Source organism: Lagopus muta, chromosome 14 (genome assembly GCF_023343835.1).
Source record: "Lagopus muta isolate bLagMut1 chromosome 14, bLagMut1 primary, whole genome shotgun sequence".
NCBI classification, from domain to species: Eukaryota; Metazoa; Chordata; class Aves; order Galliformes; family Phasianidae; genus Lagopus; species Lagopus muta.
Window position 1 is genome coordinate 15,266,682 of NC_064446.1, and position 263,408 is coordinate 15,530,089.

Here is a 263,408-nt window from a genome sequence, read left to right on the forward strand (position 1 = left end):
CCTTGACACTGCACTGAAACAATGAGGGAGCTCTTCCACGCAGTGCCACAGTACATGTGGGCAGGTTGTTGCAATTGGAGAAGTACGAGCTTGTCAGGTCACAAATGGTCCTTATTGAAAGAACAGGTATGAGGAAGAGCAGCAGAAAGTATTCTGCTGTGCAAACATGCAGCTGAGCAAAACCTCTGGAAAATCAGGATGCGTGCGACATCAAACTATTTTCTGCGCAAAGCTTGTTAGCAGTAGAAATCCCCACAAAGAATTGGACCTTTTCCTGCTATGTGAAAAAATGTGAATTAAGACCCAAATATCTGCAGATCCAGGTGCATAAAGTGGAGAGAGGATGAACTGCATGGTGCAGAGCAAGGAAAGCTCCTGAAGTTGGGCAAACCCAATGGTGGCTTCTGCAGCAGCTGTGCATGCAGCATACAAAAATCTGTGCCTAGATAATGTATATCCAAATTGGTTGCTTGATTTATTTTCTGCAGACTGTAGACCTGAAGCATGCAAACAAAAAGGTCACTGACTTTTGTTAAGATACTCGTGGTTACAGCAAATTTAGGCAGCCATATACTGAGCTACACTGCGTATGAGCGAGCTTCTCTTGGGACCGCAGCAAGAAATACTGCCCATTTAACCTGCGTGCATTTCTAATAGTATTAATTTACTAAAAGGAAAGGGAGGTGTGAGAGGAGCTCTTCACACTCAGTGTGTTGCATTGCCTGTGTGCACAACATGGGCGACTCATTTCACAAAGCATACAGCAGCATGATTCACTTTGCCCACACAACTCCCAAACTTTGGAATTTCAAGGATGTTCCGATTGTGTTCTATGCAAAGAATATTTTGAATGGCAACATGCTTTCTGGACCTGCCAGCTGAGCTGCATGCAGCAATGGGTGCTCTGTACAGGACTGCCAACTGTCACTGCCAGCCCACGAAGCCAGTGCAGCTGCGTCCTGCTCTTGCCCTGCTCCATGGTGACACCCAGTGATGCTGCCCTTGGTGGGGTGGAGAGGTTTGGGCTGGATATTTGGAAATGTTTCTCCTCTGAAAGAGCAGTCAGGCACTGGCACAGGCTGCCCAGGGAAGTGAGGGACTCACTTCCCCTAGAGGTGCTCAAGAAATATGGAGATGTGGCACTTGGGTACATGGCTAATGGACATGGTGAGGAGGGATGGCCACTGGGCTTGGTGATCTTAGAGGTCTTTTCCAACCTTAATGATTTTATGATTCCCATGACACTGAAAATATGTGGCTGCCTTTCCTAAGAGGGGGCAGGGATGGCTGGAGGTGTCAGCATTGAGGGCTCCTCACCGACACACTGACATCAGCTGTCCCTTTGGTGGAGGATTGCCTTGATTCCTTGCTCCCACCACACAGGGCTCCCAGTTGCCTGCTCGCTTCGGTCGTGTCAATGCCGCAGGCCCTGTGGGTCAGGGGAAGATGATAGCTGCAACCCAATGCAGCAATAATTATCTGCAGTGCACCCAAGGGGAAATACCATGATGACTGCAATGAGCATCAAGAGCCTGCAGCCTGAGGCAGGCAGCTTGTCAGGGAGGGAGCAGCATCGGCACAATGCCGGGCGGCCGCTGCCCTCCGCCTGCTGTCAGAAAGCAGCTCCGGGTGTGAATTTACACCACAGCGGTGGGCTGGGGGGTGAGTTCAGGTTTCAGCTTCTGGGAGGTGTGTGCTGCATCCCTCTGCCCCTCGCAGCATCAACCTGCAGCTGCAGGCAGCGGGCGCAGGTGCTTGTCTGAATGCAGACAACCTCAGGCTCTTCTCCAACCACCAGCTTTGATAATCCTACAAACAAGCCCTGCAGTTTAACATCTTCTCGTGGCAAGAAAACAAAGGCATGGTGAGATGGGATGTGCACACAGCTCAGTGTGTCCCACTGCTCTGGGAAGGGGAAGCTGTGTCTTCTTACTGCCCATCCCCTGGGATGGAGGGTAGGAGATGAGAAGGGATCTGGGAGAGGAGAAGTAAGATAGGTTAGAAACACAATTGCCCAAACGCATCTGTGGCAGTGCTGGGAAGGGGCTGGGAGGAGCGCAGAGCTCCGTGATAAGGCAGCAGGATGCAGGCTGTGGGCTGAGTTCTAAGGAGAGATTAAAAGCACCAAATATGTGCAGAGATGGTGAAGGGGACATGATAACAGCCTGCAAGTATTTGGAAGCTGTAAACATCAAGGAAGGAGAGGAATTATTTACAGTTATACATTGGGCATAACTAAGAGTAATGGGATGAGATTAAGAAAGGAAGGGTTTAGGCTGAACATCAGGAAATATTTCCCAACAACGAGATGCATTAGGCTGCAGAATAATCCTTCCAAGGCGGCCACGGGAGCACAGCAGTTCAGATGGTTACAACTGCCCATGACTAAACCTTGGGCTATGTGCTGCCAGGCGTAATGGAGAATGTAATTCCTACCTCTGGCCTCCAAGGTTATTTCCTTTCTGTGTCTACAGAAAGAATATCTTATCGAGCACTGCGTGCTTCTAGCATGATGCTGCTTTTGTCACAGACCAAAGAGGCTGCCAGTTCCCTGCCCTGCCAGGAGGGTCACTGCTGTCAGACTGGGGATGTACTCAGCTCTGTGGGTCGCATCTCTTGCTTTCGGGGCACTGCCAACTCTGCCATACTCCAACTGAAACAAATGCAACCTGCACTTCAAAAAAATAAAAATAAGAGGAGTGGACCTGGGTCATTTTGCACGGCTTATGAATTTGCTGTTAAATAGAATGAAATGAAGAAATGGAAAAGAAACTGATCCAAATGAAATGCTGGGGGAAATTTTAAAAAGAAGACTGAGAAGAATGTGAATCTTCCCAGCAAACTCTCAGTATCCTTCTTCTTTTGTTGCCTGTTTTGTCACGAGAGCAACAGGGATTGGTCTCAGCTCAGCATCAAAGGTCTGAGCTGGGACACCCTTGTGCTGTACAAACCAGTGACCCTTCCCAGGAAACAGGAGACAGGAGAGTTTCCATCCAGCCTCAACAGGGAAGAATCAGTCACCAAAAAGAAGAAGGTATCTGGAAGAGCCAGTGAGTCACTGCCTTTGCATTGTAATTATGGGATTGGGGATGCTCAGCAGCATCAGGTGGTAACAGGACTGGAACAATATCACCTTTCAGAGCTATTGCGAAAAGCATTGGATGCTGAGAGGGCAGCAGGGCTGGGACACACAGGCACAGAGGACAGAGCACTCACATGTGCCTTTCCTGAGTGCAGGAGAGCCCAACCCACATCACTGTACTGCACTTCTCCTGCAGGTCTTCTTGCTTCCAGCCTTACACTGAGATCCCCGTGCCATGAACATCAGCAGAGGGGTGGGCAGGGAGAAGAGTCACTGCTGAGAGCTTTGGAGCCACAGGGCTGGGACATCATGGGAGGAGGAGGAGGAGGGCAGTCTAATAAATAAAAGCTCTTTAACACTGGATCCCAGGGATAATAATCCATCAAATCCTAAAGGTTGCCCAGAGCAGCTCCCTGGGTTATGCACAGTGGGTTCCTTCCTTTGTACAAAATCTTTCATGCATCCTTATTGCTCATATACTATTTCACCCTATACTATACCTTGTAATCTTGGCTTATAATGCAGTTTAGAGTTATAATATGTCATGCAAAGGTTGAAGCTGAACAAAAGACCAAACCACAGCTCGGCTCAGACACACCACAGCAGGAGTGTGAGTGGTTGCAGGCACTGGGGATTCCCCACCCACACTCTGTAACTGCCAGCAATTGTGCTGCATGTGTCCCATGAGCAAGGGCTGCAGGAACACGTGGTGACAGAAGCAGAGGTTTCTCATGGTGGATTGCCAGTACGGCCAAGATGTGGTGAAGTCCACACAGCAGCAGGTGTGTGGATGCTGTCTTTGAAGAGCTGAGGCTTTTTGGAAGAAACATTTTCGACATTTAGCGGGGCCTTTAAAGCCAAGCAAGAGGAAGGGATGTGGAAGCAGAGTGGTGGGAGCTCCATGCCCTGCTGATCCTACAGCACATCTCCCATCAGACATGAGTCAGGACCAGGCAGGACACCAGCCCTGGCCAACCAGAGGTCCCATCCGGTTTGGAGGAGCCAAACTTTCAGTGTTTACATAAGCACGAAGCAGAATAAACTCTCATCCTTAAAACTAAACATCGAAATGCACTCGCTAATCCCGAGGCATACAGTAAGCAACTATACAAACACACCTTAAATGTTTTCTGGCAATTTTTGCTGTTCACCCAGCAGGACGTGTCATCTTTCAAAACATGACAATCAGCCTCCGTCAGGTTGGTGAGGATTGCTCTGCTCTCCTTTGGTGAACAAGAGAAGCCTCAGACAGGTGGACTTCACACAAAGCCCCCATGACTGCAAGCAACATAGAGGCAAAGCCAGCACTGCGTGCAGGGCAAGCAGGTGGATTATGACTTCAGTGATGGGGAGGGAGAAAAGAATTAGGATATCTGACACTCTCACCTTGTTGTATGATGGTTTTCCCTCATGGGCACGTGTGATCCTTTTCTTACAGAGCCTCCACTCTTGCCACACCACTGAATCACTGTTGCAATACATTCTGAAAGACTTTTTTCTTTCTTTCTTTCCCTCCCTCCCCCCCCCCCCCAAAAAAAAACCAAACCATGGGAATAGTTCAATTAACTTAATGTCTTGTGGAGTAAAACCACAAGGTTTCACTCAGTCCTCATCTCTAATTATGGTAGACACTAAAAAAATCCCTCAAGAGCCCTGACGCACACAGAGCCAGACCAGATCCTCCAAGTTTCCTCCACACGCAAATCCTCTGAATAACTAATATTAATATATAGTAAATAATAATTGCATTACTTAGTGCTTTTCCCCATAGATCTCACGATGTTTCGCTAAGCTGGATGAGTGCCTTTATTCCCTTGCTCACAGGCAAATGAGGACTTCTTTTCTGCGAACGCGTTCCTCATGGGTGTGGAATTTTGACCTGGTACCCAGTTCTGGTGATTATCTTGTGATCAGCCCCATGGCTGGGAGGGACCCAGGTTAGTCTTCTGCTGTAGATGCTCCCTTTGGGAAAGCAAAAATGCAAAAGCTATTTTGAAGATACGCACGAGGACGATTCATTGGTTTTCTAAACATGTCTGCACCCAAGCTCGTTCACTTGAGATCTACAGATGATTTCTCATTGCTACAAGAATTTTTGGTTCAGTTCCACCACGTATTTCTCTCTGCAGCTCCCTGAAAAGAGGTGCTTTGTGCACACTGGAGTAGAGGCAGAAAGGGGAGGATGCAGGAGGCAGAGCAGGGGGGAGAAGCATGGCAACTCAAGGCCAACACAGGGCAGCCTCTCCCTGAGCATCCCCTCTTTGGTTTAATCCATCCCCACAGTGAAGAGGTAATGACTCTGGTGGGAAAATGTAACAAAATATTATGCCATCAGTTCTCATTCGTATGAGGCCTCACCTCAGGAAGCCGTGTAACTGCTGCCAAATAAACCCTTGTCTCGTTGCCCCTCTGAAGCCAGTCTGCTCGCCTCTGAAAATTAACACTTGGGACCCGTGTGCAGGGCGGAGGTGAGTTTCAGATGGCCACAAGGCACTTAAATGGTTTTAGAATAACTGTAGAAGTCGTTAATGGTAACACATACAGCAGTGATGGTGCATGGAGACGGTCTCACTGGCAGGAGTTGGGGCAGCTCTGCTCCTGTCTGCTCTCCTGTCCCCTGTCCCAGCTCAAAGCCTCTCCAATGGGAGGAACAAAGGAAATATTCAGTGATAGGTCCCCAAAGATGGCACTTCTGTGATCTCGGTTGTCACCCCAGAAGTGAGAATGTAGTTACCCTTAAATGTGTGTTTAGTCACTCCCTGTTAAAGCCAAAGGCATGGTGATGATGGGTTGGTGGTTGGACAGATGATCTTAGTGGTCTTTTCTGACCTTAATGACTCTATGGATCTAAACACTTCTCAGCTAGAGGTGGAATTGAGTATGCATATCTATGCAGGGCCCCTTTTCCCACCAAGGCCTACAAAGTTGAAGCAGTTGCCAAGGACTCAAAGGTGGCACGTGAAGTCTCAGCACTGCACCCTGAAAGCGTGTGAGCCACAACATTGCTGTGCTGGCAAAGCACAGCCAAGCAATACGCAGCACATCTGGAAGCAAATGCAATGATACATTTTGAGAACATGGAGTACATGTTATCCTTAGGGCATATATGTCATTTATCAGCTTCTCCCAAAATCTATAGTGCATGAAATATAACTGCAGCAGAGATACTTGGATCGACGTGTAGACCTTAAGTAACTTTTCACTAATGCTAAAATCCCCCAGATCCTGTTCTTTGGCAGCAGCAAGTCCTCAGACAGCTCTCTAGTAAGTCATTAAACGTGTTGCAACTTAACTGGCAAGTAAACAGCTGACCACAAGCTGCAGAGTCAAAACTACTGCTCGTGCAAAGAGGAGAGATGCAATTAGAGATGCACATTGATTGAGATCAACCCCCGTTGACATCCCCACTGTGTAAGGAAACATCTCCAAATGTAACTCCTAAAGCATAACAAGCAGTTTTATTGGAGTCAATGCGGCCATCCCAGTTGTCGCAAACAGGGCTATAATTATTTTTAAAGACCTAAGAGAATTAAACTAAGTCTTACCACCCTCCACAAAACTTTGTTTGTTTGTGTTTGTTTGTTGTGGGTGATCCCTGCTTTGCAGCTTGTTAGCGGCGTGTCACCAGGGGATAAACACAACCACACACAAAATCTCTTTCCCCAAAGTCTTCTTCAAAGTCTTGCATGCTCTGCCCACTGCTGTTAACTGGTGATGTACACAACTGCTGCAGCTTTTGTTGTTCTTCAATAAATGCCACCGTTAATAATTGGGAACGCATAAAATATTGAGCTTATTTATTACTTAAAGATGACAATAATGTTAAGTTTGATGACTGAAAGGAGTGGAGGAGTTTCCTCAGCACAGAAAGTCCTTTCTGTGCTCCATCTCACCACCAAGATCAGAACATACTGCTATATTTGTCCAGGGAGAAACCAGGTCTATCATCAGTGCTTCAGCTTCAGCAGCACTGCCTTTTCCTTCACTGGCAGGGATGGGGATGGCCTTGGGTCCCATCCTGCTGCTCTCATCATAAATTTGGGGAGGGGGGAATCCTTTCCATCTTGCTTCAGCAGGGAATAGGAGAGGAGTGAAGTGCTGGAAATACGACCAGCTTTGAATGGATGATCTTGCAGGTCTGACTCACAGCAATCCCCTAGCAGAGTGAATGAGAGGGCTGCTGGACTAGGATTGAAAGGGAAAAATTCGGTATTGAGTGCCTTCCCCCCATATGGTTAGGTCTGCCTTGGGAAGGACAACATTTTCCAAACAATTTGTCATTTTTTTTTTACTTCTGAGCTCTCCTTTCCATTTGGCTCCAAAGCAAATGTGCGTGCACAGAAAGAATCTTATTCCTTTACAATCTGCCTCTTCTGGGAAGTTTAGAAATGTTAGAATCCACTCATGTTCCAAACATCCCCATTTCTCCCAAAGAAGCTGTGCAGCCTCCTGGACACTTTTCCAAAGATGCACTAACGGAGCATGAATAAAGGAACAGGCAATCTTGGAGAGCCATTTCTTTGCTATATTTGGAAATAAAGAGGGACTTTAATGAATGTTTGTGATGATGAAAGTAAGCACTTACAAGGGGTTCCTTTGTTTGCATAGGAGCAATGTGTAGCACCACACTTGGCTTTGGAAACAAGCCTTTGGGAAGCAGCTTGGGTTGGTCTAGAGACGATCTGATGCTCTTTTGGCCTGCAGCAGGAGTTCACCTGGCAATAAGGTGCCCAGCAGCAGATGAAACTTTCCATCAGCCCCCAGCAACCTTGCCAGCATCTACCCCCATGTACTTTTGGCATCTGAATCCACCTGATGTCTTCTCTAAGAGGGAAGCCTTATGATGTCCATCTTTTAAACCCACAGGCATGGTGTCTCATTCATGCATCTTCAGATCAAGCACAAAAGAAATGACAAGCCTTGGGCACCTACAGATGGATGCTTGCTTATTTCAGGTACCACATTCCAGAGCTCACTCCCACGTCTTGCCTCAGAGGTACGTGTATTTTTCTAGTACCTGGAGCCTGTTGTTAGTGCATGGCCAGAGGCATCTCAGCCTTGCTGAGCTATCTGAGCCTCATTCTACCTCCATGGGGGCTCAGTCATGCTTCCAGCCCACTCAGACCCAGCAAGTAGCATCCCCTAGGCAAGGAGAAATGTAATCTCTTTACAACACGTGCATCTGCACATCTGTTTGTTGCAGGAAAAGGGTCCCAGCAGCCCTGAACTATGCTGAACGTGGGTAGGGAGTCTTTGCCTTTTGCCATGTTCATCTGTCCATAGCCACCACACAAAACCTCGTGGTCGTTCAGTATCCTGGAGTAGTTTCCTCAGCTCCCACTGGAAGACCTGGGCAAAGCCTTTCCCAGTGCCAGCCCTCCATCAAGCCTCCTTGACCCTGCACAGGGAACACTGGGGCCATCTGTAGAGGGACAGGGGGCATCTCACCCACACTGCTCAGGCACTCAGACAGCCAGGGAAGCTCCCTCCATCCTCAGCATGTAAACATCTGCTGGAGGAAGACTTATTCTCCTAATAACACATCATTAAACATTGATTTAAAGACAATCGTCTTCCCTCTCTTTAATTTCACAGCACCTTTAAAACAGCTGTTAGGCTGCAGTGGGGACGATCAGCCCAACAGGAAACGCATTGTTAGCTCCTCACATTAAAACAGTAGAATGCATTAATTTATGAGCTCCTACTCGCTCTCCAAACGTTTTATTATGTTAATATCACCTTGACGTGCTGGTAGGCCCCAGTGCCAAAGCCTCTTTCACACAGTATGTGCCATCCTAAATTACAGGCTGGGCGCCTCCTGGAACTGCCTTTGGAAAACTGGAGTAAACCAGCAAGCACTAAAGTTAATATTATCTTACAGACTAACAACCAGCTAATGCTCGACATGTGAATCCCATTTACTTCTTCTCTCTATAACAAATGGCAAGTGTGGGACCGGACTGTTCCTGATTTTATGCTATTTATCTTTCTGATCCATTCCATATTCGTTGTCCTTGGTTTTCGGCTATGACTACAGGCTGGGTGTACGTGCATGTGTATCCCTCTGTCCTTAGCAAAGCACAAGCCATGTCCCCACTGTAGTGCTTGCCTGGTCCCTGCACGATTGGATGCTGCTCCCTTCAGAATGATCCGTTAGGCTCTCCAAAACCCAAGAGGGGGGCACATACTGGGAGCAAAGCATCTGAAACTTCAAAACATTCACTTGAAAATTAAAATGGATAAAGGGGTCTGGGGAGGGATGTAGGGCTGTTGGGGAAGCGCAGCATTCCAGACCCATGCAACTCATCCCTGCAACCCTACGGCCTCCCTTCAGCCTCTGCTCCAGCTCTGTTTGCTGCCTCACCTCCATACCAAACACTGCAGCAGGAGCGTTTCCTCAGGGCTTCTCTCTGGGGGAAAAATTAAAGAAAAAAAAAAAAGTGGCCACTGCTTTCCCTGCCCCCCTCAGCCGAAGAAAACCAGCCGGGAGGAAATGAAGAGGGCAGGGGCCGTGGAACCTTGAGCACGGAGCCGCCCGGGGAGCAGCACCGAGCCGCCGGCGGTGGGGCGGGGGGGCCCGACCCGGGATGCCGCTGCCGCGGGACGGAGATGCAGGACCCGGGGCTGCGGGTTCCGCCGTTCTCCCGGTGCGGCCGGCCCTGCCCCCGGCCCTCCCCCGTGTGCGGCACCCTGGGACGGGGCTGACGTCAGGAGGAGACGGGGAAATCTCCGAAGAAAACCCTGGAGCGGCGGGCAGGGCGCGCACAGCGCCCGCCGGGCCCGGCACCCCGCAGCGCCCGGTAAGTGCTCCGGGACGGCCCCACGCGCGTCCCCGCGTTCCCGACCCCCCCACGCGCGTCTCCCCGCGTCCCGCACGGTCGGCCCCGCGCTCCCGTCCCTCCTCCCCTCGTGCGCTACGAGCCGCGTTTCCCCCCCCACCCCACGCACGTCCCTCGGGTCGCGTCCCGGCCCCGTTTTCCCCTCTCCGGAGGTGCGGAGCGTTGCGGGGCCGCGCGGTTCGGACCGGCAAACAAAGCGGGGCCGGGCTGGGTCGAGGGAAGGGGGGGGGGTTGCGCCCCTCGCTGCTCCGCGTCGCCGCCCGCCCCGCAGCTCTGCGCCCCGCGCACGGCCGCGGCCCCTGGCATCGTTCTAGCGCGTAAATTCTTTTCAGGGCCTCTGCGCTTCGTCAGCACTGACAAATACGCATGGAAACGTAATTCCAAAAGGGTTACCTCATTTTATTTCAGATTTTTGTCGCCGTCGTTGTTGTTGTGTTATTATCATTTTATCGTAAGCGCACCGTTTTCAACTCCGAGTTCTTCTCCTGAGCAGCGCGGAGCGAAGGATGGTCCCTACTATAGGATGGGGCGGCCGGATCGGGGCCCCGGGGGTGGCCGGGGATGGCAGCACGGAGGGGCTGAGCCGGGACAGGTGGAGGGATGGGGGGCACGGGGAGCTGCGTGGGGCTCAGCCGGGCAAGAGAAGCGGGCGGAGAGAGTCTGGCTGCCATTCAATTAATTCCCTGTTCGGAAAAAGAATATTCTTCCTTTGCCTTGCTTTTTTTTTTTTTTTCCACTTTGCGTGTGTTATTATTATTATTATTATTATTATTATTACTATTTACATTCTGATTGGAAAAAATAGACACACCTTTAGGAACCCCCACTGTCCAGCAATGTCCCGCAACTCCTCTCCGTCCAACGGGGGCGAAATTCTCGGAGCGGTGGAAAAAGGCTTTTTTTTCCTCGTGTTAACTCCGTTGAATGGACGCGCGGAGTTCCCCCCCGACGGTACCTTTAGAAGAATTTTCAGGTGTCGCTTAAAAGATCGTCCCTAAGAGCGTTTTCTGTTATTTCGTCCTTATTTCTTAACCTCGCTGTAAGCGAACACAAACGGCGAGACACGAATTGAACCAAAAAAAAAGAAAAAAAAAAAAAAAAGCAAATACAGTGCGGGTAGCGAGGACCGAGACGCCGTTTGCTTATTTCCTAACAGTCTTAAAATACGTGATTTCTGCCTTCCAACCCAAGGGATGCTTTCCCTGCGCCTGTGAGCTAAAACCCGGCTTCCAAATAATTGCTGAGAGCTTCTTCTCTTGGAGAACGTCCCCAAAATCCTTCTGGTGCCTGAATTACTGGCCGAGTCCTGGAGATCGCGAGCCGGAGCGGTGGCACCGTTCCCCGGACGCGGTTTAGCCGAACGAAACCCTGAGCGGGGCAGAGATTTCCCCCCGACAGCCGCCGCCGAACGGCTCCGAGCCTCTCCTTTACTATCGGTTTTATTGTTCGAGCAGATTTCATTGTGAAATCGTGTATTTCCCGGGCTCTGTCCTCCTTACCGGGTGGAAAGAAGAGCGCGTTCCTCGGAGAAAATCACTGCGGGTTGAACGGTGCGTTATTTCCCACCCCCGTCCCGAGCAGCCCGCATAGATGCTGCTTTTAAATAACAAAAGGGGAGGAGAAAACATTCTCTAGTAAAGCCGAATTCCTTCGTTAGACCGCCTCCTAAACGTGCTAATAAAACTAATTCGTTTTATTTGCCCTGAACTTTTATATCTTGCCCCGTGCGCTGATTAGCGCAGCCCTCTGGAAGGCGGTGGTGTTCTCCTATCTCTCGTTTAGATGTGCCCGTTAAGATACGGCCGTTCCCACAGTGAAACTGGGAAGAAAATTGTCCCCGTTCCTCATCGAGGGACAGCGCAGAGCCTTTGTGGGAGGAAAAATAAGAAAAGGGGGGAAAAAAGAATGGGAGGGAAAGAAAAGAAAATAGAAGAGATGGTGCTGAATGCACACAAAGGTGAATTGTTTCTCCGATTTTGCTTTTTAAGGCAGGAAACGTGTGGCTCTGCAGAGATTCACGGCTGTTCTGAGAACATTAAAGCGCGTTCAGCCCTTCAGGAAATGTTCTGTTTAGGGGAAATGCATTCCCCCCATCCAAATGCTGCAGCAATTAAGAGGTTGCTCGCCCGAAACAAGGTGAGGGAAACCCACAAGGAAACGTAGCATCGGTGGTACCAAATGCGGCCCCTTTTCCTGCAGAAGAACGATCTTAATAAAATGCCAACGGAGTGCCCGGTCCTTAGATTACCCTGCACCAGAGGCATCTTTTTTAGTCCACAAACCAAACCTATTTCGGACCTAAAGATGCACAGAGTAACATGAGCAGGCTGCCTTGCAAGCGCCGGTGCCCCTTCCTCCATCAATTAATAAGAAAAGCATGTTCCCTCTGCTCGGAGAGGGAACTGTGGGACTATAATACGGCCCTTTCCCCCTCCCTACCGAGAGAAGCAGCCTCCGCACCCCGAGCTGTCCATCCTCTGGCGGTGGCATTGCTGATCCCACTCTGCGGACAACCAGGACTAAACTCGAGCCGCTGCTGACAGCGGTTTTGCTCAGAGCGTGGCTCGGTGCTCGTGGTCTGAGGGATGCAGAAAGGGCCACGGAACAGAGCCAGAGCGGGGCTGTGCCCAACGGCACTTGGGAAAAACGGAGTTACCCCAGGGGATGGTTTAATTTTCGGGACAGGAGGGCCGAGGAGAACCCCCCCACACACACACCCCGTTTGCTTCCAGCTGAAGAAAACCGAATAGGAAAACCCTTTCTCCTCCCGTCATTCGCCGCGTTTTAAGAAAGCCTTGGGGTATCATTTGTATCTGTCAGAAAACATTAAGCCTTCAACTTTTTCATCCCGACTTTTTTGGAAGCGCTGCCGTTGGCCGCCTGCGCCTGGGGCAGCCCCGGGCCGGTGGGGGTCCAAGCGCAGAGGGGCACCGGGAGGCACCGGGATGCGCCGGCTGTCACGGGCCGAATGCCACCAAAACATTCCGTTTGCCCCTCTCTGGAAAAAAAATATATATATCAGTTTCCTCCCGAAAATTGTGCTTTCCCCACTGGGTTTGAATAGCGGTGGGGCAGGGCCGGCCGGGTCGAGATGAGCGCGGTGCCCCGCGGGCAAATCTCGGGTAGTAACGGGGGGCTTCGGGAGGCCGGAGGTGGCAGGGACGGCCGGGGGAACCCTGAGCGCCCGCGGAGCCGGAGATTGGCTGTGCCGACCGGGGCTGCAGATCCAAAAAGGACTGATCTCGTTTTGCTCAACTTCTTAGGAAAATCGCTCTCCTGGCTGCGTAGAGGACAGGCCGGCTAGGAGCCAGCGTAATTTTCCACCTTCCTACCCTGAGCGATTTAACATGCTTTCTCGGCTGGGATTCTTCCCCCTCTCCGCTTCCCTCTGCCCGCTCGTGGGCACCCGAGGGGGACCCGGTTCGGACGGGGTGGCCGCAGAGCTGTCCGTGTCGGGGCTCGTTTAGTGCTCGCCGTTTTTTGGGGACTGCTCGGTTAGTGCCATGCTGGCGGGGGTGTTCACAGTCCCAACAAGATGGTGCTGAGCTTTTCCTTACTCTGGGGCGTACACTCGGGTCTCTACTTGGCTCTGTTAAGGTGATGCTGCTTGGGCATGACCCACGGGACGTGGAACCGATGGACACCACCCCCGTTACTCTGCGACAGTGAACTCCGTCCCACCGGAGCGGTCCGAGCTCCGCGGGGCACCGCGCAATCCGCGCATACTGTGTGTATCTCCCCTGCCTACTTGCTCCCAACCCAGAACCACGCAGCAAAGGATTGACAAGGGCCGGATGCTAATAATCGCTTATCTACTCATGCGAGGGGCATTTTCACCGTCGGGGAGTTTTAAAAATGCCCCTGTCACAGCGCAGCCGGCTATGCGCACGGAGGAGCTGTGCGTTTCCAGCAGTTGTCACCTCCCTGCAGATGTCTCCTGCTTCAGTCAGTGGCGGTGGCCCTTCACCACCCCCCGCACCTTCAGCCGGGCACTTTTAGGAGGGTTTTATTATAGATGTTGTTTTCCTGCAGCCAACTCCCTTCTACGGGACTTCGGGAAGGGTCGCCAGGGTGAAGGTTGGCTGGTTTGCCTTGGCTTTGCTTGGGCTTGTTTTGACTGACTTTGCATTGGATGGGTTTGGCTGGCTTGTGTTTAGATTGGATTGGATTGGTTTGGTTTGGTTTGGTTTGGTTTGGTTTGGTTTGGTTGCATTCAACTGAGTTGGTTTGGGTTGGCTGGGCTTGGGTTGGATTGAGTTGAGTTGGACTTGGTTGAGGAATGTCTCCCTTATCCCTTGCCTCACTACTGCTGTTTTTATTGTTTTGCATTTGTTTGTTTGTTTATTTGTTTATTTTGGGAGGGTTTCCCTCTCCTCTCGGACAGAGGTGCACTTGGGAGGAGACGCTTTCATTTTCGTAACGATTCCCAATAATTTATAGACTGAATCTGAGTCCATACAATGCTAATAAATCTGAAGAGGAAAAGCTGGCGGAGACTTCTTAACTTCGCTGCCTGATATACGGCCCAGGTGGTTTTGTGTTGGCTACAAAAGCGGCCGCCAGCCGGGGATGGGAGCTCCTTTCCAAAAGTAGGAAAGCTCCTGCAGGGTCTCTGGCGCAGGACTCGTTCCGGGATGATGGGGAGGGACTGTGGGCCCCTCTGAGACCACTGGGTGATTCTCCAGTTCGGTCTTTTCTCGTCCCCTTCTCTACTGAGTTACAACTGGCGTGGCCAACTCCAGTTTATTCATAAGAGCCGCGGCTCGTTCTTGCATTATTTATGGCAGGAGGAAAGGAGAGGTGTATTTGCGACCCTGCAGCCATGGGCCGGGGGAGTCCTGGCTGCGTGGGCCCCGGGTCCGGCTCAGGCGGGCACTGCGAGGAATTTTCCCAAGCAAAATCACCACGGCCCCCGGCCCCAGTCCTCCACGGCCCTTCCCACACCCACGAGGGTCATGGCTCCCTCAGGGGGTGTCCCCACAGGGACGGGTGGGAGGCTGCCCCGTGGCTGCGGCCTCGCTTCCCTTCTTCCAGCATCAAAAGATGCAAGGCGTGACGTCAGGGAAACGGGGCGTGACGTCACGCGGAGGTGACCGTGACGTAACGCCTAAAGGAGAGGGATGCAGAGAAGGGATGTTCCCGGCACCCGAAACGGAGCGGGCCTGGGTGGGGAAAAAGGAAAAATGCAAATGTGGGGAGGACCGGTTTGTCCCGACAATGTGTCGTCCGGGTAGAACGGGAGGAGACGGCTGTGTGTGACAGGAACCCTCCCAGCTCCTAAAGAGCAGAGCAAGAAAGCGCCCTGAGTCCCACATACGACATATATAAGGTGTTTGTAAGACATGCATAAGGCGTATATAAGACATACAGAAGGCACATACAAGGCATGAAACAAACACGTATCTCCATGTGTGATACTCTGGATCCGTGTACAGGTGGGCAGTGAACGCCTGATCATGGCCCGGGCACGGACATGCATGGAGAGAAGGGCAGGATGCCGGGCAGGGCACGGAGCCCTTCTCCACCCCCCACCCCCACCCCCCCGCCGGGCCCATGCCCCAGGGGCGCCCTCAGAGGAAGAACGCTATCCCAGGAAAAGCCTCTGCGTCCTGGCTGAGCCTTTCCCTGAGCCCAGCCGAGGGATTTGATCCTAGAACGAATTTTGAAAATGCGTTTTATAGAGCAGAACAAAAAGTGAAAATTGGGCTGAGGGTAAAAAAGAAAAAAAGAAAAAAAGAAAAAAAGAAAGAAAGAAAGAAAGAAAAAATGAAGAAAAAAGGAAGAAAGAAAAAAAAAATGAAAAGAAAAGAAAAAGAAGGAAAAATCCCGCCTCCGGTTTTCAAGCTGCTGTGAGCAGTGGGTTTAAAATAGCCGGAGCAGAGCGGCCGGGCTGTTGGCAGCCGCCCTCCAGCGCAGCAATCCTGGCTCCAGCCGAGAGCTCCCGGAGAGCTGCCCGGGGCTGCCCCTCTTCCGGCCCCGCAGAAATTCAAATAATAATAATAATTTTAAAATAAATAAAAAAAGAAAGAAAAAGAAAGGAGGGGACTGTGAAATGTATCGGCTGCGGAGCTGGAAAAGAAAAGAAAGAAAATGGATAGAGACCTGAGCGTGACAGCACCTACCTGTACACACCCTGAGCTGCAAAAGGCTTTGGAGATCAGAGGTTCAGAGCCGGACGCAACAGCCCGGTGAGGGAAGAAAAAAAGCCCGCACTGCAGCATTGCTCCACTCCACTTTCCATAAAACAGTTCAAAAGTTCTCTCCCACATCTTTACTTGATTTGAAAGCAAAACAGAATGTCAGGATGGATCAGTTAAAGGGGGCCGAGAAAATAAAGAGGAGAGAAGGTCCCTTCCACGGGCAGAGCGCAGCCGAGATCCCCTCGCATCCCCTCGCCCTGTCCCCCAGATCACCGCTGCTGCCCTTCAGCGAGTGAAAAAAAAAAAAGAAGTGTTAGAAAGGGATAAAACCGAATCAGACACAAATCCCTGGGGGCCGTTCCCAGGGCAACCCCCGCAGCTCGGAGGGATCCGTTCCCCGCGGGACTCGAACTCGCCGTGGGGTCTCTGCGCGGGGTGCGCAGCTTGCGCGGACAGGAGGCCCGGGGGGGGGGGGAGGGAAGGGGAGGAAGGGGGATGCGCGCGGAGATGCGCACGGGAACAACCTGCGAGGGATGAAAGGAGGCCAAGGGGTGCTGCCACCCCCCCACCCCCACCCAGAGGTTGAGGGCAGGCAGAGGGGGAGGGGGGACGAACCGCCCTCCGCACGGCTGGGAATGATTTTCCACCTTTCCATTCGTTATGAAATATTTTTAATACCTCGGCGAAGTATTTGGGGGAGGCGTCGGGGGGAAGCGGCGGGGGAAGGCTGGGGGAGCACCTTCAAGAGCTGCATTTCTCGCACGAAGAAGTCAGGAGGGGGGAAGGGGTGCGGGGCGGCCGCGCAAGAAGCGCGCAATTTCGGCGGGGAGCGCGCAGGCAGGTCCGCCCGCGCGGCCGGGCTGGGCGAGCGCTAGATGGGAGTGATGCATGAGCGAGACGGGGAGGTTTTAACCTTCAGGGGGAGGAGCCCCGTTTAACTACAGGCATTTGTTCTAGGGCAGGTCACTTTAATCTCTTTAGCTTTAAACTGTCCAACTCGCAACTCGCGTTTCTCTATAAGGGATCTTTACCACTTTCCTGCCTATGCGGCCGGACTGCCGTGCTTCTCCCCGCGCAGAGCCCGGCGGCTTCCAGGCTCTGCCCAGATCTCTTCTTCCGACACCCTTAAAATAATACTGTTAGTAATAAGTGGATTTGCTTTTGTTGTTTTTTTTTTGTTGTTGTTGTGTTTTGTCGTGGTTTTTTTTTTCCCCTTAAAGAAAAAAAAAAACAAAAACAAAAAACGAGAGAGAGAGAAAAAGAGAGAGAGGGGAGGAAAAAAAAAGCAAAAAAAAAAAAAAAGCTCCTTGTTCCTTTCTGTGTGGAATAAACACCTGCAAACTCCCCCAGGCAGCCCGGCGCCCCCGCCATGGATTCCTTTAAAGGTGGAATGAATTTGGAGAGACTGCCCGAGAGCTTGAGACCCCAACCCTCCCATGACATGGCTTCCAGCTTCCATTTGCAAAGATCCTCGGAGCCCAGAGACCCGATCGAGAACTCGGCCAGTGAATCCTCCGACACGGAGGTGCCAGGTAACCCCCCCGCGGCCCCTGCCCGCTCCCCCCGCGCCTCCCCCTTCCCCTCCGCGTTTTCCCTCCGCGGGGCGCTCGGTGGTTCCGCGCAGCAGCGAGCGGCGGTGTGGGCCGGGGGGCGGCTGTCCCCGCTGTCCCCGCTGTCCCCGCTGTCCCCATCCCCTCAGAACCCCGAGAAGGGGCGAGAGGGACCGGCACGGAGCGGCTGTCACCCGCGAAGAGGACACGCGCGGCCTCCGAGCCCCATCCTAGAACTTTTTTCGTGATTATTTTTCTTTCTCCTTCCCCATCTTTTTTTTTTTTCTTTCTTTCTTTTTTCTTTCTTTCTTTTCTTTCTTTCTTTCTTTCTTTCTTTCTTTCTTTCTTTCTTTCTTTCTTTCTTTCTTTCTTTCTTTCTTTCTTTCTTTCTTTCTTTCTTTCTTTCTTTCTTTCTTTCTTTCTTTCTTTCTTTCTTTCTTTCTCTCTCTCTCTCTCTCTCTCTCTCTCTCTCTCTCTCTCTCTCTCTCTCTCTCTCTCTCTCTCTCTCTCTCTCTTTCTCTTTCTCTTTCTCTCTTTCTTTCTCTTAGCTCTTAGTTATTTAAACAGCGATCAATTAATCGCACCGAAGTGAACGGCGCTCTTCCTGGAGCGCGGTATTGCCAGATATTTCTGAAATCCATGTCAGTTCTGCCCGGGTTTATTTTGCAGCTCGGGCGGTGCGGACATGGAAAAAGTTTTTTTCTGTCTGAGGAAGGGGGGAGGGAGAAAGAAAAAATACGGAAAATAAAAAATTCCCCGTAGAACGGAGGGATCGTGGGGCAGCGCGGAGGGGACGTGCGCGGCCGCGGAGGACTTTGCGCAGGGGCTGCGCGATTTGCAGAGGCTCTCCGCGCCCTGACCTTCATGTGCGAGGGCTGCAGGGAAAGCTGTGGTTTCCCAGTTTGTATTTAATTGAAGTAGCAACATTTCCAAGGTGACGAGGGAAGCTAGGAGAGGGAAACAAAAGCTGCAGAAAGGAGCCCGATGACCGTTCTGCTTTTCTCGGGAGGAGTTTCCCTCTCATTTCACTTCACATTACTTTTTCAATAGATGTTGCTGCTCGTGTCGGTGTTAGCAGGTCCCGCCGCTGCAGCACGAGGCAGGGCCGGGCGGCACACGGCGATACGCAGCGCCGAGCTCTGCTCAGCAAACTGTGAGGGACCGGCGTCTGGAAGGGACTCCGAGATTAGAGGGGATTATTGGAGATTAGGGAGGGAGATTTGCTCCATTTTACCGTACCCCTCTATGTGACCCTTCGGTGCGGGGCAGGGCTGAAGACCTGCTGCTTTTTTTTTTTTTTTTAAATCTCCGAGGAGCTACGAAATACCTTTCACGTTCTCTTTCTTCCTTTATTATTGTTATTTATTTATTTTTAATGAGGGAAAGAAAAAAAAAAAAAACATAATAATAATAAGGCACAAATTCCAATTGAACCGAATGCTCTGTTTTGAAATGACACCGAGGCCCGAACTGAAGGCCGGGTTTCAGCTGAAATCACGGCAGGGCTGAACGCGGGGCCGCGGTCGCAGCTCTTCGTTCCGTGTATCCAGACGGGTCCCCCCGCACCGCCGGGCCGGGAATGGGGACGGTGGCCCCGGGAGGGCAGGGAGGAGGGGGGGGGGGGGGGGGGGGATGGGGGGGCTTTGCTTTCTGTTTGCTCGGTGGTCCAGCGACCGGGGCAGCTCTGGGGCTGCTGCAGGCCTTGTTTGCTCTGCAAACCACTTAACTCCGGGAGAGGCCATCCGAGCTGCTATCGGCCTTTTCACCGCGTTGGGGTCTACGTTGAAGCTCTCTGTCCCTCCTTTTTATTCCGGAGGGCTTCCAGAGAGAAGGGTGACTTCCCCAGGCCGAGCCCCCCCGACCCCCTTCCCCCCAGCCCATCAGCCGCACGCAGCCCACGGTTCTGTTTAACGTCGCAGGGCTGCAGAAATGTTCCCGCACCGCCGCCTGAGCCTGCGGGAAAGGCGCACAGCTCGGCCCGGGGGGAGGCGGACGGGCTGCGCGCCCGCGAAGTTTCCCTCGGGGCTGAAGTGCTCGCGTCCCGCAGCGGCACTGCGCGGAGCCCCGGCTCCCCTCCACCCTCCGTCCCCTGGCCCACATCGCTCTGCTTTTGGCCCTCGCAGTGCCGTTCCGGCACGGAGCTCGGAGAGAAGCGAGGAGAAGCGTTCCGAAAGGTTCTGTCCCCCGCAGCCGCGGGGCCGGGAGGGATTCCCGCATTCCTGCTTCTATAGCGTGCAAATCCCGATCGCCAAAAACGCGACTGAGATTTTTGTTGTCGTTGTTGTTTGTGCTTCTTTCGAAACTCTTTTTTTTTTCCTTTTTTTTTTCTTTTTCTTTTTTTCTTTTTCTTTTTTTTTTTTTTTTTTTCTGCAGAGGGCTTTGCTCGACCCGGGGTTAAAATAAACAGTCAGGTCCTAAAAGCAGCGAAAGAGGGAAAAGGGGGAAAAAAAGAGAGAAAGAAAACAACAACAAAAAAAGTGGGGGAGTAAAGAGAGAGGGCGACTTTTGCAATTAATTGCTGCGGGTTTTACACCCCTGCCCTTCCAAAGTTTCCTGTCGCGGCCGAACACAACAAAGAAAACGGAGCAAAGATCGCGCCTTAGGGTTTAAAGGAGTAAAAAAAGTTGTCGTGGGCCGCAATGAGGGCGATGCCGCTGTTGTAATCCGCTCCTCTCGATCCCTTTTGCCCTTCAATCCGAGCCATGCGGGTCCCGCGATCTCCCCGGGCCGGGCCGGGCTGCGCTCGGTGCTGCGGTGTCGGTCCCTATGGGTACCCCAAGCACGGCTGTAATGGGGCGGGCAGGACTGGGGGTGATGAGGGGGGGGGGGGAGGGGGAGCTGCCTTTGTGTGCGTGTTTTTGAGTATGAAACAAACAAACAAACAAAAGAAAAGGAAAAAAAAACGTATGAGGAAAAAAAAAAACAACCAATATATATATGTATATACCCAAACCCAAACATCCCACCGTAGAAAAAGAGAGAAGCGGAGAGCAGAAAAACGAGGACGGGGCCGCCGACGACCCGGCGAAGAAGAAGAAGCAGCGGAGGCAGCGGACCCACTTCACCAGCCAGCAGCTGCAGGAGCTGGAGGCCACTTTCCAGCGGAACCGCTACCCCGATATGAGCATGCGGGAGGAGATCGCCGTGTGGACGAACCTCACCGAACCCCGCGTCCGGGTAAGATGGGCGCTGCGGGGCCTCTGCCGGGTCGGGGGGAGCTGAGGGAAACGGCCCCTTTTGGGAGCGGGGCCGCTGTGGGATTGGTTTTGGTTGCTCAGATTGGTGGTGAGGTTGGAGAGGAGACATTCAGCTCCTGGCTGCGGAGGCGAATTAGGGCTGTGCCGGGCCTCATAAATGGGGCGGTGGGACCGGGCTGGGATGCAGCCGGTTTGTGGGGTGAGACTCTTCGGCTTGGCTCAAACCCTCGAGTCCTTTGCAATGTTCCGGTTATCCCCATAATCCCGGCAATAACGAGGACCCCCCCTCCCCCCCAAATAAACCACCGCTCGGCGGCTCCTCGGGATCGCGGCTCAGCCCCCGGGATCCGCGCGGAGCGGTGCGGAGCGGCCGCGCATCCCCCGCGGGGGCAGCGCCGGACGTGGCTCCGCTGTTTGCGGGGCTGCCGGCAAAGCGAAGGACGGGGAGACTGCCCTCCAAAGTCAATAGCACGACACGTTCCCGTAAGGCGGAGGCGCTGGGTCTTTCTACGGCTCCGAGCCGATGCCATTCGGGAATATATATATATATAGCCTCAGCGGTTATTTAGAGAGATTTACTTGCGAGATAGCGCTGCGATGAACAACCAACGCGGAGCGGCTCGGGCCGTATCGATCCGCAGCAGTTTTTCCCATCTCCACTCGCCGTTTCCTCCCGAGATTTTTCCCTGCGTGGTTTCGGCCCCTCTGAGTCCTCACCAGGCCGGGGCCGGAGCAGAAATTCGGGAGAAAAAAAAAAAAAGGGGGGGTATCGAGAGTCACCCCTCAGCCCCGCGGAGCCCTTTCTGGTAATTAAACTCCGAGTGATCCAGTCGGATAGCAAAAATTCCGTCTAAAATCTTCCGAGAGTAAACACGCTCTCATCCGAAAGCATTGCACTAATTGCGTTCAAAACAAAACAAAACAAAGCCCGAGAGGAGACTGAACGGCATTAATATTGCTGGAATATTTCAGGAAGCAAATAAAACTAATATACGAGTGGCCATTAACATCATTTCGTTCTCCCTCTGTGCGGAGATGTTTTGGTTTGATGTTCTGAGATTGCAGATTGCAAATCTAACCTTAATTTGCTGTGAGGGCCTTCCTTTAAAATGTCTAGGAGCCATAATTAAAACTATTACCCTCATTTTCAGGAAATTCCTGTCTGGAAGCACCTTCCGAGGAGTATATTACAGGTTTTGAAAACGTTGGCTTTCGTTTCCTCTTCTTATTTAATACGGGATTCTTTTTATTCTTGTTATTTTTTAAATTGGCTCCGCCATCCCTTCTTCCCTCGTAGTTTGTTGGTGTCTTTTTTTTTTTTTCCCCTCCATCCCCATGAACGTCTGTGAAGGAGCGTTGCGCCATCGCTGCGCGGGGAGGGGAGGGCCGGGGCGCTCCGAGGGGCGCAGCCTCCGCGGGGCCGCGCGCAGTGAGGAGGGGGAGGCGGAGGAAGCTGAGAACCGAGCGCGGTGCTGCCGGGTTTAACTTGGGGAGAGAATTCGGAACCCGCGCGGCCCCAATCCCGGCCCGGCTCATGGCTCCCATCGCGGGGAGCTCAAAGCCTTTCCTAAAAGAAAAAGAAAAAAAAAAAAAGAAAGAAAATAGGAGAGAGAGCCTGGATCGGGTTTTTGCATCAAACACCAGGAGCGGCCCCTGCTCCTCTGTTTCCCAGTCAGGGCTGTAAATTCTCATTAGATATAAAGGCAGAGGCTGCATCCATCCAAGGGCCATGCAGGGACTGTTTTTTTTTTTTTTTTTTTTTTTAAACCTAAACATACTAATCCAATCCCCTTTTTTATGATCTGTAACAGGGGACTTTTATTACACAGCATTAGCATTCGGAAACACGGCGGAGCCGGGGCGAGCCGGCCCTAATCAGAGCGGGCCGTGCCTTCTCCCCATGGCGAAGGGAGAGGGGCGGAGGGGGATGCGGACACCCGAGCACGGACGGCTGCGCGCAGCCCCGCTCGCAGATGCCGCTGAATATCGACTGCGCGCGGAGATGCGCGGACAGGGAACAGAGGGGCAGGGAGCGATGGGACTGGGAACGGTGGGACTGGGAGCGATGGGACTGGGAGCGATGGAGAGCGTGGGGAGGGTGGGGACGTCTGGGCGGCGAGGGGTGGCCCGGGAGCGGCTGCGCGCTACTTGCGCGCCTCTGCGCGGCCGGGAGCGCATCGTGCGCGGCGGGGCAGCTCTGACCGTGGCCTGTCCCTCCCTCAGGTGTGGTTCAAGAACCGCCGAGCCAAGTGGAGAAAGCGGGAGCGGAACCAGCAGATGGACCTGTGCAAGAACGGCTACGTGCCGCAGTTCAGCGGGCTGATGCAGCCCTACGACGACATGTACGCCGGGTACCCCTACAACAACTGGGCCACCAAAAGCCTCACCCCGGCGCCGCTCTCCACCAAGAGCTTCACCTTTTTCAACTCCATGAGCCCCCTCTCCTCGCAGTCCATGTTCTCGGCTCCCAGCAGCATCTCCTCCATGAACATGCCCTCCGGGATGGGCCACTCGGCCGTGCCGGGAATGGCCAACTCCGGCCTCAACAACATCAACAACATCAGCGGCTCCTCGCTCAACTCGGCCATGTCCTCGCCCGCTTGTCCCTATGGGCCGCCGGGCTCGCCCTACAGCGTGTACCGGGACACTTGTAACTCCAGCCTGGCCAGCCTCAGACTGAAATCAAAGCAGCACTCCAGTTTCGGCTACAGCAGTTTGCAGAGCCCCGGCTCCAGCCTAAACGCCTGTCAGTACAACAGTTGACGGACTTGACACGAACCGCCTCCGACAAACACCGCCGACAAAGGAAAAATTACTAAGAAAAAAAAAAAATAAAAAATAAAGCAGAAACAAAGCGACGTTTAACGGAAATGAATATATATATGTGTGTGTGTGTGTATGTAGAAACCCGATGATGTGTAAAAGCAAAACCCGAGCAAGTGAGAGAGGGAAAGAAACAGCACAGACAAACAAACAAAAGCAAAATAATGGTGACAATAAAGATAATAATAAAACAAAACCCGAAAGCTCTGCGGACTTCGATTGTCTAAAAACAATGATAATAATACTGAATAAAAATAAATAAATAGAAAGAGAGATCCGACGACACAACCAACAAAGCAGCGCTTTAAAAAAAATAAAATACAAACCGATAGTTAACCATTAAAAAGCAAACCATTAAAAAAATTAAAAAGAATAATAATGATTAAAAAAAAAAAAAACAAAAAAAAACCGAAAAACGGAAACGGACCAGAAAACTTTTGCAAGAGACACCGAAATCTGGTACATGGATGAGTTGCAATTTTTCTCTGGATGATGCGGGTTGTATGTGTTTACTTGAACTTGCACAGGAGGTGGTAAGGCGGCCGCTCCCTGCGGCCATTGGGGGCGGCCCGGGGGGTGAGATGGGAATGGGGGGGTGAGGGGGAGGGAGGGGGGAAGTTCGGGTGATGTTTACCACTGAGGAACGGAATCGCAGTCCAAAAGGGGGGGGGGGGGGGGGGGGGGGGCCGGATAAAAGAAAAAAAAAAAGACAAAAAAAGACTAAAAAAAAAAAAAAAAAAAGATTAAAAAAATAAATAAAAAAAAAAAAAAGAAAAAGGGAGGGGAGAAGAAAAATATAATTCGCAGAGTCGGTTCTGCGGGGGGAAATGGTTAAAATATTAGGTATGAAGCTATTAAAAATAATAATGACAAGGGTCAACCACTTATATAAGGTTATATTTATATCTGCCGTTACATTGTGCCGGATCATTGTCCTTGGCCGTTGAATAAACTGTTTTTAAAATGCATGATTCTCGATGTTTTTTTCTTTAGTTGGAAGCTATAATCCAGTCATTCCCGATCCTAAGCAGCTCCAGGTTCCTACTTCCTCGTCCTTTCCAAACGACTGCAGTATCCCCGCTCGCGAAGCGCAGACACCCTCCAGCGATGCGAAAACTCTCCAGCGCTTTCCCCGTCCAAAAGTCTTACCCTGATAATGAAATTATCGCCCGTCTTTACTTAAACGCAGGCTCCGATTCTTCTTCTTTTTTTTTGTTTTATTTTTTTGTTTTTCTCTTTAAAAAAATAAAAAAACTTTTAGAGAGTCTAAAGAGAAAGAAAAAAAGGCCAAAAAAAGGTCTGTTATGAAGCGAATCCAGATACTGCATCTCTGCTTGAGAACGGTGAGCTTCGGAGTCCGGAAGGGTTGCACGGCAAAGCCGAAAGCGTTCCTCGCTTTTCTAACCTTGAAGGAAAACCAAGGAACCGAAAACCAAAAGAGAAATCTGAAGGTGTTCCGATGTAAAATGTAGATAACTTTAACAAGCGCTTGTTGGCGAAAAAAAAGGGGAAAAAAAAGAAAAAAAAAAAGAAAAAAAGAAAAAAGGGAAAAAAAAAACAAACAACAAAAAAGGAAACGATAAATACGATCTTTATTAATACGCATATGAAGTTTAATTGCAGGCCTATTTGTTGCTTCTTTTTTTTTGTTTTGTTTTGTTTTGTTTTGTTTTTTTGGTCGGTACTCATTACCTGTAGATGACAAAGAAACGTAATATAAAATGCACACACGGTACTTCTTTCCCAGTGTATTTCACACCTGTGGTAACGTTACGCTGGATGTTTCAGTTATGCTGTTGTGGATACGGATGCGGTATATATATTGTTTTATAAGTTATGTTCTGTGATTTTATTATTATTATATTTTTTTTTTCCAAAATTAAGAGCATGGGAATAATAAGAAGAATAAAAAAAAAAAATCAAAAAAAATCAAAAAACAGTGAAACGAAATGTAAAAATGCCTTTAATGTTCTTTTCTGGGTTTGAGAGATCGGCTGCTTAAAAGAAAAGATTTCCTCCATCCCTCCCCCGCTCCGTCCCCGCCCGGCGGTGGCATTTCGGGGGGGTCCCACCGCTTCCTCCCGTAATTGCGCCGTCCCCACGACCCCCCCCCCCGTCCCCGGGGAGGGCAAACAGCCCTGCGGCCCCCGGGAGCCCCCCAGCTTTACGGCGTCCTATCGCCGCTGCTCCGGCGGGGCGGTGGATGCCGGTGGATTTCTGTTCCTCCGGGTTGATAACCCCGAACGCTTCGTTTTTTTCTCCCTCAAAAGATTCAATCCTCGTCCCCGGAGGAACCCCCCCGCCGTGTAGCACAGCCCCGGGGCCGCTCCATCCCACGGAACCGTTCCTCCCGTTTTACCAAGGTGTGTTTTTCCCTTATTTCTCGGATTTCCCCGATATTCTCCATTTAAGGTTTATTCGATGCTTTTCTTTTTTCTTCCTCCCCTCCCAAAGTTGCCCCAAGTCCCGCTCGCTGATTTCACACCCGTTATCGTTCCGATGACATTTTGCCGAAAACGCCATCATTTCACCAAAACGAACCGAGAATTCCTCTGTCACAAAGCCGCTCCTGGTGGGGGGGGGGATGTGAGCTGCAGCCTGGCCTCGCCGCGCCCCTCGGTGTCCTCTGGCAATGGGGGGACACTGGGGGGAACTAGGGGGGCACCGAGCCCCTGCCCGAGCCCCTGGGTCCTCCTGAGCCTTCAGAGCTCCAGAGCTGGGGGGGAGAGGGGGTTTGGAGGGAGGGCAGCGAGCGGGGAGCTCACATTGTGTCTTATTTGTAGCTGCAGGAGCATGCACATCAGGTCAGGAAAATTCCTGCTTTTCCCGTCCTCTTTCCTTGGGGGGGGGGGGGGGGGGGGGGGGGGGGAGAGGAGGGAGGGGAGGGTTATCTGAAAGCCCTCCGCTGTTATTTCAGCCTGGATTGGCTGCATTCGTTTTTCTCGTGTTCCTGGAGGTAGCACTGTTAGCCCTAAATCAGGGCAGCGGCTGCGGTGCTCGCATTCAGCCCTAATCCTGATGCCAGAGCCCTGAAACCCCCCAAAATTCAGCTCGTGTGTGAGAGCCATGCAGCTGCCGGGGTCTCTGCAGCCACCACCACCATCTCCCCCCGCTGCCATGTACCAGGGGAAGCTCACCCACCTCTGTGAGGGGGAAATGTGGGCTTCTCGACTCGTTTATGGCTCAGAGAAAGGAAAATTCCAAGTAGACACTGAACAGAAAGCACCTCCTACACCTTCCCCGTGCACATTTATGGATGTCCTGCTTCCAGCAGCCTTCAGGTCTCCCCCGCAATGGTTACAGCCAAATTAATGGGGAGATTTGGTGGTTTCGAAGCATGGAACCTCCTGTCCAAACACAGCTTCCTTAGGGATGTCCTCAGAGGACATCTCTGCCACAACCCAGGTGTGTGCCCAACCCCGGGGGGGGACATCATTAAATGGTCTCTGAGCCCCCAGAGGGCTGTGCCCCATACACAACTCCCTGCCTCGCTGCTCTTTGCGTGCTGGTTTTCAAGCTCCCATCACCAGGGCCGTGTTGTCGCACACCGGAGGCAATGCTTTTCTCACCCTGCACATTCCTACAAGTGGTTTCCAGTGCGGGAAGCTCGTGCTGAAGCTGCATCACTCCATCCCCAGTGGGTCTCTGTCTTTGGCCGTGCTGTACGGAGTCCCAGAGCTCTGCCCGCCTCCCGCAGCCTCGTGTGTGCTGAGGGGAGCGGATGCTTGGAGCCCGAGAAAGAGCTGAATCAAGTTTTCCATTCGTTCTGCGCGTGCTGGCTCACCTAATAGCATTCCCAAGGCCGAGCTGCCTGGGGAGCACTCTGCATACCTGCCTGGGCCGTGGCTTGGCGTGGGAGCCCTGCATGGGCTGAGTGGTCCCAAAGGCTGCTGTGCTGCAGAGGCTCCTATTGCATGCAGTCCACAAAGCCCCAGTGCCTCAGACTGTGCTGTTCGTTCGAGATTAAATGTCTTCTAATAAAAAGCTGTGGTCAGTTTAACTCTGCACCGCATACTTCTCTTTATCTGTGGCCTGGAACCAGGCAAAGTATGCAAAGTCCCATTTAAATTAATGGGATGCTTCAGTACTGATTTTAATGGGATTTTGTATAATAAAAATAACACCCTAACATTTTGCTGCAAACTCGCAACAAAAGTCACTGGGACTGGGATAATAAAGTACAGGCTTTATTTGGAACCTCTGAAGGTTTTGTCATTAACTTCAATGGCACCATTTCAGGCCTTATTATTTTAGTTTACCAGTGTGTAAGTAAAAATTACTTTACCAATTAAAAAGGATCTGTGACAAGTTTTCTGATCCTTTCTGGCGACTCGTAGGTGGACATTTGGTTTGGTATTATCCAACCAGCCAAGCAACTCAGACTCGCAAAGTACACAGGGACAGAGAATAAATAAAAATAAGAGCTGCACATTCTTTCTGCTAAACGAGTTTGCCCATCAAGCAATGTGAAGTTGTTACTTGCAAGAAATACCTCCGATTCCTTCTTTTAATCTAACCGAGCGAACAGCTTTCTGCTCACCCCCATAGAAAACAGTAAAAGCCTCCTTCAAAGTGAAATATGTTTTAATTAACAGAGCTGCAGAGTAAAATCCACGCAGCTCTCCTCCGCTGCAGCTCGCTGTTGTGCGGCTCCCATTAACAAGCTGCAGGCTTCGCGCTGCGCCAAACTGATTAACAGGAGGCTGCGGGCAGATTTTCTATCAAAAATGCCCCAGCAGCAGCCAGCCCGTGCTTCTTTGTTGCTGTTGTTGTTGTTGTTACAGGAAAGAATCATTTGTTTATCCCCCAGCTCTGATTTATCTAATGAAGAAAGCATAGGCACGGTTTTAAGAACAGAACGCGCCAACGAATGAAAATAGGAAATTAAAATTAAAAAAAAAAAGGGGGGGGGGGGGGGAGGAAACTAATGAAAGAACATCCGCACTTGGATTTTTTCCTTCTTCACCCAGGCGATTTCTTGCAAGAAAGCACCAAACACCGCCGGGACTCGGCGAGAGGCGAACCGATTTGCTCCCAGCTCTTCCCAGGAGGTCGGCGGAGCGGAGCAGACGCGCTGTGCCCACGGGCGAACCACACCGATGTAAAGGAGCCGCCCGGCAGCAGCTCCTCCCGACACCTCTGCGGGCGCAGCAGCGGCAGCGCAGCACGGAAAGCAGCGCCCGACCCGCGCTCCTCATTCGGGTCCCGCATGGCAGCATCGGGGCTTCCAAAAAATCGCTGTGTTAATATGCAAGAAACAAAAATCGGCCTTAGTGAGAGCGGGGACAAAGTAGCTGCCGTCCCACAGGAGCGCCAAGTAATTTATTTTACAGGCTTCAAAGTGATACGTGCCCGGGTATAGGAGATTAGCAGTGGGATTTTCAAAAGCCTTATGTGAGTGAGGAGCAGATTTTAAAAAATGATGCAGTGAATCAGTGCTGGTGTGAGATTTTCCTAGAAGTGAGTTAGGCACCTGGGATTTAGATACTAAGAGTGAGACTTTTAGAGGGATTTAGATGTCTGAAGATACAGCTGAGAGCACAGTGGGATCTTTATAAGCACCCAGTGCTGTGTGAATCCGAGGTGCCGTGCTGGTTGGGTAACTGTGGGAACCCCAAAACCCTCCAATGATTCCCATGAGCATCCAGCATCCCCTCAGCATCCAGCCTGGGGGCTGTGGGCAGCGTTGGCCTCACAGAGGCAGTAGGGCTGTCACATTCCCACGTCCCTGCCTGTGCCACCTGCTCGCTCCTCAGCACAGAGATGCTGCACAGACAGCATCACCGATGGATTCCTGTGCTCGGGTCGGGTGCGGCATTCCCTGGAAAGCAGGAAAATGAGAAGGGAATGCCTGTCTCAGGGAGGGTGTGCAGGTTGGAGGAAACCCTGCAGCCCTTCTGTGGCAGGGAAGCAGGCTCACACCTCTCCCCGCGCCCCACAGCACTTTGCTGGGTCGGATCCTGACCTCTGAAAGCTCAGCTTCACACCTGGCCCAGCTTACAGCCTCCACTGTGTCCCTGGTTGGCAGAGTGACTGCAGACCTGGTCCCAAAGCATGCTTTGGAGGAGAGGTGAAGGCAGCCCTTGCTGACTTAGCAAGATTCCTTCCCTGGTTCACCCTCCCAGGCCCCTCTAAGCTGCCTTTTCTCCCCAGTATCAGTCCATCCCATGCACCAACCCACACCTCCCCATGGGGTGGACACCAAATCTGTCCCCTCCATCTGAACACCTGGTCACATTTGAAAAAAACAAGCAGAAACTGCTGCTCTATGGCCCCATCTGCTCTCCTGATCCAAACCCAGGCCGTTACCTGTTCTCCCCACACAATTCAGCCCCTCCTGACAACACCCATTGCTGTTTATTTCCCAGCTATGTGCTCACCTATGGGACAGTTCCCCCCTTCCTCCTCACCTGCCCTCCCCTGGCTTCCCCGTGCCCACCTGCCCATGTGATGTGGCCACCTGGAGCCATGCTCATAGCTTTCTTTCTAACAATTCTGTATCAGCTAAAGGCATATATTGCTCCCTGCTCCTCTAAGGCACAGGGTTACGTTTAAGCTGGGGTAGGACTGAGGCATTCAGAGGGGTCAGGGTTTGTTTAGAGTTGGGGCTGAGGTTGGTTTAGGATTAGGGGTGGGGTGGTTCTGTATTGATGGTTATGTCTGGGCTCAGGATGAGCTAAGGGGAGATGTGTTAGGTTTAGGATAGGACTGTGGTCAGTATTAGGGTCAGTGGTAGCTCTTGGTTTGTGCTAGGGTTAGGGTGAGGTTTTCAGATGAGGTTGGGTTGTGGGTTACTGCTGTGTTCACAGACTGCTAAGGGTTAGGGTAAGGTTAGGTTTAGCCCTGTGATAGGACAAGATTTAAGGTTAGGGTTAGGTTTGTGTCAGCATTTAGAATTAGTTAGTTTTAGAATTGGGTGAGTGGTCAGATCTCAGCATTCATCATGTGAGTTCTCTGTTTACTTCTTGTGCAAACAGCTCTTTCTCTCCCTTAGGAGTGCAGCCCTTCTATTCCTCCCTCCCACACATCCACACATATAGGTGTTTATATTGGACTTTCAGAACTCCTAGCAATCCATTTGCCCCACGTATTCTCATTTACTGACCTCTCTGCCTATCCTGCCTGCATTCATGTCTCACACATTCAGTCTATCTCACATCTACTAGCCCTCATCCTCCCTTACAACACTGATGTATTCACCACTTCGGCTCTTGCCTGAGACATCAATGCGACTAATGCCATGATTAACCGATCCTTTTTGCAGTCTGTTCTATTACATACTCATTACACTAATGTCTGTGACTACTTACCTATCTCATCCATCTCATGCAAATTCTAATTCATCTCTCTGGATTTCCATAGCACGCAGTAAATGATATATTTTTGTCTTCCTCCTTGTTCCATCCATATTCATCTCTTTGCTCACCCATACCACTCTCCTGAGCTTCCTGGTACCTACTTATCTCTATGTGCACCCACCTACTCCACCATCCATCATCCTGTCCAGGGTTTATTCCCTTATTTAACATCCCTCTAATTCGTACTCGATCATCAGCCTAATTTCACAGCACTCCCAGCTCATGAATACTGCTCTGTCTCTTTCTGTACCCATACCTAGTCTGACCAGTTGGCTCCCTAATTCTTCTAAGCTTGTTTTTTCAGCATAATCTCTTTACTGTGAATGCATTTTATAAGTGATCTATCCACTCTGTGCCTATTTTAACTGGCTCTTCCTTAAGATCTCTCTTGCTTTTTCCCATATCCACTTTTCTCTCACGTCTGCACATTTATCTTTTCTGTATGTGTCTGCCCAATGCTTCCTTTGCTCAGCAGTCTTCTGCATCTCCTTTTTTCCCCTTCTCTGTCTACAAAGCTTCACAGGCAGCCTGACTGACCAGCTCCCCTCATACAGGAATTACTCGTCTGTTACCCTATTAACTACTCATCTATTAACTCTGTTATTGCTCTTCTACTATCCATCCACATTCCCCATAACTGATGCCCTATTCACCCTATCAGTCCACATTTTCTGCCTGTATTAGTCACACATTTATTCCATTATTCCAACGACCTTTCCATCTCTTTTCCCAAACAACATGTGTTCTGTCTGCCATAAACCTGTCCATCTCAATCTAATCTCTTTCTCTTTTGGCCTTTAATTCATTAATCTGCCCTCTACACGTTTATCTGATCAATCTTTCTAACCCGTGAAAGCTCAGTTAATAATCTCTTTACTCTTTACCCATCTTCCCATCCTTCCATCCAATTTTTACACAACTGACCTACCCTCAGACTGTTCTCAGTATTTAAAGGGGATCATCTTTTTGACTGCAATTCAGACCCCACATTACATCTATTTGGGTCGCTGCTGCTCACGTCACTTATATTTAATTTAGCTGAGAACATCTCTCCATCACTTCACCTAAACTATTTGTTGATACACCTATCAAATTGTGCCTCCACTTGTTCCACATCCCCTGCTAAGTCTTCTATTCCATCTCTGCTTATTATGGTTGTGTACACATAACACCTACCTACTTGTAAATGTCCACGTTCCCATATTTATTCTGTCCACATTGCTCTATTAGCCTAACTTCCAGCCACCCAGTAGTTACATTACCTACCCAGCCTAACTTTGTCCCTTTCACACTCATCTACTTCACGCCTGTTGAAGAAGCTGGTATGAGGTATACAGGCATCTCTCTGCTCATTTCAACGTGGCAATCAGGATTAAGTATACTGCAATCCATCCCATGCATATTTATCTGTCTAGCTAACTTCTGCCTTGTTCTAAGCCATACTAAGTTTAATCTATACTATGTAACTCATCATTCCTTCTCTCAGTTTTTCCCTCTACAGTCCTCCCATACCGAGCTGTACATTTTAACATATTTTTTATGGCAAATACAGACAATGCCTCTTCTGGCTGCTTGTTCAGCCCAGAGATGCTCAAAGCAGCCCGTCAGCCCTCTCTGACCTCACTTCACTATCTAATCACCCAGCTCCTATCCAGACTTCCCACCCATCCACATGGGACTTGCTTTAACACGATCCATCCTACATCTATTCCAGATATTCTGTTATCCATTGAGTCCACAGTCACCAGGCCAAAACAACGGCTAGGCTGTGTGCTCCATGTCAAATACATTCATTTTCCTTCCATTATTACCCTGTTTGCATTAATATGGAATTATCCACCCTCTGCATAGATCCTCTATGTGTCTATACAGCTATACCTTTTATTGCAGTTCATCCATCCCTCACATACTATTCTGTATACCTTTACCCAATTATTCCCATATAGTTATCTAACTTGTCCATCAGTTTACATCATAAAATCCAGAATCCAACCCAAGTGACCATTCAGCCCATGTGCCCAACATGCTCTCCCTCATCATACAGGGGCAATTCTGTTCAAAGTAACTGTATGGGAACTGCTGAGTCACGGCCTGAACCTCTGATTGATCACCTGAGGTGAGCCATGAGTCAGCCAGAGGAGCACAGCTGAAGGCAATTCACCTGTGCTGCCGGAAGGGGTGGAGCCAGGCTCCCCCCCCCCCTCCTAGACCTATTTAAGAGCTGGCTACCAGAGGGGAAGGATTTCTTCTGGAGATCCCCTCTTTTGGTGTCTTCTGGTGAGCTCAGCCGAAGGGTAAGCTCTTCCACTTATTCTCTTTTTGTTATCGTTGTCTGCTTTGCCTTACTCTCTTGATTATGTTGCGATTATAACATCTTGATATCTATTGATTATACACGATTATATTGTGATTATAACATCTTGGTTATACAAGTAACCTTTAGCAGCAATGCTCTTATCACTCTTGGTGACCCAGCCTTGCATCAGCCCAATAGGTGCAGGGGGATGGAGAGCAAGGACAGGTATTCTCAGAGTAAAACACCATGCAGCTCCATACACCTCCAAGCAGAAACGCACCAGCTGCAAGCAAGCAGGAATCTGCTCCTTGCACAGTGTGGGGGGTCAAGAATGCTACGCCAATAAGCTGGAGAAAAGTGGATGTTAGAAAAAGACAAAATAATCCTCTCTGTGAAACCCACATCTGTGGAATATGTGATTTCCATGACATGGGACTCACTTTGCCTGTTCTACATGCTCACACGGTGTGGGAGCTGCATGGGTGTTCTGTAGGTACATTGTCTGTCAGCGCGTCTATCAGGATCAGAAAAGGGATGTCAAAGATTCCTGTGTGAGCTTTTCATTCTCTCCTTACAAATCCAGTTTCCTAATTTCTACTCCAAATCTTCCCCTGACCACACAAACCTACACCTGCTCCAAGTGGAGTTCTGCCCTGCAAAATAGACACCACTGCCCCACCACCCCCTTCTGAGCATCCATTCCTTCTCGCTAAGCCCTGGATCCTGACCTGACCTGGGTCCAAACAAGAGCCTCCCATGGTGAGCCTTCATGTCTGAGGGGGTGAAAACCTTTGAACCTCTGCGTTTGGAAGTGTTCATACCCAGGAATTCAAGTTATCGGGATGCTGAGCCATGCGATTTGGCTTTGAGTGCTTTGCTGTTACTTCATCTATTCTTAATTACCCTCCGAAATGCAAACTGCATCGCTTTGTGCCAAAAAACTTTGGGATCAGGGAACCACCAGGTAGCAAAAAGAGACCAAAGCCAGCGGCCAAGCGCACCCAGGTGCTGCAGAGAGCCCGGCGGTGTTTGCTGCGTCCTTGCAAGGCACACACAGGGAGGGCAGGAGTCGGGAAACTCTTAGGAAAGTGTCATAAATACCTCCCGATATTCCCTGAGATAGCAGAGCCCGAACAGGCACTGCCGGCCGCAATCACAGCCCGGGTAAGAAATTGTTTGTCTTGGTCTTTGTATCGGTAAATGCCCAACCCAAAGGCACTGATAAAAGCAGACACTAGGAAAAAAAAAGAAAAAACAATCCAGAGACAAGGTCTCCTCGGGCCCCCAATCAACAACAAAAAGGCAGCAACCAGACAGCCATTTAGTGAGCATCTCAAAGCTATCTCCCGTCTGCTGGAGGGGCTTTAAAGACATCAGATTTGTGTGTTTGGCTCAAGCCAAGCGAACTGGAGTCTAAAGCTTTTCCTTGAATTCAAGGCTGTGTTTACTGCAGTCAGGGCGAGGGAAGGAGGCAACCCCAAAGCCCTCCCTCCTCCTCTTCCCCCACCCTGCAAGCCCCAGGCTTGAAACTTGATTTAAAAAAAAAAATACAAGATTGAATTTCAGTTTGCAGGATTAGGGAGACGACTTTTAGGGGCTGCTTGTTGGAAAAAAAGCAAAGCAAAGCAGCTGGGAGGGATTAGGCTGAGCTGGCGTCTGCACTTTCAACTGATTCAATTTTGCTCCACAAGACATTGTATCTGAGCCTTTCTGGAGACTATTCAAAGCAAATCATTTTCATTTTACCATTTGGTAAGTGATCAGAGTCTATTTTTAGTGTCTTGGAAGCGTCGGGATTTTTCTCCTTTCTCTCTTTCTTTCCACTTTTTTTTGTCTCTCTCCCTTTTCTCCCACAATTGAATATCTGCATTTGGGGTATCAAGAACAGGCATGTTTAGAGGGAATGCATACCCAGCATGGCAATGCAGCCAGCAGCAGCTTCCATTTACCCAGAGAAAATGGCAGCAGAGAGATCTGGGGGCTGGCAGGTCTGTCGATCCACTGTCAGCCAACCCAGGCTCTGCACCAGTTGGGGTTTTCCAGGTGATTCCTTACAATCTCAGCAAATGGAGCCTCTTGCACACAGGTCCTGCAGAGCAGAGGTGTGGGCTGAGGGCACTGAGGGTCCCTGCTGCCGTTTCTCCTGCTGATCCTCTCCCCCACAGTGGTTCATTTGCTGACTCCATAACGGTGGGTGCAGTCTGTGTTGCCTTTGCCATGTTTGTCCTTGGGAAAATAAAAAAAGCAACACAGAAAGCAGAGAATCTTAAAAGTAACGAAAGGAAAGGGGAAAAAAGGGAAGAAAAATGTCTGTTAAATGCATGGAGGAATAGGGGAGAGAAAATGCTTTTCCTTCCAGTTTAAATGTATGTTCCCACATTTTCCTTCTTACACTTCACTTCCCTGAGCACTGAATGTTTGTGCAGCATTATTTGTCTTTTATTTTTCACTTTCTTTTCCTTCTCAGACCTGATGTTCTGGTGCACTGCTCCACAAAGCAGAGGGGCACACAGTGAGGGTCCCCAGCATCACCCTCCAGTCCTCTGCTTGGACTTTGGGTGCCCTCCCCAAATTATCACCTGGGAAAGGCTCTTGCAAGCAGTGGTTGGAAGCAGTTCTCTTGCTCCTGTATGCCATGGGTTCTTTGTGCATCTTTAGGGTAAGTTATTTACTCTCTTTGCATCTCCCCTTCTATAAAAGCCCATAGCATGGAACAGAAGATGATGAAACATTGGGCATCTTCCTCCTTACATTGCAAAATTTGCTCAGAGAGAACCGAGTGCTTCTGCTGCTCCCTCACCAGACAGCAGATGAACGATGCAATATCACTGCATTTCCACATCAAAACACCAACCCCTGGATAGAGTCCTCTAGGATGAATGATTTCCCCTTTTCTCTTTTACTCCTCAGGAGGTGCTTTTCCTATTAAGCAATGTCTATAAAGCATCGGATTTGTGCAGCAGTCCCAAGCAGAGAAGGTGAGTTTATTCAGTTTAATCTGTCTGCAAAATGGGAATAAGCATCGTCCATCCTGATGAGCAACAGGGAAGAAGGCACTAAGCCACTGTCTCTGGGCTGGAGAAGGCAGTGCAGCAAGTCCTGAAGGTGCAGGATCCAAAGCTGTAGCAAGGGGAGCAGCCCTGCCGTAAGAAGGAACCTTAGGTGGGATGGCAGAATGGCAGAATGTGCTTTTCCTTAAATACAGCAAACAGCCCTGTGCTGGGCTGAGTGTGCAGCCTGGCAAAAGCAGAGCCAGGCAGCAAGAGCTGCTAGGTATTGTAATAGCAACAATTACTTATTCACAAGCTGGAGCAAAGAGGAATCTGCAAGCAGGGGGAGAGAAGGGGGAGTAAAACACAACCTGATCTTGTAAAAGAGCGCCTTAAAAAGTACCACGCAGGAAGGTCCTTGCACAAGCCTTTCATTTATCAGTCTGCAGTTGGAAGAGGAGAATGCAATAAGTGCGTGGCACACGGGGTAGGAGGGTCTCGTAATAAAAAAGAATGGGTCTGAACAAAGAAAAAGGTTCTGTTAAACTGATGGTGGCAGATGGCATCGGTCCCACCATGTTCCCCTTCAGTTGCGGGAAAATATAGTAAAGCAATTTAATGAAAACGCTTAAATAAGCAAACAGTGCAGTTAATTGAACCCATATGCATTAGGAAGGAAATCTAAAGTATACTGATTCATTAAGTTTTATATAACTGTAAACCCCCAGAACCTAGGAAAGAGTAAGAAGCCATGATGAAGTGCCAACTAGAAGGAGACCTTCCACCAAACTTTGCTCCAATCTGTTTTGTTATGACAAGAACAAGTGGTTTTAACAAGTATGCCATAAATCAGGGGCGCGCGCTCCAGCCCGGAGCCTTCCAGGTACAAACTCGCATTCCTTTTCTTCTGGTGGGGTTTTTTATTTTCCAAGACTGAAAAAACTGGAACTTGGATGCTGCCATCTGCAAATAGGTAGCGGAGGGCTGATCCTTGAGGTCAGTATTAGTAGCTTTGTTCAAGAAAACTCATAGCAGAATTCAGATGATGCTCTCTGAATCTCATGTGAGTGAAGGCCCAGGGCACATCGCATTTGGCTTTGCTCTGTAAGACAAAATCCTTCTTTTCTGCAGTGACCATACCCCTCTAGCCATGACTTCTTGGGCTGCTGCAGATGGAAAGCTTGGGCTGGGAAAGGCATGGCTGTTTTGTTCCAGAGAGCTCCTGCTGCACCCTCAGTCTAATAGCTGACCAGAAGTGCCTTGGGGAGAAAGGAACACTGGCACCACTGGAGTGGGTGAAGGTAACAAAGGCAGAATTTCACCTACAAATCAAAACTTTGGAAATGTTTGGTTCTAGGCTCTCCCCTTGTGGTTTGGGTCTGCAGGTGCCGATGCTGTTTCCCTCTCTTGCTGAGCTCTCACTGCCCCGTGGGAAGAGATTTGTTTGGTTTTCACAGCAACATCGCTTGCTGCAAACAAAAGCCTGCAAGCAACTGACAGAGATTTGCTCCCAAGGCACAGAAAGGATGAAGCTGGGAGTCAGGGCTTGCAGGGGTGCTGATTTGAAGAAGCAGTGACCAAAAAGGGAAGCTCTCAGACTCCGCTCACTGTAGCTGGAAGTGGAGTTTCCCTGCAGCAAAGAAGATTCCCTTAGAGAACCCAGGATGGCTCAGGAGGTCACCAACACCTTGAAGACAAAAAGGCCTTTTCCACTCCTACCTGACTGCCCATATACACTACTTGGTGAACGGGGGCTGTAATGAGAGAAAAACTACAAAAGCAAAAAACTGAAAATGTAGGTTTTCATCCAGTAGGGTTGGCTTAGGAGCCTAAACCATTGCACAGTGATTTTTGGTTCTTAGGATTCAAACAACCAACCAACCTAACAATAAAGCACAAAGTGAACAAGCGTCTTTAACAAATATATTTCTGAAAAATATCTTCATTTAAAAAGAAAAATTTAAGGATAAAAGCAGAGAAGAATTCTTACGAGGGTGATGACTTCTCCACACGGGCACTGAGGGACTCTAAGGGGAAAAGAAACACCAGTAGGTAAATACAGCCATCCCTGTTTGAATTTCCTGGATGTCAGGCACGGTTAATGTTAGGGAGACAGAGGGAGAGCTGAAGTATTGGCCCCATTTCAACAAAGCACTTAAGCATGAGCTTAACTCTAAGTAGGTACTTAAGTTCCTCCTTATATAGCAGAACATATGTTAACGCCCCGCGTAAGTGCATGCTTAAAGTTAAGTGTCTGCTTAAGAGCTTTGTTGAATCAAGGCTGGTGTTTACTTCTAACAATTGATGTCTCCTGGAATATCCACATTTCTGGTTGCAAACCTGACACATCTGTTTTCCCTTAGCATTATTAATAGAGTCATTCTTTTTAAAAAAAAAATACCCAACAAGGCAACCCTTAAAAAGCTGTGATCACTGCTCTCAGGAGAACAAGTGGCCAGCGAGACCCAGGCACTTCCATGGGCATTCCTATGGGCTGCATTTCCTTTCCATTCCAGGGAATTTAAGGGGAAGCAGCGAGTTGCAAAATGATGTGGAGTCGTCAAATCATCTGAATTAACTCGATAAGGAAAAAAGTGATGCTGATTTGAAGACATTTTGAATAGTCAAAGGTTGCTGGTGAGTAAACTCGTGTTGTGGTTTGGGTTAGGGTTAGCTAAGGCTTGTCTCAGCTGAAACCATGAGAAGTTGTAAATTAATATTGGATTTGTAACATAAGTGAGTGTTGGATTACTGTATACACGTAAATACTGTATATCTAAAATTCTTCTCTTAAGTAGAATAGGTACCTGAGGAAATGCTGAGTTATGATAGATCCTTGGAATTCAGCTTAACACCACCACCAGGCTGCGGAAGAGACATCATGCAGACATGGAGGTAATTCACAGCTTGGGCTCTTTTCAAAGCCACGTGCCCACTGCCAAGAGAATCAGCCCCATGAATCCCACTCGTTCAGTCCCACTGCTGTGTGCCCACCAGGACATGCTCAGGGGCTGCCGAGCCAGGTAAAGCACAGAGCAGTGTTTTGTGGCTCTACTCATCCGTTATTATTATTATTTTTTAATTTCATTCATTTTGGAGTGGTTTTGGGGCATCTCTCCTGCATCCCGCTGCTCTTGGGAAGCAAGGCTCCATCCCTCCATTGGATGCAGATCCAAACCAGCCATCCCAGCCCTGCCAGGCGGTTTCCCAGCGATGCTGGAGACTTAGACCACAATAGAAGGAAATCACTAAAGCTGAATTGCTCCAAGTAAGTCCTCAGCAGGGTTTGACTGGTAAATATTTAACAAGGAGAACTCCCTATCCTCTCCTGGTACGTATTAAACTAATGCATTTATTTTAACAAGGGAAATGGTTTCCCCAAGCTCCTGCTCAATTTGAGCCCTTGACTTCTACAAAAGCCTAAGTAAGGTAGGCTTCCTGGGGCTTGGTAATTCACTGGGACTAAACAAGAGATGGCTCCGAGCCACGAACCAGGAGCATGGAGGTGACAGGACCTCCCCAGGGCTGGGAAGAGCTTGGTGCTGGGCTCCCATCCCACCCGTCTCCAGTCAGGTCCCATCCCCACCTTGAGACATCCCTGCTGCTGCCATCTTCCCACTGCTTCAGCCATCCCATGGAGCAGGTTGGTCATAACCAATAGGCAATCTTTTTGTGCTGGAAATGGTCCCACATCTACAGGTGGGGCTGGGGGCTGGTTTGAGGGGTGAGGCTGTGGGCAGGCCCAAGCACAGCAGCAGCCATGAGGACCCAAGTCTGCAGGAGGTTCTCCTGCTCCCTTGCTTGTCTTTTTCAGGCTTGCCCGCAAGGAAACAAAAAGCTCAGAAAGCACCTCCCAGCTTTGCATCTATCTTTGCTCAAAGCCAGCTCATGGCTCCAGCACTTTCACTCTGACTCATGGGCAGGAGGGCAGGTTCCAACAGCTGTGGCTGCCTCTGGCAATTACGGCTCCTGGCATCATGGCATAAAACTCTATGGGAAATTCTCTCCAGCTCAGCATTCCCAGGATGGCAGCAGGCACTTGTAAGGTGGATTTGACGAAGGTAAGCCCTGCTACCTCAGAAAGAGCGACCTGGTATCACCAAACACCTTCTGCTTCACAACCTGTGGAATAAAGACATTGTCCCTGCATCCTCCTGAGTGCTTGTGTGCAGAAGATGCCTTGAGCATGGAAACATTCAGCTTTGGTCTGAGCATCCAATGCTTTTTCTCCTGCCATCGTGGGCCAACATCACGTCTACCTTTCATCGTCACCAAAAACTAACCCATGAGCTGTGTCTCTTCCCCAGGTATAGCAGTTTGCCTTTGGTCCTTCACAACCTTTAATAAACATCTCTCTCGGACATGGAGCATCTGCACACATTTCCTCACCCTCCCAAGCATGCAGAACCCCTATCTCTGTCCCCAGCCCATCCCAGTTTGTAGCAGGCAGATGGGTCTCTCCTACCACCACCAATATCAGCAAGAACATTCTTTCTGCTCTTTCTATTTTTCTGGGGCTGTGATTCCAGCAAGTCTCACAGAAGCTTGGCAGTACAGAAAATAAGAAACAGATTTCTAATGTTTTGTTTTACCATTTTCTTCCTTGTAGCATCCAAGCACAGATTCTGAGGACACATAAAATTCTTCCTCTGTATTGCGGAGCTGTGCCTGTAGGTACCATGAATGGACACAGTTTTCCAGGCAGGCATCAGAGGAGAGAATGCCACTTGGGCCAGCAGCGTATCATGTCAACACAACTGAGTGGTCAAGTCTTCATAAGTGCTCGATTTTTATGCAAAATGGGAAACCAGATAGGAAACAAGGCCCTACAAATTGTGAACTATTAAATGTCCAACACGAGCACATGCCAAGGGCCAGGGCTGCAGCCAGTTTTCTGTGCTGGATTGAGCTCTTACTTTGCTTCCCATCGCAGTTGTTCCCAGTCACGTTGCTCTCATGTGCTCTCGCACCTCTGAATACTGATTTTGGGTCTCAAAACTCTGGGGCTGACTGCTCTCATGCCAACATCACTCCAGAATAACTCAACCAATTGGAATTATCCCTGAAGCACTAGCAGGCAAGAGAAGTATGAACCAAATGATTCATCTTTTAGCTAGGCAGTTATCTCTATTACAACAGAAACCCAATTTTCAGGCCTTTTCTTAGACTTCATCTAACCAGACTCCCCAGTTGCTGACTTTGGGGAGGTCTCACTGAAAAACCCAACTCCCTGGGTTGTTCTGACAGTGTGGGTAGGTGGTGGCAATGGTTCTTGGTCTCATGACATTTATGTATCAGAGCAGGATGTTACCTGTGAGCTGGTATCGAACGCAGCATCCATCTGGAGATTACCTCTTGTGCAGGACTATACAGCAGAGCAGTTTTGGAACAAGTTTGGAGACTTTCAAGGAAAATCCCTCTGGGATAGGGTCATCTTGCCAACAAAAGGCTGATTCACAGATGAGATGATGAAGTACACCAAGCATTCCTAGGCTGTGTGTTACTCACAGGTCTTTCATCTGATGCCATGGCCCAGCGCAGCCAAAAGCCGTGGTGCAGCCAAGTGACAGCAGAGGGGAGAGATGGTGGGGGAGACCCCAGGGCCTTCCCTTGCCACCCCATCACCCGTAGATACTGAGGTCCCTTCCCTACCCACTGAAGCCCCTTCCCTACCTGCACCTCTCCAGCTTTGGAGAAAAACATGCTGAGACCTGGAGGCAGCCAAGAGCCGTCTCTGGTACGTATGCAAAAGCCTCCAAATGTCTTTATCCTCGTAAATGGATTTGATTCTTTTTTTCTTTTCAATGCAACATTTCACACATTGCAGATTAGTTTTTAGAATACATCAGTGTCGGTTAATGAGGCAGATTAATCTTACACTTGTTTCAGCTAGAGCCAGAAGTAGCAATAATAGCAGATCCAGCCAGTAACAGCAGCGTGCCTCCGGGCACCCCTGGAATCTCTTGTGTAAGGCTGACTTGCAAAGTAGGCAGCTAAATTGTGTGCTTATGCATTCTGTAACATTGGCACAAGGCTGTGTACTACACTGCGTGGTAATCCCTGAGGATCACAGAGGCAACACAGAGGCAGTATTTGGACAGGAGAGCTTCAAAGCAGAGTCTAGAGGCTGCAGGAACTGGTGCTGGCATGGTCTTAGTTCCCAGATATTGCTTACTCTTCTATTCCTGATGCTATTACACCCATTACTTAACATTGCATGTTAAATAGACAAAATCCTGTTGGGTTATAAGACAAAATCAACATCAGCCTGCTTAGTAACTTAGGAAGTAATTAAGAGTTGTTTTATAGGTACAAGTTCCCACTGTGCAATAGACCAGTAAAACGCTGTCTGAGTCTTCTGATGGATGCGTGCAAGGATGTGTGTAACACACGGCCAGGCTTGTGCCACAGGTGTGCCTGTGTCTGCTCATCTCTGGTCAGAAAACAATGAGAGCACTTTATATAGGACTGAAATCCCTGCTCATGTCCACACGTGGCTCAATTGAGGCTTTGCTAGGCGGCCTGGAGACTTGTGTGCAGAGAGCAGTGCTCTGAGCATGGGGAAGCAAGAGTTATGCACTGGATTTTAACAGCTCAACGCCATCATAATGGATGAGAGGTGACGGCCTTAAGTTGCACCAGGGAAAGTTCAGGTTAGATATCATCTTCACCAAAGAGAGGTGATGCAGCGGCACAAGCTGCTCAGGGAGTGGGGATTCACCATCCTGGAGGCACTGCTGAATGTGGACATGTGGCACCTGGGGACATGATCAGTGGGCACGGTGAGGCTGGGGTGAGGTTGGGCTTGAGGATCTGAGTTGTCTTTTCCAACCGTAGTGATCACATGATAACGGGCTGGAGCTTGTCCCCGAAACACCAGAACAAAGAGCAGTGATGGGACCACTGAAGCACCAAACCCATCCACCCAGAGACCTGTCCTTGGCCAAGGCAGCGCTGGGGGCTTGAGAGCCAACCTCTGCTCGCAGGTCAAGGCAACATTTTGCCACACTGGTTTAAACCGTTCACATGCATCTCTACAAACCCTCACAAGCTTCCGATGCTACGTAAACACAAGAGAACCAGAATCATTCCTTCCATTACTGTTTAAAATAGGCCGTGTTTTCTCCAAATGGCCCCATGAGCAAAAGGCAGAGGGTGATGCTGGAGCAGCCCCAGCAGTGTGTGATATTTCACCCCAGCACGGTCCGGGCAGAGCTTTAAGAGACTCTGAACACAAACAGAGCTAGGTTAGCTAAGTCCTGCTCCGAGCAGCCCTGAGCGTTGGAGACATAAACAGATCTCATTTGAGCTGGGCTTAATGTAACTGGGTTTACAGATTCACAGCTGATGGCGACATACATCAGAGGTGTTGTGTATTTAGTGAGGCAGCGTGGTCCACAGGCTTCGGATCCATGTCCCAACCCCACTGCTGACCCCCGCACCCCTCTGCAATCACTGCCCGGCCTTTATCTGCAAAATGGAAAGAGCTGACCCACGTCACAGAGCGAACCTGGAATCAATTAATGTCTAGCCTGCATTTAGGAGAGGCAAAACACTATATAAACATTATGTATCATTTGGCTTCTGAGGAAAAGCCATCGCCTGACAAAAGGGGCCTCTCTTCTATATTATGGAGCCTGGTTCACACCAGTACAGCTCTCCTGACTTCTTTGGCTTGCTCTTAATTTACACCAGGAAAAGCACAGTCATGCATACTTTAATTTCCCTCATTAATACGGAGAACCTCTTTGCTGAGAACCCCCATTTCATATTTTGCAGCTTGAAGGGCAGCACCACGCTGTGGGGTGGGCACCAGTGAGCCCACCAGAGCCCTTGGGTCTGCTTTCTGATCACCTGAGCAGAGAACTTGGGTCAGTCCTGGAGAGCAGGAGCTGCTTGCCCAGCTCGGAGGGCTCAGCCCATCACCATATGGCACAGAGGAAGGGGAAGCAGAGCTATGAGGCCTTCACACTGCATCATATCCCCAGTGCTGGGTGCCGTCCTGCAGTCTACATCTTTTACGCATCATTTCCTGGCCCATCTGAGCCCTTCCTATAAACACAAGGAGACTCAGGGTTGTTTTACACATTACACAAATGTTTTATCTTGCCATTAAAATAATGAGAACTGGGATTACTGCCAGCCTGCATCCCACGCTGGGGCTGCCCACTGGGATGATGCTGCAGGTGACCTCAACAGCGTGACCCCAACAGAGCGGACGAGGTTGCTTTGCTGATGTCTCAATCCTACCCACCTTATAGGGATTTGCTAATTGAGATAAGCAAAATTGCTTTAACCTTGGCATTATCAGCTCACAGGGCCCATCTCTAGGATGAGTGTTTTCTTCCCTGTTTTTCCCTTGTCCTTAAAGAGAGCATAGGATCAAACCTGTGCATCAGTGAAACCCTGAGCAATGCACAGGGATGTACCCAGGCACAGACCTGGGTTACCCCTAGAGAAAGGGAGGAGAGCCATTTTTAATAACATATGAGCAAAAGAATCCACCTGGATGCAGAGATGCACACATGGTATTTCAGGAGGGGTGCACGATGTGGGAAATCTGTACCTGCACTCTTCCACTTGTCCGTCCCCTGGGACAAATCCCATATAACTGTCAGAAGGAAGCAGGTTTTTATCTAGTCTCTCCCCCAAAATGGCCACATCTTGTATTACAGCACCACATATGTTTCCATCATGTTGGGGAAGTTTTAGGAAGTATCCCTCATAAAACTGAAAATTATTACAAACGAGAACATGAAAAACAAATTGAGGAGGATCTGGTGTCGGGGGTTTCTCTCCAGCCCTTTTACGAGGAGCTCCCATTGCTGTTCCAAGCTCCCAGCACCGTGCTACCAGCAGGCAGAGCCTTGGCCAAGCAGAGCCATACAATCTCAACCTCACCGCTGATCCCAGTTGCAGGGCACGGTGCCTCCCTCTCTGCCACCCTTGGAGTCGAGTCCCACCATCACAGTCATCATGACCAGCACACGATGAGGAGCTGTACCACAATCTGTACACTCTGTGCTACGCAGAGGCTTCCTCCTTCCTTCTCTGATTACTGAATGGCTGGGTGTGCACTGAAACAGCTGTGTGGGTTCCTCAAGGACAACGGTTGCCATCCGGCACAAAAGGAGCTGCTTTGCTCAGAGCCATTATGATCTGCTGTCACAGCACAGCTCAGCACCCTGTGACTCAGAGCAGCCCAGGGAAAGAGGATCTCCTCTGAACTGTTTGAACTGAAGATGTGATTTAAAGGATTGCTTGGAGGGAAGGCTCTGGGTGGAGGCACACCGAGCTTCATGTTCCCCTAGCAGAGATCTTTACTTTCCTTCTCCACTCATTAGGCAAATGTTCTTCTCTCATCTTTCTCAATGCATCACTAAATTCATAATAGAGGAGATGCAACCTGCAGTGAGAAAAGGGCATGACAGAAACATGCTGAGAGCAGCTGGATCTCTTCCAAGCATCACACAAAACGCCAGAGGGCAAGGCAGATGGAGAACAGTATCTTCCTGAAACCCATTGCAAGGAGCAGTGACAAGATACCACATATTCTGTGTGAGTCCCTTTGCTCTGCAGAATTTCTCTGGCGCCCCTCTATTTCCTCCCACAGATCAGATGCAAATGGCAGAAGTGCAGCCTGGGGTTGGGTCAGCAACACATGTATGTGCACAGCATGAGATCTTCAGCACGGCAGTTCATGGGGAGAAAATGTACTAAAGCTCCTAACAGGAACCTGAGTCAAGTGGGGAATGGGACAAAAGGGAACGTTGGCAGGGGCAGCATTGTGAGCCCAGGGAAGCAGCATGGAGGCAGCTTTGCTTTCTTCCAGACCAGTCCTCACTGTGAAAAGGCTGCAGGACTCCAGGCCAGACCGCACTGTTTTTAAACAATAGGTAGCAAGCTGTGATCATAGGCTTGCACTGCATTAAGGTTAACCTAAGGCATGTAAAATCCAGCCATCTCCAACTGGTGGATTTGTTGGAGGTTTTTCTGGTTACATGGTTAAAGCTGACTGCTCGGGGTGACTCCTTTCCCTCAACAGGATCCAGAGAAGTCCACTGCTGAGGCCAAGCCCAGTCCAGCCCCAGCTACAGCTGCTTTCCTGCCACCTCCTGGAGCTGAGCAGTGAGGAGTGGGGGCTTTGCCAGCAGCACATTGGTGATGGACCCAAGTCCTGCCCACTTATACCTCCAGCCCCTCCCTGGCACAGCTCTGCAGATGCTGGGAGGTGACCTCAGCCCTTCTGAAGGACAAACCCCATCTCCAGCACGTGCTGGACGATGGAACCTTCCCAGGCTCTCAGCACTATTCATGCAGTGGTTTCCCTGGGGACAACAGCCTCAAAATTTCTTCCAAAGAAAAGAACTCAGGGCATCAATAGGTCATCATTTTTGTAACTCTCACATTCAGCAGCTCCACCATTACTGACTTCATCATTTCGTGATCCTGTATGCTCAGGGCCATCCTGTACAGGTGAGCAAAGTGGAAGCTGAAACAAAACTCCTCTGCAATGATGATATCAGAGAGGCACATCTTCTTTTTGACATCTTCCACCAGCTCATATAAATCTTAGGACTGAGGGATTTTCTGGTGTGAAAAAGAACAAGCCCAGGAAAAGAAAAATAAAGGCTGTTAGCAAGAAGGAGGTGACACCAGGGACTGTCATCCTGCCAGCCCTCACTGTGGCTTTGCACCCAAACTGGGGCCACCCAAACCCATCCCTGCATGCTGGGAGAACAGCCCAGCAGTCCCACAGCCCTGCAGCCATCCCAATCTCTGGGGCAGCCGTCTGCCCAGGCCTGGACCCAGCAGATCTCTGGCCCAAAGAGCAGCCCAGCCATTCTGAACTGATTATTTTCAAATTATATTTGTTAAAAACAACAAAGAGCAGAAGAGTTGGGAGAAAGAGGGAGGCACGTCGCTCCAATCATTTACATTTCAGTGACAGCTTTATGCACTTATTTCAAGCTGGCTTTGCAGAATCCCTTATCAAGCGGTGCAAAGCTCTCCTGTAGGCTCTGCAGCGTGGATTTTGAGGCCATGGTAATGCCTTGGATGCTGTGCTATGCAACCTCCCTCGAGCAGAAAGTGAGTCCAAGCCACTCCTGGACAGGGATCTTGGCTGGACACGACCTGAAAGCATTTCTCCTTAACATCTCTTTGAAGTTAAACAAACTCAGACAAAACATATCAAAATCAATTGGGAGTTTTTTGAGACCTTTGCAGTGCTTTAAGCACTGTTGTAGTACACTCAGCTGCACACGCAATGAGCCAACCAAACAGGCACAGATTCTGCAGCCTGCATTGGTGTAAAAAACGGAGAGAGGGAAGAAAATAGACTTATTCCTCTACCAAAAAGCACTCCTCCATATCTCTCCCTGTTACATCACGCTGAATATTTGCAACTGGGCCCAGAAAAGAGTGCAGCCCACCTGCTGGTCTGTGTCTTTGCTCCCATCCTTTCTCTGCTCTCTCTGGATATTTTGTTTTCTGGCCCAAACTACAGCAGCCCGCACAGCTCTGCAGCAGCTTTCGTCCTCCTGAGTGAAGCCCTGCCAATGCAAACCATGAGGGTGAATGAGCTTCTCCCACCCCCACTCCTGTGTGCTTCTCTGACCTGACTGCAGCTCAGCAGAACAGATTGAAGAAGACAAAAAAGCCCAGAAAGGTGGCCATGACGTTGTACAAGAGGCTGTGCTTAAACCCGTAACCATCCATCTTCCCCTGTAACTGCATCCAACCATCAACCTGCAAATGCAGTTAAGCAGAGAATGACTTCCAAACCACAGCATAACTCACGAGTCATATGAAATAGTTCTTTCTTTTCTTTTCAAAAATCGAGGAGTTTCTCCGCTCCTTGGAGGTCTGGGTTGAAAGCAGACAGTGCAGAACTCATTGCTGTCTGCTTGAGAAATTTTCCCCTCTGAATTTACAGGACCAGGTAGGGAAGTTCATCTATCAAAGCAAATTTTCCCAGGGATCAGGAATATGGAGAGCAGCTCACACTGTCCCTGCTGCAGTCACAGGTTAGTTACAGGGCTTCTCCCAAACCCAGAATTTGTGATTTGGATGATACAGACTGGAAAATGCTGCGGCTCTTATGGTCATTAAAGTGAAGGCTGAGAAGAAGGCAGAGGAAAACTGGAACCAGTCTGTAGCATCTCCAGATTTGGGATTTCCGTACAAACCATGTCCCAAAATGGCAAACACTGATGTCAGAAAGAACAGCAGGAATAGAGCATACATCATTATGTAGCGTCAGAATGAGGGACTTGATGAAAGACTGCAAGAGAGACAACAAGGGGATGCTCTGTAGGGAAGGAAGGAGATCCATGGGTAAGACAAGCAGGGATGAGGGCAGGGGAGCTGAGCTGGGGACACAGGAGTGACATGAGGGCTCCCTGGGCCACCTCTGAACCGGATGGGTGCCAGGTCACATAAACACCCCATTTCTCTACCTTTGTTTGGCATCCTCAGCAGCTACTTTGTCCCTGTGCTTTGTCAGTCAAGAGCATGCTGCTTCCAAATTCCATCTGTTGGACCCAGGAAGGGAGCTCGGTGGCTCTCAGCATCTCCATAGGTCTCTGCATGGTTTTTAGCTCAATTTTGTGCCAGTGCCCAAGCTGCTGAGGAACAGCAGCATCAGCAACGCTCAGCCAGAGGATCCCCTGCCCACAGGTGGGGTGGTGATGCTGCACCCTGAAAGCACAACAGGGGTTACACCACCGAGAGACGATGTGTCAGCAGCCCCAAACACAGAGGAGACGATGCTGAGCACAACAGAGAGTCAACGTGGGCAGCACCCATCACAAAAAGAACACAGCCAACCACACTGCCCTGAGAAGAGCCTCCAAACCAAACTGGAAGAGCAGTATGAAACCCAGCACGATGGCACAAGCTCCGGGCGGATGGCAGAGGGCTCCCAGCCTGGTGGGAACTCACAAGGAACAAAAGCCGCTCAGCGCCGTGAGCAGGAGACATTTTTGTCACGTTATGTCACAGCGTCGGGCAGATCGGGGCTGGGGCACGTGGGCTGAAAGAAAAACAGCCACCCAGGGCCGAGGTGACGAGAGGGCCATAAAATGCTGAGCTGGAGCGTCCCGGCGTTCCCATCACCAGGGCTGAGCCAGGAGCCGCCCCGGACTCCTCTGAGCTTTTATTAATAAGGAGCTTTGTGGTTCATAGCCTGCACGGGTAGTAAAGCGCCTCGGAATTAATCCCAAATATATTTTTTGAAAAAGCAGAAAAGTCGATTTTTATTTTTATTTTCTTTCTATTTTCTTTTTTTTTTTTTTTTTTTCCTTTTCTCCAGAACAACCTGGCGTTTTTAGAGTTCCTTTTGAGATTGAAAGAAAGATGAATGGGGCCTACACTCGAAGAGGGATCGCAGCTAACAGAACGTCTCTGTATGCAATACAACAAGGAAATTATTTCCTCAAGGTGGAAATTTATTGCTCCGAGGTGGAAGGCAGAGTGTTTTAAAGAGGATTTTAATTAATAAAGGGAAACGTGCCAAGAATGTGTTGCATGTTTGAGCTCTCCGCATTAAATACTGCTAACCTGTTGAGGGCTAATTTAGACTTCAATTAATAAATTACTATACACACAGAGTATAAACAACCTCCCACACCTTCAGCAAAACGCACGGAGGCGGCCCTATCGCATTCTAAAACAAATTTTAAGCCAAGAGGTGTTGTCTCTTGGGATGCCAAATGCCCAGGGCTCTCCTCTCCAGGTCAGGACATGGAGGCAGCACCCAGAGCCCCCAGGTGGGACAGCACAGGGCATGCAAAGTGCCTCTGGAACAGGAAGGGGTTGCGAGATCCCAAAGAATTTTCACTTTTTTGTATTTTTTTCCCCCCAAACAATACATTCTAGGCATTCTCACCCAACTCAGGGGATGATTTCCCAGTGGCCCCTGTCCCTTAGGTGCTAAGTCCCATCTATTTCAATTGAAACTTGGTTTTGCATGGACCAGATTTTCAAAGGTGTTCCGGCCCTTAAACCTACAGATTTGTGCCAAGCGGGATTCTTTACAAAGCGCCTCAACATTTTAAACGTCTCAGGGGAGAACGGTGCCAAATCTCACCCTACAGATCCCACCCCTGGTCTCTGGATGCAGCATCTCAGGGCTGTGATAGCCTCAAATGAATGCGTGCCCCCAAAGCTCGGAGCAGCACACACCTCTCCACAACCAAACATCTCCCATTCCGCCACGCACCCTTGTGTTCCCATACAGTCAGCCAGCCCCAACAGGAGCATCTGATCCACCACGACAAAACCTGCCCTTATTTTGTGCACTTCCACACGCTGTCCCTTCTCCCAGCGACGCCAAATAATTAACATATAAAAGTCTGGTGATAAGTGAAGTTTACGATCCAAACCAGAGGAATGAGGGCTCAGAAGTGAACGTTATAAGAGCCCTGTGCCCATAAACATCCCACTTCTGGTGGGCTACCCAGCCAATTAATCACACACAGAAATGCTGGCTGAGCATTCATTGCCCACATAAGCTCCTTGCTGAAAAACAAACCTCTGGAGCTGTCAGGAGAATAGTAAGGAGGAGACGGCGTGCTGGAGAGAAAAATACACACAGAGCAAGACTAGGACGTGACCTGTGTTTTACAGGGCTTTTTTGTGTGTCTGCTCTGCTGTAGTAAAAAAGAGAAATCCGTCTTCTCAATGGGGGAAGGAGAAACAGGGAAAATAAATGCTGGCCGAGTTACAGGACTCTTAGAAAATCAGGAACTCGTTGTTCTTCAGTTTAATTTCTGAGCTGCTGCAAGCATCAGCTCCTCTCAGGGCAGCAGACTCCAACCCCTGGGGACACAGTGAGGTGCTGGGGAGCACCCAGTTGGTGGTACTGGACTCAGGTCTCGGTTTTGTGGGGTTCCCTTACATAAGGACACCCCAAAAGGAGGAGGAGGGCTGCAGTTTAACCAGAGAGCAGCGCTTTACCTTCATCCCCTCGCTGTACCTCAGGACCCTGAAGATGCGGATCCTCTGGAGCGCGTGGGTCACCTCCTGCAGGTTGGATATGCAGGGGTGGACATGCAGGCAGAAGGCAATAAGGAGGACGTCCAAGGTGCCATAACCGCTCTTCCTGTAGCCGATGGGGTCCACATACAGTTTCATCAAGTGCTCAGTGGTAGAAGCAGAGAGGAAGAACGCATCTGCCAGCTGCAGAGAGGAGCTCCCGCTTTCACATTCGGCGCCACCAACAACCCGCTCTGCTCCCAAGGACCTCTTCAAACCCACTGAGCTCCCTTCTCAGCAGGGTCCTGGCCACATCCCTATGGATCCCCCTCAGCCCCTGCCCCAGGGACGTGCCCTGTGCTCCTACACCAGCAGCTGCTGGAGCTCTCAGAAACCTCCGCAGCTCATGACGGGGTTTCCTGACGTTAGCCAGGCCCGGCTCATATATTATAGGGATATATAATTAAGGCACAGAGGTTTGCATACAGTAGCTGGCTCGTGTGAGACAAGGAAATCAGGGTGTGCGACCAAGTGGGATTTTCAATGTGAAAACTAAGCATTAAAAGGGTGCTTAAAACTGACTGTGCCAAAGCCGCGAGGGGGGAAGGGCTGCCATGGGGAGGACTGAACAATTGCATTTCAAGAACAATCATTATCGAATTAGCAGAGAGGTTTGAAGCTTGCCCCTGAAATGCATTCCCTGGCACAGTCCCATCACAGCAAGGCCCTGGGTTTCTACAAGCTTTGGATGTGGCACTGCTGGGTGGTCAATGGGACTGGTCCCAGCTGGTGGCACGTGACTGCTGCCATGGATTTGCCACTGTCCTGAGGAGGAATGGGGCTGCATCTGTCCCCTCGAGGTGTGCCACTATGACTCAGCTGCAGCCGGTAGAAGCAGTCTGTCTCCACAGCCAGGAGGGTGGTGGTGGTGGATACGATGGGCGACATGAGCCTTTTGGACTTGGAGTTGTCCAGCAGTGTGTGCAGGGAGGCACAGAGCTTGGGATCCCTTCTGCCAGAAGGAAGGGGAGAGATGGAGGGGCCAAGCAGCAAGGAGAGTTGAGAACAAGGAGCACCAATGGGCCCAGCTGCCCCCAGAGCTGCAGGAAGGGCTGGGGTGCATGGCCATCCATCTTGCCTATGGACGTGCTGGGTGGGTGCAACTGAATCCAGGTTGAAGACTTCTTTAGGAACTTTGCAAAAGAGAAAACCTGATCCAGGTCTTCCTCCAGCCGGGCTGGCCCAGGACCAGCAGCTCCCACAGAAACAACAGCTGGAGGAACAACCTGATCATCACACGCACACTAACTCAGCCTATAAGGAGCTTGCTCCATGCGTACCTGAGCTGGAAGATGTGAGTGTATCTTTCAGCTACATCACATAGAGAACAGGAGAACTTCATAAGAAGATTGGAGGTGGGTTGTCCTCCCTGGCAAAAGCCTGGGTGCTCCCTGCCACCCCAAGGCACAGCAAGTGCTGGGATCTGCTGATTGATGCCACCGCTTCGTGAGATCAACCTCCAGCTGAGGAAACCCCACTGCTCCAGGATAAACAAAAACTCTGCGCTACAACAACAGACGCTGATGATTCTTAATTAATTGAGTTTGCATTGCTGAGCAGTTTAGGCAAACTATGCCTGTTTTGGCTTAAGATTTATGGAAATTATTGGCAAAACTGCTTTTAATGCAGCCCTGCAGTGGGGAACAGACCCCAGAGGCACCGACAGTCCTCCCACGGGCTCTGCCTCCGCTGGCCACTGGCGAATAAGTGCTTGTGCACTTCTCCTGTGCCACCACATCTGCCTGAGCCAAAAGCAGGGCTGATACCAGCTCAACAAGGAGCTCCATCGCAGCACAGAGCTTCCCCTTGCACTGCTGCAGCGCCGTGTCCTGCAGCCCAGCCTGGCTCTCGCAGAGCACCGCTGGCAGCCGCGTCTGGACTGCCTCCAAAGTCCGTTTGCAAGCGACTTGTCAGCTCCTGACCAAAGGGTCCAACTCTGCAACAGATCTTCGGCACGAGCAGCGCTTACATAAACACAGCCTTTGATGTCAGCGGGAGAACTCGCATCCATGTTTGCTTTCTGCTTTTTTTTTTTTCTTGGGGGAAAAGAGAAAGGGAATGAACAATTGCTAATTTATTTCAATTTGTCAGCATTGCTGTGCCTGCTAGCCTGGCCGCTCCGCGAGTGCTTCTTCCAGGACACACATATGTTTGGCTCATCCTGAGCTGCAGCTTTGCTTAAGCCACAAATATTTGTTGCTTGGCACAAACAATTGTGAAAAACTGAACCTAGCTCACGCTGAGGACCTCATTAGCTTCAGTTAATTGGCAATTGGCTCATTAATCTGAGGCTGAAAAAGCCAGAGGATGCGCACATACCTACCAGCTCAGAGCTTTCAAAATTGACATTGTAGGCTCAGGGAGCCGAAAGGAGCAAGGAGGAGACCTCGTGCTGGGGTGAGAGGCCATCTCTGCTGCACCGGGTGTGCATCCTGCAGTTTGCTGGAGCTGGGCTCCCAGTTTGGGGAAAGGAAGGGATAACAAGCCGCTCCTGTTCCTGAGCAGTCCTTGGAGCTTTTGGGACCGGAGCAGCAAACCCCAGATAGGAGAGCACTGCAGGCATCCCTCGTGCTCTGCTCTCCCAGCCCCGTGTGTTCGGTTTTTAATTTCCTGTGGCTGCAGATCAGCATTGCAGGGGCTGCACTTCCCAGCGGCTGCGGGGTGGGTCGGTGAGGTGGCTCAGCTGAGATGCACACAAGTAGCTCTCAAGGAGAAGGCCATTTCATGATGGATTATCGAAATACTTCAAGCCACAATCAACTTTAAAGCAGAAAAAACCCAAACATTCCATGGGAATATTTAACCTGGTGGCTTCTAGCCATGCTCTGAGCCTCACAGGAAGCAGAAAAATGCAATTAGTTTGCAAGAGCGGAGGATGTGGTGCTGCTGCCATCGAACCTGCCCAAAGAGGAACTGATCAGCAGGGAAAGTTGGGCAACTGCTGGAGCCCACCTGCTGCAAGGCAACAAAGCAGAGCAGCTCCTGAGATGCCATCATACCTGGAGAAGCCCCAGCACTCACAGTCTGGCTACTTTTGTTCATAGCAGAGCTAACTGATGCACTTTGCAATGCAGCCTCAGGTTGTTTCCTGGCTGGGATCCCATATCTGTCATTAAATCCATGCTGTATAAATTAGCTATTACCCATCAAGTTCCAGCTTGGTCAGGGAGACCAAGGTGCCCTGATCGGTGCCCCAGCATCCTGCACTGACCACCTCCACATGGGTGGAGGAGAGCTGAGGGGATGCAGGAGAAGGGAATGGGGCTGGGTGGCTCCACCTGGCTCTCAGCATAGATTTAGGGAGCCACAGGATGGGGGTGAGAGATACTGCAGGGACGAGGAGCTCGCTGAGGGTTCCCCATGCGATTGGGCTGCAGTTCAGAAATGCCCCAGTAATTAACATCTGAACAAGCACTGACCTGGAGACCACACTGCTGTGAGCATTCCAAAACTGTGCTCCTCCTCTTGAGCTGGTTTTGCTTCTTCCCCAGGCTGGGAGCTGCGACGTACGGTGGCTGCACAGCTCTGTGCCATGCAGACAGCGGCGCTCAGGGAGAAATTAGTTGGAGGGGATTTTTTCCTCCGAGTATGTAAATAAATATCAATACTCTAAACCAAAGACCACCCAGTGACTAAATATTATTTATCTTCAAACTAAACAGCTTTGTCACATATGTATAATAATAAAGAAACAAATTACAAAGGAGGAATTTGATTTTATTGGCTTGATGCGAAGCATTGGCACTCTGTATCAATTTCTAACAGCAGAGTTTGCACCGTTCGCTGCAGATATCGTCCAAACATTGGGTGAGACTCGCTTCACTCCTCCACCAGGAACAGGAGACATCACAGCCCGACTTGAAGCTGTACCAGTGAAATCTACCACTTCAGTGGGGAAAGGCACTCTGCAGCAAAGAACATTGGAGCATGCTGCTTGAATCCGGGTCTGTTTTAGGTTTTAATATCAATATCCCAGTACAGTCAGCATCCGTAAAGCCCAACCTCTCACATCTTGCCTCCTGCCACCAATTAGCACATGACAGTGCACTTACTGAGCATTAACAAAAATACCATTCCTATTTTACCGACAGCAGTGTCTGCATGTCAGCTACTGGCATTTTGCATTCTGAATAGCTGAGAGACCACACACTCTGTGCACACACCCAAAATAGATCCTGGCAGCCACTGCCCCTCGATGTGTGTCTCAGTTCCCAGCCGTGCCCTCGGTGACCCCAGCCACGCTGCAGGCATTTCACAGGGGTCACTTTGCCAGTGCTGCACTCGAGGGGCTCGCAGGGCACACGGGGACTGGCAGCTACAAGGAGGGTGAGCATAGCTCTGGCCGAGCCCAGCTTAGCAAGAATCCTGCTAATGCTGCTTCCCTCACTGCCGGCACCTGGCCAGGCTCCCCCTCCCATCCTGCAGGTATGAGCAGAGCGAACGGCTCCGTCCTGCAGCGTGCTGGGTGCTGCCTGACCCTGCACTGCACCCAGATGTACTGCGTTTCATTAACACTGCCAGGAGCTGAGACCTGGTGCTATTTGCTGGAGCAGCACCGGGGATATGGAAGTCAGCACTGAAAAGGGTGAGCACGGGCATTCGGAGGGGTCTCTCAGATAAAAGCTGTAAAGGCAAATAAAGCTACGCCACTCTTTACAGAATACTTTGTCCTTTTGGGGGGGGTGTGTGTGTGAAATCAGAGTTACAATGAATGAGGGACACCATTCAAAATACAAGACAGCACCTTAAAATGCCACATACCTGCACTATATGGAGGCAGCAGCCTTGTCAATGAACTGAGCCAGCTTCACGTCTCTCTTGGTCAGTCCACCACAGTCATGGGAAATGAGGGTGATCTGAACCTGCCAGGAAGGAGCAGCAAGGTGTTACAAGGATGGTGCCCCGTGGAGAAACCATGTCTGCCCACCCACAGCTCCTCTGGGTGTATCTATGGGACAGCACAGATCTGCCAATACTGCAACACAGTGCAGTGAGAAGCACCAGGAAAACAAAACGATGGGGGAGCAGCGGTTTCCCCCTCACACAGCACCTTTCTTCCAAGGGTTGCAGAGCACATTCTAACCTCCATAATAGCAAGACCAGCAGCAGCCAGGCAATGTTATGAACAAGTTTTATAAGCTGCTACGCTGAGACACAGGAGCCGAGGATGTTTCACAAATCCAATCCAAATTTAGGTTGCCAGGCTGCTATCCAGGTACCCGCACACTGCACAGACAGAAACGAGAGCTGGTGGGAGCTCAGAGGCTCCAGCACAGCCACTCACCCAGGCTGCCTACACAAGAGGTTAAAGGCTTCTGCTCTGCTCTCAGATCTCAGCCAGCAAGGCACAGTGCCAGCCCTGAGCCACAGACAGCCGGATGCCCGGTGCCAGCACCCTGCTACCGATCACAGTACCTCTTTAAAGTCCCACATCTCTAGAGAAAGACACATCATCTCCCCATTCCCTCCACTCCCCCACTGCATACAAACCACAGAAAGGACGCAGAAGATGGGCCAGTGCTTTGGTCTGTGTGTGTAATCCAGGCTGGTGGACACGCTACCTTGCTGTAGACGTTGAACCATTCCGGGTGGTGATTCATCTTCTCTGCCTGTAGAGCAACTCGTGTCATAAATCCAAACGCCTAGGGGAGAAAGAACAGAGAGGAAAGCCTTCCTCCATCTGCCAGGACATAGATGGCAGATGTTCTGGCAGCTGATCTGCAACAAGATTCACTCTGAAATCTCAGAACCTGCTGGCGAAGTATTTTTGGTCCTTGAGCCACCAATGTGCTTTCTGACCTCACTGAAATCCTCCCCTTTGGGTCCTGGTGAATGACTGCTCAACATTAATTGCTCCATGATTCAAAGCTGTTGTCCAGGAGCAATGATTTTACCCTTGGCACACAGAAATGGTTTTAAACCTCCATCCCAGCAGCCCTCACCCCTCACTACTTCTTTGCCAATGTGTCATTTTCCAGCTAGGGCACATGCCACAATATTCCCATATTGGACAGACAGGACTTCCAGAAACACATCCTCTCACGTAACTATTTTGCTATTTATTTTATTGGGGGGAGAAAGGAGGCAGGTGGCTTTGCCTCTCTGCTTTATGAGAAAATATTTTACTTTAAGTGAGTTAAAATGGGTTTCCCAACCCTCTGCCCCTATATTCTGCACAGCACTTTCCCCCAGGATGCAGGTTTTATCACAGGCTCAAGAAGAAAATAATAGCATGCCTTTGCCAAAATGCTTAAGAGCAAATCACTGCATTATAAAGAAAATGAGAACATCCATGTAAATCAAGAATGCAATTATGCAGAGGGGTCCAAAGGGCCTCAGTGCGTGTGCAGAACGCCTGCAAGTCAATGGGCTCTATTCAAGCTGCGCTCCATCCATCAGGGTTGGGACCTAAATTAACATGCAAAGCCAATGTAACATCCACATTATAGTCTGGTTCATATTAGAATGCAACGATCTCCACAAAGACCTATCTGATTTAGGTAAGTTTGTAGCGCTCATTTATGGAAGAGAATGTATATGGCCTGCATTCCACCGAGCGATGGCCGCTTCAAACAAACATGTGGTCAATGAATAACGTATAATGGCTGATAATAGTTTCAGTCTTTTTTCCTCTCACAAATTACAAAAACCTTTAAGGAAGAAAAAAAAAATAGCATCGGTGCCTGGATGAAGTATGACTTTGTTAGTCGCTTTGCCAGCCCAATGAATGCAAACGTTATAATCAGAGAAAATCATTCCAATGAGGCTTGTCATTTGGAAATCACCAAACTGTCAGCAATTAAAAAGCTTTTTTCCTTGACCCAAGAGCATTCCAAAATTCGGGAAATCCAACTTCCCTTGAAGCTCTCGTTTGGTTTCATTTTCCTCGGAGTGAACAATTACTTTTAAAAGATGCCCCATGTTTCAGCAGTGCGCTTTGAAGCACAGAGCGGTACGATGTGCATCAGCAACAAAACATCTGCATTAATAGCTCTGAAACACTGCATTCCCTCGTTCTCAGACTGCCCAAGGAATCGCAGTAGGAATTGGATAAGACTCTATTAAGATTGAGATCTTGAGGAATCTATTGGCAACCTGCACATTTCCACAGCAGCCTACACAGAGAAAAATTAAGACAGCATCGCAACCGCCAACACTTGTACAACTTCTTTGTACAAAGAACAGCAGAAGGAAAGCCAGATAAAACCTTTGGAAAGCTCCACCAGGTCCACGTGTCCCCCACCAGGGTCTGTGTGTCCACCCAGGCAGGTCATGCAGACACATGTGGGTTAGTGGGACTGGGGTTTCCCAAACCCCACAAGGGATGCCCAAGTACCCACACTTGTGCCCGTGCCCCACTGCTCTCCCTCACTGCAAAGCTGAAGCCCCTCACTTTTGTGCACCAGCTCATTTCAGTTATATACAAAATAGAAGCATCTCCCGCTAAGAAAATGAGCTACAGTTCTACTGAGCAATTTCACCAATGCAATCTCCATTACGGTCCTAAATACTTCCTCTGCTAATTAAATGAATTGGAATGCTATTGTTTGGGAATCGCCTCGGTATTTGTAGAGCCGTAACCTCTCTTTGAGAAAATACAATTGGTTCTGCAAGGAAAAGATATTTAGGCTTGATTAGATATGAAAACACTATTACATAAAATCAGTTCGGACATTTCTTCACGTCTTGAAACTTGATCGGTAATTTGGTCTAATTGGTGATCAAGGAAACTATCTTGTGATCAATTAAAGTAATTACCACATTCCGGCAACACAACCAACCTTAATTTGAGCAGGAGTCTGCACTTCTTCAACTTTAATTAAAAATAATGAAAATTATTAAGCAGTCTGCAGTGCAAGATCATTGTCAAGACTGCAGCAGTGGGCAGAATCCATCAGCCCAACACACGCTGCTGGCTGAGCTGGGACAGGCACTCAACGCCGACCGCGACCTTCACTGCAGCAACAGCTCTGCAGCCCCTCTGATGTTAAGGGACACATTTTTCCATCTTTCCTTGAGAAACAAAGAGAGCAGTAAGAAAGGATGTCTGCGTTTTCTAGAAGCCACGAAGAAGTGTGAAAGGAGCCTTTGTTGTATTAACTATCATAAAGCATTCTGTTTTTTCGGAATGAGAGGAAGATATTTTCAACACAAACCTTTCAGGACATTTTGTCTGGAGTAACAGCTGGACACACAGGTTAGTCTAAGTTTGATGCATCACTTGGGACCTGGAAGATCACAGAGACCTGCAGTGAGGCAGGAGCAGCACCAGGGAAGCGATGAGCGAAGCAACCCTGAGCAGACAGGGAGATCCTTGGGTGTGCCAGTATGTCTCTTCCCTTCATGTCTTTTAAGATCATGAAAGAACTAAAAACTAAGGGTGTTTCGCATGTAATATCACTTCTAAAAATGGTTTTTAAGCCATGCCGTAGCATGCCTCCATGAGATAAAAATCAGAGCTACTCTCTGAAGAGCACATTAACCTCATAAAGTCGTAAAAGAAAAAAAGCTTTGAGAAGTGACAAAACACGCTATCAGAAAACGAGACTTAATGTGACTTTTGTTGCCAGAGAATGGGAAAAGCAGGGCTGGGCGCTGTGCTCCCAGCAGTGGGAGGAAAGCTGAAATTCCATCCACCGCTCCGCACCGCGCTTAACAGCTTCGGGAGAATCGTGGGATCCCGGGGCTAATCTGCTATTATTCTTCCTTCCACACTTCTTAAGCAAGGAATCAATTCATCTTCACGCTTTTTAAACACTCTGCTTTTGCACGGCGCTTGCCAACATTATCTCGATGAGTTACACATCAAAGCGGCGCGGGTCGAGATGTCGCGCTCATACATCACCCAGCAGCGCGTCCCCGGTGATGGATCACCGCAGTGCATCTCCCGAGAGCGGCAGCTGACAGCGCTCGACTCCAAGATGGAGGTGCTCCAGAGAAACAGCCGCGAGGCCCAACAACGTGACCGTGCGACGGGCTTCAGTTATTTGTTTTAAAGTGCAAGAGCTACAAAGGGAGCACCGAAGCTTCCTAAATCCTTCAGATGCTCGGCCAAGGAAACCATATGCTAATCACGAGTACGCTGAGGGTTCTGCCTCCCATCTGTCATTATAATGCTGGAGGTAGCATTAACCTTGGCCCTCTGCAGTGTGAGGGCTACCTGTCTTCTCTTCCACACCCACCCAAGCTGCATCGGTGTCATTTATCAGGCTGCCCAGAGAGGTTGTGGATGCCCAAACCCTGGAGGCTTTCAAGGCCAGGTTGGATGGGGCCCTGGGCAGCCTGGTCTAGTATTAAACGGGGAGATTGGTGGCCCTGCCTGTGGCAGGAGGGTTAGAGATTCATGATCCTTCAGGTCCCTTCCAACCCGGGCCATTCTGTGATTCCGTAAGAAACCAGCAAACAAAACACATTACAGCAGTGCTGTCATACACAGCAAGAGATGACCACTCTCAGCACGCTTGCTTTCCATCCACCCAAGGAAGAGCCCTCCCTGTGCACAGACACAGCGTGTGTTCTCCTTTCCAGTCTGACACTTCTAACAACAAACTCTAATCACTGCAGTCCATTTCCAAACTGGAGCAGCTTTCACACACCCAGCTCACATCAGCACCTTCCAGTGAGCAACAGGTCAGCAGAGTGAAGGAAAAGCTCTCTGATGTCGAGCTGTACGGAGTTACGTGTAGCCAGCCCTGAGGGTTTAACTCAATCTCATGACATCAAAAACCCACGGCTTGTTTCATTTTCATTCTCTTTGTTCCATTAGGAAATACTCCCATCGTATAATTATGCAAAAATCAGCTTACAACAAAGAATGCAACTGATGTTTAAGAAGGTGAAGGCAGCACATGAGGCCTGGCATCCATTCTGAAGGACACGTTTCTATGTTGGGCTCATTGGCACCACTGGGCTGCCAGAACCAACTCCAGGAAACCTGGGAAGCAGCGACTGTGCCACGGCCACGTGTCCCATCCCTCCATCCTCCCTGGTAAAGGGGAGCGTGGCAACAAACAAACAAACAAAACAACCGAAAAAACCTTCATTCAAAACTTCACTATCTACACTTTTCTGCATTTACAACCCCCATCCCAGTACTGAGCTGCACACATCCCTTCCACAGACAAGAAATGCTGCTCTGCTCTCTAAAAGAAGTCACCTATTGGCACGCATATTGTGGCTGCAAACACTGCCCTCCGAGTTCCACGCTGCCTATGTGAAAACCTTTACACTGTGCTCCACAAAGAACGCTGTTTCTGTCTCTCAACACTTGTTTACAATTATGTCGGTGAAGAAACCAGCTAGCCAGCTCTATATCAAACATTTCTGACAGCAAAAGCACAAACACTGATCTATTCTAAGTAGTTTGCCACTCTGTGTAATCTTGGAAAAGGCATTCCTGCCTTTGATTCTAAAAATGTTTATACTTCATACATTATGCAAATAGTTTTTATATATTAAGAAATAATGCAAGCAAAGCTCAAGTTAAATTAAATTCTTCAACAATAACCTTGCCAAAGCACTGATTTTCCTATAAAAAAATTATTCCAATTTGTTGATCTTACATTGGATGAAACATACTGTAACAATCTTCATAATTTATGTCCTGTTGGGACACTATGATTTAAAGTAACATAATACAGACCAGCATCACTGCTAATCTAAACCACCTGACCAGATAAACAACAGTTTCCCCTTCTCTCTTCATTGAGGGTATTTCTGTTTATTGTCATATGATTTACCAATTTGAAGAACATGAAGAATAAATGCAGGCAATCAGAGCCGGAGCTCTGAGGCATGGCCTTTATTCCAGGGGCGTTTGCTCATGCAGGTACCGCACAATGTCAAGCGCTGCAGGAGATGACAGACGGTGATTCCAGGAATTCCGTCCACAGGAATGCTGCTGGCTGCACGGGGAGGCTCATGTCCCCACGGTGTGACCCAGGTCAGGTGCTGCTCCAGTGGGACGTGATGCTGTGCCTTGCCACACTTTGCCATGCCATGTTACACTTTGCCGTGCCATGTCTTGCCGTGCCGTGCCTTATCGCGCTTTGCTTTGCCATGTCTTGCTACGCCGTGCTCCAGCAGCCTTGCACCAGGGCTGCTTCCTCCACGCATGGCAGCAACCTCTGTGAGGACCTCCCCTATGAGGACAGGCTGAGGGAGTTGGGCTTGTTCAGCCTGGAGAAGAGAAGGCTGCGGGGTGACCTCATTGCAGCCTATCAATACCTGAAGGGAACCTACACCCAGGAGGGGAGTAAACTCTTCAAAAGGGCTGACAACAGCAGGACTAGGGGAAATGGTTTTAAGTTGAAGGAGGGAAGATTTAGGTTGGATGTTAGGGGGAAGTTCTTTACTAGGAGAGTGGTTAGGCCCTGGAACGGGCTGCCCAGGGAGGTTGTGGATGCCCTGTCCTTGGACGTGTTTAAGGCCAGGTTGGACGGGGTCCTGGGCAACCTGATCTGAATGTGGATGTTTGGTGGCCCTGCCAGGCAGGGGGGTTGGAACTACATGATCCTTGAGGTCCCTTCCAACCCGGGTGATTCTGTGATTCTGTGAGGACACCAAGCAGGAGCAGGCACAACGTGAGGCACAGGGGCTGGCAGGAAGATGGAGCAGCACTGACTTGCTCCTCCTGCTCTGGATTGACTCTTGCCACCACATGCACTTCCATAACTGCTGAACTTGCCTTTCTCATATTGGTGATAATATGACACACAGTGTTACATCTATTACCCTCTTCCCCATCATGTTTTTCACTTTATCCAGCAGCAGCAAAGATCATTTTTCCTACTCTCATTTTTTATTACAGTAAGTGATTGCACCTGGGCTTCATGAACAGAAAGCAGATAATACACACAGTGATTCAGTGAACAGACTTCACGCCCAAATTAATCACCTAATCCACCAAAAAGATTTATAAACTTGATGGAGTGCAAGCAAGGCATCTTAAAGCAGCATTCCAGCTTCCCCCCGAAGTTGCTCTTTCTTGAACAAAAGGTTCAAAGCTATTTAGACTCCCGGGACTCAATACAACTGTATCACAAAGAACACTCATTTGCCTACAGGCACGTAAAATTAATTGTAGTTGTCCACAAAGTCTATTGCAAAACACACAGAAGCCCTAAATTTAAAACCCCAGACAAAGCTGTGACAAGATCCCATCTCCACCATGGTGTGGCTCTTCCATTGCCTGGTCCCACAGCCCTGGGGACTCAGAGTCACCACAGCCAAGTGACAGGAGTGAACAAAAGCAAAGATTTAGTGGTGTTTTCTTAATTCACCAGTAAATTAATTCCACCGTGGCGGCGTCAGTGACAAACCCAAGTCAGCTACAATCAGACGCCACTGCAAGGGTTTTCCAACATGTATTTGTGATCTGTCACTTTCTACAGAAGCACTCCAAATAAATGCTTTTCTTTTTGTTTCTCCAGTTCCGGTTCTTTCAGCACGCTGGGCAAACACAGCCAGCACTTACTCAGCAATGAGGAGCAGTCAGATTGCAGAGATCCCATGCAGCTCATCACTTGGCCTTTCCTTCATGCCACTCCTTCTTATTCAACAGGGGAAATGGACGGAAAGTAACCACAAGTTTCACAACGGAAAGAGAAGGTGGCAGGAATCCTCCAGCTCCAACAAGAAATGTAGAGGTTGCACTTAGGAGGTGGTTTGCACCAAATAAAAGGGCTATTTCACAAAACGTGGCTTTTTAAAATGAGCTTTTTGCACCCAACCTCAAATCATTAAACGGCACAACGAAGCCCCCGTCAACTGAGCACCTGCCAAAGCAATCAGTCACTTAAAATCATAACTCTCCTGGCAGCGCAACTGAGAGAATGAAGATAACAGAACTTGGTGAAAGAAATGGTTGGCCCAGCACGAAGATGGGAAGAGGCAGCAGAATGGCCACACAGTGCCCAGCCTCGGCACTCATCTCTGCAGAGCAAAGGGAAACTTGTCCATGCAACATCTCAACCTCACCAGTGTGCCCAGACCTTCTATGGAGCTCAGGCACTTCATCGCCTGGAAGGCTTGTCCAAATCAGTGCAGAAGAAGAGGGAAGTTTATCAACCCATTGCATCACACTTTGGACAGAACAGACCTTGGCCACAGCAGAACTAAAATCTCAATTTTTTCCCCCAGTGCTTTTAACTTGCCTATGAAGGAATGATTTCACTGTGCAGACACGAAGCTCTTGTGCCATACATACAGCTGATAACATAAGGAGCGCTCAGGCAAAGTTTTCCTTTGTCTTTCAGCCAAGATTACACATATTACCAGTTCAATATACAAAATATTCTCTGCTGAATATCCAAGGGCAAGCACTCCCTGCCTCTGCTAATCCTCTACATCTCTGCCCTTTATGATCCTAAGAAGACATCAAAGAGTGATAAGAAAGGCACTGCTTTGTGATGGATTAAGAGAAGCATCAGTTGCTCTCGTGACTATGCCATCCTTCACCATTCTGTTACCTCTGCACTGTGTGCAGGCCTTCTTAAAGAAGAGGACAACAACTGACACACGCACCTTTTCAGGTAGGACAGAGATTTCAGGTGAGCACACGGAGCTCAGCATGAAGCTAAATGGGAGCACTGGCAGGCTTCTCCTGTATAAGGCACCATAACATTCAACCAGTATTTTGCAGACAGACATTTCAAGTCCAGAAATGACAAAAGGCTTTGGAAGAACAGTGGGAGCAGGCATCTTCCCACGTTTCTCTTTTGGGGAGCTCTCCCATCTTTTGAGAGGGGATGGTTTTAAGAGGGCCCGTGGGTTCTTGCTGCCTTGCTCCTACGTGGTCCTTTCCAACCTCAGCCATCCCATCATCCTGTAAGCGTTGCCCCAGGCAACCCATCACGTTTCCTGCTTTGCTGCATCAGGCAGACACGTGCACCACAGCCAGCAAACACCACTTCCTGGTCCTCCAGTGAACATCACACTTCTTTTAGAACTTCACAAGAGCACATTGTAGGGAAGCACACTGTACAGCTCTGTTTCCATATCAGAGCTTCTATTGGCTGCAGGCACACACTGCACACCATGGAACAAAGTTTCTCCCACCTTGGGCATCCACAAACGTGCGTTGGAACGCCCATTGCTATTCTCATCCCAACACATGGAAAATCACACCTGCAATGAACGAGGGCTCTGAACCTAGGAGCAAATCCCACTTTCCTACAGTGATGAATAAGCAATAGCGGGCGGTGCTGCACCAAGCCCCTCCAGTCCGTGGTCTTCAACACTTCAGCCCAACAAAATTAAAGGAAGAAAACAGAGAGAGAAGCAGAGAGAGGGGAGGAGGAGGATGGGAAGCTCTTCCCCAACCCCGTCTGAAGCTGGTCTACAGCTATACTCGCGTCACACTGATAAACCGCGGGTCTGCCAGTGGCTTTTCGGAGCAGATGTAACATTTTAGCCAACGTGATTGTTTGTGAAAGAAATAATTCTGATCAAAAAACGAAATGGCAGCCAGCGCGAGCGCTGGGCTTCATCACTCTAATCCACCCTGACAGGAAGCAGCGAGTGGAGATTCCTACTGTGAGAGCTGCAGATGTGAAAGGTCAGCACCGGCCCGCGACTTCCAACCCGTTAACGTGTAAAGCAGGGTGCATGAAAGGACCCGGCCCGCCGCCGGGGAGCGGATGTCCGCTAAGTGGGGCTGATGGGCTTTTGGCAAGCAATGGCTAATTTTTAAATAGGCACTGCGCTGCGGTTTGCTTTCAGTTGATTCTGCCAGCCAGAGTCCATTTTTAATTGCAATTGCAGAGGGTTATATCCCAAAGCCTGGCTTTCCTTCGTGCTCCTTTTTGGAGAAAGTGAGAAAACTGCAAAAGGCGATTTGCAGCTTGGAAACGTAGCCAGGCATTATCCCAAAAGCAAAGGGATGCGAAAGGTTAAACAAGCAACACGGAGAGATGTGCTTTTTGCACTTAATCAGCATCTTTCCAGCACCCCCATAAAAATAAATCCTAATGCATGAGGAATTACAAGACACGAGGATTCGTTCACTGAAAGTAACCCAATATTCTGGCTGACATCTTTGGAAGAGGCAGCACCAGCCTGCTTTGCTTCCCCTCACAGAGGCGCACAGTCAGACCCCGGGAAGGCTGCAGGGAACAAACACAACCTGCTCACATTTGCTGTCTTTGGGTGCAGCTGAGGTTGGTGCAACGTTTGTGCCCTTAATCCACGCAGAGTGAGCAATCGTGGCACACACCACAACTGCTGAAAGAAAAGGAGAAGCATTTCTTCTGTTCCCAAGGCGCAGGACAGCTTAGGAAACCCAAACGGTGTTTTGACAAATTATTTCTTTTTGTGCTTTCAGCTTAATGCCTGAAACAATGGTGTAATGAGTCCTTTTAAAGCAGTAATGAATCCATCTTTTCAAAGGAAGTGCTTGTACTGGAGGCAGCTGGAGAGCAGCCTGAAGGTCGGCTGGGCAGATGTCAGCATTGAGACACAACAGGTCTGCTCAGCACGGCACGTGCAGTGATGGGAAATGCAACAATTCCAGACAGCAAACCAAGGGTGCGTGTTCTGGAGCCACAACTTAGCTCATCCAGAACAGGAGCATCCCTAACTGCAGTTTGCTCCTATGGGCAGGGGACGGCATCAGGTAGCAACACACAGCTGCCAGCAGGGCTAACACGCAGGAGGTTCTACAGCAACACAGGTTACCCAGGCGTGGAGAGAAAGGCTGAACTGGGAAGGATTTTCAAAGACATAAGGGGCAGATGATGCACTAAGGCAACTATATTCAACACAGAAAAAATGTCTCCAAGTGCAAAACATGAGTCTGAAAACATCCCAGAGCACCGACTGACAGCACATATGTTTTTGTACCCTGCTAGCCATATGAAAAGAAACGCAGGACTTCCCAGCTTCCAGCACTGAGGATTTCATTTCTGCCTACATGCAACCCAGTGGCATATTTCCACCTGCTCTGCAGTATTGCTCATCAAGAGAAAAAAATACTCACTGCGGGGTAGGTGGAAAGGTTACTGGAAGCAGGATGTGCTGAGCAGAGCATCATCACCTCTAACGCCAGGGATGGAGGATGTTAAGGTTGCAAACGATCCAACTGCCAAGTGAGCTGTTAAAGGAGTGGATGGATGGAGAAATGGAGGAGTGGATGGCCAGATGGGGTCCCAAACCCCCAGCTGGACCCTGACCCACCATCCCAAGGCACAGGTGCTATCCACCAAGTCAGTGAGGAGCACAAAGCCCAGGAAGCTGAGTTATTGCAATAACACATGCTTACTTCACCCTGTTCCGACACTCACACCACCTCACTCACACTGTTTTAGCCCAAAGTTAACCTCTGCCAGTCCCAAGAATGTCACTATCAGTTTCTAATAAAGGAAAACGTCAGCAGGCAGATATGCCAGAAATTCATTATTTTCAGATACAAAGGTTTTCTCAACTCCGTAAAGTCCCTTGTAAATAATCCTGATTTATTGCAAATCAGTTATTGTATTCATAAACGTAAGGAAGTTAGTGAACAACATAACTACCAAAAGAAATACTTTCATAACTCTGCAGGTGCACAAATCATGGCATATGGGAGAGGACTCAAAGGATAATGGAAAATGAAGCGGTTTAGGAAAGAGTATATGAAAAACAGCACCTACCGAGATGGATAAAAAAACCCATCAAGTCTTTTCATTCAACAGGCAGCCCAGCTCAAAGCCCTGGCAGAGGGGGCCAGCGGACAAATGCGACACTAAAAGCAGCAAATTCCACCCAAACAAATGAAAAGGGGCTCGTCCTTTGATTCCCAAAGCTGCCAAGGAGGGGCTGGGGCTGCTCCATCCTCCAGGCTAAGCACCTGAAACCAATCAGTGCCCGGGCTGAGGGAAGATTCACACGCAAGGGCTGAATTTGTGGCAAATGGGTTGGTTTCCGATCCTAATGCAGCCAACTTGCTTTATTCTGACCTCCATTTAACAAATCAACTTAATGGGCACTGGGAGTGCTATAAAACTTAACAATGGAGTGATTTTAACTTTTAAAATACAGTTATGAAGCAAAATGTCGGAGAGCTCCTTCAATACTGGAAATCAAATTAAATCTAGACGTTTTTTAACAGTCTTGACAGATATAATCCTAGTTACCATGTAAATTTATGGTAAGCTGCTGTGATATTAGCCACAGGTGCTACTTTTAATATATGGCCCGCATCTGGCTGGGAATAACATTTCTCAGAGGACTGAAAATGACCTCACTATCAGACAATGGAGAAGGAGAAAAAAAAAAGCCCCAAAAAACAAGACCACTGTGGCACATAAAAAGCTGGAGATGTGGCCCACAACCGAATATTTTACATAAAACTCATTTTAGCTCTGCAGATTGTAGGTTAAAGGCTATTATGCTTTCAATACGCAGAAGGCGTGGACGTATTTCAGACAAACAGCCAAAAGATTATGTCCATAAAGAGGCAATGAAACCCACTGCCTAAAAGCAAACGTTCTGATCTTTGATCTGCATGGAGGACAGAGCAATGTGCTGGGAGCAGCAGCAACTCTGCGACACAGGTAGCAGCAGGCATGCAAAACGAGGAGGTGCACTTACAGAGCAGCTCTAGATTTTCTGCAAGTTCTTATACAAGAAGCCTCCCCCAGTGCAGTCAAACACACGTGCTTCCATTCCCCCCACGCATCGTCCTCCATGCTGTCACCCCCGCTCGGGCTCATCCCTCACCTGTGTCCTGTATCCCCAAAACACAAAACGCATTGAGAAGTCATAGAGCGTTTGATTTCCTGTCATTTTACAAAATGACATTAGAGGTCTTATGGAGACTTCCTATGTGAGATCTGAAAAGAAAGCAAACAACCCATCACAACCAAAAGCTTGCCCTGTAAAAGAGGACAGCTGTAAATACTGAACCTGGCCATCACCAAGCATGCCCACCCCTGCCATCTCCCAGTGGCATTTTCTGCCTTGACCAAAGGAAGGCCGCCATGCTGCACACTGCCTCCCCAGCCCCGAGGCCAAACCCAGTGCTGCGACATCGCTGTGGGTCTGGGGAAGGGACATGGAACCAAGGAGCAGCAGAGAGGTTGCTGGGGGAAGTCATGGGAGACAGGAGCACGGCAGGGCTGAAGGACCAAACCCAGCCCTCAGCTCAGCCTCTCTGGATGCACCATGGCAGCAGAACCAGGTGCACCCAGCAGGACTCAGCAGTGTGCAATGGGTGCCCACAGCACTGAGCAATCACAGCTCCCAGCCGCAGCTTCAGGCTGCTTTCCAGCCCCTTTCCCAGAGCTGCATCTCCAAAGCCTATTTCCATGAAAATGTATCTTCAGACTAACAAACAGCATCAGCAGTTTCAAGTTCCATGTCACAAAGTAATTCCCTAAGCCAGAAGTGTCATTAGCTTGTCAGCTGTTAAATAGGCAGCTTGGCTCTGATGGCTTTTAACCAAGCTAATCTCAGCCTGAAAGCTTCAGGAATCCAAATAACTCTCATTTCACAGAAGTTTCATTTCATCCTCATGCTGAAAATAATATACATAAACCAAGTTCATGTCTACACATTTGCACGACTTTATAATAAAAGTTGTGTTTATATTCTTAACATCTGTTGACATATACAGACTTTGTAAACCTGGCATCCATTTTAAAGCCACAGAACTTTCCATGCATCACGAACATTATCTGTGAGAGGCAGTAAAAGAGGCAACGAATCCATTAATCATACCAATATCATCTGCAAAACGTAAATCTGGAGTACCGTTCATGTCAGCCCCACTGCCTACAAGCACACCTGACTCTGTGCCATCTGCAGAAGAGCAAAGGTGAGTTTGCTGTGGAAATGGCACTTCTCAGTGCCCTGACTTCTACACTGTCAGTACTGCAAACAGTGTTAACTGAAATAGAAGATTTTGTACCTAAAAGTTCTTTGTTTTCACTGCTGGATGACTGTCCCAAGCACAAGGCGGGTCCATAGCTTCAGTTTTGTCCTTTGTTCCCTAAATCATAACAAACACAGCATTTATGTGTAGCTATCAGAAATACAAGCACCAAGAAGCAGAGGTGCACCAGGTTGTTTTGTTGCATTACAGCAAATGCTTCCCTTGCAACAGCAGGGCACACCGTGCCTTGCTGGTAACACGGACATCCTCTGCACTCACATGGGATATTTCACCCACCTTGCAGGACCTGCAGGGGACCTCGTGGCCCCAGACGTTCATGTCAGCCCTCTCCCATGGACCCTCCCTGTGCTGCCTGCCACAGCTCTGCCTGTCCCACGTTAATTCTCAGGACGGAAGAGCAGCCAAGGAGAGCAGCAGCCAGGGCTTGGCATCCTCCATCCCCTCCACATGCTTTGCTGTTTTCTGGAAGGAAACCATCTCATCCCTACAAATTAAACATTAACACACTGTAACTTTCTGACTTTGCCCAGAAGAAAAAGCAGCTGGGATCTGCAAGGGCAGCGATGAGGATTCACTGAATCGGCAATCGGCCGCCGGCTTCCAGCTGGGAAGGTGAAACACGGCCTGCTCTCCCCACCTCATCTCCCAAAAGTTTGTGCTCTTACATTTACCCATTTCTTTCCTTCCCCCTCCCTCAGTTGAACCCCACTCTCCAACTGTTACATTTTTCTAGCACCAATTTAGGAGCATTAGTAACAAAGAAAAAAAAAAAACAAATCAGGATCCAGTATTATTTGTCTAATCCCATAATACCGACACTGATCTTGGCCCCATTATTATCATCAAGAAATTATAATATTAGAATAAATCTACTTAACAACTACAAAACGGATTTAATTTACCCCACCTAATGAGACTGGAGTCAGAGAACAATTCACTGAGGCAAATCTGACAGGGTTTGGCCCTACAAAGGTACTCCCAAAGTTCCACCTACAAATGTTTTCCCATCAGGACTGCATGGCAATAAAAGCAATTACATTTCCTCTACATTAAAAACGGGATATAGCAATAATTACCTGATTGAAATTTTTGAAGTTGAACTCTTTGTAGATGGCATCTCTTTCGCCTGACTCAGACCAGCCTGAAGCTTTGAGATCCAGCAGAACTTGGTTCCTCTCCTCTGCTGTCAGCCAGTGGGACTGGGAAGACTGCTGAGGCAAAAGCAGAGCGTGTCAACCCCAGCAAGGCCCAGCTGCTTGTGCACAACAAGAGAACCACGCCATGAAACCATGGGTACATATTCACAGAACCACAGAATGGTCTGGGTTGGAAGGGACCTCAAGGATCACGAATCTCCAACCCCCTGCTACATGCAGGGCCACCAACCTCCACATTTCACAGCAGCCCAGGCTGCCCAGGGCCCCATCCAACCTGGCCTTGAACACCTCCAGGGATGGACGGGGCATCACAGCCTCTCTGGGCAGCTGTTCCAGCACCTCACCACTCTCTCTGTAAAGTACATATTGCAGAGAGGAAAATGCTTCAGACACAAGAGGTGGAAAATTCACTGTACGGTGCATTCCTTTTTATAATTCCTATAACCAGCTTGACTCCTGTCAAGGAGTGCTGCTTCTGTTGGGGCAGTTAAGCTGGGACAGATGCCTCTGTGCAGCGATGGGCTGGTCCATGGGATGGGCACAGACAGAAGCACACCTGCACTCACACCTCCACCTGAGCTATCCAGATCTGTAACACTTGAATGAATTTCCAGCTATTCTGCTCTGCTGTGTAGGTAACAGATTATTCACAGAACACTCAAAGTCCAATTACAGGCTGAAGGGCAGAGGGGGAGAATAACTGCATAGTGAAAGGCATACACAAGGGAAGCAAATAGCATTGTACACAGCGTGCATCCTGTTACTCCTAGGAAAGATCCAGGACAGACAAAATCACCTACGGGTTGCTTGGGAAAGACATAACCAAGCAGGTGATGAATTTGACCCTGCATCTGAACAGACCGATCTGAAACTCACATTATGAACTCAATGCTTAGATGGAAAGCTCTGTCCCTTTCAGGCTGCTTCAGTCCTTACAGACTCGTCCAACTTGCTGAGAAGCGCGGGGCAGCACGGCAGCACGGCAGCCCCCGTCCGCCCGCCCGCAGCCCCCGTCCGCCCCGCCGCTGCCGCCAGGTGGCGCTGTCCGCCCGAACAGCGCAGAGCGGAGCGCGCTCCCCCCCCTTCCTTCCTTCCTTGTCTCCCCCCGCAGCGAACAACGCGACTTCCGCAGCGCTGCGAGAGCGGCGATGGAGGCGCCCATTTCTCTCCAGAAACATGCAGATATCGCCACTGTTAAAAGCAATTGCCAGAGAGCTGTTATAGAAGCACGGAACCCATCGGGCTGCACGGCTGACGCCGCATAACGACGCGAGTCAATCAATAGCAGGCAGAAGAGCTAAACGCGAGGAGCAGCGGAACAAACCAGCGCGCCGCAGCTAACGCTTATGGGGCGGGGGCGTCAACATCACGCAACGCGATTCCTCCGTTACCAATGAGATCCCGCACACGCGAGGCGGCCGCGCCCCCCGCCCCATCCCCAGCCCCATCCCCCGCCTCCTGTCCCGCAGCGCAGCCCCCGCTTCCCTTCCCGGCTCACCATGGCAGCCCGGCTCCCGCCGCCCGCTCCGCGCCGCCCCGCTCCCAGCAGCGCCCGGCGCAGCGCGGCCCCGCCGCCCGGCATGGCCCCGATCCGGCCCCGCCTCGGGAGGAGAGGGGGAGGGACCGGGGGCGGCCGTGCGGACACAGAGGGAGCCCTCGGGGGGGGGGATTGCGGGTCAGGCTTTCGGTTTGGGTAAGACCGGGTGAGAGCACGCCGTCTGGGTGCCCAGCTCGGCAATCCTCACCATAAACGAATTATTTCTGTTCCTACAGAACGCTCTGTGCTCCACTCGGTGCGCTGTGCCTGGCCGTGTCGCCGGGCCCGGCTCCCTCCTCCTGACCCCAGTCCTCAGATAGATCGGCAGCCATCAGATAAAGACATCTCTGTTGATAGGCAAGGAGGTGATGAGCAGGGAGAGCGCAGCCGTCTGCCTCTCTTAACGACGAGAAGAGCTCTCCACCTTGCTGCTCCAGACCTTATTAACTACGTACTTCCTCCCTCGACCTTCAGTAGCAGCAGTTTCATCCTTACAGCCTTAACACAGGAACACAGGACCTGCCCTTCCCCAACAGGAGAGGTATGAGCACCAAAAGGTACCCCGGAGATCACATCTCAGGGATATGTGCTCCTTGCAAAGCACTCTAAACTGATCTGCGCTGCATCTCCAGCAAGCCAAGGCTCATAGAACATGGAGCAAAACAACCCGTACCTAACCTCAGCAGCAAAGGTGGAAAACAGTCACCCTGTAGGGAGCTGCACAACAAATACCTGCATTTTTATAATTGCTGGCATGACTCTCCCCTGAAGTATAAACCAACACAGGCAGTTAATGGGAAAACCTTTTCAGATATTAGGATAACTCAAATGAAGTGAACTGGATTTTAAAACATATCTCTCTTCTTCATAGTTCATTTCACTGACAATCTGGTTTAGTGACACCACCATTCACCTGCACATCCCTGGAAGACTTCTTCATTTCCGGAATCCACGAACCAAAACCACATTCTAATTCCAATGTGTTGACCACAATCTGTGTAGAAGCACCACCTCATACATTTCTAGGTTTGTAAAAGAAGATTCCCAGATTTCAGCTGTACAGAAGCAACCCTGCACTCCAGCCAAGCGCTGCCACATATGCAGGCCAATGTGCTGCAGCAGATCTACAGAGCTCAGAGATCTCTTCATAAAAGTGAAGCAGAATGGTATCACACATTTACATTAAGGTCCACGAAAAGCAAACAGGTCAGAGCACTTTAATAAATACTTATTCAGTTCGTGTTTCTCCACAGTAGTTTACTCACCACTTTTTTTTGCCTCAGTTCGCTTTATAAAAACTCAGTAGTTAGTAAACAAAGCTGGTTTTCCATCAACACTATAAATGACAACCAACAAATTCAACGGTTCATTCTTAAGTACTTCCACTCCACACGAAACCCGCTTCACACACTGCAAACTGTGTCCCTGCTTCAGCACCTCCAATCACTCCTGGTGTTCATGCTCTTGCCCTGGGATCAGCCACCGAATGCTCTCAGTCCGAACGGTAGCATACATGATAAAGCTGGCCAGGAAGAGCACGGAAAACACGAGCAGCCAGTCCACTCCTTTTGTCAGAACGCTGGGCAGAGGCCCCTTCCAGTCTTCCTCTGTCACAGTCACATCATTTTTAGCCTCTATGCCTGGAAAAGAACATCCTTCATCAACACCAGCAGCGGCCGTTAAATACAGAGAAGTTCTCTTTGCAGCTCTGTTCCTGTCTCAAACTAAGGCACACATACAGTCAGGCCTAAGCGTTTGTTGAGCTGGTCCTTAGATTTTAATACGTCCAGTATACAGTTTGCTTATGGAAAACTGAACAGCTACCAAGGTGTATGCACAGCTTATGAACAGGAAAGGCATTGTTCTGTCATTCCACATAATTTTCTGTAAGCTTGTGGGGCTGTGTTTCAAGCATCTCTGCTGCATTTGGAAATACAGCATTTCTGGCCTCTTATGAAGGCTCTCCTATGCATGGTTTTTTTTTGTTTTATTCTCCAACTGCTCTCAGCCTTGCATGGCACTGGCAACTTTCTCAAGGTTCCCCCACTCCCAAATGGAAGATCTGGGCATGAAGGTGTGCCCAATCCTTCTACCTTACACCCCACCATTTCCTTCTACACTGCAAAAGCAGCCCAGTCAGTTTCTGGTTTCAGTACCCCTCCAAATTCAGTTCCTACAGCAAATCTCTGCTGGATTCTCTCAGGCTTTTAATCAGATTCACGTTAAATAAAAGTATAAGAGGAATAAATAACAATAATAAGAGGAAAGCTTCGTACGGAGCTAAAAGCCAACTTGTTCTTCCCATTGATACTTCAGTGCTGATTTACATACCTGTTTGATTAAAAATGAAGTCTTTCAGTGTTTCCAGCGTTCTGTCTGTATGATTAAATCTAGCCATAGGTTTAGCACCTTGGAAAAGGAGGATATTGGGGACAGCTACAGTTCCAAACCGAGTTGATAAGCTGGAGAACATAAAGCACATACAAGCCATGAAGGGAAAGAAATCCACTGAAGAAAGGAACAAAGGCAGCCACAACACAGCAAGTGTCAGCTTCCCTAAATGAGTCGCTTTATAAGAAAATAATAAGCAGCCACTTTTCGTGGCATTAGGAATGCTTACTGCTTTATCAATTACATTAATTACATGACATTCAGCAGTGTTTCTTCTCCATGCACACAAGTGCTGTATGGATCCAGGTTTTGTTATCCAAGGATATGCATAAGGTGAGTGAATATTTAGCACTCCTCAGGATTGTGATACCCAAAAGCCAGCTAACAGAACACAATTTCCAGGTAAGCTACCAACAGAGTAGCATTTCCTTCCTGTAAAGTTGTCAAGAGGAAGAAAATGCGAAAACATTATAGTTAAAAAGAAAACAGACACAACTGCTTACAGTAAACTGTTAAAAAAACACTGCTGTTTTTAAAACACAGACCTTGCTATTGTAAATAAACTGAGACCAGAGCACAGGAAGTGTGGATTACCTGCTATGCTGTGATGCATCCAGTGCCAGGAAGCGAAGAATGGGAAACGCTCGAGGTAAGGAATTGAAATGAGGTGCCAGGCTTACGGAGAAGCGGCACCATGGCGTATAGAACAGGACCAACGTACAGTCACTGCTGTTTGGGTTTAAGAACTCCATCAGATCCTTAGAGAGAGCATAACAGACACAGGCAAACATTTAATTAACTAAAAAGAAGAAAAATACAACACAACCCCCCTCCGGAAAAAACACCATCTCTATTACAAGAGCCACACTAGGTACAGTAACTGGTATTGGCTCTAAGTGCCACAAACAACCCTAGAGATACGGATCTATACAGCATTAAGGCTGACAATTCACCACAAGCGCACACACGAGACACACATACTTGTGGACTGAGCTGTTGTTCCATTTGTTTCAGCTCATAACGATGCAACCCTTGCTCAAGCTTTCCCCATTACACAAAGAAACCCACCAGGTCAAGCACTAAAAGACACAAACCAACGCTTCCCACCCCCGATACGCACAGAGCTGCACGATGCCGCGGGCCGCTCACCTGGGACACGTTCAGGATCTGCACCGTGAAATTGCTGATACCGGTAACGTTTCTCTCCTCGCAGCTCACCTTGGGGGTTTTCACGCTCTCGGCAGTGCCGTTGGGCTCCTCGCCCGCGGGCAGCACAGTCTCCAGCACGACGGCCGCTCCGGGCGGGGCGGGAGGAGCCCCGGGCCCGCTCCCAGCGCCGCACTCCCCTCCACCGGCCGCCGCCTCGCAAACCTCCGCTTCCCGCCCTTCTCTCGCTTCTCCCGGCACCGCCGAGAGCATCACGGGCAGCTGGCCCGGCGGTCCGCTGCCCAGCATCGCGTCAGCCATCTCCGCCGTCCGGTACCGCACCGCTTCGCCGCTGATCGGCCCGGAACCGCCGGCGCCCGGCTCCGTCACCACCCCTGCACCAGGAAGGAGAGATCAGTCCCGGTCCCGGCGAAAGCTCCGCACCCACCTCCCGGTTCGGCCTGGCCCCATCCCGGCCCCGGCCCCAGCCTCACCCTCATCCTCCGGCAGGGCCCGGCCGAGCCCGGCCAGCAGCAGCACCACTAGCCGCCACATTCCCACCACAGCGCTGCGTCTCCCCGGACGACGGCCACTTCCGCCGGAACTGCCCAGGCGCTTCCGCTTCCGGTGTCATGCGTGCATACGTTGGGAGCGGAGCGCGGCGTGCCGCCATCTTGGCGGGGGGGTTTTGCGTTCTCGGCCGTGGCAGAGGGCGGCTCTGGTCTGAGGCTGGATGAAGGGACGGGCAGGCTGCTGGAACTCCGATAGCGCTGCAGGGCACCGAGGAATTACTCCGTGAAAAATTACCGCCGAACCCAGTCACTGCCGAGTATAAATTGTATGAGAATAAATATTGAAGCTGCAGTGACCTGAAGATACAAAACACGAGTTAAGTTTGCGCAGAGAACAAAGCGGTCCAGTTAACAGAAGAAATCGAGCACAAAACACACGCAGGGAGTCCAAGAGGCCGTGGGGAAATGCCCTCCATCCCAGTTGTAGCTGGCATTCTTCACCTCACATCCGTTCTGTTTCCTCCACAGCTGTTCAGCGGCTCACATTTTTCTGAGGTTAGATGCCAAATATTTGCTTTTAGGAAAAATGTCTAGGAAAAAAATAAACAAAACAATACCAACAGAGACAGAGAATCTCCTGAGTCGAAACAGACCCATAAGGAATACGGAGTCCAACTCCTGGCCCCACACACTGCTGACCATCTATTCAAGAATCAGTCGTACAATAGAAAAGCTGTTTGTTGGAAAGAGGACTTGTGTGATACGAGTCTCGTGTCGCAGCCACGGATGAACACTGAAACATTAGTCAGCCATTTGTGCACCGTGTATTAAGGCAGCTGGATTTCACAGTCACAGCTTTCAGTCACAGCAAGCAAGCTCCTTCCCTGGCAATGTAAGGAGTGAGAGACAACAGAATGGAACAGAGACAACGCCAAGGTCTTCACGTTTCCATTCACTCGTAATCCTCACAGCTGATTTTCTGTGTGTTCAACAGCAGGAGAAGAAAACAAAAGAAGCATTCAAGTCAGAGCAGACTGAGGTCACACAGGCAGCTCTACCTTACACTACATTTGGGAGGTGTGACTTTGCATTCTGTTCTCTCAAGATGGGCAGAGCCGAACATTTACAAAGATGACCACAGAAAGCAGCAGAAAAACACTTTTAGTATTATGCGTATCTCTGAGGCCTACTCTAAATCAAACTCACACCAATTGCTACTGTGATATTTTTTCACTAATTAGAAACAAGGTTTTCTGGTACAAAAAGCACAGCGTGAAAGGCAGGATCTGCCTCAGATCATTTAAATACCACCTGACAATTCCACAACACACTGCAGCTTCAAAGCAGTTAAAAGTTGTTTGCTAATGACTCCTTCCAGGAACTCTGTGTGATAAGCAGATATTTTTTGCCATGCTTTCACTGATGGGAGGAAGTGAGACATTGCCATCCCTAGGCCATGTGGGGAACCTGGGTGCAAGCCAGCTGCAGAGCACTGTAGTTTTGGGCCGTCAATCCTGTATGTCAGGCTGCACCTCTCCCTTACATGATAAGCCATACACAGAGCCACAGGCAGAAGCCTGGTAAGAACAGCACACTGCAAGTCAGCAAAGCAGCCCCTTATCTTTAGGAATTACAGCTTTATAGATTAACTGTTAAGAACAATTTTCATTTCTCTTGGTCCAGAAAGACACTCTGTTGAGCCATCTTTCTGAATAGGCACAATGTTGCTAATTTACACTATATTGTTTGTCCTATTGGAAGAGATCCCACTGAGACAGGTACTTCACAAGAGCATTAGGATGCCAGTCCAGCTCCAAAGCACACCCCGGTGTCAAATCAGACACACAAACAGCATTATCAGGAAGATAAAACCACTGTAAAGCTTTTTTAAGGTCCAAGTTGCACAGCTGGCAAACACACACTGCCTGTCTGTCCATACGAAGAAGCTGTAACCTGTGATAAATGTGAGCAGTAAAGCAACCTCCAAGGCTGCTAAAAAGCCTGAACTGTGTAATTTATGAATGTCCTCCAACTCTCACAAATTGTTGATGCGTTTTTCAGTCCACACGAGCACAAACACAGTCTGTTGTAGTTGGACTCACCTGCACTTCAGGCAGACAAAGAACAAACCGATCACCTGATTTTAAGCAACATCTGTACAAGTTGCACCACAATGTTCTACACTTACCTGCAACAGAGACACTGGGAGAAGAAAACTCCTGTTTACAGCAGAGACAGGTTAAAGTTATTGGTCTGATATGTTGGCAATAGGAATCTTAAGCCAGAATTTAAAATACATATATGAAAACAAAATGCATGTAGGAAATAATTGTTAGGTTGTAAAGTATTAACTTTATTAATAAATATACATCCATATGATGATGTAAATACAGATCATGAACACTACTCCATTCCCATACACATAATTGCACACGAGTAGCTCAAGTTCATGGACATAAAAACATACACAGTATCTAATCAGGCTTTTTACAGCAGAGGACAGGGTGCTGATACTAGATATTTAACAGATTACTGTTTCCCCAAAGTAAACCTGTGGAAAAGCAAACGATGAAAGGTTAAAGTATCAGAAAGTGGTTCCAAACTTCAGAATACAGATTTATCTATCTGGAAAAAAAAAAACTTAAAGAGAAAAGTCTAGTCTCTACTAAAGTCATAAATATATTTAAGCAGTGTTAAAATATATGCATTAAAATAGAGAAGAATAAACTTCTTTTGTGGTCAGAAATTAGGTCTGCAGGTCAAAGTATTTATGATTGTTATCAATTGCTTTAACTGTCAACTCTAGGGATAGCATGAAATGTTATTATACATACAACAAAGAATAGCAGAGTCTCGGTTAACGAAGCCAGCAGACAAATGACTTCATTTCACTCTGCCTTTTAAAGCTCTTCAAAAAGGGGGAAGGGAGTTCAATTCACATCTGAATTACTCTGTGTACTGTAGTTCCAAGTAATTCTTTTCATAGACACATCACTTTTCACTGACAAGGCTTGGTTTTGTCCCGACCAAACTCTCAGCTCTTTCAGACGAAGTGAAAATATATTCCTTCAAAACAGAGATCTTAAATGGCTCTTGATACGTAGTTATTTTGATTGAACTAAATCCAAGATATAAAGAGTGCTGCTTTAACAACAAGGCCAACAGCTGATTTTAAAAGTACTGAACTCAATTTCACTGTTAGCCTCTGCTGATGGATGGTATCTGTTTTGTTTTTTTCCTGCCAAAATACGGTGCTATCATCTTGAAATGTCCAGTGCAAGACTTTATAGTAGCAAAACTATTTGGTTTTAAAGTTTAAGTAAATTTAATCAGAAGCTGAATAGTCGTTACTCTATGTGTATTAAACAGTGAACTTGTATAGCATCATCAAGGAGTAATAGCAAGTGAGTACATTTCATTCATGTATAAATAAGACGTTAGAAACTTGACAATTAAAAGAAATCATTAGAAAGCAAACTTGTAGATCTTCTGAACAGTGTTAACACACAACAGTGATCCTAGCTTATGAATAGCTGAATTATGATATAGAATATAAAATAAGCAATTTACCTTACAAGTTATGTTTTCATACTACGGGGGGGAAAGTCCAGTTTTCCCACTGGTACTGGTAAAGTTTGGGCATTAACATGCTGCTTCAGTGTTTGCGTGGAAAGAAAAGTGTTGTCTGGGGTTTTATTAAAGCACAATGTATTCTGCAGACTACATGTAGGCAAAGCAGAAGTATTTGAAAATTCCATTCCTCTTTCACTTCCAATGTCTTCCTTCCTTTCTCTTCCTCTCACAGCATGGCACCAGTAGACTGCAGTCAGATCGAAATGAAGCAGAATGAAGAAATGCCCAGCAGGACTCTGCTGGTCTCCTTGCCACATCCCAGGTGCCACGCAGCCCTGTACAGACTCTGCAAACACTTTCCTACTTTATGCTCCTCGTTTCACAATTGACAACATTAACTGTTGTTTGTTTGGTTTTTTTTTCCTTCTGGGATTACATTTCATTTGATATAATTAATAAACAGTGTAATGAACAGAAATTGCTTAGATGATTTCATTATTTCATCAGCATACTCAATTAAAAATTCATTATACTAGCAGAACAGTGATACAGCTGCATCATCTCCTGACACACAGCACAGCACCATCGAGTAGATGCACGAGTGAGAAATGGAACAGGAGCAAACCAGATAAACAGAGGAGGTAAGTGGAGTTTCTCCAAGGTACAGTGGTGACATGCAACACGTTCCTTGCCAGCGAGGTGTGACGCTCCTGCAGGTACTACATTCAGCTGAAGAGGACTGCTTTCCCAGCTGAGTTCAGGTAAGAACTTAAAGCAGTCTTTTGTTGAAAAACCATCTGATTAAAAACAGCCAATACAACACAGATCCTGAGGGTGAATTAACTCACGTTAGCATTTTGCATGTGTCAGAAGTTACATCGTTCTGAGAAACCGCTAAATTTCAGACTTGTGAGTTTGCTGAGGAACAGAAAGTATCACTGGATTTCATAGCTTCAGCATGAAGAAACTATTTTAGTAGCAGTTTAGCTGCCGTTAATTCATACATCGACTAAGGAGCCATCCAGTACAGTTGAGGTTCATTGTCTTAGTTGCCAGTGCATACACAGTTCCCCAAAAACAATTCAACACACCTATGTAAAGTACAGCATAAAGTCCAGCTCATTATGTGTTAGGCATCACTGGAACACCTGAAGGCTTGCTGCTTTTTTCCTGATAAAAAAGGTATGAAACATGACATCTGTTTCTTAAGTTGTCATCACTGAAATCAAGAGCTCTCATCAAAATGTCAGCAGGCCAGAATAGCATTTATGTTAACAAAAGTTATCAGTCCAGCATAAGCACTAATTAACCCGATTTCTTTCACTCCCCAGATCGCCAAGCTTTATATATCCACCCCCTCCCCGGATGCACGAGCCTACAAATTTATCATCAAGTCACATTTTGCTTCAAACTGCTTAAATAGAAACTTTCTTCCAGGTGGAAAAAAAAAAGCTCGGATTCCAGTAAAAGTAAATTTAGAACAAACAATATGCAACATTGAGGATTGATTTTTTTTTTCTTTTTTTGAAGACTAGATTAAAGTATGTGCACATTACACACATACATGCGCTCTCCCACACTTAAATTAAACACACCCAGCTGAAAAATGGAACATTTCTTTTGCAAAGAGGGAAGGCTTAAGTTTGAGTCAAGAAAGGTATTTATAGTCAACCAACAACATTTTTTTTCAGCTTGCATGCATAGATGAATTCCTATGAATTACTTCATCTCTGGGGTCTAGCAGTGCAGTAAACTGCATCCTGTTTGCATCAGCTATACAGTTTGCTTTTATAAATCATGAAAATGGTGTCCTTTGGTAGATATAGAACGTTCCATAACTTAAATATAGCCTAAGTGTCCAACAATGCAGTAACTGTATTTCCAGGAATATCTGGCAAAACGAAGCCCAAAAACTTGGCAGCGGTGCCTCTTTAAAAAGTTTAATTTGTAAACATTATAGATTAATACTTGAAAAGCTATTAAACTGTCGCCACCTAAGCACAGATTTTTAAAGGCAAAAACCAGTGTAAATAGCTATTTACAGATTAAGGACGTACTGTTTAGGATTAACCAAGTACGTTACTAGAACGAACAGTACTTAATTTCTTATAAAATATTTCAAAACGTAAAGAATTATCTGTGGTTTGGTAAATATATTTAGGCATTTCTAAATTACATAGCAGAATCCTGTGCCGGCGTAACAAGAAGAGCAGCTGTCACCTGAAGGCAAAGGAGCTCGGCTGAATAAGGCGCCGTGACGCTGCAGAGCGCTGCACCAACGCTCAGCTTCCTGCTGTCTTTTCAAAAACATTTTTGGAACATTAATCGAAATTGACTTAATGCTACAACTCCAGAAAACACTGGAAAAAAGAAGGTTGGGGTTTTTTTTTTTTTGTTTTCTTTTGGTTTTTTTTTTGGTCTGGTTGTTAAGTTTCTATGGATCTGCCTGAGGTCTGTAGAAGCTCCTGCAGAAGTGAAGAACGTAGCTTGCTTTCTATTCCTTTTAAAAAAGCACAGGAATTCAGACTGCTGCTGTTTATCTAAGTTAAACAGTCCCAAATAGTTTCTTTTTCTTTATCAAGTATGAACTCATCTGCACCAGTTCCCTATGGTGAGATAGGCCCCATCGTGAGCCAGCAGCCAGCTAATTCTGTCCTCCTTCTTTCAATTACTTAATGCATAACCACAAAACTAGATTTACCCAAAACTGAACGTAAAACTAGGAACATGGATATAGGTGATATAGGATAGTTGTAGACACCACGGCCTATGCCTCAGTTCAGACTTTCTTTTAAATTGTGACTTAAAAACAACAACAAAAAAGACTTTATACCAGTGCCCTCTTGACACTGCTTTAAAAGTTACTGAACTGCACCCGTAGACTATGGCATTATTTGAGTAAAAATAAAATCTAGAAACTCAAACGTATGCAAATGCTACAATAAAATGCAAGAAACATGCCAAAATCCAGAGTAAAGCAGATTAGTAAGCAGTTACTAATTCCTTCCTTTCATTCGTTAGGCTGCTTGAGTTTGCTGCTAGTTTCACCAGCAGCATGTACTCCTCTGTTATGCACCATAGGATAAGGAAAAGCTGCACTGCCACAAGTATAACTTAGATTTGCAAACCGGGATTGAGCTTTAATGCTACCTGGAGGTCTGCCTGGGCTGACTTTGTATCCTGCTGCTTTAGTTGTGCCCAAGGGTCTGCCTGGACTTGTCTTAAATCCAGCTGCTTTGGTGGTCCCCAGGGGTCGACCCGTGCTGGTTCGGTACCCTGCTGATTTTGTGGTCCCTGATGGCCTCCCACGTTTACCGGATCGGTTGAGGTTTTTCTTTTTCTTTAGTTCATCTTTTGTTTCTATATTCCTGCTGCTCGTGGTCTGCAGGTGGGACTCATTGAGCGCGTCTTGTCGCTGGCACGCGATGGGTTTGTGGCTCACTGCGTGGCTGTATTTACTTTGCTGCGTGGCATACAAGTCAAACTGGTCAGCAGCTCTCACGCTGTCTTCGTTAAGGCAAGAGCTCTTGCCCGTCCCACAGAATGCTGCATTACTGCTGGCAACAGGGTGCATCATTTTCTATCAAAAACAAGAGAGACAAATCTATATCAATAACAAACAATACTGCACTGTTCCACAAGAAGATCTTTTAAGATTTACCGCTGTTTTCTACAACAAGTGCAAGCAATTTCCATTTTTATGAAACAGCACCGATGCCAGTAAACCATTTTTTTTTAATGAAAAGTTTTGGTAAGTTTTCACTTGAAGGTTTGCATGGTAACCCTTACGTGTAGTTAAAAGCAACTATTTGAAGGACATGCTATTCAGAAGCACACAATTAGGGAAGAAGTGCATTAAAGAACTGAACAAGAGCATTTCAGCCAGAAGATACAAAATATACTCACACCTACTGCTATTTCAAAAACCCTTTTAACCAAATCTCATCCACCTCCTAGCTGTTCCAGTTGCAAGATAAGCCAGCATCTGTGAGCAAGGAAAAGCACCACGTGGTTCTCCTGTTCAACAGATACAGGCTCACGGAGATTGTGTTGCTTTATAATTAATAAAGAACTAACTAGTTTTGTTCATAGAATCACAGAATGGCCTGTGTTGCAAAGGACCACAATGCTCGTCCAGTTCCAACCCCTGCTGTGTGCAGGTCACCAACCAGCAGCCCAGGCTGCCCAGAGCCACATCCAGCCTGGCCTTGAATGCCTGTAGGGATGGGGCATCCACAGCCTCCTTGGGCAGCCTGTGCCAGTGCCTCACCACCCTCTGCCTGTTGTTGTTTCTTTCTACAATTATGTAAGAAACACTGAAGTAGGTGAGATTCTCTGCAAAGACAGCAATGCCACAGCTGGGAATGCAGAGCTACACAAGGAATCTGTTACAAAGCAGAAACCTCAGGACTCTACAAAGGTGACTCCTGTGCAGCTCTGCACGCTGCCCCAGCTCCAGACAGACATCCAGCAGGTAAGGACAGCAGCAGCCAACCAGGTGCTCAAAGAGGAACAGGATGACATTTGCACCCATTCAGTCTGTGTAACCGTTTAACCACGCTGAAGACAAGATTAACCCATCACTATCGAGCTCTTCAGAGCAATTCTGTGCCCTACAGTCACAACTAGAAGGACAAATGTTTCTTGCTGTGGTATATTCTCTAACAGCTAAGGTCTGGAACATTGATGGTATTTTGGCTCCTGTTAGATGAGGAGCATCTCCTAAAGCAAACAACTCTAAATTCTACCACTGATCACTGAATTCATCCCACAGTTGCAAAGGTTTCCTCCCTGCCAGAGAAACAATCCCAGCAGCAGCCTGTTTACCCAGGAGAAAATCCCCATGCATGCCCTTTCCTTCTGATCACAATGGTTACACTCCCTGCTCAAACTCCCATTTACCTTGGCTCCAAAATGCATGTTACAGTGTATGCATTACTCTTGTGCAAATACATGAATATGGTTTTATGTCAAATAGTGAAACTGTGATAGCAGTACAGTGCAAATAATAGATGGTTCTAGCAGAGATTAGCCACGTGCTACAGTTCTGAATGTGGAGTGGGGAAATGGTGGCGCAAACATGAAACTACTGTTACTGCAGATGTTGACTAGCCAGTAAAAATAATATTAGAATAATTAGCAAGCCTGCCTCTAGCAGAGAACAGGCAGGGTCAGCACCCAGTGTCCAGGGCAACAGCGCTCTGCAAACACTGCCTTCAAGTGGAAAATAGCCCGATGCCAGCTCTCCTTGCATCTGGTCATGGTCTTTGTTACTGCTATTATTTAAGCCATGAACATGCTCGTATTCTGTATTTTCTTTTAGCTGAGGCATATTTATGAGAAGTTCTCTCTAGAAAAGAGCTTTCTAGTCTACCTCAGTTACTCTGACATTCCCAGCCTCATTTTTCTGTACTCACATTGCAGTAGGGAATGAAAGAATGAAGCAGGCACACTGCATGAGTCATCTGAAGAGCAGAAGCAAGCTTTTTGGTGGGGGGATGTAACTGAGGAAAGAATGGTATAAAATCCAAAGCAATGCCAGCTTAAAAATCCCACTCCAGCTATATTGTATGAACAAATGCACACAACTTTGTGCCCAAGCATTCTTCAGCACAACCAGCCTGAAAAGTTCCCAGTGAAACAGAACGTACTTGTTTAGAACCTGTACTGAAGTATGTAAATAGAAATGTGCAGGTTGGTTCAAATTAGTTTTAAATCCTGCTGAATGTCTCCACATAATAGTTGACATCAGGCATTGCACTAAACTCATTCAGAGGCACTTTCAGAGGGTTTCTACTGGTAGCTGCACTGAGTTTTCTGTTTGGATCCTTCTCTATCTAGTAATCAATTTTCATTCCAATGCTGGGGAAAGGAGGAGACAACTGGATAAACTAGCTCTGGGAAGAGGCAGCACAAGAGCTCCCCATACAACCATAGCACAGAAGCTGCACTGCTGCCAGGAACGAGGACAGGAACAGAGCCATCTATCTGGGACCTGCAGGTTTTGTTGCTGGGGGTTCTGACTATGGCCATCACCCCACCTGCCAGCACACTGCTGCCTTACCACCATTCTGAGTGCCACAGAGCTGACCTGGCTCAGCACCACCGAGGTCTGGTTTGGCTCACAGCTCTACCTGTCAGTGAGGCTGCCACTTAGCATCCTGTATTTCACTGTCAAGCTTGACATTCTTTGCTCTTTTCTGCTGGGAGATGAAATAGAAATCTTATTAAAGACAGTACAGACACAGCAGAAACTTAGGAAGTTTCAGTAATTCCTGTGATATTATGACCCTTGGTTAGGCAGAAACAAGGCCTCTCTTGACCCCAAATACAGCACTTTTCTGGCTTAAAGCTGCTGAAACACACCTGGAATCAGGGCCTTTGAACAACACTGGAAGCCTATCTACAGCTTTTCAAATATACCAAGAAAGGTAAACACCTATTGCCAATATGGAGAATTCTGCTTTTAATGACAGTATATAAAACTCACTCGTTTCCCTGCAATAGCTTCCACAGTATAAACAGAGCTGTAGGTGTATCAGCACACCTTCACCACCACCCAATCCTGCTCAGAGCAAACACATACAAAGTCTATGACAGGGCACTTAGAAACATGAGCATTATTTCTGTGCTAGTACTGTGCTACTGCTCCCAGTCAGAATAGCTGGAATGAAGCACAGGACCAACTCTGTTCAAGCTCCCTACATAAAGAAGGCTCTGTGCCATATTCAGCATCACAGGGGCTGCAGGCTTTGGGGACACCCAAGGGCTCCGTTTGGTTGCAGAGAGCAGTGTGAGAAGCAGATGAGCATTCTGCCTTTAAAGACGGCAGATATGCTGTTCGGTTTGCTCTTCCTTCTTAGGACAGCAGCTAAGAGAAATACTTCCATCAATAAAAAGTATCCACTACTTGAAATTAAACATTTTTCAAGTGTCTCTTTTACTGCCAGCTCCTTTTCTAACCCTTATTTGAAGAAGATGTTAACTCTCACTGCTTTTTTTCCAAATCTTGTACCTCGAGAATTCCCATTAAGAGAAGTCAGTGGCACAACACACACTGTAACACCTGAATCTATATTCAATACACAACCGACCCCTGAAGACAGTCAACCGGTTCCTCCACACTGTGCTTATAAACGCTTACCGAGCATCCACTGTGCAACAGAGCTTTTCTCATCATCTGACAATAGATAAAATAAATTGAAATGAGCCGAAAGAAAAAACATTCTCTTTACAGCAGCAGTTTGCTGGTACGACTGCAATAACACAAGATTGCAAATAGAAATTGTTTCCTGAACTGTTCTCTCTTCTTTCTCCAGTTATTCTCTATCAAAAAAAAAAAGATGGAGAAACAAAGTTCTCCCCAAGCAATGCAACAAATTAGAAGTGCTGCCCGCAGGGAGCTGGAGGCATTTCTCCCCATCTCCCCGTCCCTCAGGACGCTCAGCTCCCAGCACAGAGGTACTGCTGTTGTTCAGTAGAGGTGCAGGAGCATTTTGCTCGTCCCAAACCCATTTCAGTCATGCTGAACACAAAAAACTACTTCCCTCGGTGGAATACTCAAGATGTTTGATGGCAGTAGGTGAAGGCTGCTTTTGCTTGCTATAAACTCAAAATTCACCATACCTAACAGAAGGAAATGAGACTCAGACACTCATAAACAGACCCCTGGAGAGCCCGAACACCGGCCGCCTTTGTATCAACAACAGCACAGCATGATGTGACTGCACAGCCCAGCAAACAGGGAACCCTCAGCTCTCCAGCCCCAAAATAAGTCTGTCCTACCCAAGGGCAGAGTTTCAGCAGATATTAACACCAGCTAGGCTTTTTCCTACTGAAATGAAGATCATACAACCGTGGAGTGATGATGAGAAAGAGGACGCTTAAACGAGTCAGGACAGCTTCATGAAATTGAGGGCCATGTCAGTAATCTAATTAACTGCACCTCTGATCACATGGACACAACTGACAGTTTGGCTTCACCACCAGCAGAAACTACCCCAACCCCTCTTTTTTTCTGAGCAAGATGATCTTGCTGTTTCTTCTTCTTATACACCCCCACTCCTTGTACCAACACTAACTGTTGTGCAAGAGCAGGACAAGCCAACATCCAGGCAAAAACTGATCCAACAAGAAAATACAGCGGTTGGCTGGCGCTGGGGTGAGAGAGGAAGTGCAAGAACATGCTTTCCTCAACACAGATGGACCCAAGTTGGTTAGCCAACACCACGTTACCTCACTGCCACCAACTGCTCTTCCTCCTCCACGACCCACCCCAGTTACTCCCAGAGCTGACCAGACCTCACAAAGATGACTTTTTGACAATTCAGCAAACCTAGAAGCCCTGAAGGGTTTGATGAATCCCGGATGCAGCACAGGGACTGGAGGGTGGGGAAAAGGCAAAGACAATTGTAGGCAGGGCAGCATGGAACAAGGCAGCCATCGGGCCAGGCTGTGCCTGAGAAAGTGCGCCCTGATTATTCTGTGGTTCTGTAATTACCAAATATCAAAGCAAGCCAGATATGCATATGAATGACAGAGCAGGTGGAGGTGCATGTTTATAAAGAAAGTATCATTAGTGCTTGTAAAGCTGTCTCCTCCTCTAAAGGAGCTATTCCCAAGAAAAACAGAGGAGATCTCAGCTTAGAGATGGTTATTCATCTCTGCGGGTGTTCTCGCCCACCTCTCCTCTCCCCAGAGAACAGCTGAGAGGCACGAGGTGCTTCATTCATCTCCGTGGGTGTTCTCACCTTCCCCAGCCGCCTCCCACAGAAGGATTCTAAAGCTTAAGAGAGGGATCAAACATCCCCTATTCCCAGTGCTGAGCTCCCCACCTGCACTTCCATGAGGTTTCTCTGCAGCAGGGTTAGCACAGGAGGCTCTGACACCTACTAACAGCCCCAGACACAGCGTGCAGAGCCAACATCCATCCACCTGCTGGAGCTGCGCCACAGCGGGCAAAGGCACAGCGCTGCTCTGGGCGCACCTAACACTGAGGGGTAATGACACAGACAAACAAAATAGAGCAAGAAAAACTCTGGCATTTCAATACTGATACAGGAATAAACCGCTAATTAAGAAACGTCCCGACCAAGTGCTCCTCCTGTTTTGGGGGAAAAAAAAAGCAACCCAAAACAACAACAAGAACATGGATCAAATAACTGCTGCTTTCTTCAGTGACACCCAGAGAGAAGTACAAACAAGCTGAAGGCGCAGCCATCTACTGATGAATTACCGTACGCAGCATTAAGGACACACCGGCCTATTTACAGGTACACAGCATACACACGTGTGAGCACACCAACAAACAGGGACGGCAGGGAAGCAACCGAGCGCTCGGCAGCCCCGAAATGCACGTGAGCAGGACGTGCACCGCTCGCACACCTCCAGGAAACGCACATCCGTACCAACCGCAATCCCACAGGCCGGCGGGTCTGTAGCGAGAAGCAGGACGCGAGCACCAGAGCCGGGAACGCCGAAGGAAACGCCGGCGGCTCGAGCACGATACGCGGCCCCTCGACTGGGACGGGGCGAGACAGGAAGGCCGCACGAGGGGCTGCCCGCGGCGCCGGGGCTCACGGCGGCCCGGCTGCCACCCGCAGCTGCCCCGCGCCGCTCCCTGCCCGCTCCGGCGGCGCCGCCTCCAGGCCCTCCCCGCCCCACGGCCCAGCCCGGGCCCCGCCGCAGCGCCGCCGCCCGCCCCGCCCGGCCGTGCCGCGGGAGTCACCGCCGAGGCCCCTCGGGGCCCCTCTTCGCGGCCCCGAGCAAATGGAGCTCGAAGGCCCCACGGCGCGGCGATCCCCTCCCCCGCCGTCTCCATCTTGCCCTCCCGCCGCGAGGAGAAGGGCCCCGGCCCGCGCCTACCTGCGGGGATCGGAGCGGCCTGCAGCGCCTGCGAGCCTGGGAGCGGCGCGGGGCGGCGGGCGGGAGCGAGCGGCCGCCTCCCCTCCCCACACCCCGCCGGGCGGCTGCAGGGAGCGGCGCTGCGGCGGCGGGCGCGGGCGGGCAGGCGGGCGGCAGGAGCGCGCTCCCGAGCGGGGCCGCGCCGCGAGCCTGCGCGGGGCCGGGTGGGGCGGGGCGGGAAGGAGGAGGAGGAGGCGGCGGCGGCCTCGGGGGCGCCCGGCGGCAGCGCCGCCATTTTCTCCCTGAGAGGAAAGGAGCGCTCTGCGGGGCGGGCTGGAGCCGGGCCGGGAGTGCTGGCCTGCGCCGCAGCTCCTGTGATCCGCAGTCCGTGCCACAGCCATCTCACAGGCTGCAAGGAATACTGACGCTCGTTAAGCATTTTGCCCTATTTTATCCATCCGTGTTCTAAAGAGTTTATATAAGAGCGCACGGGCGGTTTGTTAAAAACGAAGCTTTGTACCTTCAGACAGTATTCAGAGTCCTCACAGAACGCAGAACCGTGCCCAGCGCTTCCCAACATCCAACCTCCTGCCATCGTCAGGACCAGTGGAACGACACAGTAACGCCCACAGGAGGGCACGGCCAACTGATGATAATCAGTGCTCTTAATTACTCCGACGGCAACAGCGCCGTATATTCAGCCACAGCGGCCGGCCTGCTGCCAGCACCTGGATAGCAGTCCATAATAGCGCTGTACAAGTTCCCAAATACCACAGACACCCCTGAGTAACTGTCACCAACCCGTGATATTCCGTTCTTGTAATACTCAGAGCTTTTCAGGCTGACAATTGCTGTGAAACACCCTGCCACGACCATGGCTTGGATTTTTCTGCCGGTGCTTCCCAGTGCGTGCAGGAATCCCCACTTCCAACATAAAGCAGCGGGGAAATCAGCATTTATTCATTTAGCAAATGGTTTAGTTTATTTATGAGCTTCCATTGCTTCTAACTTGTTGGAAATGCCACTTCAAGACAAGAACAGAAATTTGAGAACCTCTTTGGTATCTAACGTTTGGTCAGTAGGTTAGTGTACAAAGTGATGGAAGTCTCCTTCCTTGTCCAGAAAAAGAAAACATCAGCTTAACAGAATGCAGAAATGCTCACAGCAACACACAGCAGCAAACTTGGAATTGGAAGCAGGGACAGGTTCCATCCACGATGCTGTGAAACCTGAACCAGGCTCTCGTTGAGACTGCTGCTGGATGTGTCTTTGTGCAGTGGCTGCTCTGCATTGTGCCCTGGGCAAACCAATTCCACATGAGTCACCTTCAGTGCCCACAGTGCTCAAATATTAATCTGGTAGCAGTGGGCTCTGGTTTCCTCATCCACATGCCGCTAATAAAAACAGCAAGCAAACAAAAAGACAAATGTGTCCGTGTCTTGTTTTGTGAAATCTCCCTGGGTCTGAAGCATAGCTATTGCACAGACTGGGAATTTCCTTCCCATTTTCTTTCTCTAAGTTATCGTTACCAGTAGCAGACACTCACATTATCTGTAAGGTAATGCAACCAAATGCTGCCTCTCCCTACATCTAGACCACAAAATCCCATTCTCCTGCACTGGGTCTCTCTGATGGATCCAAATGTTCAAGTTGAGGCACGAGTTCTCCTGTTGCCAACACAGAGAGTCACAGGAGCTCAGTGCTGTCCTCAGCTACGCGGAATGCTGAGCAAGCTGTGAGAATTTAGAGCTGCAACTCTCATGACCAATGCTCTATTTAAGAACAAGTTACTGGAGCTAAAAATTCATTTGTTTGTTAACATACATGGGCAGAGGAAATGTACGTTTTCGTTAAGGATTTTCATTAACATTTCCCTTGCTAAGCAGTAACTTTCAGAGCAGTTGCCCGGTTCTGTTTTTCTGAGAAACATTTTTGTGACGATAAACTTCGTACTTAGAATGGTTAAGGTACAAAATAATAGTCACACACTTCATAGTAGGTTATTAATAACTGTTTAGCTCACTACAACTAGTAATTTCTGAGATATTAATTACTTTGCCTCTGCTTATGCTGATTAGCTTAACAATTTTCTCTCTCTTAGTTTGGATAAAGAAAACCATTTAAATCTGTTTTGGATGAGAAGTCTCAGAGAAGCAGTGTTTGGGTGGCAATCACTCTGCAATAGTCATTTATTTAAAAACAATTGTTTCCACTGTAGCTAAAAATATCAAAACAAATCTTCCTGTCTACCATCATATAAACATTGTACAAAATGTACATTTGGGGACAAACAGGAGTCCAGCTGGGCACCTTTTATCTTTACATTTTTAGGTCGTTCTCTGCCTCCGCTCCCCCCATGCCACCACGGTTAGCTGGAAGCCAGAATTTCTGCTGCAAACGCCCAAGCTCTAAGAATACAAACTTGTTTAAGCTGAGACCATATTTGGAAGCGATCTGGGTCAAGAAAAATAATCAAAAGGAAAGTGCATTCCTTGGGCATCACGTGAGGTCAGCGTGCGCGCACACATCCTGGTCCTGGGATCGGATGTAGTGAAGGGAAGGGACCGTGCACGACGCTCATGAATAACTCACTGCCATTACGCTGGTGGCAAGGGCTGGTTTCACACCAACACCGACACGCTGAGCACCTCAGTTCATCTCCAGCCTACTTACAGGGCATTCAGGCTGCCTTAGAAAAAAGCTGCACTAAGTTGTACAGCACTGAGAGTGCGTGCCTGTGACAGAACATTAAAAATTCATTCTGGCAACCTCCACAGGCTCCATTCTTACAAATAAACATATTTGTTTCTTTAACCATGGCAGTAGTTCTGAAATAACAGCAGTTTCTCATGAACATAAGCAAAAACTTGTCCGTGACCCAGAACCAAGTATTTCTTTACTTACCCACCCAAAATACCACTCCCTGTTTATTCAAGCACTGCAAGCTCAGGGTAACTTAGAAAGCCAGGAACGTTCCACCTTGGGTAGGTAACAAAGCACATAAGCAGAGCTTGTTCTAACAAACAAATACAAGTACATCACCCCTGCACTCTTCCAACAGCTGGGGACAGGAATCTGCCCAGGTCAGATTCCTTGGAAAGCACTGAAAAGAGATGTTTATAAAACTCTGGTCTACATCCCTGTACACGTATGGGAATAACCAAGTGCACTCTTTCCAGTACTTAATTCTCTCCTCTCTCAGGTTTTATTCTCACCTCTGCTATTTATTTTTTTTACCTTGTATACTTGTTAATTTGAGAATGTCTTTCTTCTGTCTTATATGCATTTAGCTCCTGTTTCCATGTATTCAGACACCTTTACTGCAACTTCCTTCCCATCTGAGTCTGATCTGCATCTTACTGCATTTCTAGCAGAAAATGACAGGCAATAGTTACTATACATATTTTCCTACTCCAAACAGTGTAAGGCTAACTCAAAGAAAATGTGGAAGCAAGATAAGTGCATAAAACAGATAAGTTATTCAAAAAGACTGTTTCTGAAAAATATACATTGAAATTATTTTTTATTTTTGCTGTAATTTAAAAAACATAGGAATATTGACATTGCATTTAAAAACCCCAGGAAGTTTAAAGACTGGACATTGTTTCAGCTCTGAAATCCAACAGAGCAAAGCTGGAAGTCACGAGAATGTTTCCTTCATGCCCTTCTGTTTGTTTTTAGGAGATACCAATATATATATCTGAACATTCTGAAACAAGATTTTTAAAGGAATGTCCGACTGTCCAAACTTGAAAGTGCTCTTCATGAAATACATCAAAATCTGTTACTCTTCTCGGAGGACAGTGTCAGAAGGTGAAACAACCGCACAGGGTTGTGTGAAACATACCAACATCCACATTTTAACAGAGATAAACCTGATGTATTTAAAGGAAACCATAAACTTTTAGCTTGAGATTTCTGTTTTAAATTTCTGAATGCTTTACTGTGTGCTTCTCTTTGTTCTCCCCAAGGATTTACTGGATTAACATCGGCAAGTGTTACATCATGGGTGCTTTTATACTGAACGTATGCTGTTAATATCATCATCACTTCCCTTTCCTGTACTGAAAGTAAGACACAATCATGAGAATAACAGACAATTGTAAGCAAATGGAAATGGCCATTTAAATTACCTGAAGATTGGAAACCAGATGTAAATTTATACAGCTATGATGCAGACTGTACGATTTGTCTTCACCAGAGTTAAAGCAGTATATACACAGCTACTTTAAAATGACACATTTCTTCTCAGTGTCAGCTAAGAAAAGCTTTCTACAAAAGTCCTTTTGAAAGTCATCATCTCCAAAGTCGTGCAGCTGCCAGAACAAGGTGGTTCAATTGCTGCTGTTTATGCTGCAAATAAGTAGAGTCAGGAGAGCTGAACAATTAGAGTAAGGAGTCCATCACAAATACTAATGATTATGTGGATGAGACCTCAAAAAAAAACACCAAAGGTCTTGCCTGTCCCAGTGATGTGGTAGCTGACTGACTGCAATGATAGGATAGATAGATAGATAGATATCCAAATCCGTGGGTGCAATTCTTAAATCTTGTTATCAATTTTTACTTAAAGCCATGTCCTAACAGTAATAAAGACAACCTGAGGACAATCACATTAAATGTATATATAAGAACACTGTAAAAAATGTCGTATATTCGTCACAAAAGAGGCTTCTCTCTTTTTTCTTCCTCTCTCCCAGTATTTCTTTTCAAATGAAACAGGCTTTCATTCTTATGCCAGAAAATGAGAAAAAAAACCAAAATCCTAAAATTCTGACGTTTAGAAAAAAACCATGGGAACTATTTTCATGCTACAAAACATTTCACTTTACAAAAAAAAAAGAAGAAGAAAAGAAAAAAAGAACACCAAAGAGTTGTTCTGTTACCCGGATCATAGGGACAAAATGGGAGACAAAAGGATGAGAAGATTTTAAAACTAGACCTCAAGTATTTCTGGATAAAAAACTCTCTCTGACATTCGATGGACATTTGTACAGGGAATTTCTGTGTGTGGAACCAGCCAGAGAGATGCTATGGATCAACCAGGAAAAAATCCCACCTTTATTTTGGTGTTTTATCATTATTCCAGTATAAACTGATATGGTGTGAATCCTCCCCACAGTATGAAGCAGGTACATTCTAACAACTTCCAACACAAATCCCAACACTGTTTAATTTACTTAACAGTACAGCCTGTCAGGAAAATTAAAATCATTTTATTTTATATCCTTTATGGTGTAAAGTATATAAACTGCACTTTTAAATTAAGTCATGCTTCGCCAAAACTGGTCTGCTTTAAGACTGCTAACTTTAGTGGAAAGAATTAAGATGTCTCAGCAAATATCAATTTCCTGTTAAAAAATGTCTGCAAGACAAAATAAACAAAAAAAATCTTAATTTACAATAAGCAGTGTAAACAGCAAAACAACAGAAGCCACGAAGTCTCACACACCAGCCACCAGCAGACAGATTGCTCCAAGCACTCATAGAACTTTGTATCTTCCTTTGTTGGTTGGTTGGTATGAATTTTGCTGCAAATAGGAGAGAATAAATCACGGTTAAAAGCGAAAATGGAGAAATTAATTGCAATAAAAGCTCACCCACAGTAAGTCCATGTTACGTGTAAATAAGCAGTCCGTGAGCAACCTCCTTCCTTTGTGAAACATTTGTATGCAGAGGTCAATGATTTTGAGAGGAAAGTAAATCTTTAAAGACTCCTTAAAAGGAAAACAACAAAGGCAGTGATGTAACATGGTCACACTCGGGCTATTTCAGAGGAAGCCATGGTTTCCTCAGCCACAGGACTCACACCACTATTTGTCAAGACAGTATCTTACTGGGGGAAAAAAAAAGCTGATTATCAGTGAGGTATGCTGTAATGCTACAGCACACAAGATCTCTGAGGACATACGTATAAAAGATTAAAATCAGGGGAATAAATTCTCCTCCCCCCTGCTTGATGGCACTGAAATTAGGAAACCAATGAGGAGCCGAATATTTAAGGGGTGCTCTATTAAGGTGTTATCTCCATCTGGTGGCTGGATAACAGCCACATTGAACAAAGTAATGTATTTTCTGGGCTGCTCAATGATTTTTTTTTTTAAAACTTCCACAGGTTCCAGTCCCTGGTATTCATATAAATGTCTGCCACAGTACCAACTGCAGAGATCAGTTTCATAAAGCATTGGTTGAAGCACTTTCTCTCTGCACTCTGAACATTTCACTCACCAATCTAATAAGCTCCTCTTTTATAAGTCGTGTGATTTCTGCCTTTGCTTTCTGTACAGCCAGTTCATTGGCACCTGAAGACAAAGAAGTTAAACAGTGTTGGCTATTTTCACAAGCACCGTAGAGCCAAATGCCCTCAACTATTTCCTGATGAACTCATTAGTATTGTACAGGCTGCCACAGCTAGTGACAGCCTGTTCTAAGGAAAAGACTTAAAGCAGACAGTTGTAAATTACAGTATTCATAAATAAATGTATAAATATCTTTAAGAAAGATTCTACTCAATCACCACAAAGCTTGCACAATTTGTATTGCAGTAGTTGATGTAATTTCTTATTCCTTTTTCAGCCAAAACCCATAAATTCAATTTTTCTCCTTATTTCACATGGGCACAAACAACATTTTTGTGTTTCTTTCTCCCCCAAACTAATCTCATCAACGTTTGCTACTGTTCTGTAGCAGGTCAGCCTTCTCAGGAGCAGCATTTCTGTCTATAGGGTACTGAGACAAATGAGTGCTTTCTTAGTAATTACATTTATCTGCAAAGTAACCACAGCAAGCCCGTAACTGAGCCCCCAAACACTGTGACTGCAGAGATTCCATGCTTAATAATGAAACTAGAGTAGTATATTTAATTGAAATATTTAAAGAAAGAATGCTTACTCTCTATAGCCAAATAAATCTTTCGCTCTCCTTCCTTGGGTTCTTTGCCTGGAGGGAAATAAGTTCCTCTGATTGTAATAGCAGCTTCAGAATATTCACTGATCCTCTGTAGCGCTTCTTTGGAGGTGACTTTCCATCTGGCAGTCTGCAAGAGAGTGGATACAGGAGAATCAACGAGCAGAAAAGCATCAACACAACAGCATTTCAAAGCATAGTTGACCTTTTAGACAAACAACAGTACTGCAGAAGCAAGACCTCCTAAAGACCTCCTGTTTTACTACACTGGAAGTTTAAAGCCTGTAACTTTTTCTTACAGTTTTTTGAAACAGCACTGAAATATTTTAATACTTTTTGCAGGAAGACTGAACCTCCAGGGCAAATGTTCTGTGTGCTTCCATTTAACAAAAAGGAACAGTACTGGGGTCATACACAGTAGTATGGCCTTTCAAATATAACACTAGACAGTGTCAGAGGTTTGGATATAAGTCAATAGCAGAGGGTAGAAAGATTTTTGTGTAGTAAGGAATGCTTGTTTTGGGACTATTCTCTGTAATACATCCAAAGCACTCACTGCCTACATGCTGAAAAGTAACCACAGATGTAGTGATTTCAACTAGAATAAGAAACAGAAACAAAACGTGTTACTGGAGTCATCACTGCCCAAGCTGTACTTATTAAATAATGCTCATTAGCAAAATGTTTACTTGCCTGTGGGAAGTCATTGATCTCTAATTCTTCTTCATATCTCTTAAAAGATTCATTCTGTCCACCATCCTGTTTCTCTTCCTCCTGCTTCTCTATAGGTACATAATTCAGCTTAGCATTGATTTTTTCAGCCAATTGCTCTGCAATGGTCTTAGCAGATACTGTAGGAGCTTGAATTGTGCCTCCCCTAAGGATAGCATTTGTAGCCTGCTGCATCACGTCCTGTAAAAACCAACCAAAAAAAAAAGAACAGGTCCATGTTGAAAACAATGCAGCCAAAACAAGTCCCACACAAGCCAGCAAGGCTTTCATTAAGGCTTTCTACATATTACAAATGCCAACATACAAATACATCTTCAGGATGTCCCTGCATACAGAAGATCTTCATTGTCTTTCACACCTCCAGCTCAAAATTCCTTTGGACACATTAGACCACGTTACCCAAGTCCAAACTGTGCATTAAGTGCTTCAGCAGATATTCTGCAGCTCTGCTAAGCTGACAAAATCAAATTCATTTCTCATTACTGATAATATTCCACAATTTGATTTTTTTTTTTTGCCAAGGCAGACAAAGTATTTCCACTGAAATATTGAAGTAGCTCCATTACAAAACCTACAACTTTCAACTGAGATGGCAGCTACACGATGAGCTGCATAATGCAGTATAACATCAGAGAGAAGAAAAGACTGAACAAAACAGCAGTCACAAAGCAAAAAACTGAACACTGTAACGTGCTGCAAAGGCTTACCTTAAAATGGAAGGGGACAAATACTTGTGCCTCTGCTCCGAGATTCTTCTGGGCGTTGATTCTCAAAGCCAATCTTTTAGCAATCTCCAGTTTTTCTGCATTACCAGCGGATGGCGTAGGAGCGTTTGATGATCCTGGTGTTCCCATATCTTTTACTCTTTTCTTTGAATTGAACATGCTTTCAATTTGTTCATCAATCTGACCGAAACAAATATTATTAAATCACTGCATTTACCATTAAAAATCATCATAAAGACAGAAAACATTAAGGACAATTTAGTTCACATGGTTCACATGTAAATCTTGCTTAAACAATGGAAGCATGCTCAGAACTACAGAGCAAACTGAACAGATCTACTAACCAGGAGTGAGTTTGAACATGCATTTACTTGCAAGTTCACAAAAAGGAGTCTAACGTTTTGAAAGAGACCTTGTAAGGGTTCAGAAATAGAAAAAGGCCACTGTGAATTTCTTTAAAACACTACACATAAAAAAAAGATGTTTGTAATCGAGGGCAATTGTAGTTTGAGGCAACCGTTCCATTTCATCTATGGCAGATTAGTATCAGTATTAACCTCTGTGACAGTTACATCACTACGTATTTCAGGTGTAAAATACCAGTTGGTCAGGAACAGATTTTCAAGATCTTCATAGGAGAGCTATACATCTTCTCTATCAAAGAATGCATACACATCTACCCGTGGAATATAATTGATTAAATTATATTCCATAATATAAGCAGCACGGGACACGTCATAGCCAAAATCCACACATTCTGCAGCATGCTCTGTAACCTACTGGAAAAAAACACCACGAGAAGACATTGGAAATCCTCAAAAAACTTCAGGCACTTACATCAACAGCTGTATCTTCATCATCTGAATCTTGCAAGCCAAGAGCTGCTTTCTGTAGCTTCTTTCTCTCATTAGCCAAGGCCTGTTCTGTTTCATCGAACTTAAAGCCTTTGCCAGAGAATCCACTGCTCTTTTTAATCAGCTTTCCCTCCTAAAATAAAGACAGTGTGTTTCCATGTATAAACCGAAGTTTTAAAATCAATTTCCCAAAGTAATAAGATAACTACAGAAATACAAAAGTAATTAGTATTTAAAAAAGCAAACCCTGGGATGTTTAGAAAGCTCTTCAAATTTTCAATACTGTACTTTACAACAAAGTACAATAAAAACAGCTGTGTTAATTCAGCAGGCAGAAGCAATACACAACTGGGATTTTGTACAAAAAGCAACCAAAACCAAACAACAGCAACAACAGATCCCTAAATCTCGAAACCTCAGCACATGTGTGTGCTCTCAATGAACTCAGCAACGACTCACAGTTGTACAGGGTGCACAACTGCACCACAGCATACACATTAATCACAGAGCACTACGGAATGAAGGATCACTTACAGCCTTCTGTTGTTCTTTGAAGTCAGCCCAGAGCTTCTCTAAATCAGCAGGAATTGGATTCCCAGATAATTCCAAAGCCTTGATGATATCACCAGCATACCGTGCCTGATCCTCAGTAATGAACGTATATGCAAATCCCTAGTGAAAATTAATTTAAAAGATGGTAAAGAACCTCTACAGAAACTTTATCTCCAACATTACTGTCATGCCCTTGCACAGATGCTGTTTTTCTGGTCAATAAAAATAACTGTGATATTCATGCTTTTTTTTTTTTTTCTTTCAGTAGGAATGTAGAATGAATAATGTGATTTCCCAGGAAGTTGATATAGAGGGAATCAACCACAGATGGCAGAAATTGGAACTCTTTCCTTTCAATCCTTTCATGGTTGTAAGTTCAGAAAAGAAAACCTTAGAGACTTAGTAGGGCCCATTTCCAATGGTGAAAAACACCAAACTTTACACTACAAATGGAATTTAAAAGGACATCCATATGGCAGAAGGAAACATGAATTCCAACTTCTGCAGTGCTAAAATTCAGAGTGTATTTTACACATCATCTCTCAAAAACCTTAAAGGCACTTCCAAAAGAAAACCTTCTTCACATCAATAACAAAATATTCCCTCTGTAGCTATCTATCCCTGGAGAACACCTTTATCAAGCAGTAAATAAGGCCATTGTTTCAGTATTAACAATAACAGGCAAGTGATTACACTTACTTTATTACCAGCTCGTCCAGTCCGGCCTGCTCGGTGCACATAATCTTCATAATGGTTGGGACAACTATAGTTGACCACCAGCATCAACTGTTTTACATCCAAACCCCTTGCTGCTACAGATGTGGCCACCAGCAGTTTGCACGTTCCATTCTTGAAATCATTGATTATGCTGTCCCTGTCGTACTGATCGATGCCTGCAGGAAACCACACACACTGTGAAGCTGGGCCCTTATTCCTTTCTATTAACTACCTTCTGATTTTGACTCAAAAGAATTTGGGCATCAGTCAAAATACTCTCCAACTTCAAACAACTCAAACCCTATGGAAATAACATTTCCATACACTTACACTCACAGGCAATATAAATTATCCAGGATAATAAACCTCCTAGTCTATTATCCACAATAATTCAAACTTTCAGTTTTCCCATTTTCCCATTACAAAACCCTGCAGAGTTTCGAAATAATTTCTAATTGACTTCATAGCTCAGCTCAGATCTCATCTGGCAACTTTGTCTGTTTACTAAAGGCAATGGAACACTCAAAAAAAATGAGGATATTTTTTCCCTCCTCCAATGTTGCACCCCATGAACAGTGATTTTGCACTTTTTGGTTGCTGTACGTTCGAGAGCACTATATTCATATTCAGACAAACACTCTGTGATGGACAACATCCTGCAGAGGTGGCCTCTTCTCACTGCTGAACTGCTTCCATTGTATTACCTCTCCAAGGCAGAAAAGTGAGACAACAGCTGCCATTATTGTGGAATTTTAAACAAAATCTCACATAACACTCCCTCAGCTGGTGTTCACTACTCTACATTTCAGAGTTAGTAATATCCCCTAACAAGTGTTAACATTCACCTCACAACCCATTGCACTGAGACAGGATTTGGTATCTGATGACATCTCACAGGGAGCAGAAGAAAACTCACATTTGTTTCAAAATTAAGAAACAAATATATTTCCCCAATTACAAAGCAAAAGCTGCTTATGACAAAATATCCTAATCTGGTACTACCCAGGAACTAGGCAAGATGCTTTTCTTCCTAACTACTCCATATTAATATTCTAGGTTGGTGATCTTGATGTGAGCCCTTAAAACTGCAGATTACCTCCATGAAGAGACAAGCAGGGATAAGAAGCTCTCATTAAATCTTTCAACAAGCCATCAGCGTGTTCCTGTTTGTCCACAAATATGATAACTGATCCTTTCTCCTGATAATGTCCCAGTAGCTCTAGTAGCTTTAAGAACTTATTCTCCTCTTCAATCACAATCTGGAAAAAAAAGGAAAAAAAAGGAGAAAGCAAAAAGAATGTAAATTGTACCTTCAGTCATTAAACACACTCAGGATAAAAGGCATAAAAATAACATAATAAAACATCAGGAACAGGAGACTGCTTTCCCATGCTGCATCCATGGCTAGTGGCAGAACTCACTGAACATCCAGAAATAAAAGCTCTTGTTATATTGCTGGAAACCTTCTGAAAGAGGATAAGCAAGGTGGATGCATGATACTTACAACGTGCTGCTCCACATCAGAACAGACAACACTTCTGCCTCCAACCTGCACTTCTATGGGTTTACTTAGGATTCTCCGAGCTAACGCCTCCATAGCTCTGGGAAAAGTAGCAGAGAACATGACAGTCTGACGGTCAGGCCTGACGTTGTCTACAATGCGCATGACCTGGTTTGAGAGAACATTTCCTGTTAGTACTCAAGTTCTGTAACTGAAATTCATATACAGATAGAGCTGTCTTATTTAATAAGTTAGGTAATGTATGGATTACATTGATTACAAAATATTTCTTTGCAGATTTCCTCTTGGGACTTGGGTGAGAGCACTGCAAGACAGGCTGGAGTCAACAGGAAGCTGAGTGGTAACATGCCACCCCCCAGCAACACAAAAGAAAACTTAAGACTTGCTGCAGAAACTGCAGCTCAGGAGACAAAGGAATGGTTTTAGTTTTGGAGGACAATATAGCTGAAGACAACTGAAAGAGCTCTGGCTGCCCAAAGCTGCCAGCAACTACTGTCTACACAGATTATGGAGAAATTATGTTCTAATTAAGAATTTATCACAACTAACGTGTGAGGATAATGCAAAAATGAAAATGTTAGTTTGAATTGTCATCTATATACAGCACATTCTGTTATTGGTAGTCTAATAATTACGTAGCATAGGATACTGCAAAACCCTCTAAGAGAAAAGGAGCAGTTCAGAGCATTTTCAGGCATATCATCAGTTACCTGAGGCTCAAAACCCATGTCAAACATTCTGTCTGCTTCATCAAGGACAACGTAGGTGACTCTGCGGAGATTGGTCACCCGACCTGAGAAAGGAGAGGAAAAAGCACATGGGAAACAAAATCAAATGGAAATTTAGTTTCCCTCAGGAATTTATTTTTATATATGTATATATAGATTTAAATGTTACGGATATTCTCACTATCTTCCAAGAAATGCATTAATTACTTTTTACAAAAAATTCACTAAAAGTGAATTTTAATGTTCTCATTTTAATCTCAAACATTCTGGGAAACGTGTAAAGTATGCACTAGGCCCTTTATTTTGTCAAACTCTTCTCTTGCATACCATCATAGGGCCAGAAGAACCTGTAAAATTCAGAAAACTGCCCTCGCCAAAACACATCATAAAACTAAGACTGAGATGAAGCAAGGAGCCACATCAGCCATAATCTGACAGCGCCACCTAGAAAAAAACATATTAGAGATTACAGCGCATGTGTGGAAGGCAAAGTCCAGTGCTAACTGTTGCAGCCTCAGAAAAATTCCTCTTATACATATTATCTGTAATGCTTCCTCGGAGCTAGGAATAACTATTTGAGGGTCATCAGTAATTCTAGTTAACTGCTAATAATACGCATAAAACAGAGCAAGCAGTCTTTTCCAAACGAATATATAAAGATTAAAACCTACCCAGCATCACTACCAGATTTAAAAATAAGGACCACCCCAAACTCTGGGACAGCTGGAAGCAAAATGAGCAGGTTGTGTATCTGAGAACATTTGGAGGTGAGGATGAACAGCATAATTAACACCCTTCCCAAACGAATACCTAAGAGGTTCCCTTTCATCAAAAGGATTCAACTCAAGGATTTAGCAATCGTATTCTCAGAATATATACATATGTGGACAGATTCACTTCCAAACAACTGCACAGTGACACTGTTGAGTGCTCTCAAAATGAAATATTTATTTTCACATTCTCTACAACCAAGACTGAGGCTTCTGCCTATCAAACTACAGCAGAATTTGGTCTTTTCAGCTTCAGCAAATTGCAGCTGAAGCTTCCAATTACTTTGTGGGGGCAATTTAGCGCTGCGTTTTTTAAAAGGAATTCACACTTAAGTAACAAAACACTTCTTTATTAAAATCTACATTATCTATTTAACACCCTAACACTTCCATCCCCAAATAATAACTTCGTAAATTGACTTGGGAACAGCGTTAATGTACCTACCTTTGACGATTTAAGTCTTGGAAGCCCAGTTCTATATCTCTTGAAGGTACTTTTTCCACAGAAGTTAAATAATGTCAACAGTTTAGTAGAGGTTTTGATGTGGAATAATTTAATAATAAAACTTTATCTAGCAAGCATGCAATGGTTACACTAGGACAAAACCTCTTAAAGCTGCAGTGTCTCAGTTCAAACCAACTTGAATACTTGACGCAAGGTCAGTTCTTTCACAATCATGTAGGGAGGGCTTTTTTTTGTCTGGTGGTTTGGTTGTTTTTTATTCCAACAGATAAAAGCAGTCAGATACTCTTCAAGTAGAAGCAAGTAACTGCTGAGCTGCGCTAACAATCATGTCAGACCAATGGCAGACACAAGTAACTGTCAGACAACCTCTTATCAAACAACTTGAAGGTAAAAATTTGGAACACCATGTTTTACATTTAACAAATATTCTCAGAAACTCTTCAAGAATGCAACACTTCCTGTCCTCCTCCAGAAAAGTCAAGCCAATATATGATTGCACCTATGATTAGTGCTGCATATTGCCAATAGCTAGATAGTGCAGCCTGAAGAGATGTAAGAAAATTCCATAAAAGTATTTAGCAAAATACATGATCTTTTGAATTTGTTAGAATTACACAACAAATGTAAAAAAATTCTCCATAGGAAAAGGTTTTCTACTCACCATTGTTAGCTGCTAACATGTCAATCATACGTCCAGGTGTGCAAACAATAATTTCAGCACCTCTTTTGAGTTCAGCTATCTGATTTTAAAAGACAGTAAACTCAATTTCACAAACTATTAGTGTTGTTTTCTTTAAAAAAACAACAAACATGCACGACTTCACAAAAAAGCTACGTACATTTTCAATTACTTTTGTACAGCTGTTTCATTAATGTAAGCTGCTTATTTAAAAGACTTTACTTAGCAATTTCCTTAAACCTTTGAATTTCTTTAGATCTTGGACACTGCTTTCCAAAAGAGTGACCTCTGTCAAATTAAGATACTTTCACTTGAAGAAGCTGCAGAGGGGATAGGAGTTTTGATAGGACTTTCAGTTCAGTTCACAGCCTGCATGAAGTACTGTGTCATGCAAGTACAAATGGTGTATTCAGTGTTGAAAAGCCATGCTCTGATACACACAGGCAACCAAAAATCCAATTTCCATAAATGTGGAGTTGAAAAATACCCTGAAATTAAATCTCCAAATTACACCAACATGCAATATTTGATAATGCAACAAACCAAAGCCAACATTCCTGGTTCTTGTTTGAGAAAACTCCTGAGGGGAATGCTCATAGAAAGACAGCTTCTTGCTCATTTTCCAGCTACCACATCTCACAAGTAGTTCAATTACTGTCATGCTCAGTGCACATATAAAGTCTTAAAGACCACACTTCAGAATTTTCAAAAATATTGGTATGTTTAGGACTAAGTTAGGCAAGCACTTAAGCTTTTACATAAGTGCTGTTCATACAGAGAAAGTTGCAAACATAGAATCATAGAATCACCACGGTTGGAAAAGACCTAAAAGATCATCCAGTCCAACCGTTCACCTATTCCCAGTAGCTCCCACTAAACCATGTCCCTCAACACAACATCCAGCCTTTCCTTGAACACCCCAGGCTCGGTGACTCCACCACCTCCCTGGGCATCCATTGCAGTGCCTGACCACCCTTTCTGAAAAGTAATACTTCCTCATGTCCAGCCTGAATCTCCCCTGCTGTAGCTTGAAAAAACATACTGGATTTTATGGGAAAGAGAATTAACCATATCTGCTCCAAAAGTAGCACTGACTAATAAAGTCCAAGAGTAGTTTGACAAGCAATGTATGTCTTTTGCATACCTGTTCACTAATCCCTGTTCCTCCATACACACAAACAACTCGAAGTCCAAGGGTCTTTGAGAACTTCTTACACTCCTTGGTAATCTGCAAGGCCAGCTCACGAGTAGGTGTCATAATGACAGCTGAAATGCAAAGCATGCCCATCATATGTTGCAATACAAGAAATGCTGTTATTGAAGCAACAAAAAATAAGCTTTTGTAATGAAGTTCACAGCATTTGCATGAAGTATATGCAGCTCGCTTCCTGGCTTACCAACATATTTATTATTATAACATACACTTATTGTTATTGTTATTATGTATATATTACTTAATATTATTTGAAAGATGCAATTTCAAGAAAGAGAGCTGTGACAGCATGAGGATGAAGCGGAAAATGTGTCAAAGTTTTAAAAGCAACCAAGGCCTCCCTTGCAGATATATGGATATAGAAGAGCTCTTGATACAACCTTAAATAATAGTAACCACAAGCAACAACAGACAGCACAGCGCTCATGAACTCAAGCTGTTCACTAATGGATTATAGGAATAGCAAGCATTCATCCCTGTAATCGAGAAGAACCAAAGAACCTTCTAAAGCTGAGCTTTTGTTGACTTAAATGGCATTTTAAAAAATAGATGCTTTGTACCTATGGGACCTTCTCCTTCTTCTAAAGCTCTCTGATCCATAATATGTCTGAACATGGGCAACAGAAATGCAATGGTTTTTCCACTTCCTGTTTTAGCAATGCCAATCAAGTCGCGACCATTCATAATTGCTGGGATAGCTTGGCTCTGAATGGGTGTGGGTTTCTCATAGCCGTGTCTTAAAGGGAAAAAAAGCATTCAAAAAAGAGATTATAAGACCAAAATATGATTTGACAGACATATCAGTCATGCTAGAAGAAATGCACATATTATTCACATCTATGTATTGGCATCATCCTAAAAACATCTTAAAAACGAGCAGCAACAGGATACAAATGGCAGAAGTTTGTAACCATGTTTTAATACTGACTGCAAAAGGTTCTGATGACTACACACAACATCAGAAACGTGGACATGTTGCTTTATGCAATGAAGAACATTCTTCTCACAAATACATGAATGACAGAAACTGCATCAGGCGTACATCGCTTGCTTACTTTTTGAGAGCAGTAAGAATCTTCATGGAAATTCCACACTGTACCCAGGTTTTTATTGGTTTGGGGCAGCCTTTTCCCTTGACTGTTATTCCCTCCATCTCCAGTCGGTACACATTCACCTCTGAAACAGAGTTTGCATTAGAACAGAATCAAACCTGACGTTTATCTGCTTGAAGAATGAGGCTATCAGTGATAGGGATCTGATTCACTTTCATTCTGTCCATAGAAATTCTCCCATCCAAATTCTCTTCAAAATTACTCCAAAGTCTTGAACTGAACAGTACTTTTTTGCTCCTTTCTACAAAAATACGCTGAATCAGAACTTGCTGTTTCCTTGCACATCAAAACGTGTTCTGCTCGTACTGGTACTCACCTTCTTGTGTCATTTTAGCTAGTTCAGGTACTTCAACATAGAAGTTTTTCCTGAAGGGCTCATATTCTATTTTTCCGTGATCCACTGGTTCTAGCAGCTTTCTCTGCTTGGTCTGATAGCCAGTTAGGGCAGTCTGAAGATCAACTTCCTCTTCTTCTGAAGAATACTGTATAGATTATAATTGGTGTGTAAATTACTAGGAATGACATCCTGAGATGCTGTTATTTGTTTATACAGAAACTTGACTCAGAAGCAAGAGCTTTTCCTTAGCCCATTAAACCAGACACTGAAAATCTGCTCTCACTATGAAAGGAGTCCAAATCATTCTTTCATCAATTCATTTCATGTTTCTCCCAAACCTTAACTTTCATTATTCCAAACACAAAACACTTTAATTACCTCCATTGCATCTTGGTCATTCTCCATGAGTTCCCCTTTCTTCTTCTCTGTCTCTACAACTGCCTTTTTGGTTGTCACCACAGTTACTACTTTGGTAACAGTTGGTCCAGATTTCTGCGAAAGAAAAAAAGTTAACAGAAGGAATTGCATTGTCACATAGAAGAGATGCTGTACCAAATACACAGAATATTTGCACTTCTGAACGCATTACGCTGTTTTTTCATGCATGTTTTGCACCAAAATTTAATGAGGACAATGCTATCAGCTTACTGAAAACATCAGAAAATTCAAGTTAAGGCAAACAATCACTAAACAGATCTAACCTATTTCTTGCCTTCTTTTTTCCAAAACCATTTCCACATTGAAACACAAAGCTCCTTTCAAAAGACAAATATTCTAGTACACAATTTTACCTTTTCACTCCCACCTCCACCCTTCACACTTCTCATATTGAACTTCTTGACCTCTTCTTTTACTTCTTCCATATAAGCATCCAAAGGATCTAACTCTTCATCTTCAACCTCATTGCCTTCCTTTTCTCCTTCTGCAGTTTCCTCATCGTCATCTAACACGATTAAGAAATATGGGAATAAAACAGAGAGAAAAAGAGTTCATATGTTAAATCATTAGCCTGCCCAAATAATTACAGTCCGTTTTTATTACTGTATCATTTTTCTTCATAAAAAAATCTCTCCAGTTTGTTAATCTCAACAGTACCTCAAAATGTTGGAAGCCAAGACAAGATTTAGGCTTTGCTCTTTTATAGGTGACATTCTGAAAAGCCATTAAATGCTTTAGAGATAATAAAAATATCATTAGGAACAAACGTGTTGTAAATGTTACATATAAAACTGAAATACCGTCATCATCTTCCAAGCTCCATTTTTTTCCCTGTTTCATCTCCTCGATTTCTTTTTTCAGTTCCCCAATGTTCTCCATCGCCTTCTTGCGCTGCTCTTCCCTCCACTTCTCCACTCTTTCTTTTCGTTTTCTCATTTCTTCTTCTAGTTTGTTCTGATCAAAGTTCTGTGACAAGAAACAATCAAGTAGTGAAAATCAATGCCACTGGCACTTGTCTAAACTTCAGTCAAAGAACCTTTCCAAACAAACATTACTAGCATGAAGCTGACCAATGAGCACACACAGACCTACCACAAGAGTAAACAAAAAACACTAAAAGCAGCCATAATGCTTTAAAGATACAAAATTCTGCTGTTCTCTTTTTCACAATAGTAGCACGTATGCAATTATTAAAATAACGAATTTAAAAATTCCTTTATGAACAAAACTTTCCTCCTTTCTGACTAGAGCAGCACATTGTGTATCACTGAGTTTCAACTCATTTTAGCCATGGATCTATAAAAGACTAAAGATCCATCTTGTCGCTCTCTACTTCCAAAAATCCTTTAAGAACAACAACAGAAATGTGACCCATCTATGCATGGGAAGCCCTTGCTGACAGCACAACAGGAACAGAACATTTCTAATGGCAAGAACTGGAAGCACACCCTGTAACAGGAGTTACAGGAGAGAATGGGACTCTTTCACTCAGCAGGGATTCTGGCCAATCCTGTTTCTTTTGTTAATAGAGTAATTAATGGCTATCTTAACTCCTGGTTTATACATTTAAAAGTTAAAAGATTATCCTAAGAGCTCCCACCTCAGTGGCCACAGTAGATGCATTGGTATCTTTATCTTTTTCTTCTTCCTTGTCATCCTTCTCTTTTTTCTTTTCTTTGGAAACTTCCACACCTTCTGTCCTTTCTTTAGATCTTGATCTGAAAGGTAACAGCAAAGATTTCTTAAAACATTTGTTTAAGGGGGGAATAAATGTGTTGGATAGAGCCAAAACCGTGAACACCACAAACAGGGCTGTGTTTTCAAATATCTTATGAAGTGCACAATATCTCCTAGAAAATCTTTCTCTGATTCATGGAAATATGCCCTATGACTGCCAGAAATGCACAGCCTATTGCAATTCACTGGTTCACATGCTCTGGTTCTGTTTTTCTCATTTCTTCATAGGGCCAAGCTGCAGCATTCAGTTCCAGAACACTTACTACAGACACTCCAGTGGTTCTGTTGTTTTTTCTACACCTCTTTGAAGACAGCAGTTTGAAAAGAGATACAAAAAAAAGTCCTGTTTGTTCTATTTCTAGGGGAATGGAAAGCGATCTTGCTCCTTGCTATGGAAGTTTGAATGTCCCTCTGCAAATACACTGCTGTATGAAGGACACTGAAACACCTCTCCCTGGAAAAGCTGCTTATAGAACTCATATGCAACACCCAGACTTCCATGTAAAACAAAGCCCACTTATCACAGATTTTATTATCCTAATGTGCTTCCTATTAAAAAGAAATGTATCTGAACCAAATGTTTGTGAGCTCGTAATAATAAAATTCATGTTAGCCAATTAAATCTCATTAAGATTACTTCACAGCCCACTGAATAATTCTAATGCCAGCCATATGATTATCCTAAAGGACTCATTCCAGCTGCTACAACAAAGGACAAAGGCAACAAAGGGTAACAAAGTTGGTGAGGGGTCTGAAGCACAGGCCTTATAAGGAGTGACTGGCAGACCTGGGACTGTTTGGTCTGGAGAAGAGGAGGCTCAGGGGAGACCTCAGTGCTCTTTATAACTACCTGAAGGAGGTTGCAGTGAGCTGGGGGTTGGCCTCTTCTCTCGCATAAGCAGTGATAGAACTAGAAGGAATGGCTTCAAGCTGGGCCAGGGGAGATTCAGGCTGGACATTAGGAAATACTGCTTCTCTGAAAGAGTGGTCAGGCACTGGAATGGGCTGCCCAGGGAGGTGGTGGAGTCACCGACCCTGGAAGTGTTCAAGGAACGTCTGGACTCTGTGTTGAGGGACGTGGTTTGGTGAGAGCTGTTGGTGATCAGTGGATAATTCTGGGTGATCCTGTGGGTCTTTTCTAACCTTGGTGATTCTGTGATTCTACAAACACAAATACCTGTTTTCTGTCTTCCTGTTCTTGCTCGGACTGGGGGATCGAGACCGTCTGCCTCTACTTCTGCTCCTGGAGCGCCTTCTCTCTCGGCTCCTCGATCTTCTTCTCTCCCGACTCCGTTCCCTTTCTCTACTCCTCGAACGTCTGCCCCAAAACAAAAGCGCACTTCTCAGCATGTGACAACAGCATCACTTTAGCCTGCTACTAAGGAACAGGTTTAAAAGGAATCCAATAATCATCAAGATTGCTAACAGCTTACAAACACCAGCACCAAAACATCATTTCATAAGCAAAAATATTAAGCACAGTAAAATCTATTATGAACAACAACAAAGTAAACAGCTGCAGAGGAAGAATATCAACCCTGGATAACAAGCACTCTCCCATGCTTTGGAACTCATACCTCTGGCGCTTCCTGTCACGTGAACGGGATCTCCTCTTGTCCCTGCTGCGCGACCGCTCCCGTCTGCGATCCCGATCTCTGCTCCTGGAGCGCCTGTCCTCCCGTTTCCTTTTGTCAGATGGAGAACGACTTCTGGAGCGGCTCCCAGAGCGGCCCCGCGAGGCAGAGCGCTTCCGATAATGCCTGTCGTGAGGCCACAGAACAAAGGTGAGAGTGAGCCTGAGGACAGCTTGCAGTGGGGAGGGAGGTCTGTCGTATCTGCGTGAATTATTTCTCGTAATTTGTGGTACCTATAAAAGTCCTAAACATTTGCAGTAATTTTGCAAAATCAATTAGTGTGCACACATCCCTCAGGATACTGAAATCACAGGAATGACTCAGACACACGTTTGTTTCAGTGTGCTTATCTAAGCGTATCACAGGAACACTGGAACATCAAAAACAATGCCCTGGTTAGACATTCCCCAATTTCTATGATGCGCTGGGAAAGACTAAGTCTCTCTGAAGCTACCTCATAAAATCTGCTCAACATCTGTTGTTGCTGCTGATCTCTGTACTTTCATTCAGATAAGCTACATAACTTGAACCTCTGCTCAGAGGAAAGGCTGTCAAAATGCAACTGAAGAAAAAAAATGTGAGCACGTGGTCAATGCCTTTAAGATGCTGAATTCAAACAACAGAAAAACAGCTTTAAGGTGTGTGATGGAGATGGGAGATTTTCTCCCTTTGCTAACTCTCTCTTATCCCAATCCAGCTGCAGGAGACAGCAGTACTTTCTCCCAGAAAATCTTCACATAAGCATACACGTTACAGAGGGATCTCCAGTGCACTGTCTCCTCTTTTTCCAGTTCCTATCAGTCACAGCATCAGAATAATTCCCTTGATCCATCCTCCCACAGCCCACGGCTCACCAACGCTCCCCAAGAACAAGGTTTGGGAAGTGGGAAGAAGCAGAGAAGGCAGAACCTCAAGTCCCCCACATCCCTTCCCTTTTGTCATTGCCAACAGTTGTGTGAGAACAGTACTGGCGCTAAACATAACAGAGTTTATTTCAGCACTGTGGTATATTGAGGTGTCGTGTACATTTGGAATCAGTGCCGTAGCAGTGTGCCATCCACATCCTGCCTACCAGCAGTACGACTGAACGTGGAAAACATCTGTCACTGTCAGATACCTTTTCTTTCTTCCAATCTCAGCCACAAAATGCCATGAGAACTGCTCCCCATTTCCCCCCAAGATTTCTTTTTGCATTTTCCTCTACAATGTGCAACAAGTCTGGGCATCTCATTTCAGTTTGAGGAGCATTTCCCTACAGCAAGTCCAACACCAACCCTGCCCTTCTCCACCCACCACTCCCTCTCACCCTCACCATTTCTTCTCTTTCCTTTAAAGCATTTTGAACACTGTAAACCACATCAAACAATTGACTTTAAAACCCCATTTTACTTTTTTTTTTTTTTTTTAATTTGTACAGCCCGGTTCACCACGCAGCTGCCACAAACAGAAAGACTTGCAGAAGGGATGGGGCTTCTGAGAGCAAGGGACACAAGTGGGACCAGCAAAGGCTGCTTATACAAGAAGAGACCCATGGCCTGGTTTGACAAACACGTTCTGTGAGTGCTTTCTGCCAACTTCTCTGTTCGGTCCAACCCCGAAGCCCAATTAAAACCAAACACATTATCAGAATGGAAGCTGTACTGGGGTAAGTAAAGCAGTCCTGAGAGATCCAGAGCCAGCACCCGGAGCTGAGCTGCCAGCAGATTTTGCAGCCTGCAGACTGTTAGCAGGCTGTGTGTTAACACTGTTTCAGTGTTAAAATCGGATGATAGATTAAACTAGTCAGTACAGACAGAACAACAGCACCAGCACACAGCAGAGCTGGTTTAAAGCCTAACAGCTGTGAGCAGCTCCACAGCACCTGGCAGCAGTGACCAGCACACACAGGGAGCCTATGACCACCTTACTGCTGAATTAATTAAAGCACCAAATAAGGTGTTTGTATTAAGCCCAGAGAGGACAAAAGGGACATGGTGATGCTGAAACATAAAGAGATATGTTCCATAAACACCTCATTGTGGGAATCAAATGTTGTTTCTGCATTAGAATTGGATATTTTTTTATTTCATGGTCTCCGCTGTCATAGTACTTTTTGAGAGTCTTTCTACTTTACTTGAGGGTCTCTGATAGTTTACATCACTTATTCTCTAGACGAACCTTCCCCAGGAATGCACGCTCTGTATATAGGTGTATATATGTATATTTTGTCACACACATTGCAAGAGTATCCTGCGCAAATTAAAAGGACAATTCGTTACATGCCTCAGGGAGTGCCTGAAGAAAGTATTGAGGAAGATCGGGCACCTCCCCTCCGTACTCTTTGTTTAACAAGGAATCTGAAGAAAATCACCATATCAGTATGAACAAGAAGAGTGCTGAGACATTTTGGAGACGACCGACACCAGGTAACAAACAAATTAACAAGTAATTAACAAATGTAAACCTTCTGATAAGATTGTGAACCTGGAGTACCCAGCCTGTGGGGAAACAGGGCAGGGGGAGGAGGCAAGGGGGAGAAAACAGGCTATAGAGGCTGTCACGTTGTGTCCATAGGCGCGCTCCTGCTCGCGGGACGCCCGCCATTGCAATCGTGAATAAAATCTGCTTTTATCAGAGATACCATCCTGACAACAATTATTTGGATATTTCCAGCATCGTCAATAGGAAACTTTAAAAAAAAGAAACACCTTAAAAAGCGTAGCAGGCTGACGATGCCGCTGTTATTACTTCATACCAAACCCGACGAGGCCACATGAGCCCAGAGAGGCCCGGACTCGCTGCCCGAGCCCAGCAGCACAGAACACCGCTATGGACCGCCGCTCCCGGGAGCCCGGCGCCGGACAAACAGCCCTGGAACCGGGCTGAGCCAAGCGAGTAAGGCGACAGCGCCGGGCAGGGAAACCCGGAGTGCCCCGAGCACAGCGCCGTCCCACGGCTCCACAGCCCGCTCTCAAAGCCCGAGCCCGGCCCCCCGCTGCTCGGAACGACGGAGGGCCGCGGCAGGCGGCGGGAGGACCCAGCAGCGCCCTCAGCGCGCCCGCAGGCCGCCGCGGCCCTTTGTTCCCACACGCGGCCGGCGGGCTGCTACTCGAAGCGCCCGCGGACTCCGCAGCGGGTCTGGACGCCCGCGACCCCGGCCGCGAGCCCGCTGCCCTCACCTGGACTCCCGGCCCATGGCGGCGATGGCGGTGCGAGCCCCGCGCTACGAGGCGGCGGCCATCCGGAGCCCCAGCACCCGGAACGACGAGGCGAGGCGGCGGCGCGGCGGGAAGCGGCCCGCGGCACTTCCGGCCCGTGGCGGGGCGGCAGCGCCCCCGGAGGCCGGAGGGCGCAGAGCCGTCAGAGCGGGCAGGAGGCGAGGAATCGGGGAATAATATCAAAAGGAAAGGAAAAAAAGAACACCAAACAACAAAGCGTTCCTGCGAGAGGTGCCTCGGAGAGATGGGATGAAGAAACCGCAGAGCCCCAGGTCGGCAGCCGGGCTGCCAGCCTCGCTTCCTGCTCCCGAGTCCTCAGGAAGCGCCCTGCGCGTCACCCAATGCGACGTGCAGCGTGGCTGCTGAGCACCAAGCTCAAGTGTGTGATATGGAACCAAAACAAGAGTCACAGCGAGGCCAGAGCTCAGCCCTGCCACCAAAACACCCAGCTGCTCCTCCCAGCACCAACGCTCCTGAAGCTATTGAACAAACCGCGACTTGCTGGGCTGACAGACGATGTCCGAGCACAAAGGAAGGGGGTAACAAATGTACTTTTAATAGAAAACCATCGGTTCAGCAATATACATAAACAACATGGGTAAACAAAGATAAGTTAAAATGGAATGAAGGAGATTCATTTCTTGGCCAAAGATGAGGAGCAGCTCAGAGAGGCCCCAGCCAGCCCTTTCCCATCCCTTGCAGACAAGAAGTCCATGTTCCAGTCCTGCCTGGAAGCCCACCAGGCAACAGCTCACACCTGCAGGCTGAAAAGCTCCGTGTGGGCTCTGCTGGCATGCTTCCCTTCAGCACCTGACAAAATAACCTGCGCCATCTCCCTTTGTACAGAAGGGCTGCAAAAGGGGTTGACTGAACCTACAACAGGTGGTCACCTTTCTGCTTATCCAGGTGGATATTATTATTTTGCTCGAGATTCAAAGCTCACTGCCTTTGTCAGATGGTATTTTTGCCATTTAGTTGTATCACACTCAGGCATATAGTAGGTGAGAGCAATGGTAACTCTCAAACTCACTGTAACGTTTTATTTTTCAAGTCAGCTATTTCAATTTGGTGAAACTCCTGTCCACTTCAGAAACTTTATTTACATCTGTGCTAACAGGCCTAAGTCAGAACCTTTTCAAGCCCAGCCTTGGACACCTGAAATATAACATTCACTGGAAAATAATCAGTAAAAAAAATAATTGTCAAAGCAATACACAAGCTGTCATGCCACAAACATATCTAACACAAGAGTCTGAAATCCAGTGCTGAAATTTCAGCAGGAATCTAACAGGAAAGACTACACAGAAAGCGGGGCAACGTGTGTTAAATATGGATAATCAACCCTAAAAAAGCTCTGCAAACAACAAGATAGCTACGTGTTTCTCTAAACTAAAAGTGCATTAGCTCCTGTTATCTCGGCGCCTAGATTCTAATCTTAAAGCTACAAAGCAAAATCATACCAAGTTTACCTTCAACATAAATTATCACAGATCACCAGCATGTAAGGCTGACTATTTGGAATGACACCTCCCTGCTCTCACCAAAATTCTTATAATGGAAAACAAGAACATTCAGTAGCCTGCTACTTCAGCCAGGGCTCACTTGTATTTGTTGTCTTTCCAGCTACGTGGCTGGATTTCCACAGGAAAAATATGCCTTCTCTCTTTATACATAGATCTTTATGTGGTAGTCAAGTAAAAACAGCAGTTTATTTCTTATTTTACTCTCACATGTAACACATGGGACTTAAAACAGGAACAGCTAATAGGGTTTCACTGGGGCAATTGCAAAACCACTTCAGGTTAACATCCACAGATCTGCTGAATCAAAGGCCCTATTTATACTACTGGGGTGCAGCACTGTCATACAGCACAGCAGAACTCCTAGCAATTGTATTCTGTTCACATGCAATCGGTTGACCATGAACATGTCAATATGATGAGGGTCATGTAGGAAGAAAATTGCCCTGGGCAGTCCAGCAAAGACCTGTGTTTACATCTAGCAGACAAACGTTTGACTTTGCAGCTTGGTGGCTGGTCTGTACAACTTCCCCCTCCTGAGGTGAGTTGGTATTTGTGTTCATTTAGAAAAAAAGCCCAGTGAGCTACGCTAGCATTGGCTGCTGAGAACTCACAAACAGATGAGATTCACAATTTTAACAATTTTCCTCCCACTTTTTGATTAATGACACTTGTAAACAACAGGAGGTTGGGTGATTTTTTTTTTTTTTTTGCCTTTTTTTTTTCTTTTTTTTTGCTTGGCTGTTTTGCCCTAGAATTGTGAAATTACATTAACCACAACCAATGTATGTAAGGCAAGGTTTAGGACAACAGTGGCATGTTTTGCCAACATTCTCCAAAAGCAGCTACTTAGTTTGACAATCTGAGCTGGAACAACAAAATACGGGGATTTCTTTCATTTAGAGCTTTCTTTAAAAACAGGAGCAACACAAACTGAGCTATATTAGCTATATTTATACTATATATATATATATTTGGTTCCCATGGAAGGAATTCTCTTTGCTCTCACCAGAAAGAACAAAGCTTTGTAAATTTCTATGAAGGAGGTGAGAAGGACATCACCTCACTAAACAAATCATCCAGCAACACTTGCATTCTATTCTTCACATTTATAGTGGACAGACATAGTATTTAAATAAACCAAGTTAATATGACTGGCAGCCTGGGACCTTGCTGTTCCATCTCCCAAATGACTGGATTTAAGGCTCCTTTCAAGCATTCAAGAACAGGAAAGAATTTTAACTAAGGTTTCAACCTGTCAGATGTTAAAGGCATACAGACCAGAAAGCTTTAGTGTAAGTACTGCATTGAACTCTACAGCCATCATGGTACTTCAGAGCCGAAGAACAGAGTGAGTTCGTGGCAAAAGATAAAAGTAAAGAAGTAGACACAGAGGTCTGTGAAAACATCTCCCATTTTGCTGTAGGTGTCCATAGAGCGACTGATCACTTCTGCAGGGATTCCAGACAGTAAAAGAGCAGCAGTCAGTACTGTTGTTTTCACCTTCTTCTCACTCTAGAAGGAAAAACCACAGAATGTTAGTTCTGCTGCAGTCCAGTTCTGCTTAACATCCCAGTTTCACACACCCAGGCACCTCCAGATTCACTGATAAGAATATCATGTTTGCACTGATTCTCTCCAGACAGGATTCTCAGGATTCACAGTGCCTTATTTATCCTAGCTACAAATTCAAGCTGTGGAGGATCTGAGGAGCTGAAGGAGAAGCTAGTGAACAGCAGAACAACTGCATCACAGCTGTTATGCCCACTTCACAGTGGCAATCCAATCCAGCTGTAAAGTGGCGTTCTGAACTGAAGATAAGCACAAAGCTTCATGCACAAACGTCTCACTTCTAGCTGTCATTCAAACTAAAACCACAAATGGAACATAGAGCCCTTAAAGCCCAAACCACCTCATTCCTTAATGACCACCCCCACAAATTTTGCCCAGGAATCACATATGCCCAATGGCCGTTGATAGAGCTAACAGTAACCACAGAAGAGCACTACCTGAAAGAAAAGCAAGCATCCTAAAGACATGAAAGATAAACTGGAATTTCCCAGTCAGATGCTTTTAATTAGCTGATAGCTAAATAAGCTGCTAGCCCACATTTTCACAGTAACTTTTAAAGAGATTTGGACTAAATCTGGGAATACCAACTGCTAGCATTAGCTATGAGCATTTGATAAGTCTCACTTCTACAGCTCAAAATATGAATACTCCCCATGCAACAAGAAATCTAAGCACAGGCTTAAAATATTTGAAATTAATCCAATTGTGAAAAATTGTTTTACCTTTGGAAAGTACTTGGATAGTCCCATGTATGCAAGTTGTAGAGTAAGAAATGGTGCAAATATTGACTGAAAGAACACAAAAGAATATATTAAAATTCAGAAATAATAGGTAAGAAAACAGAAATTTAGTTATCAACAGTGTTGTTGAATACTACAAATGTAAGCAGACAAGTTAGGTATCAGAAGTATTGTTCTACCTTGCTTGCCTTCAGCCTTATACCTGAAATTGCATGACAGAGCAGTGTGTAAAAACAAGCAGTGCTCCAGAAGGTGGCAGGCTGTACCAGTCGTGCACTTCTGTAAGATGTGCCTGCAGACACCTGCACTACTGAGGAACTGTTTTTCTTAAGAGGCCGATAAATGAGTGGGATCTGCATGTCACAGTGCAAACATTGCCTTTTTTACTCAATTATTCTTTCGGAAAGAATAACAGTTGACTCAAACTTGCATAGGACTTAAGGAGTAATAATTATTCCAGTGTTGCTTCTGCTGAAAACATTAAGGACCAAAAGCATGCAACTCTTAGCTGTAACTTGGTGGCTCTGCTAGATAACACAGGTTCTGATTGAGTTACCATCTCAAGGAATGCCAGCGTGGTTGTTTGGTGGGTATTTTTTATAGCTTTTACACAGTTGTAAAGAATGCCTGAAGTTCCCAACTCACTCAGCCCTACATAAACAGCTTTCAACCCCAGGCAAACAGCATTTTACATGAGCTGAGTCCTAAGCCTGCAGTTAACTAGCCAAACAGAACGGGATTGTTTGCTTTCCTGAACTCACCAAGTATTTGCACACAAACGCCCTCACTGCAATGGCAAGCAGAGCACATCCCACTAATCTAAAAATGCGGAAAGAATCAAACTCCTCCACCGCATTCCCATTCTCCTGGCTTGGCTTCTCATTCATCAGCTGGTTCCTCAGCTTCAGAGCTTCATCAAACCTGGATAAGTACTGCTCTAATCCATGCCTGGGTGGCCGTGCAGCGGCTTCGGATGGCAGCTCCCCTCTGTTACGGTGACGGAGCTCGCCTGTGCCCTCACTGACAAGCTGTGGAGTTTTACTGAACAAGTCCTTATCGCCTTTGAGGTCTCCCAGGCTGCCTGCATGGTCAGCCGATCCGGACACATTAGAGACAGAATCACCGAGCACGATTCTCTTAGAAACAGAAGGAAGAGGAAGGGAATTCGATTTATCTTGTTCGTGTTGAAGTTTTGATTCGACGTGACTTTCGTCATCTAAAGAAGAGAAACAAAAACAGGCAGTTACACACACGGAGCTCAGAACGGCATTTCAGCCCTACCGAGGGTCAGCGCAGACGTCCGGACAGCCCGAAAGCCAACCGCCCGGCGGCGAACGCGCAGGGAAACCCCTGAGGGCACGGACAGCCCTGCCTCGCTGCGTAAGAAACCCGCCGAGCGACCGCCTGCAAGCACCGAGCAAAAGGGCCGGGAAGGGGCAGGGCCGGGATCCCCACACGGCGCCGCGGGGCTCACCCTTGCCCGCCGCGGGCCGGTGGAAGCCCATGATGCGGTTGATCCGTTCTTCCGAGTTCATCAGCAGCTTCCTCCGCCGCAGCTCCGCCCGCCGCTGGGAGGCCGAGAGCCCCGCGGGGGTCCCCGGGGACGCCGCTCCCGCCCCGCCACCGTCCTCCATCCCCGGCAGAAAGAGGCCGCGCCGCCGCACAAAAAGGGGCTGCGCCGCCTCAACGCGCAGGCGCCGTCACCGCCCACTTCCAGGGCCAGAAGCCCGCGCCGCCACCTCGGTTAAGGGCAAAGAGAACGGGGAGAGCCCGCCGCCAGCCCCTCTTTGACGGGGCCGCGCGGAGAGCTGTGCCCTCAACTAAGATGGCCGCCCCGTTACCGGAAGTGACGTCACAGGGCGAGAGGAAGCGAGGCGGCCCGATCCCCTATCGGGACGGGGAGGGCGGCGGGGCCCTGAGCTGAGGGCTGTGAGTGCATGCAGGGCTCCGCCCGCAGCCCGCCTGGATAAGGCACCGAGCCTCGGGCACGAGGCTAACGCCTTTCTTATGGTAAAAAGAGGTAAAGACACCACGCTGCACACAAACCGTCAGAGGAGCGTTTGTAACCGAGGAAGTGCTTACTGACTCACAGGAACAGGAAGCGGAATGCCGTTAAACTGCAGGAGCTCCGCTGGCAGGAGCGGCTCCCGCAGACCTCAGCTGAGTTTAACCTCCAGCACGGCCGTTTCGGGTACAGAAGCACATCGCACTTCTGCCTGTGTGACAAAAAGCGGTAAAGCCGGGGACAGCGCCACCTTTTAGCTGAGTGCTCCGATAGTGACACGCAGTGCGGAAGGACCTGAGAACCGAACCAAACACGGCAGTGGCACGGATTCTTGTCGTCAGTCCGACTGATTTCCTTCACTCAGCCTCGCACTGCATCAGGCCGTGATGCCAGGAGCAGGGCTGGGCCCTGGCCGAGGCCAGCACCAGGAGGGCTGTGCAGCTGGAGCACTGAACGCAGCAGCAAATCTTTACAGAGAGAAAACTAAGGAGTGCTTCTGAAATAGGATTCTGTAAGCAAGGGCTGTTAAAGGCAGATGTCAAAGCACCAGGCTCACACATTAACTTAAAATGAACCAGAAGCAGTGATGAGAGCTCATAAAAAAAATCTGACAGACATAATATGGAATGTATTCTACAATAAAAAAGAAGCATCAAAAGAGTAGAGTATTATATAGGATTGCCTACAGTAAAATTAATCACTGCCCTGAAGGCAGGCTGAATTCCACCCAGCATCACTGGCTGAAGACCCTGTTGGAGGGCAGGGTTCCATGCGGTGGAGCGCAGCACCAATGAGGGCTGACGAGACAAAGCCCAGAGTAGGGTAAATAGGGGTAAATAATAATGCTGAATGACAAGGGACAAGAAAATGCCATTGACAAACTCCTAGACAACTGGAAGTGGCTTTCCTCAGAGCACCCCCTCCTTCCGAATCACTACCAGGAAAGTTTTAGTGGAAGTGGAGTTCATCACTTGCTGCTACATGCTGTTTATCTTGACTGACCAAACACAGTACTGTACTTTCACTGATAAGAAAAGACTGACGGACTTGAGTGAGTTCTTCCAATTAATTTTATTGAGTAGCCAAATCTGATAAATTAGCACAGATAAAATAAGCATTTGCATGTGTTACAAATGACTTTTTACAGGAATAAAAGAGTGAAAATTACAAACTGTAAAAAGGAGGACAAGAAAATCCTGTCTCAAATTCAGAAGGGGGAAGATTTATCATTTCATACTGAAGATCAAGTGTCCAAGTTCAGAAAGGAAAGATTTAATAATACAATATCATACACTACTTTACAAAATTAAATTTACTATAAGGATGACATCCATAATAGTAAACAGAAGCTTAAAATCACATTTAATGGTCCCTTATTTAACAGCCATTTTGCATCTTTTATTAAATACTGTTAAGAAATTAAATCTAAATGAAAGTGAATCATTCTAGTTATTGCAAAACAATCTATGTGGACTTAGGCTCAAATATATTAAATTAAAAACAATAATGAAAGCAAAGTAAAATGGATGGTAACAACGTGGGCTGAACACTAATGTGTCAAATACAGAAATAAGTTTAAAAAGATTCCTCAACTGGAAAAATAGAGTACATTTGCAGTGGTAGAGCTGTGATGAGATCTAAGAACCAGAGCCACTCTTGCCTGTTTTTGCAGTTCATCAGTGTCCTCATTTTTCAATGGCAGGTAGAGGTGACACATCATGGATATCTGCGTTCATCTGTCCTTTGTCAGCCTTACAGCACAGCAGGCTTTCCCCACTGTGGGAATAAACTTCAGGTTCAATACAGAATTTCTTCCAAGGTGAAAATCCAAGGTGAAAAAGACAAGTTCTGCTCCAAGAGGGTTCATCCGAGCCTTGTTTATACGTTTGGTCTTGTAAAACTTAGGGACCCTAAAAGTTAATTGCCATAGACTGACATCCTGAGCTGTTAGCCTGGTATCTGTAGAGCAATGAAGTAATCTCCAATATTTATTAAAAAAAAAAAAAAAAGAAAAGGGGCTAAAATACAGCCATCATAAGATGCAGATTTGGGGTGGGCTGTTAGATGCAATGACAATTTTCAGCATTCCGAGTGATAATATGTCCAAAACACAAGTTTTAAGTGATAACCTATGCAAGTGCATAGCTTCCATTTAAATTAAGAGACATCGTTCTCTGGGAAAATAATATCCAACTAAAATAACACCCAACTGTCCAAGCGTTAAAAACCTGATGCATTCTGTCTAGAAACTGTGCAATTCTCTAAAAAGCTGTTCAAGTAAATACACTCCTGTTTGCCACAGAGACAGCAGACAGGGAAACTTAAATAGGTTCCATTATAGTATTTGCATTCCATTTCAGACACTGTTCTGAACTTCACCTTCTCGTGCTCAAGCAAAAAGACAATTTCTCCACAGGAACTCTTCCCCTGAAGTAAGGCAACTCCTGATAATCAAGTGTAGCTACAGCCTGCAATGGTAGCAAATGATTAACCTCTGATGTCCTCTCACATTCGTATCACAAGGTGCAAGCTAACAGACCAGTCACAGTACGTGCTTGACCTCTTGTTTATAAATATTTTACCTGTTCACGTCACTTGCCCCAGAAAGACTTTGCAAGACCTTCACATACATCGTTTGACAAAAAGATTTTGTCCGTAAGGCCATTTGTCACCTCCCTCTTCTCACATCACAGATGTACAGACACAGTAATGTAAATACTCTTTATGTTGCTGTCAGATCTCCAATATTAATTATTAATATGCTACTATAAAATGAAATGTTTTTCATACATTAATTTTCACTTCAAGCCCGGTGTCAGCTTCCACCTGGAGCTCTGGCAGGGATCTGAGAGCACATGTAAAGCTGTCATTGGGTGCACGCTGGCTTTGGATCTAGGCTCATTAAGCAGCTGCAGTAAAGAAGTTTTGGAAACTTCAAGTGTGTCTCAAGGCATGAGCAGATCTTCAAATACAATGCTCTTGTCTTTGGAAAAAGTTCTCCAATTTTAGTGTCAGAATGTTGGATGTGGTCTCAAAACATTGTGTTCTAAGTGCCACCATACAAACATTTCAGAAGCACACCGAATTTTAGGGGCCTAACATTCAGTTCATGTAAACAGGAGCACAATGTATCTTAAATAAGTCAGAGATAACCTTACTTGACCTTCCACTCCCACACCATTCCATAACTGAAACTATTCATTTTACTAAAGAAAAACAAAGCTACGTAAATCTACTCCTGCTGCTCACTCAGTCACTGACTTTAATGCATCTCATCTGAGGAGGGCTTGCTTCTCCTTGGTTGTTTTCTTAAATTTGAATACTGACTTACTAAAAGCTTCCATAAATTAAGCCATCTTGTCCAGGTTCAGCTTACCTCGAGTCCTATCAGCCATAATCCATTCCCAACACTGGATTCTATGTTTAATAAAGTATTTGTTCGTTTCACAATGAACAGTTGCTTCATTGCTACTTTAAGCATTCCTAAGCTGAACACGGAGATGCTCTGTGATCACTGGATGCACTTACAGAGAATTTCCCTGCAAATCATGATCAGTTTTGTGAGGTTTTATATCTAGCAGCAAAAAAAGAAAAAAGCAAAGAGTTACAGAAATATACATTTTGAACAACAAAGAACTCTTTATTTTACAAAATGTCTTTCACCTTTTCAGTATTGCCTTTGTGGATGTACTTCATGCTGCAACTACTTACAGTAAAAACATGATTTGCAGCAAATTAAAGGTGCTCAACCAGTTCCAATGATTTTTAAGGTACAATATGTAGTTGCACATTGATTCTCAGATGTGGTCCTTTATTTGCTTTAGTTCGTTGAAATCACAGTGAGAACCTCTCATCGACTGCCTCAGGCCACACATTTCATGAAGGTATTACAAGCACAAGTGTCCTTTACTGCAAAAATCTTCCCTTCCAGTGAGCCAAAGGCTAGTGTTTCATTTATTTACTTGCTGCTGTATGTGAAGGAGGAACTCATAGTATGATAAGGCTGATTCAGTTCTGTCTTCAATCATATTCTGCAGAAAACTTGATTTCAATGGGCTGTCATCCCTTCAAAATAAAAATAAGTGCTTGAGTAAAATAAATACTCACCAGAATCTTCAGTGCTACACATTCAGAACATTACAGATCAAGTATAGGATACTTCCAGAGCTCAAGAACATATGAAAGATCTCAAGTAGCCCTGGTGAATAACCCCAACAAATACACTTCTCAGAATTCATTTTGTTACCTGACAAACAAGATTCATCTATGACGTTTTGTCTGCCTTAGTCTGCAGAAGTTCCAAATCAAAGACAACTCACACCTGCTGTTAAGTACAGCATTTAAACTGATAAAACTTGTATTAAGAAAGTACAGTACACAATGTCCAACTATGTGTAGTAAAAGGTCCCAAAGGTTCTTAAAAACACTTACTTTATTACATATAGGATAGGAAAGAAAGGTCTCTGTTCTCGCAGCCAAGAAATAAAAGCTATTGTTCTGATGGATTCTGCAGTTTCAAGCTCTGGGAGGTGAGTCTAAGGTGTGAAGAGTAACATTAATACATACATTATATTTTTCAGGAAAGCAGCAAATGCAACACCTAAAATAGCCCAACTCAGGTACAAAGAAGCCCCAGACACACATTGTGATGAATAGCTTTACTCTGATCCCTTTTGAAAGGGCTTGAAACAGTGAAGGACACAGAAACTACACCTGCAATTGACTACAACAATGTCATGACCAAGTGATTGCCAATAGTTGTTTTACTGCAGGCAGAACAATTTCCCACTGAATCTGAGTCTGATATTTCCAAACATTTGTAGTAGGTTGAGTTCTGATAAACTTCATCACTGCTAACCTGTACTTAATGTCCTTACATGGGAAGATTTAAATTTTTTGTCTGGAGAAACTCCAAGAGTTTCAAGAGCCAACAAATTATTTTTCTTGGATCCAGGTTTATAGTGACCACTAACTGGAGGGCTAATACTTGAATACAGCATTCTAATGCCCATGCAGATAGCATACACCAAAGCCAGCACATACCATGTTCTGTGGAATTGACCCATAATTTGGAACTCCAAGGACTTGGCTGATAAAGATCTGCCCACAGTTCTTCCCAATCCACAGAAACATCACCTGAGAGGTAAACAATAACAATCATCTGATGTGAAACTACACCTCAGCAACCTTCCACACATTTTGAGTTCTCAGCAAGAACAGCAAGTTAATACAAATTGGAATACTACAAAATCAGCACCACAACTTACAGAGCCAGCATCCATAAGGTAGGCACCTTCCCTACTCAGTTTCTCCACTGATAGCTGCAGAATGGGTGGCTGAGGTATGGTTCTGTCATTGATGTTGAGAGCTCCCTAGAAAGGAAGAACACAGTTCACATCTGGATGCACTGACACAGGCACAAGAACAGAAGGTTAAATAAGAAAAGGGTGTATTATATTGAATATTGAAGTTGGACTGCATAGTTCCAATTACATTTCAAGTACATGATTTACTACTAAACTTCTTAATATTTTGAGGTGTGCTTCATGGTCATCTTCATCAGTTCTACATGCAACTACTGGGAAGATGTGAAACATTGCATTTGAGCTCTGGAGCTTAAATGTCGAGAGCATGAACAGAATTTTCTTTCAACTTAACATAGTTCAAGCCTATGGGACCAGCACAAACAGGCCATGTAACAATGCAAGTGCTCACCTCATCTGTGAGATTATCAACTCTGTACAAACTGGGATGTGTCATAAGCATGAGGTAAACAAGAGGCTGGTTTTTCACTTGACACATGCTAAAGATGCGTTCATCTAGACGTGCATTTGTCCCAGTTTGAAATGCTTTCTGCAAACAATCAGACATTTGACCATTAAAGACCATAACAGACTCCAAGACAAAGAACTACATTCACCACCTGTCCGAGCATGCATTATCTACTCAGGCCTAAGAGACAATCAACAGGCTTCATTCTACACTGATCTTTCTAGTCACCAAGTTCTGGGGGAGCAGATAAATTGAACTTTTATCTTGAGAGAATTTTATATGTGCAAGAACACTGACAATCTCTAAGATATCTCAGTATTCTGACAAATATCACACTGGTTTTACTAAGGAATCCAAGTCAAACAGCTTCTCAATTTTGAGCCCTGTGAAAGCATTGGAAGAAGACAGATGCTATTTTGTACATCGATGCCATGCTCTTTGCCTTCAGGTTGTTGTGCCAAGCACAGGCAGTTATCCTCCCCTCGCACAGCCTCCTTTTATCTCTTACCTGTTTTAAGAGTGCCAGTACATAAAGTGGGAAGAGCCGTAGCGAACTGGGGGCCATGAGACCAGGCTGCTGAATGCTCAGCACTGACGAGCGGTAAGCAGACAGAGAATCTATCACAGCGTTGACCAAGGCGTCGCGAGCGTCACTCAAAGTAGCAGAAACTGATCGATCCACAGCTTAAAAAATAAACATTTTTTGTTTAAAACCTTCTCCACCTTGATGACAACACATCAGACTACGTCCAGGTGATTACATACAACTGGGCTGATGCTTCACCTGGGCCAAGCGTTAAAAACAGAGAGAATCACTCCTTTTACTACCATCGCCCAGAGGATTACTGCTGGAAGCTTTAGGGATGTCATCCACATACATCCAAACAAGCTCTTATCGTGCTTACCCATATTGGCTAACAGCCCAGTGATAGCTTGTACATCTGCCCCCAGGTAGACATCACTCAGTGCTGTTACAACAGGTAAGCACATCGTGTGGACACGAATCCTCCTCTCACCTGTAAGAAAATTAAGAACTGGAGAGTCCAAATACTCCAAAAACTTCTGTTTTTTGAAGTAATTAGAGAAGAGCTACTAATTATTCAGTAACTTTTACACTTACATACTTGAATCACTTGGATAATTTCCCCATTAACACTACCAGCTGATCTGTGTTTAACCAAACAGGCAAAAAAAAAAAATACTAAGATTCAATTTTGTTTATCATACAAACAGGGAAAGAGATTCTTTTCAGCAGCTTTTATAAACTGTCCAGTTTTTAGGATTAACCTATTCACAAACCAGGGCAGGTTCCTCAGGAAACTTTGTGGTCTGGAAGAAGCAGTAACACCAACATGCAAGAACATCACAACTGTTGACATAGGTAAAATATTTTGCTTAAGTCACTGCAACTGAATTACAGCTTACAACTAACCAAAATGACTCCACTGAATATTGTACATGAACGTACGGAGTTTCAGCTCACAAAATATAGATATCTTACCTTTGCTAGATGTGTACAGGAGAGCTGACTGAAAAGAAACAACCTGCATATCAGTAAGGCTTTCTTCTACTGACATTTGCACAGCATATCCTGCATCTGGGTTTACATTGGGCAAGGACAACAAGTCTGTGGATCGCACAAAGAAGTTCCCATGGAAGGTGTGAATGGAAAGGCCTAAAAGATAAGCATTAGGTTGAATCAATTTTATTTATAACCAGATGTGAAACACAGACACCATTCACAAATACAACATCACTGTTAGATGGCTCTTAACTAACCATTTAAGTTTATATTAGGTCAAAACACCAATCAATCATATCCAAACAACAGTGAATACTGCCTGCTCCTCCCCCCCCCCCCCCACCATTTGCTCCTGCCCCCAAATAAACACATACAAACCTTTGGTGCATCTTATCCTCATGACAGCTTCAAATCCAATCTTCCTAGTTAAATATCTTTTCAACTCCTTCTGCAATTTCTCCACCTGGACAGGGTTGTGTTTGTGATGATAAGACTGGTAGTAATAGACACTACCTGCAGAATATCTTGATATACAACCTGAAACAAAAGGATACAGTGTCAGAGCATCTACAGCTGCTGCTATGTTTTTAAATATACCAGAGGAATGTGATATTTCCTTTAATTACTGCACTGTTCACATGTGAAAAAACCTTTGTTACACAGTCAGCAACACGCACACAGATTCAGCTATATATTCAACTATGGATATAGGCATGGCCTGAAATTACAGGTACTCTGTCACTTCAAAGATTGGTTACATGGAGAAAAAACTTTAAAAGCCTGTTCCAACAGTCTTACACTGGTGGTAGAAAGCAGAAAAGGAACATTTCAACCAGCATCACAGAAATCCACTCAGTAAGGGTCAACATGGATGCTAAATCAAGGAAAGACTGAAACACTGCATTCTGTTCACAGTGCTCCTGCTCATCAAGGATGAATTTGCATCCTGACATGCAAGACTTCTTCAGATACCAAATGCTAATCTTCAACACAGAACCCCTGGAGTTACCTGTCACATCACAACTTCATACAGCTCACCTAGAGAAGCCAAGTCAGAATACTGTCCACTAAGAAGAAACAAATCCACTGCGACCTGTTGTCCTGAGCAGTCTAAGGCCAACTTCTTGTAGAAATCAGTTGATGGTGTCAGGTGTATGTCCTGTTAGCACAAGGGAGTATTAAAAGACACAAAGGAAATAAGATTAATACATTTACTGCTTATTTTCAGGGCACTAATAATTGATCTTTTATCACTATTTCAGTAGCATCTTTAAAAACAGGCAACTTAAGAGCCATACGTACATACAGAACAGGGCTATCAGTTCTCTTAACCTTTTTAGCTTTCCTAACCTTTGCAGTTGCTCTTTGGTTTGGCTCTTCTCGAGATTTCAGTGCTCCCATTCCCACAGATGGAAGCTGCGTCTGGAAGACAGAGATTCTACCTCCAGTAGGGGACATCAGTTTAAAGGCTGCCTGCAATGCAGGCCCAAGAGCACTCTGAGTTTCCAGGGACTTGGTAAACATCTGTGGCAAGCTCTTCAGTAGATCTTGAATTAGCTGCAAGTTAGAAAATAAAATTAAGACAAAAGTCTTAGGAGTTTTCTTCTTTATCAAGTTTATTACTGAGTCATAAATACGTATTAACACTTCCAGTATTATAGCAGTAGATAAATCCCAGCAAAAGTAAACTATTGTCTTGCTTTAGATTGTTAGATGTTTAAAGCCAAGCAGAAGTCAGAAGACTTCAGACTCGACATTAAAACTTCAGACATTAAAGAGCACTAAATAAAACCATGAACTGTCAAGCACATCTCATTACATGCATGTCATTTTTCACCTAATGCAGTTCTTACCTCTTTATTTTCATTTAAATTTACTAATAGGTTTTCTGGCATTGGTATAAATACATCTGGAAGAAAAAAAAAGTGTTAGTTGTTTCTTAATGAAACAGAACAAGCTTCCCCAAGTTTTATTTCCCAACCATTATCCCTATTAGAAAAACAAACTGCATCATTGCGTAAATCCATACAAACATTAACCTTTTTCCCCTGATAAGCATAGCTGTGGCTACACTGCCACTTCAGAATAACAGCTGAAAGCATTGAAGGATAGGAAAATCTATTAAATAAAAATGCACAGGAACATTTTCAAGAGTGCTTCTGCTCCTTAACCTGAGTAAAAAGCGCTTTGAGAATATAAGCAGAACATCACTAAACAGTCACTGAGAATTTGTACCAATTCAGTTTTGATCATAACAGAGATTTAGGTAGCTACACAAACAAAGCTACATGTTGGGAAGGCTGTTCTCATGCTTAAGTCACAAACAGCCACAACTTGCTCAGACATTCAGAGCTTCAGCAAGAAACCTTCCTCCACAGCCATTAACAGAGAGGACAATGACTGATCTGCCAACACTCACCACACATTGCTTTTTTCAAAGGGCTATCAAAAGCAACAGCCATTAATACACACTAAAGCTATTACTGCATACCTTCAATATCTGAAACTATAAGCATCTGAGGCTGAGAGAGACCTTCCTGAAGACTGTAGAAATGGATCGTGCTGTCAAATGTTATGAAGCCTATTTTTGTTCTCGTGTTCCCAGGAAGCCTAAAAGAGTCAGACAGATGGTGTTCAGTAAGATGAAATTTCATTTCTGCAAGGCTTTTTTAAATACATTCACTGCACCTGTCTAAGGATGCTAGCAAGTAGCTTAACAGCTATACTGCAAACACTTCAGTCATGTTGGATTAAAAACAGGAGCTTGTAGTAGAATCACCTAGCAGACATTCAGGACTTTTAAGGAGAGTAATAAAAATAGATTAATAACATATAGAAAAAAAAGTTTGTGTTTCCAAACACAGCAATAAGTGCTTTTTTTTTTTTACCTCATTTCAATTAAAACCTTATTCTAGAATCTAGCCTTCCAGAAGAGAAGCCATAAGAGCATGCTGTGCTAAGACAATTGTCCTACTTAACACTGGACTTCAAAGACTTAAATTGTAGCCCCCTTTGGAAGTCTGCAATGGCAATCCAATGGTTCCTTCCAGAAAGGAACAACACCTGAATAATTCTGAGTTAGCTTTCAGTATTTTCCAATGCTAGTCAAGTAGAAGGATGGATACATATCTGTATTTTAGCTTTTACAAAGTACAATTGAAAAGACATCATTAATACATGTACTCTTTTCTGGGATTGACAGCAGATAGGAAATGAAGAAATGCACCTCAGTGTTGCTTTATATACTGGTGCAGCTGTGATAGGAACACAAATGCAAGAAACTGCTGGGCAGAAAGCAGTGCCATGTTAATGTCTATCAGGTTCCACGAGGAAAAGAGGACATTAAGAACAAAAATATTACTTACAAGTCAAGATTGTCCAACAAAGTCTTGCAGACTGTATTCAAGTATCCTGTCTCTATTGCATTATGAGAGACATCAAATACAAAGAGGTACACAGGTGGCTGAGGTGGACGTAACTAAATGAAGAAAATATTACCTTTGATTTTCAAGGTGATTTTTATTAGGCTGTGATAATTCCACTGCAAGTACAAATGATGCCAAAACTTCTAAATACATTTCACTTATTTGGTAACTCTGTAATTGTGGTTTCCTTTCAAAATGCCCATGAACACCCACATGTTCTAAACAGAGAACACTAAGATCATAAATGTTCATAAAAGACAACCCATTTGAAGTAACACCCAAGGCTTCTTAGAGGTACTTCAAGCAGCAGTAGCTGCTGTAATGAAATGGAAAGCATCCTCTATAAAGAGGATTTTTTTTCCTGACTTCCCTGTGGAAATAAAACAAAGGGAGAGAATAAGTCAAAGTAAAATCTCACCATGTATTCAGATGGAGCCATAAATTCAATCGTAGCGTTCTGGACTTCGGGTCTTTTATGAGGTTCCCCATAAACTCTTGTCACAGGATTATACATGAATTCTTCAGGAACTGTGCAAATAAATTAACACATTACTAGTCCACAATAGCATTAGTTGTGCTACAATTTAAAATTCAGCCCTTTTGAGCTCATTGTGCAATGCTACTTGTAGCACTGGATTAGATGTGGCAGCAACTTTGTCAGCTGCAAGGGTACCATGGAAGACCACTTCAGACTCAGAGTCTTTGCTGGTGGAGAACATTTCTCATGTCCACAGAGCACAACAGATGAGCCAATAATACCAAGAGGGCCAAAACTGTGATGGTATCAAAGGATGAGGTATGAAAGCTCAACCACAGCAGTTTAAAACAAATAAAATTTAAACCTACCATCGTTCACTCTATAGCACAAGTTGCATTTCCATCTCCTTTGGTCTAGAAAGCTGACAAAAGGATTAATGTATGTCCGGCAGGAACGACATCTCACAATAGTACTTGAAGTAACCACTGGCAATTGCTGGAAAAGAAAAGCTTCCTATTTTAAAACATCAACACTACAGCCATTCATCTATGGCAATCATCTACACTGCAGTTCCTGGCCACTCAAAGCATACTTCTGCCCATTCCTGTACCCATGAAGCACCTGCACAAGGTTCCTTAATAATAATACTGGTCGGAACCTAGATCTAACATTTTAGGCTGCATATTCTCCCCCTTCAAGCCTCTACAGTCCTTAATTTCACACTGATGGTGTAAGATCAAGATCTACAGCAAATACAGAACAAACATCAGAATCAACACCACCACATCTGGCAAAATTCCTTCACTTGTGGAAAACAGCAACATTGAGAAGATGCACTGATAAATTCAAAGTATTCAGGGAGGACAGTCAAACCCCTTTCACTTTGTTAATGCTTAACTACATTACAAAAAAAACCAATAACAACTGTCACCTGAGAAAATACAGCCAACTAACACTGACATTTACTTATATCTTCATGTATTTACCTGTGTTGCCTCTAAGCTTGTTTTTTTCCTGAGGTTTGGCACTTTTGTTGTTTGTTAAGAATCGAGGCTTGGAAGTTTAAAAGTGGCAGGGAGAAAAAGTCTCAGATAAATGACAGTGAAATAAATTTTAAATGCCAAGATTAGCCAACAGAGCTGCCCTCCTTTTGCAATTCATTCGCCAACTACAGTGATATTTCAGCATTCAAAGTTCTAAATGTTTGTCATACCGATAAGTCTTTGAAGGGATGAAGCAGGAGCCCCAAAGGAAGCTTGGCTTTATTCAATAAGGCCTGAGTTTGAGGAATGTTAGTCAGAGTACAGCGGAACAACCTACACAGAAGATAAAGGGTTATTTTGATTACTTTCAGATAATAAAATGATTTCAGTGGAACACAACATCCTCCACATTTTTCAGAGCTGCTGATGGTGAACATCCACTTCCAAATAAAATACCCTCTCCAACTCTGTCACTGTTTCATTTTAGTCACAGTGTATATTTTGAGCTCTTTCATTACACTGTACAGACACTTTATGCAGCACTGCTGCCACTTCAGTGATTCAAATCAAAGGTCAGCCCAACAATGCTCAAAGTTGCAGCTAATCTTGATACACAAAGCAGAAAGTGGAACCCCTTTTTGAGATGGCCTTGTACACCGATATGAACCAGCAAAGTTTAAAACAACAAACAAATGCACAGTTGTAACTCCAGAACTTGGTGGTTTTCACAAAGGCAGACGTGCACAACACTCGTGCAAACCTGGCACGGCTGTTTGTGAGCCATTTCTCAGAGGTGCTGCTTGCCTGACCTCTTTGAAAAGGCTTGCAAAGCAGGAGTGCCTGGTTGTACGTGGTTTGGTTGGTTTGCTCAGGGAGATTATTCCACGTACAAACTCTTGTTTGACATTCCATTTACTCCATTGTTTCAAATGGTTGCTCTCAGTACAGACGTAAGCTGTTTCTGCATTCACAAACTTCTTAATGTACCTCCCTCAAGTAAGTTAACTCTTATTTAAGATCTCAATCACACTCACTGCCAACTACACCACAAAGTTTTTACACTCTACCTATTTATAGCTGCCCTGCAAGCAATATGTTTTTACTTGTATTTTCTACACAATTTCCTGGTGACAGAGGCTTAGAAAATACTCTTAGTAGCAGCTAAGAACCCTGACAAAGATTGTGAGGGTTATGAGATGCTTGTTATAGATCTGAAGACAGAGTTACTGTCCTAGACAAAAACAAAGATAGCAGGCCATTAAAATTCTGATGTCTGCACCAGAAAATGGTCAGCTCTGCAACTGCCTCAATCTTGAATCCAGAGAAAGGAATACAAGTGAAATCTGACAAATAGTTCTGACTATCTGTGGAACACCTCATTACTATCTAATGAATCCCATTAAATTATCTTTAGATTCCCAACGAAAAGCAACAGCAATTGGATACACAGGCTTCCAAAAGACCTGCAGTAGAACACAACTAGTTAATTAATGCTATGTTACTCATTTAAGCACCATATTTTGACAGTCTCTTAAGGCCTTAGCAAACATCTCCCAGATCATTTTTCTAGAAAATACATATAAATCTTTTCTCTAACTGAAAAAAAAAAAAAATAGCTTACAAAGAAACCCCAGTTTCTGATCTTTCAGATTCCCACACCCAAGGGAACCAATGGCACTGGTTATGCTATGACATGAGAAATTAGGGGACGGTTTGAAGACCACAATTGTCAACGGCTAAAAACCAGTTATCAGTGAACTTAAAAGTATAATAAATACATTCTACATCGTTCCCTCACTTCAGAGCTTTAACCACTTACCACCTTTACCTTAACAGAGTGAAGCCTGCTTTCAATCTTTTTCAACTCACAAAGTTAAAAATATTAAGTTACATTTACAACTAGTGATTTATTTCTTTTGATGAGTTACAGCAAATGGATCATCTTACTCTGGGTTACAGTTGAGCTTCTGGATGTCTTCATGCAAGTTTGGGACAGGAGCCTGGAGAAGGGTTGTAGGAAGAATATTTCTTTCTTGAAGAAGATTCACAGGTCTTAATCCCTCTTGCTGTAAACTCAGGCTACCCAAAGATGCATTTAAGTGATTAGTGCCTAGGGGAGGCTAAAGTCAAAATTTCACAAGTTAACACTGATTATTTGGGTGAAACAGTCCACTTCAAAAGCAAACATTTTTCTTTCAAATTTTGTGTTTACTGTCATTGTATTATGTTTAGAAATGCTACTGCTGCTTAGGTTTGTAACACAACAGAGGTTAAAATTACCACAGGCATACCACAAAACTCTTGAAATACAGAAGCCAAGCTGGCAAAAGTATTGGCCAGTTTGGTTTGAAAGCACAGGAAAAACATACTTCAGCTAGCAATGACATGAGGTATGAAAAGCATGCCTATAGGACATCTTAGAAAACTAATAATTTTTGAAGACTGATGTTCTAAGCAGATTTAAAAATAAGACTCTTCAGAAAGAGCTAGCATCATTTTTCTAGACTGCTAACAAAGCAACAAAAAAAGCATAAGTTTCTGGTTATGTCTGTCATCTTGAGCAAACTGCACACCAAACTGTCACCCATAACCCCACAGAGATACAACACAGATCACCACACTTTTCTTTATTCTTTATTCAAGTGAATTGGCTTAGTAACATGAAACAAAACAAGCACTTCACCTGGTGGAAATGTTTTGATCCATCTGGATATTGCAAAGCAGATGCTTGCACTCCTGGTGCTCCAGGTGGAGAAGTATTTTGGTAGCCTGGTGGCAAGGCAGGATAAGAATAGCCTACATTTCTATTCATCTTCAGATTTGCAGGTGCAGAAGGATGTGGGGTTGCTAGAGGCAGAAAAGACATACCTGAAATGAACTGCTGAACTGCAGGTTGGTCAACTCATTATCAAAGAAGGACTTTTTGTTGTTTAATTTTTAAGTGTAAACAAGTGACAAGTGCCATCAATTTTGCAATGCTAACTGCTTTAGAATTCTTACATGTCAATGTCAAACTGTCAATGCCTCAAGTAATCACACTTAGTTTCAAGTCAGACATTAGATAAAGTAGACATCTGTACCTAAACACCTCAACTTCCATCTTTTCCAAACGAATCTCTCCTTAAACAAATTACTCAATGGCAAAGACTTTTAATTCCCAAACCTTACCCATGAGGCCACCTCCTTCTATTGCATCATAGCTGTTTTGGACCGCAGACCCATCGCCAGCAGCAGATGTAGCATCACCTATTAAGGAGGAGTCCAAGCAAAAATTAACAAGTTACAAACAAGTTGAAACAAGGTAAGTGAGATGCAATTCTCTTTGCTGAATGTATATGCAGATCAGCATAGTTTTGATCTACCTTTGACTCAGGGCGAAACTCGATTAAGTGCACATCTTGTCCTATTTCTCACATGCGCTTCCCCTGCTGACATGACCTCAAAGGACATTCAGAAAAAACCTACAAGCTTTCTCAGGGAAAACATGTGAAGGTCTACATGTCTGGCTGAATGATCTGCTAACATTACATTAGGCATACTTCATAAATTCCACGCTAATAGGCGGGAAAGTGTCAGAGCACTTCTCATTCTCATCAGAGGAAGGCTCTGCGTGTTGGCTGCAGTTCACAAAGACTCTTGGAATTTAGGTACCAAGTTCCCTGACTACTTTTTCCACTGATTGCACATGGAAACATCAAACTCCCTTCACTTTTACACTTAGTCCAGTACTGTTTACAAACCATCAGCAGTTCTGATATGGTCACACAAATTCCACTTGAGATAAAAACCTTGAAATCGAGTGTGCTCCCAAAGGACAACTGGGCTCGTTGCCACCAACTAACTAGACCAAGCTGTGCTGGGCTCCACACAGCCTGGCCTTGAACACCAGCAGGGATGGGGCACAGCTGCCAAATCCAAATTCAACAAAAAAGAACAAATTGTTTCTCACCTTCTTGATTTGTAGCTGAATGTAGCAGAGATTGTGTGTTAGGTGCTCCTGCTGTCACTGTGGATGGCCTAATTAGAGGTGGACCACCAACAGGAGGAGGTCCCAAAGGTGGCCTCGAGGGAGGGTGGAGAGGTGTTAAAGGCTGAGTCACTGGTGGAGGTACAGATCCTGTAAACAGATCAGTTTTAGTTCAACCCAACTGAAGGCAACAGAAGACTCAGAACACACAGATCGAACTCTAGATACGTCTCTCATTAACATGATACACAGCATGAAATAAATCCTAACATGCACACAGGTTTTACAACTTCAGATTGTTTCTGCCATGCTCCTGATAAACTGTGTTCCTGTAGCTGTTAACCACAATCCTTTAGTTTTTGGGTCTCTGTTCAGTATTTTTTTTTCCTCCTCTCTTCACAGTTCTTGGTAAGAATTTTAAGAGGTACAGAAAGCATCCTGATTTCTATTACAAAGTCTGGACATCATGAATTTTAGTACATCCCCAAATTAGACAGCATATAACAAACTAGAAGAGTCTAATGGAGATTGCTTCTGACAGGAAGCTCACCTTCCACTTCAATAACCTGATGCAAAATAGCAACGTACAGATTCTGCATCTGTAAGAGGCTGCCACAGGCTGGGCAGGCAGGCAGGCAGCTGGCAGATCTTGGTTTGAAGGATGAGCATAATCAGCACAACCAGATAAACTCATTTTAAAGTGAGCACCGTTCCACAGAACGCTACCAGGGAAATTGCTCAGGAAGATTCACCATTCAAAGGAGATAGGAATTCTCTCTCATAAGCCATTTCCCAGGATTTCTCATTGCTTACCATTTTAAGCACCGACTCCAAAATATTATTTCAATAAACTGTCATGCAATTAGCTAGGCATATATCAAGAAGTCAGCATCAAGAAAAACATGTAATGAAGCTAAAAAGTATTTCATCGGATTCGCTTTAACACGTAAAATATTTCTGTGCTTGGTTCCTGTTATGCTCAGAAAGCTGATTAAAAATACTCTAATAGCAAACAACAGTTTGGCAAAGTAAAAATTGAGTATTAAGGTGGGTTTCCCACAACACTTAAAAGTCACATTAAGTTACTTAATATAATCAAAACTTTACAGCTCAAAACACAGGAGGAGAAAACAGAAGGCAGGCTGCAGAAGGACCAGCTTCTTGTATCTTGCACTTTCAGAATTCTTCCCAAAGACTGACAGTTCTGATCCAGTCGTAAAATCTGAAGTGGGGATGAAGTTCTTCTTTCAGCTGCCCTCTATTTCAACAACACAGAATGCTTCCCAGTTTTCTTCCCAGGCTGTGCTCAAGCTGGTTGTCTCATCCTTACTGAGGCCATTCTGAGAACTTCCAGAATCAGTCCACAGAAAAGCTAGTGAGATTTTAAACTGCAGAAAAGCACACTAAATGCAACCAATTTTCATCTGGGAAATCCATAAGCCCTCACGTGACTGAAGCACACAAATGCTCCAACACTCCAAGGGAAAAAAAACCAAAGGCAACAGAAACAGCCTTACCCACACACAGCTTCCCAGAACAGAAGTTACCTGCTTCAGCCACTCAAGCAAAATGCAACTTTTGCACAAAAACTTCTATTGCTCATCTAAAGAACCCACCCTGATATTCATGATATGCATTTTTTCAAGTATTTGTTTTGACAGCCCAAGCAAAAGGCTGCTACAGAGTGAATTTTATTACCAACATCATTTTCAAAATGGACACAGAGGTGGACACTGGCAATCAATTAGAGAACGTTATCAGAAAGTTATGATTACCTGGCTTCATATAGCTGTTCTGAAGCGAAGGACCTCCTGGAGAAGCAGCATACTGATAACTTGCTGGAGGATTTCCTGATAGCAGCAGCGGTGGCTGAGCAGGCCCTGTCCCTGCCACAGGAGCTGAATGGCTTGGTTGAGCTGCAGCTGGGTGGCTCACAGGGGCCTGGCTGTACTGCCAGTTGGGATGCATTGGTGGGCTAGCTGCAGGAGGAAAGCCACCAGGAGATGAGACAGCAGCTGAGTTTTGCAATGCAGGTGGCAGCACTTGTGGCACAGGACCTGTTTGTTGCACCGGTGAGCCAGATGGAGGTGCTGCTGGTGGCCTATTGAGAGTCTGCCCAGGTCCTTGATAACTGTTGAACTGAGAAACATTCTGAGAGCCACTGTAGTTATACTGTCCAGAAGATGGATGTGGAGGAACCTTTGACGGCGTCTGAGGCGAGTACGGTCCTGGAAGTGATGGGCTGTATCCCTGGGCATCTGATGAATGCATCATTTGATTTTGAACAGGACCTAGAAGGAAAAAGCCTTTCAGTCTGCATTGCATATTGCTTCTGACACGACTCTGGAATTTTCCTTCCTTGGATTCTTATTAGTCTTATTAGTCCCCAGGCCACAAAAGACAAGTAACACAAGGGTCCCAATTTTGATAGCATTTTGTCATCAACAGCTGCAATCTTTCTAATTATTATTATTTTACAGTGACTTCACAACTGTGCAGCTCACGAAGCGAGTGGCTGAACAAAATCCATGCTCTCTGCAATTCACACAGGGCTATTTCCACTTTCAGAAGCACTCAGAAGGCCATCAGCCACAGAGGCAATGTGTCTGTACACAGCTGGCAGGGGCACCAGGGAGCAGTGGCAGCAGAACCCGTCCTTACATCCAGTTTAAGGACTGGCACTGACTTAAACCTCATCTTATAGCAAAGATGCAAACAGGTTCAGCTCAAGTCCCCATGCTATTTCTCAAGTGACAGAGCTAATCCACAAAAGGTTCTGCAGCTAATTTTAGTGAGAGCTTCTCATGCACATACAGCTCACATAACCAACTGATCAGGAACATGGAGCAAAGGATAATTTATCATAAAATAATTCACCCATCAAGAAAATAAAGCTTGACAGTGCTTCGTATCTACTGGGTGCTACAGCTGAACTAAGCTGTAATCTTTTCCATTTTTTCCTGAAGTGATCAACTCAAAACAGCAAACAGCACCAGCAGAGCATCACCAGATTTGTCTAACACAGGAACACAGACAGTTCTGTGAACTTTCCAGTACATTAAGAGCACCATCAAGAAGGATGATGCTGCAGGTTGTTCATACTGCTGCCACAAAAAGAATGTGGCAAGGGCAACATTTCCAAGCAAAATCCTTCCAGCAGAAGGATAGATAACCCATGCCACAGCTAGACACAACACACACACACACACACACCAAGCACTTTCCAAGGCTGTATCATTTATGTTAGCCAACCACCCTGCTGCACTCCACCCCTAAGCACAGTCTGAATGTTAGAGACAATCCACATATACAGTTATAAGCATGAAATCCAAAGAGATCCTTGCTGTAATTTTGGTGTACAATTCTTCTTTGCTACCCTGTACTACTTCACAGACTTCCAAAATTATTTTTGGGGGGAAAAAAAAAAAAAAGAGCCTAGAAAAATAAAAGTACTTAGCTTCTAGATCAGAAACCACAGCAAGATTCAACACATTTTCAAAAGCATGCTATAAAGATGAGCACGTAGACAGACATATATTTTGCATACAGGTACCGGAAACAGCTGCCACCAGTATGAAATCACAGAGTTTCATTTAATGTCAAAATAACAGCTGGTTTCTTAGCTGCCTTTGCTTACCAGAACTTTCCAGCTACATTTTAAGAGCAGAGGAAGTTCACATTTCCAAGTTGACATAACTGAGCTCAGGAACACACGACAGTTAAACAAGCTAAACAACACAAATACCTGAGTGAGGACAAACACTGCGACTGCCACACAACTCCTCATTCCCTAGAAAGCCCCAGGGCGCAGTTCAGAGACAGCTGTCACCTCCCTGAACACTGCATCTCCATGCTAACTGCTTAGCTGGGGTTCTACTACAGCACTGCTGACCTCATCCTCACTCTGCCTGTTATTTGTGCATGAACAGCACACACATATTATTCTCCAGCCATTAGTCTCAATAAGCTGTCTGCCATTCAGTTAGGAAATCCAGTTATAGCTCACTGGCCTTGCAATGCTGCTCATAAATCTTATTAATTACTAATGCTTTAAAATCAATGATGTCCAAACGAAAAGCTTGCAAACATAAGAATTCCCACAGTTCTGACTCACCTTTGAAAATTACCCTGCAGCATATCAGATGGGTTTTCAAAAACTGATTTACAAAATGAATTGTAAATTTAACTTGCTAGCTGTACAAATGACTAAGGTTTCTTATGTAATGCCAGGCCCCTGACTGTACCACAGTATATTGATATAACATTGCAGTATGTTGCATAAAAGATATAGAACAAATAGTAATTAATTTTATAGCTTGATTATTCAGCTTAGGGCACAAGTCTGTAGCCTGGTCAGGAATCAGAGTATTTAGCTCTCTTTTTTCCTGTTTGAGGGATAAGACTGAAGATAAAGCAGTAACAGTGAGGTAAAACCCAAACATCAAATGACCTGATCTTTCTGTGCCACTTACTGATCAATTAGATTTTGGAAGCAGCATTCTAAATTTCAACTTCTGTTTTCACTTTCTGAAGTCAGAAGTGCAAAGAAAAGCCTCAGTAACCTACACCAGTGGAATTCCCCCATAGGCTGCTGCTTCTTTCCTGCACTGCTCCATGAAGCCAACAAGGAAATCAGTGTGGACTGAAGATCTAAATCAAAACAGCAAAGCCACCAACACTCAGCATACAAGAGAAGAGTTAGTAACATAAGAGAGGCCCCCAGTCTAACAGTGGAAGACAACTCTACACAGACAAGACCATAAGAAATTTCAAAGAGGTCAGGAGCAGCACTGAAACACGTGACAGCTGCTCAATGGTTTTATAAAAGCAAAGAATGAGCACGGAAGGCTATGGGAGCCACATTCTCTGCTATACAGAACCTCAGTGTCACTTCTCTGCAGGCCCACCAACGAGCACATTGCTCTCACCAGTCACAGCATCTCCAGCCCCAGGGAGAGCAAGGCTGAACACACTCCATCGCGTGGCAAGGACCCCCAGCAGCACCCCATTCCACAGGGCCTTACCCACTGCTTCCAAGCAAACCAAGAGCAGGCCAAATCCAAAAGCTTCTGAAGCTCTGCGTGGCCTCAAAGCACCATGCCAGGATACCACACTAAGACAAGCGACAGATCCTAAAAGAATTTCTCCATCTTGCTTACATTTCAGACCTATGAGCTACAGATTATCAATTTGCTTTTCAGTGAAGAGAGAATACCAATCCTACAAAAAACAACACAAGTGAAGTGGAGGAAGGCTGTTACTAAGCAACCTGATGCTCACTGCCAAACCATTTCCAGGTCAGTGCAGGGTGCTGCTGCTACAGCCATTCACTGTCAGGCCCAGCATGCGAGCTCTGGGAGTTACCTGCAAACAGGAAGGTGAGCAACAGGTTGAGAGAAGAGCTGATGCCATTATTACAGTTCATCATTCTGCTGGCAGCTTTCTTTCCTCACAGACCATTGTAAATAGCATAACAGTGTTCTCTAAATTGCTTTTATAGAATGTTTTTTCCTGAGGTAGCCTTGGATCACAGCACCTTCTCAACATATTTTATACATATATCTGTATACTGTAACTGATTAATTCTACCACCCTGTGTTTGCACAACTTTAGATTTCATCTCTTCGGTTTTCATACAGCTTTAGCCTGAAATGTGTCCTCCTGCTACTACTACCTTGCAAGAACTTGTACTGTGTGCTTAGCCTGACTACACATCAAATATAAAATGATGCCAACATGTAAATCATCCCACTTGGTTACTCCATTAGTTAACATTCTTTCTGTACATTCTCTGCCTAGACTATAAACTCTCCAGAACAGAGGCTCTCTTTTCAGATTTATGTATCCACGTCCCACACTGCTGACCCTATGAGCTGCAATACACTTGTTTTTAAGATGCCTTTTCAGAAGTCATAAGCACTGGGAAAGAAGAAGGGGGTGACAAGTCAAACCATTTAATTACCCAGCTGTAAAGCAGGAAAATCAAAAGAGCTCATTATAACTTAATTGTCTTGATGCAGCATAACCACTAAAACACATAACCATCCAATTAAGGAATGAAGTTCAGGGGATGCTGGAAGTACATATGAAGTCAGAAAACACTTTCCAACAGCATAGATTTCCACACATGCAAAGCAGAGACAAGGCTGCCTTTGTGCTTCCTTCTTGCTAGCTCAGAAGGTCAGCTAGCTATTTGGTATCACCTTCAGCATCTGGCTTCAAAAAGATGTATTTTGAGTAGAAGAAAGCAGTCAAGGCTTTCCTAGATCAGGACGTACAGAACAAGACAATATTGGCTTTACATGACAGACAAGATAAAACACAGTGAGCGAGTGACTGCCTGAGCTCAGCAGGGTCCTCCTCCGGGCAATAAGCTGTGCCACATGTACAGCTCGGTTCCAAAGGGCCATGCTCACTTGGCTGTTGCAGTGTTATCACAGGTGGGGACATGGCCTGAAGTAATGACTAACACAAACTATTTAGAACAGAACATTTTGAGCTAGAAGAGACCCACACGGATTGCTAGGCCTAACCCCCAGCCCTAAATAGGACCACCAAAAAAACCAAGCCCTATGGCTGTGTCATCCAAATGCTTCTCAAACTCCAGCAGCTCGGGGCCATGCCCGTTGCCGCGGGCAGCCCATTCCATGCCCACCTCCCTCTGGTGCAGGACTCATCCCTAACCGCCCGCCGCCCCTCCCCTGTCGCAGCTCCACGCCGTTCCCTGTGGCCCCGCCGCCGTCCCCAGACGGCAGAGCTCAGCGCTGCCCCTCCACTGCCCGTGAGGAGCTGCAGACAGGCAGCACGGCACGCAGCACGTTTCATCTAGCTAACACACAGATTCCCCCGTCAGCCCACAAGGATGTTTACACCACTAAAAGAAGTGGGAAGAGGGTCGCTTTGCCCCAATAACGACCCTCCGAGACGCTGCGAGCAACGCACACCGCTCCGCGTTTCCCGACCGGAGGCCGCCCCGCACTGCTGCGTGACGCGGTCCCCCCTGCCGCCAGCCCCGCTGCCTGGGGCCTACCCTCAGCGCGGGCCGCCCGGCGCCCCGGGGACGTGGCAGCACCAAGGGAGGCGCCGGGGGCCCGAAGGCCTCGAGGCGGAAGCAGCACCCGCCTCCCCCCGCCTCGGCTTCTCTCCCAAGCGTTTCGTCCCGTCTCACCGTTGCTGTAGGGCTGCTGGCCCGCGCCGTTCTGGCTACGATAAGCGGCGGCGGGCCGGGCCGGCTGAGCCATGGCGGCGCTGAGCCGGGCCGGGCCGGGCGGGGTCGGATAGAGGCTCAGCGGAGCCGCCCGAGTGGCGGCGCCCGGCCCAGCGCTGCGAGAAGGGGCGGGCCTTCCGCACACCGGAAGTACCGGGCCGCGCACGCGCACTACGTACACGTGGCACTTCCGGAAGCGGCGGCGCTGCAGCAAGTGGGCGGGACGGGGCCTCTTAAAGGGACAGCCGAGGGGCGGGGCAGGCCGGGCCGTGGGCGGGGCCCGGCCCGGCGGTGCCGTCGTACGGGAACTCCCCGCCCCACGGGCCGTGCGACGTGTCCGGGCGGCCCGTCACCCGTCAGGGCAGGGAGCCCGCGTGTAAAACACAGGGTCATCGCTACAGAAATTGCTTAAACGTCCCGCGTTCCTCTCGGTCCCCACTGCGAGTCCGCTGTCGGCGGGGCGGCACTGCCGTACGCGGTGCTCGGTGAGAGCCGGCGAGTCGCCGTGCGGCACCGCGGAGTGGGAGCCCCAATTCGGCGAACGGACGGGATCCTCAGCGCCGGGGTGCGGTGACACGGCGCCGCTCGAGCCGATCGGGATACGGGAGGCCGCGGGCCGTGCGGGGGACGTGTGGGGCACCGAGCTCGGGGTTGTCCCCCGCGTTCCGCCCAACTGCGGAGAAAAGGTGCGGAACGCGAGGAGAGACCGCCCGCCCTCCGCCTCCTCCACGGCAACGCGGGGACACGCGACGGATCCGCGCCCGGCCGACGGCGGCAAGGGGGGAGGCGCCGGGCGGAGCTCCGCGCTGTGCCGCACGGCCGGCCCGGGCCCGGAAGGCGCCGCGCGGGGGGCGGAGCGGGGATCGGCGGCGGGGTCGATAGCTGTCGGTGCCGGTGGAGCGGCCGGAGCTGAGGCTCGGCGGTGGTGAGCGAGGGGACGGGGAGCCGACGGGGCGAGGCCTCGATGCCGACCGCGGCCTCTGGGGCTCCTCCGCGGCGCGCTGCGGGCGGTGCCGAAGCCGCGGCCTGCCCTCGTCCCCGCATCTCGGCCGCCACGGGCTCCGGCCTAAAGCGGCCTGCGCGGGTTGCGCCGCGGAGCGGCCAGGCGCGGGGCGTCGGGCAGCGAGAGCGGCTGCGGGAACGGCGCTTCGGTGCGGCTGGGCCGGGCCGTGGCGGTGGCATGGATAGGACGCGGCGCTCGGAAGGGTTCGATCCGCGCTGGGTGCCCCTCCCGTCGGCTCGGCATCTCCTTGGTCGCAAATACCGTTAAAAAACACCCCTTGTCGTGGGAAAATGGACGAGTTTCGGGTTTCTGCCCGATGCTTCCCTCCCTACTATTAGTTTTCTCTCCGCACTCCTAGCAACAGAAAGATCCATTGTTCTCTGGGTCAGAGATGCTGAGCTGACGGCTATGAAGGCTGCCGTGTGCCTGCTGTGTCTTCTTCGGGCTCTCACGGCTGTGTCAGGCTGCTTTGGGTACATTTATTACTGAATTCTCATCCGGATTTCTGTGCCGTTATCACAAAAACAACCCACGGTCCTCCTGCTAGTAGATAGAATTGTTTTCCACACCATCCGAAAAAGCCCATTGCTTCTGAACGCCGTGAATCAGAATCCCAGTCACCCCTTATGTTCCCTCTCCTCACCTGCCTGCCTGCAAGCAGTGTGGTTGAATTTCCTTCCCATTTAATTTCTTCTTATTTTTTGATCACTCTGTGCAGAGCCCCTCTGGGTGCTCACCCCCCTTTGGGGGGGCTCTGCAGACTCTGATCTCTGGCTCTGAGATAACAGCCCTGTGCCTGCCGTCTGCTGCATGAATCTTTTATGATTATTTGGCAGTTTCTTTTGAGTCCCGTCTCAGATTTCACTTTGGTGTTTGTGATTTCAAGAATTGTACTGTAATATGACGTAGTAACCTGCAAGTGCCTTACAACTTTCTCATCTGGTTGTTTGGCACATTGTTAATGATCTGTCAAGGTTTGTTCTGAGCATCATTTCTTCCAACACAGATCACGATAGATCACCCAGAAGATCAAAGATAATTTCATATTCGTGCTCCGATATGTTGGGTTTTTAGATGATTTGCTTTTAAAATAAGTACAGAAACTGCTGCAGTGGGCCCCGCTTTGAGACTATGATCTGAGAGCAGCTTCTGTGAGCTGGACTGCGACTGAAGCACTTACTCAGCTGCTTTTAGGGCCTCATGTGCCTGTTGCAGTGCTGTCTTGACAGATAAACTGTGTACTTTGCAGTTTCACATCTGCTTTGGATCAATGCTAACTACAAATATATTGTCACGGAATAAAGAACGCAATAGAGCCAAGTATATGTCCTGCAATACATGATCTTTGTTATTCAGCCCATCTAGTAGCAGCACTGTGTGATTGTTCTTTCTGAAATCTCAGAGATGACTCACTATCAAAAAACTGACTAAAGTACCCAAAGAAAATCTGCTGTTAGCTCATTTTCGGACCATGTTGTTTCCTCAAGCGTGGTGTCATAGAATACATTTGACTGAGATGGCAAATTGTCATTTTACTCAATGATCTTGTTGCGGGTTTTGATTTTGGTGGTTGTGCAGAAATAATTTAGATTGTTAAGGTGAGCTTATTTGAAATGAGAATTCAGGTGATCGTTTCTCTTATCTGAAGGTTTGCACGTTTGAGAAGTAAGCATTATTCTGTTTCTGGAATGTAGTAATTGACTTTTAGCCAGGAAAATGCAGGTCCAAGGCAGGGGCAAAAATCCCTGCTTCTCATAGGAGAAAAAGAAAACATGGAACAACTGTGAGCAAGTTTGCTGTCTTATCCCTGCTGTCAGCAGCATTTTGCAGAAGATGGGCTGGAGAGGCTCCGCAGGAGACAGAAGTGACACTTTGCTTGTGAAATAATGTTAACCAGGGTTGTTAAAGGTGTTTGGAGGTGGCAACCATCTGTTGTTGACGCTAGAAAACTCTTCTCATGTTTCTGAGAGTCCACAAGTGGATAAGTTGGCGATGGCTGTGAACTGTCAGTACCAACAGGTTGTCAGGTGTCCGTTACAATTTCTCCTTAAGTCTGGGTCCTCACAACTCATTACTTTCAAGGGAGTCCTTGAAATAGCCCTAAAATAGTTCTCACTGCTCTGCCTTAATGGTGCATCACGGGGGCTGGAAGGTCGGAGTCGATGCACGCTGGCTGCATGGCCCAGCCGTGCAGTGTGCTGCGGGTTGTTGTGGCTCAGTGTGACACTGCCCTGAGCTGTGTGGGTGTTTTTTCTGTGCGATAAGAGTAGATTTAATATCTCTGTTCAAATAGCTCAAGTATGTTTTTACAATTTGCTGTCAATTTTTTCCCCATTTTAAAAGTAGTATTTCCCTTTAAGGGCTGCCGGCTGATAGCAAAGCACGTTCTGCTGTATTTGGAACCTTGCCTTGTTAGAGGTTTTCAGTGAGTGAAGATTTCCTTCTTTCATCCATAAGCTTCACACAAGGAAGTGGTTAATACAGCTAAACTCTGTGAGGTTATTCTCACCTCGGTAATCTGAGCACTGCTCTTGCATCACGCTGTTTGCACTGATTTGCAAGTTATTTGGGCAGATCATTTTTCTAAGCCTTACAGAGGCTTTTCTCGATCGGTGTTTTGTTCAAGCAATAAATAAATCTGCTGACGTGTCCTCCTGCCATATTTGCTTATTCTTGACCTTTGCTTTTTAGACATGTAAGTGACAGTTTCAGCCATGACGTTGTGTAACTGGCTGTTTATGTATTGACAAGCTTATTTGTATCTTGAAATTTGCAACTGTTCCATTGGTCAGCTGTGGGAGGTGGGGAAGAGTTTCAGGGTTAGTCATGGGAAAGCCTAACGCTTCGTCATCCTCAATCAGGGAGGGCAAGTATGGGCTGAATGGATTTTGTTCCTGTGTCAGCAAACATAAATAACAATAATATTTCATCCTCTTTGGGTATTGCCGTGACGTACCTGTTGCTGTGTGGAGGAAAACCTCCGTGTGTTGTCATGAGGCAGATGGATTTGGGTCTGGTGCTGACCTGTGGTCTGACTGCTCTGTGCTATGCTCCAGGTTCAGGGCTGTCCTAAAGCCATCCTGCAAGCCCCAGCACACAAATACTGCGCTGACATACAGGGTATGCTGCCCTCAACTCAAAGGCCTGAACTCCGACTTCCCAACCTGTTAGGAGGAATTAAGTACTGCAGCAGGGCTAGCTAGCTAATGCTCCTAAGGAAGCTGCCCTTTGGTCTTGCAAAAGCTTTTCCAGCTAGGTACTAATTTGCTCTGTCAAACTGGTGCTCTCGGTGTGACTACCCTCACTTTGGATAATGAGGAAGGTGGAAGTTAAGAAACTAATTGCTCATGGCTGCCCTAGAACCTAGTGACAGCATTCTCTTACCTGAAGGCGCAGCTTCAGAAAAGGTGCAGTTGGTAGTGGTGGTGATGGCTGGATTTGGTGATCCTAAGGGTCTTCTCCAACCTGAGTGCCTCTGTGAGGTCCTGGCCCTTCTCCCTCTGTGTTGTGTGTTCTCCAAACTTTCAAGGTGTGAGATGTCCCTCAGAGGCTGCTGCTGTGGCTGGCTGTGTGCTGCTGGCCCAGCTGGCCACTTGCTGCCTCCCAGGGACTGGAATGCTGTTGTTTCTACCATCCTAGAAAGAAGGGGATCTTGTGAAGTCCCAGGGTACATCCTGTTGTCAGAGGGCATCTGCCCACAGCTGGTGCCACCCTGAGCATCCTCACCTCAACCCTCTTTTCCTGAGCCTCGTCCAAAAATGGGGGAGGGATGTGGTGTTCCAGAGTTCTGCTTTGAGATAAGTTTAAATTTAAGCTGTAGGTGGTAGAAGTCTGTACGAGACAGTACAGGGGGTTGCAGCCATAAGTGGTGGTTCCAGTGCCATGGGCCCCTTGCAAGGCAAACAGACAGGAGGTGTGCAGACAGCAGTGTCTTATAGTAGAACCTCTCAGGAGTCAGCCTCAGTAAGCACCTCACAGTGTTTGATGTGTTGTTCTAACAAAGCATTCTATTTTCTGTTTATTTCAGACTAAAAGATTCAGATATGTCCTTCATATTTGACTGGATTTACAGTGGCTTCAGTAGTGTATTACAGTTCTTAGGTAAGTTTTTCCTGCTGTTTTTGTATAGCATGTCTATTAACCTATCTTCAAACCGAGGGACTTGTTAAATAATAACATTTATTTTAGTGTATATTCAGTATCACTGAAAAAAAAAGTTTCACTTATCAACACTGAGTATTTCCATAATGTGTTCTCCACTCAATCTGACATTCATCCTGTAACCTCTTGAAAATTACTTTTTCTTTCAGGAATATAATAGGCTTGTTTTTTTTTTTTAATTACTACATTTAAGCTGGTGTAGTCCAGCTAATAAAGCTTCTCCTGACTTTGTTTTTCTTCTTTAAAGAACCAGACTCAATTGTTTGGGTTGAATTCTTTTGAACATAAGCATAAAGGGTGAAATATTGGCTTTTGTAAAACGGGAGGAAAAAAGAGCACAAGAGGAATGGGAGTGCTACAGTACTCAGAAGAGGAGCAGAAGTTGCAGATAACGTAGATAAAAAGGGCAGTGTACAAGTTCCAGGGATTCTATTCAAGTAAATAAAAAGAATTTGTGATTAATGGGCCATGGCAATCTGTGCCACCTGCATTTTATCAGTTGAAAGTTTAAACTTTTTCGCTTCATGTTAGACCCTTGGCCTGCCGTTGAAATATTAGTCAGTAAAACTTTAACTGGGTTGACCAACCTTTCTTATCTCCTCTTACTTAGCCAAGCAGTGATTGCTGCATGCTAGCTCGCTTTCCTATACCTGCACATAAAAAGTCTAATTCTAGTGAGAGATGCTGAAGCCTGCAGCAGAAAAGAGAATTGCCCTTTACATGTCCCTCTTATTCTAAAAAAAAAAACCCACCTTTCATTCTCATGTCCCATGTGAGAGTGGCAAAAAATGCAGTTGTTTTACTACAGCTTAGTGGTGTTTCACTTAACTTGTAAGGTAAGTGTAAACTGCAGTTTCTTCTGTGATGTAAGTTCATATATGGAAATGCTTGTTCAGTTCTTTCCCTGTCAACATCAGTACTTTCACCTCTGTCCTGTAGTTTAGTGGTTAATGATATTTGAGTATATGAGAAGGTGAGCTGGGAAATAAGAGTTGTGTTTGAAAAAGAGCTATGAAAACACTCTGCAGTTCTTGTAGTAAAAAAGGTTATTAATGAAATAAGCTGCGGTGTATGAAAGCATATTCTTCCCTGCAGGTTATAAAACATGCCCTGGTGGAATGCAGTTCCAGAGATTAGCTTGAAGGGGGGGGAAAGGTGAGCAAACAGCAGCAGTGTAAAGGTCAGGCAGATAGAGGCGCATGTGATTGTGGATTGCACAGCATCCCCGGGGGTGGCTGAGGAACCCCCTGTGTAACAGTGCTATTTAAAATCTGACAAAAACAAAGTATGTGCAAGGATAGTATATTTGATAAGAAGCCACCACCACTTTTGCCCTCATCGGGCTTGAACTGGGAAGGACCTTTCTCATCAGAAATCATCCTCACTAGGCGGAGTGCAGCATCTGTACTTTATAATCAATATTGTAAATAGCACAGAAACTGGGCAGCACCTGTGGATCTCTAGCAGTTCAGATGTGGCTCCCAAACGGGCCAGGCTGTGTGACCATAGGGAGATGCAATGGAGCAGAGATCTCAGGGTGATCAGCGCCTATGGAAAGGAATAAGGGCTCCAGAAATACTGTTGCTGGGTCGAGATACAGAGCAGGGCACTGCTCATAATGTGACCTTTGAACAGCTTCAGAGCTCTTGTTCCTGTGGCACTCAGCACAACCTTTGGCAGTAGGCAGGGTTCTGGAGTCTAGTTTGCAGGTCAGGGGAGTTCATTGTTTTTGGACTAGGATGTGTGGATAACTTCAGTGGTAAAGTGTACCTCACAGAGTACTGCTGTGTCATCACAGTGGCTGTAAAATAAACCTTTCTTTCAGTGTATGCTGCAATACTGTGACATTATCTAGTTTGTTTAAATTTTTTTTTCTAGTTTAAATTTTTTTCTGTCATAACAGGAGGGAGTTGAACAAAATACACTCTTTTCCTGACCCGGGATGGTTGATATTTTAGAGTCCATTGTTAACACTGTATGATAGAATGGCTTGGACTGGAGGGAAGGTTCATTTGGTCATTTGTCATTTGGTAGAGCAAAGCAAGATGCCCAGGCAAGGTTCAGTTGAGTTTTGTTTTAGCTTTGCTCAGATAAAGTAAATGCAATTATGTGTGACACATTTACATCAGTCATGTGCCTCTCTCCCCAGATGCCACTCAGCATCACATCAGCTGTGTGTAGCAAGCATAGCTGTGATAAGCACATGAGCAAGTATGAATGTGGCCTGTACAAGTAGGACAGCACTTGCTGATAAAGGGCATTGATAAAGTGCACTGTGGAGCTTGACAGGTCTGTATTTTGTGCCATGGCTGTACAACTTTTCTCCTGGGAGCAGAGTCATCTCTCATGTTAGAAATAGTGACTGCACATGGATGCTTGCATTAGCAATCACACACCCTTTCTCTACTGACTGTCACAGCTGTGCCAACAGAAATCTGTAGGACATACGTGTAGGAAGGTGTCTTGGTCTTGCTGATTAGCAGACCACACAGGATCTGAGAGAAGCTTATGCTTAGCAGTGCTGAAAGATGCCATTGCTGTCACTCTAAATGTTTGTATTTTATATGTACGTGATGTGGGTTCCTGTTGGACAATGCTGCTCAGATAATACTCCCACTGATAGAACTGATTCAGTAGGTTATTCTTTGTTACAGGACTGTACAAGAAATCAGGCAAACTAGTTTTTCTTGGACTGGACAATGCTGGAAAAACTACACTGCTGCACATGCTCAAAGATGACAGGCTGGGACAGCATGTCCCCACACTACACCCCAGTAAGTTAACGTTCCTAGTTCCCTTGCTAGAAAGTACTGCAGGAAACCTGATTATACATCACAAGTAATTGGGGGGAGACAAAGAGTAATGGAATTGAGAAATTCTGAATTACAGAAGCTGTGAGAAATTGAGACTTGAAACATTTGAGGGCAGCTTCTCTGGATATTTGGAAGGTTAGCATTTCCATACACTGTTCTGAATCTCATTGACTCATTGACTCTGCTTGTTACCATGGTAGCCTTGCAGGAGGAAAAGTTCAGCAGAGGTTAAAAACATGGACTGGTGAAGTCCAGGAGAAGGTGAGCAATTAAGCAAGGACACAACAAGGAGTGACCTCTGCCAGTATTGCATGTGAAATTTCATCTATGTGGCAAACCAAATGCCAGAGCTACCTATTGTCTTTGAAATGGGGGAGAGAGAAATCATGTGCAGACAGACATTCTCTGCTGTTCTCTTAACACTGTAGATTTTGACATCTGTTTCAATTACATTTTGTTGTTACATAAATGTTACTGATTTTGAAAGAAATTGTATCTCTCTGCTATATTTCTTGAGAAACAAAATACTGAAGATAACAACAGAAAGTGAAATCTGTGTCCTGAGTAGTCAGGCTATTACGTGTAGTAGAATACTGTGTAGTATGTATATGATGATATATGATCTTCACAGAGAACATAATTCTGTGTATTTGTAGCTTCAGAAGAGCTGACAATTGCTGGTATGACTTTCACTACTTTTGATCTGGGTGGACATGCTCAAGGTAAGAGAATATGTTGACTCATTTAACTGCTGTGAATTGGAGTTGTTTACAGTCAGTTTGTCTCAGATCAGAAATACAACCATACTGCAGAGATCAGCTTCCCACACTCTCTTTGGTAGTGTTAAAAACATTCACTGCTCTGTTCCTGTCTCTGCCACATACTGTGCTCCCAAATACAATTTGGCAGGAGCTGCAGTAGATCAGGATTCTTTGACTGATGGTAACTATTTTGAGAAGGATTAGATAGTTTTTGTTTTAGAACATTGAATTTCTTGTGTATGCCTTTAACCTCTGTGCTTCAAACTAACATTTGTTGATGTAATACTTGGGGAAACACAACAAGGTTCAGTCCATCAGTGTGTGCATGTGAGATAGAGTGGTGATAACAGCAGAGGGAATCATGCATTTGCTCCGTTATCTCAAGCTTTATAAAACATGGGTTTGCATCCTGAAGACTGGCAATGTACACTAAGACTTCAAAAATACGTGTGGCTTCTCCATTACTCTCTAAGTAATTACGCTCTAAGTTTGGGGATAATTTCCATTGGTTTTATTTCACTTCTTCCCTGTAGCTCGCAGAGTGTGGAAAAACTATCTGCCTGCTATTAATGGCATCGTGTTCTTGGTGGACTGCGCAGATCATGACAGACTGCTTGAATCAAAAGAAGAGCTCGATGTAAGTTTAACTGGGCTTTTGAAAATCTGGATTCTAACCTCTAAGAAATAACCTCCAATTCCCCGTGTTCAAGAGAGCTCTCCTGCCTGCCTGGCAATCCAGCAATTTCACTTTTAGCATCTTCAATCCCATCTAGTTGTATTTTGGTTCTGTCACCCTCTTCCTGTTCATTACCGTCTGCACTGTACGTAGGTGAACGTTCTGTTCTGCCAGTGGAATCAGTATTACTCCATTTATGATGTTTTCTATGTTGTGAATGAGTAATTTAATTTCTTTTATCACAAGCAGATTGAACAACTCCCATCAGTTATTTTCATTGCACCAAATAATGGTGAATTTTGCTGCTCTTACTTCTTAGAAAGATCGAGTTTCACCACATGGTTTTTAACATTTTGTCTTAATATGAAGCCCTAAATCAAACTACATCCTGAAAAAAAAAAGCTTTAAATCAGACTATCTCCTAAAATAGTCTCTTTCCCCTTTCTCCTTTCCTTTGCAGTCACTAATGACAGATGAAACTATTGCTAATGTGCCTATCCTAATCCTTGGTAATAAGATTGACAGACCTGAAGCCATCAGTGAAGAGAGGTTACGAGAGATGTTTGGTCTGTATGGCCAGACAACAGGAAAGGTAAAGCTCCTTTTTTTTGTTAGAGATCTCATGTTTACCCTACAGTTCTGTGTTGATTCTGGTTCACTCAGCTACACAAAATAAATGGTTTTTAGTTTGTTATATACTCAGTACTTAATAGGTTTGTGTGAAAGAAATGCTGTGCGTGTTAGAAGCATCCCTACTGCAGCTTCTGTTCATCATTTCCAATAACACATTTTGCCAGGGAAAATGGAGTTGTACTAAGCATAGATTTCAGTACTTGAGCTACTTCTGTGCAGTACTTTTAAAAGGTGAACATGTTTTCAGAGGCTACAGTTCTAGTAGGAACTGGAAGAGAAAACTTGATAAAGTTCTCCAGTAAGTGATTTTTGTCATTTAAAGTGCAATTCATTACTTAGCATATTTAACTGAAATTTAGCAGCAGGGTTATACTTCTGCAGAAATCTGAGTTTGTAGGCAGTGGAAAAACATTCCTACTAGCAGATTTATATTACCCATCTTTGTGGTAATTCAGCTCTCTTTGAAGTAAACACAGTGTACTGCTTGTAATGGAGTTTTGGGTACAAGGAATTAAAAAGAAATTACATAGAAACAAGAATTGCGTGGGTTAGCTTTAGAATAGGTGTAATGGAATATAAACAATTATTATTCATTTCTTTTTATCGTTTTGTTTTGCATCTTGCTCTGTATTTTCCAACACCGCATGCAGTCTGTGAAGTAAGAATCCTGTAGTGAGCCTCCAGTTGAGGAATAGCTTTGTCACACTGTGCTGCTCTTGGCAAGAAAGCAACTTGCACTCTGACTGCGGTCAGCCCTGCAATTTGTAGCAAATGCTCTTTTTATCTGCTTGGAAAGCTGCTAGAAACATTGCAGGGAACTGCCTCTGAAAAGTGGAGTCTGAGCTCTCAGATTCTCTATACAGATGCTTGCTTTTGCACTCAGGTGCCACGCACTTTATGCTCTCTGAATGTGGCTGCACATGAAAATATGCTCAGGGACTGTAAGGCTGGCATTGTGTGCAGAAGTTTCAGAGTCACTTTCTTCAAAGATTCTAACATCGACCGTAAGTTAAAGGATGGCATTGTGTAGAAACAAGTGTCAGTGCAGAGCAGCTGTCTCTTTGTAAAGATCCTATAATTTGGAGTGCTTCTGTCTCTTTGCAGGGCAGTATACCATTGAAAGAACTGAATGCAAGGCCACTAGAAGTGTTCATGTGCAGCGTGCTAAAGAGACAAGGCTATGGAGAAGGATTCCGTTGGATGGCACAGTACATTGATTAATGCCAAGATCACATTAGTGCATCCTGTCCCATGTCTGAATATTAAGTCTGCTCCTTATTTGATCACTCAGTGTACACAACTTGGATTCATTTGACTGTTTAGTTATAAAAGCATCCATTTTTACATAATTGTATCTCCTATGCTAAATTGTAAGTGTGAGGATTGAGAAATTCTTTCAAGCAAGTTTGTAAGCTGAAGTACCACCACATGTTAGCTTTCTAATCCCATACAGCATTCTTTTGCAACGTTTAATTTAACGAGTCTCCAGCACCATTTTTGGACAGAGCAACTTTCCAGTACAGTATGTTTGAATGCACTTTTTAACAGCTAAAAACTGCAAACGTGAGAAATATTTAATGCTTATCATGTTAAATTTTTTTATGTACTTTTTTGAAACTGGTTTTATAACTTTAGAGTATATAACCATCTTTCAAGGAATAATAAATAATTAGCTGATGGATAATTGCATGATGCCTTACAGTTTTCAATAATATACTTTCTTATGCAACGTCATGCAATAAATTTAAATCCAGTTTTTGGCAACTTTAATGGAAAATGTTTCATTTTAATGTGTCTTAACTAGTGAGGCTGTCTGACGATCTGAATATGGGGGATGTTTTCCTGAAGCACAGAAGGCCACAAAGGACTTTCATTGTATATTAGAGAGTAAGCTGTTTCCTTCAGACTACCAAATTGCGTTTCCTTTAGGGTTTTACATTAGTGGAACTCTAATCTGATGCCCTTATAACTACCACCTTTAAAAAGGACAGATCATGGAAATCAGTTGTGCCGATGCAGATCTTGAACTAATGTAAAAAGCGGTCTTACTCTGCCGGTACCTTGACTTACACCCCTGAAATGACACAGAAATTACAATTACCATTAGTGCTACACGGAATTGTTCTGTTCTTGGTTTCGGTAGATTTGGATTCTGCCAGAAGATTTGTCTGTGACATTGCCAGAAAAAAAAAATCGCTGCTGTCATTGTGAAAATGTGTCAGCCCAGCCCTAATTGGACAGTTTTATTTTTGGTGTTCTGAGTTGGAACAAGATGGATTGTTTTCTGCAGTTTTGCCCCGAAGCTCAGTCAGAATGGCAGTTGTTGCGTGCCCAGGTGGCTTGTTTCTGGGGTAAAATTCCATTATCTTCAGTGCATGTTTCCAGACTTTTGACTGTTTTTTCCCCACCTCCCAGTGCTTTCGCTCCCTGAGCAGGTTATTTTCTAAGAAGGAGAGGTGACACACGTAAATATATGGATATCTTGTTGACACTGGCTGACATGGACGTGGAACTGTGATTGGTGTTTCTGTGTGCAGCAGGTGTAGCTGATGAAGGTAGGGCTTCAGCCCTGGGATCATTGTTTCACTGCAGTGGGTTTGGCTTTCACTGTGTAGTGTGTTTCACCTTTGCTCTTCCACTTTGCACAAGGGTGAAAAGTATTGAACTGCTGCAGATGTTCTTACAGAACCCCAGGGCTGGGGCTGCTTTTTACTCACTGTTGTCGATCTTCTCTAAAATGCTTTAGGCCCTGTTTCTTCAACATCCGTAGCAGCAAACAAATTTCTGTCTCTCTTGGTTTCGTACATAATTTTCTCTCTTAAACCACCGAGTTTGAATCTCGTATTTTAAGCCTGCAGACTTTAAATGTGAGCCCGTAGTCTCTAAATAGGCACATGGTGAGTAAATAAGGGGTACTACCCTCCCGGATCAGGGCTTGTGTGATTAAATAATGATGATGGTTTCCCCTCAGTCCAAGGTTGTGCGTCTGAATCAGATGAATAATCCATAACCTAACTAATATAGACGATAGCTGGCACTAGTTACAGCACAATCTTGCAAAATTTTAAGCATACTTTGTGTGTGGTGAAGAGCAGAAGTGAGGCTGATTGACCAGCATGAGTTAATCCTGCCTTTAAACTAGTGCTTTGCTGCAGAGCAGTGCCTCCGCGTTGCACAAGTCAAACTGTAGATAAGAAATGTCATCTTACAGGTGTGTAGACAACATGCGAGTCTTTGCTCACATGTTTGGGGAACACAGATTTTTCCCCACCCCACACGTTTTTCTCATAATGGTTATAATGCAACAGTGTAAATATTCAGAACTGCTTCTTGCGGTCACGTAGCTGTGTTGAAGGGGGAGGCTTGGGACTGTGCTGCCTGTGTTGATGGAAATGAAGCTGGAAGTGGAGTCGTGCTGCTCTCGTGCTCCTCTGTGGAGTGGGGAGTGCCTGCAGACCCCTTCCATAGGCTGAGCCATTCCACGGGTGTTGGAAGAGAGAGGGGACCTCTTCAGCTGCCACTCAACCTACTGTGAATAACATGGGCTGTGAGGAGAGGGCTGATAGTCTTAAAAGCTAAAAAAGACCAGAGGTGATGCTGCTTTAAAAGTGTGTGTGAAGGGTAATTCTTAGCGTTACGGAAATACTCAGATTTCATGTTTCATGCGGTGAGATGCTAGTTTCAATGTGGTTGTAATAAGGGCATGAAGAAATTTGGACCTTTTGTTTTCTGTCTGGGTATCGTAATGGTTCCCGCTGTGGGAACAGCTGAACAACAGTCACCAATAATCTCACTGTTCTTTCTGGAGAGGAAATATTTCCTCTGTAGTTTACATTCTGTTGTGCACATGAATGTGAATGCGTGTTGTGTATCTTTGTGTGAAGACTTTACTGATAGAAAAATACACTCGTGAGAGTTCTTCTGGTGGTTTTCATCCCCACCACCCCTCCATCTCCTGTACCTTTATTTCTGGAGGTTGCTTATTGCTGTGACTGTGACCAGTCCTACTAACTTACAAAAGAAGCAACGTTCACATCTGGGTCTGACTTTTGTGAATTACGTTTGCACTCTTGACTATGCAGATTTCAATTAAGCATCACTTTAAAGAACGTGAAAAAGAAAATTTGTTGATAACTGTGTTATTTGTGGAGTCTCAAATTTGCTTTTGCACCACAACATTAAGACAAATGAGTGCAGATTTCTAAAATACTAACAACAACTGCAGACAAAACGGCCCATATTTCACTGCAGTGACCCCATATAGTAGCATCTGTGAGTTGAATAACATTTATTTTGCTTGGATTTAAGTAGTCACTGGTTTTAGTATGCACTGTGCAACCGAGGGGCATTGCTGCATTTCAGTCTTAGTTTAATTCATTTTTGTAGCAACATTTATTGGCACTGGAGGTGGGAAAGATCTGTGACTGTTCTCATTTACCCTCGTCCAGACCAAGACTATTTCATGAAGTGTATTTTCTCATGCTGTATTCAGTGTTCAGGTACTGTCTATGATGTGCCAAAGATGACCTATGGCATTCACTGGAATATAATACCTGCATGTGTGCGAGCTTTGCCGTGTTTTAATAGTTGGAATTCAGCAGCAAATAGAGCATTTGACATCTGCTTGTTTGTAACTAAAGTCAACTCAGAAAAACAATATTGTTGTTCTTCAGTCCCAGTGAATTCACAGGTCTGCTTCAAGTAGAATTGTTCTCTCTCATTTGTACTGTCAGCGTGTTTGGTTGTCACCAACCAAAGTCCAATATTTCTATTGACTACAACATGCTCAGCCGCAGTGTAAATAATGTAATCATGAGTTATGGACTTCTGAGATGCATTACAAACAGCCTAATCCATTGGCTGTCGGTGGGGACGTGTAACTTATTTGCACTTAGATAAACCACTTTTGCACTAGTATCTCAGCGTGGAACTAAACATTTTCTGTTTTGAAATGTAAGTGCTCTGAATGTTTAAAAGCATAATTTATATAATAAACTGCAGAGGAAGAACTAAAGATGAAAGTGGTCTTAAACATGTCCTTAATGTGGTGTTTCTTATTATTTATGTTGTCACATCCCAGGCTTAACATTTAAGTATCAGAAAATAAAGTTCTGTGTTGGGATTTGAAGAAAAGGAGTTCAAAGCAGGTAATTCTTGTCAAAAAATTACACTGTCCATGGGCAAGAAGAAGTGTTCTGGCACAGCACACGTTCTGGTAGTGACTGGGGGGGGGTTCAGCTGGCTGTAATAGCAGCTCAACCTGTTCTTCATCAGTGTTTCTGTTCATGTCTGCATGGAAGCAGATCCTTAATGCAGAAAACATCACCAAGAAAAAACAACAACAACAAAGAAGCATCATGACATTACCTTTGTTGTGATATTTAAGTGGGATAGAAGGATCCGGTTTACATACAAACGATAACTGTCTTTACAGCCTTGATGCGGTTTTCATTCTAGGATCTCAGGGCTTTTTCATGCAAACGCTGCCTGGCCATCGTCGTGCTGCAGAGGGCTCTTGTCCTTGATTAACCGTGAGGAAAACGAAGTCCAGAAGGAACTTGTCATACCTGGTCACTGCCTGAGTGAAGCGAGCGCACAGAGCCACCAGCAGCAGTCTGAAGTGGAGCAGTGCCTCAGTGAACCTGCCTCAGTGAACCTGCCTCAGTGAACCTGCACCCTGCTTGCCCGTGTTCTAGAGAGAAGAGGAAATGTTTGCTGTGCATTTGCTCTCAGCAGTGTAACTGTGCTTGAGCACCCAAACCTGGGAGTCCCCTGGCAGGGGTGTGCTGTGCCAGCTGTCAGTCTGGGAAGGGATCAGTCTGACTCTTGCGGTGCTGTGTCCTGGTGGGGAAGCTGAGCTGTTGATGGCATTTGCTCCTTGGCAGCTAATGGCTGGGGACAGCTGTGGGACAGAGGAAGGAAGAAATTATCTGGGTTGAAACGTGGGCCCCTTGTCAGAGAGCAAAAGGGGAGAACAGTTCTCAGTATGGAGCATCCCAGTGCTGGGGGCATCACTTTGGGTTTCTGACCAGAGATAAGCATGAGCTGCAGGATGTTGGATGGGATTTGGGGCTCTTGCGGCTGCTGGCACTCAGAGCCGGGCTTTGAGCTGAGATGTTTGGTTCCAGCCCAGGGCCTGGATGCCATTTCCTCACTGCTTTCCTGGAGCAGGATCCTGGGTTGGGTTCAACTCCATGGAGCAGTGGAAGGAAGGCTCCTGGATGTGCCACCACTCTTCTTGCTGTTGAAACTAAGGAATTTAAAGCAAACCTTTTGGAAGCATTGTTACTGAGATGCATTAGTACAAAATTGCAGAGGACATCCAGTGAAAGTGCTCAGTAGGAAAGGGAAAAATCAGAGAAAAGGAATCTGCTGGGGAGAGAGAAATCTTTTCTTTTGCTGTGAGTAAACATGGAGGAGAAGCTGTGTGGCCACAGCAGGAGAGCAGCTGGAGCTCCGGGTGCTGCTGGGGGCACAGTGCTGGGGCACTGCGGGAGGAGGCAGAGCTGATGGCACCACATAAGATTGTTTAGAGCCTGTGCTTTTTTATGGGCATCTGAGATGCTTTTAGAGCTGGCCTAAGGACGACGGGTGTTCCTATGGATCCAGCCCTCCCGTTGGCTGCCTCCCACCCATTGCTCTCCATGCAGCTCCAGCACACATCCCCAGGAGGAGCGGTGATGTCTGTGCCTGGAAGCCTGTCTGCACAGAGAGCACGGCTGTCATTTGCACTTCTTTTTACTCCTCCTCTAGTCCTGCCATCTGCTGTTACTACTTCTGCAATGCCATTTTGTTTCCTCGTCTCAAACTTGAATTGTCTCCTCAGTTTCAAAAACAGTATGACTTTTTTTTATTTTTTCTCCCAGGCTGCTTTGGGGAGCTTTCATTTCTCAAGAGGTTGATGCTTGAAATCCCAGGTAAGAAATCTGCCAAAGCAGGAATTCTGCTTATGTTCTCCTCGCTGCTGTCAGACAGAACACGAGAGAGAGCCAGGAAAAGATTTATGTCGTGTTTGCTGTTATCCTGGGAGAAGCGAGGGGAAACCAGAAAGCTGCAGTTGTCATGGTTAGCTGAAGTTTGCTGAGGTCCTGCAAGTTTGTTTGAAGGCAGCAAGGAATGTGTAACAGATCCATATGCATGTGACTGCTGGATGAATTCTATTTATGTCTCTGTAAACACGCAATTATGAAATGAGCTCCACGTGATGATGCTGGTGCCGTCCCTGTGTGACCTGGTCAGCTGTCCCTGGGGTTTGCTTGGGCTTAGCTTGTAGAATGTGGTGCTGCTGGAAGGTGTTTGTTGGAAGGTGGTCGAGCAATGGGACGTGGGAAGCACCAGCATGAATCACAGAACCTGTAGGGCTGGAAAAGACCTCTGGGGTTACCAAATCCAATCCCAACCCATTCCCACTGACCATGTGCCCAAATGCCACATCTCCACGTTCTGGAACAGCTCGAGGATGGTGTCCCCACCACTCCCTGGGCAGCTGTGCCCGTGCCTGACCATACCCACCATGTTAGCAGATAAGAGAGAAGGCACTATGAAGTGGATAATTTGGGTGTTGTCCTCCTTTCCACTGTAATTCCAGTATGTTTGGTGTGTCTTGGTAGTAAGCAAAGAAGTTTTCTACCCAGTGGAATACTGATTTCAGGAAACTCAGTAGTCCTGGCTATTTCAGCAACAGGTACATGTGCCACCGTACAGGTTTCTCTGCTCAAGCAGCAGGAAACCTGTCAGCAAGATGCATTTTCTTCGTGAAGGAAGGCCACAAAATCAAACATGCCCACAGTGCAGGGCTGGGCTGGCAGGGATGAGCCAGAGTGCAGCGCCTGCAGCCTGGGACGTATGGGCTGGCAGCCACTGCCTGCTTGGAGTCTGTGTACCCCTGGGGGGCATGGCAGCTGCTGATGCAAACGGATGAGTCACCTTTAAAACAATGGTTTCTTCGTGCACAATGACTCAGGATAAAAGAAAAACAGGTTTTTCAATAAGCTGAAGCTTGTGAGATTGCAAAAAGGAGGAATGCAGGGGGATGTCTTTAACCCTGCGCTGAAAGGATGACATTTTTCCCTAAAGGTAACAGTGCTGGGGGGAAAAGGTAGGGCTGGTGTGGGGCTGTGTGTGGCTGCATCACCTCTGCAGAGCACACAGCCCAACATCTCCCTGTGTCCCAGCACACGTGGATGTGTTACCTTCCTTGGGCCAGCAGCACGCAGCGCAGTTTTAGTGCAGAAATTACCAGCATAGCAATCTGAGCACAAATCCGCACACCTGAAAAGGATTTCAATACATCAGAACAGCAAGGTGAAGGGGAGGATAAGCCACGGGCTGTCGACAAAAACGATGCAGCCAGATTAACCAAACAAGCTCCCAGCAAAGGTCCTTCCCTGTACTCCATGCGTTTGCATGGGGGCAGCAGCTCCCCTCGGCCCCCTGCTTGCAGCGTTGTTCTGTGCAGCAGGAAGCTCAGACCCCGCAGCGCCAATGGGTGCGGGCAGGCCGGGCTGCTCCCGCAGTTCTCCATCCATAGGTGGCAGCAGCCCTTACATCTGTCACCTCACAGCCGCTGGCTTCTTCTGCAATGATTTCCAAACCTTTGGTGCACGATGCTGCCGCAAGAGGAATTCTTTCCGAGGAACGAAGCATCCTTCGAGCTGTTTGCTTGATTTTCTATGAGGACAAATAGCAGAGAGTCAAACTTGATGGTAGCAGGAGAGGGGAATTTTGTTCCAGCTCAACTTGCTCGCAGGTAAGAGCGATAGGATGGGAGGTGATGGCCTCACATGGTGGCTAGGGAGGGTCATGTTGGGTGTTAGGGAGCTGCAAAGAGCAGTAATGCATGGACACAGGCTGCCTGGGGAGTGGGGGAGTCCCCATTCATGGAGGTGTTCCAGAGCCATGGGAATGTGGCGCCTGGGGACGCAGTTATGGTGGAGATGGACTGGAGCTGGGCTTGGGGATCTTGCAGGTCTTTAATGATTCTGTGATGTTGGTCAATAAGTTGCCAAAGAAAAATTATGTTGGTGGCATTGATGAGGAACTCAGTGCTCCATCAGCTGCAGGCAGGATGGGAAGGCCAGCGGGCTGCAGGCCAGGAGAGCACCTGCTGCAGGAGGCAGTGAGTTGCTGGTTGCAGCACTGGGGATGTAATGGGGAACGCTGAGCACTGAGGTCGGGTGAGACCAGAGAGCAGCAAGTGTGGGGCAGGATGGGGCTGTGCTCTCTCAGCATCTTCAGTGGTGCCCCTCTTTAGGAGAACAGGGGTGTGATCACTCCAGCTTTGGCTGTATTGCATTTTTTTACCTGCAAAAATGAATCCTTCCTTTAATTGAACCGGATATTCTTCTCTGCTGAAGGTATTCTTCCCTTTGGCTGATGGGATGGCAGTGGTAATCCACCAAGGCAGATGGGTTTTTGTCAGAGAGAAACAATCCTAAGTGAAATCTTTCAAACTGTAGTGCAGTGTTTCGTCAGGTGTTCAGGCTGATGGGCAGCATGTTGTGATGGTCCTCATGTTGAGATGGTCATCGTGTTGTGATGGGCAGCATGTTGAGAGGTTGACACATCTGGCCTCTCCACCTTGGCATTCCCCAGGAGCTGCTCCACACCAGAGATCAGAATGAAGCCCAACTGGGTGTTAATGATGACAAGCTCACACTGCAGGCAGAATTCCCCCTATTTTGATGCCTCGGAACCCGGCAGGGACGAGAGACTGCTTTTACAGATGAGCAGATCCTCTCAGCTTGTCCTTGACAGCTGCAGATAACAGGAAGATGAGGGCTTAATTACTTTGTAATTAAGCTGATGTTACCATCTTATGTCTGTTCAGTATCTAACACAAAATGAGCTGCTGATTTTTGGTCATTCATTAGGAGGCAGCAGCGTGGGGGAACACAGATGGGTGGGGATGAAGATGGGGTCCTGCCTCTGGGTAGAGGCTGAGGAACAGCCAAGATCTGCATGCTGGGAGCTCCTTTCCTCACTGGGAGATTCACAGGGAGCAATTTCCATCTTGGAGACACTACAGAGCAGCAGTTGGTTGCTGCTGCAGCACAGAGCTCAGGCTCAGGCTATCACTGTGCTGTTCCAGCTCCATCTGTGTCCACTGCCATGGCACGTGGAGTGCTGGCAGGTCCTTCCTGAAGCAGTTCAGTCTCTTTGGAAGCCCCCAGTTCCTCCTAGCTTGGGCTGCCTGCACTTCCATCCATGGAAATGGTTGGTTTGGTAATTTGGAGCCATTGCTGCATGTGATGGTGTGGGTGCAGAGCACCCTCCTGGTCGGCTGCAGGGAATTTGGGACAGTCATTAGAGGAGCAGGGTGAAGAACAGTGCTGGGTCAGGGCTGCCAAAGTCTGGGGTTTGCCTTCAGCATTAAATCTAATGGCATCACAGGGTGGAAAGCCAACTCCTGGCAGTGCCATTGCTCCAATTATGTTCATCCCAACACGGGGGCAGTGCACATCCCTGCTGCAGCCCTGCAGCCCCAGCACTGCTGCCTCCACCTGGGGCTTTGTGTCCCCTGGCCAGTTTCGCTCTGACTGTCAGGCAGGGATGAGTCAAAACTCAGAGCAGAACTGAATAGTACTATGCTGTGCCGTGGAATGGGGGCAGTCCTGATCTGTGCCCCTGGGGACCTCATGCTCATTGGACCCCATCCGCACCCCAAAATGGGGCCCTCATCTGCAGGACTGCAGCATGGCTGCCATCCCGACATCCCTCCTTTTTGGGGCAGACTTCAGGTGATTGCACTGCAAAACCTCTTCCCGAGGCCAAACTCATGGGAAATGGAGTGATAGCATCACCTGGAGCCAACCTGTAACTTTTTTCCCTGTGACTGCTGGGCTCCTCACATGGGAAACAATTCCTTGTCTTTTTTTCTCCGTGTAAAACAATCCCAAATGCTCGGTGTGTGTTTGCCATGTGCACAGTGACATTTCTCATCCTTCTGTTAGTACAGATGCTGCAAAGGCAATAACCCTGAAATGTCACAGCTGCAGATTCATGCCACACAGATAAGACGGGGCAGTTAAATAAGGAATCACTCAATACTTAAATATTGCCTAGAAGACAGCAAAATCTGCAGGAATAGAACACAGCGCACAGCACCTGTGTGCTCTGCATTGCTGCTGCACCTGAGAAACACTGAATGCCCCAAGATGGGCAAATGAAGGGAATTTCACTGGCAAGTTTGGGAAAGTGGGCAGGCAACTCATCCCAGTGAAGCAGACAGGTGGGGAAATGCTGAATGCTACAGAGATTTTCAGCTCTGCCCGTGGTGGCAGTGCCACCTCCTTCATGCCAAGGTCGCCCCAGTGGGGTGCCCCGCTCCCAGGGCAGTGCACACCTCCTGCCAGGCACAGCCCAGCAGCCCTTTGCTGTGGATGTGTTGTTTGGCTTTCTCCCCCTGTTTGTTGATCAGACCATTCTAATCCCATCACAGGGCTGCTAATGACCGTGCTGCACCAGCAGTGATTTAACCTCTGTGTTTTCTCCCAGCATTCACTGTCAGCTTTGTACAAAGTGGCACTTAAAATACACACGTGGTCCATTATTTTAATCCCAATTGCAGCTGAAGGTGCAGCAGCATCTCCTGCACTGAACCACGCATGTGATGCTCAGCAGAGAGCTGGGACCCAGGGCAGCCCGACCCCCCAGCAATGCAATCAGTCCCCCCAGGACTCCACTGCCACTTGCTCTGCTCTCTGCATGAATAAAGCCCATGGGTGGGCGATGGACTTGCTGAGGCTGCATTAAAACCATCCTCATTCCACTTGTGAGTATTCTGGCTTTTGCCTTAGGAATGGGGAAGATGGTTGGAGCGCCTGGGTGGGTGAGACATCAGCAGCCCCTGGGGGTGCTTTGGGACAGCAGATCACAGCCAGATCCTTGGGCTGACGTTGGATGCTTCCCTCGTTTTGTGGTAAGTTGGAAGTTTGTTTTTTTGTTTTTTGTGTGTTTTTTTTTAGAGCTTTTTATTATTCATCTGTTGCAATCATGGCAAACACATCATTTCACAGCCCTACATGGAAATCCAAAGCCAGGGAACTATTTTTAGAGCACTAAATGCCTCCCCTCGACGTATTCACTGTGGAAGAATAAATACCAAAGGCGCTCTTGTCACATCTGAGGTGGTTACACAGCAGCACAGCAGTGGCTGTAATGGGGAAAGAAAGCAACGTTGTGCCACCAGCACTTCATTAAACACAGTGAAGAAGATCCTACTGCGATCCTTCCAGGGGAAGCTGAGGGGAAATTCATTCACTTCCACATCCATCACTGTGGATTTACAGGGACATCTCCATCCCATTGGTGTTTCAGAGAACAGAAGCGTTTGGGTAGAAAAGAGCTCTCAGATCCCCCATCCAACCCCATCCCTCCACGTAACCACGTCCCCACGCGCCACGTCTCCATGGCTTGGGGGCACCTCCGATGCCCAGCGATGGACATTCAGTGCAAACCCCTTGGGCAGAGATACCCACAGCACTCAGTGGCACAGAGCACGCCGATATGCACGCACACGTAAAACACTGCTTTATTGACTGCATTTGCCAACACATTGAGGAATGCAAAGGTTTCGTTTTGTTGTTTCGGTTTTGTTTTTCTCTCATAAGCCATGGGCCATGGTCCCAATGTGTATTAAAGCATACACTGTACCTAAACAGGATGAAAATAATGGCAGACAGAGCTATTCCAAGGCAACACAAAGAGCATGCATAATACAGTCTCACACAGAACGAGTCTGATAACATTATATTGCTTTAAGGATTAACTAACATGGAAAATGTACAAAAAGGAGAAATAGGTTTTTGCATTAATGAAAAATACATTTTTTTTTTCTCTACAAAGGAATTTCTAATACAAGAAAATAAATATTGCAACATAAGCCAAAAATAATTTAAAATTGCTCTTTTCAATATATTTTCAATATTTCTCTTTTCTATTAACAAATGGCACATCACGTTCTTTGAAACAAAGAAAACAGAAGGGTTTCCTCCTCCTGCGACATTCATATCGTTTCCTGTGACTGACGTGGGGTGAGTCTGGGCTGTGTGCGGATGGAGCAAACGGGGCGACCCGGAGGAACCAACAGCCCCAGGCACGGCCAGAGGGGCGAAGGATGGATGGGTTTGGGTTTGGGGAGCGGGGCTGTGAGCGGGGCTGAGCCAGCACTGTGCTGGTGCCGGGGCTGCTGGATGGGGCTGCCCCGCTGCCGAGGCGACGGGCGCTCTTACAGTGCAAACTGCGGTTTATACATCTGAAAAGACAATATTTTTCTCTAGCAAAATAAACCCCTTAGATTCTGTTTCATCTCAAAATACATTTTACAGCATCATCCAAAAAAAAAATACGGCCCTTTGTGCATCGCTCTCATCACACAGCCCCCCGGCTCCTCCCGACCCAGTGCCGAACCATGCGGCCGTGCTGGGGCTGTTCCACAGGGTCCCCCCGTTTGCTTTCCTGTACTGAGAAGACGAGGAGTGCAGAAGCCGATGAGTGGAGCTGTGTACAGTGAAAAGTTGTGGATTGCTTTTGTTTAACCATAACTGAGTGAAGCACACGGAAGCAAGATTCATTAAAAGGCAGCATATTGATTATTGGTATGACTCTTATACTAGGATACTGTAGCTAAAGCTAGCAAGCCTGATAAGATAAACTAAGTCCTATTTACTGTATTTAACATTATCTGAACATACCGAGCCTTAATTAATGAGCAGATTTTCACCTCCAACCTCGGTGGATGAGTTGCTATGGGAGGTGGTTCCCGTTTGGCCGATCCGTGGTTCTGCTCCCCGCGGTGCAGCCGTGCTCTGGGTGCTCCATCCCAGCTCGGGGGGCACCCGGGGCTGCATGCTGCCTGGGGTCAGCCGGGCTGCCATCTGACCGCTAGTAAGGACTCTCTGAAGGCTGATAAAGCTCATCTACTCTAAAACACCGGGACAGTCGGTTAAAGGAGTCTCAGAGTATCAGAAGAAAGCTCACAGTGAAATGAGCAAAAAGCACTGGAAATCAAAACGGAGGGGCGTGGGCTCAGCACCCCTTCAGCAAGCTTGGAACCTAACGCCGCAGCAGTGTGCATGAGTGTGTCTTTAGTCCTTGGTTGCTAAATAACTCCCAATTGTTCCTAGTGACAAGTTTCCAGTTTCTGGCTGTGCTGCTCGACTGTCAACGTATTCTTTGGCATCCACAAAAAAGATTTGACTGTTCTGTTGGACAACTGTAGTAAGGTTTTCTGTTTGAAGTGATGGGTTTAACCAGTTGCAGAAGTGTCCCAGGTTAGTTAAGTTTCTTTTTTTTTTTTTTTTTTTCTTTTTTAAACATTTTTTATTATTATTTTTAAAAAACAACAACAACAAAAGTTTCAGTGAATTCCTTTTTTTTTTTTTTTTTTGTTCCCTGAGCTCACACTGGGGTCACTCCAATAAAACACGTAGCGCGACTTCACTGTGACCTTTGAAGCCAAAACTGAAGTAATGGTGCAATTAAGTGCAAACACGGAAATTCGCCTGACTCGTCGGTAACATGGGCTTTGAACAACATTTAAGGCTTATTGGGGACATTTTATGCATTAAATTATTGTCATATTTATAATGTCAGCTTCTGTGAATCACCCTCCCACAAGGAGTCAACAGCTCGTAACCAGGATTTAAGGAATAAAATAAAAATATAAAAACAAAACAAAACAAAACAAAAAAACCAGGATAAAGGACAGGGAGGAATAAATTCACCATTTCCATTGTAGCGTTTTGTTGGAAAATCAGAGGGCTGAGTGTGCTCCTTCCCCCTGGCTGCAGTGCCTGGGGCTGAGCACGCTGCTGTGCAGGGGAGGCTCGGGTGGGTGCAGGCTGCCCAGTCCCCCCAGTGCTCCTAAAAGACTTTTCCCTCTCTGTCCTTCCCCACGCCTCCATTCCAGCTTGCTGAGCGCTAACCCATGAACCCGAGCAAACTGCTTCTGGGGGCCGTGGCCGAGGTGCCGCCTCGGGGACAGGAACAACCTGGGATGGTTTCCAATCAGAAGGGAAAAAAAAGCAATGACTGAGGTTTTTCTACAAACACAAACGTAACGTGGCTCTCTCCCGCCCCGAGCGCTTCCCCCCCACCAAACTCGTTGTGCTTTTGTCGTTATTTATGTTAGCATCGTGTACTTTCCTCCCTTGTCAATGCACGTGCCCATGGCTGGCTTCCCTGCTCAGCTCCCGGCCCCTGCCTTTACCCCGATACAGCCCAAGGAGGGAGATCTGCCCCTCTGGAATAATGCCCATCGCGTGGCCACCTCCGCAGGGAGCGGGGCAGCCGGAGGGGACAACTACTGTCACGGCAATCTACGTCGGTGAAGCTGAAGCTGTATCTCAGGCAAAAAGAGAAGAGAAAGACAACGGTGCCGAATTTCCAACTATATATACAGATTAAAAATCCCCCTCTCGCTGTGATACTAGGCAGAAATTGGCCATGGCAGTTGTGACGGGAGGAGCGGGGTGGCCGCGTGCCGTTAGGAAGCCAGGATGCTCATCCGTACGATCTCCTCGCCGCCCGGCTCCAGCTGGCCCCGCTGCACCCGGCCGCCCCGCGGCTCCCCATCCGAGTCGCTCATCTCGGCGTCGGAGAAGTAGCCGTCCGTCTCGGCCTCGAAGCGGTGCAGGGGGGGCCCTCCGGGGCCATCGGTCTTGGGGGGCTGCGAACGCCGAGTCCCTCGGCTCTCCTTTGGTAATTTGAACCGCACGACGGTTTTCGGGCTACCTACGGGGTCAGGCACTTGAGCCGTGGGGTTGGACTCGGGCCGAGCGCCGTTGGCCGCCACCACTGCCTCCTCCTCTCCGGCGCAGCCCCTCGGGGCCGGCGGGTCGCTGCCTTTGGGGCCGGGCCCCTTCCTCGCCGCCCTTTTTGCCTCTCCTGATCCCCTGCGGTCCGCGGGCCTCGCCGCCCCTTTCTCCGACCTGCCGGGCCGCGATTCCTGGGCGCAGGGCTTGGCAGCATCGTCTGACAGGTCGCTGGTGTGGTTAGTCCACCGCTCCGAGCCCTCCTGCTGGCTCCTGAAGACGGCGGTCAGGCCGCTCCTGGGCAGCTTTTTCTTAGTGTTCGTTCTCGTTTTGCTTTTCACCTTCTTGGCGGCCTCGCTCTGTTTGAAGGGGGACCTCAGGGAGTGGTCCATCATGAAGCTGAGCAGCGTCTCCTCGTCCTGGAGCAGCTCCTCGGACAGGCCGGGCGTGCTGTCCTCATGGTGCGCGTTGTTCAGGGACCACTCACTCATGGCCATGTTCTCAGCCGTGATCTGCACCGACTGCGCCAGCCAGCTGTTGAAGAAGGTCCCGTCGATGGGGAAGGAAGTCGACAAGCCTGGGAAAACAAAGGTGGAGAACTGGCTCAGGAACCAGAAGCAGCTCTTCCCTTTGAATAAGAACACACAGAGCTCAGCAAAACTCCCTGATGCTGGATAAACTCAAAACGACTCAGCGTGCCTCGTGAGGAACCAGGAGGGGGCTTGCTGCTGTGTTAATTTGACCCTCGGGTCACACCACATACAGATCTGAGCAGAGCATCTTCCTGCAGCACTGAAAAGCAGCCTGGACCCACAGTGCAGTGCAGGGGCAGCAGGACAAGGAGGGATCAGCATCCCCTCCCAGGAGCTGCTGCACAGTCCTGCCCAGGGATGCATCCTGTCTGACCCCCACTGCTGCCCCACTGCCCACAGCACTGCGCTAACCCAGTTCCCAGCGCACTCCTGAACAGGCAGTGAACCCTAACGCAGCACGGCTTGGGTGAGATGGGAGGAGGGTCTGGGAGCTCTCACCGAGCACTTGGAAGCATGAGAATCAAAGAGCGGCAGCAGAGATGACAGGCTGGAATGGAAAAAGCTGAAAAGCATCCTAATAATTCTGTCTGAGAGCAAGAGTGAGCATGATGGGCTGGGATGTGCCAAATCAGCAGACCGAGAAGCAATGCCAAAGGCACACAGGCACAACCAGCTTCAATCCCTGCAACAGAAACCCATCGGTCTGACATCACAGCTTCCTTCAGGGCCGGGGGAAAGATGAGATCTGATTTTTGCTGTGAGTGCTTGCCTGCCAAAGTAGCAATGCAGAGATGGAGTGGTGGTACTCTGACTCACAGCATGGTGAACACATCCCCCCAGATGATGCATGACTGCATGGGTAAGCACCCCAGGAGTTAACTGCTGCTATGAAGCTGCAACAAGCCCAGCCTAGGAACTGTCACCCCAAGGAAGTTCCCCTATGGTCCTTCTACAGAACAATCTCCATCAGCTCAGGGATGATGAGCTCAGGGCACCCCAAGGTTCCTCCCCCATCACGGCAGCCCCAAGCGATGCCTCAAGCAATTTGTAAAATCCAGCACACTGCAAGACCCTGGTGAAGCTCTGCAAGACTTCATTCCTCTTCTCTGCTGCCTGGTTTTCCAGACTGACTGAAAGGCAGTTTCTTTCCACAACCCTGTAGGCCCCCATTCAATATGACAGCTTGCCCCAGAAAACTCCCCCTGCTCTGCTGGTTGGGGATGCAGCTGATGGAGCAGAGCAGGAGGTGGGAGAAGCATCTGCTGGAATGGCACTGATGGTGCTGGAGGTACATGCAAGCAAAATGGCACAGAAGATGTACAGGATCTGCCCTGCTTTGAAGTGGGTAAGTCTGATTTTATCACTGAGTGCAATTGCAGCTATTCTTGCACACTGTGCAACCCCGAGGCTGTTTTACAGCCTGGACCCAGCAGGGTGAGGTCTCTGCTGCAGCGCTGTGGCCATGGCATGCTGGGGCTGATCCCACATGGGATGGGCTGGGGGCTGCACCGCGCTCCTCAACACTGCTCTCCAAAAGCAGGAGCCTCTGGAGAGCTGCCAGCCCACGAGAAGCTCTGTGCCCATAAAATCAGACTTACCCAGTTGTCCCAACACAGTTTCGTTGACTGATTTCCTTTTTTCTTTCTTCTCAGGGCTATTTTTTCTACCATCTCTTCCTTTCCTTCTCGGATCACTTTTCTTACCCTTTGTCTTCTTCCCAGTTTGTTCTGGCATTTTTTAAAGAAAAAGGAAAACTGCGTGTGAGACGAGGCACCAGGATGAGCCAGCTCCACAGGGCACACACTGTAGGGACGAAGGCTGTGCTACTTCTTAGCCAAAAGTAGGCTCACATCTCTATAGGTTAAGGAAACGTGAATCCTGTAGGCTACATAAAAGAGGTTTGGGCTGTGGCTGTGAGCTTGGCATGGCCGCAGAAGCGGTGCCACTGAAGGCAGCAGGCTCACTAGAAATTTTGCAGCCACCAGGGCACCCTTCTGGAATGGATTTGGGGGCTGTAGGGAGAAACAAGAGGGACACCCCCAAACTTTGCTCTGAAACCTTCCAGAAGATGAGAAACATCTGCTCTGGAAGATTCACAGAGATCAGGAACAAGCCCAAACCTCACTATGAAACTCACCAGGAGATGAGAAATAACCCCAAACTCCATTCAGAAACCATCCAGGAGAGCAGGAATGCACACAAACTGTTCTGAAGCCCTCCAGGAGACCAGGCACCCTCTGAACCTGCTGGGCACATCATGGAAACTGCCTGTGCACGGCCCAGGCTAGCTGTGGACACAGCTGCAGGACAGACTGAACTGCAAAGCATGTAGCATTGGCAGCATTTTACAGCAAACCTTGGTGTGATTTTACCTTTCAGCTGTGGTAACTGTTTACACTCATACCAGGCAGTGGTGGAAAAAAACAAAGCTATAAAACCGGTGTATTGAACACAGCTAAACGGAGGAGGAAAGATGAGCAACACAGCCTATGGAAAGCCAGGAATGTAACTGCAAGCTATGCAGCCGTTCAGCTAAAAATCAATGTTTCCTAAATGGTTTTGAATTTCTACTGGATTTATTCCTCTTGGGTAAACAGGACAAATACATACCCTATAAAAGTACAACTTGTATTGCCAAGCGCAATACTCCAAAGGTTTTTAGTTACTCTCTCAGGCCCAGAGAATTCCGTGCTAAAACATCCATATTGACTTTTGAAGGGGGAAGGACACTGCTCTTACACCAGCGTTTGGGCAGCTGATGGAGGTGAGCCATGCAGGCTGTCAGCCTGGCCAACAGCTCAGACCTGCACAAGCCAAGCAGCTACCAAAGCAGTAATGTTAAGAACCAGACACTGCTCCTGATGCAAGTGCATCAATTTGCTGTGTTGGATGGGGGCATCCCAGAGAACAGCCCCTCTCCTTCCAGCTGGGCTTGAAATGCATGGGGCAAGCAGAGGAGGGCATCTGCACAGCACCTGCATGCACAGGGGATTTACACTCCCAGGGTTGCCAGAACCCCTCACAAGCACAGCGCTCACCACAAGAAAGAAAAGCAAAAGCAAAATGGGTATTTGCTGCATTCCTGCCAAATAACAAGAGGAACAGACACATTTTTCACTCTGCTTGCAAAATGAAAACATATCTTTGTTTGGACAGCACAATGGATCTAAAGAAAAACGTGAACATTACTTTTTGAAGAGGGACCTGTCAAAATAGCAACCATGTTTCAAAGCCAGACAGCGTTTTCTATCCGCTTCATGCAATAAAAATAAGGGAGAGAGAGATGGGTTCATCTTACATGGGCAGTTCTCACTGATTTTATTAAAAATCTCCTGCTGAAATCATCATTTATCAGTGAGAAAAAATAAACCCCTCAAGAATGGCGCTTCATATGGGAGCCATTCCAAAAGCAACCTGAGCTAAAACCATCTCTGGGATAAGCCCCAAAGACTTTGGTTATAGCTACAATGAAAGCAGTTAAAAACCAGCTTTGTCCGGGCAAAACAATGCAGATTTTCTTCCTTTTCTGAGAAACTGCAGGCATGCAGAGCAATCCAGTCAGGAGCAGCACAGAGGGATTGCTACAGGGACCATTCCCCATTGACTGCAACTCACTCAGCCACCAAACCACTCTCCAGTCACTAACAGTGCAGAACACAGCAGCATGGTATCCATAGGTTTGGTGCTGTGAGCTGCTGAGGATCTTTAGCTCTAAGTCACCTGAAGTGAGGAGGCCCAGCAAAACGTGGGTGCTGAGAGCATTGTGCAGGATGAGGGTGGCACAGGTGGGATGTGGGCACTGAGGATGGGAGCAGTGTGTAGGGTTGGAGGAAGGATGGCCTGAGGGGTGGGATGTGCTACCCCACAGTGGGGAGCTGTGCTGCCAACAGAAAATAAAACACCAAAATGCTCTTTGACCCACGGAAAGGGAGGCACCAGGGAGGCACGCAGCAGGTGAACAGCAGCTTGGCTCAGCAGCATAAAGCTCACGGGTAAATGTGATGTGTTTGGGGCTACATGAGAATACCACTTGCATCAAAATGCAATTACAAAGCCTGCATCTGCTGTAAGAATCACCCCATAACTACAGTCCTCAGGGCAGGCTAAACACTCACAGGTATTCCAGTTCCCCCCACTGCACCCCTAACCCCACTGGGATCTCTCACCCCATGCTCTGGTGCTCCAGCTCCATTCAGTCCTGTGCAGGAAGGCGAATTCCCACCCTGTCAAAAGCCTTCCTGGAAAAGGATCCAGCTGAAGAACTGGGTTCAGCCACCTTCCCCAAACAGCCAACGTGACAGCAGGCTGTGCTCCTGAAGCAGCCCTTCCAGTGAAACCTGTTAATCAGGGGAGCAGCAACCTGCCCCTGCCATCAGCCCACATCCTCATTGCACACCCTGGGCCCTGTGCTGCCCAGCTCTGGCCACGCAGGGCAATCTGCAGAGGATCCAAGCCCCACACGTCTCAACACGCACACGTCTTGGCCTCCAAAACTTCAGTCAAAGGAAACTTTTGTAAAGGAAAGCTCAGCCCAGACAGTTCCTGAAGAAACCCCAAACATGTGATGGCTTCAAATGCAACTCCAAAGCCACAAACACAACAAGAGTCGGATGTGTTTGCCAAAGCTCCAGATGCTGCTTCTGGAAAAACTGTTCTGCAGCCACAGAGCTTGGTCCTGTGCTGCCACTGAAAAAAGGAGGAGGGATGCAGGGCTGTGGGTTTGGGCACAAAAGGGGAAAAAAAGAAAAGAAAAAAAAAAAGACAGAAGGAAAGCAACTTTATTTCAGTATTTCTTAATGAAGAGGTGCCAGAGGCTTTGCAGGAAGTACGTGTGTCATTCCCACTAACCAGAATGAGGAGCAGGAAAAACTACAGGCCGCAGAGCTGAAGGAGGTAAAAGCCATCCCATCCACAGCTCAACTTCTGACACAACCAGAGGAAACCAAACAGACCCCAGAGCTGTTTCATAGAGCCAGGCAGTGCTGAGGAGCAGCACCGTGCTTTCAAAACAAGGAACAGAACCAAGTGTTCCTGCAGCAGCACCTTCATGTGAACCCTGGGATTCTGTTTTTTAGCACCAGCACCTAACAGCATTCATCTGAGTGAGGGTTGGGAGGGATGTGTGACAGCAAGGACTGCTGGCACCTCAGTCACCCACGGTAAGGCATTATTGCATGCTTGAGAACAAAGCTCTAAGTGTTTGATGAATCAACATAGGAACTGTGCTGGAAGCACCCAGCAGGGCAGGGGTGGCTCTGCCTTCCTCGGCTGGAGGACTGAGTTTCAGAGGAGGGCACTGAACAGCTCCTGCAAGCAGTACTGACCTGGGTAAAGATCTTTCTCAATGAGAATCATCTGCAGGTGGAAGATCTGCTCCTGGAGTTTACAAATGGTGTGTTTCATTTTCTCCCGTCTTGTCACCATGTAACAGAGATTTCTAACCTACGGAAACACAAGAAACAGCATCTGGTTTAGCAGGGCTGGAAATGAGTCCCCAAGCTGCATCACTGCTCTGCTGCCTGGGGACAGCTCTGTGCCCGGCATCCATCCCCTTATCCCAGCCTCACCCAGGTTGTACACAAACACCCATGTTAGTCTGTAACCTCTCCTTCACAGGCTGAGCTCACAAGCAGGATTCACACTCCTGCACCCATGCTTTCTAACACAGCTCTTAGGCAGGAAAACAGGGCCAGGGCACCGGCCCTGAGCAGTCAGGATTAACCTGCAGTGCGTTGTTCAACCTGTGCTGCTGCTGAACGTCAGTGCATAAAGAGAGCAATACTCACCAAAAGGGAATAGAGCCAAGAGATCCCCAGGTACCTTACCAGAAATCACGCAGCAACAGTGTGGATGCATAAACTGTTGTAATCTCCCATCAATTGCTCACAGGCCTAATGATACAGTTAATGTTTCTAAAGGATTCCATGTCTCAGAGGTTGGGATGCTGCGGGAGCAGCACTGTAATGCAGTTGGGGTCTAGGGCATCTCCTCCTATCATGGGCTCCCTCACACCAGGACTTGCACCAGAAGTTGTGGGGCTATTAGAGAACTATTTCCACTTTTATCCATGAATTCTTCTTTTGCATCCAGCATGGAGGCTGGCAAGGAGGGCAGAGCCAGGCCCAGCAGTGTGGGGCAGCAGCATAGCTGTGCTGCCTGCATGAGCCATGCAGAACTGCCCACTGCCCTACAGCAGGTGCTGATCATATAGAAATGCAGCAGAACACCCAGCTGACATCAGACTGTGCCAGTAACCACGTGCAGGTTGGCTGTCCTGACCCACAGCTGGCCAGCACCTTCCCCTCCACACACTGATTTACGTTTGCCCCACAGGTACCTGCAGTCCCACTTTGTTTTGTACTACAGCTCATGACATTTTACCAACCGAGAGGGAAGCTCTAAGTGCAAACAACCAAGCAAAAGAAATAAGCTTTTCCCTAGCAAAGTGCACTTAATGCTCCCTTCTCCAGCCCCCCCAGGACAAACCCCTACCAGCACATCCATCGGGGGCAGGATGCATCCCCCACTGCTTGCAGCTCTCATGCAAACCATTGCCATCACAGTTGTTCCTCATGGGCGTGCAGCTGCAGACAGCTCCAGTGCCAACTCAGTGCCACAGCTCAGTGCCACTGTGTGCAGCATAATTGGGGGCAGCTCAGCTCTGTTACCAGGGCTGCAGCCATGCAGTGCTCCCCCAGGATGCATGGATGCTTTCAGTGGGGTTAGCTGAGCTATGAACCCACACGTGGATACAGCAAGTAGCCTGGGGCCTCACTGCTGCCTGGGGACGGTTTGGGAGCACTCAGGTGTACAGGAGAGAAAAGTTCTTTCTTTTTTTCTTGTCTTCCCCCCACTCCCCCCATCTCCTGGCTGTAAATATACAGCACATAGCTTGCTTTTTCATATTTTACTACATTCTCTTTTTTTGTTCTGGATGGAAGAAAACATCAAACTGAAATTTCTTTATGAGGAAAACAACTGCCTCTGGCAAGCAGTATATCAAAGTGTTTGGCAATATCTCCTCTCTGCAATTTTATACTCCTGGAAGAAAGCATCACTTGCACTCTGCTTAGAGACTGCTGGTATTTACACACACTTAGACAGTAAAACACCACCCGCACTGCTTCCCCCAGCCAAGCTGAGATGCTGGGAAGAAAGCCTGGGAACCATACAGCTTTTTGTACAGCTAATTTAAACAGTCAGCTCTTGGTAAAGGCTTTAAAGCAAAAAGAGCCAAGAAGAAAAGGAGGAAAAATGGGGAGGACCACATCAGGATACCCAGGAAATGGGACTGGCACATTTGCAGACCTCAACCCTGGGTTCACTTCTAAATATTGCCTGGAAAGCTGCTGGGAGCTGCCATCATCCCAAATCCACTCTGGCCAGGTGAGAACCTCCTGGGACAGCTCAGCACAGTGCTCTGTACAGGGATACCCAACCACGTCCCTCCAGCAACAACAGCCCTGACGGAGCACATGGGTTTGCCATTACAGGGAAAGCCACACTCACCCTCTCCAGGTCTTGCCTGAGGTGTGTGAAAAGCTTCAAGCGCCGGTAGAGAACATCCTGCTCCTGCTGAGCCAAGTTGTCCACTTCATCCGTTTTTGGTGTCAGCAGCGGTTTGTTGGAGTTTGCTTTCCTCTTCAGCTTCCAGTACTGATAGACAAAATCCACCAGCGACTCGCTTAAATCAAGGTTCTCTGCCACCTCGGAAGGCTTCACGAGTTCATAGAAGTCCTCCTCCAGCTGCTGGAGCTTTTGCTTCCGCAGCGTCACCTTCTCCAGGTCCAGCTGGGCTTGATCAGGCTCTGTCCGTGTCTCCTCAGGTAGTTTGGTGGCACCGGTGCTGTGCTCCAGGCAGAAGGACTTGAACTTCACTTCATCATTGTCTGCTAAAATAGTCCGCATGTCGAGGTTGTGGTCAAAGGCGCAGGTGACGTGGAATGCGGTGACGCAGGCGGGCATGGAGCACTGTGGGGAGAAGGACAGGGCTGGTGGTGAGGGCACAACGGGACCACGAGACACAGCTTCACTAAAGGAGTGATGCCCTCAGGGCGACAGCACCCGCCCCCAAGCCATGGATGCTCAGTAACACGCATTGCTCGGGCTACATTGCCCGAGTCCTACACACCAGTGAGGGTGGGCACCAAAATCCCCATCAGAAGGAACCCAGGGCTCACCAGGCACCTCCTCACCTAACCTGCTTGTGCTCTCTGTGACAAGCCCTGATGCCTTTCACCTACCACAAATACAAGACTCTGACAGCTCTTCTGGCAACACCACGGCCAGTGGGATGCCCAGAGATTGAAAGCTGATTTATCCTGAGAAATTTCCATCTTTATTTCATCCTGTTCCCTACCCTACTCCATTCCTATGCCATTGTTAATGACAGCCTACAGGTGTTAAGGTTTGGGAGTGAACGGAGTACATAAGCAGCAGCCAATGCTCCAGGTTACGATCCCTTACTCTTCTGGAAGCTATACAGACTTTAATTAGCTCCATTTAAAAAAAAAATAGGAAAGAAAAATGAAATTCGCCATATACAGAGCAAATATGCTCTATATATTCACAAAATAAGGTTTGAGAATTGGTTCAGTGACTAGACTTACCAGATGTGCACCAGATGAAAGCTTTAACCATTTCCCTAACTTACCTTACACTTCCGTTACTTGAATCTCACAGACAGCAAAACAGATGAACCCCAAACCTGGTTTCCTACAGACGAAAAGCAACCCACCTCCAGAACATCACCAATTTCCACATCAGCACATTCTCCCCCTCTGTTCATTAACTGTTTTTTAATGGCTCAGAATGTCAGGTAATTGCTTCAACCATAACCCGTAAGAAATCAGTCTCCTCCAGCTGCTAATGACCATTTAAACTGCAATAATGAGGCATTTTAGGTGAACTATTACTGTAGCACAGCATTTCAGCATTATGCAGGGACTGCTCTGGCAGGGCAGCGGGGTGCAGCAGCAGCCTGGCCACAAACCTCCCTGCACACGGAACACAAACCACCAGGATGCTGTAGGGTTCCACCAGGGCTCTGCTGTGCTGCACTTTCACGTTCAAAATGAACAGAAAAGAAATGCTGCTAGTATCTGAGGACCAGAAGTTGGATTGCCAAGCATTAGTATGCCCAGGGGTGGATGCTGGGCAGTGATATGCAGTCTCCCAGCAGTGATATGCTGCTGGTGGAGCAGGTGGTGGCACATGGCTGCCACCAGGGCTGGGACTTGGCATCCACCTACTTGCCACATCCATCCATACTCACATCTCCAGGTGCTGACATGGAATACAAACAGCTCAACTCACTCTATTCAAATACATCCCCTTATTCCTAATTTCAGCCCGGAACTGCTTGTGAAGGTGGCTGCCAGCTTTTGGAGGAGTTAATATATCATGTGCTGGCTTTTAAAGTGCACACACTCGCTCCTGCAGTCACGGAGAGAGATTTACTACAAGGAGGAGACGCAATGTCATTTGATGGAGTCCCTCTTCCTCACTTTAATGGCACATTAAGGTTGGAAGCCTTTGCCAGCTGTAAGTTCCTTTGATTGAGTTTTCTTGTCTGGTAGCCAAGATGGTAATCTTACTGCACAGAGATATATGGCCACGGACATACTGTTGTGTCTATTTTGGTGTAACAGCTGGGGGTGCTTCAAATTAAATCATCGGGAAGATCCTTTTGTGTTGCAGTGCACATAAATACCTACAGAGACAGGGACACAGCAGCCTGTGCTGGGGACAACCCACAGCAGCATGATGGCATTGTCAGCACATCCAGGGCTCACTGGGATGGCACCAGCAGCAGGGGCGATCACACCTCAGGAATAAAGCAAAGGGAATGACGTACACCCTGGATTCCTCTTCCAGCAGATGGCAAGCAGCAGTTGTCAGAAACTGCACCCAAAACTCAAACAAAACAATGAGGCTGCTCCAATGACAGGGCAACAAAGGATCATACCCAGCCAGAGCCCTCAGTGACCTTGTCTGAGCCACAAGTAGGCACACATCGATCCATCCCAGCCCTGGTGAGCACAGTGGTGCCGGGACGGACTCATCTGTGTGGAACAGCCTGGGCGTACAGAGTGGGCACTCCCTGACCCGCTCTGCATCCAATCCTGCTCCTTGTCCCACAGTTCCTTTAGCTCCAGGATTTCAGAACATCTGCTGCACCAGGTAGAAGCAAATCGATTCCCAAACAAAATTCTGAGATGGTGAAGGCTGCCCCAGAGGTCGATGCGGGCTGTTAATTAGTCCTCAAACAAATCTTGGTGGGAAGAAGTAGAGGGATGACTTTATCTGCCCATGAAATTCAAATACTGCTAACCATGAAACCCAGCAGATGTTTAACAGCTTACAGCGGTGCTATGCTGCAGTTCTGGGGCAGAAGTGGAAGGAAGTGGCTACTCCAACAGAACTGCAAGGGAAATTTAGGAAGGAAAAACCAATTACCAGTGCTGAACCCCAGCCAAGCCATCAGATACGACACTTCTGCATCCTCACAAAGAAATGCCATGTGATTTTTAGTGACCACAGATGGGTTGGTTCCTGGTGGCACTTTTCAGACAGAACATGCAATTTCAGCCCCGCTGTGTCCTTGGAGGATGACAGGGCCCCACTTCACGCTAGGGCTCAGGATGTTGGTGAGCACCCACACCGCTCTTCCCCCGCTCACAGTTCTCAAGTTTTTGCATGATATCAGCAAAAGATGATGTCCATTGCAGAAGACTGCCACCAGCTAACAGAGATGCATCTCTTTGGGCTGTCCTGAAAAGCAAGTTCTTTTAGAAGAGACAGTTGCTGTTTCCAGCAAGGAGGGCACTGGGTTTCTCTGTCCACAAGTGTGTGAGGACGTGGGCTGCACACATCCTGGCTCCTGGCACTCTCTCTTGTAGTTCAGCAATGCAAACAAGAAAATTCCTGCTGGATACTGAGTGCTCCTTGGCACATCCTGATGTCTGACCACAAGAACCACCACATAAAGTCATGACTTCCCCTTAAGAGGGGATGGGAAAAGTGTGTTTTCAGGGCTGTATTATTATATGCAGCACAAGGGAGCACTGGGTCAACTACAGCAGGTTTACAGCTTTCTACCAGAAAAACAAGAGAAGTAATGATGTGCAAGCAGCAACATCAGAGGCACAGAGAGTTGGAGAGGGCAGAAAGTATGCTTCCCTTTTGGCGGTCAAATCTAGATGGGAAGAAATACCTCAACACACAGAGATGCCCTCACATTGGTCTCTGACAACAGTGGAGGTTCCTGAAGCTGCAGTTCTGTCCGTAGGCACCCACATGCCTGTTGGGGATGACAGGCTCCTGCTCTCCAGCTCCCTTCCAGGGATATTGCCTCTTGTCCTGGCTCAGCCTGGTTCCAGTCACTCAGATAAACCTGTCCTGGAAGCAGCAAGGACCTTCTGCAGCCTGCGGGCACCTGGAGCATCAGTGCCTGCTGCCAGGAGTGAAAGCTGAGTGCTTTAACAGCAAACAACCCTCTTCTTTCAGAGCTGTGTCATAAACCTAAAACGCTGACAAAGGTAGTTAGATTACACCTGTATAAACAGGCACTAATCAAAAATATGCTCCATAAACATCAGCTCTCAAAACACAGCTCTCCACCTCTGATGCGTATGGAACATGTTTATTTATCTACGAGTGAGCCTGCTGATTTACTCCACAAATCCTCAAACAAAGGCACTGCTTGCTTCTTTTTCCTCCTTTTCCTTGAAACAAAATCACCCTGAAAGCATTCAGGTAGCATCAGCAGACACTCCAGTGACAGCCTTATGAAGTCACATCGGACAGTAAAGCTCCTGTTCCATTTCAAGTGACATTTAATGCAAATCCATGCAGTCCCAGGGACTGCACTGCTAACACGTAATGCTGGTGCTGAGAGGATGAAGCCCCGGAGGAGCTGAATTTTCTTTGATGCTGCCAAGCCTGTTTGCCTCCTCTCCCTGCCCTTCCGTTCTTTGAAAGCAGTTGCCGCTATGACACAGTATCTCCATCTGGCAGGGTGAATAAGCAGATCCACCCAGAACCATCAAAAAAAAGAAAAAAGAAAAAAGAAAGAAGTGAGTCAACACTAGAGATTTAAAGAAGTATTGTGAGGTTTCATTTCAAGCTAAGGGGATTGCTTTTAAATAGCTCCCTTTAGAGTATTAAACCTGAGGCAGTCACACCAACGCAGCGCAGCCCGCAGCCCTGTTCCGTCACCCTCCTGCCACCAGCCAGCTGCTCTGCTCTCCAGTACTCACTGTCGCACACATCCACCCCCGCGGCGCAGCTCCCAGTGCTGTACAGGAGCTGATTAGCTGGGATTGGGATGCATCCAAACCTTTCTCCCTATTTTTCAATGCTTAATGGCTATTCCATGTCCCTACTGCATGCCAAGACTGCTTCCACATCTGGTCTGCCAAGGAAAGCATGAGCACCGGCACCATACAGCTGCAGATCCCAGCCCATCCCCGGGGACCGCCAGGGTGAAGCTTGATGCAAGTGACCCAGCAAAGCTTCTGCACTGGGAGCATGGCCCTGAAGCTCTGTCCCACTTCTGTAAGAGGAGAGTCCTGAGCTTCTGCTTTTAGCTGAACACCTCACCACCCTCGTCAGTGTGCTGCTGCTGTGGGAAGAGCAGGAAATCGGATGTCTGCGGTGCTCAGCTTAGGTGCAGCAAAACAGGAGAACATCTGGGAATGTAATACGCAGTAAATACTCTATTTTGCAAGCCAGCAGGCTTTGGGGGGGGGGGGGGGGGGGGGGAGGAGGGGGGAGCTGCCTGATCCTGAGGCTTCCTGCTGTCCCCCTCGAGAAAGGCTTCACATCCAACCCTACAGCTTGTGAAATGCTCAGGCTTCAAATCCCATGAGAAATGGACTTCCTGGCAGCCACGCCAAGCCCTTCCGCTGGGGGTTCCTGATCTCCAACTAAGGTCATCTGCAGTCTTGATAATTAGTGTCACCACAGCAACATCACTGCATTACCCAAAAGAAAGTTCATCTAGGTTCCTAGCACTCAATACATTAAAAGACTGCAAACAACAACAGCTGATGATGCCTGATTGGTGCTCACGCTCCTTGTTAGGTGTGATCTTGGGACTCAGGCCAGGAATGAACCCAGCCTGGATCTCGTCCACCAACTCAAGAATCAAGAATCTCTTGTGGCTATTACAGGCACAAACATGGGGTCTGAGTTTCCTTGCTGCTGATTCACGTACCTGAATGCAGGTCCCAGTGCACTCCTTGCAGAGGCTGCAGGACAAAGCCCATCTGCTTGCTGGGATATGTGAGATCTTTGTAATGGGTTCCATTTTTTCAGGACATCCAATGCTAACCTGGTCACAAAATAGAAGACATTGTCAATACCTGTTACTATCCCAAATCTCCTACAGGGATATCTGAAGCAGTCAGAATGAGGGGTAGATATTTTGTTTCTTATTTTTCAAGTCACTCATAACTTGGGTAAAAAACCCAACACAAAAACCAGAAACAACTATAGACGATGCTCTGGACTTTCTTTTGCATCCACCTGCCTGCCAATTTGAGCTAGTGTTTGCCCTTATTGTTCTGAATGCTGGTATGTCCTTGTCTCTCTGGCACTCCTCTTTGCACTTCACATCAAGGGAGGACAATATGACACTTCACCCCTCCTTGGGGAGCGTGAGTGTTTCCCATGAGCAGGGCAGCAGCTTGCACCCTCCAGTGTCCTCCTTAATGGGGAGAGCTGCTTGGCTGCTAATTAAACACTCAGCTTGGTGCCTGATGGGCATTGCAGCTCCAACCTCAGCAGGGCTCAATGAGCCCAACTGGAATTGCTGTTGATGGATATCTAAGCTCAGACCTGGGGAAATGCTATAACATGATGGAAAGTACAGCAACAATAGTGGAGTAGCAAAGTTCTGGGCTGCAGCAAACGATGGCAAGCTCAAACGCAGCAGCCATGGATACAGGAATGAAGGATGAAAATCTGCTTACTTTGGAAGGCCTCACGCAGGCAAGGATCCCCTTGCCTCCACTGCCAACCTTTAAATGAGGTCTGGGAAGGGGTGGATCCTGGCTCCAGCCCTTCCAGTCACTCAGCTGCATTGCACGCAGCTGAGCTCCCCTGGGTTGGCCCTGCCTTCCCAGCAGGTGCTCCATCACTGCTTCAAGCTGTGACTTTGCATTTTCGCTACACCTGGAAATCATGTCTGTGCCATATTTCAAGAGAAGGTTGGAAAGCATCTTACTTACTTCAGGTATCCATAAGGCACAGCTAACGTGGACCCATTTTGTCCCGCTCCGTGTGGGCTTCAGTGCTCCCCCTCTCTTCGGGCACAGCAAACACTTGGGCTGGACGCCGAGGGCACAGGTCCGGCACAGCCAGCTGCCAATGGGGACCTTCAGGATGCCATAGCATGCCTGTGAGACAGGAGGAAGGTTGGTTAACCTGGCCATCCTGCAGTGAGCATCCTCCTGCAGCATGGCACACTTATCGCCACAGCATCTGGGTGTCCTGGTAAAGAACAGCAGACACAAAACTGCAATTAAAGCAGCCAGTTTAAGTTCTTCCTTCCTTGTCACGTTCCTTATTTTCACATGGATACTCATGCTGTATCAATATGTCCTGGTTTTAACTAAAAGCTGAGTGTACAAATGTGCTTTATATCCTGCAAACGGGAGCAAAAGCAGTGAGAGCAGCTCCTCGATACGGACATCTGCCCACTTATTACACATGCACTTGAACAACTCCAAAATCACAGTGGCTCACAGAACTGCCAGCTTGGGTGTGACCTGGTCCAGTGACCCAGAGACATGGGGTTTGCATCAGCAGCTCTCTGTGTGCAAAGGATGGGCAATGAGAACGTAAATCCAGCATGAGAGGAGCACAAACACACCTTGAGCTGACCCATCCCACGAGGCACGGGGTGGTGAATCTACCTTGAGGGTAGATAAGGGCTGTGAAGCCACAACCCTACAATTGGGAAAAATGGCCACACTGGTTAAACACCCTGCACAGACCAAAGGGGGAAGTGAAAATAACTGCGTAAAAGTAAAAAGGGGAAACTGACAGTAATGAATATAAATCAGAAGGGAGGAGCCCCAATCAGGAAGAGTGATAAACCCAAAGGACACGAGGACATATCTGTGGCCAAGGCAGTGGGAAGCAGAAGGGAACAAAAGGACTCTGCTGCCTGCACAGCCAGCAGACCTGCTGCGATAACACACGGCACAGACAAGCCAAGGGGCTCAATAAATATTTCTCTTCCGTACTTGGGGAAGAGCCAAATGATAAGCTGTATCACATAATGATAATGATAAAATACTTTCCACTTCAGCAGTAACTTATGATTGTAAGTTACATACCACTAAAACTGGACAGTCTTTAACCAGCAGGTCCCTATAACTTGTACTTAAGGAGTTTTAAAGAGTAGCAGGCAGCTGCCTTGGCCACTGACATGAGGCTGCAGGAAGTCTCACAGCACTGAGGGCTTCTGAGAGCAGTGGAGAAGCTTGTGCCTGTGCCATTATGTTAGGAGAGATGATTAATAACAAGTAATTACATGAGTATGGTACACTAGCATGGGAAAAGGGGATGCTCAGCCCTCACAGCCGGGGAGAGACTTTGTAGCACAATTTTAAGTTGCCCCAAACCATAAATGGACTCTGACAGTAGTAACTTCCATGGAGAAAAAGTCACTTTTTGAACATACTATTGGGAAAATAAAGGAGGTAATATGACTGCTGCAGGTCTACATGGTTCACAGAGACTTAAAGGTGTTTCAAAGCACCTGCAAATGGGACAGACAGATCATTTCTGTAAGAGATTTTTATAAAGCACCTGATTTGGTATTAGGCAAAACCAAACAAACAACCCCAGCATGCATATCTGACCACGGCTCCTCCTCTGCTTGGAGGCTCTGGGCTTTGTTGCTATGTGAATGGGGAAAGAGATGGGATCTCTAAAAGCTTCCAAGTGGGTGCTGGGGTTCAGACCCGAATATATGCCCCAAAAATAAGATAAAATCAGCCATTTCTTCCAACAGCCTTTAAATCCAACCCGCAGCATCTCCTTCTGCAGCATCATGCTGCTCCCAGCACTGAGGTTGCTGCTGGGCCCGTCCGTCTGTCCTGATGGAGCCTGGCCCCCACACTGCTGCACAATGGGCACATGTCAGCCCACGGCCAGAAATTTCCACTTGAGTTCACTAAAAAAGAAACACCAAAAAAAAAAAAAAGAAGAAAAAAAAAAAAGAAACCAACTCCAAACCATCCCCAAATCATCCTGGTATTTTGTGGAATCTGATTCACTGATGGAAACCATTCAAAACACCCACCTCTCTCAACTATACATATCTCCAGCACTCTCCCACCTCCAGGAAATGCTGATGGAAAAGCTGCCCAAAAGATGAGAAAATGGAGAGGAAAAAAAAAACCAACAAAACACCCTTCTCAGAAAGGAGAGTAAAAAGGGGCTCTGCTTTGGATGCTGACATCTAAGGGCCCCACTCCTGCACTTCCCATTGGAGCCCACCCAGCAAAGCGTCCCTGGAGCCCCCACAGCAGGGATGGATGCTCAGCAGCAGCACACAGCTGAGCACTGTCCTGCTCCCAGCATGTGTGCACAGGAGCCCACAGATACTGCTGCTCTTCCTTCTTTCTGCCAGCAAAGGCTTGCAGCCTTTACACTCAATTCTGAAAACATAAAATGCTTTCCTCCAGGCGGTGAAATAAAATGAAGTCACACATTCACAGAGCAGGGAAGCTGGGACAGAAGCTCTGCGATGTGTGACAAAGCTGGTGGAGCTGGAAGGTCCACCACCAAGGAAGGTCCAACAAAACGTGCAGACTGAAGGGAAGCCAGCAGCCATGCTGCTTGTCCCTAGGTGCTAAGGATCCCACAGCTTGGCAAGGACCAGGAACAACGAGCACATTCACGGAAGAGGAGGAATAAAAGATCACAGGGCTGAAGGAAAGAGGAGCGGGAGGCAGCACGCTCAGGGAAGCGGCTCTCGGGCTGCTGCTCACCTGGTGCACGCAGACGTTGCACTTGTCACAGAACACCATCTCGTTGCCATCCTCCCCCTCTGGCGAGCGGCAGACGTCACACACCACGTCCTCGTCGTACTCGATGCCCAGACCCTCCTCTGTTTCAATGGCGATGTTCATGTTCTCGTAGCACATCGTCTCCAGCTCCTCCAGCACTCTCTCCAAGGTGATCTCATCCAGCTCGGGCTTTTCTGCAAGGCACAAAGCAGAGATGGGGACATGGCGCCCTGTGAGTGCCCACAGCATCACACAAGTCGGGGGGCACTTGAGACTTCAGCTCGAATCAAAAACCTCAAATCCACCACGGTGGGAAGGTCTGCGATTCAGGAAACGGCTGCTTCTAACTTGGGATACAGTTCATGTTTCATAGACAGTAACAAAATATTGCTGCTGGCTGAGAGGAGAGAAATCCATTCAGCTGAACCAATGCGGATAATTAGGTCTGACAGCTTAAACGTTCAAGAAGACAAGTTCTGCGAAGATGCTTTCTGCAGTGAGGGCTCAGACAAGCTTTGGCAACACAAAGTCAATGCTTTAATTGCTAAGACTGTGAAAATTGACCCTTTTAAGGCCAATTAAATGGAACTGTAAAACAGAAGCCAAAGGTTGTTACTGAGAACAAACAAGTGTTTTTAACTGGCTGGGTCCACGGGCACAGGATCAGACCTGGGGTGGGAGCTCAGACTGGTTGTGCTGCCTGTTATCCCCGCCATACCAGTACCTTTAATGGAAACCAGCGGTGGACACGTGGATCTTTCTTACTAAAAGGCAACAGGAGACAGTATCTCCTTTATAAACAGAGGAGAAAAGGGACTGAGGAAGTACTGATGTGTGGTTATTTGTTGAGAGTTCAAGGAAATATTCACCTCGCTGGGCTTCTGCTGGGCTGCAGAGTTCAGTCCATACGCTGGGACAAGCTCTGCAGCGGGACAAGGCTGCTGAGCTGCTCCTTTCCCCCACCAATCTGCCAAAAAATCTGAGTCAAGGGGCAAAGGAGACCCGCAGGCAAGACCAGCAAGCAAACACACCATTGTCTGCCTTTTCAAGATCTTCCCCAATGTTTCGCCTTGGCACGGTTTCCCCTGGCTTGACAAGTCTCTGCAAACACCCAGCCTGGCACTGCACACATCTGTGTGGAGGCAGGGATCCCATCGCCGCAGACAGAGCTGCTCCCCATCGCTCCCTGCCAAGTGCTCAGCAGCCCTGCTGCAACACACAGCCGGTTGGGCCTGTTCTGTTGAGCCGGATCTGGGAGCCATGAGCCCCACCAAAGGGCTTTGTGGGGCCTGAGAACCCCCAGCCCAGCACACTTTTTCCCTCAACAGTGGCCCTCATAAACACACCACCCCAACGCCTTTGCTGTAGGAAGAAACACAAGCTGTCATTTCCATAGAATCGTAGAATGGTTTGGAAGGGATCTAAAAGACCACCTAGGGACCCTAAGTTCTTTACTAGGAGAGTGGTTAGGCCCTGGAACGGGCTGCCCAGGGAGGTTGTGGATGCCCCGTCCTTGGACGTGTTTAAGGCCAGGTTGGACGGGGTCCTGGGCAACCTGATCTGAATATGTATGTTTGGTGGCCCTGCTAGGCAGGGGGGTTGGAGCTACATGATCCTTGGGGTCCCTTCCAACCCGGGTGATTCTGTGATTCTGTGATTCTGTGACCCTGCCATGGGCTGCTGCCCCCCACCAGCTCAGGCTGCCCAGTATCCCATCCACTGCCTTGGGTACCTCCAGGGATGGGGCACCCACAGCTCTCTGGACAGCCTGTATCACACACAGATACCACATTTACTATTCTAAATCCCATTCCTTCCCATGTTTCAAGTATCACTAGAAAACAAGAGAAGGAGGTTGGTGTCCACCATGCCCCTGCTCAGCTCCCATTCCACTGAGCGGAAAGGCTGCATCCCAGTGCCACAAGAAGTCATTGCCTGCAACAGAAGGGCTTTCCTCACCAGCTTACATCAACATATTCGTTACGTTGTCACGCCAAAAAACACAGCTCTCTCCCTCCCTCCTGCACACATGCACTCTCACACTCCGTTTAGATGTAATTACATTAGGAACCCGTTTGCCAAGCGCCATTCAGAATACCTCAGAGCTTATTGAATTGACAATTGCACTTGATGGGGATGAAGCGATTAATCGCTTATGAAACACTAAACAATGGGGCCTGAGGGTGAAGTTCCTTTTCCATTTGCGCTCCATTTATCTCCTTCTGCATCATATAAAGCCACCGCTATTAAACTCCATTCATAAAATTGTCATTTTTTTGGCTGAGAAAACACCGTCTGTATTGATCACGGCCCATCAAAAAGCAAAACCAAAAAAAAAAAAACAACACTCCACCAAAACACTCCCTGTGCAGTATGCAATAATACTGTTACCTGCTCCAGGGCACGAAGTGCCAAGAACCAGACTTGGATCCACTCGGATATACACTGGGTGCCTCCAGGTGAACAAGTGCAAGGAATAAACCTCAGCTCGCAACCATGCCTTGAACTGTAGCCAAGACTGTGGACTTGCAGCACGCCCATGCTCATCACTGTGGTCCAACATATTTCATAGAATCAACAATCATTTCAGCTGTGAACCTCACCAAACCTGCAGGTCTTCCTGGCTCCCCTCACTCCCAGCCGTGAGTGGCTCAGATGGATAGAACACCCCACTGAAATGCAACCAGCTCAGGTGGAAGCAGGAGATGAAGCTCAGGTGGGTTTACAGCAGGAGATGAAGCTCCTGGAAGGCCCTTCATATGAAGATGTGGCTCTGAGGCTCTATAGGGCATGAGGCACTGAAATGAGAATTTGCTCATTATCCCATATACTCAGAAATAAGGCTTTCCTCTCCTTTTCCCTAGAAAGCGATGCTCCCTTCTGGCTCCCGCTGCCTCCCACGTTTCTGGGGACTCAGCATCAGCCCCAGGAGGAGCTCCCACACCCGCAGGCAACACCAGTACCAATGCAACCACCATGGGATCCCCACTGGGACAAAGCCTCCCCCATTCCTGCCCCAGAGCTGGGTGTTCGTGGGCAGCCACCCTGAGCATCCCAACACTTCCTTTGCATGCTCCCAGCCTCCACTATCATTATTTCTGCAACACCATAATTTATGTGGCATGAAGGAGCAATATTCTGCTAAATGAATTCTCAGCTACTCCTTATCCTGGTTTGAGCCTATTCACTGCGCAGGGAGGAAAAATAGCTGGAGAGCCACCTCTCACAGAACAGAGACCTATTTCTGACTAAACTGCACTCCGCTGAAATCAATTTGCCGAAACAATAAATCCTTTTAGCCTGTGTAGTGTACCTGGAGATGAAACAGCTCACGAACAAAGACTCATCAGGGCTGCAGGCTGGGCCATTAGTCGATCCACAAGCCATAAACCTCAGAGTCTCTTTTTCAGCATAAAAACTGAGTAAACAAAACTACTGCTCCGTTTTCAAGAAACAAAACAAAAAAAGCACTTGTGAGATGATGCCTTTGAAACAGAAGGGGTAAAAGGATGCAGCTCCTGCTCAGCCCCAGGGCTGTGTCCCAGGGAACCCCACAAGGTCAGGCGGCGATGCACAACCCAGTGTGCACTCTTCGGTGCTCCCCAGCCCTACAGCTGCTGCTGGTGAACCATCTGCAGCCCCGCTGCGCCTTCCTGCCCTGCACATCTGCAGCCCAACAGCCTCCCTCAGCCCACACTGCGTTTGGAAGATGGGCCCGTTCCTCATTCACCTCGTATCGACCTTATTTACAAACAGACCCAAAAACGTGGAGTGGGACCGCCGAAGCGCACGGCACCACGCAGCCTGCGTGAGCTGAACACAGGCAGTGAAACTTGGAGATATTTTGTCACAAACACAGCCTGCTAATGCACTTAAGAGATTTACAGGAACCAATTATCACCCTTTATGCCACCCACCGACATCAATTATTGCTCAAATTTAAGACGATGACAAAATGTTTTAGAAGCCACTTCATAATCTGCTGTCTCTCTCCTCTAATGCTGCGCACTGACAGAGCTGTCCTGGAGCACTCTGATTAAAGCCTCTTCACTCCACCCAGCAGCAGCACGCCGAGGATTGCTGGGAACTGCTGCAATTACTGCAATGAATTTATGGAAATAGCAGAACAACGGCTTGACATAGAAACTGATTGGGCTGAGGAACGTGAAGGCAACACGAGTGGTGGAGGGCTCGGTGAAGCCTTTGTACATCAGCTGCCCCTCCTGTCTGTGGGATGTGGGGAGACACTTGAAAGGGGAAAGCTGGGCTGTTGAGTAAAGGAAATGGAACCCACTACAAAAGGGACAGGGCTGTGCACATCCTCCTGTGTGATGGTCTTGGGAAATGCCTCCTGGGGATAGGCAGCCCCTTGATGCTCCAGTCACAGCAGCCCCATCACAGCGGTCCCATCATGGCAGTAGTTCCACTGCAGTATTCTCTGTCTGGCTGCACCAGTATAGCACTGGGTTACTTCTCCACAGCCAGAGCACGGCAGGAAACTGCATCCCAAATCTTAAAAATACCAAAGCAACGTCACACGACAGATACTGGAGTGGCTGTGCACGGAGCACAGTGATGGGCACCTGCAGGCGGGTGGCACCAGCCGGGCACAGCTGTGCTGGGGTGTTATTGGAGATGTCCAACCTGCAGCCCTGCCCTAGGGATCCAACACAACGCCTTGGGGAAAATGGGTCCCACATCCTGATGGGACAGCCCTGGGCAGGGCGTCCCTGCTCTCCTATCATACATTTAACAGCAGTTTCTGCTCAAGCGAGCTTGCCTTCCCCACGGTTCCTCTGCCTGCCCGGGTTTATTGCACATCTACTTGACCAACTTCACCTCCGCTGAGGGAGGCATGATCTAATTAGTACACAGACATATCTCAAGTATGCAGTGATGAATTCCCCCTGGAGCTTCAAAAGCAATAAATGTGACCTTTGCATGTTCCTGCCATAAAATAACAGGAACACCTCCAGCTCCCAAGATAGAAACTGTGGTGGGCATATGTGAGCAGCATACACCATATGGATTAAGTCAAGGGAATACTTAGAAACTTCTATTCTGCTTTCAGCAAAATTGATTCCGGCAACGTTTTTAGCAATTTCTTTAGGATTTTCCACATGTTTTTATGAAGTGCTGATCACTGCAAAAGGATCTTTCAGCCCAGTCTTTGAAGTCTCTCTAGCCCCACTCTCACAACAGCTTTGTATTTAGCAGAGATCATAACATATAGCATAAAATCCTAATGAAAAAAAACAAAGGCTCATGGCATGGTTTCACCCGGAAAGGGCAGCCCTGTGCTGCCAGCAGCGGCGTGTGCATAAAATGGTTCAGGGTTTCATTCACACAACCTCAAGGATCCACTTCTTGCACTGTCTCCTATTGCAGCAGCAACAAATAAAACATTCAGGCTCGCTTAAATATTGATTTTACCCCTAGCACTCAGAAAGCCTTTAAACAGTGCATTTCCATCAAGTACAGTCCCAGCTACTGAACCACATTACTGGTGGGGATGGTTTAGAAGTATTTAAAACCATTTTATGCGAAAAAAGACTTTCCCTTTTCAGAAAGGCTGCCCATCTAGCTCAGAGTGGAGCAGCAGCGGCAGATAGCTGCAGCTATCTGGAGGTTTATCTGATCCCAGTGATAAAATTCCATCTCAGAGGTGACCTAAAAAGGACTGGAAAAGGCATGTGCTGTGCTCAGCGATCAGCGCTGCACTGGGATGAGCTAATAGGTGTTTTCCAGCTCTCCTCCCCACCGCTGCTCAGGAGCCAGTCAGAGATCACGCTCCTTCTTTGTCATTGAATACTTTGTGGATGACACACTGTGCCCATGAACTGCCCAATGACAGCAGCTCAGCTAAACACCCAGGAGGAATTTCAACTTCTGCATATCTCTTCAGGCTGGGAGATAACTTCTGACTTCTCTGAATTGGGGGAGAGGCTGCAGCTCTCCAGTTAAGTCATGTCAATGATCTCAGAGATTAGCAAAGCTGGTTTGGAAATCTCAGCATGTCATTAATGTCGAGGGCTTCCGGGAGAAAGCGCTATTTACAGATCACCTCCAGACCACCCTAAGCACGTTGCAGCCCTCTGCGTGAGGTGATGAAGGGCACAAAAGCTCCATTTCCCACCTGGCTGAGCACCCGATGGCCCCTGCCCTGAAGGAAGCAGAGGCTGAGCCCTGGAGGGCCACAGACCTGTGCCTCACGTGCTCAGGGCACTGCAAGAACTGCGCCAGAGCCAGCCCTGATGTGCACGTGGGAGGGCTGGGGATGGGGAGAAATCATACACAGCTTTGGGCTGCAGCCACATTTGCAGTAGATTTCACACAGCAAACACTGTTTTCCCAAGCTGCCAGCATATTTCAGGCTCACACGGTAATTACAGAGCTCTTTTAGCAACAGGAATGGACTGAGGAATCGGCTGATGGGCAGTGAGTCTCTTCACATTACCACTGCTGCAATCCCCTGGGCTCATTACTACCATCCATAGTTGTTATTACAGAGGGCTCACTAGACACTGCAGTCCCTGTTCTGTATGGATACCCCCACAGGACCGCTCTTGTGAAAGCTCATCTCCTGATGAATGACAGAGCTGCAAGAACAAAATGCAGCTAGCTCAGAACTGCAGAGAGCATTACTGGCAACGCACTGGCTGCATCCTGACATCAGATCCAGGTGCATGTCTGGGTGCTGTGTGTCCATACACACGCAGTGCCAGCCCAGCACGCAGCCTGCAGAGCCAGGTGCAGCACAGGAGCTGCTCTGGGTTGGTACTCATCAGCCCACATTGCATAAATGGGAAGGATGCAGCCAGCACACATCTGGCTCTGCTGGAGCATCACCAACCCGCTTCCGCGGCACCGGCCCCGGCTCAGCCTTCAAGTGATCCATCAGCCAGGGAGCCCCACATCTGAAAACCATTTCAGGCATTGTGTTTGTAACCAAATACTTTGAAGAAATAAAGCGAGCCAAGTTTAACCCAACTGAGCTGGACAAGGCAGTTCTCTGCCCGCTGCCTTCCTAGAGACTAAAGGAGTGCGTGCAAGGGGAACTGAAATAGATACAGAGCCCCATCCTGGAGCCCAGAGATGCCCCTGACAGCCACCCAGTTTCGGTGGGAGGGGGACCCACAGAAGAACCACTTGTCTTTTTTGGGAGCACTGATTGCTCTGCTCTGCCTGAAGGCTCAGCCTGAGCTGCAGTGAACCAAAACTGAGGTGTGTAGTGACGGAGATAAGGCTGCTAATAGAGGCCCAGTTAATGAGGACAGTGCTGATTGCGACCTGCCAGTTACACAAGCTCCACAACACCAGGTCTGTCCTCTTCAGCAGTGCATCAGGTCTGTTCAAGCACTTGATAATGTGCTTGTCTCACCCTTGAAGACTGTTGGAAGTGGGAGCAATGGGCAGGCACATTACAGCCTTCATTGCACTCAAAAGGTGAACGTTTTATTGTTTTGTTACTCTTACCTGTATGGCAGCAACCACACCACAAGGACTGGGAAATCCCTCCAAGCCCAGGTAGGACTACACACCCAAAGCCCATGCCAACAGACCATGCACAGCACAACGGTCAAATTCCCAGCCCAGTTACTTGCATTCAACCAAGACGTGCTGATGATAACTTTAAACAACATAATGCCTGCTCAGTGGCCAGCCCTGCAGGACTCACCCATCTCCTTCAGCTCCATGTTCACGAGCTCCAACCAGCAGGCATCCAGCTCATCCAGGTCGTAACGGCTCATGCCCTGCAGGTACGTCCTCGTGGCTTCTGAAATCTCAGAGCCCGGCAGGCTGCTGGGGGACACTGGGGAAGGCAGGTTCTCCAGCTGGGGTATGATTCTGGAAGAGAGGAATGAGAGTTTGAGAGACAGTTACAAAGCATCCCCATGGGAGCCCAGTGGCCGTGTCTGGCCATGAGGGTGCACTTATGGCACTGATAATCTGACTTTAGGAATGAGAGCACAGCTTGAGGCAGGAGGGAGATGAAGCACTGCTAAAAAGGTGAAAGGAATCAGCAGTGAGTAACTTGAAGCGTTCATTGCTAGCTCCTGAGGAAAGAGGAGGGGACCTGAAGGGTTGAGGCTGCTTCAACCAGCAAGAAAACAGCTCTGTCTGCCGGGAATGGGGCTGTGCGGCTGCCATCACACCAGAAAGAGGAGGGGTTGCTGCGTGCCAGGGTAAACTGGACACAGCACCAAAACAAACGGCTCAGGCTCATTTTTTCATGAACAGTTTTGATGTCATCAAGGAGGGAAAAAACCAACATGTAAAACCAGAAAAATATCCACTTTTGACTTTGATAAACAGTCTGTTCCCATGGGCAGGGAGTTTGCACTTCGCCTGCCTGCTCTGCCCACACAAAGCCATGCCAGCTGCAATGACCATGGGAGACACAGACAAAAAGTGCCCCTATATAGACTTAAATAAGCACAGCTCACACAGAGGATTGGCTTTTACTGATCTGGAATGAAGCTCGTTCTGCTGGCTCACGCCTCCATATGCCTCAGCCTCTATCAATCAGTCTCATCAAATTGATCACTACAGAAATAATGCTGGCACCACTGCCACATTCAGGCTTTAACATCATGCCCCACTCCTCCTAAAGCCCCTTAGATGCTTTTCAATGAGAACCAACCTCTCCCACTCCCCCACGCTCAGCACAGCCCTGCGGATCACAGCCAGGATCAGCGGCCGGGAGGCTTTGTGTCGGGGTCTCTGCAGGAACCCTCTCACTTTGCAGGAGTTACATGATTTCCCTTCATGCTGTGAGAAATTAAGCCACTTTTACACTTTGCAGGGATCCTTGCTCCTTCTCTGCCTCACGAGCACTGCTGCACGCCTGCTGCCAGCAGCCTCCCACGTGTGTCCTCCAGTGCCAAGTGAGCCAGCATGCCCGTCCCTCTGAGCTGGGGGTTTGCTCTCTGCCCCCTTCTCAGCACCATGCAGGCAGCTGGGGCTGGGCTGGAAACACCAATGTCAACCAGCTGCCTGCCCAGGGAGCCAGCCCTGGTGCTCATACAGCACCAACAGCATCTGCACAACACAGCACTGAGAGCACAACTCAGCCAGCCAAGGGAGAAGTGCCCTGAAAGGTCATTTCCCTCTGCCCTTCCAAATCATATCCATGATGAGCAGCTTTCCTCATGGCAATAGTTTTCCCATTACTGCTCGCTGACTGGAGCACAATGAAATGAGTGCTGGGCTGCAGGGGTGAGATGCTCAAGGGCAGCCCTGATTGCTCTGTGCAGGCCTCCAGCTCCTGTTTCTGCCCTGGTTTACGATGCCTGCAGCCTCATGCCTGCTCATGGAGATGTCCCACATCCCACGTCCCACATTCCATGTCCCACATCCCATGCTGCTCGGAGCAAGCACACTGCAGCAGCACCGACTGCAGGCTTCCTGCCCAGCACTCGCTGTCACTTCGCCTGCGCTTCTTGGCAAGTCAGCAGCAACATGGATGACACTTGCCATGCACACGTCAACAGTGTCACGCGTAATGACATGCAAGCAAAGGACGAGCTGGAAATAAGAAGCAGCCTGCGGTGCCAGATGACAGATCTCCGCAAAGCTGGGAGCTGGAGCTTGCTGCAGTATTTGCACAGCTCACGTTTCTGCCCCAAAATATCACCTAACAGCCAGACGTCAACACAGAGAAATGCTGCAAAGAAACACAGTGAACAGCACTGCCGTCCCTTCCCAGCTGCTGCTTTGCCTGGAGCAATGGCTGTGCAGGGCCTGGGGCTCCGACCCTCCTGCACCACCACCATCAGGTTCTGCAACTTTACACGACTTGCTGAGATCCTCAGCAAAGCACCCAGCCTCTTCTGCTTTCCTTTCCCCATCAGTGGATTGAAAATAACGATACTCCTCAACACTCCGAGGGCAGCTCCTCCAAATCTCAGCTGAGGATTGGAAAGTAAAGCCATGAAAGCACAGTTCTGTGAGGCTCCAGACTTTAAAATGAGCTCGCTGTAATCTAGGACAGGGCTTGGGGATTCAGCAAAGTCTGTATTTAATGTATTTAATGCAGACAGCAGTAATGACACTGAAACTATGCGTGCTCCCAACGAGCTTCAGGACTCTCCTCCAAGGAGCTCCCAGCCCCATTAAATACCCTGGAGCCACGTGCTCCCAGCAGAACTGATACTCTCTGTCCCATGAGCCATGATCAGGGCGGTTTGCAGAGCACCAGGCCCTGGGCTGAGCAGCAGCAGGCTCAGCACAGAGGCTTGGAGTCAAAAGCTCTGAGCAGTGGAGAAAAGACACCCAGGAGCACTGGGCACTCCTTCAGAGCTGTGCCTCCTGACCTCCTTAATCCCCGTTACACAAGCAGCCTGTGGCACAGCCCTGCAGCAGGTACTCGAGGCGCGTTGCCTGGCTTTGCAAAGAGCTCAGTGATGCAATCACAAAGCTTCACGTGGGGATTGATGCTAACAGCACTGCTGCCGAGTATGCCTGGAGTGTGGCTGCTCCCCACACTGCAAAGTGAAAAGGGTCTTCTGCTCACTGTGCAATGCAACTCACAGGGCTGCTCTTTGCTTCAAGACCAAGTTAATGAAATCACAAAAACCTAACGGTGCCCCACACGCTTGCTCAGCAGCAGCATCTGAAACATACCTGGAGCAGCAGTGCCAAGCACCTCCCAAACCTGAAGAACAGGTCCTGGGGAGCTTGTAGTCAAAGGCTGCATCCATCACTCATTGGTCCCATAGGAGTGAGCACTGATATGGAACATCTCTTACATACGGTTTCAGCAGCTGAAACAGCACTCCTAAGAAGCAGCACATTCCCTCCTGATACACTAATATACATGGCAAAGAGCTTCTTGTTATTCAGAGTCACAGAATCACTTGATTTGGAAGGGCCTCTTAAAGGTCACCTTGTCTCATGCTCCCCTGCAATGAACAGGGACACCCACAGCTCAACCAGGTCCCTCCACCTCTCTGGGCAGCCCGTGCCAGCACCTCACTGCCCTTACTGAGGCACCCAGCAGAGTAAGATTTTTCATGGAGCACACGGACACAGCAAGAGGTGCAGAGGCTCTGTGATGTGCAGAGGATGCTGAGAGAAGAGACACGGAGCGTGACCCCGGGCTGGAGATGGGAAGTACCACGGGGCCCCATGAATCATAGCCAGAGCTGCAGAGTGCACCAAAATGGGAAGATGGGCAGGAGGTGCACGACAGCAAAGCAGGAAACAAAAATGAAAGCAAGCAGGAGTTTATGCCTTGATTTAGCAAGGTAGCATTTAAAAGTATTTGTATCAATCAAGAGCTTATTTAAACGAAGGGCTGAAAATTGGGATCAGCCAGAAAAGCACAACAAACCTGAGGCCATTAGTCTGCAAGTGGGTCTCAAGGGCACTTGAGGGAAAGAAGTAAGTGGACCCCAACACTCTCGAGGATCACATCTATCCTGGGAGAAGATTATGTGGTAATAAAACACACTCAGCCAATTCCCATGGTTAATCATCTCTGCAAACGGAATGCTTCAGTTTGGCTGAAGGGAGAAGGCTTTTTTTTCCCCTATATTCTCCCTTTTAATACACCAGATAGAAATAATAAATAACCCCACACAGCACTTCCCTTCCGAAAATACTTTGCCTTATGACAATGAAGGCTTCAGCCACTCATCTTCTCACTACCTACATTCCAGTCTAAATTAGTCCTGTCCAGTGTCCATAAATAAATCAGCTTAGGAAAGTCAGTGGAAAGATAATTCTGCCAGCAACCTTCAGAGGATGCTGATCCTGCTGTGCTGCCAGCTCTGCTCGCGGGGGAATTCTCCTGCAGCACACTCCAACTTTAAAAAGGCATTCTACAATTTAAAGGGATGATTTTCATTTTCTGTTTATTAAAATAGTATCCAGAAGGCAGTCAGACCAGACGCCCAAGCTTCTTACCAACTTAAGCTCATGGATTGTATAAGCACTGTTGCTTCCGAATAGCGGAGCAGGTGTGAGAAAAGGAGCACAATGGTGAATGGGTGACAGGGCTGGGGGCTGCACCACAAACAGCACTCTGTGACCCTCCATGTGCCCAAGCCCTGATTTATTAATGGTTGTTATGCCACCTCTATGGCTCCTATGAAAGTCTGTAACACCATAAGCCAAAAAATGATAGTCTGAAAGCTCAGTGCTTTAAAAAAAAAAAAAAAGGGAAATCCGAGGAGATATGACAGCAGTCAGGCTCTACATGACCTGGCCTGATGTTGAAAGCAGGACACAGGTGGAGGGGAGGCAGCTGGAGGAACATCTCTGGGATGTGGGTGCAGGTCCCAGCAGGTGGCTGAGGATGCTGCCCCCGTAGCAGCACAGTGTGGGAAGTGTTCCCACCCAGCTCCCACACCAGAGGACTCAAGATTTGGCAGCTGTCCTTGCAAACACGTAACAGAGAGAATCAGGATCAGCTCAGGGGGGCAAAGGTGGGGAATGCAAACCCTCGGCTGTGCTTCCCTCTGCTATGAGGCCAGCCTGCTGCCAGCACCTTACCAAGCACATTTCTAGCAAGAAAATCCTTTCCACACAGACCTGCCTGGTACATCTGCATGGCAGTGAGCAGCTCCCTGTAACTGCACCGTTTGTCACTGCTGCTGCTGGGCTGCACGGCTCTGTACCTTCAATTCCATCCCTGCGGTCCCCAGCTGACCGAAATCTGCACTGCAACTGAAGACTGCGGTATTTTTCCTTTCTGCCTCCCTCTTGCTTGGTATAACCCAAACCTTCAGCAAAGCACTCATTATAAACACCTGGGCACGGATACATGCATGGCTCAGCACCGAAGCTCCTGCCTGGCTCCTTGCTGCTGTTTCAGGGGAACAAAGCAGTTGGATTTAGCCCTGGGTGGATGCACCAAGCTCCTGGAACAGCAGCTCTGTGCCCAGAAGCCCCCCCCTTCATGACTGCACAAACACCAGTAACTATCTCTCAGCACAGCCACAGTCCCTTTGTGCTGCCCAGGCTGCTCAGGAAGGGTTAACACTGCCTGCAGCATTGGCCTGCCCTCCAGTACAGCAGCCAGTGAGCGAGGCTGAAGGTGACGTAATGCCCGGCTGGCTGCGGGATGCGCATCGTGTCCTGCATCCCGTCCTGCATCATGGTATCACATCCTGCATCCCATCCTGCTGGGGGCCAGCCAGGCACCTCGGTGTCCCCAGCCAGGCAGGGACCAGCCCAGGTTTTTCCCAGCGCTCCCCAAGCAGAGGTTGCTATAATAAATAAGCATTACAGGCTCTGAAAGCATTTACAAGTTTACAGCGATTGCCACCGCGCAGCTCTGTGGGTGCACCCTGCACAGCTCCTCTTGCAGCTGCTGGCACAGCGCATGTCCTGGCTGCAAAAATCCTTGTTTAGGCACTGTGGCTCTGGCCACGGTCGGGCTGCTCAGGTTTGCAAATCCCCTTCTGAGAGCCCTGTTTTGTTACAAACAGCAGGGAGGTGGTTGGGTGGCCCTTAGCATGCAGACACTGCACACAGGTTCTGTAACTTGTCCTGGAATCTCCATGCCACGGTTAACAGGGACCATCAGGAAAACGCTCCCTTTTGTCCTCTGCATCTCAAATCTCCTCTGGCAGCAGCCTGTGAGCAGAGTAGGTCCCTCCAGCCCTCTGGTGTGATGCATTTCTCTAAGGAGAAAGCAATTCACTCCTCTTTGATGTATTAAAAAGAGGAAAACAAGCAAGCAGGAGGAACCAAACAGCCATCTTGTTAAGCCCAGACAGCTCTTCCAGTTTTGCTCTGGAGCTGTTTATCACCATATAAAAGCCCGATACCCAGCAGACAAGATGAAGACTACAGCGTTGATGTTCCTGTCTCTCTCACAGTTATATTCCAAGCCAAATCTCCCCGAGACTCAGCTCAACAGATGAATTATTCAGGTCTCAGCTCTGATTCCACCAACAGAGTACAGATGTTTTTCTGCTTGACCAGAGCATGGCAGAGTCTGGGTGGGAAGCAAAGTAACACAGCTCAGGGCTGCTATCAGTGAAGGCAGGGAGACTCATACGTATGTTTGCTGAAGACAAAAAATGCTGCTTCTTCATGTAACTTCAGCCATGCTACTAACAATAAAGCATCTGGAATTAATTGTCTTAGGCAGATAATGCTTCCACAATTATTTCGATAATGCAAATAGCCCAACTTTTATTTCTAGACACCTACTAATGGGGAGCACAGGAGGCGTGAGCGACAGCAGCAGTCCCACATCTGCTGTTCTGCAAGCAGGAGCTTCCCCGTCCCAAGTCCTAAATCCCAAGTCCTAAACCTACCCCACATGACCACCAAAGGAGTGCAGCTGAAGCTCATACCGAAGCTGGGGCGCAGGGATGCGTGCTCCCTTAGTCAGCACGGTGCAGGCACACAGGTCTCCTCTGTACACAAACCCACCCAAGTGGAAGTAAGGCTGCGAGCAATCTGAATGGGCAGCAGCCAGGCTCTGCAATGCACTTTGAATCACTGCTTTAACACTGAACCCTGAAACACAGGACGACAGTCCCTGCTCCGAGTCACCAGAGGCAGAGGGTGGCCTGGAAGAAACCTCTGCCTTCCCACACTGCTGCAAAGCAACACGTGTCTCAGTGCATCTTCCAGATCCTCTTCAAATGCACTGCAGAAACTCCAATCTACCACCAGCCCTCCCTCAGCTCAGCCAGGTGCAGCAGACACGGTCCTGCAGGCTCAGCTCAGCTCACAGAAGTGCAGTTCTCACCTGAGTTCCATGGGATCACCAACAGCAGCTCTGGACACGGAACAGCTGATCCCATCATCACCGCTGCTGGACCATCCCAGCCCTCTCACACCTCCAAGGGGCTCTTGAGAGCTTCTCATCTTACTCAGCAGGGATGCAAGGCGCACTAACCCACAACGAGGGGATGGAGCTATAATTACTGCAGCAGAGCTTGGACCCACTTCTGGGTGGGGAAGGGATGAGGTAGAGGATGGAGATGGGAGGTGATGGAATGAGATGTGGAGATTCCACGGAGCTCCCCAAGGTTGGTGGAAACCAGCCCTCTCCTTCCATACATCTACTGCTGGGATATGCCACGTGCCACATCCAGCAAAAGTCACAGACATCCACAGGGAGAACAAGCAAACATTTTGAACACACGTCCAAGGGGCTCAGCACTAGGCAAGAACATGCTGGATTAGCACGTTTCCCATAACAAACTAATAAAGGTGAGGATTCACTGAAAGCGTACCTGAGGATTTGTCAAGCAGGCTGTAAAGCAGAAATGATTAGAAGTAACAAAGGAAGGCAATCATGCTCATCCCCTCTCCAAGCACTGGATACAAAATCAGTGCTGTGCCCCAGCCCATGCTGATGCTCCTGTGCTTTTTCTCCCACGGTGGGGACCCCAAAACCTGACACCCCCACTGGGGCTGCAGCTCCTGAGAGAGGAACCCACTCACATGGACCTGATGGAGCCCTGAGCTCACACAATTTCACCACAGTGGGTGGGAAAAACAAACAAACAAACAAAAAAATACAACCCAGGCATCTCATGTTAAAACAACAGCACAGCTCCAAGAGACACACAGAGTGCTGCAGAATCTTGCCTGCCCCTTCTGCAGCAAAGCCCGAGGGAAGCTGCTGATGAGTCAACAGGCAGCAGGCAGCCGGCTGCGGGAGGGAGGGAGGGAGGGATGGGAGGAAGGAGGGAAGGAAGCGCAGCCCTGGCTGGGACGCAGTGTGCTGGCTCCACACTCCAACAGAACTGTGGTAGATGCTGGGGCACTTCCTGGGTTCAATACCTGGCAGCCCCGCATTTTTGCCCAGGGCTCCCACAGCAGCATCATACAGCACAGCCAGAGCTCTGCTCCACCTGCAGCTGTGCTTCTGGAGAACATGGGATAGAGGAGACTAAAGGGGACGGTCACATCACTGCCCGGATGGCGTGGCAGCCATTCATCCTCTCCCACTGACCCACCACCAGCATTTGTTCCTTCCTGTTGCCACAGCACTTTCTGTTTTCTGTTCAAACAGGGCCACAGCAACGATGCAAGGAGAGATCTGCGACGCCAAGAATATCTGGGAACCCTGCCAGCAAGAAGCAGCCTTCCTGCTCGTCCTCCCGCTGTGCGCACATTCACAGGAAGCAGAGTATACAGCACATACTGATGGAGCTTAATGTGAGCTCCCAGAGCTGCCTCGAGGTCCTGCCCACATCCCTGTCAGCTCAGGGAAGGGAGATGTTAAACGATTCAGTAAATAAGGAACTAAAGACTTACAGGTGCACAGCACCAGAGATAGGGGCCAGTGCCACATGGAACGATGCTCCTGGTGCACCAGGATGAGCTGGGGTCAGGCTCTGTACCCACTGCGAGGGAAGGGCTCTGTGGCCCCATATGAGAACCCATGCAGAAAGCAAAGAGCATCTTCCTCCAGAGCTCATCATGGCATAACTGTGGAAAGGTAGAGCTCATAAAACCATAGAATCACTGAGGTTAGAATAAACCTCTCAAATCCCCAAATCAAACCCAGACCACCCCCACCACATGGTCAATGACCATGTACCCTAGTGCCACCATCTCCACAGCTCTGGAACACCTCCAGGAACAGTTCCTCCCCCACTCCCTGGGCAGTCTGTGTCCGTGCCTGACTACTTAGAGAAGAAACTTTTCCTAATACCAAACCTGAACCTTCCCTGGAACAACTTTGGTTGCCCCAAAGGTTCTTGTTCCCAGCTGGTGACTGAATGGTCCCCACACTTCGACACTCCCAGACCACCAGGACAACTGCATTTGGTGCTATTTCCTTACTTGCTTACCCTTAACCTCAACCTGTGATGGTCCCACTCTGCATCCAGCACCCTGGTAATGTCTGTGCTGGGGTTCCCCCATCTGTGAACCCATTCTGGGGCTACATGGCTCAGCCCTGCTACTGGGCTGCCCAGGGCACCTCCTGGCTACGGGACCCAGAGGAATGGGAAACACCACTCTTGGGAGAAACTAACTCCTCATTTTCCCTGCTCTCATTTGCCTTTCAATGGCTTTTAGAGCCAAGCTTTGCCCTTGAGGCTGTGGGCAATTCCCAAGCAAGCTGCTGCATAAAATGAACCTCCTTTTAAGCACTGATGAGTCAGGTTTGTGGTGAGGAAGCATGCAATGTTCCACGCTGCCCAGCGGCTCTGCTGTGCAGGCAGCACACACATGGCTGGTGGCATCCAGCCCCGGGCACCAGAGCACTGTGACACAGGGGCTAAAGGATGCTCTTCCTCTGTGCCTCACATCAGTCTGCAACGGACCCCGTGTTAAGGTGGTTCTCAGTGAAGGCATTTCCAGGCAGCTGCTTTCTGAGGAAAGCATGCCTTAAAAGAAAGCGCTTTCCCCTTCTGCTTCACCCACAGCTTTGACATTTTAGAGCTCCAGCAAAATAAAACGTTTCAAAATCTCATTTTCAGCTTTGGATTTGCACAACCTAGAGGCAAGGCGCAAGGAGGAAGAGTGCACTTCTGAGCACCCAGGCAAGAGATTAGAAGAGCAGCAGCTCTGTGCAACGCACCTTTCAGTGCATTTCCCCCCACTTCTATGGGCAATGCTCTGTAACACCACATTGAGATGTGGCACAAAGCAAAATGCTGCCCCTGGCAGTGCTGCACCTGAAGCTGTGCCAGCTCTTGCCCTGGAGGAGCAGCAGCCATTGGGCTCTGAGCTTCCAGCCTGCAAAAAGCTCAGTGCATCACCAGCCCACAGCACTAAAGTGATGTAGGATTTAGGGCAGTGATGCCATCAGAGGGACAGAGTACCCCACATCATGTGTGCTGCCCTGCCAGAAAAGGGATGGATGCATCAGAAAAGGCACCTGCACAGCCATGAGCTCATCTTGCTGCGGTGGGAAATATGCAGCTGTCCTCTGGGCAGAGACCCACACAGAGACAGAGCAACACGAGCAGAAGGCCTCTGTGATTTGGTTCTGGTCTGCAAAGAAACCCTACAGGAAGCAGGACAGAGCTGCCAGCGCTCAGGAGCCCTGGAAACAAGGGGAGGGGAGCAGACAGAGGTGTGATCTGCCCACAGAGCTCACAGCCAGCTACCCAGGAGCAGACACAGCACTGCCAGGCAGATGCTGCTGGGGTCAGCTGCAGAAGGGCACCTCCAGCAGGGCACTGCCAAGCTATCACTTCTCAGCTGGAAATAGCCCCAGCATGATCCTCAGCTGGGGAGCAGAGCACTCACGAGCACAGGCTGCGGTTAGCTATCAAAGACAACTTTAAAAAGATATTCCACTTGCTGCTTTTTTTTGTTGTTGTTTTTCCTTTTTTTTTTTTTTTTCTCCTCCTCTTTTCTTAAGGATTAAATCAACTCAACAGCCCCCTTTACAACTTCCCTTTTGATGTGTTCAGACTCATTAAAGTTTCATTTCTTTCTCTGTTTTCCCTTGGGGAGAGCTGGGGGGTTGGGGGGTTATGCACAAAAGTTTGCATCAGACCCGGGGCCGGCAGCTGCAAGAGCAGCTGTGGACGAATGGAGCTTCCATGGGACCAGTGCTGCCCCAAACCCCTCACGGTGAGCAGCACACAACCCCAGCCCACCCCACAGCAGCACAGTGCCTGTGCCATGGCTCCCCATGCTCCCCCCATGGCATCCTCAGCCGTGGCTGTTATGGGGCAGTGGCTCGCCCACATTTCTTTTGTGCCTCAGCAGCTGTTTTAGTGCCTCCTTTAAACTTCCCCATTTTAAAATAGCTAACAAGATCCCGATCTAGGCCAATGCAAGGTCCCGCAAATGCCTGACTAATGCTGGGCTCCCCAGCCCTCTAATCTCTGCATCCCCATCACATTCCCAACACAGAAGAGCAGCTCACAGAAGTTTTTAATTTAGGGGCCAGCTCCTGCACCCCCACATCATGACATACAGCTCCATCATAGCCATAGAATGGGGCTGGATTGGAAGGGACCTCACAGCCTCCCCAGTCCCACCCTGCACTTGCTGGCCAGACTGCCCAGGGATGAGGCATCCAGAGCTCTGCACAGTAATGCCAGTGACTGTCCACCACTGGGTAAAGAATGTCCTCCTAATATCCAATCTAAATCTCCTCTCTTTTAATTTAAAGCCATCCTCACTTGTCCTATTGCTAACTGTCCATGCAAGAAGTCACCCCCTTTCTGTCCACAAGCAACCCTCAAGTTCTGAAGGCTGCAGTGAGGTCTCCCTTCTCTAGGCCAAACAGCCTCAGCTCTTCTCCATAGGAGAGATGCTCCACATCTCTGAGCACTGCATCACAGAACCATTATGGGTGGGAAAGACCTCTAAGATCCCCAGGTCCAACACAACTCACCCCATCACACCCATGACCACATCCCCAGGTGCCACATCTCCATGTTTCTGGAACACCCCCACCAGTTCCAATGCCAGACCACTCTTCTTGAGAAGAAATCATTCCTAATATCCAACCTAATATTATCTTCACAGCTTTCCTCTGGTTTCCCAGCTCAGAACCCCCAGCCACCAGCACGCAAGGCGCAGGGATGCTGCTTACCTGACCACTGGCTGAGGGATGGCCTCGGCACTGGCTGGGACCTGCACACCCTTCTCCCACTCCTGGCGCCAGGGGTCTGCCAGCACGTAGTACTCCTCAGGGCTGAGCTGGAAAGAGTCAGGGATCTTCATGGCCGTTATCAGGTCCGTGCGGAAAACCTGCAAAGGGAAAACACCAACAGTGGGTGGAGGGCAGGAAATGGGGCATGGCCATGGGCAACAGTGTGACAGATGTGCCACGTTGGCCTGACGCCGTGATGGGCTGCATTTTTCCGGGTGCTCACAGCAACGGGCTTTCTACCACTTTAACTGGGGCAAGAGATGCTCCTCTTACTCTTGACATGAAAGGAGATGAGCAGCTTTTGCACACCCACAGGCATGCAAGCACAGCCCACCTCACTGGGTGACCCTGCCCCAGTTTTGGCACTGCACACCTGCAGGTAACTCCAGATGTTACTGGAATCAACAGAAGGCATTTGGAGAGATTTATATGGCAACAGCTGACAGCAACTCCATCTCCAGAACTGCTGCAGTGGAGAGCATCAGCATCAGAACATCCCCACAGCAGCTCTGCTGCTCCGGCCACAGTTGGAGCCGTGGCTACAGAAAACCAGCCTGGGGTTGGGTGAGGAGTTTGGAGCTGGTATGTGAAGATGGGCTCCCCGCCGCCTGATGGGTCGGTGGAAACACAAAGGCATCGCTGAGCTGTAACGCCGTTTCACTTGCTCATTGTCTCCCTCATACCCGAGGGCAAAGCTGAGTTTAACAGTCTTGGAAAAAAATTCTTTGCTTAGTGAACAGGAAAATCTCTGGCTAAATGGTGATATAGATGCCTGTGTCCATGCCCACAGCCAAACGCAGAGGTTTCTCCTGACCCACTAAACCCGCTTGAAGACACAGAGCCCTCCGTGTGACAACCCCCACTCCTGGGCAGGGAATGGGCTCTCTCCCATCTCTCATTTGGCCCTGCAGAGCCTTCCCCCAGTGCAATACGATGAGAAAAGCATTCCAAAATAACCCACTGCGGTAAATAAGGCTTTCCTTCCAGGGGACTGCCTGACAGCAACGGCGCGAGCAATCCTGTCTACTGCAGGGTAAAAATAAATTGTAAATGAAAATGGATGGTTTCTCCTTTCTACCATCTGCTATTAGCTGCAATGATGTCAATGATGCCAGCAGCCAGACTGGGACACCACCGAGCTCCAAGCACTGCTCCTTCTGCAGAACTGGGACAGACCAGGTGTTTCCTTCAGTGCTGCTTTGCCCGTTTCCAGTGTCAGCCTCAGATCGAGGGCTGCTTTGTGAGAGCCACAGTAGAGGCCACAGGATGGTTTTACATTTTCAATTCAATGATAACACTCTTTGGAGTGTTTTGGAAACTAAATCAGCTAAGATGCAGGAAACTAGACATTAACTAAGACCACTGAGACTGGGATTTAGGTCAGTTTGTTTAATCCCCAGAGCCTCAGCTGATAACCCAATTAGAGTTAAACACAATAAACAACCTTTTCTATGTTGGGACCTCCTGGAACTGTGCAGGTACCTCCATCCCATTGATGCTCAGAACCCTACAAAGCAAATCTGAGCAGCCCAAGCACAGCCCCAGCACATCCCTCAATGAACACAACCAACAGCCTCCATACTGCAGTCACACAGGGGCTCCATGTCAGAAAGATCAAATTCCTCTAAGCCTCTCACTGCAACAAATTCCTTGCTACAAGCACCACAGAAACGCTTTGCTGTGCTGTCAGTGCATTTAAAAAAAAAAAAAGATTAAGATCAACACTAATTAAGCACGAGGAGTCTGCAAGAAGTCATAATCCTCGCAGAGCTGCGTGTTGGTGTACCAGGCAGCAAGAAGAAAACAAGGTCAGCCTGCTGCAGCTCCCTGCTACACGGCAGCACGCGGCCACGCTCCGGCCAGGACACTGCGCGCACACCTCACCACTGCACAGCCCTCCCTGCAGCTCCTGCCCCCCGCACAGCACAGGCTCTTCCCCAAATCCACCCCTTCTGACTCTTCAGCTCGCATCCCCGAAGAAGCAGAGTTTTAATTTTGAGCCAAATAAGCACGATTGTATCTATTTCCCCAAAGATGATAAGGCGCATCGCGGGCTGGATGTGCAATCTTACCACTTCATTTATTTAGTCCTTCTTGGAAAACAGATAAGCTCGCACTTCCAAAAGCAGTGAGCACGCCAGCACTTTATCACAGCGATGCCTCTGTCTCTTCATGAAGAACTGGAAACGCTCAAATTATTAACTATCAAAGCAGAACACTTTAGAAATGATAGAATGCCAGAGAAATTGTAAAGGAAAGCAGATCAGTTGTCTGGAAATCTCCCAACAGCTAATACGCACAAATTGTAATCTAAATGTCTTTTTGTTTTGAATTGTCTGGGATTAGAGTTGGGAAAAGACTCAATTATTCTACTCAAACTATTCTGAATTATTTATGAAAACTAAATAAAGGACAAATTGGGCACTGATGAACTGAGGACCTGGCGGTGAAGAGAAAGTTGTGTACCAGAAAACAAGCAATTTTCCCTCAATAGCACTGTTTACTGTTTCTTCCCTCCCGTAGGAACCCACAATTTGTCTCAGCAGCCCGGCTGCCACCTGCCCTGTGCCACAGCCATGCTGCAGGGACCCGTGGGTGCTCACCTCAGTGGCACCTGGAGCCAATGGCAGCACCAAGAGGGACCGAGCAGCCAACTGTCATACACCGTATGGAACCAGCAGTCAAAAATTACAGATGTGAATTACTTCCCTTTGCTTTCATGGTACTGTGTGATTCCAATGGCCAGCAGAGCTCTTACATCCAGAAACACCCAGTCAACGTGACCGTTGGGTTACAGGCTCCTGTAGCTCTTGTTAGCTAAGTCAAGTCCTGCCATACATGTCCCATGGATCTTTGGGAGCACCAGGTACCTCTGGATGATGCTCCGCTGAACAATGTGGAGAAGCCACACCTGCACCTGCCTCCTTCCACACGCTGCCAAGAGCCACCCGAGCAGCACAACAGCTTCTCCAGGAAAGAATCCCATCATGGAGACCTCCATCTGTCCTCTGCCATGTTCCTCAGCTTCACCACTGGGTTCCAGCTGACCTACAGGGCATCAACCCACACCGCTGGCACACAGGGCAGTGGTGACTTCCCAAAGGGTGACAGGGCCATCATGTCACTTGCTGCCCACTGGCCCCTTATCGCCCGCTGCTGCCACTTCCTCATCCCTTCAACGCACAATGCTGGGCTGGCAGCCCATCCCAGAGGACCAGAAACATGAGAAATCAATGCAATTCAAGAGCCATCACATTACCCAAGGATATATCCATCTTTGTTATTATTTCTGTAGTTCACTGTTGTGAAGCAAAAGCCATATTGATCTCTCTCAACTAAAACCAAAGACTACATGAATGAGAAACAACATAACTTCTGATTCTGACATCCTAATTTCTCACTTTGCCTGGCTCCAAGAAGGGTATTCTTGGGTGACTGCGCCAGCAACCCAAATGTCCCCTCCTGTGACCTGGGGCTGTAGCCAGGGCTCAGCCCAATGTGGGTCTGCACTGCACAAAAAGCATCCTCCTCCAGCTCTGCATTTCATCTCTGCCCATCAGCCCTGCCTCTGTACCTTTCCACAGCCTCTCTGAGATCCCCATATCAATGCCAAGGTCTTTACACTCGCCTACAAACCTCCTGAATTCAGCAATGAGCCGAGCTCACCACTGCTCAGCTCCACATAACACAAGGACTGTGCTTTTAGAGGCAGCACACAGCGGGGCCAAAGCTGCCACTTACCCCACCAGCCCCACACGCTGACCCGAGAACATCAGATTCACATCCTTTACTAACTGCTTTCCACTTATATGAGATCAGCTGCTGGGCGAGAGCCAAGAAGCTGAATCTGTTTTGGTCTTTAAATCTAAACTAAAGAAACACTCGTCTAGCGCTGCTTTTAATTAGCTATGAGAAGTGCAGCGAGCCCGGGGACCACGCCGGGTTCTGCGCAGTGGTGGCAATCCTTGTACAGGTTCTTGTTTGTGCACACTGGTGTTTGCACTCCCAAAAGGTTCTGCAAAAATGAACCTCTCTCAAGTGCTCCACGCTGCAGAGCGCAGCCCCCTCCGACACCCAGCGTGTGCAGCAGCATCCCTATAAGCTCCAGAGCAGCACTGAGAGCATTAGGCACCATTTCTTCTGTGGTTGTGCAGCAATGGTTCTCAGCATAAAGCAGTTCTGGAAGCTCAGACGAAAGGGTTACTTCGGGTTCTGGTTCGACACCACTCCTCCATCACCACCCATTCCACGAGGTCTCACCCATCCCACAGGTCTCTCCTCCCTTCAGCGATGCGATGAGCCCTTCATTCTTTCAAGCAGAAAATTGTTTGCTGTAGCTCATGAGTCACAAGGATTTTGAGAGAAAGAGAAAACAATGAGAACAATGGGAGCCCTGGGAATATCTTTTGGTTGGACAAACTGTCTTCGTATCAGCTGGAGCTGGCACCTCTGCGGGTCCAGCCCTTGGCTGCCCACCCGGCTCCCTCCCCATCTCATTTCCCAGGCATTCTGTCACACTCTTCTGGTCCGTTCCAAAAGGAGCAGAGCAGCAATGTGCAGTAGCAGGGCTCAGAAACGTGGCAGTGCCTGATGCGTGTCTGTAAGCCGTGATATTATCTGCCTGTGGGGAGAAAAATACTTACTCTCGTGTTCATTTGGGATCCAGGCCGCTATCTCTTAATCTATTCTTGTTTCCTCTTGAAATGCTGAATGTTAAAGACCCAACGAACAAGAGAATTTAAAATAGGAACTAGAAGCATTTTCATCCTGCCCTTCTCAGCATTCAAAAGACAATGGCATTAATCTGTTAGAACCACGCTGGCTTGGGAAAAGCGACAAAGGCACCGCAGTCCAACCTTTCAGCAGTGGCATATTTTCTCTTAATTCAGCACAGTAGAAGTATATCCAGCCCTGCCTGGCCATATGGCCTCTTACAAATGTCTTTCTTAAAGCACAGAGAGCCCAGGGTCTAAATTCACAGCGCCCTGTAGCAGCACGTACCTACTGCAATGGGAAAAGATTTCAACACAGAGAGAAGCGGTGCAACAATAATTGCTTCCTAGAAGGTAAATGATATAAAAATGAGGGCGTTTAAAAAGGGTTAAGTGCTTGTAAAGAGATGGAAAAAGACATCTTTCCCAACACGGAAGTCATATCTAAAGGAGAAAAGCAGAAAATAATGTAAACTGCATAAATCCACAGCTTCCCCCTCATCCTGAAGACAGCATGCAGCTGCAGTCCTGAGATCCCCAACAGGATGGGTCTGAGTGAGAGGGGCAGTGCTGACACTGGGCGAGATGAGCAGCAGCTGCACGGGGAGAGCTGACAGCAGAGCTGTGGCAGGCAGCAGGGCGACCCAGGGCAGCAGGTACCTCTGCCCCCATAAAGCATTCCAGCAGTGCAGCTCGTGGCAGCGCTCTGGATCCCGAATAGTTCAGAAGCTAATGACTAACATCCTGGCTAACGCAGTGACTCAGATGTAGCATCCAAGAGAGTCCCCAAGCCGCTGATGGCTGGGAGCTGCAGGATGTAACCAGCGAGCATCATTACACACTTGCCTTGTTCTTATATCCTCTGCTTAGACACTGACAACTGTTCCCTGTCAGAAACAGGATAGAGGGCTGACGACTGCCATCAAACCCAGTGAGGCTTATGCTTGCATCCCTGCAGCCCTATGGCTGGGGCAGGGTTGCACGAGAAGCAAAAATCCATACTTCAGGCACATCTCATCCCTGCTCCAGAGTCAGCATCAAGAACCAGGAGGAACTGAGAGCACATCCTCTACCCTGCTGCCACCAGCAGCATCCCTGCACCCCACAGAACTGCTTGGGGCAGCAGCACTTGGGACTGCAGGAACCCTGCTCTCTCCAGCCCATGTCCAGGGATGAATGAGCCCTAATGAGATAAATGCAATCAGGAGATTAACGCAATCAGGCACTGCTGATGCAAGGAACTGCCTCACTCCATCCTCAGCCCCGAGGCTTCCCTGCCAGCAGCCTGGTGGGCACAGGGACGGCTGCCACCTTTGTGAGCTTTCACAGAGCCCAAAGTCTGGGACACATCGGGAGAGAGCCCAGGCAGAGCCCTGTGACATGCACAGATAAATATAATCACCCTCCCTGGCAATGGCCACCATCGCGGATGTTTACAAACAGCTCAGTACTTTTCCATGTAAAGAAGCTTGTTTTTCCAGATGCCTCGTATTGGGTGGTTTTTAATGTGCGTAGTTAATCCCTTCTCACAGAGTCTTTCATAATAAACATCACCCCCTGACCCAGCTAATAACTATGTAACACTAATGCTTCTGATTTTTTTTTTTATCTCCTGTGAACGCTGCCAGGGGAATGCAGATGGCAGCTCCTTCTCTAGCCCTCTTGCAGGGAAACAGGGACACAACTTTGGGAGGGACAGCAGAAGTCAGGGGCGATCCTCAGGCTGTCCCCCAACACCACTGTCCCTGCATCCCAAGCTGTGCCTGAGCTGCCTGTGCTGGGGAGCTGGCAGTGCACAGAGTGCTGCTTGGATCCTTGCAAAGCCAGCAGCCATGTGCAAATCTGAGTCTAGGCTGGTGTTTGAAACAACTGCATCACCCCAGAATGACTGAGGCAGGCTGTATGGCAGCATGTGATGTCCAATAGCTTCACTGTGCTTTCCTTGTTAACTTCTCCATCCTCAGTATGATGACCAAGGCACCTGGCTATTTCATGTTAAGCAGGATTGACAGCGGCGTGTTGAGGGTTTTGCTTTTCTCCACATTTGCCATTCCGGCACAGGATGCCCACCTGACTCTATGCCCAAAAATCTCCCTGCACAAGGCCCTGCAGCATGTCCAATGGACAGAAATGGGCCACTGCTGCAGCTCAGCACCAGCACAGCATGCCCAGGGTGCCAAGGCCACAGCAGGACACGAGGCAGCTGGGGATGGTTTGGAAGATGCTATTGTAGCGGAAATCCACAAACCAACACTCAATGAGGAGACCTCCACACCCCTGCTGTGTGCCCTGGGCCGTGCCAACGATGCCCAGCCAAGCCCTTGGCTTCCACCCGGAGCTGAACCCAGCTGGCATTGCACCCAGCAACTGCAGGGAAGATGCAAGATGGGGAATTCCAGCTGAGATCCAGACAACTCACATCTGCTCAGGTTCCCACTGAACTTTTATAGTTGGTTCGTCAGCTTGAGCGTCCTGGCCTATCTCCAGTGTGCGGCACTGCGTGTCGCCTTCCCCAGGTCCCTGCAGTTCCAATGCTAATGTGCTGCTGTGGATCACTCTGCCTCAACAGTTACATGAACCCAGAACAGTCCTCCAGCATTGCACTGCCAAGCTCTGCTCCAGTTTGCTTGCTCCAGGGCTGCATGCTCTGAACCTGGTCCTCACAGGCCCTAATGTCCCGCTGGGTGCCGCAGACACAGCCCAGTAACATCCCCAGGGTGCACACCTGGCTCACCCCCATCCTTAGTGCCATCTCATGGAGGGGTGATGGTGTCTCAGCAGGGGGAGATACCCCAGATATTGTCTCTGTACCCGGGCCTCAGCTCACAGAACCCCCCATCACTCATTCTGAGAGACACACTGATAACCACAAAGCAACATTCCCAGCTGTCAGCAGGCACTGACACCTGTACCTGGGCTCTTTGTTTGCTGTAGAGTTCCCAAGTACCTCAGCAGTCACAGCAGCTCCTTAGCCCTTAAGGCACAAGCAACCTGGGCTTTTTAAACCCCTGTCCACTGCCAACACATTAGATACATCAGTGTAAATCTGTCACAGCGATAAAAACTAAGCACAGCTGTAACTCAGGCAGTGACCACAGGAAAACCTCAAAATCTCAGCTCAAAGCAAAGGGGGGATGTTACAAAGGTCTGTGCTCACCGGGCCACAGCCCAGGAGCAGCACAGCGCAGCAGCTAGAGGCAGGATTTACAGCCTGCATTCAGGGAGGCTGCAGCCCTGCCAGCTCCACCTTCAGCTAAACTTAGCTCTGTTTGGACACTGGTCTGGATGGAAATGTGTGAGCAATGTCACTCTGGCTTTGCTCACACCGCTCTGGGAATGAAGATGACTGCCACTAAGCAGAGCAGTTGCTACAATAACAGCTTGTGCTCAGTATAGTTTCTATGTCTATTGGAAACGGAGTTGAGCCATGCAAGGGCAGCAAGGCACAGCCAAAGGGCACCAGGTGGGCACCAAGCCCGGGATATCAGCCTAGGGCCACCTCCAAACCCCATCTGCATGAACAGGGACCCTCTGAGAACCAGGAGATCAGGTCCTGGGCAGCACTTCACACTGTATACCTCAGAGGGCTTCTTCTCCTTCTGCCGGGACCAGCTGGATTTGGTGCTGGGGATTTTGGAGCATCTGGACGTGGATGTGGTGTGACCTGCAAGAAGGCAGAAGAGATGTTACCCGACAAAGAGACCAAGTTCTGTCTGCGTCACTGTCTGTGTCACTGCTGCCCCTACAGCCCCAAGCCAACCCTGGACAATGCTAGGAGGTGATAAACCCCAGTGTGGCATTACAGCTGTGCACATCTCAGGGTGCTTCACCAGAACAGATCAGCATCACTTTCCTGATGCCACAGACGATGAAACAGAGCCCCTTGAACTTAAGAAAACTGTTCTCAAGAGAAGACATCAGAACTGCCCAAAGCCATAAGAACAAATGGCTTCCATCAGGGAGTAAGCCAGGGATCTCCTGGAATCACCACTCAGGGAGGAGACTGAACTGTTCCAGCACGGATGCTCCAAGTGAAGGCCCTGAACCACTCAAGGACTTCAGACTCTGGCAGAAAAGATAGTGACCACGAGTATAAAACTTCCTCGCCAGCAGCAGGATCAGTAACTTCCATACTGTGTGCAGCTCAGCAGCCCCCTCTGCACACGACAGCACACATCAGTAGTAGGAGAGTATTTGCTGTGGGATTTGGGATTGCTTTACTCCAGGATTATTATGAATGGACTCTCATTGTCCTGACTCGTGCAGCACTACCACTGCTGCTACCACCTCCATGAGGCAATGGCTGCTGAAGCCTGAAATGCAATGGGAGCTCTGTTATTATTTCCAGCTCACCTGTGTTACTACTACTGCCAGCATCAAGAAAAAAAGCTGTTTTCATTTGGTGACAGTAAATGATAAACTAATTGATGGTGGCATCTTTTGTACAACTGGATCCCTCCAGATGCATAACAGTATTTTGGGAGCACACCAAATTGGCTGTCAATAGGTCTACTGACCATTGCTTTTACCACTGAAGGGCTAAACCACACCGTGCCTATAAGCCAATGCCAAACCAGTGCCACGTGGCACTGCAATTACACAGGCTTAGATCACCACTACCACCACGCCTCCTGAGCAAAGGCACAGCAAAGAGGTCATCCTTCTGTTTACAGTTATCCTGCAGGAGAGCATTTGTCAACAGCTTCACTATCACCTGCAGCACAAGTATCAAAGTCCAACAGAGATAAGGGCACGATGTTTTATGCCATGCTAAAGATGCCTCAACCCCCAACGTGGTTCAGCAGTGCTGCTGCAGCGGGCAAAGCCCTGCAATAAGTAGGAGAGGAAAGCACTCTATTTATAGCCAAAATTCAGCACATTTGCACATGTTTATTGTTGAGCACATGCTTCTGCGCTCTGCTGAATGAGGATGAAGTGAGGTATGTGCTTGACAGCAAGCGTGGGCTTGCAAGCTTTGCTGGCTTGAGCCCTGTCCCTTTTCCCACATCCCTCCTCAGCTCACAGGAAGGGAACTGGAAGGCTTGGGCTTCACCTTGACCCCAGCAGAAGCCTCCCAGCACAGCTCAGCTGAGGCCTGACGGGGCTCATGGCACAGCTCCCTGCATGAGTGGGGGACTTCCAGCAGAACAAGGAGCCTACAGCCCAACATCTCCATTGCTATCAGCTTCTGCTGTACATCAGTGCTGCACTTCTGACAAACCCAACCCCACGTGCAATTCACTGTGAAGCAAATCTCCAGCAAATGGAGCAAACACAGCTTCCTCAGCTCTTTACAAAGTAATTATTCCAACGCTTTCCCTCCTGGAGGTGAACCACTTCAGTTGTCTCGCCCAAAGTCTCAAATCAAAGGTCTTACTGTCAGTGGTGTCTGAGTTATCACTGCTGATCGAGTACTTCCGTCGTTTTTCTTCCATCTGCAACAAAAAAGAACAGTACATTACACCCCATGCCCAGACCCCCTCTCCGCACCCCTGCCTGCCCTGGGTGCCACCCCCCAACAGGGCACCCAGAGCTCCAAAAAGGACATGCAAAATCCCCACTAGGTTTTTATTTATCAGCACGTGGCTGCACTTCTTCTCCAGCTCTCCCTGCTCTCAGGCAGTACAGCGAACACACAGTGACTGCTCAGAGCAGTGCTCTGCAGCACACACAGCCCCAGGGCACCGTGCAGCTCCACACTGAGTGATGCCCCACGAGGCTGCAGGGCCCGGAGGCTGTGCCCAGAACTGCCGGGCTGTGCTTGTGGGAAGTGCACAGCTACAGGAATGGAAACTCTGTGCATTCTTCATATTTCTGTAGGGGAAGTCCATGCAGCACTGAATTCAAGAGGACCCCTGTGCAATGAGCCTGGGGTTTTACCCTCTGAGTCATCTTCCCACTCGGGCTGCACTGACTTCTTTTAAGAGCTGTGATGTACCTGCAGCCTGAAGCATGCTTCCCGCAGCCCGGACCTCCTCCAGCACTGCTGGGCAGCTCCCATCTGCTGCCACTGCACCTCCTGGATGAGATGGGCACAGGGCAGCGCTGCAGGGGGCTCAGAACAAGGCAGGCATGCCTGAGAGCAGCACTCCCTCTACCTGGGAGCTGAGCAGGCAGAGCTGAAGGGGAAGCACCTGTGTGAGCACCTGTGTTAGCAGGTGCTTGAAAAAAAGGGGGGGGGGGGGGGAAGGAGGACAAAAAGAAAATGAAAACATAGGTTTTCACTTGTGAAGAGCTTGGCTTCTCAGGGTTCAGCAGGTGGTGATCAGTGTGGCCTCACCTCCAGGGCTCTGATGGAGCTCTATGCATGGACCACCCTGCTGAGAGCCACAGGTTGCAGGCACCAATCCCATGGAATCCTCCCTGGTGCCTTCTGTAAGAACACTGTAAGAACGTGAGGCACAGAGACTCTGTGTTCCAGGGGAAGGACACAACTGCCCTGTGTGGTTCAGCAGCAGCACACCACACACACCAGAGGAGTTCCACTTGGGCACAGTTCCCCACTGCTCCCATGAGGCCCTCACAGCACCTGTACCCAACGATCTGTACACTGTGCTTCACCACACCAATAGAAGGGATAATACCACAAAGCACCACCACTACTGGGGCTGTTGCAAGGCATTGCCCTGTCAAAATGCCATTAAAAACGTTCCTTGAGAATATGGCAATGCTGATGCATTCCTCCAGTGATTCCCAGGTTAGCAGCTGTTACTAAACCAGCTGAGTTCCAAGCAACCGTTAGGTTTCGCTTGGGGAAAGAGGATATTGAAGGCAGATTTATTCGTAGCTTGCTTTCTTTCAGTGGAAACGCTACCTGAGTGCTTGGCTCCACTGGCTGGCTCTTGGAGCACAGCGATGGAGCTGTGCTTACTGATCCATGGAGCTGCCCAACACTGACAGCCCATTAACCAACACCAACAGGTAAAAGAACCGCCTGAGCTGGAGCACAGGAATGCTACTGAGGCCCAAAGACATTTCCAGTTCTCCCATCTTTGGCTTTATAGCAAGGCAGCACCATCGGCATCACTGCCCTGCCCTGCATCTTCAGAGCCCAGCACAGGGGTCAGGGCTGGGGCTGCTTGTGGCCATGGGGTATTTGTGGGATGAGTTTGTACTCACATGCAGAAGCGGCTCAACACCAAAGGTTAAATTGCGGCTCTATTTCAACAAATCATTTTTGCCCCCATAGGACAGGAACCAAGAGAGCATCCTCTGAACGAAACCCCTGACTGAGCCAAGTATGGGCATCTCTGAACACAGCAGCACCAAAAGGCAGCTCCAGCCCGGGCAGGGGACAGCACAGCAGCACCAACCGCCTGCAGGAAGGGAAACAAGGGACGAAACCCAAAGCTCGGGCAGACCTTTCAGAAAGTAACTTCCAGGACGCAGTTTCCTGAAGTGCTCATCTTCCAGAGCCCACCAAACAGTAGTAAACTGCGGTATTTAACAGAGGAATTTACTGTAGAAAAAGGGTAATTGGGCAATTTCCCCACCTGGAGCTCAGGGCTATAAGGTCTGATGGTGGCTGGGCACCCTGCTGGCATCCCTCCACCCCTGCTGCTCGCATCCCAGCCCTCGCACCCCGGAGCTCTCTCTGCCCGTTCCTCCCCCCACCAGCCTCCAACTCTGTGTTACAGAGCCATTCAAAGTCTCCACAAAACGCAGTGCATTGCTCCAAAATTAATCCTCCGTTTACATTAGGAGCTAATTTCACCTTTAACTGACCCGTTCTCCACATGGCATCATTATTAAAGTCATAAACAAATACCAAAAAAATTTGTAATACTTTGAAAAGGTCGCTCTTAGGTCAAACTTGGCCCAAACTCTGGCTTTTACAGAGCCAGAAACCAGGAGAAAGGTTTCTATGTATGCTCGCTTAAAAGATTCAAATAGAAACAGATGTGGGTTTCTTTTATAAACAAATGAACATCCCCCTGAAGTGTCTGCAACTCGACTGGACTGCGCCAATGCCTGCAAACCCGAAAACCGGACTGATTGCGAACTAACACATGCTCAGCATCGCCTTTGTTCCAGCTGAAAAAGGCAAATAAATGCAAAACCGAGGAACGCGATGGCCAACCATCAGCCTAAACAAATTTAAATCGGCAGGACCTGGGGCGAAACAGCCGCGGGATGGGCAACAGAACGGGGGTGAGCGGCGGACGGGGATGCTGCCATACCCCGTGCCTCTGCATCGAGCATTCCCGCCGAGGGAAGTGCCGGTGTGAAGCATCCCCATCGCCGCTATGGGACGAGGGCGAGTTCTCGGGGATGCGGTTTTGCCCGGCCCACGGGAAGAAGTCGAAGAGCAGAGAAGCGGAGGCAGACTCAGAAGCACCTGCCCAAACCCTGAGCTCCTGTCCTGCCGTTCCCCAGGTCCCACCAGCAACCAGGAAAGGGCTCAGGCCGTCTCCTCGCCCTCTGCCAGCCCCTTCTCAGCCCCTTCGCTCAGGGGAACCGCGGAGGTTTCCCAGCTGCCTGCGAGCTCCGCGCCCTGTGCATCACACGTGCGTTCGGGGATTCCCGGTGGCACCGCGTGCGGCGGCCCTTTGGGTCACCGAGGGGACGGTTCCGAACTGGGATAAGAGAAATTCGCGCAGGTTTGTCGCTTCTACAGGGAACACAGCACAGAAATCCGCACAATCCGCAGGAAAAGCAGAGCTCGACCATCGGCTCGTGGCAGCGCTGGGGATGCGCCGCGCTCCCCGCACCGCGACCTCCGCTCGGTGACAGTTGAGCAACAACAGCGGCTGAGATATGCGCTGTGTTTGCGAGCTGCAATGAGACTGCAGAAAACCACTTCCCTGTTTGTTCCTCCGGCACAGAAATAGGAACACAAACAGAAAATAGTGCCCCCAGCGGCACGCGCACCCGCCCGGCTCCGGACCGCCGCGTCCCGGCGCATCCCGGTGCGCCCCGGCGTGTCCCGGCGCGGGGGCTGAGGGGGGGCACGGAGCCACGGGGCGGCCCCCGGCGCTCCCCCCGCGTTAACCGTTTCCCGGCTCTGTCTAGGAAAGCGGCACGTTGTTAGAAAGCTGCTCACGGAGGGGAGGGGGGGCGGTGGGAAGCTTCCAGCCCCGCTCCGCTGTCCTGGCGGCGCTGCCTTTTCTCATCACCGACCGCGGAGCTCCGGACGGCCCCACTTCCCCGACGACACGACGTACTTTCCGAGCGGGGATGCCCCCGCAGCGTGCCCACAGCCCAGCAGGACGTGTGGGCTCGCAGCCCCGCGCCCGGGGCGGGGGGAGCAGCGCTGCTCCGTCCCGAACCCTCCGGGGAGCGCAGCGCAGCCCCGGGCAGCCCGAAGCCGGCAGCGGCGGATGGAGGGGTGCGGGTTAAGGGCTGCCGGCGCAGCCCCGCGCCCAGGTGGAGCCGCCTCTCGCTCCAGCTGCGCCGCTGTCTCGGTTCCTAGGGGCACCATTTAATCTCATTTAAATTTAAATGAAAACAAGCCCTCATTTACTTCCTGTGCTTTGCCATTTTTTTGCCCCAAATCTAGCAGGGGATTTTCTTTTTTTTTCTAACTTTATTACTCACATTTCTAACTTTCCTTTCCTGACTTGTTACCCTCTCATTACTCATTCTGCCTGCAGCGTGTCCCGACACAGCACCGGCAATCAGCCGGGCCATCCCGGGGCCATCCCCATCCCGCTTCTCCGCACCACACGGGGCTGAGCCACACCGGAGCCCCCCGCACCAAACCCCGCACTCAGTGCCCCGCGCCGGCCTTGTGCCCGCCTCTGTGCGGGGCCACCTGCCCGACTTTCCGAACTCGGTGCCCAAACCCCATCAGCAGCCACATGAATTTCATCTCCTCGCTTTGAAATCTCGCACGTCCCCTTCCCACTCTGTGCTCCAAGGCTTCATTTTTAGAGATCAGCCTCAATTTTCCTAAGGAAAACAAACGTAACCTTTGATGTAACCTTTCTGCGAGCTATTTTTGCTCCTATCTGAGCTTATTTTAACCTCGGTAGCCAATAAACGCTTAAAGGTCAAACCCCGTTCCTACGATCTCCTCTCACCCCCGGGGGAAAGCCGGAGCTCTCTGATTTTTCCCAAGCAAACCCCCTCCCTCCCGACCATCCCAGCGCCCCTAACTCCACACCGCTCGGTGCGGGGGGCAGAGGGGGGGACGAGCTGAGGGTTTTTCCTCCAGATGCCTTCAGCCCCTTCCTCGCTCCGCAAGCGCTCGGGGTTCACAGCTATGAGGGTTATTCCCACCCCACCCCCCCGATGGCGGCAGGTGGGGAAGGGGCCGGGCGGCCCCGGGGGCGGCGGAGCGCTGGGGCGGGCGGGGGAAGGGGGGGGGGGCAGGAGGCGGCCGCCACGCCTCCGATCCTCGCGCCGCCGGGCACAGCCCCTACGCCCCCCCCCCCCCCCGAGCTACCCCCCCACCCCCCCCGCCACCGGTAACGCGCAGAGCCCCCTGGAAACGCGGAGAGCGGTCCGTCCGCACAACCGTTGCCGCAGTCATTAATTTCGGGGGAATACAAGGGGAGGGGTTGCGGGGGGGGGGAGGAAAAAAAAAAAAAAAGGAAGAAAAAGCTGCGGGGCGAACCTGGAAAAGTTCGTGTTTACATCCCCGCCGCTTCTCGCCTCGCGCACTTTAAAACCGGGGAAGGGACCAACATGCGCAATCCGCCCCCTGGAAATGCCGCACATCCCCCAGCCGGGAGGAGAGAGAGACGAGTAAATAAATAAATAAATAGAGGAGATAGGAAAATAAATAATTAAAAAAAAAAAAAAAAAAAGCGAAGCGCTGCGAAATGCCCCCCCCCCCCCCATCAGCACCAACCTCTCCCCCCCCCCCCCCCATCCCTTCCCATCCGCCTCCCCCCGCGCAGCCTCACCTTTGCCGGAGCAGCGTCCGCGGAGAGTTGCGCCTGGCAGCGGGGGGCGGCGGGGAGGGGCGGGGCGGGTGGGATGGGGACGGGGACGGGATGGGGATGCGCAGAGCCCCTCACGCCGCTGTCATCGCCGCCGTCCCGGCCCTGCTCAGGGGCGGCCGCCCGGGAACTCCATGGCTGCTCCCAGCCGAGATGGCCGCTCGCAGCGCGGCCCGCCGAGCCCTGCCCGCCCGCCGCGGGTGCTCTCTGTTGCGTTTTTTTTCACCCCGCACTTCCTCAGGATCTCCTCGCCCCGCCGCTCGGGCTCCGGGAGGAGGGAGGCGGAGAAGCCACTTTCGGAGCGGGGCCGGATAATGGTGCTGCCGCTCCCCCCAACCCCCCACCCTCCCCTCCCTCCCGCCCCAAATCTTCCCCCTTAATTTCTTCACCCCCCCCCCCCCCCCTCCGGGGCTCCGCGCGGGGCCAGGTGTCTCCGCTCCCCGCTCAGCCCCCGCCGGGCCGCGGGGGCCCCATGGCTGCGGCCGGAGCCCCGCGCTGCCCGCACCGCCCCGCACCGCCCCGCGTCCCGTTCGCGGCCGCCCCGCACACACCCCCCGCTTCACTCTTTACCTCCTCTCCCCCCCCCTCACCCGCCCTCCCTCTTCCTTCCCCGCTCCACTCCCCCTCTCCCGGTTACGCACAGGCGTACACACGGGGCTGCTGCTGCAACCTTAAAAAAAAAAAAAAAAAAAAAAAAAAAAAAGGCTTATACTTAAAAAAAAAAAAAAAAAAACCCTTTTGGCGCCATATTAATGACGTACTTAAAATTTGCCATTTCTCCTGCGTCAAAAAGACGGTTCTTGCCCGGCGCGGAGCGGGCGGGGGCGGCAGCGCGGAGCTGTTTTCCTCCCCCCCCCCCCCCCCCCATCAACACAACGCAACACTTCGCAATGCGCGGCCGAGTTCCGCGGGTGCGGAGCGGTGCGGAGCGGGGCACGGCTGGGGCAGCGGAGCTGCGGCACGGCCCCCCCTGGGGGGAGCAGCGCTGCGTTGCGCGGTGCCCCCGGAGGTGCGGAGCGGTGAAGCCCGGGGGGGTTTAGGCTGCCCCATAGCGCGGGGGGTGGGGGGGGTTGTTTAGAGATGGAAACGGGGAGTCGGGATGGAACGGTCCTGCGCTGTGCGGGAGGGGTCCGGCAATGCTCTCCAGAAGGAGGTGAAAATTGGGCTCTCCATCCACGGGCACCTTTAGCGGGCAGCTGCACAACCCCGAGCCGCCCGCTGGGACCACCGCGCCGAGCATCACTGAGTGCCCGAATTTCCCAAACTTCCATGAATTGGGCTGCGGTTTTTTTTTCTCTCGGGAACCTGTGCTGGGCATTTCCTGATGGTTTAAAGTCCAGTGGCTCTTCTGAGGATGAAGAATGAGGAGGAGAAGAGCACTGCTTCGGTCATAGCTGGGATTGCTGCATTTAATTATCAGCTTTTAAGTATTGTAGCTCTGGAAATACAGCCCTGAATTGGACCGTGAGGCAGCCTTATATGAGCTTTTAGATAAAGGTGCCCAAACTGGTGGTGTTGGAGGTCTCTCAAAAAAGCAGCTCACAATGCATGGTATAAACATGCTTGATCCTGGCTGCTGGGATCTCCTAAAAGCTGCTCTGGGGGCACCTGCAGCCCCAGGCACCCCAGATTGGGATGAGGAGCAGAAGCTGGGTGGAAAGGAGAGAGCAAATGGCAAAAGGGGGGAGAATGAGGCCTGGGAGGAGGCTGGGGGTCAGTGAGCAGCAGATGGGCCTGGAGGTGCTGGGATGGCCATGGGGCATGGTGTGGGGATACTGGGGGAACGAGGGATATTTCCCAGTTCCCCATAGATGGAGCAGCACTCTGCTTATTTCTGGTTTGGAAATAAGATGTTGTCATCTTCTCTGGGGAGCCTGCTTGCTGGGATGCGGCCCCAGAGAAGAATGGGGACCATCAGGCACTGGTTAGGAAAAGCTTTTCCTAGCAGCAGGGAGAGTTGGGACCTCAGCAGGCTCCCAGCACCCCCAGCATCCCACTGCTGCTCTTGGGAAGTGTGAAATCACTGTGCCACACAGCCAGAAGGCTGGGAATGCCCAAATTAGAATGGAGGCATTCTGTACAGAGTTTTTTTGGTTGTTTTATTTACTTCTCATTAATCCTAATGCAGTTCTGAGTTACGTCGCACTCTTCCATACGATGCTGGACCTGCTCCGTAGGTAAATCAGGAAGGAAACCTACAGCCACTAGGTCCCATTTTATCTGCTGAGCCAAAAGCTGCCCCAGCGACAAGAGCTACGTGGACTGTCCCAAAAAACAGGACTCTCCTTGCCCTTGCCACAGGGGCAGTGCTCACAAAGTCATTGAAACAAACGTGGAAGTGCTGAGGGTTGTGTAGCTTGAAACTGAACTGCTGACACCCGCTGTGGTGCAGCTGGAAGCAGTGGGTGCTGTGCTTGCATGTCTGAAGTGCCAGAGCATGCTCAGCGCTCTGGGAATGCAGACACTGCTGCTCAGGAGTGCCCTGAATTAGTCAAAACTGACCTTAATCCATCCACGTGTTGTCCCAACCCATCTCCACAGTGGGTGCCTGGGGAGGATGCAGCGCTGATGCAGCGTAGTGGAAAGCACCATTGGAGAAGCAATGGGAAAATTAATAATTCTGTCTTCAGGGCTGCCTGCTGGCTTCCCCATGCACACCTCTAGCCCCACAGCCCCCTGCTGGCCATTTCTGCAGGGTTTTGGGGCAAAACCACTAAAGGATGTCCCAGTATGTGGAAATGCTGAGCTGCCAAGCGGTGCAGACTGGTTGAGAACCCTGGGTCTGGAGTGCCCCTAGACACAGCCTCAGTGCAAACCACAGAAGCACAGAATCATCAAGGTTGGAAAAGACCACTGAGATCACCTTGTCCAACTGCTGACCCCACGTCCACTAATCCACCTCCCTGTCCAATAGCGCCTTGTTTTGGCTCTAAAACTGCCCACTGAGATGCTGGAACTGCATTTTCTGCTGCTGTGAGCTCTGTCACATGCTGAGCTAAGGCCTAGGACTGCATGCAGAGCAATCGCAATGCAACCAAAGTGCTGAGCCCCTCAATGCCCATCCTGCACATGACCCAGTAGCACAGAAGGAAACCTGCAGTGAAAGAGTTCTCTGCTTCAACGAATGAGCATCCATGGAGCTGCACCAGCACCAAGAACTCTCACGCTTCTCATTTTTGAGCATTTGATCACCGACCAGATTTTGCTTACCATATATGTCCACTGATCCCAAATTTGTATACGAGTCTATATATGTAACACATACATAGAGTATACACAGAGCTTATGCCCTGTGGGTGGTTCTACTACAGGAGAGTCACAAGCATATGATATATATGATGCTCTGTTTCATAGCATGTATGGCATGCGTTACAGAGAGCTCTGACACGGTGTTGTCAGAGAAGAGATAAATCTAATAATAAAAGCAACAAAAAAAGCATTTGGGGAGAAATAATACTGCACAAATCCTCTAAAAGGACAGAATTGTCTACACAACAAAGGCTCAGCTGATGGATGCTAAAATAAGCAGTTATGCAACAAGTAAGAAATACGATCTCCGGGGAAGGAGCCAGCAACCTTTTCCTTTCATCTTCACTCACCGGTGCTTATTTTTGCATACCTAAGAGAAAAATACAGACAGCCTTTCGACAGTGAGCACCTATGTTGAATTATGAGCTGTTTAAGTGAAGGAACCCGCAGGGCTCAGTGCCGTACCTACAAGAGTCCCCCGAAGCACCACGATGCTTCCATCGCCTCGGGGCTGCTGCTGGGATGTGGAGAGAGCAGAGTGTGGCACAACCTGCAGGAAATGCATTGATTTCATGGGTGAGTGGGCTCACCATACAGCTGTGATTACAGAGCTGCTCAAACTTCTGAAGAATGAGTGTGTAATGGAATCATAAGATGGCTAGGCACAAAGAGACCCTACTGATCCCCAACGTGCTGCCCTGGGCTGGGTACCCAAAAAGCTCAGGCTGCCCAGCGTCACATCCATGGTCTTGAGCACCTCCAGAGATGGGGCATTTCATGTTAGAGTTCATGTCAGAACACTTGTGTTTGGTAAAACTTGTCAGGAGGATTTGAGAGCCCTGAAAACTCCTGTGCTGTCAGGAGAGGAGTGCCTTGCTGCCACCACGCTGGGTTTCTGCAGTATCTGCTATGGCAGCCAGGTCCAAGGGAGTGTGAGAAGTTCCCAGATACAATGGAAACTCAGTGTTATTTTGGAGACCTCTGCTAACAATCCATTTACCCCATCCATTTACAATCCATTTACATGTCAGCTAGTCAGAAAGTGCTGGGAAAGCCTGGCTCCTCACCTGCTGCATCCACCTGGCACACTGGAGGACCGGCTCTGGTGACAGAGAGCTCATGGAGACCCTCAGAAGCACATGGCTGCTCACTTACTGTCCTAGAAATCCTCTCCCAGTAGCCAGGAGAATGCAGAGTGACCCCTTGGCCACTTCAGCTCCTGCCGAGAAGCAGGGCAGCACGTGGCTGTTCCAGGGGGAGCACAGAGGTGCATGTATCTCACTGCATCCATACCCCAAGTGGGGCTCTCCAATACCCCAGCTGTAATTGGGATATCTAGTTTTGATTAAAACATGTTAATTTGGAGAACAGCAAGCAGATGCAGTAGAAGGAAAAAGAGCAAGCTCTGTTCTAAATTATAATAATTATCACTCCCATCTTCGAGAACGAACTGCTACAGAAAGATCAGGGGCGAGATGGCTGCTATGGTCATTACACAAACGAATCCTTTTGCTTTGTCAGTCATTCTGCGTAATTCTTTTCCTCTCTGAAGCTAAGGAAAAATGCTGTTCTTACAGGAGAAGAGAATTTGATTTGGCAGATCAGTGGATAGAGAGATTTGGTTTGCAGTCTCAATTACCTCCACTAGCTGGAAATTTGGCATCCAAATAAACTGTAAACAAACAAACAAACAAAAAGCCTCAGATGCAACATTACAAAGTCCATCTCTTGATGGATAGCTCAAAATTCGCTATGTTCTAGCAACAGCTGCTTTAATATCTTCCAGGGAAAGGGCAGGCTCCTTCTGCCCAGAGGGGTTGTCTTTAAGGAATGCCTCCGTAAGTGGTTTTGTGTAAGGATGCTCATGTTTTTGTGTGCTGAACTTCTTCTGCCCATAGCAGGATTCCCTTCCGGTTGGTTTCTCTGCTTTCTGTGGGTTCTGTTCTGTCTGGAAGGACATGAAGTATGGCACGCTCCTCCCACAGACCCCAGGCTGAGAGAAGCATGGCTTACAGAGTGCCCTTGAGAGCAGAGTGTATTTGGAGAGACAGCACAGCAACACAGAATGGTTGGGTTGGATGGGACCTCTGAAGATCTCCCAGGGTACCCAAAGCAGCTGCTCTATGCTGGAAGGCACCCAGGTGGGTTTGAGGCGTCTCCATGGAAGGAGATTCCCTGCCTGTATGGGCAGCTGTGGCAGGGCTCTGCCGCCCTCACAGCACAGCAGTTCTCCCTGCATCCCAGGCTGTTCCCCCTGTCACCTGGCCCTTCCTTCCCCTGCTCCACGCTGCTCAGCAGTGCCCAAAGCCCCCCCCCACGTTATCCCTCCTCCGGTCCCATCGTACTCTGAGTGCAACAGGCAGCCCCTACCTGCAGGTCTCACCGCCTCGCAGAACACACAGTTACCCCCCAGTTAAAAACAAACAACAGCAAACCAGAAAAGATGAAAGGTCTGATTCACGGCTCAATGCACCGCGTGAGCACGTGCTGAACAATACACACCGAGGCCACAATTAATCCACGCGTGCTGCGGATTCCCTCCAGACGCTCGGCTGGTAACCAAGTTAGCTGTTTCACTGTGTGCCTCTGCACTTGGAGGGTGTGAAAAAGACATTTCCATTTCATTGACTGAGTTCCCAAGGGGGGAGTTTATGAAAGTGCAAGTGCATAATTTACTGCCTGACAGGATAAAGATGGTATCTGGTTCTTAAAAAAATAGTGTACCCTGAAAAACAGAACCGTTCCAACTGACATTTGTTTTCCATAAGTACTGTATTTTAGCAGCATTTAATTTAGCTTGGAAGCGCCGTAAAAAATATATGCATTGTAAATTGCAGCTGCATAACGTGATATTTATCAGGTAATGTCACCGAAGAGTCTCCTGTTGCAATATAAATGCCAAGGCACTTATAGAAAATAAATGTTGAAGGAGAGAGCTTTCTTTTCAAAGTGGAAAACCATTATCTCATCCCAAGTTCATAAATAAGAAGGAGAGGGGCTGCTCATGGGGCTGGCTGCGAGCACGCGGTGCATGCATGGCTCAGCACTGTGCTGGGGCAGTACTGGGCAGGAAGGGAAGGGATGGGAAGCGAGATGGTTCTTGGGACTTACAACTTCATACAATATTCATTTTGAAGAAAACCGATCAGGTCTGCCTATAGGCAGGATGTGGTATGATGTGCTGGCATACCGTTCCTGCCAGCTGGCTCTTGAAGCCCAATGATCTCTGCAGGGCCTGGATCCAGGTGTGCACGTGCAGTGCTGTTTATGAGGACAGGGCACAAGGGGCTGTCAGAGAGGGCTGGTCAATAAGGTCTCAGATGCGGGATCTCCACCTCAGGCTCCTCTGAAGCATGAAGCTGCTGATCCTGTCTGCTTAGCTTGTGCCCACCCCAGAGCTGTCAGGCATTGCTCTTCCAAAGGAAGGAGTGAGATTCCTGCATGGCTCTCCTGGCTTCATAAACGCGTCCTTCCGAGGCTCTGCTCCTGTTCTAGCTATGGTCTGTGGTGCATCGTCTGCTCACTTCTTTCCCTTCTCTGTTTTCTCCCTCTGCTGCTCACTGCATTTTCTTTTGGACAATCTAACCCGCTGGTCCTCTGCAGCAGCCGCATTCACAGCAAATTGCTGTTTATTTCCTCCACTCACCTCCCTGCATTGAAAAGCACACTGCAGCCTGCCCCTGTCACATCACATCCCAGGCAGCACGTCAGAACCTCACACTGGATGTTGCCGAGCTGAGCTGAATTACTCGTTTTTCTCCTCAGAGTTCTCTCTGTCCGCTGCCGCTGTCAGAGCAGCGATGCACACCAAGTGCTGCTCAAGGGAGCTTTTGCCAAAAGCCTTTTAAATGACGAATGTGAGCCACATTGGGAACACACGGTTCTGCAGGTGCGGCGTCGAAAATAAACGACTTCTACCTACAAGGAGCGGCTGGGTGGCTGAACAAACAGGCAGGACTGCTTCCATGGCTGCACTCAGAATAGTAGAATCGTGGAATGGTGGAGTTGGAAGGGACCTGATAGCCCCCCCAGGCCCAACCCGTGGGCAGGGATATCCCCACCAGAACAGTGGGCTGTAGCCCCTCCACAGCCACAGAAAACACCAGGGATGGGCAGCAGTGCCAGCACCTCACTGCTGCTGGGGAAAAAATGTCTCCCAGTGCTGCTGGGGAGGATCTCACCCCGAGCACTGCTGTCCTGCAAGCATAGAGGACTTCAGACTGTAAAATAGCACAGCAAGGACAGGATGAAAACTCATTAAGTCAGCTGTCCTGTAGGATAGGATTTCAGCCCCTTTGCAGCCATTGATTTAAATTTACCTTTGCTCTTTGGAAATAAGTCTTTACCCAGCACTGCTGGGCTGCTGAGCCCTTTTCTGGTGAGCTCCAGGGATGACGGACAACCATCAAGGCAACAACTGCATGCCAGGACTTCAAACAATTGCATTTGCAGTGCATTCCCCCTAACAGTGGTTATAATCTTTGAATCGGTTGGAGCTGGCAATGGAAGTTTAACATTAATGACTTTCTTATTATGGATGGAAAAACCTTTCAGAGCTAATGAGCAGAAACAGGAGCACTTGGCTCCTACCTGGGAGGTGACTCCATGGTCACCACTGGTGCTGGGAGCAGGGCTAGAGTGATGGCCATGCTGGATGTAGCTGGGTACAGAAAGGGCTGCAAGGATCTCAGGAAGAAAGCAACCAGGAGCCCATCCTGCAGCCACCTGCCAGGTTGCAGTGCCTCTCCTGCAATAAACCTTCCTGGGAGCAATATCCAGACAGGGACAGCTGTCAAGGTGTGAAAGAGGGGGACAGCCAGGCGAAAACAGGACCCAGGAAGTTTCATGGTTCATTTTCAAGCAGATTCCCATGGCGTACGAAGAGGGTGATCAGGGGAACAGCGTGTGCCCTTGGGGTGTTGGCATCTGCTGGGCACACCAGGCGCACAGTGCCTCGCTGCCAAGCAAAAATAAACAAATGCAGTGAGCCACGAAACAGAGCAGCATATGATGAGGACAGGTACTTATGCAAATAGCTGTTAACACTCAGCCAGACAGAGCTGATAAGCTCCCGGGCCAGCTGGAGGCTCCCGCAGCCCGCTGAAGGGGGAGGAGGAAGAGGACAGCTTTAGGATGACAATAGGGAACCTAAAAACAGGAGTGAGGCACAGAGCTGGGAAGGCTGCACGGGGCTGCATCGCTTCCTCACTGACCCACTGCAGCCCCGCTTGGCCGTCAGCCCGCTCCCAAAAGCAGCCCTGTGCTGATGCACACCGGGGTAAGCAGTGCCATCCGTGGCAACGAGGAGGAAACCCTCTGCGTTGTGAGGATGCAGCACGAGGAGCACAGCGGGGTCCCCCCGAGGCTCGCACAGTCCCTGAAGCGCTGGCCAAGCACCACAGGCGCACAGCTGAGGCAAATCCTCCTGCAGTGCTGCTGGGGATCCCCCAGGAAGCAGCATCACTGCCCTGGCTGGGCTGGTGGTAATCAGACAGAAGGGGTTTAAAATAATCATGTCTAAGCAGCTGAAATCCACATTGGAATAGGTAATGGGGTCAGAAGACAAGCGGTGCAGCCAGAGGAGCTGTGGGGCACCAGACAGGGCACAGCATGAGCCACGAGCTCAGCACCCCGCTCCTCCAGCACTGGGCAACTGGAAACCTGTGTGGAAGACTCCACATGTCCTGCCTGGGGCCTTGCTCTTGGAAAGACCTAAAAGGAAGAAGGCAGGGTGGAAGACAACACGCATCAAGCCAGGGAACCTCCAGGGCTGGGTTGCTTCTTCTCTCCCTATCGCATCCAGCAGCAGCAGCCTGAGCTGGGCAGGATCCTGCTGCCCCAGAGCTCTGCTGCTCTCAGGGCTCAGTCCCAGCAGCTCTGGGATGCAGGAAACCCTCCTGCTCCTGCAGCATCACTGCACACAGGGCCCCAGACCCCAGCCCACAGGGCAGCCCCAAATCCACCTCAAGGAGAGGGGAAAGGAGCAGGAAGGAAAGGAGGGCCACTACTGCCAAGTGCAGGGAATGTTTGCTTTGCAGATTTGCAGCTCGGGTTAGTGACATAACACTGTGATGCTGAGAGGCTGGAGCTGGGCCTTCCTGTGGGATTCCCCTAGGAACAAAATATTACTGCAATGTAAAACCGAAAATTGAAACAGCCTGGTGATTCACCAGAGAAAATGCCTCTCCCTTTTCCCTATTCAGTGAGGCAGAGACGAATGTTGTGGGGGTTGAAAGAAAAACTGAAAAAGCCTTTAATTAATCCCCGGAGGCTAAACGATGCCAGATATGGACAGGATTCCTCCCCTGGAGCAGGGATGTGCTGCTCCGGCTGCAGCGTGGGGCTGGGGGGGGGCTGAGGCTGCTCCCGAGAGAAGCTGCTGCTCACAGGGACTTTTGGAAGTGCTACCTGCCACGGGGAGACCTTCCAAGTTCAAGGTCAGGTTTGTTTGTCTTCCATCCCGACAGACACCAAACGTTTCGTAATATTCAGGAAGTCCCTTTTATCAGCTTCCATTCAATTTGTAAGATTAAGAGGATGGAAAAACAAATACTGCTCCTAGATGGAAAGTGCTGGCAGTGGCCAGGCCAGCACTGTGTTTGTGTGAGGACTGTTAATAGGGCATCTCCTGCTTCCCTGAGCCAGGAGGGGCTGCCTGCAAAGCAAGGTGCTTCTTGTGGGAAGGGTGTGCTGGGGATAACGGCTTTGTTCACTAAAACCCAATGTGCAAAATGATGAGTAAAACACAGAGCATCACAGCTCTCACCAGAGGATGAAGGCAGAGCTCTGGGCTCAGAAAGTGCACTGGAAAAGAGGAGATAACTTGCAGAGGGAGGTCAGCACCGGGTGAGACCTAGGCTGGGCTGAGGTGTGGTGTGGGAGCCCTGAGGTCTCCAGAGGAAGAGACACATAGATAGAAATTTCAGATGAAGTGAAAATGTAGTAACAAGGAGCTCTGGAGCTCAGTGACTGCTGGGGTGACCTCAGGGCCTGGCGGGATGCTCAGCAATAGCAGAGCTGCAAGTCCAGCTGTGAAGGGAGCACAAAACCTGAGCAGGTGCCATGCATGCACCTTTCTTTTACTGACTGCTTTGTGCAGACCTGCATTTCTTCTTGAAGCTCAGAGCTGCAGATTGCATTTGATTCTGATTACAGAGCGGCAGTAATTAAACCTCGGGAGCATTAAGTTAACGAAATGCCTGGATTTTACCATGATGTGAAATTGGGAGTGAGATTCCGATCTTCACAGTAACTGAAAGTTGTTGGCTGTTTCGCAGATGACTTATTTCCTCAGCTTACATATGAGAAAATCCTCCTGCAGTTTGTTTTTCCCTTGTGCAGACACACACCTTCCTCAGGGAAGTCCAGCAAACGCACCGCCTGCCCTGCATGCTGCTCAGCCTGCACAACAACCACCTTCAGCACGGCACAGGCTCTTTAATAGCACTTTTCAGGACCGGCCTGGTTATCTCCACGTAAGAAACACACCGCAATTAGCAGCAGTGTGCTGTCAGAGCAGCACAAGCAGAAGGCAGTAAGGCTGCAGGCTGCACCCGCTCCGCTTCGTGCAGGCACTGGTGAGATCAGTTATTCTGATAATCACACAGTTGCTTGTACAAGAGATTGGGCTCCGTCACTTTCAAAGGACAGATGTTGCCACCCAGGCTTTCATCGTTGGTTTTCTGAGTAAAGCACGTCCTCCCAGCAACAGGTTTACCGCAAAATCCTTCCAGCAGAGCAGGTATTACTCACCCAGTTGCCTTCTTATGCAAACGTGCCGGCAGTGGGATCGGGGGATGAACCGTCTGAGCGCAGTGCTGCTGGAGATACCCATCCCTCCGTGGCACCTGCACTCTGCAGCCAAGAGCTGCCTCGGGGCTCTGGTGCTGTGCTCTGGGCAGAGCTGTCCCCGCAGACTTGCCCTGTTGGAGCACCGGGAGCTGCATGCTTCAGTGAGTCCCTTCACCTTCATCATCCTCACCTCGGCCCCAGCCGTGTGCTGAGTGGCAGCAGCTGTGACAGCACGTGGGAGCACACACATCTACACAAGTTCTTTATGGAGAGAGTGGTGAGGTGCTGGAACAGCTGCCCAGAGAGGCTGTGATGCCCCGTCCATCCCTGGAGGTGTTCAAGGCCAGGTTGGATGGGGCCCTGGGCTGCCTGGTCTAGTATTAAATGTGGAGGTTGGTGGCCCTGCGTGTGGCAGGGGGTTGGAGATTCGTGATCCTTGAGGTCCCTTCCAACCCTGGCCATTCTGTGATTCTGAGATTCTGTACGCAGCCACTTCTGCAAGGTGAGAACTGGGAGAGCTCCCGGCATACCTGCAGTGCTGCCTGGGAGAGAAGTGTCAGGAGGAGGTGCAGTGAGTGCACAGAGCCACTGCTCCCTGCTAACACCCATGACAGCAGAACACCCTATGGGACCCTGAGTGCCACCTCCAGCAGCATTCCCATCGATGTTCCCAAACCTGAGCAACAAGTGCACTTCTGGCAGATGCTCCCCATTGCACGCGGAGTGTTTGGGAGGAGAAAGTGCATTGCTCGTCAGTGTCTGTCCCACCTGCATGGAAACACACCAACCCAAACCCAAAGCCGTGATAAAGGGCTCTCTGCAGAGAGAAAGGCGGTTGCTGCTGGGGCGGGTGAGAGCTAAGACAGTGTGATGGTGGCTTTCAGTTTGAAGAGAATCAGAAAGAAGAAGCTGCTTTGTAGACGTCTGCATTTGCTCCTGAAAGAATCTGAGTTATTCTGTTACTCACATCAAATGAAACCTTCAGGAAGTGCTGCTGCTCTGCACTCAGGATCTCACACCTCCTGCACATCCTACCACACTGGGATGGGATGCTCTCCCAGTCCAACTGTGTGCATACACAGATCCAACTCCCCCATCTGAATCCAACGCTTTTACATCTCATCTTTGAACTCTCACGTGAAACAAAACTGATATAAAAGGAAAATGTTCTCAAACCATGCAAAGAAATGCAGGCAGATGAGAGATTTGGGGCAGAGGAAAGGCCAGCTGATAATCATCTGCATTTGACAGAACAAGCAAAACAATCTTTGAAAACCCCATCTAGGCATTATTCTGCATTCTGGCATTAAGGACAACATGACTTGATTGCGTCTTTTCTCAGGAATGGGCAGACTGGCTTGGTGGTTTGGAAAAATACAAGTAAGCATCTATTTTTTAATTATTACTCTTTTTTCCACAGACCACTGCCATTTCTGATTGGAGTGATGGGCAGAGTCAGAAAGGATAAACCACCACAAGACCAGACTTTCTCATCATGTTTTCTTGCTAGGAAGTTCTGGAACTCTCAGGAGAAGCCTCATCTGTGCGAAGCTGCTGTCAGATGATAAAGCATTTGGCAGAGCAAAAAGCCAGGGTGCCACCCACGCTCTGTGATGCCAATTGGTAATGACATCAAAGTAAATACACAGTAATCAAAATATAAATTGGAAAAATACTCCAATATCCCCCAAAGACTGCAACACAGCTACAGAGCAGAGCAACCCAAATCCCCGCTCCCACCCTTCCCTCGTTGCTGTCACTGTGTCTCCCAGCACTGGGCCCAGTGGTGCTCTGGGGCTGTTTGGAGGAGGAGCAGCACAAGGACATGGATCAGCCACCCCTGTCTGCAGAGAGCCCGCAGCATTTGGGGTTTCTGTGCCCCCAAAGCCACACAGCACTGCCCTCCCTTTGAGCAGGCGATGGATGGGCTGATCCTCTCCTTCCTGCTCTCCTTGTTCTCTCTCTCTGCTCTTGGCAAAGCATTACCCACCACAACCCAAGGAAGGTCCTCGCACTCCATCCTTTTATGTCCCCACAGGTATGAGTGCCCGCAGAACTGCAGGGCTGTCCCGTCTGCTTTGGGTGAGCACCTGCAGCTCAGCTCTGAGAGGCCCTCTCATGCCTGCACACCACTGCGCTCCTGGCCCTCGCATCTCAGAATCTCTCCCTGTACTTCAAACAAACTTTATTTTCAGCAGAAACTGCTCCTTTCAGCCTTCACCTCTAAACCAAGCCTGTGTTATGGCAGCCGAAATGTCCTGGCTAAGTTAGAGGAGGAAGCTGTGCACAAAGCCATGAAGGTGTGCATCTGCTGCTGCAGGAGAGCAGCAATGCATTCCCACTGCAGCGTGCCGGCAGTTGGGCCAGCCCTGAATTACATGCTGGAGTGAGAGCTTCCCTTGTGGTCACACAAAAAAGAAAGGCTTTAAAAACACCATTTTAAATGGTGCCCAGGGGTATATTTAAAGAATAGCTAGCCAAATTCCACACTGCTTTGGGCTGCTGGAACGCCGCTGGGCTGCGGCGGGGCTGCAAAGCAGATAAGAAAGCGCAGCGCTCGGCCAATTAGTTTTAACCATCATTATATAATATTGATGTCATATTGAATATACATATATATATTCTGGCGCAGCGGCTGAAATTAAATTGATTTATTAAGTTGATACCGCGCGCCAATGCCAAACTACCAGGTAATTGATCAGCTGCCTCGAATGAACTCCAACATGTAATTTCCAGCACAATTTGACTGATCAGCAATACCATAATTGGTTGCAAATGTCCTTCCTTCTATTTGTTTTGTTAAGTGGCTTTTTCATTAACGCAGCAGAGCCAAGTAAATAAATATGACTTTACTATTGGGCTGAAAGCAGACAATAGTTGAGAAATGGATCCAGACCGGGACAGGGCTGTAGGATGCTGCACAGCCAGCACTCCATTTTTATATTCTCCCAATTTTGCTGTGTTTTGTGTTTGCTTTAGAATATAATTCCTTTTAGCAAAAGGGACTTGGCTGGCAGTACGTTACACAAAACGCGGATCTGTTTGGATTTATGTCCCCAAATGCCTTAAGTCGACAGGTTTGCTACAAAGCCAAGCTTAGCTCGTGGCTCTCAGATGGCCCTGCAGAGAGAGCACACTGAATCAGGTCCCCAGGAAGGGGCTCGACAGGAAGCACACAGACATCCCTGCCATCATACAGAGCAGGCAGGGCTGGGGTGGTCTGCTGGAATAGAAAGGTGAGAGTACACCTTGGCAGCACAGCTATCCCACCAGGTACAGCATTGGATAACTCGTGTCATTCCCAGAACGCGTCCAGAACATTGCTTTCTGAGTGTGTAATTCCTCAATACATGCTCTGCAATGCTTTCCCCAGCTCTTATGTTATCCTCTGCTATCGATTACGGCCCATTTCTGGCTGTATTCTAAGCACTTGTAACTGTGTGAGCTGGGCGATGAATTGTGGCTATCTGGTGACTTCCCAGCAATGAAACATTATTGCAGACCTTTCACTGAGTCACCACAACACATTACAGGAGCAGGGGCAATAAAAAATCGTGTCTGAAAGAATAAAGGCGTTGAGTCAGGAAAGAAGAACTAATCCGTTATTTCCAACTGCTCTCAGCAGTTCAGGACTTTATGTCTGTGCCTCTTTTTGTCCACCAGACTCTGCCAGGCACAATGATTGTTTTACATCTGGTAGCTCCTTAAATATGTTCAACAAAGGCTTATTCCAGTGCAAATGACATGCAGGCCTAAGCTCCTTACTCCAGGGGTGTTCTTTGGCTTTCCCATTTGGACCGCCAAGACACCAGTGTGTTGCAAGGAGGCACGCTCCATTAGTGAGCCTCAAACCTACCCACAGAAGACACTGGGATGAAGGCAGTTGGGATCTGTTATCCCTCTCCTTTTGCCTATTGCTGAGGTCCAGATGGCAGCTCCGCAGCACAGCAAGGTGTGAGCAAGGAGAAGGGGAGCAGCCGTCCCTCTGGAGCCACGCAGGCACGCATGGTGCAGAGCTGAGGTCTGGGATCTTGCATTTGCTTTATGAAGAGTTCAACACAGCCATTACTCAGCAAGTAATAGAGAGAAACAGGTCTGTAATTGGTGTGCTTAGACTGCAGTCAATTATTAGCACTTACTATGGTCTCATGTATGTAAAACCCAGGGTGAGTGCTGTCATGTAAGGGCCTGTCCTGCAGCGTCTGCTCTGGGTATGAGCTCAGCTGAGCAGGGTCAGGGACAGCAGCACACGGCTGGGCACAGAACCCTTCCCTGTTTGGGCTTTGAGAGCCACGGAGTCACTGAATGGCTGAGTTGGAAAGGACCTTTCAAGCCCCTCGGGTCCCAGTCCCCTGCAATGAGCAGGGACACCCACAGCTTCATCCCAGCCTGTGCTGGCTGCCTGCACCTCACCAGGCAGCCCACGCCATCCTGGCTCTGCAGACAGATCTGTGGGGAAGCACTCCAAGGGCTCCTGGATGGCAGCAGAGGACACAGCAGCGCTCCAGAATAAAAGCAGGAGGTTTCTCTAACAGCATTTCTTGCTTCTGTCACCAAAGGCGCTTCTTCCAAAACCCAAATCTCAACTTCACCAGCCCACAACCTGTCTAAAATCTAGGGCAGAGTTCCTGGCGAAGCATGCAGCAGAACCAAAGCTTGCTTTTCATGTGAAGAATGAAGCTGGTGTGACCCTGTTGATCAGCAAGGTTCATTAAGTGGGTGTGGGGTCATTTTCCCCACAGCCTTCACAGAAGAAGGCTGCCAGCAGGCAGATTGTGAGCAGCCGAGGGCACAGGGCTGCCGGGGCAATGGGGCTGCTGGGCTGCCAAGGTACCTCGGAGCATCCCTCCCTCACAGCACAGCACCGGTGCCAGTGACTAAGCAGTTTCCATAAATCAAGCTGCAGCAGATTTCAGAAGCCTAATAATAACGTGGAGATGTAAAAATAATAATAATATGGTGGTTTTAACGTTAAAAAGGTCACAGATAAGTGTAATAGGCATTCTGGTGTTGAGACTTGCAGCTTGGTTTCGAGCAATTTTAACACTCTGTTTGATGTCTCGTCTCGGGGAGCTAGAAACTGGAATTCAACGATGCAATTAAAAGGCAGCCCTGATGTAATCTGAGCCTCCTTCTACTGCTGCCCTCGCCATTTCACCTTTTCCTCCTTCGCATCCCGCAGGTCAGAAACACTGATGCTGCACTGCAGGGCCCTGCTTGCCCAGGGGTGCCCCCAGCCCTGGGTCCAGCAGGGTCTGCTCTGAGCAGCAGATGCACAGAGCTGGCTGTCCTGGCACCCCAAGTGCTGCCCAGCACCTCCAGCCCTGTGTGCCCACTGTGTCCAAAGCTCTGCAGCTGGCACAGAGCAAGCGCTGCTCATTGCATTTATTGCAACTGTCTCATTCCTACTTTGCTTGTATCAGTACAACTGAATCCAACCAATCACCATCATGAAACGGAGCACATTAAGGCCCTGGCCATAGAGAGGTGTTGCACTGCGCTGAATGCAATCCTTAAGGGGTCCTGCATCTGTACCTCCCCGTTAGAAATTCTAAGCTCCCATCTGCACAGCACATCTCCACCGAAGGCCTTCCAGACCTTTGATGTACATGTGCTGGAGCACAATTCTGCAGAGCAGGCATGGCTTTGGGCTGCAGCCCTGCTGGAGGAGGCACATGGCTACACGTGTGTTCAGCACCAGCAGGATGAGACACAGGGACTGTGAGCTGCAGACATTCCTATGGCAGCATTAATGGAAACATTATGAAGCTCCACCTCTGTATCACCACTTTGGTTGTATGGGGGGGACCCATCTCCCCCGAGCTCCCAATCCAATCCAGGACAGGCTTGAGTTCCATTCCCACTATCAAGTTATTCTGTCAGTAGGGGATAATACTGAAGAGTTTAATTTATACACTGCAGCATAACATCACCACCACATTATAATGCAAAAGTGCATCATGCTGATTGCGCTATCAGGGTGCAAGAAATGATGCTAGCAGAAAGTAATTCAGCTTTATACCACTTCAGTCTGCTGGTTAACCTGTTACAATGCAACTTCTGTGGATGGGGAAACTGAGGCACAGAGCAAGGGCTCTGAACACATCTGGGGCATCTCACAGCATTGTGGGGTCAGGGCTCTGCTCTGGGCTATGGGAAATCCAGCCGAAATGGCTGCATCTGTGTGCCCTAATTCCACATCCATGGAAAGGGGATAACAATGCACTCTGTTGTGAGGTGCTGAGCCAAAAAAGCTATTATGGGAGCTGTGTAAGTTGCTATAAATACCTGAAGAACGAGGACATTTGGTATTACACTAACAGAATACAAAGTCTGTATGAGCCTTTGCATTTGGAGATGAAAGTTTGAGATAACTCCAGGAAGCTGCAAAATCTCTCCTGGAACTTCCCTCACAGCACTGCTGTTCTCCTGAAGGCTGAGGGCCATCCCTGCCCCTTACAGATACGGCTCTCGAGAGCTTTCAGGCTGCTCCTGGCTGAATTAACTTTCACAGGGAGGAGGTCACCGCTCGAGCAGCAGGGCTTCACAGCTCCTTTTCAAGCTCCAATCAGGCCAGCATGGAGAGGTCATGGACTGTTTTACCCCTCCTGGCTTTCTCCTCAAGTCAGGTAGCTTCAAGGCCCTTTCACATCACCCAGAGGCTTTCCCCTGCCAGCTCTGGCCCTTTCTCCATGCAAAAGGTGCTCAGCTCCTGCACAGCTATGACCCTACTCCAGGGACTTTCCTGCAAGATCCAGTAGATGCAGACAAAGCGAAGGTGCAAACCTTAAGGCGAGGGGAGGAGAAAGATCTGTTCTGCATAGGCAGTGCAGCAAAGCTCAGATGGAGTAATGCATCTCCCCCCTGGGAGGAAGCATTGGTTCCTGCAGCCCCGGCACCTCCTGGGACACAGCAGGTGGGCTTCCCACAGCTCCCTTTCCCAGCCCCTAGGAAGGAGCCCAGGGACACCTCTGCACTCACTGCAGGTGGAAAGGCCCCTCGAGTACACAGGACTCCCGTAGGATCAGAAGGATTTCAGGGCTAATCTCCATCCTCCTCCAGGGCAGTCCCCAGCCCTGTGTGGGTTAATTGAGCAAAGCACCAGCAAAGGAGCTCCATGTTCTGTCATTCCCCATGCTGTGCAGTGGCTGTGATGAGAGGCAAGGAATAAAGAAGCGGAGAAGCTGTCAGTAATCCCATCTCACTGCTACTGCTCCCAGACAGATGATGTATTATGTTGACAGCAAAAGGGAGGTGCCTCAGGCAAAAAAAAAAAGTACTACAGGAAACGTTTTGCCACCCATGGCCTCATCAAAACGTTTGTTCCTGGGCAGATGTTCCATTCCTGATTCAGCTGTTTTCAACAAACGGATCCATACCTTTTGCTGAGGACCTGTGCAAGTGGAAAACTGGCAGAGCTGCAGCAAAGCTGCGCTCAAATGCATTTGTTGAGCCGTACAGGATGGAGTGTACAACTGTGCCACGAGGTGCAGAGCCTGACTGCCCACGTCACCCAGTGGAGCTGAGGAACAGAATGTGCTCAGGGTGGGCTGCTGGCACAAAGCAGGATGGAGTGTCCTGGGGAAGGAGCAGTGCATGCTCCTACCTACACTGGTGTCGTTCCACTTAGAGAGCTCCCGTTTAGCATCTCAAGTTTTTCAGTACTTTCAAATTTTCATACTACTGTTTCTGTTTTCAAGAGAAGGCAATGAGAACTGAAAGCATTGGGCAGAGCTGCCCTCAGACTGGTGGAAAAAAAAGTGCCTCAGCACAGAAACAGTATATGCAGTAATGAACCTATACACGAGGGTCAACTGTCAGCTTTCAGTGAGAAAGAAAGGATCAATTTAATTATCATTCTCAGTTCCACACATATGTACACAAAACCAGGAACAATCTGCACCTATTGCATTAGGACGTGCTGAAACCACGTGCTCCAGCAATGAACTGTGCAAGAATGTGCTACAGCACAGCAGCAGCCCCACTCACAGGGTGCAAAACAGGCATTCAGCTTGGAGTACCGCACTTTACAGACAAGAGAAATAGATATCAGTGTCAACTACATCGTTTGCAATTCATATTAAGTATTTAGAAATGGATTTTTAAAGGTGTGTGGACGCTGCAGAAGCCCCAGCAGCACTGCCCTGAGTGCTCCCCAGCAGTCCCACACTGCACCTGACATCTTATCTGGAACCACAGCCACTTCCACCCTGGCACCTGCTGCCAGGAGCTGTTTGGCCACATCCTCAGCCCTTCTGGGAACGCCCTGCTGCTCTCCACTGGCTGTTTGTCCCAGCACATGGCATGGGAAGGGATGTTCAGGCCTTGCTGTTCTGTTTGTGCAGGCGTAAGTCCTGCTGGGCTGACACTCCTGTGGACAGCCTTCAAACACAAGGCTGACCCAGGCATGGTGAACACAGAACGTGCCTTGCAAATGACACCCAGCAACTACAGATGTAAATAGCAAAGGATGATTTCCTGAATGTTTTCACACGCAGAGGACATCTCTTGGTTTTCCTCAGTCCTGTTCCATAACAGAGCTTCTCCCACACTACACAGGGATTCAACTATGCTGCATTTTCCTGGGGCTTCACGTGCTGGAACCACTGCAAAAATACAACAGAGATTTCTACTTAATACTGACTAATTTGAGTATCTATGTAAAGGATAATTTCACTAATACTGATTAATTAATCAGTGTTCATTAAGGTGAGGTGACAAACTCAGAACTGATATGAAGTGCTATTAGATTTGCTAGGAGTGGTCGCTGGTGCTCGCAAAGCAACAGCAGCCAAGGAGAGAGCAGAGCCCTCTGGGTCAGCACATCCATGCCCCCAGCTGGACAGCAAGTCAGATTTAGACAACTCCCTAAATATTAGAGTAATATATCTGGGGAAGACCCAAGGGAAGAGACTTTTGCATGCATGCTGCCACAGCACATCTCCTGCACCCACAGCCTGGAGCTGCAGGAGGAAAGTGGAGCTGGCTGGGGTGAGTGAAGTGCTGGAAGCTCAATGCTTTCAGCTGTGCAAAGCTCCAGCCCAAAGCAGTGCCCCCCAGCATCCACTCATCTGTGGCATCTCTGTCCCCCAGCACCAACACCAAGCTTTTCAAGAAGCAGACACAGAAACCTCTCAGTTTGGTGCTATCCAGCATTCTGGGGAATGGTTCACAGAAATCCAGAATCTTCCCATGCTGACCACCACCAAACCTTTCCAACACTGCTGCTGGCACTTTCCTAAAGCTTCACGCAGTTCCCATTGCAAAGCCACAGGTCCAACCCCCATCCCTTCCTGCTCCCTCACCACAGAGCATTGCAGTGCCCATTGCTTCCCTCTTATAGGTACTGCTCTCAGCGCACTCTTATTCCATCCCTGCCACTTCCCCGGCAGCCCCAGCCTCCCCAGGTGCATTTCCAAGCCTCCAGCACACACTCATTTCATTTCATTTCATCAAAGCCTTGCATTTCTTTTTGGTGACACGATTTGTCAACACATTCAGTTCGTAACAGAAAAAAAGGCTGATCAAAGAATAGCAGGTAACTCTTATTTACCGTGTGAGAGCAAACCAAATTGCTGCTGTAGCTCTGTATTAGCAGCTTTGTGCCTTTTTCAGCATTTCAGCTGCAACACACTCTTCAACTCAGGACAGACAATTTAATAACCAAAAGAGAGGGAAATTTCCCCCTCAGAAAAACAAAGCTCCATGCCAGCACTACAGTGCAGAGAGCTGCAGCCTGCAGGCAGTGCATGGCCCTGGGCACAGCACTGGGTTTGGACCTGGTGTGGGATGAGCAGTGCATGGCTGTGCAGCCATGCTACAGTAGGTTGAGGATGGTTACGGTGCTGCTTCACTTGGTAAGGGAGCTGGGGAGAAGGAGAGGGCTGCCATACCAAAGAAAGCAGCGACTGGCAGCATTTGTTGAAATTTAGATTCGAATTTCAATTTGCAATAAGCCTCACGTTATTTAGATTCGTCGCTTTGTCCAAGTTGGGATTTGAATGTCATTGTTTTTGCCCCCATTTGGGCACAGCTCTGCTGCAGGACATCAGCCCCTCCTGCACACCCAGGAAGGCCCTGCTATGCCCCAAGGTCCTGCACCAACATCTCTCATGCTGTGCCATTCCTATAATGGAACCATCCCTATCACTTCTTTAATCTTCATTTCCTGCAGGCTCCTAACTGCCCCAAGCACTGAGCTCCCCACAGCCATGGCTGCAGCTCCTCCCTGCAGCCCAACCCCAAGGGCTGCACATCACGTCCCACTGCTCTCGTTCCCATTCTGAGGAAACCTGCCCCAAGCAGCCTCCAGAAGCAGCTATTTCAGGGCCAGAAGTGCCCACTCGTTCCCCCACCTGACCCTTCAGTCTGTTAGAATGAAAAGTCTCCCTTTCCTTAACAGCAGAGCAGATATGACACTGCATACACTGTGCTTCATATTACAATAAACCCGGCCTGGTCAAGATTAGCAGCGCTCTGTAAGGCTCTGCTTCTCATTTTCTGTATGAGCTGTAAATAAGGCGGCAGGGCAGTTACCTGGGAGGGAGCAGAGCCATCGCTGTGCTGCAGCACACGGCCACCTCCTTGCTCACTGCTACATCAAAGGCAGAGCCCTGCCTTCAAAGGCAGGCAGAAGGCTTTTTTCTGGAGAAATCCACACCCCAACTCCTAAGCATATGTGAAAGGGAGGGTTTTCAGCTTGTCACTTGAGTGACTTGAAACAAATCAGATGTTGAACCATATGGCTTTGGGGCTTTTGTTAGGCTGTATGCTTTTTTCATTACAGATGAAGCCAATGGTCCCCCCCAGGGACGCAGGCTGCACACAGGTAGAGCCAGGCAGAGGCATGCAGGCTGCTGGCTACGTTGCAGAAGGCGATTGAGAGATTTTCCTACTTCCATACTGCATCACCCATTTTACAAACCAGATCATCATGCTAACGGCATGTAGTGACAGGACAAGGGGAAATAGCTTTAAGCTGGAAAAAGGAAAATTTAGGCTAGATATTAGGAAGAAATTCATCACTGTGTGATGAGTCACTGGAATGGATTGCCCAGCAAGGTTGTGGATGCTCCCATCCTGGAGGTGCTCAAGGCCAGGCTGGATGGGGCTGTGAGCAACCTGGTCTGCTGGCAGGTATCCCTACCTATAGCAAGGGGGTGGAACTAGATAATCTTAAAGGTCCCTTCCAACCCAAGCTACTCTATGACCTTCCCACCTGTTTGCCACTCACACCTGCAAGTTCCAGGGGTCTCCATGAGGGGTACTCAGAACAGAGCAGTCAGGAGCCACAGGTTCCCCAACATGGACCTACAGCTGGTTGTGTGCCTGCACCTCAGCTGGCAGCATCCAATGGAACAGTGCTAACCGAAGTGAGCAACCTGAGGAACCTACATGCAAAGGAGGGTTTGAAGAGGGAACTGCTGTTCATCTCCTGCCAGCAGGATAGAACTGCACCAACAAGAAACTGCTCCAAGAGGCAGAGGGAATTTTTCAGCTTTCCTTCCATCTAGAGTTAAGGCAAAGAGTCTTTCTGCACTGCAGGATTGACAAGAAACCACCTCTCTACTAACTGCAGAGAAGATTTATGATACCAGATCATCATAAAGCAGAATAAAAAGTGATTGCTGTAATTAAGCATGACCAGAAGTTGGCTGTTAAGGAGAAAAATGTCCCTGATGAGCGTTCCAGTGCTGCTGACATGCAGATGCAATGGAGCAGGAGTCTGACTTCTCACAAACCACAGCTCTCCTAAGTCCAGCAGCACTTACATCACACCCAGCAGCAAAGGCTGCTCATCATACAGCTGGCATTTTGTTCAAGCACCACAACTGCAGCCCGGTTAAGGACCAATAGAGGCAAGCAAAAGTGATCTTGAAGTTTTGGTCCTCTGCATTGTGCTCTAATCCTTTTCACTGCTTCCCCAACAAACACAGCAGAAGTCTGCCCACCGATGCCCATCAGCTCTGCAGCCCCGCTGGGTTGCAGCCAGTGCCCACATGGTATGTCACATGGGATCTGCTGCTCTGCTCCATTCAACAAAGGAATCAGGCATAAGAAAGCCATACCGTAAATATTTGGTGAAGTACGAGGTGCAAGCATCGTTAAGAACACTTTGGTAATATCTCACCCTATAGTCTACATCATTTTGGCAACGCGTTGATGATACATAACTGAGACAAATAAACCTGAGCCTTTCTAACAAGGATCATATATTACAAACCAAATAGGTTTAAAATCCAGTATTGAAATGCTCAAAATTTAGGTGACTGTTTGCAGTGTGTGGCTAAGAGAAGTTACAAATGTGGATCTGTACGCAGGGCTTCAGCTTGGATACATTATCCTTATCATTTAATATTACATTCTGAGCCTCGTGAAGAAATTAACTCATTTTTAACATCCCAATCTCAGCTGTGCCAGAAAAGCAGCACAGGGGCACTCACCTCTTTAGCAAATGTTGTCTTCAGCTCAGCCCGCTACCTTACAGCCCATCCCAGCACAGAGAGCAGCTGGAGTGGGTATTCATTCAGAATAGGATCCCTCACACTGCACTTACCTGCCAGGCACCAGCCAGCCAACATGTGCCAGGGAGGGGACAGGCAGTAGCACAGCTGACCCTCACCTTACAAGGGAAGCAACTGCCCGACCCTCCAGCACTGCAAGGTGACCTCTGCCAGGGAATACTGCGAGCACACCTGAAAACAAGAAGGATGTCTTTTGCTCCAAGCGAAGCACTCCTCCATAAGCTGCACAGTAAGCCACGGGCTGGCTGCTGCCCGCTATGGCAGAGGTCACAGCATCCCAGCTGCTGAATGCACCGGGAGGAAAATCGCTGTGCAGCTGTGAAATATGATTACAGATGTAACGTCTTCATTTCCTTCCCTTGATTCCTTTCTTGCAGACAGATGAAGCGATGCAGAGGAAGGTGGTGCTCGCTGAGGCCGGCTTGCTCAGCATCCTGCTGTGGGAACAATTGCGCAGCGCTCTCCAGGAAGGTTGATGAAATGCAAAGTGTCTGATTTGTTCTGCTGCCTGCCACAGGAAGGGCCAGGCCACGAGCAGCTGCCTGCAGCACAGCACTGCCCAGGTGAGGAAGGAGCAGGGCTGCCCTGGACAGATGTGCTGCTTGGTGCTGCCCACTGCTATGGCAGTGAGAAGCAGCTGCCTCTGGGGGGACAGCTTTGGTTGTAGGCATTTCTTGGATGGTAGAAGTAAAGGTACCTTGCAGAGGGTACAGGCTGATGGGAAACAGCAACCTTAGCACCACTGCAAAACTGGAGCACCTCTCTTGGGGTGGGCTGTGCACCTGTGGCACTGCAGAAGCCTCAGGGTTCCTGGCAATGAATAACATCCATCACTACCAGGCAGTGCCTTTGACTTTTAGCTACTGCCTGGAGGGTCAAACACTGCTCCAGGTGGGTCTGCAGTAGAGGATGCTTTATGGCTTGCTCCCTTCCCTGTATTCACTGACTGCAAATACACAACACTTTGCCACTTAAGAGGTGATCTGAGCCCCCAGCTTAGCTCTTGAGAGGCATAGAAGAGCTTACCATGGCAGCCTTTACAAGCTCTGAGGCTCACCTTGAACTTCGGACATTACATTGGAGCATTAGGCTTAGAAGGATGCTTTAAATTGGATGATGCCCAGTTTTAATTTTCCTCTAAATTATCTTCCTAAGAAAATAGAAATGAAAATGCTGCAAGAGGACAAAACCAAAATATCTGCACTGTCAAATGCCTGACAGAAGTCAATATATTTGACATCTACTGCTTTCCTTCTAGCCACACGGTCTGTTAGTCTTTAAACTGAAATTAGAGTGCTTTGACACGATCTGTTCTCAGCAAACCTGTACTGGCTGCTGCTCATCTTATTTTCCAGGGTGGTGATTATTTGTTGCAGCAGTTTTCTGGATGTTCTGGGTAAGCTGACTGTTGCATCACTCTCCTGCTCCTTCTTCCCTCACCTCTCCCACCTTTCAGAGATAAGCAATACATCAGTTTTCTGCTATCACCCCAGTCCTCCCATGAATTCAGAGATACCATTAACAGTTCTGAGATTACCAAAGCCAGTTCTTCAGTACTGTAGGATTAAGGCAGCCCCAGCCAATTTAAAAACCTCTGACTTATCTAAGAGCTCTTTAGTCTGTTTTTCCCTCATCTAGACTGATTTTTTCATGTGTTAATATTAATTGTGGCACATGCTTATACACCATTTGTTTCTTATTGAAGATTGGACAGAAAGAACATAAACTCCTTATTTTCATTGATTAGGAGCTTTTTCTCTTGCTGAAGTAACAGACAAATCTTTAATTTGCTCTCCCTTCTCTTATCAGTGGGTTCAAGAGCCATTTCTTGTTACCCCCAAAGTCTATTACTAGCTACATTGGATTTTCTTCATTTATGTTTTTTTTTTTTTACAGATTTGAGCTATTTCTTTATGATCATCTGCAGTAATCTTACAGACCAACCAGTTTTCATGCTTATTTCCTCTGATGCCAATAAGGAATTTGATTCAGGAGACCAGCTGCATCTCCTGTATTTTCTATGCACTGGAGTAATTGGCATTTTGGCCTCTTCCCTCCCATGAAAGCCATCAGTTCCCAAGCTCATGGAACTCCCTGTTGTTAAGACCAGCTTCCCTTCCCTTCTATGGACCATGAGCACTAGAGGTCCTTTGGCAGCATCACCAGTCTTCCATTTTCAGATTTTCATCTCCCTTCTTCTCACCACACAAGGTGCCCAAGAGCTCCATCTTCAACACTTCTGCTCATCTTTTATATCCAAAAATTGCCCATAAGTCTCAGAGAAGGCCCTCAATCCGCATCTTCAGCTTCTGGCCCAGATTGCTGTGGGTCACTGCAGGCCAATGCTTCCATGGTGCCTTTGAGTTTGGGTTGGATTTGTTTTTTTGTAGTATCAGCTTCATTGTACAGAGCAGCTCAAGACGCAAAGCACAGCAGCCAGAGCTCCCTTGGCACATCATGCAGGCAGCTTCCAAAGTGGCAGAGACGGGCAGAGCGGCCACTTGGCCACTGGGTAAGCACTGTGCTACGGCTCCAACGGGCTGAGACTCCTGTAAGTGATCGTAGTGTGAGAGCTCAATCTGAATTTGCAGCTCCCTGGCTATCCATCATTTTTTCCAAGGGTTGTGAAGAAGACATCACTGAGCTGGCAGCTCTGATCCGAGGACACACCAGGGATTTCTCTATAGCAGGAACTCAGCTATAAGTCTGCTTTACGCATCTGGAGCAATGGAAATAGCCTTAATTGAGGCTATAAAGCAGCTCACGATGACATTTTCTGCCAGTTCTGTGTATCACAGAGGATATCCATGCACTGAAAAGCCTTAAATCATTTCTGGGCTGGAACATAAAATTGATCTACTTAAATACGTTGTTTAAGAGTAAAGGGTTCATTGAATACTGCCTTCCACTTTCACAAGTAGGGACCCAATGGCACACATAGATTTATCCTCCACAAAGTGTTTTTCCCATAGGTTTTGCTTTAGCTGCCTCATACCCAAGTTTGGAGTGCCCGGCTCCCTTCAGTGCATGATTTCCAGCGGCCGGTGTCAGCAGTGAGTTGGAGGCAGGCTGCACATCAAAGGCTTTGATCTCCATTCATCTCCACTTAACTAAAAGGAAGCCACATCTGGAGAATTTATCTCGTTCTGCAAGCTATAAATATGTATGGTTTGGGTACGGCGTAATTAATCAAAAGGCTTAAACAGAATACATGTGGTGACCTGCAAAGATGCTGGATTGAAAGCCGTGGAACTGATGAAATACCTTCTTATGCACATCTGTGTGCATCCAAACCACTCAGTATTTCAGCACCTTTTATTTGGTTAAAGCTCAGTACTGAGGACACATGCCTTCACGAGGCCTTAAGAGTTAAGTTAGTTCCATGGCTCTACATGAAGCATGGTAGCAAATAATTTCCTACACAGGAACACCAAAGAGCTCCAGCTTGGAGGATCTGGGAGCAGAACATGGATCTTGGTTTGGCTTCAAGTCTGAATATTTCACTCTCAAAATCTGGACCAGCTTACATGTCTGATCCCATCTCTGACTTTTCCCATTTATCCAAAATCAGCCACAAATGGCACAAAGTTTAACCTAATCAGGCAGCACTCTTTAAAAAGGTAATCAGGCTCCAGTGGTGACTACCTACTTTATTCCACTAAATACAACTGATTTGATACCCACACAATTGGAACTCCTGATTAGCTGATTCGTGATTATTCTGATGCTCACATACTCTTGCTGCAGCTCTCTCAAGAACATGCAGTCGCTCTCTTTCCAGGCTGTATCTACAAGCTGTGGAATACATGCAGCTGTGGATCTGGATGAAACACGTGTTCACAGATGAATGGCCGAGGTCTGTGCTGGGAGATGCCTGGGTTGGCAGATGTGTTGCCTGCTTGGAAACCAGTCCTGAAGACAGACTGGAAAAATGAGAAGTAAGGATCAGTCCTAAGATGCTAAGATGCTCCCAAAGCAAACCAGCAATGATGCAGTGCGCTCTGCCACTGCCTGCCAGCTGTGGCTCTCACTGGACTATTGCTTACAAGCATCCGTGGGGCCTGCAGCTGGCAGAGCCAACACCAAATGGCAAGAAAATGAAGCTCAGGGAAAAGACTCGTCTTTGTAGTCATGACTGTCAATGGAATAATTACCCTCTTTTAAAAGTCATTTTCCACAAGGTGGGGGGAAAATAACTGTAATGAAAGGCAAACACCGAGGAGCAGGCTGGGGCAGCTCTCAGTATCCAAGCAACACAGATACTCTCATCGTTATTACTATGATTTCACCTTTTAAAGAAACTCCTGTCTATGGCTAACTTCCCATAATGGGCTCCATTAATATTAATTAAGTCTCACAACTCCTGAGTGATGTAGCTAAGACATCCAGCTTTGAAGCAAAAACCAGAAAAGTTACAAAACTGAAAAAGACACAGAGACTGTGATGAACTCAGAAGCAATCCACCCTCCTGGTGACCCAGAGCTCAGGATCAGGTGAACACAAAGCTGCTGGGACAGCTGCTGCTCATGTTTTCTCAATGAGAGGGTAAGGTTTCACCAGCACCAGTAACCACCTGCAACTGCACTGCATCCAAAACCGAAGGCGCAGAGGGAACAGAAACACACCACAAGCCCAGCACTAAGAACCATTCTATGATTCCATAATTGACTGTTGTCCAACCAAAGCCCATCACTGATCATTCTCCCAAGATTCTTGATTATCCTTGATTTTTAGAGCAATTCTAGAGCAAGATCAACCAATTTACAAAGTAAATCACCTTCCCTCCCACCTTCAGAGAACAGCCCTGCTCACTACTTTTACCCATGCCAAATCCCTGCTATAGGCTCTGACAAGAGACCTTGATCTCATTCATCCAATGGCATGCTCTGATAGAAATAGGTGTTTCTCAGGAGAAAGGAAAAAAATACAAAGGACTGAGTAGTGCTCACTCACTAGACAGCCTCCTGGGAAAGCATCTCCTAACCCTGCTGCCATATTTAAAGCAGGATACCTGCAGATCTTGAATCGGCATTCTGTTGACTCAGTATTTTTGCCTGTTCACACCCATTGCCGGGTAATGGAAATTTGATTACTGACAGTTTGCACCACAACACAGTGCTTTCAAATGATATGCATACATGGAGTCCGTCCATACCACTTTTTTTCAACACCTGGTTTAGAGCAATAAATCATTATAAAGCCTGGTTTGCTGAGTTTGGGCAACCACAGAACTCTGGTCAGTGAAAGCCACATGTCAGAGCCACTCACTGGGGCTGATTTCAACCCATTTTGCATGCTTGGCTGACCACCTCTGCAGGGGCAACACAGAAAGTTTAGCTCTACACTGATTTGAAAACAAACAAACAAATCTGGTATATTCTAAAAATCTCCCCAGGGTGGCAAAGAAGAAAGTATTTGTAGTGAATGTTTAATAATTAGTGACTGTGGAATCGGCCCATCAGTAACAAGCATCCTGCACAAAGGAAAGCAAGTAGGATGAAAGCACTGTGACTACAGAGGTACCTCACAAATAGCCTTCCTTTATAGTGCAGTTGCCAGACAAAGACAAAAAAACAAAGCAGACAAAAATAAATAAAACTGGTCCATCTGCATGGGCATGTGGTGAATGCAGTCTCAGAGCAGTAACTCTTCAAGCTAGGAGGGTAACTGCACTGAAAAGCTCAGAAGTAAAAGGCAAAGCATCCTTTCACCAGATACCATCTGAGAGTCAGCTTTTACAGATACATCTGTCTTGAGATGATGCTGATGTCTGACGGACCTAACTTCAGGCATAACCGCAGCTGCACTTGGCTTCCCAGCCTCCTGTGCCAGGAAGCAGAGCTTCACTCCTCGTTTAATTATTGCTGCAGGAGCCGTGGGGCTGGAGGGAAGAGCTGTCTTCGTTTCCCATCCATGGTTTCACTCGAAGTCATCCTGCTTTTCCAGGGGGACCCAAGGCTGCTGATAACCTGCCTTCTCCATACACGCAACAAGCCCTGTCTGGGGCTGAACCCCGGCAGCAAGGCAGCTTGTCCTTCCCATAGGGAACTGCTGAGACCAGCAGAAGCACAGCCACCTTCCCCAAACAGCCAGCAGGGAGGCAGCCCAGCAGCCTGCCCAGACTCTTCTGCGTCAGGCACAAAGCACCTTGCTAGGTCTGTGTCCATCAGCACGAAACGGACTAATGAGGCTTCTGCTGCTGGGAGCTCCTCCTGGCTTCACAGAGCCACAGCTCCAACCGGCCTGGGAAGGTCCAGGGCCTTGTGCCCAGCACCAGGAATGCCCAGCACACAGGACACAGCAGGCGAGTGGCTTTGGTAGAGCCTGAAGCTAAGAACGGAGGTCTGTGTTTCACTTGTACAAGCTCATCCACAGGAAGAAACATAAGATCCATCAGAGCAGTACAGAGAGCAACCAGCCTCTGCACAACCACCCATCCTGGAGCAGCTCTACAACCCACGAGCACTGAGGCACTTTCCCCAGCCAAGGGAAAATCCCAGCTGTGGTGACATCCACGTGGCTTTTTTACCTAGCCCTCAAATGCCACTTTTCCACTTCACACCAGCACCCATCCTCAGACCAACCCCAACCCATACCAGGAGTAATGCCCACAGAACAGGGCTGTTGTGAGCGGCTCCCACAGCCCCACTACTCTCACTGCTGGGGAATGATGCTGCATTCCAGCCGCCATCAGGCTGCGGGTGCTCAGAAACCACCCTCACTTGAGCTCTGCACTTAAGGGTACTTCAGTTTATAGTTTAACCCTTCAGGGACAATGAGTGAACAAGCACGCTACAAGCAGGGCTCCCGGGGGAATCCAGAAGAATCACAAGGCATTTACTCAGAGATAACCCAAGCATACACACAGATTCAAGCAGAGCATTAAACATTTCCAGGCACTTCCAGGCCCTTCAGATCCCAAGCCATCACTCAGCTTTCATCATGCCGGATGCCTGCTGGGCTCCCTGCTCACAAGTCCTCCAGTTCCATTGCCCTCAGCGTGTTTGCACCCAGCAGCCACATGCCCTCTTGACAGCACTTAAATTTGTCTCTGCTCCTTCCTGCTGCAGATTTTTCATCCCTTACAGAGCATGGATCCAAGTCATTACACAGCAAGGCACTAAATAATACAACAGCTCCATGAATTCATTCATACATTTGATGCAATCAAACATCCACAACCTTCACTTCCTATTCCTTGGACTCTGGTGGCTCCCTGAGGGCTCTGTCCATCCCTCACACTTGTTTGCAGTCTCCGCAATGTGACTCTCAGCACTTCACAGCACTTCTGTGAAGCGTTCTGCAAAGTTTTCAGACAGAGTCAATCAGTTACACATCTCAGCATTACCATGTATGGGCACTCCAGTGCATTTTCATTAATTGAGCAGCCAGTCTGGAGCATTTCAGCCCTGATTTCGGCAACGCATTGGCTAGTAACAACTTGGAAATGTCTCACAAAGGTGCTCTCAGATGATGCTTACAGCTGCAGAGACATCATCTGCAGGAAGGAGGGGAGCTGGGAAGATGGATCCATCGAGGTGAGACAGAAGGAAACCCTTCCCCTGAGGATGAGAGACTGGGAGCAAATGGAAATACTGATTCTGGGGAGTAAATAACACCAATTCCTGTTAGGACTGTTTTAGCCATAAGCCAGCGAGGAGATGAAAAATTGCCATCTGAATGAAAAGTGCTACAAGCAGCAGAAACGCACGCAATGAAAGCTTTAAGCTTTGCAATTGGGTGGGAGAAAGGAGGGAAAAAACACTGCAGAATCTTCATCCTCAGCAGAAATTTAGGGAAAAACCCAACAGGCTGTGTTTAAAGAAATCTTTACAGTGATTTTCTTCACTCCCAAGTTATAGCGGGCATGCTCTCATTCCAGCTGAACAAGGCAGCCTTTTTGCTGATGCAGAACACGTCTTACCAGTTCATTTTCGGCACAATGCACAGAGAATTAGGTGCACAATTCCTGTTAACAAGAATGGAGATTGCACACGTCTCCTTCCTTCCTGCACAACACAGAATAAATAACCACAAGTGTGGGACAGGGAATGCCAGACAGATAACTCTGCTTTGGTTACAGGGAGTGAGAGGACCCCGCTTAGGAGCCACACTGAACCAGAGGAAATATTTCTCTGCTGTAGCTGTTCCTCCTATCTACCATTTACAAGACTGATGACCAGCCTCAATATGCAGCAGTTGAATACAAATCAGCCTGCTGGCTTTGTGTTGTGCAAAAACATGAAAAACAAACGCCTGGATTTTACCTTCACAGGAAATAATGCAAACACCAACACAGTCACGTGTCTGGCTCCCAGTATAGCCTCAATCAGGGCACAGTTTAGCTCTGATGGGCTTTTGTAAGTAAGTAGCTGCCCCTTTGAAGCATGTGATATGGACTTCAGTGCAGCCCCACCACCTCCAATCTGAGCTCCTGCAGCACCCAGGAACTCACGGGGTTAGGAACAGGCACACCTGCAGAGCTGGGCCCTGGGGATCCCTGCATCCCATTGCAGCATCCCTGCAGTCAGCACAGCAGTGGCCCTGGGCTGCCCATACCACGCAGCTCCACGCAGAGGCAGAGCTTGGAGGCAGTTGGTTGGGCACAGCTGGGTGCTATGAGCAGCCATATCCCACACCAAGAGGACACTGCTGTAGGGGAGTCCTGTAACTCCAGTTTCAGGAGTCAGAATCAGAAAATAAACTGGGCCAGATGAATTCTGGAATTATACATTCAAGTACTGAGAGGAAACAGCTGCTGGCGTGAAGGCTCAGACACGGGAGAAGAGATGCACAGCAGACAGAATTCAGCAGTCTGTATTACTGAGATGTGCCATACTTCAGTCTGTCACCAAAAGCTGCTTTTGTGGCACATCCACGTGTTTGCACAGTCACAGCACTGGGAGGCCATGCCAGCTCCCAGCTGTTCCTCCCACAGCTCTAAAAAGTGACCATTGCCCCCAGCACCAACCTCATCCTTGCCCAGAGCTCTGCTTGGAGCCTCTCACGCAGCCCCATGCTCACCTAACCTGGCTCATCACACCACGCTTCCCTTCGCTGCCTTCCTTGCTGTTAAAGCTGTCACCACGATTCAGATCTCCCCTATCAGATTCTCTGTGCGGGGAGATCCCCAATACATTATATGGCATTGCGAAGCTATTAAGCTACTTAGGTTTATATCACCTAAGCAGCTTAGGTTGATATCTCCAGAGGCGATACGCTTCTGAGGATCTCGATGCATCAAGCAGCATAATTACAATCAAAGGTCTTAGAGATTCCAACCACCAAAGCTCACAGAGGGCCTCTATCATTTGGATGGCAATGCTGAGCGAAAAGAAAGCATCCAAACCCCAGGTGAGTTCCAGTCACAGAACTGACGGCAAACACAGACTGCACAGCCGAGACAGTGTTGTTTTCCCCACAAAGCAAAACACTGTCATTCTTTGGTTAAGAAACCCAACAGTGAAGAAAGATGTCAGACGTCCACTTGCCTGGCAGTACCTGTTTTAGATTGCTAAATTTCAGGCTTTGTGGTAATTGCTCAAGTGACTTGCAGCTCCAGCCCCAACCTACTCTTGCTTTCCAACTCCTCTAACGGCGTTACTCATGTACTCATCAAAGCACGGGATGTTTGTACCCGCAATCTGTAGATAACCTGCTCACTCAGTGCTGCTGCAGAGAGCTGTCAGGCCCTAATAACTCATTTCCTGAATAAATCCTTCAGAGACTCCATACTCTGAACGTGAAGGGAGTAAAATATTCCTTTGATCATTCGCTTGAAATATTTTCCTCATCCTTTAAAAATGAATGTAACAGAAGGCAGTCAGCAGGAAGACAATTAATGTCGGATAAACTGATGCACAGACTTTTATAATGACGTACTGCATGCTTTACAGTGATGCAAAATGAAGGAATTCCCCTCCTCTCCTGCACATACCTGAGCTCAATGCCCCTGCTAGTGTTATTGGAGCTTCCCACCAGTCTTGGTGCCAAGTCGCACCAGCATGGAGGGTCCATCTCTCAGAATGGATCAGAACATCCTCTGATAGTTAACTTGACACATAGAGTTGCGTGACAGATCAATACGATGGGAATGATGTCACAACAAGGGTGTGATGACAGAAGGACCAACACGATAGAGAGGTGCTAGAAAGGAAGAAAACTGCTCACCATATCAGAAGATTCCAGGTTTGCAGGGGAAGCTTCACCAAGGAGGGAGCTCCAGGAAGGGATTCTTCCCCAGTGGCTGTCAGCCTTTAAATGGGGTCTGAGAGGGGCAGCCAGGCTGCAGCCCTTCCAATCACAGCTGAACTGCCTTCACCTGTGCTCCCAGGTCCTTCCCCAGGTTCTCCATCAGTGGTTCAGGCCAGGACTCAGCAGTTCCCATACAGTTACCATGCACACAAAACATCGAGGCAGACATAATTACAAGACTTCTGAGTCCATCCTTCTCTAAGTGGATGCACAAGCTCCTTTACATGCAGAGAGAGAGCCAGGCTGCTTTCATGCTGATCCTCCAGAACTTGTACCTGTGTGGTATGAAAATACAGCTTCTAAGAAAGAACAAAACCATGCAGCAGTGTAATTCCCAGCACTCCAGAATGCTTCAGAGAATCCTTTTAAAATTACAGAACTGTACAAAAATAGAGGTGGGAGATCCTCTGGTCTTGTAGACTGTGTAGATTGTTCCTGGAGCTGAAATGCATTCACTGAGAGCAGTCCAGGCTCTTACTTCAGGTGTGCATAAACTCCGTAGGGCTCTCTTATTAAGTATACAAAATGCTGTAATGCTATTATGTGATGGAAAGTACAGAGATAATAGCGGGGTGGCAAAGTCTCTGGCTGCAGCAAATGAGGACAAGCCCAAATGCAGCAGCCATGGACATAGAAACAAAGAAAAAAAGCTGCTTACCTTTGGAAAGCCTCTCGTAGGCAGGAAACTCAGCAAGACCCCCTCACCTCCACTGCCCCTTAAAAGAGGTCCGGGAAGGAGTGAATCCTGGCTCCAGCCTTTTAGGTCACTCAGCTGCACTGCATGCACCTGAGCTCCCCTGGGCTGGCCCTGCCTTCCCACCAGGTGCTCCATCACTGCTTCAGGCCCTGACTTAGCATTTCTGCTGCAATTGCTAAGCATAAAAAACAAAACAAAACAAAACACAAAACCCACAAACATTAACAATTGGGATAGCTGATTAGGACCAGGGAGGCCACTATCCTTGTCATCCTTATCATTTTGTTATTCTCTTGTGCTTCTATGTCCTATGGAGTTTCGCCACCTTCTGCCCTACACCCCAACTGAAAGCCCTCGGGAACAGCAGCCCTGTCTGCACAGAGCCCACCATTATTCCAGTGCCATATGCTTAAAGAATCCAACATCACTCACTGAGAACATCTTCCCCTTGCTTTATAACACCAACACACAAATTTTCCCTGTGGTGTTGCTTATATTGATATGTATTTCTATCAAGGGAGTCAGGAGCAACAAGTAGAACCCTGAGACGGTTAAAGCATGCTTCAAACTCATTTAAAATAATGCGCTCTCTCACTAGACTCATACATCTCTACAAAGAAAACGGCAAGCAATCCAGAACATGCAAACCATAACGACGTTCAGATGTGTACAGACATAAATAGCAACTTCTAAACCAAGAATTTGCCTCTGGAGCCTTTTCAGTAGGCTGTCAAATAGAAAATATTTAAAGGGAAGCTATGATAGCAAAAATTCTCTTTGTTTGAGGCAAGGATGGAGTGAATGTGTCATACGGCACTAAGAAAGAACAAGAGAAATCTCAGTGATCCAAAGTGAAAGGACTTCATTATGGAGGAAATCCTCAATCCATTTAAATCAATCACAGATCTGTTGGCTTCAGTAGTTCTGGATCTCATTACAGTCCCAACAACAAACAAACAAATAAAAATACAACAAATTTCAGCACCAAAATGCACAATTTCAGTCCTCTGTAATTTCCTGTGCAGGAATGCTCACGGTCTGCACCCACACGAGCTGCAGGAGCTGGCTGTGGGTCAGCAGCAGCACATGGCCACACCTCACCCACCACTCACTGGGGACTCCTGGCAGCTGCTGAGCTACAGCTCAACCTTCCAGAATAGAAGAACTCCTTCTAAATGTGAATATATTTGGGATTTCTTTGTAAATACTTGGAATCTCACTGCTAACAAGTTGGAGTGGTTGAACAATCTGGTGTTCCAGGAGCCCTTAGGAACACCTGGTGCACGACCTGCAGGCAGCACAGCACCTCGCAGCGCCCAGCTGCAGTCCTGCTGACCTCTCCCTAACAGAAGCAGTGTCTGAAACACTCCCCTCGCCTCCAGACTGCAGAGAAAGGCACTAGCAAGGCGTGAAACAGAGCTGCCCTCGCCTGCTGGGTTGCTGCTCCATGACCACAAACGCAGCCTTATCTCCAAACGCAGCAAGGACAAAACAGATGAATCACAGCGCAAATATCTGTCATTTCTTCTGGTTTACTTCATGCTACAGAAGGGCAGGCAAACAAAACCAGCAAAAACAAATTGAGCTCTCTGGTCTACTTCTTATCCCACTTAATAAAGGGTATGCTTTGCTACCACTTAATCCAATGGAAAAATTCCTTTAGGTCTCCATGGGAACGACATTGGTCTATAATACTTAACCATAAGTACCAAATTCTATAAGCTTTGGCTGCAACTTTTTTGTGTGTCCTTTTAAAGATCTCTGTGGATAAAGAACGTGAGGCTCTGGAGTCAATAAAGTCAACGAAGCAGTTTTCACAGGCATCAAAAGTTCACTTCCAAACTTTTCTACAAAATAGTTACTGGAATTTGGGGAAAGCGAGCACAAAGAAAACACTGTAATAACAAACACAATGACCCTTTTAACAAGTAAAGCGAGCGGGCTGATTAATGAAGTTGGACTTACAGTACATTTGGACCAGACAGTGAATGGAAATCCCTCAGCAGCCCATCACGAGGCAGACAATGTGTAAGCAGATAACAGCAAGAGCTGTGTGGTTCATAATTAATGCAAAAGACATGGCAGTGCTGTCTCCTTGCTGGCTCTGGTCAGTCACTGAAGACAATCCCGCTCAGTCGGGGTGAAGTGCTGTATATCAGAACGAAATTCCTTCCTTCCGCTCTCATCACAGCAGCAATGACCACAGATTAACAAGAGAAACATTGGTGTTCACTGGGCACTATGTTAGAGCTCTGAACACCATCCTGAACCCAACCTTCTCTCCTCGGGTGTGAGGACTGACTAAACAGCAACGTAAGGAAAGGAATAAATGGTGATGATAGCAATGCAAAGCTGTGAATAATCTGATGCTGAGACCGAGCAGTTCAAAGTTCAGCTCAGGCTTGGTTCAGAGATCTGTGAGCAGTGGTTTATCTCGGGTCAGACCCAACGTGGGGCTCAGAGCCCGGGCTGACCTGGCTGTGATGGAGAGGTCCCTGCTCCACGTGTACTGAGGTCCTCCTGTGAGGTGTGCAGATGTGCTCCTTGCTGGGGTTGCAGCCCCCCTGCCAGCGCCACGGCTCCGCCTGTGGCATGTGTACCAAATCGGCAGCTGTCAAAATTATTCAGCTTGGAAATTAATCAGACACGGCAGTTAATAAGGCAAAGTTAAAAAACAAGGCAAGAAACACACCATCTTTTCAGTTGTGAGGGTTGAGGACCGAGTGCTCCACGCTACAGGTGGAGGCTGGGCCCATCTACCTCCAATGCTGACGGCCTCCGCCGCGCGGCTCCAATAAATCAGTCAGCACCATGGTTCCATAATGCTGCCTTTATGCTGGGCTTTGACCCAGCCCTGGCACACGTTTAAGGGCAAAAATAATTTATGACATCACCGAATTCCTGATTAAAACATTTTCATACTGGGATTTTAAAATACACTCTCATTGACTAACATTTTCACTAGCTCAGAAAATCCCACGCTACGTGCTTTGACCACATCATAAAGAAAAAGGCTTCATTTGGATGCTGAACAATGGGCAGCGTTTAAGAGCAGTCAGTTTACTTTCTGGCAGGATACAGCTTTCACGCAGACCAGCTCAGAAACACGACACTGATACAGGCATTAAGAATGGATTAACACAGCCATGGAGGCTGCAATGCTACCACTAGTGGGACAGCACCAAACCGAGCACGTATCCTGGCTGAAAATCTTCATATCCAGCGCAGAAACATGAGAGAACGACAAGAAACCTTTAGGGAATACTGCAATTTCCACAGCCTTGTGATGCTAATTACAGTCATTATCAGAGTCTAAAAGTTCTGCGTATTTTTTGTTCTCTGCTCACGGCAGCTGTGCAATGAGACAAACTCAAGGTGCAATAACAACGTTCAGTGCTGCACCAAAGAGAAGAAAAATAAAATCCTGAGTCCCACCCAATTTCAGTGTTACTACCTCACACTTTTTTTTTTAAGATTCTAACATAATCAGCTCACAAAGCTCTCTCCTCTCCTACGTACGCACACACACATAATCCAGGGTATATTATTTTCTAAAATGACAACTTCAGTCCTTTGAATTCACAGCAATCTCAGAAGCAGAAAAGCCTCTGGTTTTGTAATGGGTTTTCTTCTTTGGTTTTGTTTTTTTCTTTCCATTTAGCTCCTTTTTCTGTTGCCCTTTACACCATTTATCTTTCAGTATCAAGGCAATGAATTTTTGTATTTGTTTCCTTGTTTCAGCAAGAGAAGAAAGGAAAAAAAGAATATGAGTATCTAGAGATGAACTGTAAAGAAGGCTTACGTTGAACAGAACTGCCCACAGATACACAGTGACACACAATTCTATGTTGCTCTCCTATTTTTGACCATTTTTAACCCAAAAGCTTTTATGAAATAAAAAACCCTAAACCGCCCAGCACTGCTGACATGACTTTCTCATGGCTCAAGGGCTAGATCCAAGCCGGGCTTCATAGCAGTGAGTGGTGCAATGCTCAGCCTTACACCCCGGCACATGGATGATGGATTTATCCAGTGGCTTAAAGAAAAGCCAAAGCTGAGTTATGGAGCAGAGACCCGAGCTGAGGCTCCATGCACACAAACGCCTGAGCCGTGGGTCTGTAGCTGGAGGTCACTGCCTTCTCTTGTCACTGCAGGGACGCCTCTTTCATTCTTTCCTGTGCTGTGGAGCTCCATCAAAAGCAGAGGTGGAGAATGCCTCCTCGCCAGCTCACACGTTACAGCAGATCATCTGTTGATTATATCCTTCCTCTTCAAAAAAAAACAAAACCAACTCCAAACAAATACAGCATGATATTTGCCCGGGAGAGCTTACACAAACAGAAAAATGCTCAAGTAAAAACGCTAGGTGGGGAAGTCAGATGATAAGGCTCCTCCTCTCCTCTCCTCTCCTCTCCTCTCCATTTGGATAGACATCAACAGTATTCCCACAGAACCTTCACAGGCAAAACACAGAAATATTCTTCTGTTTGCCTATATCCTATCTGTTTGATTAACTAAATGCCAGCATAACCAGGGGGGAATCTTCCTCTCTTGTGTAATTTCTGTATTAGGGAGCTCCTGATCTGGAATTTGGAGGTGCATTTGTTTGGCACGCTGAATTCACTATTAATACAAATCCCCCCCAGACGAAGCTGCATTCAGAGCACCTCAAGCTGCTGCAGTTACACCCCTCAGCCTGCAGCACAGAGCAGAATCCCATTGGGACTGCCTGCACCCGTGAGCTGATGGCACTGGAGAGGATCTGGGTCCCGTGCCCTGGGTTTGGCACCCGGTTTGGCCATCTCAGGATCACAGCGCGGCTGGGACCTGACCGCCTCCAGCCGCTCCTTTCACGCGCTGCTGCCCAGAGCCCAGCCAGGGCTGCGGGCACCGCGGGGATGGGCAGCACGGCGCTGCCGCGGCGCCAGAAAATCGGGAATGCCGTCCTCCTCACGTCCACCCTGCATCTCCCTTCTTTTAGTTTAAAGCCGCTCCCCCCGTCTCGCTCCGTGAGGTGCAGAGAGCCGCGCTCTTGTGAGTGGATATACCGCAGCTAATCGCCTTTCAGCTCACTCGGGGTCACCGAAGCAGCCCGGACCCCGCGCTGGGCGCCCTGCCGCTCCCTCACGCCCTGGCACAGCCGTGACCGGCCGCCTGTCCTCGCTCAGGGCCTCGGCACCCTCAAACCCGCTGCACCCAGGCGCGGCAGTGCGCCTGCGCGACAGCCTCCCCGCTCCTCCAGGGCAGACGAGGCGTGGGGCAGAGTGGACCCAGGAGGCCGCATGAAGAAGGCCTTCCGGTCCCGGTGAGGCCGCTTCCGGCGGCGGCAATGGGGCTCAGCCCTGGCGGCCTCCCGGCACCGCGGAGCGTCCTGTGCCTTGTCGCCGGCAGGCAGCTCGGTCTGCTACCGAGAAACGGCGCCGTAACTTTTAATTGCACAGCAGACGTCCCGCTTCGCGAGCCGCCCGGAACGGCCCCAGGCACCGGGGGGGGAACAGAGATCTGTAGGTGCCCGAGCAGCCGCGCTGCGGCCCGCCTCCTCCTGCGAGATCCGTCGCGTCCCAGTGACGTCACAGCCCGCACAGGGCCGATGTCAGGTTTCACCTCGAAGGCACGCCGCTTCCATCCAGACGCATCCAGAACAATCTCCTGAGCTTAATCAACCTGTAACGAAGCTAAGCTGACCAGTAATAATCAAAGTAATGAAAGGCAAACCTCATCTCACACACAATAAAGCAATGGAAATACTGAAACTTGAGACTAAAGGAGGAAAATATTCTGAATTTAGATTGATTCTTAGAAACAGGAACCTTGTCAGTATTCTGTGTATAAACAAATGCCTCCGCAGTGATGCTGCCTTATTCGACCCATTGTGAAAAGGGGAATTGGGTCTTTTGGGGTTTCTGTATGAGCACTGATATTCATGTTTCACTGCATTAACAAAGTTCAGCTTTTACTGATGACTGTGGCAAATAAGAAGTATTTTCCAAATGAAGTAAACTTCCATTGCTTTTCAGGCAACGCTGAGCTGCATGTTTTATATGGGATTTGAGGGTTCTAGTGCATACATCATGCTGGATGGAACTGTGACAGAGGCAGCTGCTAGAAGAAAAAAAAAGTCCTAATTCTTTACTGCAGACATCCACTGTGATTTTAAAAACACAGGAAAAGCAGCAGAATGACCACACTTACAGACAAAACCAAGCTGCTTTAAAACTGACAGCTTAAGAATATTTAAAGCTTCTGTGAAACAGACACGAGGCCAGGTTCCATAGAACTCCATTAAATCTGCAATCCTGCTCTCTTCTGTTTGTGATTCATTACTTCCCTCGCCAAAGAGAAACTAATGGAACACCTGTTCAACTATTAGAAGATATTCAGGGCTGTGTTACAGTATCAGTACATGGATAGAAGACAGATTTAGTCGACAATATTTTACAGTTTGGTAAAATACAATCTCCCTGAAAAATTACTGTATTATTACCAAAGCCTGGTGATCCAGCTCCTGTTTGCAGCTCTGCTGCTGGTTTGTGGTG

At 47.9% G+C, this 263,408-nt stretch overlaps 9 protein-coding genes across 22 annotated transcripts; 2 read left to right on the forward strand and 7 right to left on the reverse strand.

Moving 5' to 3' along the window:
• Positions 1 to 17,430: 17,430 nt before the first annotated feature.
• Positions 17,431 to 23,788, forward strand: PITX1 (paired like homeodomain 1). The gene is made up of 3 exons (XM_048960674.1): positions 17,431 to 17,593; positions 20,583 to 20,788; positions 23,032 to 23,788. Exons 1-3 carry the CDS (start codon positions 17,431 to 17,433, stop codon positions 23,569 to 23,571), a joined length of 909 nt encoding a protein of 302 aa, XP_048816631.1. The 3' UTR covers positions 23,572 to 23,788.
• Positions 23,789 to 55,010: 31,222 nt separating this feature from the next.
• PCBD2 (pterin-4 alpha-carbinolamine dehydratase 2) lies at positions 55,011 to 72,932 on the reverse strand. 2 transcript variants are annotated; one of them, XM_048960870.1, is made up of 5 exons: positions 72,841 to 72,932; positions 71,262 to 71,393; positions 56,876 to 56,956; positions 56,076 to 56,176; positions 55,011 to 55,219 (listed from the first exon to the last, which is right to left on the reverse strand). In XM_048960870.1, exons 1-4 carry the CDS (start codon positions 72,922 to 72,924, stop codon positions 56,081 to 56,083), a joined length of 393 nt encoding a protein of 130 aa, XP_048816827.1. In that variant the 5' UTR covers positions 72,925 to 72,932; the 3' UTR covers positions 55,011 to 55,219; positions 56,076 to 56,080. The 2 variants fall into 2 exon arrangements, with proteins under 2 accessions (XP_048816827.1, XP_048816826.1); XM_048960869.1 differs by having other exon boundaries at positions 71,262 to 71,396.
• Positions 72,933 to 74,080: 1,148 nt separating this feature from the next.
• On the reverse strand, positions 74,081 to 79,434 carry TXNDC15 (thioredoxin domain containing 15). Its single transcript, XM_048960635.1, has 5 exons — positions 76,911 to 79,434; positions 76,420 to 76,811; positions 75,865 to 76,028; positions 75,211 to 75,341; positions 74,081 to 74,519 (listed from the first exon to the last, which is right to left on the reverse strand). Exons 1-5 carry the CDS (start codon positions 76,969 to 76,971, stop codon positions 74,323 to 74,325), a joined length of 945 nt encoding a protein of 314 aa, XP_048816592.1. The 5' UTR covers positions 76,972 to 79,434; the 3' UTR covers positions 74,081 to 74,322.
• Positions 79,435 to 81,575: 2,141 nt separating this feature from the next.
• C14H5orf24 (chromosome 14 C5orf24 homolog) lies at positions 81,576 to 90,977 on the reverse strand. Of its 5 annotated transcripts, XM_048960641.1 has the most exons (3): positions 90,865 to 90,976; positions 83,652 to 84,081; positions 81,576 to 81,671 (listed from the first exon to the last, which is right to left on the reverse strand). In XM_048960641.1, exons 1-3 carry the CDS (start codon positions 90,937 to 90,939, stop codon positions 81,631 to 81,633), a joined length of 546 nt encoding a protein of 181 aa, XP_048816598.1. In that variant the 5' UTR covers positions 90,940 to 90,976; the 3' UTR covers positions 81,576 to 81,630. The 5 variants fall into 5 exon arrangements, with proteins under 5 accessions (XP_048816598.1, XP_048816593.1, XP_048816594.1 ...); XM_048960636.1 differs by having other exon boundaries at positions 81,576 to 84,081; positions 90,865 to 90,977; XM_048960637.1 differs by lacking the exon at positions 90,865 to 90,976 and adding an exon at positions 90,366 to 90,500 and having other exon boundaries at positions 81,576 to 84,081.
• A 4,399-nt stretch (positions 90,978 to 95,376) lies between these two features.
• DDX46 (DEAD-box helicase 46) lies at positions 95,377 to 114,757 on the reverse strand. 2 transcript variants are annotated; one of them, XM_048960493.1, is made up of 24 exons: positions 114,625 to 114,757; positions 111,410 to 111,592; positions 111,010 to 111,150; positions 109,696 to 109,813; positions 108,896 to 109,061; positions 108,449 to 108,600; positions 108,036 to 108,149; positions 107,637 to 107,802; positions 107,264 to 107,384; positions 106,769 to 106,944; positions 106,140 to 106,261; positions 104,978 to 105,056; positions 103,063 to 103,145; positions 102,335 to 102,499; positions 101,927 to 102,089; positions 100,813 to 101,006; positions 100,096 to 100,233; positions 99,545 to 99,694; positions 98,690 to 98,887; positions 97,944 to 98,162; positions 97,236 to 97,380; positions 96,573 to 96,646; positions 95,797 to 95,875; positions 95,377 to 95,709 (listed from the first exon to the last, which is right to left on the reverse strand). In XM_048960493.1, exons 1-23 carry the CDS (start codon positions 114,639 to 114,641, stop codon positions 95,828 to 95,830), a joined length of 3,132 nt encoding a protein of 1,043 aa, XP_048816450.1. In that variant the 5' UTR covers positions 114,642 to 114,757; the 3' UTR covers positions 95,377 to 95,709; positions 95,797 to 95,827. The 2 variants fall into 2 exon arrangements, with proteins under 2 accessions (XP_048816450.1, XP_048816448.1); XM_048960491.1 differs by having other exon boundaries at positions 95,377 to 95,875.
• Positions 114,758 to 115,065: 308 nt separating this feature from the next.
• On the reverse strand, positions 115,066 to 120,322 carry CAMLG (calcium modulating ligand). Its single transcript, XM_048960494.1, has 4 exons — positions 119,970 to 120,322; positions 119,257 to 119,711; positions 118,478 to 118,543; positions 115,066 to 117,698 (listed from the first exon to the last, which is right to left on the reverse strand). Exons 1-4 carry the CDS (start codon positions 120,127 to 120,129, stop codon positions 117,507 to 117,509), a joined length of 873 nt encoding a protein of 290 aa, XP_048816451.1. The 5' UTR covers positions 120,130 to 120,322; the 3' UTR covers positions 115,066 to 117,506.
• A 1,230-nt stretch (positions 120,323 to 121,552) lies between these two features.
• Positions 121,553 to 144,052, reverse strand: SEC24A (SEC24 homolog A, COPII coat complex component). The gene is made up of 23 exons (XM_048960990.1): positions 143,816 to 144,052; positions 138,423 to 138,938; positions 136,630 to 136,797; positions 135,849 to 135,926; positions 135,364 to 135,527; positions 134,628 to 134,800; positions 132,911 to 133,013; positions 132,066 to 132,192; positions 131,638 to 131,747; positions 131,160 to 131,272; positions 130,286 to 130,404; positions 129,648 to 129,703; positions 129,145 to 129,351; positions 128,833 to 128,953; positions 128,173 to 128,331; positions 127,774 to 127,947; positions 127,178 to 127,288; positions 126,781 to 126,956; positions 126,216 to 126,353; positions 125,768 to 125,872; positions 125,544 to 125,636; positions 124,932 to 125,035; positions 121,553 to 124,565 (listed from the first exon to the last, which is right to left on the reverse strand). The coding sequence occupies exons 1-23, from the start codon at positions 143,886 to 143,888 to the stop codon at positions 124,451 to 124,453; spliced, it is 3,303 nt and encodes a 1,100-aa protein (XP_048816947.1). The 5' UTR covers positions 143,889 to 144,052; the 3' UTR covers positions 121,553 to 124,450.
• A 116-nt stretch (positions 144,053 to 144,168) lies between these two features.
• SAR1B (secretion associated Ras related GTPase 1B) lies at positions 144,169 to 155,671 on the forward strand. Of its 4 annotated transcripts, none has more exons than XM_048960997.1 (7): positions 144,169 to 144,419; positions 148,885 to 148,958; positions 151,673 to 151,792; positions 152,488 to 152,553; positions 153,126 to 153,229; positions 153,729 to 153,860; positions 155,006 to 155,671. In XM_048960997.1, exons 2-7 carry the CDS (start codon positions 148,901 to 148,903, stop codon positions 155,120 to 155,122), a joined length of 597 nt encoding a protein of 198 aa, XP_048816954.1. In that variant the 5' UTR covers positions 144,169 to 144,419; positions 148,885 to 148,900; the 3' UTR covers positions 155,123 to 155,671. The 4 variants fall into 4 exon arrangements, with proteins under 4 accessions (XP_048816954.1, XP_048816956.1, XP_048816955.1 ...); XM_048960999.1 differs by having other exon boundaries at positions 144,169 to 144,339; XM_048960998.1 differs by lacking the exon at positions 144,169 to 144,419 and adding an exon at positions 144,426 to 144,540.
• Positions 155,672 to 166,409: 10,738 nt separating this feature from the next.
• JADE2 (jade family PHD finger 2) lies at positions 166,410 to 222,686 on the reverse strand. Of its 5 annotated transcripts, none has more exons than XM_048960992.1 (12): positions 222,322 to 222,686; positions 216,849 to 216,906; positions 215,050 to 215,135; positions 206,700 to 206,857; positions 194,895 to 195,064; positions 187,199 to 187,410; positions 184,424 to 184,591; positions 183,409 to 183,525; positions 177,699 to 178,160; positions 175,514 to 175,631; positions 171,788 to 171,916; positions 166,410 to 170,233 (listed from the first exon to the last, which is right to left on the reverse strand). In XM_048960992.1, the coding sequence occupies exons 2-12, from the start codon at positions 216,904 to 216,906 to the stop codon at positions 169,389 to 169,391; spliced, it is 2,523 nt and encodes an 840-aa protein (XP_048816949.1). In that variant the 5' UTR covers positions 222,322 to 222,686; the 3' UTR covers positions 166,410 to 169,388. The 5 variants fall into 5 exon arrangements, with proteins under 5 accessions (XP_048816949.1, XP_048816950.1, XP_048816951.1 ...); XM_048960993.1 differs by lacking the exon at positions 222,322 to 222,686 and adding an exon at positions 222,030 to 222,159; XM_048960994.1 differs by lacking the exon at positions 222,322 to 222,686 and adding an exon at positions 217,752 to 218,577.
• Between the last annotated feature and the right edge of the window lie 40,722 nt (positions 222,687 to 263,408).

Coding starts and splice junctions, on each gene's coding strand:
- PITX1 (XM_048960674.1), top strand. CDS start 17,431: ATGGATTCCTTTAAAGGTGGAATGAATTTGGAGAGACTGCCCGAGAGC. Junction 17,594..20,582: donor CTCCGACACGGAGGTGCCAG/GTAACCCCCCCG, acceptor ATCCCACCGTAG/AAAAAGAGAGAAGCGGAGAG. Junction 20,789..23,031: donor TCACCGAACCCCGCGTCCGG/GTAAGATGGGCG, acceptor TCCCTCCCTCAG/GTGTGGTTCAAGAACCGCCG.
- PCBD2 (XM_048960869.1), bottom strand. CDS start 72,924: ATGCCGGGCGGCGGGGCCGCGCTGCGCCGGGCGCTGCTGGGAGCGGGG. Junction 71,397..72,840: donor GCGGGAGCCGGGCTGCCATG/GTGAGCCGGGAA, acceptor CTTTTGCCTCAG/CAGTCTTCCCAGTCCCACTG. Junction 56,957..71,261: donor ACTTCAAAAATTTCAATCAG/GTAATTATTGCT, acceptor TTTCTCCCCTAG/GCGTTTGGATTTATGACACG.
- TXNDC15 (XM_048960635.1), bottom strand. CDS start 76,971: ATGTGGCGGCTAGTGGTGCTGCTGCTGGCCGGGCTCGGCCGGGCCCTG. Junction 76,029..76,419: donor AGATCCTGAACGTGTCCCAG/GTGAGCGGCCCG, acceptor GCTCTCTCTAAG/GATCTGATGGAGTTCTTAAA. Junction 74,520..75,210: donor CTTCATTTTTAATCAAACAG/GTATGTAAATCA, acceptor GTTCTTTTCCAG/GCATAGAGGCTAAAAATGAT.
- C14H5orf24 (XM_048960636.1), bottom strand. CDS start 90,939: ATGGCAGGAGGTTGGATGTTGGGAAGCGCTGGGCACGGTTCTGCGTTC. Junction 84,082..90,864: donor ACTCTGAATACTGTCTGAAG/GTACAAAGCTTC, acceptor TGTTTTTGATAG/AAAATGATGCACCCTGTTGC.
- DDX46 (XM_048960493.1), bottom strand. Junction 101,007..101,926: donor CTGCTTGTCTCTTCATGGAG/GTAATCTGCAGT, acceptor GGTTTCCTGCAG/GCATCGATCAGTACGACAGG. Junction 95,876..96,572: donor AAGAGGAGCTTATTAGATTG/GTGAGTGAAATG, acceptor TCCTATTTGCAG/CAAAATTCATACCAACCAAC.
- CAMLG (XM_048960494.1), bottom strand. CDS start 120,129: ATGGAGGACGGTGGCGGGGCGGGAGCGGCGTCCCCGGGGACCCCCGCG. Junction 119,712..119,969: donor CCGGCCCGCGGCGGGCAAGG/GTGAGCCCCGCG, acceptor TCTCTTCTTTAG/ATGACGAAAGTCACGTCGAA. Junction 118,544..119,256: donor CGTTTGTGTGCAAATACTTG/GTGAGTTCAGGA, acceptor GTGTTCTTTCAG/TCAATATTTGCACCATTTCT.
- SEC24A (XM_048960990.1), bottom strand. CDS start 143,888: ATGGCTCAGCCGGCCCGGCCCGCCGCCGCTTATCGTAGCCAGAACGGC. Junction 125,873..126,215: donor TTGATAATCTCACAGATGAG/GTGAGCACTTGC, acceptor CTTCCTTTCTAG/GGAGCTCTCAACATCAATGA. Junction 125,637..125,767: donor ACCTTATGGATGCTGGCTCT/GTAAGTTGTGGT, acceptor TTTACCTCTCAG/GTGATGTTTCTGTGGATTGG.
- SAR1B (XM_048960997.1), top strand. CDS start 148,901: ATGTCCTTCATATTTGACTGGATTTACAGTGGCTTCAGTAGTGTATTA. Junction 151,793..152,487: donor TGTCCCCACACTACACCCCA/GTAAGTTAACGT, acceptor GTGTATTTGTAG/CTTCAGAAGAGCTGACAATT. Junction 153,230..153,728: donor AATCAAAAGAAGAGCTCGAT/GTAAGTTTAACT, acceptor TTTCCTTTGCAG/TCACTAATGACAGATGAAAC.
- JADE2 (XM_048960991.1), bottom strand. CDS start 217,472: ATGGGAGCTGCCCAGCAGTGCTGGAGGAGGTCCGGGCTGCGGGAAGCA. Junction 206,858..215,049: donor AGGAGAAGAAGCCCTCTGAG/GTATACAGTGTG, acceptor TTCCCTTTGCAG/GTTTTCCGCACGGACCTGAT. Junction 183,526..184,423: donor GTGCCTTATGGATACCTGAA/GTAAGTAAGATG, acceptor TTTTGTGACCAG/GTTAGCATTGGATGTCCTGA.